General features: G+C 47.8%; 4 protein-coding genes across 8 annotated transcripts; 3 read left to right on the top strand and 1 right to left on the bottom strand.

Moving 5' to 3' along the window:
* The first annotated feature begins 45294 nt into the window (after window positions 1–45294).
* NOTCH1 (notch receptor 1) lies at window positions 45295–156123 on the top strand. The gene is given in 36 exon segments (XM_087704507.1): window positions 45295–45573; window positions 54095–54176; window positions 93148–93410; window positions 95498–95836; window positions 99878–100000; window positions 100457–100690; window positions 102537–102692; window positions 104176–104361; window positions 106836–106949; window positions 111437–111550; window positions 116491–116724; window positions 117665–117775; window positions 117973–118165; window positions 119751–119781; window positions 119784–119901; window positions 122047–122072; window positions 122074–122158; window positions 125609–125728; window positions 128364–128516; window positions 129369–129597; window positions 130160–130361; window positions 131295–131448; window positions 131706–131890; window positions 132678–132810; window positions 134816–135073; window positions 136708–136820; window positions 137003–137571; window positions 139414–139839; window positions 141346–141494; window positions 143340–143556; window positions 145236–145326; window positions 146599–146758; window positions 149370–149665; window positions 150419–150566; window positions 150663–150760; window positions 151832–156123. Coding segments are annotated over 36 exon segments (7584 nt in total). The 5' UTR covers window positions 45295–45479; the 3' UTR covers window positions 153212–156123.
* Window positions 156124–163949: 7826 nt separating this feature from the next.
* On the top strand, window positions 163950–219012 carry SEC16A (SEC16 homolog A, endoplasmic reticulum export factor). Of its 4 annotated transcripts, XM_087704506.1 has the most exons (33): window positions 163950–164068; window positions 168967–172092; window positions 172195–172539; window positions 173624–173763; window positions 177136–177224; window positions 178954–179077; window positions 180931–181129; window positions 182778–182946; window positions 184872–185014; window positions 186565–186626; window positions 187329–187467; window positions 190308–190550; window positions 190654–190751; window positions 192828–192909; window positions 194189–194306; window positions 198035–198146; window positions 198954–199059; window positions 200867–201007; window positions 201772–201885; window positions 202780–202978; window positions 203899–204135; window positions 204908–204984; window positions 205552–205599; window positions 205759–205920; window positions 206775–206852; window positions 208467–208523; window positions 209147–209249; window positions 210418–210555; window positions 211677–211774; window positions 213414–213488; window positions 214062–214121; window positions 217102–217164; window positions 217551–219012. In XM_087704506.1, exons 2-33 carry the CDS (start codon window positions 169048–169050, stop codon window positions 217617–217619), a joined length of 6933 nt encoding a protein of 2310 aa, XP_087560632.1. In that variant the 5' UTR covers window positions 163950–164068; window positions 168967–169047; the 3' UTR covers window positions 217620–219012. The 4 variants fall into 4 exon arrangements, with proteins under 4 accessions (XP_087560632.1, XP_087560630.1, XP_087560629.1 ...); XM_087704504.1 differs by having other exon boundaries at window positions 168967–172539; window positions 210421–210555; XM_087704503.1 differs by having other exon boundaries at window positions 168967–172539.
* Window positions 219013–220385: 1373 nt separating this feature from the next.
* INPP5E (inositol polyphosphate-5-phosphatase E) lies at window positions 220386–236873 on the top strand. 2 transcript variants are annotated; one of them, XM_087704501.1, is made up of 11 exons: window positions 220386–220485; window positions 223332–224165; window positions 225715–225838; window positions 226666–226763; window positions 227272–227396; window positions 227637–227756; window positions 228591–228698; window positions 230043–230204; window positions 233193–233308; window positions 234828–234964; window positions 236029–236873. In XM_087704501.1, exons 2-11 carry the CDS (start codon window positions 223426–223428, stop codon window positions 236159–236161), a joined length of 1863 nt encoding a protein of 620 aa, XP_087560627.1. In that variant the 5' UTR covers window positions 220386–220485; window positions 223332–223425; the 3' UTR covers window positions 236162–236873. The 2 variants fall into 2 exon arrangements, with proteins under 2 accessions (XP_087560627.1, XP_087560628.1); XM_087704502.1 differs by lacking the exons at window positions 225715–225838; window positions 226666–226763.
* A 1244-nt stretch (window positions 236874–238117) lies between these two features.
* Window positions 238118–248814, bottom strand: PMPCA (peptidase, mitochondrial processing subunit alpha). Its single transcript, XM_014054301.2, has 13 exons — window positions 248729–248814; window positions 248391–248587; window positions 248193–248272; window positions 245900–245982; window positions 245503–245597; window positions 244984–245084; window positions 243768–244031; window positions 242924–243016; window positions 242724–242842; window positions 240658–240748; window positions 240366–240428; window positions 240139–240283; window positions 238118–239014 (listed from the first exon to the last, which is right to left on the bottom strand). The coding sequence occupies exons 1-13, from the start codon at window positions 248773–248775 to the stop codon at window positions 238845–238847; spliced, it is 1548 nt and encodes a 515-aa protein (XP_013909776.1). The 5' UTR covers window positions 248776–248814; the 3' UTR covers window positions 238118–238844.
* Window positions 248815–284939: the final 36125 nt, after the last annotated feature.

The raw sequence follows: 284939 nt of genomic DNA, 5'->3' as shown, positions 1-284939 counted from the left end.
TGGAACCTCTTCTAACGGTTCGGTAGATTTGACGAACTGGTTCTACTGAATAGGTGCAAACTGGTAGGAACCCACCCCTGCTTGGAGTCCTAGTGGACAACCAATTAAATATCAGCCAGCAGTGTATGGCAGCAGTCAAAAAAGCCTGTGCAATCCTAAATTGCATTAACAGAGGGATTGAATCAAGATCAAGGGAGGTACTAATACCACTCCATAAAGTAAGGCCACACCTACAGTCATGCATCCAGTTTTGGTCCCCACACTACAAAAAGATGTGGAGACCCTAGAAAGAGTGCAGAGAAGACAACCAGGATGATGAGGGGTCTGGAGGCTCAAACATATGATGAATGGTTGCAGGAACTGGGCATGGCTAGTCTAGGGAAGAGAAGGACCAGGGGAGACAGGAGAGCATCTTCCAATACTTGAAGGGCTGCCCCAGAGATGAGGCGCTCAAGCTATTTTCTAAGGCACCTGAAGGCCAAACAAGGAATAATGGATGGGAACTGACCAAGGAGAGATTCAACAATTTTCTGGCAGTGAGAACAATCCACCCATGGAAGAGAAGTTGCCTTCGGAAGTTGTGAGAGCTTCATCACTGGAAGCTTTCAAGAAGAGACTGCACAGCCATCTGTCAGAAATGGCGTAGGGTATCCTGCTTACATGGGGGAGGGATTGGACTCGATGACCTCCAAGGTCCCTTCCAACTCTGTTAATCTGGAAAAAATGGGAAGGGGCTTGGGGGAGGGGGCATTTCCCAAAACTGGAGTGGGGTCAATGCTTTGCAGAACTGGTCATTGTACTAAAACAATGAAATGAGTCTCATTGTTTTTATTTAAACAAAAAAACACAACAATCCTGTTTCCTTCTCACTTGGGTTCGAGGCAGGTTTCAGGGTCTGTCAGCCGAGACCTTCCCAGGGGCAAAAGGAATATTTGTCGGCTCTTCCAGGTCTTCAGGAATTCCGTCTTTGGCTGTTGTGTGAATCGGCCATCGCAGGAAACCTGAGGGTTGCTTATTTCATGAGGCACAGCGGCATGTCGCGCCTTCACTGTTCAACGGGCAAATTGATTGCTCCTCCCCCCACTGGATGCAGTGGTGGGCTGTTGCCGGGATTGCTGCCGATTTGCTTTGTGCGGGCTGTGCACACATGCACAGTTGACTGCAAATTGTTCTGTGTGTGTGCCGAACATGAAAAAATGACTTTAAAAAAGGCTGGCAATGGCAGCGGCGACCGGGGAACTGGTTCGGGGGGTGGCCAGCCTGCTGTCCCTACAGTTCGGCAACCCAGTCACAACTTCTACTTCCAGTTCGCCCAAAACGGTGCAAACTGATAGCAACCTACCTCTGACTGGATGGTGTGGATGAAGAGGCTCGGAATTTTGCCACACCTGTTGGGAATGATGGGAGTTGTAGTCCTCCCCCTTCCCATCTGGAGGGGACCAAATCATCCTAAAACCCGTAAAATGCCAGCTAGCAAGCTCCTAGTTTTCTCTTCCCTGGAGGCCTCTGGACTCTTTTCAGGCGAAGGAGCCATAGCCAGGTGAGCTGGAAGAGGGTTCTTGTGGGGGGGGGGTGTTGAGTTGTGGCCTCTCTTCCATTCAGGCTCTATTCCTCTCCCTCAGGAGGGGGGCAGGGCTGGTTGAATGCAGACTCATAATTCCAGCAACTTTAGCCATTTCAGCAAATCTCCTTCCAGGCTCCAAGGACTCTTCCCCACGGGCACGGAGCCCTGGCCCAAACAAGCCCTTGTCCAGCCAGGGGAGTCTTCTGCCAACGCAGGGAAGAGGGAAAGGCTCCAGTGCCCCCCACAGCAGAAATGACAGAGGTGCCCCCAACACACAAGGGTTTGGGCCTTCTCCCCCATGCGGGAGCGGGCAGGAGACTGCCCTGGCATACCTGCTATTGGATGCCCTCCTCCTGGCTCTGCAGAGCCTGGGTTTGCATGGGAGGGCACTGCCCCTCGACCTTGGCTGTGCCACCTTGGCTCTTGGCTTCAGAAATGCTCATCCTTGTTCCTGCCGCTGCAGGCGCAGACCCTGCAATTTACACATTCATTTCTGATGAGCGGCCGGGCCCGCCTCAGAGCTGCCAAAACGCCCATCCTGTTCGAGTTCGGTGCTCGGAGCAGCCTTTGGAGTGATTCAGGCTGTCAAGTGCTTGACACCAGCCCCAGCTTCCGCCCCGCCCCTGCTGCCCTTTGCCAACTGAGCCCCGGGGCCATCCCAGCACGTGTTGAGACTCCTGGTGGAGCTGCCGAAGCCCGGCAGGTGCCCGGGGTGCCACCTCTTTACTGACTCTCACTCCAGGAACGCAGCGCCTGCAGCCACGACTTGGAAGTGCCTCGGTGGGAACCTTCCTCTCGCTCGGGTTCCACACTGTTGCCGGGATACGTCTGGGCAGATTCCACTCAGAGAGAATATTTGCCCTCCTGAGGCTCTGCAGAGAGAGGGAGGGAGAGAGAGAGAGAGACAGAGACAGACAGAGAGAGGGGGGGAGAAGGAGAGAGAGAGAGAGGGGAGAGAGACAGAGAGAGAAAGAGAGAGAGGGGGAGAGGGAGGGAGGGAGAGAGAGACAGAGAGAGAGGAGAGAGGAGAGAGAGAGGAGAGAGAGGGACAGAGAGAGGGGGAGAGGGAGGGAGAGAGGGGGGAGAGAGACAGAGAGGGGGAAGAGGGAGGGAGAAAGACAGAGACAGAGAGAGGAGAGAGAGAGGAGGGAGACAGAGAGAGGGAGGAGAGGGAGAGAGAGACAGAGAGAGGGGGAGAGAGAGGGAGAAGAGGAGAGAGAGGGGGAGAGGGAGGGGGAGAGGGGAGAGAGAGGGGAGGAGGGAGGGAGGGAGGGAGGGAGGGAGAGGGGGGGAGGGAGAGAGATGGGGAGGGGCAGGGCCAGGCAGCCTCACCTGCACAGGGCCCAAGCAACCTTTGTGGAGTCCATGTTTGGAGTCTGGGGACCAGGGACGATGGGAGAGGGAGGCACGCAGGGCCACAATGAGGGAACTGAGGCAGTTTGAGCAGCACATGGGAAACTGAGGCACAACCTCTGGTTTTCTGGCTCTACCTGGGTGGCCCTTTTGCTTTTCCCAAGTCCCTTCCCTCTCCTCCCTTCAGGAATATTAAAACTGGCCACCCAGGACTCTCTGGGCGGATGGAAAGCCAGCCAGCCTCCTGTGGGGCCAAAGGATTAGGAAGGTGATGCCTGGGCATTTCAGGGCAGCAGAGTCCATGCTGTGTGCCAGCTGCAGATCAGCCTTAAACCTCAGATTCCTTCCCTGTTTAGGAAAGGACCCGCATTTTATCAGAGGAACAACTAGAGCCTGGAATAACAGCAGATTGGCCAAGAGGTCAAAAGAAAAAGGTTCAAATTCAGATTAACAGAGTTGGAAGGGACCTTGTAGGTCATCTAGTCCAACCCCCCACTCAAGCAGGAGACCCTACACCATTTCTGACTGATGGCAGTCCAGTCTCTTCTTGAAAGCTTCCAGCGATGAAGCTCCCACAACTTCTGTTCCATGGGTTGATTGCTCTCCGTCAGAAAATCCCTCCTTATTTCCAGGTTGAATCTCTCCTTGTTCAGTTTCCATCCATTATTCTTGCCTGGCCTTCAGGTGCTTGGGAGAATAGCTTGACCCCCTTCCTCCTCTCTGTGGCAACCCCTCAAATATTGGAAGACTGCTATCCTGTCTCCCCTGGTCCTTCTCTTCCCTAGACTAGCCGTGCCCAGTTCCTGCAACCGTTCTTCGTAGGTTTTAGCCTCCAATCCCCTAATAATCTTGGTTGCTCTTCTCTGCACTTTTTCTAGAGTCGCAACGTCTTTTTTAGAGTGTGGTGACCAAAACTGGATGGAGTATTCTAGGTGTGATCTTACTAAGGGTTTAGTACCTTTAGTACCTCCCCTTGATCTTGATTGGATCCCTCTGTTAATGCAGTTTTGGATTGCATTTGGAAGCCCTGGGTTTCCCCAGCTAAGCTAAGCAGGGCAATGCCAAACAATTATACGGTTCCCTGGTTTGGGCACAGCATGTGACATGCACAAAGCAGTGAATCTGGATTTAACATGTTGTGTGAATGCCAAGTCAAAAAAGCACTGTCACAGATTTCTGGAAGTCATGGCCCGAGCCTTGTGGGAGGAAGACACAAAGAGTCTGGCCTTTTGCTCCCAAAGTGGGTCCTGATCCAGTCCACCGTGAAGCAGAATGTAAGGGTATTCAGGGGCATCATTCAGAGCATGGCGGAGATGGCCGTGGTGCCAACCACACAAATGCACAATGCCCTTTTGGGGTGTGCCAGGCAAAGAGGCTCGCCCTGCACCTCTCTTGCCTTCTTTTTTTAAAGATTTTATTGATTTTCTCTTGTTTACATTTCGTTCCTACTTAATAAACCTCGTGTTGTCTGGGTTATTCAATTTGTTTACCAATACAGATTACATTCTTAATCTCCACCTCTTTTTTAAAACCATGAGTTGGAATATAAAGTCTATGTCTAGTATTATTCTGTGTCTTCTTTCTGTTTGATTTTCGACGTCAGTCTGTCCATTTCTGCCCAATCCAGTATCTTCCTAATTATCTCTTTATCTTGCGGTGTTTCTCCTTTTTCCAATATTGTACAAATATAATCCTCACTGCTGTTAAGATGTGCCATATTAAATACCGTATTTTTTCGGACTATAAGACGTACCAGTGGAGAAAGCGCACCAACATTTTGAAGAGGGAAGTAAGGAAAAAAGGTTTTTGTCCTCCCCTACCCCTGGGAGCACTCTGCTGGCTTCAGCAGGGCTGGGGGAAGGCAAAAATGGCTCCTTTTTGTGGAAAACAGGCAAAAAACGGCCCAAAAATGGGATGCCAGGGCGGTGCTTCGGGAGGCCAAAAATGGCTTTAGCTCTGTATAAGACGCATGAACATTTCCACACTCTTTTAGGGAAAAAGGTGGGTCTTATACTCCAAAATATATAGTAGATACTTTGCTTATCAGGTTTTTCTGATGTTGTTATACTCTGCACCTCTCTTGTCTTCTGAGTTGCTCTTTGTGGAGCGTGGGGGCGTGGCCTTCCCGAGCAACCTGAAGGATGTTGAGATGTCATAAAGTTGGTTGAGTTGCTGTTGTGGCCAGGCAGCGGTCAGCAGAGCTGGCAGCAGAGTCGGAGAGTGAGGAGGCTGGGGAGGAACATGGGCCAGTCCTGGAGGCTGGGGATGGCTCGGATGAGGGCTCTGCACCAGAGACAGAGACGGGGCCAAGGCCCTCTGGCAGTGATCAGGTGCCTACGGAGCTAGACAGCCGTTTTGGAAAACAGCTGGGTGGAGCCCCTGTCGTCACCTCTTCTGGGCCTGGGGAAAGAAGGGGACTGTTCGAAAGGAAGGGTGTGTTGGCAGTGGGAGATCTTCCATGCCGTAGCCTTTCCTTAGGCCCTTGGACGGTGCAACCTCCGGAGCTCCCCAGACCTTTCCACGAAGCCAGGCAGGAAGGGCTGGTTGGGTTGTTTTGGAAGAGAAGGCAGCTACTTTTTCCACGCCAGAGGCTGAGCTCATGCGATCAAAGACAACAACATTTATGCCACAGTTAAAGGCCTGGGGCCATGTATTGGAGGCTCGGTCTCGATACAGCAGTCAAGCACCATTGGAGCAAGACGCGGGAAGCCAACGCAGCCCTAGGCTGCCTTAACAGAGGGATCGAATTAAGCTCAGGTGGAGTCTGTGGAGAGTCTCCGTCCTCCAGGTCATGGTTCCCTCAAAGGTGCTTTTTCAAGAGGGAAATGGACTTTCTTGTTTTTCTATGAAGACGTTTCATTTCTCATCCAAGAAGCTTCTTCAGAGCTGAAGAGGTTTCTTGGATGAGAAGCGAAATGTCTTTGTTCAGGTTGCCTCCTGAAAAAACACCTTTGGAACAAACGTGACCTTGGATGACTGAGAATCTCCATAGACTTTCAATCTAGAACTAAAGAGAAATTTCCTGCCAGTGAGAACAATTAATCAGTGGAACAGCTTGCCACCAGAAGTTGTGGGTGTTCCATTACTGAAGGATTTGAAGAAGAGACTGGACAGCAGTTTGTCTGAAATGGTATAGGGTCTCCTGGTTGAGCAGAGGGTTGGACTAGAAGACCTGCAAGATCCCTTCCAATTTGGCCTTCCTTCCTTCCTTCCTTCCTTCCTTCCTTCCTTCCTTCCTTCTTCCTTTCTTTCCTTCTTTCCTTCTTTCCTTCTTTCCTTCCTTCCATGCAGTGGTTAGAATGCAGTATTGCAGGCTATCTCTGCCTACAACAGTACTGGAAAAAAGGGGATTTACGACCATTTTTCACACTTACAACTGTTGCGGTTTCCTCACAATCATGTGATCAAAATTGAGAGGCTTGGCAATTGGTTCATATTTACAACGGTTGCAGCGTCCCAGGATCATACGATCCCCTTTTGCGACCTTCTGACCCGCCAAGTCAATGGGGAAGCCCGCTTCCCTGAACAAGCGGATGACTAACTTAACAACTGCAGGGATTCACTTAACAGCTGTGGCAAGAATGGTCAGAAAACGGGGCAAAACTCCCTTAAGCAACATCTCACTTAACAACAGAAATGTTGTCCTCCATTCTGGTCGTAGGTCGAGGACTACCTGCATATGTCCTGGCCTTGTGGAACAGGAAGCCAAGGCAGCCCTGTGGCCATGGTGGGCATCACCAGGGGCGCAGCTGGTCACTTCATTCGGCAGCTGTGGCGAGTTCTTCCTGGTGATGCCCCGTAGCAGAGCTTGGCTGCCAATCTCTCGCTCACTTGGGCGGCTGCCCAGAACTTCACCTCCCTCCTGGCCTCCAAGGCAGCTGACAAAGAGAGGATTATTCCCCCTTCTGCTCCCAGGGAGGGGACGGAGTCCAGCAGCCCAAGGGGAGCGGGAGGGTAGGTGGGGTGGAAGACTATCGCGACCCCCTCAGCCGCCTCTCAGCCTCGGAGAGTCCGAACTCAGCTTTGTGATCGGTGCTCAAGCCAACTCGGTTTCTTGTGGGTGTGGGCACATGCGTGTATGCCAGAGGTGGGTTTCAGGTGGTTTGCGGCAGTTCCTGCGAACTGGTTAGTTGGCGAACCCGGAAGTAAGTAACTTCCGGGAACGCCGAAGGATCCACCCGCCTGCCCGCGTTTCTTACCCGGTTTTGACGAGTTCTGCACTTCCACGCATGCGCAGAACGCATACAGTGCCTGCACAATCCTCCAGGAGCAGCTGGAGCATCGCACAGGCGCTAGTACGCATGCGTGCACTGCGCGCATGCACAAGGACGCCGCCGGCCCCGTTCCAACCGAACCGGTTGGAACGGGGCGAGAAACCCACCCCTGGTGTATGCTGACATGCGCGTACGTGTGATTTCGGTACATGGGGGCAAAAAGGTTAGCCATCACTGATATAGAGTCTCCTGCTTGAGCAGGGGGTTGCTGAGGTGGCGCAGTGGTTAAATGCAGCACTGCAGGCTGCTTCAACTGACTGCAGTTCTGCAGTTCGGCTGTTCAAATCTCACCAGCTCAGGGTTGACTCAGCCTTCCATCCTTCCGAGGTGGGTAAAATGAGGACCCGGATTGTTGTTAGGGGCGATATGCTGACTCTGTAAACCGCTCTGTAAACCGCTGAAAGCCCTATGAAGCGGTATATAAGCCTAACTGCTATTGCTATTGCTATAGAAGACCTTGAAGGTCCCTTTCAACTTTGTCCTTCCTTTCCTTTCCTTCTCTCCTTCTTTTCTTTTTCCCTTCCTTCCGTAGCGCGCAGTGCTTAGAAGGCAGTATTGCAGGCTATCGCTGCCCACAGCCAGGAGTGCGATCCTAACGATTGTAATGTCCTGGGATCACGTGACTCCCTTCTGCAGCTTCCTGACAAGCCCAGTCAACAGGGCGAAACAGATTCACTTAACAACCGTGTGACTAACGTAACAACGGTTCACTCAACAACAATCATTTGCCAAGAAAAGTTGTTAAATGGGGCAAAACGCAGGAAATGTCTCGCTTAGCAATGTAAATTTGGGGCTCAATTATTGTCGTAGGTGGAGGACTACCTGTAATAAGCTAGGTTCCCATCTCACTTAAAGCCGTGTTTCTCAACCTTGAGCAACTAAAATTGTGTGGACTTCAGCTCGTAGAGTGTGTGTGTGTGTGTGTGTGTGTGTGTGTGTGTGTGTGTGTGTGTGTGTGTTCCCAGCCTCTTGTTTAGAGGTCTTTGTCACTCACTCCACTTTCAGAGTGTTGGTATGGAAGCCCTTAGAGGCAGGAAACACAAAAAACTGTACTGCAAGCCCTAAACGAGGCTTAATGTACTTAAAGAATACATACAAATCAAATGACTTTTTTTTTGTTTTAATCGCAATAATACGTGAGCGAACAGCCACTTTAAACTCAATGTAGATCGTTCTAAACTTGACTATAAAAAATGTGATTTCTTTCACAGAGTTGTCAAAGTCTGGAATGCCCTACCTGTCTCAGCTACAAATTTTCACAGTTTCCGTCACAAATTGACTTCCGTGGACCTCACTTCATACTTAAGGGGTCAGCAAAGGGGGTGTGCATAAGTGCACTGATGTGCTTAATCGTCCCTGTCATTGTGTTTTTATTCTCTTCTTCTGGTTCTCGTTTATGTTTGACAAAATCCAATAAATAAATAAAAATAAACAAAGGAAATCTTGGGGGAGGGGTGAGGTTGCACCAACAGGCCTGGCACAATAGATGTGGCACAATCACCGCACCTGTTTTCTTCTGCATTCAGTTGGGGCTTCAGTAAGCGACGTCCCTTCGACTGCAAGGCCATCCAACCGGTCAGTCCTAGAGGAGGTCAACCCTGGCTGCTCTTTAGAAGGCCAGATCCTGAAGAGGAAACTCAAAGACTTTGGCCACCTGATGAGAAGGAAGAAGGACTCCCTGGAGAAGAGCCTCATGCTGGGAACGATGAAGGCCTGGAGGAAAGTTATACATGGGGTTGCGATGGGTTGGACACGACTTCACAACTAACAACTGTAGGAAGTTAGCACCCACCCCTGTCCTAGAAAAATGAAATATCCTGTGAAATATTGAAAAGGCCAAATATTCTATTTCCCTGGATCAGAAGTGGAGAAACATGTTTTTGGGCAGGAAGCAGACTCACTCTTAATAGCCCGCACCTTTGTCAATGGGCCATTAAAAGGCCAGAGCCGTCTATTCTACAGAACAAAGACAACCCCCCCTTCAACTCCAGGGTGATAGGATTAAGGCATGATGGTATTAACACTTTACCTATCTCACCAAAGGGCACCTGGGAAGAAGAAATGCTCAACCAAACTTGGACTCAAAGCACAGCCTAGAGAGTTGCCCCTGCATGGCCCCATGGGAGTCTGACAATCAATCAGAATACAAGTTCAAGATCAAAGGCCAGAGAGGGCATAAAGCCAGGCACATTCAGCATCTCTGCCTCCTTTTCTTCTTCACCCAACATCTGGAAGCATGGGATTCCCCCACCCCTTTTCTGTTCAGGAGCTCAAGCCAGGTGATCCTGTCTGCCATTAAACCATCTTTCCAAGCAACCTCCATGTTTCCAGTATCTTTTTCCCCACTTGGAGCCGAACCCAGAAGGACATTTCTCCCAACACAACAAAAAGAGAAGGCAGCCATAATGTGTGTATTTACTAACATAGCCTTTATTGTCATTGTACATCATGTATACGATGAAATTGGTTATTGTGTAGTTTAGCCCATCCTCCTTGACCAAGTTGTTTTAGCCATGGACCATGAATGGAATGGACCATGAATTGAACCCGATCCGAAGCCATAATCCACTGTTTGCTATATACAATAGCAGATTCATAACCAAACCAAGCTCGTGTGAACCAGATGGGGAGGAGGGAGAGAGAGCTGCCAGCCCTTTTCCTGAATCCAGTGAAACTTCCAGCTGTGTAACATCCCACAACCCTGCACTTCCAACCTGAGTTTGTGATGAAAATGCATCTGGATATTGTTTAAACGGCTTAAGCTGCTCCCTGAAAACAATTTATTTACTATTGACTCAAGTCAATGTTAACAAACAGGGAATTCTAGTAGAGGTACACAAGGAAGGAAATTGGTTACGGGACTAAAGATGTTTTCTTGCACCAATTTTTTGTAGATATCTCAATTTTTAAAGAATCTATATTTACTTATCCGCTTAATTATCCACCAGGTACATATGGGCAGGATACAAACTGTATGATACAATGCATGTTATATTTATGGATGTTATTATTTACTATTGTTATTGGTATTATCTTTTAATATTATTGTAAATAAATTCTTGTTTTTGCTGGTCTATGACCATAATAAACTTTCTATTCTGTTCTCTATTCTTATTCTTTTCTCTTCTCTATTCTTATTCTATTCTATTCTCTATTCTTATTCTATTCTATTCTCTATTCTTATTCTCTTCTCTATTCTATTGTATTTTATTGTATTCTTATTTTATTTTATTCTATTGTGTTGTATTCTATTCTATTCTATTCTATTCTATTCTACTAAAGGTGCTCCTCAGCTTAGGAAAACAATTGAGCCCAAAATTTGGGTTGCTTAACGAAGAAATTTGTTAATAATTTTGGTCCATTTTACGACTTTTCCCAGCACATTTGATAAGGGAATCCCTGCAGTCGTTAAATGAGTCACCTGGTTGTTCAGTGAATCTGGCTCCCCCGTGGACTTGTCAGAAGGTCGCAAAAGGGGACCGCGTGCCCCTGGGACACTGTGACCGCCATAAATATGAGCCAGTTGTCAGGCCTTCAAGTCTAACAAAATGAAATTCAGAGACAAGTCAAGTCCTCCACTTAGGCAAGGAAAATCAAAGGACCCAACCTGTAGACTGGGTAAAACAAGGCATAATAGCAGAAATTGTGAAGGGGATCTTGGAGTCTTAGTGGACAACCAGTTAAATAGGAGCTAGTGGTGTGCAGAGGCATCCAAAAAAGCGAATGCAATCCTAAATTGCATGGTTTTTCTTTGAAGACATTTTGCTTCTCATCCCAGGAGCTTCTTCAGCTCTGACTGGATGGTGGGGAAGGGAAGGATTTATGTTCCTTGCAGACAGCCGGTCATTGGCATCCTTTTAGAAGGTCATTGAAGCACTTGGAGCTTTATCTGTGTCCTCAGGAGGGTCACCTGAGTGGTGCAAATGGTTCCTGTTGTCTGCAGTTTTTCCTCTGGGAATCGATTCCCCCTCCCACCCCATTCCAAGGACGTTCATCCCAAATTGTGTAGATAAAAGTCTGTAGAGATTCTCAGTCCTCCAGGTCACGGTTGTCCCAGTGCTTCAACGACCCTCTAAAAAGGATGCAAAGAACCAGCTGTCTGCAAGGACTCTAAATCCTTCCATTCCCCACCATCCAGTCAGAGCTGAAGAAGCTTCTGGGATGAGAAGCGAAACGCCTTCAAAAGAAAAAAGAAGAAAGTCCACTTACCTCCTGAAAAAGCCCTTCTGGGTAGCTGTGCAACTCTTGCGGGGGATCAAAAGCCCCAGGCCCCCACTCTTGATTTTGCAAACCAGGCTAGGCTGGTTCGCTCAGGGATGTGATGCACCCGCGTGGGTGAGATTGATGCGCACCGAGTGTGCATGCCCTGTAGAACTAAAATTGCTCTGTGCATGTGCAGAAGCCAAAATCAAGAGAATGGTGCCTATGGCGGCACCAGGAGAATCTGAAGCATTCAGCCACAAAGCTGGTGTTTCTCCCTCCAGCTTCATAACTCTCTGCAGACAGCTGTCCAATTAACAGCCACGTTGCCCGGCCACGCTTAAGCCAACTTGGGCACGGCTCAGCCGGACTCTCTCTTTGTTGGCCGAGAGCTTTGGAAGAGGGGCTGGTCAGAGTGCTTTCAAGGACTCGGCTGCTCCGATTCCCAGCTACTGATTGGCCACCTGCTATGGCTGGAAACTGTTGGGAAGCCTGAAGCTGGGTGGAGGCACAAAACCAAAAGCCTGCAAAGGAGACCAAAGGAAAAGATTTATGTGGCCTACTTAATTTTTCAGATTAACAAAGCTGGAAGAGACCTTGTAGGTCGTTTAGTCCGGTAGTCACCAACCAGTGGTCCATGGAGAAAATGGACTGTGAGAAAATTGTGGTGACCCACAGAAAAATTATTTGCACTAAATAATGTTTGTCTTTTTCAAAAAATCCTATTAGTGGGATTTAAAAGAATGAATTTAGTGGTCTGAGGTCGGAAAGGTTGGTGACCCCTGATCTAGTCCAAACTCCTCCCTCACTCAAGCAGGAGACCCTACACCACTTATTAACAGGTGAACAGAGTTGGAAGGGACCTTGTAGGTCATCTAGTCCATTGGTCCAAGCAGGAGACCCTACACAATTTCTGCCCAATGTCAGTCCAGTCTCTTGAAGCTCCCACAACTTCTGTTCCATGGGTTGATTGCTCTCACTGTCAGAAAATTCCTCCTTATTTCCAGCTTGAATCTCTCCTTGGTCAGTTTCCACCCATTATTTCCTTGTCTGACCTTCGAGTGCTTTGGAAAACAGCTTGACCGCTTCCTCTCTGTGGCAGCCCCTTTAACATTGGAAGACTCCTATCCTGTCTCCCTGGTCCTTCTCTTCCCTAGACCAGCCATGCCCAGTTCCTGCAACCGTTCATCGTATGTTTTAGCCTCTGGTCCCTTAATCATCCTGGTTGCTCTTCTCTGCACTTTTTCTAGAGTCCCAACATCTTTTTTATAGTGTGGTGACCAAAACTGGATGCAGGACTCTAGGTGTGGCCTTACTAGGGCTTAGAGAGTGGTAGTAGAGTGTGCTGTTTGCAAATCAAAAGAGCCAGCAGGACTTGGGAGCTCAGGGTACAGCAATCCATTTGGTCTGATTCCCTCCGGGAACTTTCTCCCGTTTGCCAGCTCTACTTTCCCAGGGGAGTTTTGGAGATTCCCAGTTGGGAGCACCTTTTGCGGCAACAGGGCTCCCTTGGTTTATTTATTTATTTAGTATGTTTGTAAGGCTGCCCACCTGGTGTGCAGAATGCTGTGTGGCTCACGGTGAAAAACAGAGTGGGAATGGAGCAAACGCAGCTGCCTTTCAAAACAACAGAAACAAGCTAACATAACATTGCAGCCCAGAAGCCTCAGCTCAGCTTATGCCCCCCAACCAAGAAGGTTTTGGCGACATGATGACTACAGGTCTATGGAGATTCTCCATCCTCCAGGTGGTAGCCGGAACTGAAGAAGCTTCTGGGATGAGAAACGAAAGGTTTTCAAGGAAAAAGAAATGGGAGGACCAGGGGACACGGTAGCAGCCTTCCGATACGTGAGGGGTTGCCACAGAGAGGAGGGGGGTCAAGCTGTTTTCCAAAGCACCTGAAGGCCAGACAAGGAACAATGGATGGAAACTGACCAAGGAGAGATTCAACCTGGAAATAAGGAGGAATTTTCTGACAGTGACAACAATCAACCAAAGGAATAGAAGTTGTGGGAGCTTTATCACTGGAGGCTTTCAAGAAGAGACTAGACTGCCATCTGTCAAAAATGGTGTAGGGTCTCCTGCCTTCGATGGGGGGTTAGACTAGATGACCTACAAGGTCCCTTCCAACTCTGTTAATCTAATCTAATCTAAAAAAAACCAAGAAAGACCATTTGCCTTTTGAAAAGCACCTTGGGGATATTATTAGTACAGGTAGCCGTCAATGTGCAACTACAATAGGGACCAGAATTATCTGCTAACGGAAGGTGGTTGTGTTGGATATTACAACCTTTTTCCCCCTCCATGGTTGTTAAGCAAATCACCACAGTTTGTTAAGGGAATTTGGCTGTTAAGCGAATCTGGCTTCTCTCACTGATTTTGTTTGTCAGAATACAACAGGAAGGTCAAAAATGATGATCTCATCCCAGGGTCACCGGATACTGGAACTGTTGTACATGTGTGCTGGTTTCTCAGCACACAAACCTTGATCACAGGACTGTGGGGAATGTTGTGACAGTTCTAAGAGTGAGGACCAGTTTTTTTAGTGCCATTGTAACTTGGAACGGTTTGCTAAATAAATGGTTTTAAGCCAAGGTCTGCCTGCTTGACATCTGCCACCAATTTCCAGTGGACTGTGGTTGGGTTAGAATAGGTTAGAGCTTGAAGGAACCTTGGAGGTCTTCTAGTCCAGCCCCCTGCTCTGGCAGCAGACCCTATACCACTTCAGATAAGTGGCTGTCTCTTCTTAAAGCCTCCAATGATAAAGCACCCAAAACTTCTTGAAGGCAAGCTGGTCAATTCTCCTCACTGTTAGGAAGTTTCTCCTGACTTCCAGGTTGCTTCTCTCTTTGATTAGTTTCCAACCATTGTTTTTTGTCCTGCCCTCTGGACAGGAGAATAACTTGACTCCTCCTTCTTCGCGGCAGCCCCTCAATTATTTGAATACTGCTATCATGTCACCCCTAATTCTTATTTTCTCTAGACTAGCCGAACCCACATTCTCAAATTACTTTGAGAGATGATGACTTAACATGATGTGAACACAGCATTGCAGCTTCTCCAAAAACCACCCTGAAAACAAATCTGGATTCCCACCCGGTGTATATATCCTAGGATTGCACCTGGCTTAGTGGTTTGCAGGAAAACAACCGCTGTGATTTATAGAGCCTGGTTAATGGCTCGGGGTGATGTGGGAACTTGGGATCAGGTGTTACAACAGTCCAGCCGTGACGGAGCGCGTAGCATGATGGCCAGTTTAGCCAGCGGTAATGCAATCCACACAAAAGCCTTACGCCAGTGTTTTTCAACCTGGGCAGTTTTAAGGTGTGTGGACTTCAACTCCCAGAATTCCTCACCCATAGGTTTTAGCTACTCTGTAGTGTCAATTGGAGGCCACTTGCAGGAAGGGTCCTAAAAGCCAAGATGTCAGACGCAACTATCCAATTGCAACCCCTCCTCCTGTTTCATATCTCTTGCTTCTATTCCTCAGCCAAAGCCACCCTCTTGCCTTTCTTGACTCCCTTGCCCCTAATTCATAGGGGCTGATATTCTCAGCCTGAATTAATGGGGACGTCTGGAATCCTGTCAGAAGTTGTAAATGCTCCAACACGGGAGGTTTTTAAGAAGAGATTGGATAACCATTTGTCTGAAGTGGTATATAAGGTTTCCTGCCTTAAGCAGGGAGTTGGACTAGAAGACCTCCAAGGTCTCTTCCAACTCTGTTACTTCTATTCTATTCTATTCTATTCTACTCTACTCTACTCTACTCTACTCTACTCTACTCTACTCTACTCTACTCTATTTCTACCCCACTCTACTCCTGTTCTGTTCTACTCAACTCTAATCTATTTCTATTCTATTCTATTCTAATTTAATTCTACTCTACTCTGTTCTGTTCCATTCCATTCCATTCTATTATTATTCCATTCCATTCCATTTCATGTTATTCTATTCTATTCTAATTTAATTCTACTCTACTCTATTTCTGTTCTGTTCCGTTCCATTCCATTCTATTCTGTTCTATTCTCTATTATTCCATTCCATCCCATGTTATTCTATTCTATTCTATTCTTGTTCCCCATACCCCCTTTAGTGTCCTAACACCGAAATCAATATGGACAATTGTCCCCTAAAATCTGCCCAGCCCTTTACAGCCAGAACTGTAGACTCCACACAAGCCACCATGGACCAAATGGATGGTGAGAAGGACCATCTCAAACATCACTGATAGGCCTTGTAGGAAGAGACCACCCAGCTCAATGGCGGCCAAACAATCTTCTCTGACTAAAGCTTAGCTGAGCCGAGCCTTGGTGGGTTCCTAAATTCCAAAATAATTCTTCAGAACATCTGAATGGTTGTCCGCTTCATAATCCTCTCCCCAAACATGGAATTTGGATATTTAAGGGCTCCAGTGATATTTAAGGGTTCCACTTTTCCATTCCCACTTGACAGAATTGGGGCACTTGAGGATTCTTGAGCCCATGTTCCCCGGCTTGTCTGTCTCTCATCTGGACCTTCTCAAGGCCCTTTTTCATAACTGTGCCTTCTACCTGGACAGGTCCTCTCCTCCGGTGTGACTCCAGAAGGTCTGGGACCAAAAGGCAACATACATCTCTCTCTCTCTCTCTCTCTCCTCTCTCTCTCTCTCTCTCTCTCTCTCTCTCTCTCTCTCTCTCTCTCTCCCTCCCTCCCTCCCTCTCTCTCTCTCTCTCCCTCCCTCCCTCTCTCTCTCTCTCTAACACACACACACAACACACACACACACACCTCCCTCCCTCTCGCTCCCTCTCTCTCTCACTCTCATTCTCTCCATCCCTCTCTCTCCTCCTTCACTTTGTCTCTCTCATGCTCTCCCTCCCTCTCCCTCTCTCCCTCTCTCCCTCTCTCTCCCTCTCTCTCTCCCCCTTCCTCAATATCTCTCTCTCATGCTCTCTCATGCTCTCTCTCCCTCCCTCCCCCTCTCCCTCTCTCCCTCATTCTCTCCATCTCTCCCTCCCTCACTTTCTATCTCACGCTCTCTCTCCCTCCCTCCCCCTCTCCCCTCTCTCCCTCATTCTTTCCATCTCACTCACTCACTTTCCCTCTTTCTCACACTCTCTCTCCATTCCTCCCCCCTCTCCCTCTCTTTCCCTCTCTCTCCCTCATTCTCTCCATATCCCTCTCTCACTTTCCCTCTTTCTCACACTCTCTCTCCCTCCCTCACCCCTCCCTCTCTCTCCCTCACTCTCCCTTATTCTCTCCATCTCTCTCTCCCTCCCTCACTCTCTCACACTCTCTCTCCCTCACTTACTCTATCATGCTCTCACTTTCTCCCTCCCTCTCTCCAGCTCTCCCTCCCTCCCTCACCTATTCTCTCATGTCCTCATGCTCTCTCTCCCCCTCCCTCTCCCCATCTCTCCCTATCTCCCTCACTTTCTCTCTCACTCTCTATCTCTCACTCCTTCCCTCTCCCTCCCTCCCTCCCTTATTCTCTCACACTCTCTCTCTTCCCCTCCCTATCTCCATCTCTCCCTCACTTACTCTCTCACGCTCTCTCTCTCCCTCTCCTATCCTCTCTCCATCTCTCCTTCCCTCACCTACTCTCTCATGCTCTCATGCTCTCTCTCTCTCCCCCTCCCTCTCCCCATCTCTCCCTATCTCCCTCACTTTCTCTCTCACTCTCTATCTCTCACTCCTTCCCTCTCCCTCCCTCCCTGACTTATTCTCTCACACTCTCTCTCTTCCCCTCCCTCTCTCCATCTCTCCCTCACTTACTCTCTCACGCTCTCCCTCTCCCTCTCCTGTCCTCTCTCCATCTCTTCCTCCCTCACCTACTCTCTCATGCTCTCTCTCTCCCCCTCCCTCTCCCCATCTCTCCCTATCTCCCTCACTTTCTCTCTCACTCTCTATCTCTCACTCCTTCCCTCCCTCCCTCCCTCCCTCCCTTATTCTCTCACACTCTCTCTCTTCCCCTCCCTATCTCCATCTCTCCCTCACTTACTCTCTCACGCTCTCCCTCTCCCTCTCCTGTCCTCTCTCCATCTCTCCTTCCCTCACCTACTCTCTCATGCTCTCATGCTCTCTCTCTTCCCCTCCCTCTCCCCATCTCTCCCTATCTCCCTCACTTTCTCTCTCACTCTCTATCTCTCACTCCTTCCCTCTCCCTCCCTCCCTCACTTATTCTCTCACACTCTCTCTCTTCCCCTCCCTATCTCCATCTCTCCTTCACTTACTCTCTCACGCTCTCCCTCTTCCTCTCCTGTCCTCTCTCCATCTCTCCTTCCCTCACCTACTCTCTCATGCTCTCATGCTCTCTCTCTCCCCCTCCCTCTCCCCATCTCTCCCTATCTCCCTCACTTTCTCTCTCACTCTCCATCTCTCACTCCTTCCCTCTCCCTCCCTCTCTCCCTCCCTCTCTCTCGCTCTCTCCCTCCCTCCCCCCTCTGGTGAGCAAAAACCCAGAGGAAATCCTTCTGTCTCCCAGTTGTGAAATGAAACAAACCCCCCTTGCAACTTGTTTATTTCCTGGCTCAATTGTGTGGGCTGGTGAATGGACCAGGACAGGCTCCTTCGTTAACTGTTTCAGGGCCGCCTTTGGGCTTCCTCTTGCCTTTCCTGATTTATGAAAACCTTGAGGGAGCTCATAAATAAACTTCTCTGGCGTGTTAAGTCTGGGAACCAGGAAGTTGGTTTACGCTCTGCCTCCCACGCCCTGCATCAGCCAGGATTGAGACGGGAGGGAAGAGGGGAAAACGAAGAATCTGTAGAGGCGAGAAGGAGCCGATCAGCTATGCTGGTTTGCTGGGTTTTCTTGCAAGACACCAATGCCACACGACCAGTAAGCTAGTGTAGAATAGAATGGAATGGTATGGAATGGAGCAGAGCAGAGCAGAATAGAATAAAACTGTTGTCTTATTGTAAGGGAGTTGGAAGGGACCTTGGGGGTCTTCTAGTCCAACCCCCTGCTCAGGCAGGAAACCCTACACCCACTTCAGATAAATGCTTATCAAATCTATTCTTAAAAACTTCCAGTGTTGGAGCACTCACAACTTCTGGAGGCAAGTTGTTCCACTGATTAATTGTCCTCACTGTCAGGAAATTTCTCCTTAGTTCTAGGGTGCTTCTCTCCTTGATTAGTTTCCACCCATTGCTTCTTGCCCTACCTTCAGGTGCTTTGGAGAATAGTTTGACTCCTTTGTGGCAATCCCTGAGATATTGGAAGGAAAGAAGGTGGGAAGGAAGAAGGGAGGGAGGAAGGGACCTTGGGGGTCTTCTAGTCCAACCCCCTGCCTAGAGAGGAAACCCTACCCCATTTCAGACAAATGGTTATCCAACATCTTTAAAACTTCCAGTGTTGGAGCATTCCCAACTTCTGGAGGCAAGTTGTTCCTCTGATTAATTGTTCGCATTGTCAGGAAATTTCTCCTTACTTCTAGGTTGCTCCTCTCCTTGATTAGTTCCATCCATTGCTTCTTGTCCTGCCTTCAGTGCTTTGGAAAAGGGTTTGACTCCCTCTTCTTTGGGGCAGCCCCTGAGACATTGGAACATTGCTATCCTGTCTCCCCTAGTCCTTCTTTTCATTAAACTAGACTAAGGTTCCTGTAAGCATTCTTCATATGTTTTAGCCTCCAGTCCCCTAATCATCTTTGTTGCTCTTCTCTGCACTCTTTCTAGAATCTCAAACATCTTTTTTACATTGTGGCAGCCAAAATGATGCAGGATTCCAAGTATTGCTTTACCCAAGGCCTTATAAAGTGGTATTAACCCTTCACGTGATCTTGATTCTATCCCTCTGTTGATGCAGCCTAGAACTGTGTTGGCTTTTCTGGCAGTTGCTGCCCACGGCTGGCTCCTATTTAAATGGTCGTCCACTGGGACTGATTGAGGCTCCCTGATGGCTCAATCTGGGCCATTCAACTGGTGAGAAAAAGAGAACTAGCTTTCCCCCTTCAAACAGCCTTGGCTGGGAAGGGGTGCAAAGCCAGCAGTTGTCTCCTTTCTTTGCAAGGGGAAGAAGAGGGCAAAATCTCCCTGCCCTCCTACATGCCAGGATCCTGGGCATTTTAGACTCCCTGGTAAAGAGGGCAGCGGTTGAAGAAGCAGAGGAATCGGGACTTTTGTTCTCTCTCTGGGAGGTTGGTGGCTCCCATGGCTTTATGGGGCCTTTGGCTGGGTGTGATGCCAATCCAGGCTACCTCTGGGCTTGGCATCGGGGCCTTTTGATTTCTGACAAGACACATTTCAGAGGGGAGCCCAGAGAGAGACAGAAACGTCCTTTTGTTTGGCCCAACAAAGGGCCTTTGAGCCCTTTATCTCTGGAGCTGCGCAGGAGGAGAGGGAGGCTGGAAAGGCCGGGGGGGCAAAGGGGGGCTGTGAGAAAGGGAACCGAGAGCTGCCCTGCCACAAAAATGCAGCCTGCATGAAACAGGAGCTGCTGCATCAGATAAGCGGCACACAAGGAGCGTTCTTGGCATTCCCCACTCCCGCTGAACCCAGCCGGGCAAAGGAGTCCCTTTCTCCTTCAGGAGCCCAGCGTTGTCAGAGGGAAACTGAGTCCCAGCACAACCTCTCCCACTCGGTGCCTCCCCAGGGGCTCCTTGCCAACGGCGCTGAAGGCCTTGGATACACTCATCGGGGTTTATTCACAAAGAGACCAAACATGGGATGCAATCAACATCAAGGGAGGTACTAATACCACTCTATAAAGCCTTAGTAAGGCCACACCTGGAATACGGCATCCAGTTTGATCACCACACTTGAGGTTGCGACTAGAAAGAGTGCAAAGAAGAGCAACCAGGATGATGAGGGGATTGGAGGCTCAAACATACGATGAATGGTTGCAGGAACTGAGGATGTCTAGTTTAATGAAAAGAAGGACCAGGAGAGACAGAGCAGTCTTCCAATATTTGAGGGGCTGCCCCAGAGAGGAAAGGTGGGGGGTCAAGCTATTCTCCAAGGCACCTGAAGGCTAGACAAGGAACAATGGATGGAAACAGACCAAGGAGAGATTCAACCTAGAAATAAGGAGAAATTTTCTGACAGTGAGAACAATCCATCCATGGAACAGAAGTTGTGGGAGCTCCATCAGTGGAAGCTTTCAAGAAGAGACTGGGCTGCCATCTGTCAGAAATGGTGTAGGGTCTCCCACTTGGGCAGGGGGTTGGACTAGATGACCTTCAAGGTCCCTTCCAACTCTGTTAATCTAAAATGGTTTCCATGTGGAAAGAAGTTATTATATGCATTCAATCAGCTTGCAGACTGATGCTTTCAGATGACAGCCTGGCAGGCTATGGAGGCTCCATTGGGAGGTCAGAAGAACAAGCCAACCATGGCCAAGGCCACCAGCTCTCTTGCAGCCCCCATCACTCTGAGTGGGTCTGGGGGCTTCTTGTCCTGAACATCCTTGGTTTTCCTACATTCCCTACTGAGGGAAGCAGGGACCCAGATAGCAGTGAGCACAGCTGGATCGCCAGCCCATTGGCAGGAGCCCCTGCAGTTTAATGTGGCTGGCCCCGATTCACAGGCCACCCCCTTGCCCAGAGAAGCAAAAGAGCCACAGCAGAGGGGTTCCGACCAGTTCCGACCGGTTCAGCTGAGTAGGTAGTAACTCGGCCTGCCACAGCCTGCCACGAAAAATCTTGATTTTCGGTTCTGCACATGCATAGAACAATCTTAATTGCAGAAATGTATTGTTTTTCCTTTTCTAACGTTGTGCACATGCGCAGGCCTTTTTAGGTGCAAATGTGCATGCTTGCTTTGCTCGCACGCACGCACACACACACAAAAGTTTTTGCATGCCGAACCGGCAATAATGTTGGCATCAATTATCTGTAGAGATCCTCATTCCTGCAGGTGATGGTTGTCCCAAAGGTGCTTTTTCCTTTCTTTATTTTTTGAAGACATTTCGCTTCTCATCCAAGAAGCTTCCTCAGCTCTAACAGAATAATGCAGAACAGAAGGATTTATATTCCTTGCAAGCCACTTATAATCCACATCCTTTTGGGGAGGTCGTTGAAGGAAAAACAAAAGCAAATGACCAGCTACCTGCAAGGAATATAAATCCTTCCGTTCCCCACCATCCTGTCAGAACTGGAGAAGCTTCTTGGATAATAAGCGAAATGTCTTCAAAAGGGAAAAAAACCCCAAGAAAATCCAGTTGCCTCCTGAAAAAGCACCTTTGGTGCAATCCAAATCCAACCTTCAGGTAAATCTGGTTGGGTTCCCAATCTTCTCTCTTGCTTGGGCAGGGGTTGGACTAGATGACCTACAAGGTCCCTCCCAACTCTGTTAATCTGTTCAAGGGGAACCTCCCCCAAATTCCTGCTATTCAAAGGCAAAGCCGCAGCAGCTGCGATCCCTGGCTTTCCAGGAGGGGCAGGCAGCAGCCAGGTGGGTGAGGAAGACGTGGTCATATTTTCTCCCTCTGATTTGACTTCCAAGTTGATTGGCCCACGGAGAATAATAAAGGACTCCCTAGATTTCTTTGGAATTCGCACAAGGAGGAGTCATGTTGCTTTATCCTCACAGGGAGTAGAATTTTGGCTATCTCTGCCCTGCGGGAACTTTTGGTTTTGTCTCCAGTAACAGCCCTGGCAAGGCTGAAGGCCACCAGATTGCAGGGTGCTGCATTTGCAACAATAATGGATGACGAGGATATATGGACTTTGCCCACTGCAATTTGTGGGTGAAACTGAAGCCAGCAGTTGCTTTCTTCGGTGCTTCCGTGGAATAATCCTAACATTTTGTGGACCTTAAAACAACAGCCAAACTTGCCAATTGTTTTTTTTTAAGAGTTTTATTATTTTTCACTTACAAAAATAAACATTCCAGCTTTCCTTATGCAGTGTGTCGCCTGGGTGCAAACATCTCTGTGCCACATCTTTCACCTTCATATTAACATGATTTCCCCAAGTTTAGTATTATAATATATTGAGCGTTTAAACGTTATAAAGCTCTCCAACTTGCCAATTGTTGGGTTGCCTCCGATTGGGAGGGAAACCACTACAGGAATTAGGTTTGGAACCCAGTAATCCTTGGGAAGGCAGGGCCCAAGGTCAACAGGTTGGCATTTCGTGCGTGTGTGTGTGTGTGTGTGTGTATTTCTTACCAAAAAAAAACCCCAACTATTTGGGCTGCTGCAAAGGAGGCTCTCTCTCTCCCCCTCCTCACCTTCTTTCAACCTGGAGCCCTACAGATTTGCTGGGAAAGTTTGTCTTCATTTGCAAACATTCAAAGCGAAATAGCCACAGCTCAGGATGTTGCCATTTCCTTGGGCAAATCATGCTTGGGGATTGGTGGGTCCTCACAAGTACAGCTGCTGTGGGGAGCCTCCCTTAACTTTACTTAACTCCCATAACTTTAACCTTAAACTGTCTACTGTCGACCTCAACCCATTCCTAAGTGGTCCGTAAAGGGGGTGTGCATAAACGCACCAACGTGCCTTCCATCCCTGTCCTACTCTCCCCATTGATTCATACCAGAGGTGGGTTCCTACCGGTATGGTACGGTTCGGCCGAATAGGTAGCAACTTCGTGGGATCACGTGACTGTACCGGTTCTATCCTCAGTGGCGCCATCTTTGTTTTCTGTTCTGCACATGCACAGAACAATCTTCATTGAAAAAAATGTAAATCCCCCCTCACCTTTTTAAATGGTGTGAACATGCCAGTCCCGCAGAGGTCCCAGAGATGGCCGTTTCTTTGCAAAAACGGAGGTGTTTTTTGCCTTCCCCCAATCTTCAGAAGCACTCTGCAGGCTTCAGCAGGGCTGGGGAAGGGGGAAATGCCCCCGTTTATGCAAAAATCATGCCATTTTCCACCCGTTTTTTTTTGCAAAAACTGGGACATTTCCCCCTTTTTCCAGCACTGCTGAAGCTTGCAGAGTGTTCCTGGGGGCCGGGGAGGAGAAAAACATTTTTTTTCTTACTGGGTAGTTTGCGGGCGCTCCCTTAGCTCTGGCAAGGCTGGAGCTCCCCCCCCCCCATCAAAACTTTTTGCCATTGTTTCAGTGGGCATGGCTTGGTGAGGGGGGTCATGTGACTGAGTGTGCGTGAGTGTTGTCAAGTTGGCCACGCCCACTCAGTCACATGCCCCCATCTAGCCACACCCACTGAACCTGTAGCACTTTTTTTTTGAAACCCTCTCCTGATTTGTACCCATTTCCTGTGTTCTTATTCATGTTTATTCTTATTCCTATTATCTTGTACATGAGTAAATACATAAACACAATAAAATAAATAAACTTCATGGAACAGATTACAAGTTGGTGGCCGTCTCCAACCTTAGATCAAGCCATTGCCGCGTTTTGTGGGGTCCTTGGTGCCCTCTGAGCTTTGGTGGCTCCCTTTCAGAAGTTGCCTTCGGGAATAGCATCAATGCGCCTTACTTGAAAGGAGCAATGAAGCATCTGCAAACAAACCATCCAGTCCAGAGAGCAGCGAAGGCTCCCCAGTTCAGCCCTGAGTTACAAGGTGCTCTCCTACTGGGAGCAGAGTTTCCTTATGCCCAGAAAGTGGTTGGCATCAATAATGCTGAGGGAGTAAACTGGCCAAGGTGAACTGAGATACGGGCATTGGGATCACTGTGGCTGCCAGGCACGGAAGAATTGGCAGGTGCACTGTCCCACTCACTCACACGTTAGAATAGAGTAGAGTAGAGTAGAGTAGAGTAGAGTAGAGTAGAGTAGAGTAGAGTAGAGTAGAGTAGAGTAGAGTAGAGCAATAGCAATAGCAATAGCAGTAGACTTATATACCACTTCATAGGCCTTTCAGGCCTCTCTAAGCAGTTTACAGAGAGTCAGCATATTGCCCCCAACAATCTGGGTCCTCATTTTACCCACCTCGGAAGGATGGAAGGCTGAGTCAACGCTGAGCCGGTGAGATTTGAACCGCTGAACTGCTGATCTAGCAGTAGCCTGCAGTGCTGCATTTAACCACTGCGCCACCTTGGCTCTTAGAGTAGAGTAGAATAAAAGATGGAGTAGAATAGAATAGAGTAGAAGTAGAGTAGAGTAGAGTAGAGTAGAGTAGAATAGAATAGAATAGAATAGAATAGAATAGAGATATTGAATAAAATAGGAATAGAATAGAAAACAGAACAGAATGAGTTGAGAGGAGAAGAGACAGGGGTGGGTTTCAACCGGTTCGCGGCGGTCCCTGCGAACCGGTTGGTCGGCGAACCCGGAAGTAAGTAACTTCCGGGAACGGCGAAGGGCCCACCCGCCCGCCCGCGCTCCTTACCCGGTTTTGATGAGTTCTGTGCTTCCAGGCATGCGCAGGACGCATACAGCGCCTGCGCGATCCTCTAGGAGCAGCTGGAGCATCGCACAGACGCTAGTACGCATGCGTGCAATGCACGCGTGCACGAGGACGCCGCCCGCCCCGTTCCAACCGAACCGGTTGGAACGGGGCGAGAAACCCACCCCTGAGAAGAGAAGAAGATGGAATGTAATAGAAGATGGAATGGAGAATAGAATAGAATAGAATAGAATAGAATAGAATAGAATAGAATAGAATAGAATAGAATAGAAGTAACAGAGTTGGAAGGGGCCTTGGAGGTCTTCTAGTCCAACCCCCTGTTCAGGCACAAAACCCTTTACCACTTCAGACAAATGGTTATCCAATCTCTTCTTAGAAACTTCCAGTGTTGGAGCACTCACAACTTCTGGAGGCACTTGTTGTTCCACCGGTTAATTGTTCTCACTGTCAGGAATTTTTTCCCTAGTTCTAGGTTGCTTCTCTCCTTGGTTAGTTTCCATCCGTTGCTTCTTGTCCTGCCCTCAGGTGCTTTGGAGAATAGCTTGACTCCCTCTTCTGCTATCATGTCTCCCCTGGTCCTTCTTTTCATTAAAGCGGGTTAGTGGGATTATTGATATTCCCCAGCAATTCCCTTCACTAAAAACCCAAAACTGTCCCAATTAAATCCAGCCAAAAGCAGAGTCAGAATTGTTGCTCTGCCTGCACGTACTTTTATCCTTGAGTGAGAATATCATACGGTGGTCCTTGACTTACAACAGTTCATTTAGTGACCGCTCAAAGTTACAACGGCTTTGAAAACGTGACTTATGAACATTTTTCACCCTTAACGACCGTTGCAGCATCCCTGTGGTCATGTGATTTACATTTGACAACTGACTCACACTTATGACGGTTGCAGGGTCACGCGTTCCCCTTTTCCGAACTTCTCACAAGCCAAGTCAAGGGGGAAGCCAGATTCGCTTAACAACGGTGTCACTAACTTAACAACTCCAGTGATTCACTTCCGAAACGTGGCAAGAAAAGTCGTAAAATGGGGCAAGACTCGCTTAACAGATTTCTCACTTAGCAACATAAGTTTTGGGGTCGATTGTGGTAGTAAGCTGAGAACTATCTGTATTATACAACCTCAATTACTCAGCTATGGGTTGAAGGCAGAGATCTGCTGTTGTGTGAATTACAATTATTGCGTCGCTCTGCAAACGGCCGAGAAGAGAGGTGTGAGTTCCTGCAGCAGAAAAGCTGAGTGGTTGAGGAGGCGTTGTGAAAACCCGAGGCCAGGACGGGTTATTTTGTGCCACTTTGCAGCCACAAGCAAAGCAGATTCCGCCTTCCGCTTCTTACACCAAGTGTGTCCTGAAAGAGCCACTCAAAAGAGAGAAGGCGAGCGATGGCGTGTTTTTCAGGCCAACCATTTTGGCTGAGGAAGCCTCGGGTTTTTTTAACAGAAACGTCTGACATTGGAGAATGAAATGCCTTCCCCAGAGTTCCTGCCTCTTTTCTCTCGGACAATTGCAATGGAGTCGGCTGCCTGTCCCTTTCCTGTTTATTGTCTCCCGCAAACAGCAGCCTTTGATGTCCTTCGGTCTTTCTCTTCACCCTGAGGGGGTTTCCTGCCCAAGGAGCCTCCTCCAGACCCACACGGCCATTTTGGAGCTTCTCCTCCCACATGGGGGCTGCTGGAGCCACCGGGGCCTTTGAGCATCTTGCAAAGCAAATATCGTCCCTGGATTGAAAGGTAATGTGGAGAAAAGCAAAATTTTGCACTTAGGTAGGGGAAACCAAAAGTATGGATTAGGCCCCCGATGGCCAATCTATGGCACGCAGCCCTCTCTGCGGGCATGGCAGCCGTGCATGCATGCGGCCTCCCGCTGGCCAGTTCGTCTTCGGACATCCGCTATGCATGCGCAGGGGTGGGGCGCATGCATGGGAATGTTGCATTACATTTTGGGGCCTTGAGCAGTGCCCCCATGCCCTGCTTTGGCCTCCAGGTTGGTGCAGAAGGACCTCCATGCCCAAAACAGGGCACAAGGGGGGGGTCTGTGCAAACCCCCCCCCGTGCCATATTTCAGGCTTGGAAGTCCTCCTGCACTAACCTGGAAGCCAAAAATGGGCGAGGGGGGGGGCACATGCACGGGGTGGAGCGCATGGGTGGTGGTCGCGCAGGCATTGCATCATGGGTGTCGGTGTGTGCGTGTGTAATGGACGATCCCTTAAACATGAGCCAACTGTGTGCAGCAGCAGCCAAAAAAGCGAATACAATCCTTGGTTATATAAGCAGTGGCACAGAATCAAAATCAGGTGAAGTTTTGTCTCACCTTGGCCCAGGGTCTCCTGCTTGAGCAGGGGTTGGATTAGAGGACCTCCATGTCCCTTCCAGCTCCTTTCTCCTCCATTAAGTCTGACGTTCTCCCATTGTGACCGACTATCCGTGAACACAAAGACTTCGCTTTCTGCCAATCACGGTGAAACGAGTGTGTCGGATAACTAACGGTCTTAGCACCCAAAGTTGCCTTTTCACATGGCAACTGGACTTTCTTGGTTTTTTTTTCTTTGAAGACGTTTCACTTCTCATCCGAGGGGGCTTCTTCAGCTCTGGCTGGATGGTGGGGAACGGAAGGATTTGTATTCCTTGTGGACAGCTGGTCATTCAGGGGCTGCCCCAAAGAAGAGGGAGTCAAACCCTTTCCCAAAGCACTGAAGGCAGAACAAGAAGCAATGGGTGGAAACTAATCAAGGAGAGAAACAACCTAGAACTAAGGAGATACTTACTGATAATTAACCAGTGGAACAACTTGCCTCCAGAAGTTGTGAATGCTCCAACACTGGAAGTTTTAAAGAAGATGTTGGATAACCCTTTGTCTGAAGTGATGTAGAGTTTCCTGCCTAGGCAGGGGGTTGGACTAGAAGACCTTCAAGGTCCCTTCCAACTCTTCTTCTTTAGTACCACTTTACTAAGAAAGCTCCTGTGGGAATATAGGTCCACTCTCCCCACAGCTGAGAATTGTGCCTCCTGCTAACATCCCTGTATCTAAATCTCAGCCATGTCTCTTTGTGTGTGCGTGTGTGTGGCCAGAGAGGTTGGCTCTGGTGCCTCCGAGGTGCCCAAGGCCGTCTGCAGATGCCTCCCCTTGGGAGCAGCCAACCAGCTGACTGGCTTCCAATGCTGCAGCCTTCATGATGCCCACCTCCCTCCCTGCCTCCCCCGTGTTCTCATGGCCTCTCTTGGCTGCCTGGGTCTCTGCTCTCACTTGGCTAATTGGAGAGCGTGATCGCCTGGGAAGGAAGGGAGGGGAAAGATCCAGTATTATATCTGGCCCCCAGCCAGCAGCCTTTCAGAGGGCTGGGGGCGGGGCTGGGAAGCCCTCTCTCCCCCCCACAACCAACCCACCAGACTCCTTCTTGAACCCCCTTTCCCTCTCTCTTCTGGGGTGGCAAGCAAGAAGTTGAGAACCCATGGGGTTCTCTTGCACTCCAGATTGACAAATTAACAGAGTTGGAAGGGACCTTGTAGGTCATCTAGTCCAACCCCCTGACCAAGCAGGAAACCCTACACCATTTCAGAGGGCAGTCCAGTCTCTTCTTGAAAGCTTCCCAGGATGAAGCTCCCACAACTTCTGAAGGCAACTTCTGTTCAATGGGTTGATTGTTCTTCTCCTCATTTCCAGGTTGAATCTCTCCTTGATTAGTTTCCATCCATTATTCCTGGTATGACCTTCAGGTGCTTTGGAAAATAGCTTGATCCCCCTCCTCTCTGGGGCAGACCCTCAAATATTGGCAGGCTGCTATCCTGTCTCCCCTGGTCCTTCTCTTCACTAGAAAGATCACCCTTCCCAATCAGAGCTTCCTCGCAGGCTGTGTGTGGACTGCAAACCTGTCCGGGAGACCCTTTAGCCTCCTGCAGTGTGTCAATACACACCCATTGTGTATTGCTCCTTGGCTAATTGGTGGGCTGAAACAGTTTGGTAATAGGGCAAAGGGGCACCAATGCAGCCAAACGGTTTTGACCTCATGCAGGGAGCTGCCGTCCCTTTTGTGCCATCACACAGCTTTTTAATATTTTCATATTTGCAATAGCACATCAACTGCTTTTCATCGTAGGGAGTTTATCATTGCCATCATTGAATTAATAATTATTATTTACTATTATATGTTCCTTTTAAGTCTACTAAAGTGCCAATTTCAGCTATTCTACCTCCTAAGGTCTTGCGCAAATTTGAAACAATACTTATTCATTGTTCCGACTTATTCCTAAAACTCTGAACCTCCACGAAAGAAACGGTTCTTATTTTTCATTTCATTTTTAATTGTGAAATTTGAGCTTGGTGCCCCTTAAGAAGAAATTCAGTATTCCAAACAGTTAAAGTTGGTAGGGTCAGATAAAATCTTCTCCTTCCTGTTATAGCCAACATTTTGTGTGTGTAAGAAAAACATGTGAGAAAGAAAACATCAGTTCAACCAATAACATGGTTGGAAATCCAGTGGGATTAACAAAATTTGCTCACAAATTCTGGATTGATGGAGAAATCCTTTTGTTCTGCCAGAGGTGTAAATATACATCTTGATTAAAACCAATTTTGCATCCATCAACACTGGGAAGTTCCAAAGTTTTCTTTGGACATCTAGAATATCTGCATCATACTGATTTACATTGAATGGACTCCTCATTCTCCATGCCATCTTCAAAATCATTGGAACACCAAGCTGATTTTTCATGCTACTCTTGAGGCCTGCAAATTATTTCCAAATTGAAATTTTACTCTGGAGTTTTAAGCTTGTCTTGAGTTGGAATACTTCTGGGAACTGATAAAATGGCAAGTGCTTCTGGAAAGTATCTTATTTGTTATTAATTTTCCCTCATAAAGGGAAAAGGTAGTGGTGAAGGTGCTGAAATCAGGAGACCCTGTCCTTCTGTTTCTCCCCCCAGCCCTCCTTACAGGATTGTTGTAATGGAGAAAACAAGAGGAAGAAGGCGCATTAGATATGTCCATTGCCTTGACTTATTTATAAAAACAATAAAGTCAGGATCGATCTGTCTGTCTGTCTGTCTGTCTGTCTGTCTGTCTGTCTGTCTGTCTAGCTAGCTATCATCTAAATGGCTGTATGTGTTTGTGTATGTTCCAGCATAACTCTGGCACACCTTGAACAATTTCAACCAAACTTGGTACACAGATGCCTTACTCTCTGGAAACAAATACTGTGGGGGTAAGACACCTCTAATACCCCTCGGGGTGTGTGTTCTGTTAAGATACAGCCTGTTGTGCCTTCAAATGGTTTCTACTGCACTGCCATAAAATGGCTTCTACTGTATAGTGCAGTGGAGTTACCATGGTAACGGCTTCACAGTACTCCAGAAGGGGGCTCCCTCTGGTAAGGGGGAAAATCCAACATTACAAATTACGTTTGGTCCGGACATTTCCCCCCTATAAATAAATACCCAGGCAACGGTAGTTTTAAATAAATAAATATTATTTATTAAACCAATTTAAATGACTACCTAACTCATACATGATGACAAATAATTTCTCTATAGATACAAATAAAACATTTTTGTAAGGCATGGTGCTCCCTAGGCTACCTTGAAGTTTTAATGTAATCTCATCAAACATCTGAAATATTTCTGGAACAAGAGTTTTAATAATATTGCCTCTACATTGGTTGGCTGACCTGATTTAACCTCTGAAATTCTCACGAGGTAATGGGACTATTCAAAATATTTTAAAGCAGGGATCTCCAACCTTAGCAACTTTAAGATTTGTGAACTTCAACTCACAGAGTTCCTCAGAAACTTGTTGACTTGTTGTAGGATCCAATTCTGCGTTTTCTTGGCTTTCCCTGAAATTTGCAGGATTTTCTCCAGCACTAAAACACAGAATTTTTTCTCCAATTCCTGAATAGTTTTATTAAAAGAGTTCAAGTCTTATCCTTTTTTTATTTTATACAAAGGGGATAACAAAGACCAGGTAGCTTTTGGAATCAGAATAGTGCTGGAAGGGACCTTGGAGGTCTTCTAGTCCAGCCCCCTGCTCAAGCAGAAGATCCTATTTTTGCTCCTTTTTGCTCCTTTGAAAATGTTTGTGGACGTTACAAACCCAATGGGAAAGCTTTGGATAGTAGAGGATTTGAGGCATCGAACGCTGTTCACCAAGGGTCAAAATCAGCAAGATGGTGGATGGATGTTCATCGGCCACCACAGATGCCTCCAACACGAGTGATTTTGAGCTTGCCAGGCCCCCCCTTCCCACCCCAGGTCAAATACAACTCCAATGTGGCCCTCAATGAAATTGAGTTTGACTCCCCTGTGCTAAACCATTTAATGAGGGGTGTGGCAACAGCAGTGCTTATCTGGAGCTTCTATTTCCAAATTAGAGACCATTGGGATAGGGGGACCCCATCTTGGATTAATCATGGCATGCTAATTAATCTGGGATTTCCCAAGTAATCCTGATTTAATGGCTGTGCCCATTATACCCAGCGATGGCAATATGCTCATTGACAGGGTTTGCTGGGCTGAAACCTTGTTTATGAAGCATTAATCATAGATGATGCTAAGTATAGCTTGGAATATAGTGGTAGTACTTTCCAGGAAATACATGAGCAACAAAAGCAGGCTTTGTAGCCCAATCAGCTGTGCTGTCTCACCCACACTGAAGACCTTTCTGTTGTAGCTGTTACAAGAGGGTTTATGGCTTGGTGTGCTGTATGAACCTACCGAGAGTGACTTATTTAATCCACAGAGTTTATCGCTTCTTCTGATTTTAGCCAACAGCTAAAATAATTTGCTAAAAGGCCAAAACCCTGTTTTGTGAGAATAGCCACCGAACATGCATGGTTCTAGCATAAATCAATATTATTAATATGTGGACATGATCAGTGGCGGTATTCATCCAGTTGGTACTGGCTGAAGCGGACTGTGTGTGGGGGCACGCCAGCCATCCGCTGATTTTTGGCCTTCTGGAGGGCCGGGGTAGGCCGTTTTTCGCTCTCCTGGGGCTTAAGCAAAGACTCTGGAGGCTGGGGAGGGTGAAAATCAGACCCAACGGGCCAACCAGAAGATCATTCCCTGAAACGAACTTCCGTTGGGCCCGTGTCGTGCACACATTTGCAGTTTATGCATGCATGCGCAGGTGGGTGGGGAGGTTTGAATTGGTGTGGGCACGTGTGCCCGTGCAATAGCGCGCCCGCACACTTGTGGCACACCGTAAGAAAAAGGTTTGCCATCACTGGTATAGGGTCTCTTACTTGTGAAGGAGGTTAGACTAGAAGACCTCCAAGGTCCCTTCCAGCTCTGTTATTCTGTTATATATTAGTAATGTTAGCTTTCAGAATGTCCGATTGATGAGATCATTGTCAAAGTTCTGTAACTTGGTTTCCATCAGCAGCTGGCCAGATGCATCTTTGAAGTTAGCAAGAAAGTTTGTATATTTATTTTATTTTTTTTAAAGCATTTTAACCCCACTCCTAGAGCTGCTTACAACTGTCAGGAATGAGATAATCCCCATTCCATAAACTTCAGAGCTAAAAACATGCAAAAAGGAGAGGAATGTGAAAAAGCCGAGGCCTTGGAAGCTAAATTCAAGAGTCATGGAGCAAAATTCTGCCCCCACCAGCCACTGTCATTTGTGGACCAAATGATGAGTTGCACACCGCAAATCTGCAGGACTTCGTAACTTGCTTTCTATTAGAAAAAATATATATTTGTAGCTCAGGATTGGGCTGTGGGTCCCTGGTGCTTTCTGAACTTGATTGTTTTCTCACAGACATTTCATGACCCAACTAGATAACATCATCAGTGCTAAAGGGGAGTGGAATTTTCTTTCTACTTATATATGGGTTGCTTGCTCTGTCAGTGCAGATGGGAGTATTCTTGGTGATTCCTTGACTAAGCTGTTAATTATTATTAGTTTGTATGATTTGCTAGTTCTTTGATTGCGGTATTGTTTAATGCAGAGGTCTTCAAACATGGCAACTTTAAGACTTGTAGACTTCAACTCTCAGAATTCTCCAGCTGGGAGTTGAAGTTTACAAATCTTAAAGTTGCCAAGTTTGGGGATCCCCGGTTTAATGCTTGGCTGTTGGTTTAATAACACCAAAATTAATAGTAGACCAACAATCAAATAGTAAATCACAACCCAAATAAGGAACTACCAAGAACATCTTACCAACACGGACAGGAAAAGCCATTTGTATATAACAAAGAGTGCATGCCACTCCCTTTAGCCCTGACCATATCATCTAGTTGGGTCATGAAATGCCTGCAAGAAAGCAAGAAAGCCCAGAGATCACCAAGGACCCAACTGTTGCTTTCTATTGCTGTGAGACAGTTGTAATGCTGCACGACATTTGAACTTGATTCCTGAAGTAACCTAACCTAATTTTGAATTTATGTTGCACACAGGCCCAAAATTGACCATGGTTAGCACTAACTGACATGGGCAATTGCAAACGCTAGGGCCTTCCAGACTGGTTTAGTGTGTTGTGAGCAATGGTGGGTTTCACATAATTTTCCCACCGGTTTGCTGCGCACTGAAAGGGTGAGCGTGTGCACGCTTGCTTCGCTTATGCGCATGCCTCCCACACATGTGCTTTGCTCTCACACGTGGCTTGCACGCAGGCACGCGGCTTAGAAAACGTGGCTAAATAGGACGGCATAGCACCAGGGCAGATGGGCGGGTGTCCACCCCCATCCGCAAGTCCCACCCGCCGGTCACTACTGCCGGTTCTCCTGAACCTGTCTGAACCATCTGGTTGTGAAATCATAGGAATATAACCCAAAGCTGTAGCAACTCATTCTGAGACAGGGGTGTCAAACTGGATTTCTTTGAGGGCCGGGGAGGGGAGAGATGGGGCGCGTGCCTCCTGAAGCATCCTGCCAGCTAAAATGGGGTGTGGGGGACACATGTGACTCCCTGGCACCTCATTTTTGGCCTGGATAGCCTCCTGTACCACTTTATCGGTCAAAGTGGTGCACGGGGGGCCCATATGCAACCCCCAGTGCCCGTTTTGGTTGCCAGAGGCACCATATGGGGCCTTTTTTCCCATGGGCCTGATTTAAGCACCCTGTGGGCTGGAGTTTGACACCCCTGTTCTAGGATATCTCATCGTTCTCACAAAGTTGATCCCCAAACTTGCTTGTAACTCATTCCTTTTTCCAACACAGCCACAACAGAATGAAATGTGCTTCCAAGATTTCTACTATTGTATATGAATAGCTGTGTTGGCCCGGTGGCCTGAGATCTTAATAGAACCTCCATGAATAGGGGCAGCCTACCTCTAATTTCTTAGTGGATGACCCAATGGGATTGAATTTGGCCAGCTTTTGCAATGAGGACAATGTTGGTTTAGAAAGGATTCCCTCTGCCTTCCGTGTCCATCTGGTCTGTATTATGTAAAATCCTGCATTGTCCGGGTTTCCCCCTCTGGGTCATTAGTCCAACCCCCCACTCAAGCAGGAGACCCTACACCATTTCTGACAGATGGCAGCCCAGTCTCTTCTTGAAAGCTTCCAGGGATGAAGCTCCCACAACTTCTGTTCCATGGGTTGATTGGTCTCACTGTCAGAAAATTCATCCTTATTTCCAGATTTAATCTCTCCTTAGTCCATTTCCATCCATTATCCCCTGTCTGGAGGTCTTTGGTGTCTTTGGAGAATAGCTTGAGCCCTTCCTCTCTGTGGCAGTCCCTCAAATATTGGAAGACCAATTCACCGACAACGCTATCTCCAGTATACTAGACTCCATCTGCCCTCACTCACCTAGAAAACAGTACGAATACGTACAAATGCTGTTCATAGACTTTAGTTCAGCATTCGACACTATCATTCCCCAACACCTGATGGGGAAGCTGACCCTGTTGGGCCTCAACATCTCCCTCCGTAACTGGATCCTAGACTTTTTGACTGGAAGACCTCAGACAGTCCGGATCGTGAACAATACTTCTAACCCCATCATACTGAGCCCTGGAGCCCCTCAGGGTTGTGTGCTTGGTCCTCTGCTGTTCACCTCTGCTGATGCACGACTGTGTAGCAATGCACAATTCGAATTACATCATGAAGTTCACTGATGACACGACCGTGGTGTGTCTTATCAGCAAGAACAGCATACAGAGAGGAGGTGGGGAAGTTAACGAACTGGTGTAAAGCCAAAAACCTGTCCCTGAATGTAGACAAAACAAAAGGACGGTTGTTGACTTCAGGAGGACACAATACAACCGCTCCCCGCTGAACATCAATGGCTCCTCCCGTGGAGATCGTAGATAGCACCAAATCCCTTGGTGTTCAGCTGGCGGAGAATCTCATCTGGTCCCTCAGCACCGGTTCCATAACAAGGAAGGCCCAGCAGCGTCTTTACTTTCTTAGGAAACTGAAGAAGGTGCAGCTTCCACCACACATCCTCACAACCTTCTACAGAGGGACCATCGAGAGAACCCCGAGCAGCTGCCTCACCGCCTGCTTTGGGAATTGCACCATTTCGGATTGAAAGACCCTACAGCGAATAGTGAGGACAGCAGAGAAGATCATCGGGGTTGTTGTTCTTCACTCTGTCACGGACATATACACCACACGCCAGAAACATTGCGGCTGATCTCCCCCTCCCCCCCCATACACGCTCTTTACTCTCCTGCCATCTGGAAAAAGATACAGAAGCCATCAGACTCAACTCAAAGAAAATGGAACCATAAACACTTGTGAGCTACCTATATGTAGTCTTGTGTCCTGCTCTTTTTTTATCTATGTTGTCTGATGTAGCACCTTGGTTCTGGGGAAATGTTGTTTCGTTTCACTGTGTACTGTACTGTATATTGTTGCAATGACAATAAAACTTACTTGACGTGACTTGACTTGACGTGACTTCTATCCTGTCTCCACTGTCCTTCTCTTCCTAGACCAGCCATGCCCAGTTCCTGCGTTCATTGTCTGTTTCATCTTCCAGTCCCCTCATCATCCTGGTTGCTCTTCTCTGCACTCTTTATAGAGTCTCGACCTTTTTTTTTATAGTGTGGTGACCAAAACTGGATGCAGGACTCTTAAGTGTGGCCTTCCTAAGGCTTTATAGAGTGCTATCAGCACCTCCCTTGATCTTGATTGTATCCTTGGCTTTTTTGCCTGCCGCTGCACATTTTTAGCTCCTGTTTAACTGATTGTCCACTAAGACTCCAAGATCCCTCTCCCAGTTGCTGCTTTTAAGCCTGGTTCCCCCCCTGCCCCCGTTTCAAGCCAAGCTACTTTGTTTTGGCATTGAAACCGACAGAAAAGCAGCCACTGTTATCTGACAAGCAAATGTTGTGGCTAACCAAACCAAGGGTTGCTTATTCGGCAGATCAGGCTGGCACTCAGCATGGACCCAGTCACTGGGAAAAGGACAGTGCCCACCAGCCTGGACGATGGGCACCTTTGCCCTGTTGATCCCTGCCCATCTTTTTTCCTCCCAAGAAAATTTCCTAGCAGAGCAAAGCCAGCTGTCACGGCTGCCGGTTGTTTTTTTTATCCGAAGGCAACCGTTGGAAAGTCTTGTTCAAACACGCTGCACCACAAATCAAGATGATTGTCTTTTGGGATGCTGCTGTGTATTTGTTTAAAGCACCCAATCACATCCCGAACCTCTCCCTCCACCAATGGAAGGGCCGCGGCAGCTCCAGGACTCTGGGTGCCTCCTTTCAGCCCCAGAATTCAGCCCCACACGGTTATCACCAAGCCCCATCCTGCCCTGCAAAACCCCTCGGGCCCAGATGCTGCCTTGCCTGCCTGAAAATTGGACGGCTTCACACCGGAGTGGGGCGATTAAACCCTCATTCTGTTATGTGACCCACCCAGCCATCCTGGCTTCTTCTTCTGTTGTGGGGGGCTAGGCTAACACACACACAAAAGTGGAAGAATAACACAGTACCAAAGGAAGACGAGGTGATAAGGAAGATATTAGAATGCGTGGAGATGGACAAATTGATGAAGGAAAGGAGGAATCAGACTGCCACTTAGTTTGGGGAAAATGGTACAAAGGGTTAGATGACAGAAGCAAGAAATAGGGAAATGTAAAACTAAGACATAGTAGAAGAATTAGGATATAGCGATAGGATAGGGGATAGGAAAGACAAGATATAGTAACAAAAGAAAAGTATATAGGATACAATATAGGCAAAATGATAGTCCGATATAAATGGCTAAGTATAAATAATTAAGGAATAGAGCCTGAAAAGGAGTAAGAAACAAGGGGACCACGAATGTAAAATTGGAATGTATAGGAGAGGAAATACTAAGTGTAAAGATACACCGATATGGAACTGCTGAACGATGGAAGATTTACTTCCTTTTTTGTTTTAAGTTATGTATTTGTTTTGTTGATGTGTTTGTGTGTTTAAAATACTTTTTTTAAAAAAAAGCACAAGGGGGGGGGCTTGTTGCTTGTGTGAAGCCAATCATCACAGTCCATCCATCCCACGAGCCGTGCCAAGATGCGCTGGGTGGCTTAGACAAACAGAGCCAGTTAGCCGAAACGGCTAATGTGGGACAGGATCAGAGAGTCTTTGATTCCTGCAGAAGTTCCCCATTCCTGTGCTTGCCCAAGAGTGCGTGAAAGCCTCACGTTTGTTTTAGAAGTCACAACGAATGTGCTCACCCATTCTGTGATCAGGGCAGAAATCCTGGGGACTGTGGGCACTTAAAAGCCTAAACTGTTGAAAGTGCTGTGCAGCTCACAGAAGGACCTGATTATAAATTGGGTTAGCCGTAGCCCTTAGACTTATATACCACTTCACAGTCCTTTCCAGCCCTCTCTAAGCAGTTTACAGAGTCAGCCTCTTGCCCCCAACGATCTGGGTCCTCATTTGACTCACCTCGGAAGGACGGAAGGCTGAGTCAACTTTGAGCGGGGCAGAACTGAACTCCTGGCAGTAGAATGCAGTCTGCAAGGCTGCATTCTAACCACTACGCCACCACGGCTCATAAATAGATAGATGGATGGATGGATGGATGGATGGATGGATGGATGGATGGATGGACATACTGACAGATAGCAATAGCAAGACATATAGAATAGAATAGAGCTGGAAGGGACCTTGGAGGTTTTCTAGTCCAGCCCCATGCTCAAGCAGGAGAACCTATACAATCTCAGACAAATGGCTGTCCAGTCCCTTCTTAAAAACCTCCAGGGATGAAGCACGCACGATTTTGGTGGAAAGCTGTTCCACTGGTTAATTGTCCTCACTGTTGGGAAGTTTCCCCTTAATTCCAGGTGGCTTCTCTCTTTGATTAGTTTCCATCCATTGTTTCTTGTTCTGCCTTCTGGTGCTTTGGAAAATAAATTGACCTCCTCTTCTTTACGGCAGCCTCTCAAATATTGGAATACTGCTATCATGTCACCCCTAATTCTTCTTTTCTCTAGACTGGCCAAACCCAAATCCTGCAGTCGTTTTTCATATGTTTTAGTCTCTAGGCCTTTGATCATCTTATTTGCTCTTTAGATTAGAAAATAATGTAATTTTATACCTTTTTGAAAACTCACGAAGAGACAGGTTGGGCTCTGTATGTGTGTGCATGTGTGTGTGTGCGTGTTCCCTTGCAGGTATGCAGAAGGCTCCCCTGAGGTTCTCCACAACCACAACCAAGTGGGCCAGAGAAAAATGCCTGCCCCATTTGAAGCTTCCCCTGATTTGGTTTGAGTCAATGGCAGCAAGCAAAGCACCATCGGAACAACTCTTGCAAGGGAAAATAATAAAAAGGCATCAGAGTTTGACAGTGGCTGCAGCTCTCATCTCTCTTTTTTCAATGCACCCACAAAGTCCACTTTGGAGAAACCAAAATATTGTGGCGATAACAGAGATGAAAGGGATGCAAAAAAAAAAACACAACCCCTTTCCATGTGCCGTTTGGACAAGTGGTGTCAAAGAACCCGCATTTGTCAGTAACAAAAGCGGCTGGTTTTATTTAAATATCCCGGGGCAAATTTCTCACTAAACCAACTTTCCCACGCTGCGGCTCTCTCTCTTCGCCTGCACATTTTGGCAATATTTTTTTTTTTTGTTCCCGGAGCTGTCAAGGCAAAATATATAAGCAATGCTGGTTTCACTTACTTTTTTTTTCCACGCCCCCGGGACACAAAAATAATTTACAGATGTGTGTTACCTGTTTATATTTGCATTAGGTTTTCCTTCGCGAAGATAATATTTCTTAGCTTGCAGGAACAAAAAACAGATCCCACGGTGGTGTTTCTTATCCGTTTTATTTGAACTTGGGGGTGGGGGGAGTCTCCCAAACTTCAGACATGTTTAAATTTGTCTGGGCAAAGGAAAAAATTTAAAAGAACAACGAATGCAATGGAGGTCTGCCAAGATTCCCATTAAGTCAGGCTTAACTGTTATTTATTTTTTTAAATGCCTTCAGTCCTGCTATTTTAAACCCAAAGTATCTCCTTAAATTATTCTTTTTTGTTTTTTTGTTTTTAAGGGCCGGTCCAAGGATCCAAAAAATCATTTGAGAGGTTTTGTTTTATGAAAACATTTCTCCTCATTCATCTTTTAAAGCATTTTCCATGGAAGGAGAAAGGACCTTCTGTGTCCGAAATCCCATGATTTTACTCAAATATGCCTTTTGATAAATTAGAAGGATAAATTAATTACTTGTGTTTCAAAAAAGGAATTCAGCCAGTTTCCTGGGGGTTTTTTTGTGGTTTTTTTTTTAAATCACCAAGACATCTTGCATCTCTCTGCAGGTCCCCTCCTAAAGCACAATTTCTCCACCATTCTCCCTTCTACCTTAACCCTTCCTGCATTTATGACTTCTGCAGCCCCCAGGAAGCTGCCATTGTAAAATCTTGATATGATTTTGAGGTTGGATAATGAAGTCTAAAGCTTGAATTTGGCTTTGTTTTCTCAAAAAGAAAGGATACCACCAGCGGTGGGTTTCACTTATTTTTACCACTGGTTCGTCCCGCGCGCCACTCTCGCTTAGCTCACACACTTCCATGCATGCGCCCAGCCTCAAAAATGTGACTAAATAGGATGACACAGACCCCATTACTGGTTCACCTGAATCGGACTGAACCAGCTGAATACCACCTCTGGATGCCCCTCTCCCCATTGTAAATTAGCGGGCAAAATGTCTTGACTTACCCCAGGCCTCTGCCCACCCACTCAACAATTCTGGACCAAGATAGTCAAGATGCAGCTTAGAATAAAATAGAATAACAGGGTTGGAAGGGACCTTGGAGGTCTTCTAGTCCAACCCCGTGCTCAGGGAGGAAACCCTCCACCACTTCAGACAAATGGTTATCCAACATCTTCTTAAAAACCTCCCGTGTTGGAGCATCCACAACTTCTGGAGGCAAGTTGCTCCACTGAGTAATTTTCCAGTGAGGAAATTTCTCCTTAGTTCTGGGTTGCTTCTCTCCTTGATTAGTTTCCACCCATTGCTTCTTGTCCTGCCCTCAGGTGCTTTGGAGAATAGCTTGACTCCCTCTTCTTTGCGGCAGCCCCTGAGATATTGGAAGACTACTATCATGTCTCCCCTTGTCCTTCTTTTCATTAAACTAGACATACCCAGTTCCTGCAACCGTTTTTCATATGTTTTAGCCTCCAGTCCCCTAATCCTCTTTGTTGCTCTTCTCTGCACTATTTACAGAGTCTCCACATCCTTTTTACAGTGACCAAAACTGGACGCTGTATTCCAAGTGTGGCATTATTACCAAGGCCTTATAAAGTGGTATTAACCCTTCAGGTGATCTTGATTCTTCTATCCCTCTGTTGATGCAGCCTAGAACTGTGTTGGCTTTTTTGGCAGCTGCCGCACATAGCTTGAGCCTCCCCAATTCTACAAAACACCATGGAAGAAACCACAGCTTACCAAATAAGTCTGCAGCTCTCTGCCAGGCCTGGCCTTCTGTGCCAGCTGCTGATCGCTGCACAGGCCCCTCCAAAGCACACCCTAAATGCTTTGTGAACAAATCATGGCCAGTACAACATGCCAAGTCAGAATGTAGCCAAGGCGGCTCCACGTACTGCGTGAAGGGAACCCAATAAACTCTGGTTTATTCAGGAAATTCGCTAGACCAAAGGAGGGCTGGTTAGGTTAGATATCTCCCTCCCTCCTTACCACCCTGGAGGGACAAGCGATGCCTTTTAGCCACTGGGATAAATTGCACCTCACAATTCAGCAAAACGTCCAGCTACAAGAGTATAGGTAGTCCCTGACTTACAACAGTCTGTTTAGTGACCTTCCAAGTTACAACAGGACTGAAAAAAGTGACTTATGACTGTTTTTCACAGTTACGACCTCTGCATCATCCCCATGATCACGTGATCAAAATTCAGAGGCCTAACTGAATCATAGTTATATGACGGTTTGCAGCATTCCGAGGTCACGTGATCCACTTTGCGACCTTCTGACAAGCCAAGTCAACGGGGAAGCCAACTTCACTGTCGTTGCTTTGTATGTGTGGTTGTGTGATGCACAACAGAACACCTACACAAGGGTTGAGCTTCGGTTTTGACTCCTGCTGTGAATGCGTCTGTTTGGACGGGGTTAGCAGGAGGTCCTCCCACATTCATCCCACATCAGTGGTGGGTTTCAAAAACTTTTTAGAATCTCTTCTGTAGGTGTGGTCTGCTTTGTGGGAGTGGCTTGCCGGCCATGTGACCGGGTGGAAGTGGCTTGTCAGCCATGTGACTGGGTGGGCATGGCCAACTTGTAAAATGTGGTGAAACTCACTTAACAACGCTCTTGCTTAGCAACTAAAATGTTGGCTCAGAAACTCTGGCATTTGAAGCACGCAAGTCTTAAAGCTGTCAAGTTACAAGACCCTTGCACCCCCTAACCCTTTAGGAAAAAACCCCCAGAGGTGTTCAAACTTGACAACTTTAAGACTTGTGGACTTCAACTCCCAGAATTCCTCCTCTCGCTCTTCATCTTGATGATGTGCGGACGGGTGGGGGGTGGGGGAGCTGGAACCGGTTCTAAACGGCACTGTAGATTTGTGGAACCTCTTCTAGAGAAGAGGTTAGAACTGACAGGAACCCCCCCTGCCCGCCCCCCCTGAGCTTGGCGTTGTGTGCAGATATCAGACTGCGAGAAGTGGGGGAGGGGTGTCCATTGCTTAGGGTCTTCATGTGATGTTCAGATAATGTTATTCACGTCCCAAAGTTAGGTTCCTTGATTTCATCCATTGCACACAGGCAGGGGTGGGTTGTTGCTGGTTTTACTACCAGTTCGCAATGCATGTGCAACGCATGCGCACTCTTCAATGTAAATTGTTCTGTGTGCATGCGCAGAACAATTTACAGTGAACTGAGCCCGCGCAATCACTGAAATCCAAAACGGCAGTGGCCCAGCAGTGCAACCCAGGCCTGAATTCCACTACCAGTTCAGCTGAACCGGACCGAATCGGCAGCAACCACCTCTGCCACACAGCCATGGTTATTTCCTGCCTTTATTTCCTTACAACAAACCCCGGTTGGTCTTAGCCAAAGGCTACAGATCACACACAACCAACTGCGTCCATTGAGCCAGAAACCACAAGAACAACTTGAGAGGAGGTGCCCAACTTGATCTACAGACCCAGAATGGAGGGCGAGGAAGAGGAGAGAGGGCAAAGCCAACCTCAGTTTCCATTCCCAGCTCTAGCCGTGGATGGATTCAACCACAGAAGGTTTGTGAAACCACCATGGCTGAGTTTGCAGATCAGAGCAGGCAAGGGTGACACACTTCCAGCCAAACCTTCTTAAAGCAGAAGATGGCTTAACGCAGGTATGAACCCCAGTGGCCCCAGTGTGAGGGTGATACGTTTATTTTGTCTTGTCTGAAATAGTATAGGTTCTCCTGCTTGAGCAGGGGGCTGGACTAGAAGACCTCCAGGGCCCCTTCCAACTATTCTATTCAATTTCATTCCACTCTATTTCTATTCTATTCTATTCTATTCCATTCCATTCCATTCCACTGCACTCTAATTCTATTCCATTCTGTTTCTATTCTATTCTATTCCACTCCATTTCTATTCTATTCTATTCCATTCCACTCCATTTCTATTCTATTCCATTCCATTCCTATTCTATTCTATTCCATTCCACTCCATTTCTATTCTATTCCATTCCATTCCACTCTAATTCTATTCTATTCTATTTTATTCTATTCTATTCCACTCTATTTCTATTCTATTCTATTCCACTCCATTTCTATTCTATTCTATTCCATTCCACTCTATTTCTATTCTATTCTATTCCACTCCATTTCTATTCTATTCTATTCCATCCCATTCCATTCTATTCTATTCCATTCCATTCCTATTCTATTCTATTCCATTCCACTCCATTTCTATTCTATTCTATATTCAAATATCTATCCTATCCTTTTCATTTCATTTCATATAGTAGATTTTTATCTAGCCTTTATTAACTCAAGATGGCAAACATGCATAATATGCCTTCTTCCTGCAATTTCCCCCCAACCATCCTGTGGAGTGGGTTATGCTGAGAATAAGTGACTGTTCCAGAGTCGCCTAGCAGCTGACATGCCTACAGGAGGACTAGAACTCGGAGTCTGCTGGGGATTGGCCCAAAGTCACCAGCCCGGCTTTAATGCCTAAGGCAGGACTAGAACTCACTGTTTTGGTCACCACACTATTAAAAAAGAGGTTGAGACCCTAAAAAAAGTGCAGAGAAAAGCAACCAGGATGATGAAGGGACTGGAGGCTCAAGCATACGATCAACGGTTTCAGGAACTGGACATGGCTGGTCTAGGGAAGAGAAGGACTAGGGAAGACATGAGAGCCTTCTTCTAGTATTTGAGGGGCTGCCACAGAGAGGAGGGGGGGTCAAGCTAGTTTTCAAAGCACCCAAAGGCCAGAGAAGGAACAATGGATGGAAACTGACCAAGGAGAGATTCAACCTGGAAATAAGGAGGAAGTTTCTGACAGTGAGAACAATCAACCAATGGAACAGAAGTTGTGGGAACTTCATCCCTGGAGGCTTTCAAGAAGAGACTGGAGTGCCCTCTGTCAGAAATGGGCGGGGGAGGGTTGGACTAGATGACCAACAAGGTCCCTTCCAACTCTGTAAATAAGCAAGAGAATTTAGTGCCTTATGAGATATTAGCTTCCTTCCTTCCAATCGGGTGACCTAATTAAGGGGTGTGTGTGACCGCAGGCCTTGTGCAGCCTCCACTCTCTTCCCTAGGCAACACTCCTGTAGAGGTTTTGAGGCTTTTGAGTGCAGAGATGAGCAACTAAGATGATTAAAGGCCTGGAGACAAAAACATATGAAGAACAATTGCAGGAATTGCGTTTGGCCAGTCTAGAGAAAAGAAGGACTAGGGGGGACATGATACAAATATTGATTCCAATATTTGAGAGGTTGCCACAAAGAGAGAGTCAACTTATTTTCCAAATCACCAGAAGGCAAGACAAGAAACAATGGATGGAAACTAATCAATGAGAGAATTAAGGAGACTTCCTGACAGTCAGGACAATTAACGAGTGGAACTGCTTGCCACCAGAAGTTGTGATGCTCCATCACTGGAAGATTTAAAAAAAAGACTGGACAGTCATTTGTCTGAACTGGTACAGGGTCTCCTGCTTGAGGGGGTTGGACTAGAACACCTCCAAAGTCCCTTCCAGCTCTATCCTGATTATTATTATATTAAGGAGAAACTTAAACAGTGAGGACAATTAACCAGTGGAACAGCTTGTCACCAGAAGTTGTGGGTCCTCCATCACTGGAGTCTTTTAAGAAGAAACAGGACAACCATTCATCTGAAATGAAACAGTCTCCTGCTTGAGCAGGGGGCTGGACTAGAAGACCTCAAAGCTGTCCCAAGATATCTCCGTGGTCATGTGGCCGGCATGACTGAAGGTGCATGGAATGCTGTTCCCTTCCCACCAAAGGTGGTTCCTATTTTTCTACTTGCATTTTTACATGCTTTTGAACTGCTAGGTTGGCAGAAGCTGGGACAAGTCGTGGGAGCTCCCTCCGTTATGTGGTGCTAGGGATTCAAACTACTGACCTTTCTGATTGACAAGCTCAGCATTTTAGCCACTACAAAATAATAAATAGTAAGTAATAGATAATAAATAATAGGTAATATAATAAATGCGAAGTACATGATACAAAATAATAAATAATAGATAATAAATAATAAATACAAAATAAGGAATACAGAATAGATATTAAATACAAAATAATAAGGAATAGAGAATAGATAATCAATAATCAATAATAGAAAATAAATAATAAGTAGTAAATAATAGATAATAGATAATAACAAATAATAAATACAAAACAATAATAAATAATAGGTAATAGATAATAAATGTGAAGTACATAATACAAAATAATAAATAATAGATAATAAATACAAAATAATAAATAATAAGTAATAGATAATAAATGCGAAGTACATAATACAAAATAATAAATAATAGATACTAATCAATAATAAATAATAGATAATAAATAATTAAATAATAATAATAAATAATAAAGTTAGTATTAGCTTCCAGTGGCGGGACGTTCCCGCGGAGGGGGCGGCCGAGGACGCGGGAGGGGGGGGCTCTCCGGGGAGGAGCCCCTGGCCCTGCAGGCCCCGCCCCCGCCTTCGGATGCCAGGCAAGCCGCGCCCCCGTCCCTCCGCCCCGGCAGCCAGCCTGCCTCGCGCGCGCCCTCCCGCCCTCTTTGCAAACTTCCCGGCCAGCCGAGAAGTTCCCCTTTTCTGCAGCGGCGGCGGCGGCGCAGCGGAGTCGATTCCCCCGCAAAAGAGCCTCGCAGGCGCGGCGTCTCGGCGCAGTCCCCCACCCCCGCCAAGGAGGGATCCCATCCCGGCCGGAGCCGACGCCGGTCCTCGGGAAGCCCCCGGCCGGAGCGCCGCGGAGTTAGGCGGCGGGATGCAACCCCTGCGGGGACGGAGCCGCCGCCGCTTCCCGGGGTTGCCGCTTCTGCGGCTGCTGCTGCTGGCCGTCTTGCCCGCCTCCGCTGCAGGTAGGGCGGCTTCTGGGACGGGGAGAGAACGGCAGGGTCTTACGGGCGGGGGAAGCCTCCCTGGACGGGCGCAGTCTACCTTGCTGGGATCCGCCAGGGTTTCAACCGCATCGCCCGGAGGTTCTTGCGGTGGGGAAGCGCGCCCTCCTTCCCCCCGGGGGTCTCCACGGCTCGCCCTGCCCCGGCTCCATGTCCCATCCTCCCCGGCGGCTGCGGAGGATGGGAAGGGGAGTCCTCGCCGTCGGGTTTCTGCGGAGGAAGGTCGGGCGCTGGGGTAAAACTCTCTCCGCTGACCCGCCGCTCACCCCGCCGGGGGAAGGGAAGGGAAAGAGGCGCTTCGGGGCGGCCGCCGCTGCTTTCCGCCTTTCTTCCTCTCCTCCTTCTCCTCCGTCTTCTCTCCGCGCAACTTCGCCCTTTTCCCCTTTTTCAAAAGAAAAGGCAAAACCGCCCCGACCGGCTCGCCGGCTTCTCTCCCAGCGGCTCTTGGAGCGGGCTGCCCGCTTGAACTTTGGGAAAAGTGCCTTCCCTCCCGCCGGACTCCGCCTGGCCGGGAACCATGGGAGCGGGAGTCCCCGGGGGTGGCAAACCGACCCCTCCCCAGTCCCATGAGCGCCCCGTCGTTGAAGGGCTCCGGGCAGGAGCGGCTGGGGAGGCGATCGGGGCGGAGGCGGCGGGGCTGGGCCGAGGGACCCTGGCAGGGGAAGGGGAAAGGTCTGCCGGGGGCGCCCCGAGAAGCCGGGACAGGGGGGGGTCTCCTGGCCGCTCCTTCTGGCCCCCTTTGTGGGGAGAACTTTGTGTGTGTGTGCAAAGACCAACTGGGGAAACTGAAGGCGCAGCCTGTGTGTGTGCGCGTGTTCGTGTGTGTGTGTTTCTTTCTCAACCACTTTTGTGACTCTGCGTCAGATTTCCTGTCCTGGCCTCCCTTATACAACCCCCCTCCCCTCCTCTCTTCCTTTTTCTGGTTTTTTTTCTTTAATTCTTTTAACTGATGACTTTGGGGGCTGAAGTGTGAGATTTTGGGGAAAAGCAGCCACGCAGGTGGAAAGAAAGCAAGAAGACTTCAAAGACCAACCTGTGGGCTTTGGAAAGGCCAAGGAGGGAGGGGGAAGGAAAAGAGGGGGAGGGGGAAGCCATTGACAGACAGACAGACACACACAACACACACACCTTTCCTCCTCCTCTGGCCTTCTGCTGAACTTGGCTTGGATTCTCGGAAGGGGAAGCTGCTGTGGCTGATGGGCCCTCTCCCCCTCCCCAACATGCATTGAATTGAACTCGAAGTTGATCAAAAGTTGTCTTGGGGAGCCACGTGGTGCTCCCCCTTAATTCGGGGATACACAGGTTGTGCGTGGTATATCCACACACAGGTGAGGTTTGGAAGCTTCGATTTGGGGTTTTTGAGTCGGTGGGCTCAGCCCAAACCATCCAGCCCCCCCCCCCCCATGCTCCCCTAAGCCTTCCGTAGCTGCCATCGTCCTGGCTTGGTGATGGGGTTGTAGTCCGGCATAACTCAGGAAGGCTCCAGGCTGCCTCAGATGCTGGCCAAGGCTTTGGAAGGAAGCCAGGCAGAAGAAAGGCCTGGAGGGGTAGCTATTTGCAGCACCGGAGGAGGTGGGCGACCCACGTTCAGGTCTTGGGGTGGGTCGCCTGTGGGTTTCACACCCATCTGGTGGTGGTGGGGAATCCTTCATCTTGGGCCAGATTTATTTCACGTATGGCAAATCCATGGGCTTGTATTACTGTCCTCTTCACCAGCCATTCAAGGACAGGGTTGAAAAAAACCAGGCATTGGGCTGGTGTGAGCTCAGCTCTTGATGGACATTCGGACAAAGGTTGGTGTTGTCAAGGGGCATCGCGGTCACTGAGTGATAGAGATGAGACCCCAACTTAAACCAGGAGTCCTGGCAGGCTGTTCAGAATTGACCAATGCTGGCGAGGAAGGCCAAAACCTGGCACCTCTCTGAAGAGGTCTCCTGCCACAGGCTTCTGGAGATGGTTGGACTCTGGTCTTTTGGGGGGGGGGGGCTGCAGGGTGGGACTCTGGTGCCAACCCTGCCCCTCTAAAGTGCTCCCACCCACCCCTATCATTTGCCTTTTTGTTGGGCCTGTTCCTTGGGCTGCCTTTCCTCTCCCTCTGGCGTGATTCAGGGTGGCCAGAAAGCGGTGCGGTGGGTCTGCCCCAGAGCCCCCCTCTGGCCTCTTTGGAAGAAGGGGGAGGAAACACCTCTTTGCTCTTCTTTTGAGGTCTGTATTGGAGTGAGAGGGAAAAGGGCTCCTTCCTGGACCAGCTGAAGGGAAGAACTGGAAGTGGGGCATGGAAACTGGAGTTTTCTTAAGGAAAGGGGGCATCTTCTGCCCCAGGGGCTCCACTCGGGCTCCCCCAAAGGCAGACGGGGTGCCCCCGCACTCTTTCCACCGCTGCCTTTTTCGGGAAGTGAAGGGGAAGTTGGTTTGGGCTTCCTGGGGCAGCGTCTGCTTTCGCTTTCGCTGGTTTTTATTATTTTTTATTTTGCTTTCACAAAGGGCAATTCTAGCTTTGCACTTCTGTACAGGGAGTGCTCGAGTTACGACCACAATTGAACTTCTGTTGTTAAGGGAGTTTTACGACCTCTTTTGCTGCCGTTGTTAAGTGAATCACTGCAGTCGATAAGTTAGTCACTCGGTGGTTAAGTGGAACTGGCTTCCTTCATGGACTTCGCTGGTCGCAAAAGGGGATCATGGTCATAAATATGAATCCCTAAGCGCCTGAATTTTGATCATGTGATCATGTGGGGATGCTGCAGTGATCGTAACTGAGAAACGGTCCTCAGTTGCTTTTTTTCAGTGCTGTTGTAACTTTGGACGGTCACTAAATGAACTCTTGTAAGTTGAGAAGGACTTTAAGCAAGCTGCCTTTTTTTCCTTTCGCTCAAAAGCTGCATGCGTGGGTGTCTCGCGTGCGGGTTGGCTGGCTTGTGGCTTCCCCCCACCCACCCACAGACACCCCCGTGCCAGCTCAGTCCGCTCTGGCCGGCAGCAGGCGGCTCCCGAGGGACGCTGGGTGGGTGGGTGGGGGCTCCAGTCCCCTCTTTGTCTGGGCAGGGGCTGCGAGCGCCACAGCTGTTGCTTTTTCCCACGCGCCGAGCTGAGCCCCATTTGCAGAAAACGCCGAGTAGCCGCCGCCGAGCCAGACTGGGGGGGGGGGAGGGCGTTGCTCCAGGAAGCTGGTGCGTGTGTCCCCCCCAACCGCCCAGAAAGAAAGGGGGGCATTTTCACTGCTGTGAATGACAGCCTTTCGCGGGAGATCCCCCAAAGCCTCATCTGTGAGCGCCTTAACAGAGCCACAGGTGTTAGGACGTTTGCTCTCGTTTGAGGGCGCAGGAATGCCCAGATTTTACAAGCCCCAGGACCAGAACTTGCTTGCAGCCCAGCTGCTTTCTCCCCTTCTGATGGGAGCAAAGAGACCCCCTGATAGTTTGACTCGCTTCTCCCTTGTTGGCGGTTACCCCAGCCCTTTTTTTCTGGTGCAGGCCAGGGGGACACAAAGACACACACACACCGTGAGATACTTGTGAATGCTAAAAAAAGGGCAGGGGCTTTGATTGCATGGTGATGGGGACCATCATGTCTTTTTTAACCCCTCCCTCCCTGCAGACCCCTTCCCTCCTCTGCCCTGGGACCAGTGGGTCTCCAGTGGGGCTGGCCTGGTCGACCCCCTTGGCTTCATGGATTGCGGAGTTTGATGTGGTGAGCCAGCCATAATGGCTTCTTTAGCAAACCGTGGCTTAACTTAATAGATAGGAATTCTTTTGGGGGCTTGGCTTTGCTCCAATTTCCCCCCTCCCCCCTGCAGTCATAATGGCTCATTTTGTGCTCTTTTAAGCTGATTGGCCTATGACAGGATTATTGTACTAGATTAAAAGGGTGTTTTTAAAATTTTGGTAAACATAATTTTGTATTCTGCTGGACTTCAGCTCCAAGTTGATTTATTTTCCTTTGTGACAGCTTTGGGGTAGTTTTGAGACTTTTTTGAGACTCTGGAAAGAATGCAGAGAAGAGCAGCAAAAATCACTAAAGGCCTGGAGACTAAAACATAGGATGAACGGTTGCAGGAATTGGATACATCTGGTCAAGTGAAAAGAAAGATTTGGGGCAACATGATCACAGTGATCCAATATTTGAGGGGCTGCCCCAAAGAAGAGGGTCAACCTATTTGTGGAAGCTTCCTCACTGGAGGCTTTCAAGAAGAGATTGGACTGCCATTTGTCAGAAATGGTGTAGGGTCTCCTGCTTGGGCAGGAGGTTGGACTAGATGACCTATAAGGTCCCTCCCAACTCTGTTAATCTGTAATATTCTGTAATATTTTCCAAAGCACCTGAAGGCAGGGCAAGAAACAATGGATGGAAACTAATCAAGGAGAGAAGCCACCTGGAATTAAGGAGAAGCTTCCTAACAGTGAGGACAATGAACCAATGGAACAGGTTGCCACCAGAAGTTGTGGATGCTCCATCACTGGAGGCTTTAGAAAAGAGACTGGGCAGTCATTTGTCTGGAATGGTATGGGGTTTCCTGCTTGAGCAGGGGGTTGGACTCCAAGGTCCTTTCCAACTCTTTTATTCTGTTACTTAAGGTTGTTCAGTCTATATTTGGCGGCTCACCAAAGTGGCACCAAAGTCGACTTGTTCAGATGCCCCCAAGACAAAGACACTTCCTTATTTCTTGAGAGGACCTGAAAGTAACCAGCTTCTTCCTTCCAGTTCACGAACATTTCCGTGCCAAGGTCACCTGGGAGGAGGAGGAATCCTTCCTCATTGCAGGCAATGGAACAAGTGTGCATTTAATGCCTAACCCAGACAGGCAGGCCTGTGCTTTAGCAGTTTATGGTGTGGTTTTTCTTTTCTTTTTGTTGTTGTTGCATCACATTGGTTTCCTTTATTGCACTTTGACAAATAATAAATCTTAATTTCATTGGATGGCTTTAGAGGGCTAGCAACTCTTCCTGTACTTAACGTGCAGCTCGATTGTGGCTAAACATAATGTGCAAAGCTGTTAATAGTTGGTAAACCTATAATCCTCTGTTAATATGTGCCAAACCAATTAACGGTGTAAACAAGAGATATCTAAACCATGCTGTGCGGATGGGGTCCTATTTAGAGCCCACTCTGTGATTGGCATTCTTCTTGGTGTTTTATTAAAAAGAAAATTTCCCTTTAAAAAAAAAAGACCTTTACCGTCGTAGGACAAAAAAACTCATCTGCTCTTCCTGTCAATGGCTATTCAGAAAAAAAAATGTCTCTGAGACCTCTCATAGCCAAACAAAGTTTGAGTTGATTCAGGCAGCTCAAGAAAAACTTTTCGGGGTTAACAAAATACATTTTTTCCTGTTGATGGAACATACAGTGCCAAACCAACAGGGGAAAATTGAGCCTAGCCCCTGTTAGTTTGCTCCATGAAGTCCTCACAACACCCTGTAGTAGAATTCCTAGTTTTGCCCCAGTTTTGGTGTTTGGGGAACTTAGGCAAATCAGAGGTGGGATTCCACCGAACTGATAGTAGAAATCACGAGTGGGCCTGCCCACAAGCCACGGCTCTATGCTGCCCTGTTTAGGCATGTTTTTGTGGCCGGGCACATGCACAGAAGGTGCAGGCGTGCCTGGTGAACTGGTGGTAACGAAATGTGCAAGCCACCACTGGTGCAAACCGTGGTAAATTATTATTTTCAAACACGGCCACTTTAAGATGTTTGGGCTTCAACTCCCAGAATTCCCTTGCCTGCATGCTGAATTATGCTTAGTTATTCCTGTAGAAAGAAAGTCTCCTTTGACTCAAACTGGCAGGTCCGTAGAGCCGTGTTTTCCAAGTTCGGCGGCTTTAAGGTGTTTGGACTTCAACTCCCAGAATTCCCCAGCCAGCCATTCTGGGAATTGAAGTCCACACATCTTACGGTGGTTTTAAGCTGAAACCGAGTTTCCCAGAACCGAGGAAGAAGCTTGGAACTTGGCATCTGTTCAGTTTGGCTAAGATTGTCATCTTTAGTGATGGAAGACACCCAACGCTCTCTTTCCAATCTCAAAGGATTTCTGGCAAAGAGATGCTGGAATTTATAGCGATGGTTGGCGACCCCCTGACGGACTCCCAGTTGCCATCCCATAATGCCAGCCTACCCCATGAAGCGGTTTTCCCTTTTCATCTGCTTTGTTCCGAGAGAAAACTTTCAGAAGAGCTACGTATATTTATGAGAACTGCTAAGCTGGAATTTCCTGGGTGGGTTTCTGTGGGCCTCCCTCTCCCCCACAAACCAACTTGGTTAATCTCTGAATAGCTAAACCGGGGGTAGAGCCAAGGCCACTTAGAACTGGGGAGGGGAGGAATCTCATGCTGGGAAGGGCAGTGGCAAACCACGGATGGTCATTTACACCATTGTTTATGAAGCTGAGGAAACTCAAACTTTTAAGATGCTTTCCTGGATGTACAGCAAGCCATTCTTGTAGGACAAAGAACCAGTTTGATGTAATGGTTTTAAGGGTTAGAAGTGGAGGAACTGTGAGTTCTAGTCCTGCCTTAGGCACAAAATGCAGCAGAGGGACTTTGGGCCAATCACCAGGAGACAGTGAGTTCTAGCATTGTGTTAGACCTGAAAGCTGGCTGGGTGACTTTGGGCCAATCACCAGGAGACGGTGAATTCTAGTCCCAATTTAGGCATGAAAGACAGTTGGGTGACTTAGGGCCAATCACCAGGAGGTGGTGAGTTCTAGTCCTGCCTTAGCCATGAAAGGCAGTTGGGTGGCTGGGAGTCCAGTCCCTCTCTCTCAGCCCAACCCACCTCACAGGGCTGTTATGGAGAACATCAGAGGGGGAAGGTGTGTTGGATATGTTCACTCCCTTGGCTTATTTTTTAAAAACAATAAAGGTCGGATACAAATACATAAATGCAGATTTGATGATTTTATAAACTGCAAAAGCAGAGATCTGGTTCCAATTATGACTCTTCATTATTTGGAAATCACCTGAAAAGGCCATAGTTAAGAAGCTACATTATGATTCATGTTCTGGAAACTTCATCTGATTTATCTTTTGATTCCCTGCCTGTAAAATGGGTGTAGAGCTTTTAGATGCTTGTCAGTCGAGGGAAGAAGAAATATTGCAATTTTGAAGGTCACTTGAATCTGTATAACAAATCTTCTATTTTCCAAATGTTCATTGACTTGAAATTTAAGTTATTTGCATCAACTGCTACATGGATTGTTTGCATTGCTTTGCTTTGCATATAATGGAGTGTGTTTGAAATAAAATCGGGTCCATTAAATAAAAAAAATTAAAACCACGAAACCTTGCTGTTTTACAAAAGCACTGAAATCCTGCATATATAAAGATGACTAACATCCCAACTCTGTCATTTAACTTTTCCCAACCGGATGCGTTCTCAGAGCATTGACCATAAACTCACCATTCTCTGTGTGGGGAGGGGAAGCCTGGCATCTGGGAGCACATGAAGTGGGGCAAGGCTGCACTAGATCCTATCTGGGGTCCTATCTAACAAAATGAAATTTAATGTGGAGAAAAGTAAAGTCTTACACTTAAGGCAAGAAAAACCAAAAAGACACAGATAGACTGGGTGAAACCAGGCTTAATAGCCCTCTGACAGAGGAATCTTGGCATCTTAGTGGACAACTAGCTAAATAGGAGCCAGCCATGTGGTGGCAGCCCAAAAAGGCAACACAATCCTAAATTGCATTAACAGAGGGATACAATCAAGATCAAGTGAGGGACTACTACCAGTATAAAGCCTTAGTAAGACCACACCTAGAAAACTCCATCCAGTTTTGGTCACCACACTAATGAAAAAGATGTTGAGACTCTAGAAAAACTGCAGAGAAGAGCAACCAGGATGATGAAGGGACTGGTGGCTTAAACAGGCGATGAACGGTTGCAGGAACTGGGCATGTCTAGTATAGGGAAGAAAATGATCCAGGTGGGACATAATAGCATCTTCCAATACTGGGGGGGATGCCACAGAGAGGAAGGGGTCAAGCTATTTCCCAAAGCATCAGAAGGCAGGACAAGAAACAATGGATAGAAGCTAATCAAGGAGGGATTCAACCTAGAAATAAGGAGAAACTTCCAGACAGGCAGGACAATTAACTAGTGGAACAGCTTGTCATTGCTGTGGTTGCTCCATCACTGGAGAGTTTTAAGAAAAGACTGGACAGCTACCTATACTATTAGGATAGGAGAAATTCAATCTCCAAATAAGGAGGAATTTCCTGAGAGTGAGAGCAATTCACCTGTGGAACAGAAGTTGCCTTCAGAAGTTGTAGGAGCTTCATCACTGGAGGCTTTCAAGAAGAGACTGGACTGCCCTGTGTCAGAAATGGTGCAGACTCCTTTTTGGGTGAGCTGGACTAGATGACTTACAAGGTCCCTTCCAACTCTGTTAATCTGTTAAAGATCCTAGATGGTCTCTGGCCCTCCCTTGACATCTTCCATCCTGTGGTTGAGCTTCACCAGTGCCATGAAAATATGTCTCTTCTCTCCTTGCAGGTTTGCGATGTACCCAGCCTTCCGAATCCTGCTTGAATGGTGGAAAGTGTAAAACCTATCAAAACGGAACAGGGACATGTCAGTGAGTACTGTCTTGTTTTCTTTTTATAAGCATGGGGAGTTAAAGCATGCAAAAGATTTCATCCCTGAGATGGGTCTTTATTTTTTGAGTGTTTCAAGCTTGGGACAAAACTTGGGCGTTTTAAAGAAGTTTGGGGGTTTTCTTCTCAAAGAAAGCAACACAGCCTTTTGAATTTTTGTCTCGACTGAAGGACGATGTTCTTTCTTGGTGTGGATCTGCTTTGTTCTGTATTTGAAAATGCTCTGTGGGGTTTGTTTTTGCCAAACCCTAGCGAGAACGAAGATGCCAGGTAGTGTGTAAGGATTGAAGGAAGCCCACTTTAAGGGTCAGAGAAAAAAGCTGGGATGTTTTTCAAGGAGTTGGCAAATGTTTTGATATCTTTTCTTCTTCTGAACAAGATGTTAGATGTAGAGACTCAGGAAAGAGTGCAGAGAAGAGCAACAAATGTGAGTTAGAGGGCTGGAGATTTAGACATGTGAAAAATGGTTTCTGGAAGAGGGTTTGGCTAGTCGAGAGAAAAGAAGGACCAGGGGGGACATGAGAGCAATCTTCCAGTATTTGAGGGGCTGCCACCAAGAAGAGGGGATCAACTTATTTTCCAAAGCACCAGAAGGCAGGACAAGAAACAACGGATGGAAATTAAGCAATGAGAGAAGCAACCTGGACTTAAGGAGAAACTTCCTGACAGTGAACCAGTGGAATGGGATGCCACCAGAAGTTGTGGATGCTCCATCACTGGAAGCTTTGAAGAAGAGCCACCAGAGACCTTGTCCAGGCACATGGGGATGAGCAAGCTACTTGTCTGGAATGGTATAGAGTCTCTAGCTTGAGCAGGGGGTTGGCCTAGAAGACCTCCAAGGTCCCTTCCAATTCTGTTATTCTGTTAGACTCGCCTAACAGAATACGTGACCCATCTCCACCCCTGCTTTCTGTCTGTGGGGAGACTGGAGAAGGTTTGGAAGCCGAAGGCTGGATGGAAGGGGGTGTTTGAAAGAACACGGAGCCACTCTGTAGGGCTGTGATATGTTGAGTGTTGGGGTTTTCCTCCATTTTATGAGGGAGATGCAGTTCCTCTTAAGGCAACTGAGAGCTTGCAATATCTAGCAATGCCTGGACAAGGTCTTTTATGCTCCTTCTAGCAAATGCTGCTTGACCCAAAAAGGACACGGAAGGTTGTGAAGTTCTGCTGTTGATTAGATCACTTGTTGACGAGTCCACTGGAACATGAGCCCCATGAACTGGAATGGCTTCTGCTAATCTGGTGGCTCCTGGATTTGTTCCTTTCAGACATCACAGGATTGCACCTCCTCAGGCTAACGAATATGGGGGCTCTTACACCACAGCTGGAGAGCTCCAGGCCAGGGAAGGCTGTTCCAATCCAATCCTATCTCTAAATCATGATGCCTTCAAGGAACATCATAGAATATGATGCAGAATTTGGTGCCCTGGGTGGTTGTTGTTGTTGTTGTTGTTGTTTTGCAAGTGGTTGCTTTCCTAGCTGACTCCATAATGGGTGTCAACCGCCCTCAGGTTAAAAACCAACGCTGTCCAAATGGATGGATGAAAAAGTCAGCTTGCAATGTTGTCTTTTTGACTTTGCTGTTAAAGGAAATATGAAAGTGGTCTACCTACAGTAGTTTCAATCTAGGTAAGTATGTTTGGGAAGTAGAATTGTCAGTATAAGTGAACTACATGGGAATTAAATGGAACCGAAGCAAGAATCGGTGGGCATTATGGCTAGGTGGTGAACTGAGACCAGGAAAAGCCTGGTTTGAAGCTGTTGTCAACCATGGAAAAACCATTGTGTGACTTACCTGCCTATCTCACAGGTTGATTGTTACAGGGGGGGAAATGGGAGGGGGAACGTTTGTAGTATGTTGTGCCAGAATGGGACAACTTGCCGCAGCCAACTTGCTGACGGACGGTTTAACAATTCAGTTTAATTCTTCAAATTAGAGAAGAAAATATTTTAATGTTGTTGTTCACATTTAGATTCTGTCCCTCCTTTTGCATCTTCTCTTTAATGATTCTGTTCCACCATTTCTTTGATATTAGTAAGTCTCATCCCGCAGCGAGTTGTTTTGTGGCTACAGTGAATTTTCACAAATCCTTTTGTGCTCCTAAGAATAGAATGGGATGGGATGGGGTAGAATAGAATATAGAATGGGGTAGAATAATGGAATGGAATAGAGTAGGGTAGGATAGGATAGAATAGAATATAATTCTTTATTGGCCAAGTGTGATAGGAGCATTTGCTCTTAGTGTACATAAAGAAAAATAAAATACATTCATCAAGAATCATAAGATGCAACACTTAGTGATAATCGTAGATTACTAATAAGCAATCAAATGGTAATAGGAAACAAATAAAACAATATAAATTGTAAAGATGGAAGCAACATGGTTATAGCCATAAGTGGGAAGAGATAGGGACTAGGAAGGATGAGAAGAATAATAGCAATACAGTCTTAGTGAATAGTTTGACAGTGTTGAGGGAATTATTTGTTTAGCAGAGTGATGGTATTTGGGGGGGAAAACTGTCCTTCTGTCTGGTTCTTCTGGTGTGCAGTGCCGTATAGCCTCGTTTGGAGGGTAGGAGTTGAAGCGATTTATGTCCAGGATGTGAGGGGTCTCTGAAGGGTCTAAGGAAAAGGTGGGCTAGAAGTGAAGGAAATCAGTTCTTGAGCATTGAGGTTTCTCCCATGAGAAAGCTGGCTTGTGGTGAGACAGTGGCTTTTCTGATCCCAATGGTGTGTGGGGAGGAGGTGAAGGGGGGTGGGGGGAGGCAGGCCCCCTTTCTTTTATTCCCCCCCCCCCATTTCTGTGCTTTGCTAGTTTGCTCAGGAGAGGGCTGGAGACCCCTTCAGCAAATTAATCAGCATGAGAGCAATTTAACAGAACAAAAGCTCGGCTCCTTGGTGATGATGAATGCTGATGAATGCATGCCACAACATACATACACATACACACACACACACACACACACACACACACACACACACACACACACACACATATGCATAAACAGACACCACACACTCCTATAAAAATGGGTGATTGGATTTTTTTTGCTCCCAGAAGCAAACCTACCCTGGACTCTCTACTCTAAAACCTTGGCTCCCCCCCCTCCCCATTCAAAGAATGACAGCTGGGATTCGGTCAAAATTCAGCAGCTATTGTTGAGACGGGAAGACGGATGCTTTGTGACTAATCTCGGGTGGCTTCCCAGAATGCCTGATTCATTCTTACCCCACCCACCCCCATTTATCCCCCCCCCCCGCCTGTCTCCCCAATCTTCTGGTCATTTTTCTTCTGCCTCAAAGACTCGTTTGTCTCCCCGATTTCCATGGGGCGGACAGATGGGATTGAATGGGGCCTGGACAGATGTGGGTGTTCTCTGCCAAGGGATTTGTGGGGGGGGGTGTTTGCTGCTGCTGCCTCAACTGCCACTGCGTCCCCCCCTTCCACGGAGGGACCGTCGAGAGGGGGAACTTCCTTGCATAAGTCGTAAGTTTTTGTTTGCTCCCTTGCCAGTGATGTTGGCATCGGCCGTCTCTACCGGTGGCGCCCTCCACGTGTGCTGAGTAAGGGTGGAGTTACAGTCCGGAGGCCTCCCTTGTACTGGATGATGGGCTGTTGGAACACCTTGCACGAGGACTGAGCTCCCCAGGAGAGTAAATCCCCCCACCCCCGCTTGGTGTTGACTTAGGAAGGGATTCTCCTCCACCTTGGCAACTTGGAGATGTCTGGACTTCAAATCCCAGGATCCCCCCTCCTCCCCCAAGCCAGCATCTTGCCAAAACCTGAGGAACCGGAGCTTAAGGTGTCATGTCAAGCTTGTAAATCTGGATCAGAGGAAATCGGGTGGAATATAATGCGTGAACCAGGCTTAAAATTAGCAAATGTTTGTTGTGCAAACGCTTCACTTGGCTAAATGCTGTATTTTTAAAAAATGAAGCTCAGTTCCATCTCTCCTCCTCCTCCTCTTCTTCTCCTTCTTCTTTTCCTTCTCCTTCTCATCTTTCTCCTTCTCCTCCTTTTCCTTCCTCCTCCTTACGTCTTCTTTTCCTTCCTTCCTCCTCCTCCTCTCCTTCTCCTTCTCATCCTCCCTCTCATCCTCCTTTTCATTCTTCTTCCTCCTCCTCCTCCTCTACTTCCTTCTCCTCCTTTTGTCTTCAGAACACTGTCAGCTCAAAAAGTTTATAAAACTAATTTCATGCAGGGGAGACGCGAGGGAGGGAGGGAGTGGGAGACAGCCTGGCGTTGGGTTCCAAGGTTGGGCTAAAGTGCAGATAAGGGGGTTCAGCTCCACCCTCAGTCTTCTGCTTATACCTGGGACCAGAACTTCCATTCAACTGAGCCACAGAGTGAGAGGCGCCCAATGTCACCACCTTATTTGTTGCAATTATTCAGTAAATCACCCGTTTTTTAATTGCACCTGACTTCCACCTGTTGACTTTGCTTGGGGTCACCAGCCTCTCCTTCTCCCTCTCCCCCAACCTACCTTACAAGGTTGTTGGGATAACAGGAGGTCAAGATGTGATGCTCCACATCTCCTCTTTCCTCGTCTCTGGATGAAAGGTGAAATGTGAAGCAAATGGCTTCAGTTGATGCCAAATCCTCAGGGACAACGGGTAAAAGTTGGCATGTTCTTTTGGAAGCTCATTTCCCTACATTTGGTTACGTCTGTCACTTCCACCCTAGAAAGATGAAAAGAGCTTCTTCTATCTCAGTGCTGGTTGCTCAGCAGTGGGGAGAAGAGAGCCACAGCCAAGCCTGGATCTGACCCACATCCCATAATTCTGGCTGCATGGCGTCATTCTCGCAGAGATTTCTGGCCCTGCTCAGGCTTTTGAGCTCACCCAGCTGAGCGCCTGCGTGTTCTATTTGATATGATAGAATTAAAATTAACACTAGGGGTGGGAAATGTTGGTTCAGGCCACCAGTCCACCCACCCCACCCCCCCAATCGCTGCGGGTGGCTTCCAGCCTTCTGCCAAGTGTGGTTTTTGCGGTGACAAATGCAAAACTGCAGCTTTGCAAAAGTTGGCCCCTTCCCTGGAGAGCTCCGTCTCTGTTCCCAGATCAGATGAAAAGGTTTCTCCGGGATCTCGTCTCCGTACAAGGAGAGCTACTAATTAAACTTTGGCAGGGCTGCTTTTCGGGGTTGCCCTCCCCTCCGCACGGATGAAAAGGGGCTGATTTATTTGATTTTTCTAGGGCTGCTGCAGACACTTGGTCTGGTGCCACTTTCCCAGGAATGCTCCCGTTTGCCCAGTTAGCCAGCTGCTGGTGCCGCTGGGAGCAGATTCATGCTTTTCCAGGGTCTCTACCTTTAGCAAATTCCACCGATCCCAAAGCCCACCTCACGCCTGCAGTTTCTTTGCTATGGCCTTGACCTGAAGCAGCCTCTCCTTCCACTGTGCTCTCTGTAGCTCCTTCTACATTAAATGCGGCATCCGGTTTTGGTCACCACACTATAAAAAAGAGGTTGAGATTCTAGAAAGAGGCAGAGAAGAAAGATGAAGACAAATTCCTTGCGTGTCCAATCACACTTGACAAATAAAGTCTAGTCTAGGGACGAGAAGCAGCAGGGGAGACAAGATAGCGGTGTTCCAGAGAAAAGCAACTAACTAGGGACGAGAAGCAGCAGGGGAGACAAGATAGCGGTGTTCCAGAGAAAAGCAACTAGGATGATGGAGGCTCAAACATATGATCAACGGTTGCAGGAACTGGGCATGGCTGGTCTAGGGAAGAGAAGGACCAGGGGAGACATAAGAGCAGTCTTCCAGTATTTGCAAGGCTGCCACAGAGAGGAAGGGAGTCAAATTGTTTTCCAAAGCACCTGAACGCCAGACAAGGAACAATGGATGGAAACTGATCACCTTGTGGGTCATTAGTCCAACTCCCCGCCCAAGCAGGAGACCCTACACCATTTCTGTCCGATGTCAGTCCAATCTCTTCTTGGAAGCGTCCAGGGATGAAGCTTCCACAACTTCTGAAGGCAACTTCTCTTCCATGGGTTGATTGTTCTCCCTGTCAGAAAATTTCTCCTTATTTCCACGTTGAATCTCTCCTTGGTCAGTTTCCATCCATTGTTCCTTCTCTGGCCTTCAGGTGCTTTGGAAAATAGCTTGACCCCCCTCCTCTCTGGGGCAGCCCCTCAAATATTGGAAGACTGCTATCCTGTCTCCCCTGGTCCTTCTCTTCCCTAGACCAGCCATGTCCAGTTCCTCCAACCGTTCATCGTATGTTTGAGCCTCCAGTCATCATCCTGGTTGCTCTTCTCTGCACTTTTTCTAGAGTCTCAATGTCTTTTTTAGAGTGTGGTGACTAAAACTGGATGCAGGATTCTAGGTGTGGCCTTACTAAGCTATTGGGTGAGGTTCGCATCCCCATCGCCTGCAAAGTGAGTCTGTTTGAGCCCCGCTTGGAAGCTGCTTTGGCACTTTCCAAAAGCCGCCTGCTCATCTCTTTTCCCTTCTTCGCCTGCCCTATTTTCTGGAGAGAAGCCTTGCAGAAGGAAGGGCCCAGGAAAGGAACTTGAGTTGAAAGTTTCTTGTCCTGGAATTCAGCAGGTCACAAGCGCGCCAAAGTTTCTTTCCCAAGCTTTTGGAGCCATGCGGTTATTCAACTCCAGAATCCATTGTTAAAACTACTTTAAGGAGCGGAAGTTTTTCAGCTCAAAGGTTTTCCTCCGTCCTTAACGTGTCCTTACCTCCATGGAAATGCTTGCAATAATAATAAATGGGGAGGGGGGGAGGAAAGAGGCATACAGGCTCGCAGGAAATGGGTGGGGTGTGGAAACGCTCAAGGAAGCAAGAATAGCTTGGTTGGGATCCTGCCACGTTGAATCCGTCCTGGCAGCTCTAGCTGGGAAAGAACGAATAATTTTTAATTTAGGCGGGATGCAGAGGGAAGCCAATCCTTTCTTCCCCCCTACCCCCTTTTTTTAACATTCAGGATCTGAGCCTCATGAGAATGGTCAGATGCTTTCTGAATTGGGCTCTCTCCAAAAGAGACTTTTCTAGTCGTGTTTGCTCTTCTTAGGGAGCAAGATAAGATAACAGAATAACAGAATTGAAAGGGACCTTGTAGGTCATCTAGTCCAAATCGCCCCCCACCCAAGCAGGAGACCCTACATCATTTCTGACAGATGGCAGTCCAGTTTCTTCTTGAAAGCCTCCAGGGATGAAGCTCCCACAACTTCTCAAGGCAACTTCTGTTCCATTGGTTGATTGCTCTCACTGTCAGAAAATTCCTCCTTATTTCCAGGTTGAATCTCTCCTTGTTCAGTTTCCATCCATTGTTCCTTGTCTGGCCTTCAGGTGCTTTGGGAAACAGCTTGGCCCCCGTCCTCTCTGGGGCAGCCCCTCAAATACTGGAAGACTGCTATCCTGCCTCCCCTGGTCCTTCTCTTCCCTAGACCAGCCATGCCCAGTTCCTGCAACCGTTCTTCATATGTTTGAGCTCCAGTCCCCTAATCATCCTGGTTGCTCTTCTCTGCACTCTTTCTAGAGTCTGAACCTCTCTTTTATAGTCTGATGACCAGAACTGGATGCAGGACTCTAGGTGTGGTCTTATAAGGGCTTTATAGAGTGGTATTAGCACTTCACTTGATCTTGATTGCATCCCTCTGTTAATGCAATTTAGGATTATGAAGAAATGCCAAGTTGGATGCAGCAGGGCTGTCTGCACCAATGCATGATGCAGTGCAGTGCAATGCAGTGATGATGGGCTTGGAGTGAGATGCATTTCATGATAGACATACAATCCAGCTTTGATCACCCGATTGTGCCACCGTGTATAGACTTTTTGTCTGTGCTTTGCATGCTCCCCCATAGTGCAGCCTTCCCTTGTCCCAAACCTGCCCTTGGTTTCCCCCACAGCTCAATTTCTGAGGTTCCTGCAGGTTCTGAAAATATTCGTGCTCTTCCCTGTGATCAAAAAAGCAAGATGCCTTTTGGTTCTTCCAACCTTTCCCTGTGTCACTTCCCAGCTATTGTTCTGGGAGACCCTCTGTGGAAATGTGGCTTCCCCTCCCCTCAGCCAGCACTACCAGGATTCGAAGCCAGGCCTGTTGGTAGGTATGCACCCCAAAGCAAACTGAGCCATGGTTCTGTTTTACACCACCCTCGAGCACCTCTTAACATGGGTGCCAGGACATGTATGAGAGGTCTTGTGTCCTGCAGCAGTTGGTCAAGAAAGGCAGGAAGATCCCTGTGAGCCCTTCATCCTTCAAGGGTTGCTTCGTATCAGAGAGAGAACTCTTCTGAAGGGGGCTCCCACTTTATGTGGGGTAGTATGTTAATGTCCCTCCCTTCCTCACTGAGGGAGTGAAATTTGTTGCCCTTACCCTGTCAGCCAGATTCTCTTAATCAGAACTGAAAGAAAGAAAGAAAGAAAGAAAGAAAGAAAGAAAGAAAGAAAGAAGGAGGGAGGGAGGGAAGGGAGAAAGAAAGAAAGAAAGAAAGAAAGAGGGAGGGAGAGAAGGGAGAGAGAGAGAGAAAGAAAAAAGAGGGAAGGGAGAAAAAGGAGAAAGAAAGAAAGGAAATCTTTATTGGCCAAGCGTTATTGGACACACAAGGTATTTGTCTCTGGTGCATAAGCTCTCAGTGAATATACAAACACCAAAGTGGAAGGAAGGAAAGAAAGGAGGAAAGAAGGAAGGAAGGAAAAAAGGAAAGGGAGGAAGGAAAGAGAGAAAGGAGGAAGGAAAGAAAAGAGAAAGGAAATAGGAAGGAAGGAAAGGAGGGAGGGAGGAACGAAAGGAGGAAGAAGTAAAGAAGGAAGGAAGGGTCCTCTTGTTGTGTGATGCCAACTTAAACTTGAAGGAAGAAGAAATGAACATTATGAAGGTTGGTTGGCAACCTTGGTTGGGGCTGCAGTTGAGTGCCTAAGAGATGTGGATTTGGAAGGTTTTGTATCTTGTGTTTCAGAGATTCATATATTTCCCACCTGGGGTAAGAGCCCCTCTGTTTAGATCCTCCATCTGCGTGGAAAACAACACAATGGGCACCCAAGCAAGTGTGTGTGTGTGTGTGTTTAAGCAAATGGTCCTTTCAGAAGACCTCTCAGGCGGGAGCTGAGAGCTAAGGGAAAATGAACTGTGAAGTCCTCAAAAGTTTCTTTGAATGAAAAAACGACAGAGGAAGGAAGGGAGGAGCGAAGAGAGCAGGGAGGAAAAAGAGAATGAAAAACGGGAAGGGAAGAGGAAAGGAGAGAGGAGAGAAGGAAGAAAAAAGAAAAGGAGGAAGAGAAGAAAGGAAGGAGAGAAGAAAAGGAAGGGGTCAAGAAATCCACGAGAGAGTCCCCCATTGGTTGCTCCGGTGGGTGTCCTCCAGCAGAAAAACAAAAACAGAGCCATTTGGTGCCTGCTGCCTTGCAAAATGTTCGGGTTTTTTGGGAGCTAATTGGCCATTTGTCCTCCCTCCCTCCCCTCCCCTCCCCTCCCCCAGAAATGCAGGACAGGGGACGCTTGTCAAAGCCAGAGCTGCCCAAGGACCGAATGACGGGGAGGCTGCCCTAGATTGCACCAATTAAGGAAGCGCTAATTTGATCTTTGGCTTCCCCTGCTTCTTTCCTTCTCAGCGGAGGGGCTTCCAGGCCCCCTTGGCTTCTCTCCCGCCCCCAAAAATGTGTGGGTCACATGCTTTCCATCTTCCCCAGAGTAAGGCCATCTGTGTGGCTGCCCACCCACCCGGTGGGAATCTTGGTGGTGGCTGTGGTTTTTTCCCCCCTGCAATGTTTGTGCCACATACAACAGCAAGCAGCGTGCCAAAGTAGTCCCTCTCTTTGCCTGCCCCATCCTCCCCGAGTGTTCGTGTGTGCCAGGGGACGTTTTGTTCAGTTATTTCACACACAACACACCCACACACACACCCACACACACACCCACACAAACAAACACACCAGTCTTTTGTGCATCCCAACCATCGAGGCACATCCTGAAACCTTTTGGCCAAGATTTGGTCCACTTTTTAAACTCTTGGTTGTCTTCGCCTTGAAGGTCCGGCAGGCAGGGGGTCACCTGGGGTTGATTTAAGGAAACACCCCCCCACACCCTTGATGAACAAGTTGGCTTTGAGGTCAGTCTGGTTGGATCAGGTGCAAAACTATTACTTTGTATGAAGAACGGTTGCAGGAACTGGGGATGTCTCTTTTGATGAAAAGAAGGACCCGGGGACACGATAGCAGTCTTCCAATATCTCAGGGGTTGCCACAAAGAAGGGGGAGTGAAGCTATTCTCCAAAGCACCTGAGGGCAGGACAAGGAATAATGAGTGGAAACTAACCAAGGAGAGAAGCAACTTAAAATTAAGGGGAAATAATCCCGACAGTTAGAACAATTAATCAGTGGGAAAACTCCAGAGGTTGTGAATGCTCCAACACCGGAAGTTTTAAAGAAGAGATTGGACAACCATTTGTCTGGTTTCTCATAATGTTGTTGTTCTCCTTCACTTCCTGCTTATGGGGCAAGACGGGGAGCTAGCAAGTAGGAGTAGATTTTATGCAACCACTTATGATCCTCATTGTATCCTTTAGTCTAGCATTGATCTTGCTAGGGTGGCAGCTATTAAGCCAAAGAGGAGAGCAGTATTCAGCTGCGGAGTAGACCAATTCTACTGCTGATGTTCTGAGAGTAGAGGCTGACGCTCCCCATCTTAATTCCTGGAGTAAGTTGTCCCTGGTATTGATTTTAGCGGACGTGTTTTCTAGGTGTTTCTTATAGGAGAGAGTCCAACCCAAGGTTAATCCGAGGTATTTGGAGTGACCAAATAAGGAAGGAGTAGGTTGATACTCAGGTAGGCCTTTGGGGTGGCATTAGCAAGTTTGTTGTTGAGATGAAAACAGGTAGTCACCATTTTGCTGACCCTGGGTATGAGTCTCCAGTCACAGCAGGGGGTTGGACTAGAAGACCTCCAAGGTCCCTTCCAACTCTGTTATTCTCTATTCCTTTTTTGTTTATTCTCTTACATACTATTATAAGTATACATCCACATAATTGTTATTCTTCTTTACATTTGTCATTCTTATACATTTGTTATTCCATTTAATAGGCTATAATATACAATTTGGATTGCTTTATTTACCATTCCTTCTGCCTGTTGTAACAACACCTTATTTCCCCTTTCTTTTCTCCCTCCCTCCCTTCTCTACTTCCTTCCTTCCTTCTCTCCTTCCCCTTTCTTCTTCCCTTATCTCACCCCTCCTCCTACTCTTCCTCTTTCCCTTCCTACCCTCTCTTCTTCTCTTTCTCTCCCTTCCACCCTCCTCTCCTTCCCTCTTCCTTCCTTCCCTCCTCTTCCTCTCCTCCTCTCCTCCTCTCTCCCCTTCTTTTTCTGTTGTTATAGGTGTCTCTTTCAAATCTCAGTTTATGTTTTCTTGGGATGGTATTTCCACAAACCCAAATATAATTTAGTATCATTCCTTATTCCCTTCCTTCGCTAATCTATCCTAACTATGTTTATGTAATAACATAACATGTAATAACTATGTAATAACTCTGTTATTCTGTATTCCTAAATGACCACCCCATTTGGCTTTGCGCGTGTTCCAGGCAGATGTGATGCAGCTTTCCAAAGTTGCTTTAGGGGACTCCCCTGAAGAAAGCCAATGTCTCCATGGAGGCCCACCTTCGACTGGCCCATTATGAGATATCCCAAGCTGAGCTTGCTTGTAGGATCAGAATTTAGGTTCTTTTCTCCCCTAAATTGAATCCAGATCCTCCCTGAGTCTGCCTAGATATGGAGAAGTCTGTCAACGGTCCCCTGCCCCACCAGCCGAAGGACTCCCCAAACCAACCTCACCAGCAAAGGGGTTTTTGTTACAGCTAGCTGTGGAATTTCACCCCTCTATAATTTCAAAAGAATTGGCAACCCTTTGTGAAGTGGGGCTCCCTGGTGGGCTTCCGTGGGCCAAGGGTTGTGATTTGTAGCCCCATGTCACTTTGGCTGCTTGTTAGCAGCTTGGAACATATTGAATGTGTGTCTCCCCCCTCCCCCCGCTCCCCCCCCCCTGTCAAGCTGCCCCTCAGGTCTTCGCAAGTCCCCAGGATGAAAGGCACAGCTGGCCAGAGGCTTCTCCATTGGGCTGGGCTGAATTTGGCCCTCTGGGGAAGCCATGGATCTTGTGACCCTCAAAGTTTTATCTGCTGCCTTTGGTCCAAGGTTTCTCGGCAACTCTTAAGGAGAAACTTCCCCAGAGTGAGGACTCCTCCAATGGAAGCTTCTTCAGTTCTGACTGAATGGGGGCGAATGGAAGGATTGGTGTGAACTGAAGAAGCTTTTTGGATGAAGACGAAAACAAGAGAGTCCAATTGCCTATTGAAAAAGCACCTTTTGACTTAGAAGAGAGAACATGGAACATCAAAGTCGGAAGGGACCTTGGAGGTCTTCTACTCTTGCAGGAGACCCTCAACCATTCCATACAAATGGTCGTCCAGTCTCTTCTTAGAAGCCTCCACTGATGGAGCTCCCACAACTTCTAGAGGCAAGCCTTTCCACTGGTTAATTGTTCTCACTGTCAGAAAACTTCTCCTTAGTTCTAGGTTGTACCTGCCTTCAGGTGCTTTGGAGAATAGGTTGACCCCCTCTTCTTTGTTGAAACGCCTGAGATATTGGAAGACTGCTATCCTGTCACCCCTAGGCCTTTTATATATATTCCAAAGCAGCAGAAGGCAGGACGAGAAACCATGGATGGAAACTAATCAAGGAGAGAAGCAACCTGGAAGCAACCTGACAGTCAGGACAATTGACCAGTGCCTTCTTGCCTTCAGAAGTTATGGGTGCTCCATCACTGGAGGCTTTTAAGAGGAGACTTGGCAGTCTGAACTGATGTAGGGTCTCCTGCTTGAGGGGATTGGAGTAGAAGACCTCCACAGTCCCTTCCAGCCCTATTCTGCATTATTATATTAAGGAGAAACTTCCCAACAATGAGTACAGTTAACCAGTGGAACAGCTTTTAAGAAGAGACTGGAGAGTCACTTGTCTGCAATGGGATAGGTTCCCCTGCTTGAACAAGGGGCTGGACTAGAAGACCTCCAAGGTCCCTTCCAGCTCTATTCTGATTCTGATAGGTGGACTTCAGCTCTTCAGCAAGCTGGTGGGGGGGGGGCGGGGATTCTGGCAGGGGAAACCCTCACCTCTGAAATTTGCCAAGGCTGGAAAAACACAGGTTTGCTCGAACCTTTGTTTTGAATGCGGGCCAAGAGAGTGGGCATTCAAGGTGATTTCCCTGCTTTTCTTTCATGAAGAACAAACACAAGTTTCAGGATCCGGTGTTAGATGATTGCAAGGCGATAATGAATTAATGTTGATTTGATTAAATTAGGGGTGTCCAAACTTGGGAACTTTAAGGCTTGTGGACTTCAACTCCCAGAATTCCCCAGTCAATTCTGGGAGTTGAAGTCCACAAGCCTTAAAGTTCCCAAGTTTGGACACCCCTGAATTAAATGATTCCTCACTGCAACCTCCAATGGATTTTATTACACCGCTCTCTTCTGCCACAGCTTTTACTGCTATCGGAAGAAGCTGACCCGTTTTTTTAGAAAGCGCCACCCTTCACCACTGACACGCCAGGTAGTCCTTGGCTTACAACGGTTTGTTTAGTGACCTTTCAAAGTTACAACAGCCCTGAGAAACGGGGCACAATTATGATCTTTGCAGCCTCCCCATGGTTGGGATCAGAATTCGCATTGATGACCTCTGCGGTGTCCCAAGGTCATGGGATCCCCCTTTGAGGCCTTCTGAGAAGGAACATCAATGGGGAAGCCTGATTCACTTAACAACCAGGCTACCAACTTAATAACTGCAGTGATTCACTTAACAACCGTGGCAAGAAAGTTTGTAAAATGGGGCAAAGCTCACTTAACAAATGTCTCGCTTAGCAAACAGATGTTTTGGGCTCCATTGGGGTGGTAGGCCAAGGGCCTGTAGTCTTCTTCTGCCCAACTTTCCCCCTCCCCCCTGTTTTGGGAAAGAGTGGGTGGGGGGAAGAAGCATTTTTTTGCATACTGCCTTTCTCTGCTTTGCAAGAGATTGGAGCAACTGAAACTGGGGGAAATCCTAACCTTGCCAAATACAGACGTTTTTATCCCCAAAATATTAAATATCCGTCATGGCAGAATGCTGGCAAGGCAACTCGCACGCCAAACACAAGGGCGTGTGTGTGTGTGTGTGTGTTACGTGTGTGTTATGTCTGTGTTATGTGTGTGAAGGGGTCAGGCACTCAGGGCAGCACAGGTGGGATGCCACGTTGTCTGGGCTACACACAACAAAACACAGTTTGTTTTGTGTCAGCTCATCACTAAGCGAAGCAAATCTAGCCAATTGTGATTGATCTGCTTAACTTTGTTTATTTATTTTCTTTAATTAAAAGGGAAAGAAATGGTTTTGGCTAAATCAGGAGTCAGAAACCATAAACACTCAAAAGAGCTGCAAAGGTCCTAACCGGAAGCCCCCCCCCCTCCAATTCTGGAGCTGACCAGAAGTCCGGTTTCCTCACCATAGAGTCTCCTCCTAGCGCACCATCCTTTTTCCTCTACCTGTCCTAACCAAAAACCCTATCAATTGTGGAGCTGACCGGAAAACCCGCCCCTTGCCATAGAGTCTCGTCCTGGTGCGCCCTGTTCCCCTCCCTCCAAAAAATGGGAAGCTCTTTTCAAAATTGTGGTGCCGACTGATGACAGGGAGCCACAGCAAAGGGATGAAAGAGCCACATGCAGCTCCAGAGCCATGGGTTGCTCACCCCTGGTCTAGATAGATCCATCCAGACCTTTTACATATTTTGTATAAAGCCTTATATATGAATGAGCTTCTTGAACATGTGTACATATTTTCAGGGAAACATGCGTGCATTTCTTTGTATTGGTTATTCATTCACTCACTGTTCTTTCTCTGATGTAAGCAGCTTCTGGGTATATCACATCTTCCGTCCTCTTAAACATAATAATAATAATAATTGTTCCTGCAACCTCATCACTTTCAGAGATTTCAAAAGCTCCTTTTAATGTTCTTTCTCAGTTCATTCTCCAACCATAGGCTCTGCTCTTTTCTTTTCTACATCCAGCTAGGAGTGGCTTATTTGGTAAACCATTCAGTCAATTAATCAGAACAGAGCTGGAAGAGACCTTGGAGGTCTTCTAGTCCAGCCCCCCCCCCCCACTCAAGCAGGAGACTCCATACAATTTGAACTGTGACTGTTTAGTCTCTTCTTAAAAACCTCCAATGATACCCATAACTTCTGGAGGCAGGCAATTCCACTGCTTAATTGTCTTCACTGTCAGGAAGTTTCTCCTTAACTCCAGGTTGCTTCTCTCTCCGATTAGTTTCCATCCATTTTTTTCTTCTCCTGCCTTCTGGTGCTTTGGAAAATAAGTTGACCCCCTCCTTTTGTTGCGGCTTCTCAAATACTGGAAGGCTGCTATCACGTCTCCCCTAATTCTTCTTTTCTCTAGACTGGCCATACCCAATTCCTGCAACTGTTAATCCATGGTTTAGGGCAGGGGTCCTGAAACTTTGGGAGTTGGCAAGCCCATTTGGGACTTCAGGGCGAGAGATGCCCAGGCTCAGCGAGAATCTGTCTGTTTGGCTAAGTGTCCCCAAGTGGAAGGCCAACTGGCCAGTTTACCCCATGAGAGTGAATGAATGAATGAATGAATGAATGAATGAATGAATAGGGGTCATGAAGTCAAATCAACAAATGTGTAAATGTTCATCTTGGTTCGTTTCAAAGCAGACTCAGTTCTTTTTGTGGCTTGGTGCGTTGTGTGAATCCAAACCAATATCATGGAGAGCCGAGCAGGTTTAGCGGGCCTAGGAAATGGTCAGCATATTTATGGCTGCTTAAGTTTATTGTCTGAAGGCAGCTCCAGGATTAGGTCCCTGAAGGGAGAGAAAGGAGGGGGGGGTTGTGCTATGAGGCGCGGTGGCGCAGTGGTTAGAATGCAGTACTGCAGGCTCCTTCTGCTGACTGCCAGCAGTTCAGCAGTTCGAATTTCATCAGGCTCAAGGTTGACTCAGCCTTTTGTCCTTCCAAGATGGGTCAAATAAGGATCCAGATTGTTGGGGGTGAACGGCTGACTCTGTAAACCACTTAGAGAGGGCTATGAAGGGTATATAAGTCTAAGTGCTATTGCTATTGCCCGCCCATCCATCCATCCATCCATCCATCCATCCATCCATCCATCCATCCATCCATCCATCCATCCATCCATGGTGTGTCGTGGTTAATTCTGCAAACTGCCAACAGTTTGATTGTTACTGCCTCCAAGTTGACTCAGCCTTCCATACTTCTGAAGTGGGTAAAATGAGGACCTAGATTGCTCGGGGCAATAGAGAGGGCTGTAAAAGTGGTATATAATAATAAAAGTCTAAGTGCTATTGCTATTGCTAATGTTTAAAAGGAAGTGGGGAGGCCCTTGGACGGAGGGCCCAGCTAAGGAGATGCGTAGCCATCCAGGTCATGCTTTTCCCAAAGGTGCTTTTGGGGTCTAGGGAAGGGGGCCTTGGTCTAGACCAGAGGTGCCAAACTCAATTTCATTGAGGGCCACATCAGGGTTGTGTTTGACCTCAGTGGGGGGGGGGGCAGCTTGATGTCACTCAGGTTGGGGCAATTGTCATGACCAAGTACTAAGGCATGACTTCCCTCAGACCCTCCCCCACTCTCATAATCTTAGCAATAGCAATAGCAGTTAGACTTATATACCGCTTCATAGGGCTTTCAGCCCTCTCTAAGTGGTTTACAGAGTCAGCATATTGCCCCCAACAATCCTGGTCCTCATTTCATCCACCTCGGAAGGATGGAAGGCTGAGTCAACCTTGAGCCGGTGAGATTAGAACCGCTGAACTGCAGATAGCAGTCAGCTGAAGTGGCCTGCAGTACTGCACCCTAACCACTGCGCCACCTCGGCTTCGAAAGAAGAATCTTCTTTCCTTCCCTCCCTCCCTCCCTCCCTCCCTCCTTCCTTCCTTCCTTTTCCCTTTCCTTCTCTTTTCCTCCCTCTTCCTTATTTTTCCTTCCTTGCTTCTTTCTTCCCACCTTTCCTTCTTTTTCTTTCCGCTTTTCCTTTTTTTTCTTTCCTGTCCCTCCCTTCTTGGATGCCCAAATGCAAAAAGGTTAACATTTCTCTTTTTCTTTGCTTTTAGCTTGTTTTGTTAGCCCTCTGCCAGCGAAATTGGAGCTCGGGAGGACTGCACACCCCCACCCCACCCCCAGGCCCCATTTTCAGCCACAATGGCTTCCTGTAGCCCTCTGCCTGCGAAAAAGGATGTTGGGAGGGCCGCATTCATTCCCCCCCCCCCGGGGGGACTGGTCCTTCGCAGTTTCCAGATATGCGGGCCATATCTAAGCACCTCGCGGGATGGATTTGGCCCCCGGGCCTTGAGTTTGACACCCCTGGTCTAGATCAATGTACTGGAACCTCAGCGACTTTAAGACTTCAATTCCCAGAATCCCCCACCCAGCCAAGGGCTGGAAGTGGAAGGCCATACACCCATGATAGAGAACCTATGGCAGGCCTGCCCGAAGTGGCACACGGAGCCATGTTGCCTGGCATATGCCGTCGCCTGTTCCTTTTCCAGGTGTCTGTTGTGCATGCGTGCCTGATGATCAGCTGCCCTTTTGTGCATGTGGCAGTGCCGGAAACCGGAAGGCCTGGTCTTCTGCTTTCAGGCGTGACCATGCGCAACAGCCAGCTGATCAGAGCATGCGCCTGAGTGGCAATAACTGGAAGTTGCGGGCCGGTGCACATGAGCACGCTGGAAACTGGGAATTCATTTTCCGGCATGCAAATGTCCCCTGGGCAGCTGCTCTTCCTGGTCGTGGCCCAATCGTGTCCGTGCGCCTGTAGGAAGCACTTGCACCTGCGCTCCCTTTTTGGCACTGCCACACACCTTAAAGTGGCCAACAGTTGGGAAATGCTGGTCTTTAAGGAGCTTGAGGGCAGCGAATCTCAACCAAGACAGGGAAGGAAGAGACATTTCCTCTGTGTTTGTACGAGCAGCTGGTTACCCAGAAACAGCTGGCTCTGTTTCCTGGAAACGGCTGGAATAAATTATCCCACACCTTCCCAGTCTGGTGGCCTCCTAAGAGGGCGACCTCCAAGGGCCAATCCGTCAGCCCGGGTTTCTGGAGGAGGAGAAGGGCTGGGATGAAAATATGGCAGGCAGGAAGGAACTCAGTCGCATACGCCTCATCATCCCCTGCAGGGATGGGCCTCAAGTTTGCAAACCTGCAAATCCTCCCACCCCCCCTTGAGGGTTCTCTCCCCGGCGCTTGGTGTCCTTTAATGTAGAGGCAGAAGACAAGAATCTAGCAGCTGAATTGCCTGGAAGGGACCCCGTTTGCCGTAGCTGATCAGTGAATAAAGTGAAACGGCCTGAAGTGGTAAAAGCAGATTAAATGTTTGTGTCCTGTTGGAGTTTAGCTCCAAAGTTAGTTTGCTTTGTGCGACGCTTTTGCACAAGATTCTGTTCTGTTCTGTATTCGATTCTCTTCCATTCCATTCTTTCTTTTAATAATGTTTTTTTTTATTTTTTCATTTTCATAACATATACATACACTATTTCACTCTAATCCACTCTATTTTTTATTCTATTCTGGTCTACTCGACTCTACTTCTATTCTACTCTACTCTAATTCTAGTCTAGTCTACTCTTATTCCATTCTATCTTATCCTATTCTACTTCTACTCTACTCTAATTCTATTCTATTCTTCTCTAATTCTACTCTACTCTAACTCTACTCCACTCCATTCCATTCCATTCTCCATGCCTAATTGCTGAAAACATCCAGGCATGTTTTGCATCTGTATGGAAAGGGTCCTTGGGTGGGGTAGGGAGCCCCCCGCAAGACTTGCCTGATCAGAGGACTGACGGCCACTTGGCTGGAGTGCCTGCCCGAGTGCAGCGCTATTAGCATGTGGGAAGCAGGCCATTGAAAGCCGAGTTGAGAGACGGCCTCGCCCCACAAAAGGGGGTTTCTAAGGGACGCTGCAGAAGAATTCTGGAGGGCAGCGGGTCCCCCATTGTCTCTGCGCCGTTCGTGTTGACACTGGAGGTTTTGCCATAGGACACCACGTCTGGGGTGGTTTCCCTTGGTTAAACTGGGTTGGGTTGGACAATACCCCAGCCCAGTGGGAACCGTCCTGGCTGATGCATTTGCATGAGCTCCTTGCAACCATCAGTTTCTCCCTGTGTTTGGGAGAAGGCGGAGTTGGCTTTTGTTACTGGGGGGGTTTGCAGATTGGCCCAGTTGCAGATATCTCAAAAACCCACATCCCTCAAGACCCCTACAATTGGGAAATTGATGCAGGGTGGGTTGCTACTGGCATTACTGCTGGTTCAGTGTGCAAAAAAAATTGTGCTCACTTTGCTTACGCACAAGCCAAACACGCACTCTGTGTGCGCATTTGCACCTAAAAAGGTCTGCGCACACGAAAAATGTTAGGAAAGGAAAAAAAATAGATTTTTGCAATGAAGATTGTTCTGTGCATGCGCAGAACAGAAAATCAAGATGGCTCCACTGCCAATAAAACCAGTTGCGTGGCAATCCGAATTACTACCTATTCGGCCGAACCGGTCCGAACTGGTAGGAACCCACCTCTGGATTGGTGCTACCTGCCAAAAATCTGGGAAGCCATAGAGTGCCTTGCGTTCCCTTTCCTGAAGCCAAAATTAGCAACTGGCTGAGCCCCCCAGCCCCCCCTTTAATTGGTTCGGTGGTTCGAATCCCTTGCACTGCGTAACGGAGTGAGCTCCCATTACTTGTCCCAGCTTCTGCCAACCTAGCAGTTTGAAAACACATTAAAAAAATGCAATTAGAAAAATAGGGATCACCTTTGGTGGGAAGGGAACAGCGTTCCGTGCACCTTTGGCATTTAGTCATGCTGGCCACATGACCACAGAGGCGTTTTCAGACAGTGCTGGCTTTTCGGCTTCATGCCCCCTTGAGTCAGAAACGACTGGCACATACGTGCGAAGGGAACCTTGATTTGGCTAACAAGCAGGGTCATCCTGAAAACACAGTTATGTTGAATCCGATTGCAGAGTTTCTGCAGAATTGAAGGGCTGAAGGTCGAGCTCACAATGATAAGTAGGTTCTATAAATGAAAAGCTGGTTTGAGCCTCCAGTCCATCCTTTTCTCTGCCCTCTTTCTAGGGTCTCAACATCTTTTTGACATTTTTAGTCTTTTAAAAATCTGAAGAGTTCTCCAGAGAAAGGGATGACACCAGATTCTATCCATTGCGGACGGATAGAAGACCTGCTTCCCTCCTGTTTGAAATTCAGAGCTTTGGTTTGGCCTTCTTTTTTATAAAATTAATTAGTAACGATGACTATAAAACCATAAAATATCCGGTCAGAGATTGGAGAACGGGAATGACGGGCGTGTTGTCAAAAGTTGTACAATGTTTTCCTTCAGGTGTTTGCAAAGTGTACATATTTATGTGCAAAGGTCTGGAGGCCTCGTAAAACAATTAGGAGAAGCGTTTCTGTTGATTGGCCTCGGATTTTGTTTTTCTTAAAATTAGATAGTGGAAACGTGGGGCACCTTTGCAGCGCCAGGTGTTAAAATATTTAACGTGATTGCAATAAAAATTTAACATCGCAGTTTGTTTGCATGTCTTTCGAATGTACTAATCGTTTGGTTCCCTGGATTGTTAACTATAATTCCCCCCCTCCCCGGTAAACGTTAATTACGCTAAATATGAGTCCATTGTACTGCAGTTCCTTTCACCAACAAACAAGCTTTCAGTTCAATTCTTTTTGGCCAGAGGGACTATTTTTAAAGCTGTAGTTACTCTATACCGAAAAGAGCTGGATTTATTTTATTTCTTTCATGAAATTAAATATGGTGTGCTAAATCGTGCTGTGGCTCAGAAATAGAACATATCCTGAGAAACGCTCTGTCTTCCTCCCTCCCTCTCCCTCTCCCTCCCTCCCTCCCTCCCTCCCTCTCTCCCTGTGTGTGTGTGTGTGTGTGTTGCCTTTTCCCCACTTCTTTGTTTTCTGGTGCATCCTGAAAAAAACCTTCCTGGAACACTTATTTCATTTCCTAAAAATCTGCCGCCTGATATTGCGTCACCCCCACCCCGGGTGGTGGGGGAAGACTCATCTTAAGGCAGATGTGAAATCTTTGCATCTGGAGAAATGGGGGAACCCACCTGCAGCATGCCAATAGCAAGTAGTTCTCGGCTTAAGACTATAACGGAGTGCAAAAATTCTGTCATTAAGTGAGACATTTGTTAAGGGAGTTTTGCCCCACTTCCTTGCCACCGTTGTTAAGTGAATCCTTGCAGTCGATTAGTTAGTACCCCGGTTGTTAAGTGACTCTGCCTTCCCCATGGGCTTTGTTTCTCAGGTCGCAAAATGAGGATTACAGAATCTTGGGACAAAAATAAAAAGTTTTGGCTCATGTTTATGATTGTAAGCTGGCTAGAGATGGGCTGTGTATAAGTTTCCGGAATAAATATGTAACACAAACAAGTCCCTGTTCCTTGTGGAAAAAAGAGTCAAATTCTTTTCTAGAAAATAGCAAGAATAAAAGGAGAAATGGTCAACATATAAATGCAACAATGCTGAGCTAGTAATGCAACCAAAATTGATCTGGTTAAAGACATCTTCCAAAAGATTCATTATAGGCAGTCCTCAACATACGACTTCAACTGAGCCCCAAATTTATGTCGTTTTTAACGACATAAAGTGAAACATTTGTAAAGTGAGTTTTGCCCCGATTTACGCTTTCTTGCCACTGTTGTTAAGTGAATCAGCTGTAGTAACCTGGTTGTTAAGTGAATGGCTTCCTCATGGACTTCACTGGTCAGAAGGTTGCAAAAGGGGATCATTGACCTCAGGACACAGCGACAGTCATAAATATGAAGCAGCTGCCAAGCATCTGAATTTTTTCCCCTTGTTTTATTTGGTTTGTTTATATTACTCTCCATTTCCATCAAACAGTGTAAATAATAGCAATCGCAATAGCAATAGCAGTTAGACTTATATACCGCTTCATAGGGCTTTCAGCCCTCTCTAAGCGGTTTACAGAGTCAGCATAATCTGGGTCCTCATTTTACCCACCTCGGAAGGATGGAAGGCTGAGTCAACCCTGAGCCGGTGAGATTTGAACCGCTGAACTGCTGATAGCAGTCAGCTGAAGTGGCCTGCAGTGCTGCACTCTACCCACTGCGCCACCTCGGCTCTGGGTACAGTTATTTAAACAGCCATAATCTACCTATTTGTTACTATATTCGTCACAATAATGTTAATCATATAACTAACTACATCTTCACCATCAAATTCTCTCCACATTAACGTTTCCTCTTTTTATATCTCCTCCTTTCTAACTTCTGAGAATTTCAATCGCGTGATCATGGGAGGCGGCAAAGCTCGTAACTGTGAAAAACAGTCGTAAGTTACTTTTTTCAGTGCTACTTTTGGTCGCTAAATGGACTGTTGAAAGGCGAGGACTACTTGTACTTTTGACCAGGGAGTTCAACTCTGTTTGCTTCCAGGCTGGGAGTTAGAACCAGTGGCTGGCTGCAAATTTAGTCTGGAATTGGGGTTAGTTTAGACCAGAGGTCTCCAACCTTGGGAACTTTAAGACTTGTGGAGTTCAACCCCCAGAGTTCCTCAGCCAGCAAAGTCTCAGCTGGCTGAGGAATTCTGGAAGTTGAAGTCCACAAGTCTTAAAGTTCCCAAGGTTGGAGACCCCTGGTTTAGACTGGGCTCACCCCCGTGCTCTCCCATCCTATATATCTCACTCTCTGGCTCGCTCAGCACCCCGCAGCCTGGCTGGTTTCTGTGCCTCGTCCACTCTTCTCACTGCAGCTTCCCCAGAAGGTGTGCTGGAAGTGTCGTGCTTAAAATCTCCGCGTGTTTGAGGCCACGTGCAAGCGCTCACATTTTCGGTTCTGCACTAGGCGAACCGGTTGTTAAATTATGTGAAGGCCAGCTTTGCTTTGAACTCAGCACTTACTTACATGCCGCTTCACAGTGCTTTCCAGCCCTCTCTAAAGGCTTCACAGAGTCAGCCTCTTGCCCCCAACAATCTGGTTCCTCATTTTACCCACCTTGGAAGGACGGAAGGCTGAGTCAACCTTGAGCCAGTCAGGATCGAACTCCTGGCAGTGAGCAGAATAAGGCTGCAATATTGCATTCCAGCAATTGTGACACCATAGCCCTCCCTCCCTCCCCTCCCCTTCCTTCACAATAGCACTTAAACTTATATACTGCTTCCCAATTTTTTAATAATAGAAATTTAGAAGCTTTTTTTTAATAGAATTTTTTTTTATTTTTGTTACATAGACAACATAATCACATAACAATAGAAAAAGAAAGGCAGAGAAAAAAAAGAAAAGAAAAGAAAACAAAGCCCATCATCCCATGCAGTATGTCATTTGATTACAGGTGTTTTAACCTTTATCATTCTTATACATTCATTGTTTCATTTAATAAATTATTATTTCTTATTCCCCTGCCTGTAGCAATCCATCCCTACTTTCCCCCCATACTCACACACCGTATCTCTCTGTTATATATTTGATAGACACCACAATAACCTAGGATTTAAAAAAAAGAAAAGAAAAGAAAAGAAAAAAGGAAAGAACACAGAAAAAGAAAAAGAAAAAAAAACCATCATCACATGCAGCATGTCGTTTGGTTACAAGTGTTTTAACATCTACATCTTCAAATAATATTTACCATCTCAAATGTTTCATCTAGTATAACTAAAAGCCTCATTTTCATTCTACAATATATATTCAGTTAACATTAGCATTATTTTTCCCCAGAAAGTATACTTATATTCATTATTGTCCGCTTCCCAATGCTTTTACCGATCTCTCTAAGCGGTTTACAGAGTCAGCCTCTTGCCCCCAACAATCTGGCTCCTCATTTGACCCACCTCGGAAGGATGGAAGGCCGAATCAACCTTGAGGTGGTCAGGATCAAACTGCCGAACTGCTGGTGATTGTCAGCTGAAGTAGACTGCAGTGCTGCATCAGCTTGGCTCTTGCACAACCTTTGCATTTTCTCAGGATTGGAGTGTGGTGTGGCCAGAGAAGGACTCCACAGTTAGAAAGGCCAGTCCCGTTTTTTCATGGATTATAAAGAGGGATTTAAAAGGAGGTTCGATTGCATGGCCTCTAACTGCCCTCTCATGACCCCCCCCCCCATCAGTTCCCTTTCAAGCACCCCTGCGATCGCGTGATTGCGCTAAAAAAATCAGTATTTTTTAAGCAGGAGTCCCCAACCTTTTACCCAATGCCTAAAACAGTCCTAGAGACTTTCCTTGGGGCTGCCAGCTTCCTGTCTCTCGCTGATTCACTTAAAGACTGCATGATTCACTTAACAGCGGCTTTGTTTTGTTTAACAACCATGGCCAAAAAAGAATTGCTAAAAGATTGGGTGCAACCCATTAACCACCCGCCTCGCTTAGCGGTGGAAATTCTGCTCCAATTTCATCATAAGTCAAGGACTCTCCATTGTGAAAAGCAGAAAACTGGGCTGGAATAGGAATCAAGTAAGAGAGCAGATAACAGGCAAGGCTGTATTCACACAACCAGGTTAAAAAACAAACACTGGTGTTTACCTAGTATGCTAAACCGGGTTAGTGTTAACCTGGTTAATTGTCTTATGGCTCCATGCCTGTTTGATCGGTTGAGGATTAAATGAGTTGTGGGGGGGGGGACCCAGAAAAAAGAAGTTTTGTTTAAAGTGTTTGAATTGTTTTCAACTGGGAGTTGACTTGAAAGGCGAATGCAGTTTTGTTGGCCAACTGGAGTTGGCGCCTGCACGGGGCAAATCAGTGGTAACAAAATGTGAAGAAGCCCTCCGCTGGAAATACGCTTTTCCAAAGCTCCAATGTTTTCTTCTTGCCCCAAAGATCTGCAGGCCGCATCTCAATGCCCAGAGCCATTTTTACACGGGAACGGTGACTCCTTTAATGGGTGCCATAAAACACGGGTGGGTGAGAAATCACCCTCCTCTTTTAATCTTTAAGCCAAGAAGTCAGGCCAAACTTTCTCCCTGGGGCTGTTTTCAGGGAGAGGTGGATGGAAGCGTTGCATTTATTGACTTTCTGATGGGCTTCAAACTTTGAGCTGCTGAATTTGGCAGATTGAATCAATCATTAAGCCCTGGAGATATGGGACGGAGGAGACGCAAGGCCCTTGAAAGCACCTGGACTTCTAAAAGGAAGTCACCCAGCCCTACAGGCAATGCATGTAACCAGGATGGTGTGGGGAATGGGAAGGGCATTCCATTATCCAAGACCCTCCCCATGGAGGAGGAGGAAGAAGAATGCACCCCTGGGCCCAATGCATTTAGTGCATAGATAGAAGATTGAATTAAGAGAATTATTCCCAGTATTTCCAAGGGGGCTTTACCTTCAGGGAATGGAATTAGATGGAGCCAGTCAATTCCAACAATGCCTAGAGGAAACCCAACTTCACACAACTGGAATAACTTACAGCCCTGTGCATATTTCTCGGTACCCAGAGCAAGTCCTATAGGGTGGCCTATAAATTTAATAAATCCAATCCAATCCAAGTCCAGGAGAGACAGGATAGCAGTGTTCTGATATTTGAGGAGCTGCCCCAGAGAGGAGGGGGTCAAGCTATTTCCCAAGGCATCGGAAGGCCAGACAAGGAACAATGGATGGAAACTGATCAAGGAGAGAGTCAATCTGAAAATAAGGAGACATTTTCTGACAGTGAGAACAATCAACCCATGGAACAGAAGTTGTGGGAGCTCCATCACTGGAGCCTTTCAAGAAGAGATTGGGCTGCCATCTGTCAGAAAAGGTGTAGGGTCTCCTGCTTGGGCAGGGGTTGGACTAGATGACCTACAAGGTCCCTTCCGATTCTGTTAATCTGTTAAATTAAAGTCCTTGCATTATGACAAACAAAATAGGGTCTGTCTGCTTACCTCCAGATGGGCAGGTTTCGATTCCCAGAATTCTTAGCCCTGGCTGTTCCGCTTGGGAAATTCTGGGAATTGAAGTCGAGACACCTGGAGGACATACCTTGTGTGCCACACAAGCCAGGGAAGCAGGCTGGATGGGGGCCCCTCCAGATGCCATCAGTTATAGCATTCCTGCAGTTCCACTAATTATGGCCTGATGAGGAAACTATGGTCTATGAAGCACAATGCTCAGGTTTCCATATAGTCAGTGGTATATTAACCATTAAACAGACTAAGCACATGCTTAGGGCACCACAGAGTTGAGAAAGAAAGAAAAAAAAACCAATTGAGGTTTGTACAGTATGTGAAAAAGAGGGGGGCACCAAGATTTGTCAGTGCTTAGGGCACCAGTGAGCTTAATCCGCCACTACATACAGTGGACAGCCAGAGGGTGAAACGTAGCTTAGGGTAAGGCTTAAAACATTGGATGGAGACTACCAGATCCAAGGCTTCTCCAATCCACACGGCTCCCAGTCACTCCGACAGGGCTTGCAGGGTTGTTGCAAAATCCCCCCCCCCCCATTTAACCATTAAAAAGCGAAAGAATATTGTGGACATGAGATGCGACATGAAGAAAAATATGGCATCCTTCGCTTAATCCTCCAGGGAAAGATCGAAGGCAAAGGAGGTCCAGGCAGAAGAAGAAGATCGTGGCTTCAAAATCTATGGGACCAGTTTGGACAAAACCCAGCAGGACTTTATCATGCGGCTGTTGATCAACATGATTGCCAACATCCGATTACAGATATGGAAGAAGAAGAGGAGGAGGAGGAGGAGGGAGTAGTAGTAGTAGTAGTAGTAGTAGTAGTAGTAGTAGTAGTAGTAGGAGGAGGAGGAGGAGGAGGAGGAGGAGGAGGAGGAGGAGATGATTATGTCTTCAAAATCTGGGATGATTTGGACAAAACTCAGCAGGACTTTTTCAGGTGACTGTTGACAAAAATAGGATGGCTAACTGATCAGTGATGTCCAATGACAGATATGGCAGAAGAATAAGAAGTCTCCAGACTAAACCTGCAACAAAGGATTCAACTCAACGGGCTCAGCTCCATGGGTCTCGAGCCCCTCTAGGGGAAGGGGGCCTGCCAGGGAGGAGACGGAACCATGCCTCGGGGGGGGGGCAGTGGGCGTGGGAACGGCCACTTAGGAGAGAAGGGCAGAGAAGTGGTTGCTGGACGTGGCATCAAGCGAGCATCGTGTGACCCGGCTGCTATCAGGGTCTTGGGCATATGACCGTTTGGAAGCCTTTGCTGCAAGATGTTAATCTGGGTTCTGTGGACGGCGGCCAGGCTTTTTCTGACAAGCAGAGCAGCTTGGAAGGAGCGCCAATAAGTCAAAGTGTGTGTGTGCGTGTGCGTCCCCTTGTCCTTTTCCTTGGAGGAGGTCAAGCAGGGGCTGGGGATGCACTGAGCAAGGCTGAGTTGTGTCCCACCTTTAACAGATGAACAGAGTTGGAAAGGACCTTGTAGGTCATCTAGTCCAAACCCTGCCCAAGCAGGAGACCCTACACCTTTTCTGACAGATGGCAGCCCAATCTCTTCTTGAAAGGCTCCAGTGATGGAGCTCCCACAACTTTTGTTCCATTTGTTGATTGTTCTCACTGTCAGAAAATTCCTCCTTTCCAGGTTGAATTTCTCCTTGGTCAGTTTCCATCCATTATTCCTTGACTGACCTTCGGGTGCTTTGAAAACTAGCTTGACCCCCCTCCTCTCTGTGGCAGCCCCTCAAATATTGGAAGATGCTCTCATATCTCTCCTGGTTCTCCTCTTCACTAGACTAGCCATGTTCCTGAAAACTTGTATCTTTCAATTTATATTGTTTTATTTGTTTACTAGTACAATTTGATAGCTTTGTGGCTATCTTCCCTAGACCAGCCATGCCCAGTTTCTGCAACCATTCATCGCCTGTTTGAGCCTCCAGTCCCCTCATCATCCTGGTTGCTCCTCTCTGCACTCTGTCTAGAGCCTCAACCTCTTTTTTATAGTGTGGGGACCAAAACTGGATGCACTATTCCAGGTGTGGCCTTACTAAGGCTTTATAGAGTGGTAGTAGGTACCTCTCTTGATCTTGATTCTATCCTTCTGTTAATGCAATTTAGGATTGCACTGGCTTTTTGGGCTTCCAAGGGGTGCTTCCTTCCCAAAAGTTCTGGCCTAGAAGAGCCAATCCAGAAGCCATGTCTTTTTCCCTTCGTGAATGCCTGAAAGGAGGATCCCTGGGCTTCTAGTGGGGGGGGGGGGCAGAATTTCATTTGGATCCCGTCTTACATGGTTTGTGGATGGCTCCCAGCCAGTTTGAGCTGCCCACGCCTAAGCTGGCCTTCCCCCCCCCCCCAATTATCCATCGGGGTCTTTAATAACAATAACAAAATATATAAAGATAAAACAGGGAGGTGGAACTTCTGGGGCTTCTCAAACCTCTGTGCCAGGCTTGCAAATGGAGAGAAACTTTTGGACTTCGCTGTGGAGAGTCCTTTGGAGCGCCGAGAGTGGTTGCTCTGGAATTCTGCAAAAATTGGATCCCAGGCCGGGCTCCTGCCCTGTTTTGTGTTAAGATTGGCAGTGACCTAGTAAGCATTCATTGGGGAAGGCCTCTCTTCCCCCCCCCTCCTTCCTTTCTTTTCTTTTCTCTCCTTAAAACCGAACCCAGGGAGGCAGGGAGGCTGGAGCGAGAGGGAGAGGGGGTGTTGTGTTTGTGCATGGCATCTGTCTCTGCTCCGGCAGATGGTAGCTGGCGTTGTGAAAAGGCCCAGCCAACCTTCTGGATTAATCACGGGTGAAAGGTCGCCCAAACATCTGCCTTGGGATGTGTTGAGAAGCGGCATTTCTATAGAGGGGAGACGGGAAAGAAACAAAACCTCTTTTCGGGTCGGAGAGGAGGGGGGGAGAAAGGCGCAGGAACAATGGGAAGAACCGAAGCGGGGTATCCAACGCAGCTGGCCTGGGGGGGGGGATGACGCTTTGTGGCGGGGGGTAACCAAACACCCTCCTGTGGCCTTGGGATTTAAGCTGCTTTGGGGCCGCCTTCTCTAAGGTGGCACCCTTGAGATGCGTCGGACTCTAGTCCCCATCGTTCCTCACTGGCTGGGGTAACCAAGCTTGCCAGGGGCTGTGCGGGGTAGGCTGAGACCCAGGGAAGGGGAGCGAGGGGTTTCCCCATTCTGTTATCGAGTAGGGAGAAAATATAGTTGGATATCAGGCATCTCCCTTCTTGACCACATCACAGATGGCACCTTTCAACAACATTTTGGTGTGGCACCAATTACAGAGAAGATGAGAGAAGGCCGACTCCTCTGCTATGGACACGTCCAGAGATTAGCCCCATCCACTGTGGCCAAGACTGCCTGCCATCTAGAAGTCATTGGCCGGCAACCTCGTGGGCGCCCAAAACAGAGAAGGCGAGGTACCATCAACAAGCCAAGGGCCTGCGCCCTGGAGAAGCAGCTGACCACGCAAAATGGCATGCAGTGATCCGAAAAGCAAACCCTACACCTGCGGGAATACAAGGAGAGGGGAAAGGAGAAGAAGTAGCTGTTCTCCACAGTCCCCCTCGGAGCTTTTCATGGCTGGAATTAATGAAGCTGCGTCCAGACAAGGTTTCACTTTGCCCTCCGTCAACCATCACTTTCCGCTCCCCCAAAGCAACTTTGAAAAGGAAGAAGCAGGCTGGAAAGGAAAGCTTGCTGGGTGTGGCCGTGACCCGTCAAAACCGCGGTCCACTAAAGCACGCTCGACAAAAGCGCGTACCTGACGTCATCAGCAGCGCGACGAAAAAAATTAAAAATAAATTAAATTAAAATTAAAATAAAATTAAAGCAAGCCAATTCACATAAAGGTAAGGGTTAGGGTTAGGGTTAGGGTTAGGGTTAGGGTTAGGGTTAGGGTTAGGGTTAGGGTTAGGTTAAGGGTGAGGGTTAGGTTTAGGGTTAGGTTTAGCGTTAGGTTAAGGGTTAGGTTAAGGGTTAGATTTAGGGTTAGGTTAAGGGTTAGGTTTAGGGTTAGGTTTGGGGGGGGGGTTAGGGTAAGGTTTTCGCTTTAATTTTAAATTTACCGTGATGACGTCACGTACGCGCTTTCGTCGAGCGCGCTTTTGTCTACCGCGGTTTTGTGGTGGAACCGGGTGTGGCAGGTTCCCCTAGAAAGTGTTATGTCCTTGTTTCCCCTTGGAAAGAAGGGGACGCTCATCCGTGCCCCACAGACCCGGCCGCGGGCTAAAAGGAAGCCTCCCGATCAGGTGGTGTTTTGCAAGCCTCTTTAAACCTTTTCCCCGTTCTTGACCTTTGGCTGGTATAATTCAAGAGTGTTTTCTGGATTCCTCTGTACAAAAGCCCACATTCTGGCGGTTTTCAAGCAGGAGGTCCCACCCGGAGGGGTTAATGCCACGGCCAGCATCTCTTCCCAAGGACCCGGCGAGTCACTTGTGATCTGACCAAGCTTCAACACGGGGATGGCCTTATCTGCGGAAGAGCTTCAGCTGTGGAGATAAGAAATAACGGCTGCTAGAGATGGGTTAGAACAAGGCTACAGATGCACCCCACGTGGACACCAACTGCAGAAACAGCTGTCTCCAGGTGTGAAGAAGGACACCAAGTGAGATGGCTCCAAAAGTACTGGATTATCAAGACAGTTTTAGCTCCAGCTTGGCTTCTTCCTGACTCAGAAGGAAAGGCCACAGAGGGAGGCCCGCTCCATTTGCTAGTCTTTTAGCTCCATCTATGAAAGTTCTTCTCTCCTTCTGCCGTCCTGGAGTCAGTCCAGTCTCAGAACAGAACAGAATAATAGAATCGGAAGGGACCTTGGAGGTCATCTAATCCAACCCCCTGCTCAAACAAAAAAGACTATACCAATTCTGCACAAGTGCCCAATCTCCTCTTAAAAGCCCCCAGTGACGGAGCACCCACAGCTTCTGAAGGCAATCCTATGCCTCTGGTCGATTGCTTCTCTCTGTTAGGAGGTTTCTCCTTAATTCCAAGTTGCTGCCCTCCACCATTAGTTTCCATCTGTTGTTTCTTGTCCCGCCTTCTGGAAAATAAATTGACCCTTTCTTCTTTGTAGCAGCCCCTCAAATATTGGAACCCTGCTATGATGTCATCCCTAGTCCCTTCTTTTCATGAAAGACACACCCAGTCCCTGCAACCATTCTTCCTATGTTTTTAGCCTCCAGTGGATCTTTTCTCCACTCTTTCCAGAATCTCAACAGCACATATATATATATATGATTTTTTACAACCCCTGGTAAGCCCCAATTATGGGAGGAAGCTAACTGCTTTCATCATCTGTCCTTCGGCTCGTCACAAGAGTCCATCACGACAGAAACCCAATAGTTTTACTGTTGCCTTTCTTAAGGCAAATAAAGCACAAATAAAAAAAAAACATATATATATAATATGTGGTGACCAAAACTGGATGCGAGATTCCAGGTGGGGCCTTACTAGAGCTTTATAAAGCGGTAGTAACACTTCACCGATCTTGATTCTATCCCTCTATTTATTTATGCCACTAAGGATTACAATGCCTTTCTTTTTGGGGCTGTCTCTGGTCACAGCAAATGATGGAGATCACCCGGCCTGTTTAACTTGGCTAAAGCCAATAGGCCGAGCGTTTAGTTTTAAGCTGCGTCTTTAGACTTAAGTGCTGTGGGAGTTCAATGTTCGGCAGAATGAAGGCATGGGGAGAAAAAACTATCTCTGTGTCTAATTGTTTTGGCATGCAATGCCCTATAGCAGCATACGGTGCTCAGTGGCGCAGTGGTTAGAGTGCAGCACTGCAGTCTCCTGCTGACTGCCAGCTGCCTGCAATTTGACAGTTCGAATCTCACCAGGCTCCAGGTTGACTCAGCCTTCTGTCCTTCCGAGGTTGGTAAAATGGGGACCCAAATTATTGGGGGCAAGAGGCTGACTCTTCGAGAGGACTGTAAGCCCTGTAAAGCGATATATAAGTCTAAGAGCTATTGGTGTACCAAGGGGAGAAGTTGAAACCGTTTAGGTCCAGGATGTGAGGTATTCAAACACAGCTAGCTGAGTCAGTTTAATGAGTAAGAATGTCTGGTATGATGGTATTGAATGATGAACTAAAGTCTACAAAAAAGGACCCTTGCGTAGTTCTTTGGAGATTCAGGATGTTGTCGGATGTAGTTGAGTGCCATAATAACAGCCTCATCTGCCGATCTCTTTCCTCGGTAGGCAAACTGCAAGGCTGGGTCTGCTATCATGTCACCCCTAATTCAACCCCTAATGCCGGGGTGGCCATGCCCAAATAGATCCTGGGCATGCTGTGGTTTGGGAGTTGGGAGGCTGGGTGGATTCTTAGATCTGGACCAGCAACGAAAAGGAACCTCAAGTCCCCAGGAGGACAAGAGAGCCATTCCACCGTCTTCTCCTCTTCCAGGCTGTCTCCAGAATGGAACATCAAGCCTTTCTCAGCTTTCTTTTTCAGCCTATGGAAATGGGCACAGTATCCCTTGTCCACAGATGGGCAACTTCCAGCCCTCCTTTTAGGGGGTGAGAAGCTTGGCTTTACTCATCCAGACATCCAGGAGAGGCTGAGATTCTGCATTTGGGGCCAGAGGAAGGAAGGGTATTTTTCAGCAGGCCTTCTGGGTCTCTCGCAGCCTCTCTCTTTCTCTCTTTCCCTTCCTTCCTCCCTCTCTGCCCCTCTCTTTTCCCTCCTCTTTTTCCCCTCTCCCTCTTTCCCTCCCTCTTCTTTCTCTCTCATTCCCTCTTTCTCCCTCTCCTCTCTCACTTTCTCCTCTCTCTTTCCCTTCCTTCTTCCCTCTCTGCCCCTCTTTTTCTCTCCCTTCCTCCATCTCTCTCCCTCTCCCCATTTTCTTTCCCTCTCCCTCTCTCTTTCCCTCCTCCTGTCTTTCCCTCTCTCTCCTTTTCAGTCCCTTTCACTCTCCCTCTTTCTCTTCCTTCTCTCTTCTCTCTCTCTCTTTCCCTTTCTCTCTCTCCCTCTCCTCTTTCTCTGTCCCTCCCTTCCTCCCTCCCTTCCTCCCTCTCGCTCCCTCTCTGCCCTTCTCTCTTTCCCTCCCCCATCTCCCTTTCTCTCTCTCTTCCCCCCACTCTTTCTCTTCCTCCCTCTCTCCCCAGTTCTTCTGAAAATCTCTTCCTTTGCAAGGCCCAGAGGATGTTTGGCTCAGTCTCTCAGAACCAGCCAGGCGGCTGCAGCACACATGGAGGGAGGGAGGACATTGCAAACTGCAGCCTCTTCTCTGACCATGGGGTCTCCACTCTGGCTCTGGGCCTGCCTTTTGGGGGGGGCAGTTTCAATGCACCCTGTTGCATAGCCCAAGCACCCGGCTGAATTCCCCAGCAGCACAATGCGCCCCCCCCCCCCCCGGTGCCTGTTGAGCGTTGGCCTGCCTAAGGCCATGCTATGGGCGGGGGGGAGTGTGGTAGCAGCTGCTGCCCCCTCATTAAAATGCACACCTGCTCCCAGCAGATGCTGTGGGTGCTGCTACTGTGCCCGCTTTTCTTTCCATTTGGCCTGGATTCTGCCCATCTCATTAACTCAAAGCGTCCCCAACAAGAGGATTCAACAAGTGGATTGAAAGTGGATGCTAGAAAAAGAGGGTTTCCTTCCTTCCTTCCTTCCTTCCTTCCTTCCTTCCTTCCTTCCTTCCTTCCTCCCTCCCACTTTTCCTTCCTTCCTTCCTCCCTCATTTTCCTTCCTTCCTTCCTTCCTCACTCATTTCCTTCCTCCCTCCCTCCCTTCCTCCTTCTCACTTTTCCTTCCTTCCTCCCTCCCTCCCTCCCTCCCACTTTTCCTTCTTTCCTCACTCATTTTCCTTCCTCCCTCCCTCACTCACTCATTTTCCTTCCTCCCTCCCTCCCTCCCACCCTCCCACTTTTCCTTCCTTCCTCCCTCACTCATTTCCTTCCTTCCTCCCTCCCACTTTTCCTTCCTTCCTTCCTCACTCATTTTCCTTCCTTCCTTCCCTTCTTTCCTCACTCATTTTCCTTCCTCCCTCCCTCCTCCCACTTTTCCTTCCTTCCTTCCTTCCTCCCTCCCACTTTTCCTTCCTCACTTATTTTCCTTCCTTCCTCCCTCCCTCCACTTTTCCTTCCTTCCTCCCTCACTCATCTTCCTTCCTTCCTTCCTCCCTCCCTCTCACCCACTTCTCCTTCCTTCCTTCCTCACTCATTTTCCTTCCTTCCTCCCACTTTTCCTTCCTTCCTTCCTTCCTCACTCATTTTCCTTCCTTCCTCCCTCCCTCCCAATTTTCCTTCCTTCTTTCCTTCCTTCCTCACTCATTTTCCTTCCTTCCTTCCTCCCTCCCACTTTTCCTTCCTTCCTTCTTTCCTCTCATTTTCCTTCCTCCCTCCCTCCCACTTTCCTTCCTTCCTCCCTCCCACTTTTCCTTCCTTCCTTCCTCACTCATTTTCCTTCCTTCCTTCCTCCCTCACATTTTTCCTTCCTTCCTCCCTCACTCATCTTCCTTCCTTCCTTCCTCCCCCCTCCCTCCCTCTCACCCACTTCTCCTTCCTTCCTTCCTCACTCATTTTCCTTCCTTTCTCCCTCCCTCCCACTTTTCCTTCCTTCCTTCCTCACTCATTTTCCTTCCTTTCTCCCTCCCTCCCACTTTTCCTTCCTCACTCATTTTCCTTCCTTTCTCCCTCCCTCCACTTTTCCTTCCTTTTTTCCTCCCTCCCACTTTTCCTTCCTCACTCATTTTCCTTCCTTCCTCCCTCCCTCCCACTTTTCCTTCCTTCCTTCCTGCCTTCCTTCCTTCCTTCTTTCCTCACTCACTTTTCTTCCTTCCTTCCTTCTTTCCTCACTCACTTTTCCTTCCTTCCTTCCTTCCTCCCTCCCTCACTCACTCACTCACTCACTCACTCACTCACTCACTCTTTTCTTTCCTCCTCTTTCCCCCCCCCCCCCATTTAAGGACAAATGTGAAACTTGGTGTATGTGCCAGTCTGCCAACTACAGCTTTGCCCCCTCATCCCTCCCCCTTGCCAGTTTCCATTAGTATTTGCTTTCTGCCAGTACTGAGTTCTCTGGCACACAAAATGCCCTTTTCCTGGGAGATCTTGAAACTTCTGGGCCCAGGCCCCCCACCCCCATTTGGCAATCCCTCCCGGGAGGGTTTCAGCAGGACGGTAAAAGAGGCCTGGAAGAAGAAGAAGAAAAAGTGGGGCTCCTTTGGTAGAAATGGTACAAATCGCAAATTAGGAGCAGCTCCATCAGAAATCCACCATAAGCTCTTACAAAGTTGGAAGGGACTTTGGAGGTTTTCTAGTCCAACCCTCAGCTCAGGCTGGAGCCTTTGCAGCTGCTGGGTGCCCCAAGAGCACAGGGGCTGTGATTGAGAAGCAGGCACCCCTTGGGGTGCAGTGAGTTGTAGTCCCTCCTACACAACCACAGTTTGCGTGGTTTGGCCTCTGGAAAATGGGCGCGAAGCATAAATGTGGCATCTGCTCAAGCCAGGAAAAGGTCAGGCCACACAATCCAGGTCCCCGGCTGACAAAGTGGGCTAGTGGTCTTCACAACTTTCACTTTTGAAAACTCAGCTTGTTTTCCCTTTTATTTCCTCCCCCTTGGACCAAAAAGAAAAGGAAAAATCCAAAGGAGAGGAGAGAGAGAGAGAGCTGGCGCCAAAACACTAGTGCTTCTCTCCTCTCTACCTCTCCCTATATCCTCTTCTCCTCTTGTCTTCCATTCCCTCTCCCTCTATTCTGTTCTCTTCTAAATCTCGTCCCTTCTAAGTTCTGTTCTCTCCCCTCCTCTCTTCTCCTCCTGTGTTCTCTTTCCTTCCTTCCTTCCTCTCTCCACTCTTCTCTCTTCCCTTCCCTTCCCCTCCTCTCCTCCTCCTGTGCTCTCCTCCTTCCTTCCTCCCTCTCTCCCCTCCCCTCTCTTCTCTTCCCCTCCTCCCTTCCCCTCCCTCTCTCTTGGAGGCTTCCCAAGCAAATGATGGAGGGAGTTGCAGAGAGAATGAAGTAGCTGGCAAGGAAGTCACGGTTGCCAGCATCAAGACAGAGGAGTTTGGGGTCCCTTCATACCATGGCAGAGACCCCCAGCAGGTCCTCTCTGTGGCACTGAGGATATTGTCTAGCTGGGTAATGAAACCTCTGCAAGAAAACCACCAAGCCCGGGAGCACCAGGGACCTCACAGTTGTCCTCCTCCTCCTCCCCCCTCCCCTCCTTCTGATGATGTTACCTGGCTAGGTAATGAAACCTCTGCAAGAAAACCACCAAGCCCAGGGGGCACCCAGGGCCCCTGTGTCCAGCCATCATGGAGCTCAGCTTAGTCCTGTTCCCATCCCCACTAGAGATGTCCATCTCCTTTCGGAAGGGCCAAATGGAGAGGACTGCTTTGATGAGCCATTTGGCTCCAGTTCCTTTTGGCGATGCTCCACAGATGGCCAATGACCAGTGGATGACTGTTGCAAGGCTCCCTTTCTCAAAAAGTAAAAGGAAGGAAAACAGAAACCCCCCACTCCCACTGCCATAAGGCTCCGGCTGATGGGCCTTTTGATGAAACTGCTGGGTTTTCGGGAAAAGATGAAACTCTTGTGCGGAGAATTAAGCTTGTAGGGGACTCAAATGGGCTTTAGACCCCTCAGCACAAACACAAAAAGAGCTATTTGCTTTTGAAATGTAGAGGCGAATGGGAATTAAACCTAGCTTAATTCTCCTAGTATCATGATGAAAACTGCAGGTAACAACGCTTTGATTAGTGACCATTGGAAAGGATGAAAAAAGTTACCTCCCATCCCAAGGTCACCTGATCAAACTTTGCAAACCGTTTGCTGGAATGCCATCCTGAAGATAGACCAGACTGAAGAGGAGAATGTGTGAATACAACAACGGAAGGAGGGAAGAGAGAGAGGAGGAGGAGAGAGGAAAGGAGAGGGAAAGAAGAAAGGGTAAAGGAGAGGAAGAAAGGGAGGGGTAGCAAGAGTAGGAGAGAGGGGAGGAATGTGGGAGAGGAAAGGGAAGAAGAAAATAGAAAGGAGAGGAGGAGAGAAGAAAGTAAAGAAGAGGATGGTTTTAAAACAAGATGGCAGGAAAGAAATCCTGATTATACTATTAAATTTGCAGGGGAAGAATTGAATTGTTATAAATGTTAAAAGACAACACATAATATGGATAGTATCTATAAGAATGTATATTTGTGAATGTATGTATAAGAATAAAAATAACAAGACCTTTTTTTAAAAAGCCAAAATTTGCAAACCGTTTCCCATCGAAGTGGCTAACGAGAGTCTTCCCCAGAATCTCAGAATTTAAATTGCATTTCACAACCAGTTTAAGATAAGTAGACTTCAGTTCCCAGGGAGCTCATGCCCACCTATCTTAAAGAGGCCAAAGTTGAGGAAATACTGAAGTTGGAATTGGTAGTAACCCCCCCCCCCCAAAAAAAGAAGTTTTGAAAATCTAACAGAGCCAGAAAAAGCCTTTTTTTGAGTGGGCTTTTTGATAGATGGGGATTTCAGAGAACCAGTTAATGCTTCCAGTGTTCCCACAGATTTTAAAAAAATATTCTTTAAAAATTCTCATAGGAAAATGATCTAGAATGTGGACAGGTACTTTTAAGTTGGGAATGTGGAAAATAATAAGTCGGTTTATCATGCTTGGTGGATTTCCAAAAATAGAATTTGTTGTTGTTGTTGTTAGTTGCGAAGTCATTTCCGACCCATCTCGACCCCATGGACAACGTTCCTCTGGGCCTTCCTGTCCTCTACCATCCTATAGAATAATAGGGATAGGAAAGAATAAAAATAGAGTAGAAGATGGAATGGAGAATAGACTAGAATAGAGATATGGAATAGAATAAGAATAGAATAGAAATAGAAATAATAGAATAGGAATAGAATAGGAAAAAAGATGGACTAGAATAGATTAGGAATAGAATAGAATAGGAATAGAATAGAATAAAAGATGGAATGGAGAATAGAATAGAATTATTTGTTGGCCAAGTGTGATTGAACACACAAGGAATTTGTCTTTGGTGCAAATGCTCTCAGGGTACATAAAAATACAAGATACATTCGTCACGAATCATAAGGTACAACACTTAAAGATAGCCATAGGGTACAAATAAGCAATCAAATCATACTAGAAAATAATGTAAAATGCAAGCAACAAAGTTACAGTCACAAGTAGGAGGAGATGGGTGATAGGAATGATGAGAAGATTAATAGTAATAGCAATGCAGACTTAGTCAATAGTTTGACAGTGGTGAGGGAATTATTTGTTTAGCAGAAGGATGGCGTTTGGGAAAAAACTGTTCTTGTTTCTAGTTGTTCTATGCCAGAAAATTCTGGTTTTTAATACATGCCGTGACCCAAAGTACTTTAAAGATGGATATTCAATTAAAACGAGAACTTTTCCTGTGTGATAGAAAGATTCTGAAATTCCCACCATGGAGGAACGGTTGGTGAAGATGCAATGGATTAGCAGAGATGATACAATCGACCTCTCTGTTTAAGGAAAGGACAATAACTGCATGTATTTGTGCCTGGAAACTCTTTATGGACTTTTTAAGGAAAAAAACCCCAAACTTGTGATTTTGTGGGTTTGATGATTAGAAACGGTAGACTATGGAAAAAATTAAATTATGTTATAACCTTAGAGATGGCAAAATATAAACGTAACTGCAGTTGGTTGAAAATTGCTTCTTTACAGTATCACTTTTTTCTTATTCTTTTTTTGTACTTTTCCCACATTATTTTACTTTTTCCAAAATTTGCGTTCTTTTTATTCTTTTCAAGAATTTCTTTCCTAAGAGTCACATTGAAAGGAAATAAAATCACATAAGGGCTGCAAAATGAGCCATAGATACTGTATCTGTAGCCGCGTGGTTGAGGCTGCCCTTCGTTCGAATCCTGCCCTTCATTCGAATCCTGTCCATTCGTGATCTCCCTGCCCGTCCGATCCTCTGCCCGCCAGCAGCAGGAGGGGAGAAGGTTTGCGTCCCATTGCAAAGCTGCTTAAAGGACGGCCGGACAGCCATTACTTGCTCCTGCAGTTCTCTCGCTCATCCTCTTCTTCCCCCTCCTTCTTTTCGTAGATGCTCCAAGGACTTCACTGGCCAGCGGTGCCAGTTCCCGAATTTGTGCCTCAGCTCCCCCTGTAACAACGGCGGCACCTGTCAACCCGTGGTTGAGGGCAGCACGCCCGACTTCATCTGTTCCTGCCGCCTGGGCTACATTGACAAGCTGTGCCTGACCATTGAAGAGAACGCCTGCCTGAGCAGCCCCTGTCGCAATGGAGGGAGCTGTGACCTCGTCACCTTGACCGAGTACAAATGCCGCTGCCCTCCAGGCTGGTCAGGTGAGAGAGAGCAACTAGCACACATGCCCAAGGGCCCCTTTGAGATGCCCAGTGTTGTGGGCTGCTATCGGAACTGGCAGCAGATTCGGACAGTGAGGAGGTTGGGGAGGAACCTGGGCCAGTCCTGGAGTCTGGGGAAGGCTCCGATGAGGGCTCTGTGTCAGAGGCAGAGGGGGGGGGGCAGGGCCATATGTCAATTATCAGCTGCCTTCGGAGTCAGAGATCAGTGGGGCAGAAGAACAGCTGGAGCCTGTTCCCAGTGTGTGCATGCCAGGAGAAGGGAACAGATAAGGAACAAGGGTTGACTTGGGAGTAAGGCCACAGGTGGACGGTGAATGGCCCCTCCCAGAGGGAATAAAAGAGGAGCGAAAGGGGAGTGGAGTTTGCAGGAGACCATTAGTTCGCTTCATTGGCTCGTGACTCTCTGAGACTCCTTGCCAAGTTCTGCACTTCTCAGCTGCAGAACCGAGCCCAGCCTTGTGTGTTTTGATCTGTCCTTGTTGGGATTGCTGGACTTCAATAATGTAAGAAAGAGGTTTCATTTTTTTCGGTCTTCCTCGTGACAGCTGGAACCAGGGGGTGACTTCAATAATGTAAGAAAGAGGTTTCATTTTTTTCGGTCTTCCTCGTGACAGCTGGAACCAGGGGGTGCCTACGCCATTTATTTTCCATTTTTCAGAGGTTTCTCTCCATCTTTTGTACTCTTGATCAGTGTTTCTTAAACTTGGCAATTTTTAAGATGTGTGCATTCAGTTCCCAGAACTCTCCACCTAGCAAGGGTGACTGGAGGATTCTGGGAATTGAAGTGCCCACATCTTCAAAGTTGCCCAAGTTTGAGAAATGCTGACTTAACTGGTTCTGCCCACCATGGAAGAGAAGGATGGAGGCTCCCTAGACCACGTTTCCAGCACAGGGACAGACACTATCCTGGTTTAAAACATTTAATTCTTGGATCAAGGTGTCCCTATAGTTTACATATACAAAAAATTCTAAAGTAGCAATTAAAGTATTGAAGTGGGCAAGAGATGATGGATAGATGATTTCACATTTTTGGTGTTGTTTTGCTTTGCTTTGCTTTTCCTCTCTCTCTCCTTTCTTTTTTCTTTTGTATAGTTTTTTATTTTTTTATTTTCATAACATATAACCACATGTTACCACATTACATAACCAACATCGTATTGTATTATTAAATGTTTGCATTAATTCATCTTACCATCAACTCCCAAAAACAATTATTGGCTCTTCTGCTCTCAATACAGCATATTTGTAGCTTATCCATCATTTTCTTCTCCCTCACTCCTCCCCCTCCCTATCTCCTTTCTTTCTTCTCTTCTCTATCTCCCCTTCCTCTCTCCTTTCTTCCCTCTATTGTCCTTCTCTTCTCTACCTCCCCCTCCTCTCTCCTTCTCCTGTCTTCCCTTTCCACTCCTCCTATCTCTCCTCCTCTTCCCCCGCCCCCTCTCTCCTATCCCTCTCTTCTTCCCTTACCTCTCTACTTCACACTCTTCATCTTTTTTTCTTTTTTTGTAGGTAGGTGACATGATTAGAAGTTAGATAGGATAGAAAGAAAATGTTTCGTAACAAAGGATGACATGATTAAAAGTTAGAATAAGAGACAGAAATAAGAGAAAAGTGTATACACTTTTATATAATTAAATCAGAGCAACAATAAGCGAAAACATGGAATAATTGAATAAAGACTGCAACTTTATATAAATATGTATTATTATTAGAAATATATAAGTTGGTTGAAAGTAATAACTATCACTAATGCTATTAGTTTTGTTTGCATTAGAATGTATGATATCCAGGTGCCACACTGTTCACGCATTGATATGTTTGTAAAAAAATAAAATAAAAAAACTTTTTTAAAAAATTGTAAAGTAGAAGAAATAGAACCAGGCAGCAAAAGAAATGTGTATTTTTGAAAAAGCCGATGAAAATGGAACACAGGTATTTGCAACACTTTATAAAAACATTTAAAAGATTAGGACTGAAAAATGAAAGGTTTTCAGGTCCTATATGTGGGTCCTTCACCATTCCTGAATTTTTGGCTGAAGCAAAGTGCCTCTCTCTTTGGTCTGCAGGCAAGACGTGCCAGCAGGCCGACCCCTGTGCCTCCAACCCCTGTGCCAACGGCGGGCAGTGCGTGCCCTTTGAGTCCAGCTATGTGTGCAGGTGTCCCCAGGGCTTCCACGGGGCGACTTGCAAGGAAGACTTGAACGAGTGCAGCCGGACACTCCCCATCTGCAAGAATGGCGGCACCTGCATCAACGAGATTGGCTCCTACCAGTGCCACTGCCGGCCGGCCTTCACCGGGCCCAATTGCGATGACCGCTACGTCCCCTGCAACCCCTCCCCTTGCCAAAATGGGGGCACCTGCCAGCAGACCGGAGACGTGGCCTACGAGTGCACCTGCCTTGCAGGTAGGCTGTTGTGCCTTGGCGCTCTCTCTCTCTCTCTCTCTCACACACACACTATGTCTCTCTCTCTCTCTCTCTCTCTCTCTCTCTCTCTCTCTCTCTCTCACACACACACACACACACCCCTTAACTTACAGACCAACAGAAGGGACCTTGTAGGTCATCTAGTCCAACCCTCCTGCCCAAACAGGAGACCCTACAGCAGTGATGGCAAACCTTTTTCTTATGGCATGCCAAAATTGTGCGCGCACGCGTGCCCACATCAATTCAGTCCTCCCAACCCACCTGCGTATGCATGCGTGACCCCCCTCCCCCCATGTGTGCACGACCCCTCTCCAGGCTCCAGAGACTTTACTGAAATCTGCAGAGGGCAAAAACGGCCTCCTCCGGAAGCCAGAAACGGATCTTTTCTGAACTTCCAGTTGGCCTTTTGGGGACATTTTTCACCCTCCCCAGGCTTCAGGAAAGACTCCAGAAGCTAGGGAGGGCGAAAAACAGACCCAATGGGCCAACCAGAAGTTTGTTCCCCTGCCTTCTCAGGCAAGAAGTGACTAGGAGGGGGAGGGGAGGGGCCAGCCGTTGGGCCTGCTTTTCAGCCTTTTCAGCCTCCCCAGCCTCCGGAGGCTTTGCTGAAGCCTGGGGAGGGTGAAAACGGCCTCCAAGAGGTCGAAAATCAGCTCGCCAGTGTGCACATGCACACCAGAGCTGACTGCTGGCATGTCAGCAAATATGGCTGCGCATGGCTCTGTGCCATGTGTGCCACAGGTTCACCATCACGGCCCTACATCATTTCTGACAGAGGGCAGCCGTCCAGTCTCCTCTTGAAAGCCTCCAGTGACGAAACTCCCACAACTTCTGAATAACAGAATAATAACAGAATAACAGAGTTGGAAGGGACCTTGTAGGTCATCTAGTCCAACCCCCCGCCCAAGCAGGAGTCCCTACACCATTTCTGGCAGTCCAGTCTCTTCTTGAAAGCTTCCAGGGATGAAGCTCCTGCCAGACTCGGGAGCGATACGGAGGGCATCTGTGGAAGCCACGTGTAAAGCGCATGGTTGGAAATAGCCAACAACTTGTCTGGCGTGATTCCAGTGCTCTTGTGGGAGAGATTTGGCAACCTCACAAGTTTTCTGCCAACTTCTTTTATTTTGAGTGCCCCTTGCCCTCGCCTAGCAGCCTGACCCAGCCCGGATTACTTCACTTCACTGTTTCACACCCCTCCCCTTTTTTCCTACAATGCCCCCATTTGCATTCCTGGCTCCTCTGCCATCGGTTTTCTGCAGGATGCTGAGATATTTAAACAACCCTTAGCAAGCGATCTATGGAAGAACCATATAAGGAAATGAAAATAGCCATGGCTGTGTTCCTGGCATCTGGCTCGGGAAGGGGTGGGGGGCAATGGCTGGACCACCCCAGACCGACCTCCACGTTCTGATGCAGAGAAACTTTTTCCCTTGCCGGGGACATGACGATGATGATGGATCAAATATATAAGAGAAGTAAATCAGCCAACATTAGCCATGACGGTGATTAGCGCAACTGGGGAATAATGACAACCACGACAACATAATAATGAATGAACAAAGCTGGCTGGGGAATTCTGGGAGTTGAAGTCAGACTTAAAGTTGGCTTAAAGTTGCCAAGGTTGGAGACCCCTGAAATGGGGGGGGGGGTGTCAGTTTTCCCTTTCATAAGTACCTAAACTAGCGTTTTTTTTCAACCTGGGAAATTTAAAAGCTGTGGACTTCAACTCCCAGGATTCCACAGTCCACATGCTGGCTAGGGAATTCTGGGAGCTGAAGTCCAAAGCCAAGATTGGGAGAATGTCTGACCTTAAAACAGCTGGCCTTGCAGCGGTTCGATTCTCAACTCAATACCAGCTGGAAACGTCGGGATCTACAATGGCAAACATCTCAGAAGGCCCCAGTCCAAAGGAGGCTGGATTATTTACCTCGCTATTCCTGGTTGATGCGTTATCTCTCCTATGTTGGATTTTTCCTTTCGGGACTTCCTGTCTTTGGGGAGAGGATGCTGGGCCAGATGCAGGCTGTTTTCTGCAGGGCAGGGAATGTGTGTGTGTGTGGAGGGGGTCTTTTTTCCCCCCAGAAAAGTTTTTTATTCTCTTACGTACAATTATAGGTATACATTCGCATAGTTGTTATTCTTTTTTACAATCCTCACTCTTATACATTTATCATTCCATTTACAATGTTATAATATACCATTTGGGTTGCTTTATTTACCATCCCTCGCCTGTTTTGACACCACTTTCTTTTCTCCCTCCCTTCTCTACTTCCTTCCTTCCTCCTTTCCCTTCTTTCTTCCCTTACCTCTCCCCTACTCCTTTCTTCCCCTTCCTGCCCTCTCTCCTTCTCTCTCTCTCTCCCTTCCATCTTCCTCTCCTTACCTCTATCTTCCTTCCCTCCTCTTCCTCTCATCTCCTCTTCTCTCTTCCTTTCCGTTTCTATTGTCGTAGGCGTCTCTTCCAGCTCTTAATTTTTATTTTCTTGGGGTGGTATTTCCGGAAACCCAAAAATAGCTGGGTATCATTTCTTGTTCCCTTTCCTTCTCAAATCTATCCTGATTATGTCCCCCCCCCCTTTGTATCTTACTTTTGAATATATACCTATATACTAGTATTTTCTTTTCTATTATCTCCCCTCTTCCCTGGGGGAGGCGTTTCTTGATGGCAGGAGGGCTGTGAAGCTCATGGGCCAGTTTTTGCCCAGTTTCGGCTAGTTTGCATACCAGTGAATCCTAGAAAAAAACATTTTTCTTGGACAGGAGCACAGGAAGCAAAACTGCTCCATCCCTGACTATTAACTAGCCCAAAACAGCAGGAGCGAAACATGCATTTGTCCAGCTAAATTAGCACTGAGTTAGTAAGAGGACAGAGGACCACTAGGAAATCCAGAGTCAGGTGGTGCTGAAATCGAAGTTGTCCTCGTTTAACGACTGCCTGTTTCAGCACCCATTCTCAGTAACAACAGGGAGTGAAAAGTAAAGCACAGCAGCAGTTCCTCTGTTTCGCTTAAGGACTAAGTTGTGGGTCCCCCTTCTGGATGTTGTGTAATTCCCAGGCATTTACATGTTAATAATCTTGCCAAATCTTGCAGTTTTAATTTTGCACTATGGTTTTCCTTGCCTTGCTTGAAATTCTTGAAGGAAAAAGGAGCCAAAAAAAAAAAAAAAAGAATTACTATTTAATGAAGAAAAGTGGTAACTTGGAATGACAAAGAAATAGAAAGGAAATCCCAAAGCTGCAGGCTAGACTGGGAAATCAGGAAGGCAAAAGGCAGAATAATATAGAAGATCACATGAAGTATTAGTGCCGCTTTATAAAGCCCTTAGTGAGGCCACACCTGCAATACTGCATCCAGTTTTGGTCACCACATTATAAACAAAAGACGTTGAGACTTTGGAAAAAGTGCAGAGAAGAGCAACTGAGATGACAGTTGCAGGAAGAGGGGGGGCAACTTATTTTCCAAAGCATCAGAAGGCTGGACAAGAAACAATGGATGGAAATTAAACAATAAGAGAAGCAACCTGGAATTAAGGAGACACCTAACAGTGAGGACAATTAATCAGTGGAATAAGTTGTCTTCAGACATTGTGGGTGCTTCATCACAGGAGGTTTTTAAGGAGACTGGACAGTCATTTGTCTGAGATGGTATAGGATCTCCTGCTCGAGCAGGGGGCTGGACTAGAAGACCTCCAAGGTCCCTTCCAGCTCTATTCTGATTCTGAACATAGTGGCAGGTCTCTTCCATAAGAAAACCCCACTAAATAAAAAGATGCAATTCAGTGTTTTTTATTGATTCAAGTTTCCCCATTTATTTCTACGTTCTTTGCCTTGACTGGCAGCAGCTCCTAAAGAAGAACCTTTTACTACCCTTCCTGGGGAGGCTGGAAATTAAACCTTGGTTCTTCTGCAAAAAAAACTGGGTTTGTGACCCTGGGGTTTTCCTTTCTTCTCCCGGGGGGGTGGGGGTGGGGGCTGAGAATGGGTCTCACCTGACCTTTTTGTTTCTTCTCCACCGGCAGGTTTCACAGGCCAGAACTGCGAAGAGAATCTGGACGATTGTCCTGGGCACAACTGCAGGAATGGAGGCACCTGTGTGGATGGGGTGAACACCTACAACTGCCAGTGCCCACCTGAATGGACAGGTGAGGACACACCAATTGGGGGGGGCGGAATCTGAGAGCCCCCAAAGGGAGGAAAGTCAAACACAAACCTGATGCAGGCCTCAATGAAATCAAGTTTGACACCGCTGGTTGAAAACATATTTTGTTGTTTCTAAAATTAGGAGAGAATCAGTTCTCCTTCTGATTCATTCATCCCTTCCCCATCCATCATTTTCTGGTCCTGGGATATTACAAGAAAATGCTCAGGCGATTCGGTAGGGACTGTTCTGGAAAGTTGAGATTAAGTCGTAACTGTGGGAAACGGTCATAAGTCACTTTTCCCAGCGCAAACAATCTGTTGTAAGTGGAGGACTACGCGTCTAGCCCTTCCTGCCCTTCTCCTGGGAGGGCCATACAGATTTTCATCTGGACCACTTAGGGGGTCTCCCCCTCTCCCCCTGTGAAGAACTTGGGTCAACCCCCTCCTTTCTCCTCTAGGCCAGTACTGTGCCGAAGACGTGGACGAATGCCAGTTGATTCCCAACGCTTGTCAGAATGGTGGCACCTGCTACAACACCCAAGGGGCCTACAACTGTGTCTGTGTGAATGGTTGGACGGGGGAGGACTGCAGCGAGAACATCGACGACTGTGCCAGTGCCGCCTGCTCTCCAGGGGCCACTTGCCATGACCGGGTGGCCTCTTTCTACTGCGAGTGCCCACATGGTCGCACAGGTGCGTATCGGGGGGGGGGGGGGGCAGAGGAAGAAGGGTTGCAGGAACTGGGCTAAGATTACAGGAACCCGCTAGGAATTCTGGGAGTTTGTCAAGAGTTTGTTGCAGCCATCACATCCAGAAAGCACACACAGGTAACTGATTCAGCAGGATTCTCTAACTTCTCTTTATATATAATATAACACATGAAGTAAATGTACAATAACCAAACAGATTTTTCCAATGTGGTAGCAAATACAAGAAAACACAAGCAGAGGAGAGAACAGTTTCAGTTCAGAGCAGCAGACTAGTTTTTGAGCTCAGCACAGACTCAGAGCTTTAGTACCGAAGATAAGCCACGCCCAGGCTCCTTGCAGTCTCCTTGTTGCTCACGTAGCAAATACTGTTTCAGTTTCTAAACAGCCCTCATTGGCTGACTCAGTTGCCACGTCTATTCATTGGCTGACCTTGTTACCATGTCTCTGCCAAGTCATGAACTCTCATACACACTGACAGAGTTGTAGTCCCAATATATGTGCAGAGGTTATGGAACAACAAGAGGTAGTAGTGTGGTGGCCTTAGAGGTGAGGACGCTTGCCTCAGACTTGGGAGGCTGAGCATTCCATCCTAGGCAGTGACATATGTTTCTCTATCACAATGCAAAGATAAAATATTTGCTGTGAACTCTGCCTAGGTGTCAGGGAGGGCATCCGGCCAGTAAACTCTCAGCTCCATTCAGTCGCCCCTGACTCCATCCTGATTAAAGGGGTTACAGGATCATAAAAAGGAAAAAAAAAGTGAAAACAAGAGAATGACTAGTCCCTGCGTTTTCAGAAGTCTCCAGATGTTGGTCCACTGTCCTATTTTTGGAGGCTGTCTGGACTCCCTACAGTTTTCTCAAGAAGATTTCTTTTCCAGAAAGTCATTTGCCATTGCTTCCTTCCTAGGGGCTGGGTGAGCACGACTGGCCCAAGGTAACCCAGCTGGGTTTGTGGCCTAAGAAAGGAGTAGAACTCACCATTTCCTGTTTTTCTAGCCTGGTGACTTAACCACAACACCAAACTGGCTCTCAGTTAGCCCTATCTTGCTATGTATTTTTTTCCTGGCTTTGCCAGTAAATTATGCCCAAACAGTTTGGGTAGGATACGGTTCAGTACGTAGCTTTTCTGACCTAGGCCTCCCAAGAGCACGAAGCCGACTCCTCGTCCTGATAAAACCTCTTTTATTTAGGTTAAAGGGAATTCCTCTCCAGCAAAGCCCCTGTCAAAGAAATGTCACAACTACAGACCTTGGAGAGCTGCCAGGCTGATATCTTCCAAACTCCACGCTGTAGCAGCAATTCCTTGACTAGAAGTCAGGAACAGATCTTCACCCAAATGAATTGAACTCATGGTCTCCTGCAAACTCCCCTTCCTTTTCGCTCCTCTTTTAATCCCTATGGGAGGGGCCATTCACTGTCCCCCTGTGTCTTTACTCCCGAGTCGGCCCTTGTTCCTTAGCTGTTCTCTCCCCCTGGCAGCTCTGTGCATGCGCACACTGGAAATAGGCTCCAGCTGTTCTTCTGCCCCACTGATGTCTGACCCTGAAGGCAGCTGATAATTGCCTCCCATGCAGAGCCCTCCTCAGAGTCTTCCCCAGACTCCAGGACTGGCCCAGGTTCCTCCCCAACCTCCTCACTGTCTGAGTCGGTCACCAGCCCTGCTGGCCGCTGGCAGGCCACAACACTAGCATGCAAGCGAGCAATTCAGTAAGCAGGTTGCCTCCATTGTGTCAGGAGGGCCATTGACTGCCTGTTGGTGGGATGGATGGGGGAGAATCTTGTGAGTGTGTGCGTGTCTTTCTGAGTCTGCCCTCTGCCCTCTTGCAGGCTTGCTGTGCCACCTGGAGGATGCCTGCATCAGCAACCCTTGCAACGAAGGCTCCAACTGCGACACCAACCCCGTGACAGGGAGGGCTATTTGCAACTGCCCCTCAGGGTACATGGGGCCTGCCTGCAACAAGGACGTGGACGAGTGCTTGCTGGGTAAGGGGGCACCGGGGGCACCGGGTGGGAGCTGGCTGAGATTGAAGAAAAGTCTGGGGAGGAACTGGAACAGAAAACCGACCTTAGGAGGCAGGCCGTCCCTTGGAATGGGACACGGGGAGGTTCGGGGCCCAGAAAAGCCGACCTGCGAATTTTTTTATATTATTAAATTCATTTGCCAGAGTGCGGAGGTTAGAGTTAGAGATGGAGCTCTCGCCTCACAATCCGGAGGCTGTGGGTTCGATCCTAGGTAGAGGCAGATATTTCTCTGAGAATATATCTGCTAAATAAAACTCCGCATTGGCGACCGGAAGGGCATCTGGCCAGCAAATGCCCTGCTACCTCCATTCAGTTGCCTCGACTCCACCCCACGGAGGATGATGGGGCGGATGATTAAATTCATTTGCCACCCCATCTTGGTGGTGGGAGGAGCCTCTGGATCCAGACCCTGTCAATTTGGCTCCAAATTCATCAGCTCATCCTGTCCTTCGTGAGGTTTACAAACATTTTATTATATAAAGATAGATAAATACCACTTTAACTAATGGCAGTACAGCTAATATTACCATCTATTCCTTGGATGTAGCTCCATTGAAGCTTGGGTGGGGGTCAGTATTGGCTCCTTCGGGGGAAGGATATCTATCTAGATCTATTTTAGATGTAATTTAGATCTATTTTAGATCTATTTAGATCTAATTTAGATCTATTTACATCTAATTTAGATTTAGCCATATCCAACATGCCAGCAGGAGTCCTCTGCCCCTTGACTGGTCAGGATTGGGGTGGGGGTGGGGTTGCTATTTACAAGGGAGAGGAGGAGGAAAGGGTCGCAGCTGCCAAAGATGGGGCTTTTGTTTGGCCCCCATATCAAAGCCAGTGCGCCCCCCCCAAATGCAGGTAATCCTCAACTTAACAAGTTTAACAAGCATTCCCAGGGTCACATGATCAGAATTCCGACACTTGGCACAACTGACTCACACTTACGACGGTTGTAGCATCCTGGGGTCACGTGATTCTCCTTTTACAACCTTCTCCCATGCAAAGGACAGGGGGATGACGGGGGGGGGAGAGCCAGATTCACTGAACAACAGTGTAACAAACGTAAACGCCACAGTGATTCACTTAACAACGGTGGCAAGTTAAAGGGGGCAAAACTCGCTGAACTAACCTCTCACTTGGCCACAGAAATTTTGGGCCCAGTTTGCGGTCGCAAGACGAGGACTACCCCGTAGCTTCCATGAGTGTCTTTGACTTTCGAAAGTCCCGATCGGGGTGGGTGGGAGGCTGGGGGAATTCTCTTGGCTTTTTTTGGGTGCAATGCTGGTTGGCCAAGCAGCTGGACAGAAGGACTGCTTTGGAATTGGGGAGGGGACAAAGCAAGGACAAGAGGAAGACTCGGAGAAGGACCCCTGGTGGCCCTCTTGGCCATTCCCACATCCCCTCCCCCTTCGGTGCCTAATCCTTCTCCTTCCCTCCTTGCCAGGTGCCAACCCCTGCGAGCATGGCGGGAAATGCCTCAACACGGAGGGCTCCTTCCAGTGCCAGTGCCAGATGGGCTACTCGGGTCCCCGCTGCGAGATAGACGTCAACGAATGCTCCTCCAACCCCTGCCAGAACGATGCCACCTGCTTGGACCAGATTGGGGTCTTCCAGTGCATTTGCATGCCAGGTAACTCTGCCGGCTGCCCCGGCCTTCTGGGCCCCTCGGATGGGCGGCTCTCGGGGCCTGAAGGAGGAGGGGGTGGCCTTAACTCCTTTAGTGCTTGGCTTGGTTTTGTAACAGCTCCACGGTGGTGCAGTGGTCAGAGTGCAGTACTGCAGGCTACTTCTGCTACTGCTTGCAATTTGGAGTTTGAATCTGACCAGGCTCAAGGTGACTCAGCCTTTCGTCCTTCCGAGGTGGGAAAAATGAGGAGCCAGGTCAGCAAGAGGCTGACTCTATAAACCGCTTAGAGAGGGCTGGAAGGCACTGTGAAGCGGTATATAAGTTTAAGTGCTATAAGGAAGGAAGGAAGGAAGGAAGGAAGGAAGGAAGGAAGGAAGGAAGGAAGGAAGGAAGGAAGGAAGGAAGGAAGGAAGATGCGAATGAAAATGAAAGAAGAAAGGAAGATGGGAATAAAAAGGAAGGAAGGAAGATGGGAATGGGAAGGAAGGAAGGGCTGTGGTGTCACAATGGTTGGAATGCAGTATTGCAGCCTTGTTCTGCTCACTGCCATGAGTTCGATCCTAACTGGCTCAAGGTTGAGTCAGCCTCCCGTCCTTCCAAGGTGGGTCAAATGAGGACCCAGATTGTTGGGGGCAAAAGGCTGACTCTGCAAACCGCTTAGAGAGGGCTGTAAAAGCACTGTGAAGCGGTATATAAGTCTAGGTGCTATTGGTATCTTTCGAGGTGCTATCCAATCCAGGCCCCTTGCAAGGGAAACGGCACTGCTCCACTCAAGCCTGGGTAGGGGCTGGAGCAGTGCTGGGGTGAACCAGGGCCATAGCAACTCATAGTCATCCCCGAATTAAAAACCAGTGTTAACCAAATGGAGCTGCTGCGTTGGTACCCCACGCCAAGCCCAATGAAATGAAGCAGGTGATGCCTTCACAGGCTGCTTCCTGCAACCACAGAAGTCAGCAGCTGGGTTGAATTCCAAGGAACGCAGTAGCTGACTTCGCCCACAGCCGCAGATGAATAAACGAACCCAACAAACTGGATTTGCACCACAGCCATAAAAACGCCAAGCTGGATTTTGTTTTGAAAAACAAACCAACCGATTTTAGCACCAAGTCTGCTCTGTAGGTCTTTAACTGGCAGCGTCCCTGGCTGAAGTCGGCTGGAGGGTGGAGGGGGAGAGGGAGCTGAGAATCTTGTGCTCTGCCCTGTTTTTCCAAGTTCTTCCTCCTTTCTCCCTTCTTGCCCCCCCTCCCATGCCCCCTCCCCGCTGCCAGAGCCTGCTTTACAAAGGCCCGAATTGATTCCTTGGCAAGAGCCTTGGGCATTAAGCGGCTGAGCTGGCAAGGCTGACCCCAGATCGGAGGACTTTAAACTTCACTCGGGGAGCCTGGGAGAAATTGGAGGTCCTGTGTGCCCGTAAGATTGGCACTGGGCTGGCCAAGGAAAGCAGCTGAAAACAGTGGGCTGGCGAAGAGAGAGGGCACGCCACAAGATTTCGCCTTGGCAGTCCTGGGTGTGACATGAGTTTAACCACAGCAGGGCTTGTTTCATAAAGCCACCAAGTGAATGGGGATAGGATAGGATAGGATAGGATAGGATAGGATAGGATAGGATAGGATAGGATAGGATAGGATAGGATAGGATAGGATAGGATAGGATAGGATAGGATAGAAGAGTTGGAAGGGATCTTGGAGAGAAGTCCAACCCCCTGCTTAGGCAGGAAACCCTACAGCCGTGATGGAGAATCTATGGCATGGGTGCCACAGGTGGCATGTGGAGCCTTATTTGCCAGCACGCAGCCATCAGCTCCCGCATGCATGTGGCCGCCGACCAGCTGTATTTTGGGCTTCTGGAGGGCCGGGGGAGGCTGTTTTCGCCCTCCCCAGGCTTCAGGAAAGCCTCTGCAGCCTGGGGAGGCTGAAAACTCCCCCCCCCCGTGCATATGTGCACGACTCCCCCCGCGTGCGCAGGTGGGTGGGGTGCATTGAATTCTGGGTGTGGGTACGCCTTTAGAAAAAGCTTCGCCATCGCTGCCCTATAGCATTTCAGACAAACATTTATCCAATCTCTTCTTAAAAACATCCAGTGATGGAGCACCCTCAACTTCTGGTGGCAAGCTGTTCCACTGGTGAATTGTCCACACTGTCAGGAAATTTCTCCTCAGTTCCAAGTTGCTTGTCTCCTTGATTAGTTTCCACCCATTGCTTCTTTTCCTTCCCTCGGGTGCTTTGGAGAATAGTTTGACTCTTTCTTCTTTGGGGCAGCCCCTGAGATTGTTGAATCCAATCGGGACCACCCCCGCCCCCCTTATTTTAAGTTTAAGACCGAATTGTCTGTTTGTTCATGTATCAGATTTTCACAACCGCCCATCTCAAGCAACCCTGGGCAGGTCACAATTGCAACAACAGCAACCGTTTTTTCCAAGGAGAGAAGAGACCCCTCTTACCCCCACCCCCGTTCACCACTGTTTTTCCTCTCTGCAGGTTACGAGGGGGTCTACTGTGAAATCAACACGGACGAATGTGCCAGCAGCCCCTGCCTCCACAACGGGAACTGCGTGGACAAGATCAACGAATTTGCCTGCGTGTGCCCCGTGGGTACGTTCGGGAGCAGGGGAGGGCCTTGGAGGAGAGGATTGATTTTTGCCTGTAGCACAAAGCTCTTTGTAGTGGTGGAGACTGGGCTAGAATTAATCCCTGGCCCAGAGGCCATGAGGAGGCTGGCCAGTTTAAGGCCAGCCCAAGTGGGCGGTTGGGGAAATGGCCAAGGCGGTGTCGGGGAAGGAGGGGGGTGGGAATCGTTTTGCTTTGGGCAACTCAGAGGAGAAGGGGGGGTATGTTGGGGAGGGGCTCTTAAAGGTCTGAAATGTGGCCCAACCCTCCTTCAAATATCACTACTAGGATGCATGATAGGGAGAGAAATCCTCTATGTCCTGCAGCTGTCTATCCCTGGATGGGTAGGGAGAGGCACAAGGGTTGACTGTGGGTGGGTAGTGGTGGGGATGTGTGTTACTTTTTAATGCATTTTTTAGAAGCTCGGCAGGTGGAAAGGTTTCTCTCTTTGGGGGGCACACAGACACACACAAGAATTGCAAGGACGTTGTCACAGCCTCTTCAGTGGTCTCTGATTCTTTATTTTGCGGGGTGTTTTCATTTTGGGGGGTCTCGGGTGTCCTGCCTAGAGGAAGCCTGAGATGGGGCTGCCTTCTGTAGTGTTTTGTGGACAGGGAAGAAAAGAAAAATCAATCAATCAATCAATCACTCAATCGATTGATTACAGTCAGAGACCAGAACAAATAAAAAACACTCAGTAAATATAAGATTAAAAGTTCTAGTATAAAATCATAAATAACAGCTAGAATCTATAATAAAATCCAGAAAGGGGGAAGGGGGTTTCATTGGATTTTTGTCCCTTTGGTCCCTTCTTAGCTCAGCCCAAAAAGGTTTGAGAAGGGAGGTGGAAAGCAAAGTGAATAATTGGAAAAGAAGAGGTTGTTTTTCTGTGAATTCCTGGTTTATCCCAACCCTGGCTTTTCTTTACTGGGCACAGAGCTCACTTTCTCCTTGGAATTCGAATGGGGGTCTGCTTAAGGTCAATGCCCTTGAAGTAGGGTGGGCTAAGAGGAGAGTCACCCCTAAGTCTTCTTGGTCCATCATTACAAGCCCTGCGCTGTTCAGACGCTTAAATCCTCTCTCCCTCCTGCAGCCATGGAATTCACTTAACAACGGCAGTGATTGGCTTAATTAAAGGCAAAAGAGAGAGAGAGAGAGAGAGAGAGAGATCCCACTTAACCACTTCCTTGCTTCTTAAAGCATGGAAATTCGGCTCCAAATGGTGACCGTAACGAGGATTCCCTGCCACTACTTCCGAATTATGCGCTAGGAAACGCACCTCTGGTTGAATGGTCCAAGTGATTTTTCTCCCCTTGTACCTCTGGCTTCAGTGTCTGCCTGTGCTTGAGAGCAGCTGGGTATTCTGTAGGGCTGGCTTGGTCTGCCCTCCTTCTCGGGTGTCCCTGAGCTGAAGGTGATTTCCATGAAGGAAAAGAGGCCACACAGCTCTCGCTTTGCAGGGCCACATCCATTGCAGCCACACGGATTGCAGCCGATGCAGAAAGAGAGACAATTCTTCTCTGGGGAGAATTAAAGAACTCTAGAAAGAATTTAAGACTCTAGAAAAAGTGCAGAGAAGAACAACAAAGATGATGAGGGGACTGGAGGCTAAAACATATGCAGGAACTGGAGATGTCTAGTTCGATGAAAAGAAGGACTAGGGGAGACATGATAGCAGTCTTCCAATATCTCAGGGGCTGCCACAAAGAAGAGGGAGTCAAGGTATTCTCCAAGGCACCTGAGGGTAGAACAAGAAGCAATGGGTGGAAACTAATCAAGGAGAGAAGCAACTTGGAACTGAGGAGAAATTTCCTGACAGTGAGAACAATTAATCAGTGGAACAGCTTGCCACCAGAAGTTGTGAATGCTCCGACAGTAGAAGTTTTTAAGAAGAGATTGGATAACCATTTGTCTGAAGTGGTAAAGGGTTTCCTGCTTGAGCAGAAGGTTGGACTAGAAGACCTCCAAGGTCCCTTCCAACTCTATATTCTATTATTCTATCCTATCCTATTTTACCCTATTCTACCCTACCCTACCCTACCCTACTCTAACTTTAACTCTAACTCTACTTTATTCTACTCTACTCCACTCCATTCCATTCCAAAAAGGGAGGATTTTGTTATTCGTGCCTGCCTCCTCTGTCTGGGAGACCAAAGAGTTTTGGGTCTGAAGGGAGCCTCCTTCTCTTTGGAAATAGCCAGATAGGGGGATGTTGAGGTTGTGGGCAAGATGACCGGGAAGGGGGCAGCTAATGTAAAGCGGGGGCTTTACAGATGTAAATCAGGAATCTTCAGAGCTATGCAGGCAGCCTAATAACTATAGCAGGGAGCTGAGCAAAACAAAAACTCATTGAATGCTGATGAATTGGAAAGAGACCTTGAAACACGCCCGTCTGCCTGTCCCGCCCTTGCAAGGGAAATGCAGCTTTGCAAGTAGGGGGGGGGGCATCTGTGTGTGACTGTGTTTATAGAAAAAAGTCATTATTACAGCCTCATTTTTATCTTTAGTCTGGCTGTTAGCTCAGTCGATTGGTCGAGAAGAGCATTAAAAAAATTAATGCAAAACTAGGCTCAAATGGGCAGGTAAGCTAGTTGTTTAGTTGTGTTGAACTATCTAAGGCGAGGATGTCCAAACTTGGGAACTTTAAGACTTGTGGACTTCAACTCCCAGAATTCCCCAGCTGGAGAATTCTGGGAGTTGAAGTCCACAAGTCTTAAAGTTCCCAAGTTTGGACACCCCTGATCTAAGGGGTTCCCACAGAGGAAGTGGGGGAGTCCACTTATTTTCCAAAGCACCAGAGGGTAGGGCAAGAAGCAACGGATGGAAACTAATCAAGGAGAGAAGCAACCTGGAACTAAGGAAGAATTTCCTGACAGTGAGAACCATTAATCAGTGAAATGATTAATGTTTTTCTCCAGAAGCTATGAGTGTCCCAACATTAGATTAAAAAAAAAGAGAGAGAGATTGGACGATGTTTGTCTGAAATGGTACAAGGTTTCCTGCCTGAGCAGGGGGTTGGACTAGAAGACCTCCAAGGTCCTTTCCAACTCTGCTATGCTCTTATTCTGGTCTGCAAATGCTTGTTTTGTGACCCTGCTTTGGGTTGTGAGGTTCTTTGCAAAGGGGTAACTGGGAAAGCCTTTGGCAACGTAATCCACATTTTGGGGCATCTTGGTAAAAACCCAGTATTATTAGGACCTCAAACATCTGGATTTCATTCGTCACCTGCCTGAGAAAATGGACTGTGATTAGCAAAAATGAGGCCCTTGCCAGCCCTGCAGTGCTCTGGGGATTTCACCTGGGTGGGTGAGTGGCCACAGTTTTAGTCCCATCGTGAAATAAAGTCCCTGTGCTGGGAAGGCCAAAAGAGTAGCGAGGGAGGCCGGTGGGAACATGGGATTGCTGTTATTACAGCCCTTTAATGATTCCTGGGAAGGCAAGAGGAGATGTGGACGTGCCACTGTTTGACTTCGATTTCTCTTCTCAGGATGCTTTTTTGGGGGAGTGGGGCAAGATGGGACGGGGGTCCTTCTGGGTTTTCCAGGAAGCGTCCATCATGATTAAAACATAGTTTTGGGCTTCAGCTGGTAGAGTAATGTTGATAGAAAAAGAAGAGAGGGAGAGAGAGAGAGGGAGCGGATGCTGTCTGAATGGAAATCATTCAAGTTGCAGCTGTTTTCTGCTTGTTAGTTTCAAGCCCTTCTTTGCATGGTTTAAAAGGAGGGGGAGGACGCCCTTCTGCCCCTCCCTCCCAACCACGTCCATTAAATCCTTCCGCCTGTCCTGGTGGTGGCAAACCTATGGCCCATGTGCCACAGGTGGCACACAGAGCCCTCTGTGGGCATGCCAGCCGCCACCCAACCCAGCTCCACCGCACATGGGTGTGCACCTCCCACTGCCCAGCTGGTCTTCAGTTCTCTGCCATGCATGCACTGGAGGGGCAGGGCCTTCTTTGATCTCCACAGTTTTCCCCCTCCGCAGGCGCCTCTGCATGGCAGAAATGCAAGAGAAAACTCAGGCGCACTGGAGGTAGAAACTGGAGATCAGGGAAGCCAAAACGGGGCATGGGGGTGCCACACGAGCCCCCCATTTTGGCCTCGGAAAGTCTCCTGCACTAACCAGGAAGCCAAAATGTGGTCCGGGGGGTGCATGTGTGGAGGGGCAGGGCGCATCTGCAGGGAACATGCACGCATGTGTGGGCCGCATGCATGGGGGGGCACTCAAGTTGCATTTTGGGGATTAAGGCACATGGGCGTGTATTCGTATGCTCTTTGGGCACTTGGCACCAACAAGGTCAACCATCGCTTTCGGATCCTTGTTTGTTAAGGGAAGACATCACAGTGAAAAAATTGTTCTTGCGGGATGGGCCGAAAAAGTTGCCCCACCAAGGGGGTCTTCCACGGTGGGGTAGGGGAGCAAGCAGGAGCCCAGGCGTCCTGGATCCAAGCCAGTCCCTTTTTCTTCTCTGCCAGGGTTTAATGGCCACCTGTGTCAACACGACATTGACGAATGCGCCAGCACTCCCTGCAAGAACGGAGCCAAATGTGTGGACGCACCAAATGCTTACGTGTGTGAATGCACAGAAGGTAAGCATTGGGGTGGGGGGGGTGGAGGGAGGTCAGACCAGAGGAAGCCCATTAGGGGGGCATCTGGCCAGTTTTTTTGAGTCCTGTCGGGGACAGTAACTAAGCCCCCTTCCCTGGTGGGAAAAACCTGGGGGGGGGGGGAGAATGATGGGATTTTAAGCAAGTGCAATTTGTGTTTTTTTCATTTCCGGAACACTTTTTCTTCTTTTTTCTTTTTTCTTTTATTTTAAACACATAAACAAAATAAAACATAGATTGAAACAACAAAGGAACAAAAAAGTTCCATCATAAGTTCCATATCGTTATGTCTTTACAATAGATGTTTTCCCTCCTATACATTCCTATCTTACATCCATGGTCCTCTTGTTCTTAACTTATTTACGTCTATTATTAAATATTTATACTTGGCTGTTTGCATCAGAATATCATTTTACATATAGCTACTATATCTTAGCTCAACTCTATCTTAACTTATCACTGCATCCTAACACTTCTATACATATTTTATGCTTCCCTACTTCTCCTTTCTGTCCTCTAACCATTTATACCATTTATTCCATGTAGAATAATATTCTGATTCCCCCTTTCCTTGTATTTCTTTTGTCGGTTTCCCCATCTCCACACATTCTAAAAATGTTCTTATCGCCTCGTCTTCCTCTGGGGCTACATTGTCCAAAACGTATTTTCCAATATGGGGGCAAGGGAAAGTGCAACTGAGATTCCTACCCTGATTCTGAGCTTTATTGCGGAGGGGGGAAATGGGATTTACGATCTGGATAACTGATGGGGGCATTTCTCAGGGTGGGGTGTGGCTGTTCCCTTTGATTTTCTTTCTAACTCTGTCTCGGATTAACGGGCAGGATGCTCATTGCTGATATGATATGGAGAGGACAAGAAGAAATGTGTATTTGTTGTTGCTGTGGGGAATTTTGCAAATATATCTCTAAAGAGGAAGAATGAAGGGCTGTGATTCTTCCAAATTTCAAAAGAGGTCTTGTTTGGTGACTGATGAAGCCTGCAAGGGGGGGGGAGGTGTTAAAGCTTGCTGAATGTTGCGGGAACACAGATGCCCAGGCTTCCCCTTGTCTCGTGGGTAGGCCCCGGGCCCCCGGCTGTTTACGGAAGGCAGCTTCTGGCCACATGGGTTGGGAACAGCAAAAGCATGATGCCCACATGCTGACCGAAATGATGATGAGCGGAACTCCTGTCCCGGCTCGAGTGGTTCTCTGCTCCAGCCTCAGGCAGATTGTCCGCTTCTCCAAAGTCTTCTTCAAACACGTGTCGTGTTGCTGCTCCCACCTCCTGCCCAACCGGGGGGGGGGGGGGGCTAAGGCCATCCTGAATTCAGCCTCAAGTCCAGTTACCCTCCTTAAAATCGCCCCAAGGGGCAGCCCTGAAAGAAAAGCGGGCCTAAAGGAGAAGCTGTGGCCACCTGCTTTGTTTTCCCAGGTGTCCCCAGGTTCTTCCACATGGCAGCTTCGAGTTTCCCTCAAGCGGAAACATCTTCCTGGACCTGAGGAAGAAAACAGCAGAAAAAGGGGAGGAAAACACACAATTCTCTGAGTCTGTGAGGGGGGCTGCAAAAGTTGAAGCTCTGAGCTGAGGAGGAGGAGGAGGAGGAGAAGGGGGAGAGAGGGGCCACGTCCTGCCTCCGGCCTCGGTCCGGACTTTCTCCATCCCAGCTTAAAAACGAACTGCCATTTTGGGCTAGTCAGGGAGTCCTGTCTGGGCACCGTCCCCCTCTTTTCTGGCCCCTCGTCTCCGGGCAGGAGAAAGGGTGAGCACGGGGTGGGGTGGGGTGCCGGGTGAGGGAAGCTCGAGGCGCCCTTGGACAAAACCCAGCCCGGAGCCCCCTCGCCAAACAGAGGGACTTTTGTGGGGCCGGCCGGCTGCCAGCGGCTCTTCCCTAATGAGCGTCTTGGTTGGGCGGCAGCAGCGATGAAAAGCCGCAGTGTGGGCTTCCCCATCGGGGAGGGGCAGGTGGGGGGAGTCAAAGGCCCACTTTGTCTGCCCGCTTGGCTCCCTCCCCGTCACCACCCTCCTGCTTTTGTCCGCTGGCGGGAGGAGGCGGGCGGGAGAAAGGGGCTGCTGTTGTCCTCTTTTGAATACACTGCACCCCCCCTTCCCCCACCCCCAGCCGGATCCAGACAGGCAGGGAGGATTGCCCAGAACCAGAAGAAAAGGGGTTGTGTTTGCCAGAGGACGGGGCTGCTTCCCCCCCTCCCCCCAGCACGGATCCCCAGCTGGGTCCCGTGCCCTGGCCTGGCAGCCTCCCTGCCACCCGGCCCGTCTCCTGCCCACTTGTCTCCTGCCTGCAGCATCTCTGGGGCTGCAGGGTGAGGGGAAGGCCTGCCGTGAACCCCCAAAAGCCCGAGCAGAAGCCACAGTTGGCAAGTTTGTTTGGAAGGAGGGGAGCTCGCTCTTTGGTGTGTGTCCCCCACCCCCCATTGCCCCCGAAGCTGCAAAATGCTCGGTTGCAAATGTGCCTGTTTATCTGAAACAATTGAGTTTGCTCACTCTGCCACCGCGCGACTTGCCTTGGGTACCCTGATATTGTTGCCAGCCTCTGTTCATACTTTCTGAAGGTCCCGGGGAGTGTGGGGAAAGGCAGAAAGGAGAATGGGCCTCTTCTCCAACTGCCCGCTCATTGTTCTGACCTCGGCTTCCCCAAAAAGCAGGAGGCCGAGCCCTGGTCCTGAAAAAAAGAACCTTTTATGAAACAAATGTAAATTCCTCTCATTCCCATTCAGCCAAGGCCTGGCGAACAGCCTTTCAAAGGAATATTTATAACTACAGACCTTTTCTGTCTTGGAATGCTGCCATGTCAATATTTTCCAAAGGAGGGGCTGTGCAAGGGAAGACTGGGCACAGAATCCCTGAGATTCACGGACAGATCTTCACACTCCTGAAACGATCGAACAAACTAATTGTTTGTTTGTTGTTTGTTTATTATATTTATATGCCGCTGTTTTCCCCCGAAGGGGACTCAGGGCGGCTCACAACTCAAACCAGGGAAGGGGGATACAGACAAAAAATTAAAAAATGAAACATAACAATGCATAATTTAAAACACACAACAGTCATACCATTCGAGACGGGGGCAACAGCTCTTTAGCCCCAGGCCTGTCGGAACAGCCAGGTTTTAAGGGCTTTGCGGAAGGCCTGGAGGGTGGTGAGGGTTCGAATCTCCACGGGGAGTTCGTTCCAGAGGGTCGGAGCAGCCACAGAGAAGGCTCTCCTCCGGGTAGTTGCCAGTCGACACTGGCCGGCGGATGGAATTCGGAGGAGGCCTAATCTGTGGGATTTAATCGGTCTAGTGGAGGTAATTGGCAGCAGGCGGTCTCTCAAGTACCCAGGTCCAATACCATGAAGGGCTTTATAAGTGAAGACTAGCACCTTGAAGCGTATCCGGAGACCAATAGGCAGCCAGTGCAGCTCGCGGAGGATAGGTGTTACGTGGGTGAACCGAGGTGCACCCACGATCGCTCGCGCGGCTACATTCTGGACAAGCTGAAGTCTCCGAATGCTCTTCAAGGGCTGCCCCATGTAGAGCACGTTGCAGTAGTCCAGTCTAGAGGTCACAAGGGCGCGGGTGACAGTTGTGAGGGCCTCCCGGTTCAGGTAGGGACGCAACTGGTACACCAGGCGAACCTGGGCAAATGCCCCCCTGGTCACAGCCGACAAGTGGTGTTCAAAAGTCAGCTGTGGGTCCAGGAGGACTCCCAAATTGCGAACCCTGTCTGAGGGGCGTACTGTTTGACCCCCCAGCCTGAGAGATGGAACACTTGGCCAATTAGTAGGAGGGAAACACACCAGCCACTCGGTCTTATCTGGATTGAGTACAAGCTTGTTAACCCCCATCCAGTCCCTAACAGCCTCGAGGCACTGGCACATCATGTCAACCGCTTCACTGAGTTGGCACGGGGCGGACAGATACAGCTGCGTATCGTCTGCATACTGATGGTATTTTATCCCGTGCCGTCGAATGATCTCACCCAGTGGCTTCATGTAGATATTAAACAGGAGGGGGGACAGGATCGAACCCTGCGGCACCCCATAATTCAGGGGCCTAGGGGTCGATCTCTGCCCTCCGACCAACACCGACTGCGACCTGTCCGAGAGGTAAGAGGAGAACCACCGTAGGACAGTGCCACCCACCCCCACCTCCCGCAGTCGTCGCAGAAGGATACCATGGTCGATGGTATCGAAGGCCGCAAAATTGTTTCCTGCAAAAGCCTCCTCCCCTTTTGCTCTTCTTTTATTCCCTATGGGAGGGGCCATTCACCGTCCACCTGTGACTTTACTTCCAAGTCGACCTTGATTTCTCAGCTGTTCTTGTCTTCTGGCAGCTCTGTGCATGCGCCCACTGAGAACAGGCTCCAGCTGTTCCTCTGCCTCACTCTTGCCTAGCTCCAAAGGCAGCTGATCACTATCAGATGGCCTCGTCCCCATCTCTGCCTCTGATGCAGAGCCCTCGTCCGAGCCTTCTCCAGCCTCCAGGACTGGCCCATGTTCCTCCCCAACCTCCTCACTATCCGACTCTGTTGCCAGCTCCTCTGCCGCTAGTAGGCCACAACACTCAGCCCACTCCTTTTCTTTCTCACGGACTCCCATCTTTCTGGCTGGGAACCTTAGGAGATGGAGTCCATCCTTAGGGTAAGAAAGAGCAGCGTTTGGTAGGTAGGCAACCTCCATTCCTATCTGCTGGTTTTCCAGCCATAAATAACTACGGTCAAGTGGCCAGGGATCATCCTTGGAAGCACCTGCAGGCCGGCTGAGCGCTAGAATTCATCAGCTGCTCTTCCCAGCACCCGATCTAGGGGACGAAGGATGCCCTGGTTTCTGTCGTTGGCCGCCACCTGGAAGAGAAATGCTGCTTTGCGGAACCATGTCGCAATTCTTTTGATGTTTTGCACCCTTTCCATTTCTCTGCCCCCCAGGATTTTCGGGCACTCACTGCGAGACGGACATCAATGAATGTGACCCTGACCCTTGCCACTACGGCACGTGCCGGGATGGCATTGCCACCTACACCTGCCTCTGCCAGCCTGGGTACACTGGGCGCCTTTGTGACAACAACATCAACGAGTGCCAGAGCCAACCTTGCAAGAACGGAGGCACCTGCCAGGACAGGGACAACGCCTACACCTGCTCCTGCCTGCGAGGCACTACAGGTAAGGAAAGGGCGGGGTCTTCCCTCTGGCCTTCCCACCAAAGGATGCAGCAGAGGCACCTCGGCAAATGATCTGGGCTGCCCCGTGTATTTCAGATGAAGGACAGAAGCCTCGGAGATCTTTGGGGCTGTCCCACCTCTGGTAGTTCTTGATTATTATTTTTTGAGACACCTAGAATTCAGTTTTGGTCACCACGATAAAAAAAGAGGTTGAGACTCTAGAAAGAGTGCAGAGAAGAGCAACAAAGGTAATTAGGGGACTGGAGGCTCAAACTTAGGATGAACGGTTGCAGGAACTGGGCATGGCGGGTCTAGGGAAGAGGAGGACCAGGGGAGACAGGATAGGAGTCTTCCAATATTGGAGGGGCTGCCACAGAGAGGAGGAAGAGGGTCAAGCTGTTTTCCAAGGCACCTGAAGGCCAGACAAGGAACAATGGATGGAAACTGACAAGGAGAGATTCAACCTAGAAATAAGGAGAAATTTCCTGACAGTGAGAACAATCAACCCATGGAACAGAAGTTGCCTTCAGAATTTGTGGGAGCTTCATCACTTGGAGGCTTTAGAGAAGAGACTGGCTCTGTCAGAAATGGTGTAGGGTCTCCTGTTTGGGCAGCGGGGGGCGGGGGGGGGTTGGACTAGATGACTTACAATGTCCCTTCCATTAATCTGTATATGTTTGAAGTTATGACAGATTCCTCCCCGCCCCCCAAAAGTACTGATGACCTGATTCCAAAGTTCTGATGTGGGGGAACTTTCTTAAAACAACCCTGGGATTTTTCAGAGCCCCACTCCCTGGGAAACTGAATACCAGTCTTTGGGGAGGAAGGGGGTGTTATGGTTTGGGGGTTACACTGAGATCGGAGCCCCCAGGGAGCCTCACAAATGCCTTCAGCTTCACTGGGTTCCTACCGCCACACCCTTTTACTGTTCTTTTCCGAAGGGCCCAACTGTGAGATCAACCTGGACGAATGTGCCAGCAACCCCTGTGATTATGGCAAATGTGTGGACAAGATCAATGGCTACGAATGTGCCTGTGAGCCAGGATACACAGGTGAGAGAGGATGGGAGGGAGAGATGTAAGCATGGGGGTCCCCCTTCCCTTGTGGGCTTCGTGGCCCCTGAGCAGAGGTGGGATTCAGCCAGTTTGTACCGGTTCAGGTGAACAGGTTGTTAAAATTCTGCCCAGTTCAGCTAATCCCACCACTGCCCCTGAGTCAGGATCCTCACTGCTTCCCCTCCTCTCTGCAGGGAGGATGTGCAGCATCAACGTCGACGAGTGTGAAAGCCACCCTTGCCATAACGGGGGCACCTGCAAGGATGGCATCAACGGGTTCACTTGTCTTTGCCCGGAAGGCTTCCACGACCCCATGTGCCTCTCGGAAGTGAATGAGTGCAGCAGCAACCCTTGTGTCCACGGGAGATGCCACGATGGGCTGAACGGGTGAGTGGCGGGCAAGGTTGCGCCGGGCAGGAGGGGCCGTTTGTGGTGGAAGCTTTGGGGGAATTGCTGGATGGCACCTCTCTTTGTCCTTTCTAAGTGTTTTTCTGGTGAGACCGGTCTATCGGGGCAACCTTCCCCCTGGTGTAGCCGACAAAGCAAGGAGAGCCTGTGGCCTAGAGGTTAATAAATCTGCCTAATATGCAAGCGGACCAGGTTCGAATCCCAGAAGGGTATGGCTAGCTGATGAGAGCTGAACAGCTTGAGATAGATCTATACTAGTGTCCCTTTATTTCTTTGTCGGTACATTTAAATTTGTATTTTCTAAGGGCCCTGCTGGGCCCAGAAGCCTTTCAGGAAATCAAACAAGGTGGGAGGGGATTGCTACATAGCAGCTTTAGATTCTCATTTGTTAAAATTTTTAATTGAAAGTCAGGGCAGGGAGCCAAAGGGCTGCTGGGAGCAGCGTTTTTGACTCTGATGCACAAGTTGTCCTTGGGGGAGCAAGGATGGAGTTGGGTGTTTTGCTCAGGAACAAGGAAACACAGTTTCACGCAAATGCTCAAACACAGAAGCTCACCCCCATCATGCTCTCTTAGCTCAACCTACCTCACAGGATAGTTGTGCAAGGTAGAATTGGAAGAATGAGATGAAGCCCTGGGAGCACAGATATGATTGAACTCAATACATGTCCACTTTTATAGAATGTACATACTTTAAAAATGCACAAGGGCTCTCTGTAAATGTGGGAGTTGAGGTCCATGTTTCTTAAAACCCCCAAGGTTGGGAAACCCCAAGAACGTTTATAGAATAGAATAAGAAAATTGGAATGGAATGAAATGGAACGGAACAGAACAGAATAGAATGGAATTTAGAATCGAATCGAATAATAAATGTGGAATAGAATGGAATGGAGTAGAGTAGAACAAGGATGAATGGAATGGAATGGAATGGAATAGAATAGAATAGAATAGGGATGAATGGAATGGAATAGAGTAGAACGCAGTGGTGGGATTCAAATAATTTAACAACCGGTTCTCTGCCCTAATGACTATCTGGGTAGGTGTGGCTTGGTGGTCATGTGACCGGGTGGGTGTGGCCAACTAATCACTCATGTCGCTGGGCGCTTTGCTGTCACAATGTAATAAGGGTTAACCGGAGAGGCAGTTTCTGTAAGCAGGGCAGTAAAGATTAGGCTAGAAACAACACCAGAATGTTTCCTTCCTGCCTTCCTTACAGGATTAGTCCTGCAAAGTGGAAAAAAACAAAAGGAGATTTCTTCCAACAACCAGTTCTTCAAACTGCTTAGAAAGTTACCAATCAGTTCTCCAGAATAGGTGCGAGCCGCTGAATCCCAACACTGGTAGAATGGGAATGGAGTAGAGTAGAGTAGAGTAGAGTAGAGTAGAGTAGAGTAGAGTAGAGTAGAGTAGAGTAGAGTAGAGTAGAGTAGAATAGGGATGAATGGAATGGAATAGAATAGAATAGAATAGAATAGAATAGAATAGGGATGAATGGAATGGAGTGTAGAAAACCAGCCCAATCCAATCGTTTCATGCTTTGTCTTTTGTCTCTCCTGGAATCAAAGCTACAAGTGCAATTGCGAACCCGGGCTGGAGTGGGGACAAACTGTGACATCAATAACAACGAGTGCGAGTCCAACCCCTGTATGAATGGTGGAACCTGCAAGGATATGACCAGCAGCTACATTTGCACCTGCCAGGAAGGATTCAGTGGTAAGAATCTGGACTCCCCGCCCCACTTTGCCCCTCCGAAACTCTGGTCAACTCATGACAAATTACCGTATTTTTCAGAGTATAAGACACACCTTTCCCCTCAAAATAGAGGCAAAAATCTGGGTTCCACTTATACACTGAATACAGCATTTTTGGCCTCCCGAAACCCTGTCCCCTTTGCAAAAATGGGCATGCATAGCCTTTAGGAGGCTTCCAGAGTGCTCCTGGGGCTAGGGAGGGCAAAAATGAGCAAAAAGGGCCGTTTTTGCGGCACACCCCCCCCCCAAACCCCGGGAGCATTCTACAAGCTTCCCTAAGCTATGCATATGCCCTTCTCCCCCCACCCCCCACCCTGCCCCGGCCGCGCAAATGAGGCATGCAGAGAGTTTGGGAGGCTGCAGAGTGCAAAAACTTTTTTAAAAATTTACCTCTTCAAAATCATGGTGTTCTTATACTCCGGTGCGTCTTATAGTCCGAAAAAATACGGTACTCTTCTTTTATACATTGGTCTTCAGCTTAGACTAAGCATTCAAGGAAAGAAGCGAAGCTACCATAAATAAATGCTATAAATACTATAAAGTGGTATCACTCTATATACTAAAGAAATGATCCATTGGGTTCACCATATCAAAACAACTTACCTTCTGTGTAGCCAGAATCTGAAATTAACATTTACCCAGCATGGGACTTAAGCTAAACGGTTTGGTTGAGATTGGCATAGGTTGAACTGATTGGAGTAGATTGCAGGGGTGACACCGAAATATAATTTTTATCATATTTCACCTATATCTTAAATTATTGTATCTATTCCAATTTCATTTAGACTGTATTTTATTCTAATTTCATTTTAAATTGTATTTTATCCATTTCCATTTTAAATTGCTTTTATCAAATTTTAGTAACAATTTGTTTCTGAACTCTGTACTTTGATATGGCCCAAGGACTAATCATTAGATAAAGGTTGAGATATAAATAAATACTATAAACCCTTGACTCAACTGGAAGGGTTTAGTTAACTACCTGTCCAAGAAAGTTGGCTTGGGTAGACAATCCATATTTGGGGAGGTGGGCTGTCAAAGCAGTTCATCTCAATTTTGACCCCTCCAGCTTTGGGGAAACCATCAGAAGGTCTATCTGCCCCACATTCTCAACTTTGATCATTTTAAGACCTGTGGAATTCAACTCTCAAATTGGATGGGGAATTCTGGGAGTAGAAGTCCTTAAAAGTCGCAAAGGTTGAGCAACATCGGTTTAGCCCAGTGGGTCTCAACCTTCCTAATGTCGGGACCTTTAATACAGTTCCTCATGTTGTGGTGACCCCCCCAATCATAAAATTATTTTATGTTTCGTATTTTTTTTTAAAACATATGTGTTTTCCAATGGTCTTAGGTGACCCCTGTGAAAGGGTCGTTCAACCCCCAAAGGGGCCCTGACCCACAGGTTGAGAAACATCGGTCTAGACTAAAAGTCTGTAGAGTTTCTCAGTCCTCCAGGTCATGGTTGTCCCTCCTGTTTTTCAGGAGGCAACTGGGCTTTCTTGTTTTTTCTTTGAAGACGTTTCGCTTCTCACCCAAGAAGCTTCTTCAGCTCTGACTGGATGGTGGAGAATGGAAGGATTTATGTTCCTTGCAGACAAAGCTGGTCGTTTGCATCCTTTGAGAGGGTCATTGAGGCACTTGGAGGTTTTCTCTGTGTCCTCAGGGTCACCTGAGTGGTGCAAATGATTCCTGTAGCCTGCAATTTTTGTTTCCTCTGGAAATCCGTTTCTACACCCTTCCGAGGGTCTTCATCCAAATTGCATAGCTAAATGCCTGTGGAGATTCTCAGTCCTCTAGGTCATGGTTGTCCCAAAGGTGCTTTTTAAGGAAACAACTGGACATTCTTGTTTTTTCCTTCTGAAGATGTTTCGCTTCTCATCCAAGAAGCTTCTCAGCTCTGAGAGGGGCTCCATTCCCCACCATCCTCTCAGAGCTGAAGAAGCTTCTTGGGTGAGAAGCGAAACATCTTCAGAAGGAAAAACAAGGAAGTCCAGTTGCCTTCTGAAAAAAGCACCTTTGGGACATTTCAAGTTGGGAAAGAATGTGTGGGTGGCTTTGGGGCCCCCAGATGTAGGTGGGACCTACAGATTTCCTTCCTTCCCCCAGGGACCCAACTGCCAGATCAACATCAACGAGATGTGCCTCCAACCCTTGTCTGAACCAGGGAACATGCATTGACGACGTTGCTCGCTACCAGTGCAACTGCCTCCCGCCCTACACAGGTGAGAGAGCCAACGCTTGGAGGGGCTTCAGCCAGAGAGAAATGTGGGGGTGTCCCAGAATAGCTGGGGTGGGTGGGAGCAGAAGAACAAACCTCCCACACTTCTGGTTTCACTGGCGTTTCTGTGTCGTGAAGGGAATTGGCCTCCAAGCCAACCGTCCCTCCTCGGTCTCTACTTCCAACCATAGAGATTCTGGCCACCAAACATCGTTGATCCAAAACAGCTGAGGGATCTCTGGGGGAAAGAGGGAGGTGGATTCATCCACATTCTGACCTAGGCTTCCCAAAAATGCCAAGCAGACGACTCCTCCCAATAAAACCCCTTTTTATTTAGGTTAAAGGAAATTCCTCTCCAGCAAAGTCTTTCCAGAGATTTCACAGCTACAGACCTTTCTCTGGCTTGGAGAGCTGCCAGGCTGATATCTTCCAAACTCCATGCTGTAGCAGCAATTCCTTGGCTAGAAGTCAGGAACAGATCTTCACCCAAATGAATTGAACTCATTGCTTCCTGCAAACTCCCCTCCCCTTTTGCTCCTCTTTATTTCCTCTGAGAGGGGCCATTCACCGTCCACCTGTGGCTTTACTCCCGAGTCAATCCTTGTTCCTTAGCTCTTCTCTTCCCCTGGCAGCTCTGCGCATGTGCACACTGGGAACATGCTCCAGCTGTTCTTCTGCCCCATTGATCTCTGACTCTGAAGGCAGCTGATAACTGCCTTCCATGCAGAGCCTCATCAGAGCTTCCCCAGACTCCAGGACTGGCCCAGGTTCCTCCCCAACCTCCTCACTGTCTGAGTCGGCCACCAGCTCCGCTGGCCACTAGCAGGCCACAACACCACTTCCCTAAATGTTCAGGGCAGTTGCTGAATTGTCTTCCCAGACATAGGTAGTCCTTGACTTACAACAGGTTGTTTGTGACTGTTTAAAGTAACAACAGCATTGAACACATAGACTTATGACAGCAGTCCCTAAACTTTGTGGCTTGGAGGCCGGCTGGGATGGGGCAGAAGGAACTGGGCGCATGAGCATGAGCTGCCACCCATGTGCGCATGTGCACACTTCAATTTCTGCAAGCAGTGGGCTGGCGTGCACAAGCATGCACCTCCACTTGCACAGGTTGAGCTGCATGCGCATGGGTGCACACTGGTTCGTTGCTCGCACAAGGTGTGTGTGTGTGCTGGCCCAATGCTCGTGCAGCCTGGTTCTGAATAGTCCGCAGCCTGGCAGTGGGCCACGGTCCTGGTGTTGGGGACCCCTGATTTATGACCATTTCCCACCCTTATGACATTGCAGCATCCCCAGGGTCACGTGATTGGAAATTCAGTAATGCTTGGTGGCTGACTGGTATTTATGACGGTCACAGTGTCCCGCAGTCACGCAATCCCCTTTTGCGACTTTCCGATGAGCAAGGTCAATGGGGGAGCCCGATTCACTTAACAACCGGTGTTATTAACTTAAACAGCTGCAGGGGTTTCACTTAACAACCTGTCGCAAAACTCACTTAACAAGTGTCTCCCATGGCAGTGGAAATTTTGGCCTCGATTGTTGTGGTCGTAAGTTGAGGACCCCCATTATCTGATGCCCACTCTCTGAGCTCGTTTGCTTCCTGCCTCAGACAGGACCTCCCCCCCCCCACCTTCCCCGATAAGGAGACGTGATGGGGAAAAATTCACGCGGAAGCCTCCGCTGTTTTCCTCCCTCCGAACGTTAGGATGGAAAGTCATTGGGTTTGCTTCTTCCCCTCGGAGGTTTCCACCCACGCCCTTCTCAGTCGCCCACCTCAGATTTTCCCTCGGGCAAACATCCAGGCAGGGGCTGGACTCGATGACTTACAAGGTCCCTTCCAATTCTGTTATTCTGTTATTTATCTCCCACCCACCCACCCCCTTTTGGGCAAGGAACCCTTTTCCTCTTTTTGCAACCTTCTCCCGCTGGCCAAAGGCCCCGCGCCCCATCCCCAGCGCTCGGAGAGGCTCTTTTTCGGCCCCTCCGGCCATTTCCTGCTTCCTCCTCCTGCTGCGCAAAACGGCAACCTCTGGACAATGGGAGGAAGCCCTAGACTTTCCTGCCTTGGCTGGTTGCTGGAGAAACAACCCAGGAGATTTTGGGGGTGGTGTGTGTGTGTGTTTGTGTGTGAGCCCAGAGAAGGTTCTGAAAACAGAAAGAAGTCTCTGTTAGTAAACAGGAAAGGAAGGCTGGGCAAGGGGTTTTTCTCCCTGCCTCCTGGTCCAGGGGAGGGTTGCCCATAGGTGGCTCTGGAGGGTGCAGTTTGGACAACTGCCGTCCACAGTGTGGATGAATTCCTTCCCCAAGGAAAAAAGCATCTTGGAAGCTGGAAGAGACACCTACAACAATAGAGAAAAAAGGAAGAGAGGGGGAGGGGAGGGGAAGAGGAGGGGAGGAAGACAGAGGAGAGGAAGGGAGAGAAGGAGAGAGGAGAGGGAGAGGGAGAGGAAAAGAGAGGAAGAGGAGGGAAGGAAGATAGAGGAGAGGAAGATGAAAGGGAGAAGGAAAGAAGGAGAGAGGGCAGGAAAGGGAAGAGGAGGAGAGGAGGGAAAGAAGAAAGAGGTAAGGGAGAGGAGGGTGGAAGGGAGAGAAAGAGAAGGAGAGAGGGTAGGAAGGGGAAGAGAGGAGGAGAGGAGAGGAAGAGGAGGGAAGGAAAATAGAGGAAGATGGAAGGGAGAATATAGCAATAGCAGTTAGACTTATATACCGCTTCATAGAGCTTTCAGCCCTCTCTAAGCGGTTTACAGAGTCAGCATATTGCCCCGAACAATCCGGGTCCTCATTTTACCCACCTCGGAAGGATGGGAGGCTGAGTCAATCTTGAGCTGGTGAGATTTGAACAGCCGAACTGCAGAACTGCAGTCAGCTGAAGTAGCCTGCAGTGCTGCATTTAACCACTGCGCCACCTTGGCTCAAGCGAAGGAGAGAGGGCAGGAAGAGGAAGAGGAAGAGTAGGGGAGAGGAAATGGAAGAAGGAAGGGAAAGGAGAGAGGAAGGAAGAAAGTAGAGAAGGGAGGGAGGGAGAAAAGAAAGGAAAAGAAGGTGGTATCAAAACAGGTGAGGAATGTAAACAAAGCAGCCCAAATGGTATATTATAACTCTGTAAATGGAATGACAAATGCATAACGAAGGTAAAAAGGAATAATAACTATGTGGACGTATACCTATAATTGTATATAGAGAACAAAATATTAAAAACTTTTTTAAAAAGTCCCTTGGGGAGGTCCAGAAGGGAGATGGGGGTGGGGACTTCTCATCGCCAGAGTCCATTGGGCAGGAATCTGTAGGAAGTCCGTTATCTCCACTGCCTGACTTCTCACTCGCGCACACTTGCGCCCCAGATCCAGCCAAGGGCCTCCTGGGTGACAGGATGGAGCGTAAACGGCCTCCGTGCCACGTCGGGGGGCCATGGGCTGCAGCCAACCCGATTTTTTCTTTCCAACTGCAGGTCTCACCTGCCAGGAGGTGCTGGCGCCCTGCGCGGATGGTCCCTGCAAGAATGGGGGGCAGTGCAGAGAGTCGGAGGACTACGAGAGCTTTTTGTGCACCTGCCTTCCGGGCTGGCAAGGTACGAGGAAGGGGGCCTCGGGGCCTTGCACGCACACCCACACTCACCCACGCATCCTTTGGGGTTCTGAGGTGCAACCATTCAGGCAGCCAAGGGCAGACTTCGGAAAGACGATCTAGGGAGAGAAAGGGAGGGACATCCCGGAGCTGGTAGGGGGAGAATCTTGACTGCATTTTGTTGGAAACAATTGCAATAGAGCTTAGACTTATATGCCGCTTCACAGTGCTTTCTCTAAGCGGTTTACAGAGTCAGCCTATTTTCCCCAACAATCTGGGTCCTCCTTTTAACTGACCTCAGAAGGATGGAAGGCTGAGTCAATCTTGAGCCGGTCAGGATCGAACTCCTGGCAGTGAGCAGAATTAGGCTGCAATGTTCCATTCCAACTACTGTAACACCACGGTCCATCATTCCTTCCTTCTTTCCTCCCTCCCTCCCTCCCTCCCTCCCTCCCTCCCTCCCTCTGATGTTAAATGGTATATCCCTGCTCTGCATATCTTCAGGCAGGTATAAGACGCACCTTTTTCCCTCAAAAAAGAGGGTGAAAATCTGGGTGCATCTTATATACTTAATACAGCATTTTTGCCTCCTGAAACCCTGCCCCCTTTGCAAAAATGGATGTGCCCCCCCCCCGCTCCCCAGGAGCACTCTATAAGCCTTCTAAAGGCTATCAATGCCCTTTTTTTGACAAAAAGGGGGCCATTTTCACAAAAAAATGAGCCATTTTTTGTTCGTCCCCCCCCCCCCCTGGAGCATTCTACAAGCCTCCTAAGGGCTATTCATGCCCATTAAAAAAAAACGGGTTGTTTTGGGGAGGTTTGCAGAGTGCAAAAACTTTTTTTTTTAATTTGCCTCTTCAAAACCTTGGTGCGTCTTATACTCCGAAAAATACAGTACACAGCCTGGGAAATTCTGGGCATTGATATCCACCCAACTGGGAGCCTCCTGCATTTGAGCTAATTAACGGGGTTAAATAGTCATAAACTTAGATATCTCCAACTTAGGGTAACGTTTCCTTTCCAGACTGGGGAAAAACAATGACGACGAATCCTCCCAGTCAGCAATGAATGGTTTTTACAGCCTGGGTGGAAATGCCTTTGAGCCTCCCAACCCCGAATTTTGATCCCTCCCCCTAGCTGCAGGAATTCCATTTTTTTATATGAACTGTACATACATGGAGACGGCAAGTCTAAACCATTAGCTGAAGCTTAATTAACGGTTTCTCAATCCTAATTGGTCTTCATTAGCTGGCTAATTAATTAAAAACCTCAGAAGAGCTCTGCTGGATTATGGTCCCATAGTAACCAGGCAGAAGTCCTCAAGTATAGAGAAAATTGTCTCTTTTTCCACTTCACGGTCAAACTAGGAATCGTGGCTACCTTTGTTCCGTCATCCTATCTCAGTAGGTGACTCTGTCTCTAATGGCTATAAACTCCACCATTTAAGTTCTTTCTGGCCTTAATGAATTAGTTTTCACTTCTCTTTCTTCCTGTAGTCTTGGTAGTCTGACCCTGGGTGTTTTCAGTCCTCACACGTATATGTTATTGCGGTTTATTGCTGTGTCTTAATTAGTTTCCTGCTTGATATTAATCAGTTCAGGCGTTTTATGGAATTTTTATTTTGCTCAAATCGATGTTGGGCATTTTGCTCAAATCGATGTTGGGCATAAGTCATGATGAGGAGGGGCCTCAAGGTATTTTAAAGAGACAGAGGGCAAAGTTGGCCAAGAAGGAACAATAAATATGAGCCAGCAGTGTGTGGCGGCAGCCCAAAAAGCTAATGCAATCCTAAATTGCATTAACAGAGGTATACAATCAAGATCAAGAGAGGTACTAATCCCACTCTATAAAGCTTTAGTAAGGCCACATCTGGAATTCAGCATCCAGTTTTGGTCACCAGACTATAAAAAAGATGTTGAGACTCTAGAAAGAATGCAGAGAAGAGCAACCAGGATAATGAGGGGTCTGGAGGCTGAAACATATGATGAACAGTTGCAGGAACCGGGCATGGCCAGTCTAGGGAAGAGAAGGATCAGGGGGACAAGATAGCAGTCTTCCAATATTTGAGGGGCTGCCACAGAGAGGAGGGTCAAGCTGTTTTCCAAAGCCCCCGAAGGCCAGACAAGGAACAATGGATGGAAAGTGACCAAGGAGAGATTCAATCTGGAAATAAGGAGAAATTTCCTGACAGTGAGAACAATCAATGGAACGGAAGTTGCCTTCGGAAGTCATGGGAGCTTCATCCCTGGAGGCTTTCAAGAAGAGACTGGACTGCCATTTGTCAGAAATGGTGTAGGGTCTCCTGCCTGGGTGGGGGTTGGACTAGATGACCTCCAAGGTCCCTTCCAACTCTGTTAATCTACATTCATTGAAAGAGAGGTTGCCTTCGGAAGTTGTGGGAGTTTCAGCCCTGGAAGCTTTCAAGAAGAGACTGAACTGCCCTCTGTTAGAAATGGTGTAGGGCCTCCTGCTTGGGCTGGGGGGTGGACTAGATGACCTACAAGGTTCCTTCCAACTCTGTTTATCTGTATCTGTATCTCTGCCCTTCAGGGAAGAGCAGACACTGAATGGTTTTAGAGATGAGCGAAGCGGACATTTTCCACAGTCCTATTTCTCTCTCTCTCCCCTTCCCTTCTCAGGGCAAACCTGTGAGATTGACATCAACGAGTGCGTCAAGAGCCCCTGTCGGAATGGCGCCACGTGCCAAAACACCAACGGGAGCTACCGCTGCCTGTGCAAAGCTGGTTTCACAGGGGACAGCTGTGAAACTGACATCGATGACTGTCAACCCAGTAAGAATCTCAGTGAGCCTGGGGAACAAACTCCCAGTCAGGGTCCGTCCTGATTGAGCTGGGAGGGTGGGGGGGCAGCCGGGCAGCCGATCTGGTGCCTTTCAAAACTGCTCTTTCAAGGGAGAAAACTGCCCCCTCCCCTTATCATCTGGGCAGGCAGGAAAGTCTCTCAGGCCAGCTGCTGGGGAAGGTTGGTTTGTGGGGGAAGGGGAAGAGGCTGTCTACCTTTGCAAAAGGGCTCAGTGGCTAAGACGCTGAGCTTATCAATCAGAAAGGTCAGCAGTTCGAGGGTTCAAATCCCTAGCACCGCGTAATAGAGGGAGCTCCCATTACTTGTTCCAGTTTCTGCCAACCTAGCTACTTGCATGTAAAAAATGCAAGTAGGAAAATAGGAACCACCTTTGGTGGAAAGGGAACGGTGTTTCATGCACCTTCGGCGTTGGGTCATGCCGGCCACATGACCCTGGAGAAGTCTTTGGACAGTGCTGGCTCTTCGGCTTTGAAACGGAGATGAGCACCGCCCCCTAGAGTCGAGAACGACTAGCGCATATGTGCTAGGGGAACCATTACCTGCCTTTGCAAAGAGGTGGAGTGGGGGCATCCCTTTGCTTCTTATTCCAGAAACCCAGGGTCATGGATTTAAATTCCTGGAAGGCAGATTATGCTAGAAGCAGGGACCCAGAGGCGTGGGGGTCACCTTCACGGGGGTTTGGGGTTGGGGTAGCAGTTGTTGAAGAGGGCATGGACAGGGATATTACTGCACTCCTTGGGAGAGCGCCCCACCATCCCCCTCCCCTCCTCCTGGTGCTGCGAATGTGATGCCAGTCTGCTTCTCTCTCCCCCCACCCCCAGATCCCTGCCACAATGGGGGCTCCTGTTCTGACAGCGTGAACGGCTTCTCCTGCAACTGCCTGGCGGGCTTCCAGGGCCCCGAATGCCAGGAAGACGTGGACGAATGTGCCAGCGACCCCTGCAAGAACGGGGCCAACTGCACGGACTGCGTCAACAGCTACACCTGTACCTGCCCGTCGGGCTTCAGTGGGATCCACTGTGAGCACAACACCCCAGACTGCACGGAGAGGTAAGTTGACCCAGAATGGGCCTTTTCAATCATGACAATTTAAAGGTTCCAGAAATTCCCAGCCAGCCATGAACTCTGGGAGTTGAAGTCTACCCGTCTTCAGCTTGTCGAGGCTGAGAAACATTGATCTGGGATGGGCCCGATGGATCGAAACAGACCCCTCCTGACCCTGGTCCTTCCGTTTCATGTAAGGTCCAGCATCTCTGAAGCCAGGGGTGTGGGTGGGTGACTCTCTCTGTCATGGTAGTGATTTAACAGCTGACCAGGTGCTATGATGATGCACTGATGTAATGATGAGAATGAGTCAGGAAGGTTTTCGGCTGTTATCCCTTTAAGAGCCTGTATAATAATAAGAAGCCCTGTTAGGGTGTGCCGTGTTTTTTTCCCTGCTGTAATTGCTGTTTGTTTGACTTCTGCCTATAGTACATGTATGTATAGTATATGTTCTTTTGTAGATAAGACCAATATTTATTACGAACCTCTGTTTGCTGTTATTGCTCCTGGGTTGTCTCACCTAGCAAAGCTGTACGTACTCTGACGCTCTCTTCCTCCCATCACTCAGCTCCTGCTTCAACGGGGCCACCTGTGTGGATGGCATCAACACCTTCACATGTGTCTGCCCACCCGGCTTCACTGGCATTTATTGTGAGCACGACATTAACGAGTGCGACTCCAGACCCTGCATGAATGGGGGGACTTGCCAGGACAGCTACGGAACTTACAAATGCACCTGCCTGCAGGGATACACTGGACTCAATTGCCAGGTAACCCTCAATTCTGCTTCCTGCTCCAGGTGGAATATTCGCTTTGGATTTTCAAGGAGGGAGGCAGGCAGGCAAGCAGGCAGGCAGTTCTCGTTCAGTGCCCCAACTGGTTCGGGCAATGTGGTAACTAAGCGAAGTGGTTGCTAGCCAGTCTCACTTCAGCTTTTCTTTGCTGTACAGACTTGCAAAGGTCTCAAATGCAATGGTAAGAAAGAAATAGGAATAGAATAGAGAGTATAGCATATAGATTAGAATATAGATGATAGAATGTAGAATATAGAATAGAATAGAATAGAATATAGACAATAGAATATAGATGATAGAATGTAGAATGTAGAATGTAGAATAGAATAGAATATAGACAATAGAATATAGATGATAGAATATAGAATATAGCATGTAGAATATAGAATAGAATAGAATAGAATAGAATAGAATAGAATAGAATATAGACAATAGAATATAGATGATAGAATATAGAATGTAGAATATAGAATAGAATAGAATATAGACAATAGAATATAGATGATCGATGATAGAATATAGAATATAGCATGTAGAATATAGAATAGAATAGAATAGGGATATGGAATAGAATTCTTTGTTGGCCAAGGCTGATTGGACACACAAGGCATTTGTCTTTGGTGCATAAGCTCTCATTGTACATAAGAGCTATAAGTGATAAATCATGGTCATAGTCATCATAAAAATACATTCATCATAAATAATAAAAGACAACACTTAGAATGAACGTGAATCGTACAAGGAAACCAAATAAAAGAGGATAGCTCCCACTTTCCGTCACCGTCAGCATCTCTCGGGGACCGTCCCTCCCGGGGGTCGCTCTCTGCTTCCGCTTAGCTCCAGCACCCATGGGGGCAGCTCTTCCGTACCTTCACCCCATGCGCCGTCCTCTTCCCGCCTTCTCTGCAGAGCCTGGTCAACTGGTGCGACTCGTCTCCCTGTAAGAACGGAGGGAAGTGCTGGCAGATCAGCAATCACTACCGCTGCGAGTGCCCGAGCGGCTGGACCGGCCTGTACTGCGATGTACCCAACGTCTCTTGCGAGGTGGCCGCACGACGGCAAGGTGGGTCTCCTTCCTGACCTCGGGGGAACTTCCAGAACTCTGGCCAACTCCCCTTGAGGTCTTCTCCATGATGGGGACCCTCCTGTATGGACCGTTGGGTGAGTGGGGGATTGTCCTTGGGCCCGAGACCACAAAAGGGCAAGGAACAAGAAAGGCTTGGGGCCGGACACTTTGGCCGGGTTGTTTTGCTCCCATCCCCCCTTACTACCTGCCCCGTCCCGGCCTGCCACACATGTCCAATGGCTTCCCTCTTGCAGGACTGGACGTGGCTCGCCTGTGCAGAAACTCCGGCCTCTGCGTGGACAGGGGCAACACCCACTTCTGCCACTGCCAGCCTGGCTACACAGGCAGCTACTGTGAAGAGCAGGTGGACGAGTGCTCCCCCAACCCTTGCCAGAACGGGGCCACCTGCACGGACTATCTGGGCGGCTATTCCTGCGAGGTAGGCTTTCCCGACTAGGAAGGATGCGGGCCGGTGGGTTTTCGTGGCCGCCGGGCATGGGGGCCGCTTTCAGGAAGGCAGGATTTCAACCTGCTGCTACCCAGGGTCAGGTTGGGGAGGTGCCTTGCGAGGGACACAAGGCCCTTCCCAAGTGACATTCGGAGTCAGATGCCCTGGCCCTACCTGTGGCAGGACAGCCTGGCTTTGCTGCTCGCTCAGAGGTGTCTCCTCCTCCTCCTCCTCCTCCTCCTCCTCCTCCTCCTCCTCCTCCTCCTCCTCCTCCTCCTCCTCCTCCTCAGAAGTGTCTTCTTCTCAAAGTCTATTCCACATGATCTTCACTTATCCTTACTGAACATTTTCCATTATCTAATTAAATACTCTGTTCAATCTTGCCTATAGTTAGTTAATAATATCAGCTATTATAAACATTGTCCTCTATTATATTCATTATTTAATTACACACTTATTTCATCATTATTTACATATCTTCCTCAATTCTAAATTTCTAACTTCTGCTTCTGTTTTCTGTCCATTGATAGGATAATTCCCAAGTTAAAAAGTATTCTGTTTCCCCCTTATCCTTAATTTTCAATGTTTAATCTATCCATTTCAGCACATTCTAATATTTTCTTTATTACATTTTCCTCTGTAGGTGTATTTTCATTTCACCCCCAATTTTGTGTATATACAATTCTCGCTGCTGTTGCCACAGGTAGAATTAAATATGAATTTCTTTTATTATATTTCTCCAGTAAGAGGGAAAGTCTGTCTGCTTCTTCCTTTGCAGTGCGTGGCCGGCTACCACGGGCGAAATTGCTCGGAGGAGATCAAGGAATGTCTTTCTCATCCCTGCCAAAATGGCGGCACTTGCATTGATCTGCTCAACACCTACAAATGCTCTTGTCCCCGTGGAACTCAAGGTAGGAGCCTCCAGCAAGCCCGGCAGGGAGAGAGGATACTACAGGGGTGGGATTGGAAATTTTTAGCAATTAGTTCTCTGCCCAGTTGCTGGGTGTGTGTGTGGCCATGGGGAGCGTGGCCTCCTCTGCCTCCTCACGTCGGGGGTGGGAGAGTTTTCACCCTCCGCAGGATCCAGAGGCTTTCCTTGAGCCCCCAGGAGGGCGAAAATGGCCTCTCCCGGGTTCCGGAGGCCCTCCGGAAGCTGGAAATGGGCCCGTTTCCGGAGTTCCAGAACTTCCGGGTGGTGTGTTTTGCCTCTGTGTGGGTCCTGTACTTAACCTGGCATGATGAACGGGCCATGTGGAGACTCCTGGGAAGGGCAGTTTGGGCGGGGCCAGCCAGTCCTTGCAACAACCAGTTCGGCGGACCAGTCCGAACCGGCTGAATCCCACCCCTGGATCTAGAGCCTTGCTCAGCTCAGCTGATCGGTTCCTGCAGGACTGAGTCAAAACAGTCAAACAGTCTCTGCCACTTTGACTTCTTTTGGCTCCGCCCCTGTGTGGAAACCAGCTCGGTTTGGATCCCATTTCTGGGTTCGGCTTTTTGCAGATTGAGAAGGGAGGGGGGCTAAGGTGGAGGGGAGGGGGCTGCATCTTAGGAGTTTGGGTCTGTGTCCCCAAATTGGGAGAGGTGATGTATGTCTCCCTCTGGTGGTGAGAGTTGGCCATGCACCTTTTCAAAATTGGATAACTTATTTGTCCAAGATGGTTATGAGGGGGTTGGACTAGGAGACCTTCAAGGTCCCTTCCAGCCCCAGGATCCTGTCAATTAATTTGGTTTCCTCCACTGGGGTTCCAGTAATGCGTAAAGGCTGCGGGGGAAACAAATTGGGTGAGATGGTAGCCTGGAATCGAAGAGAGCAGCTGATTTTAGTTTGATATACAAAGAAAAGCTGGGTTGGACCTAACTTGTATTTGGATGGGAGACTACCAGGGTATCCCAGGGACGTAGGCAAGAGCTGAGGTGGCGTAGTGGTTAGAGTGCAGGACTGCAGGCTCCTTCTGCTGCCTGCCGGCTGCCTGCAATTTGGCAGTTCAAATCTGACCAGGCTCAAGGTTGACCCAGCCTTCCGGTCAGGGTTCCAAATAGCATCCAAAAGTAAATCAGAATACAAGGCAAAATATTCCTCAAAATTCCCATTTATGAAGAGAGCCATGTTGGCACATCTGGGAAAACCCGAATCTGAAAGCTTCTCGGTTTTCCCCACTAGAGTGCAAAGTTCAAGATCTTGCTCAACACAAGTCCATCCCATGGTCCAATCTCCCACTGCCATGCTGGCAGTTCCACCCATCCAGTTCCAGTCAGGTGCAGAGGTACAAAGACAAAGGATGACCTTGGCTTTCTAGGAAGAATTTTGTTATGGCTACATATCATCTAACTCCATACAATCCCCCTCCCATTTTCCCACAAGAGTAAATGCATAGTAGAACAATAGAAAGTGTGGCAGGCCAAAGACCCAAAAGAAAAGATGGCTGCAGGCCTGACACTTCTGTCCTTGGGAGGTGGGTAAAATGAGGACCCAGATTGTTGGGGGCTGACTCTGTAAACCGCTTAGAGAGGGCTGGAAAGCACTGTGAAGCGGTAGATAAGTGCTATTACTATCCCGGGAAAAAGCAAGGGGAATGCACTTCTCCATTGCCACTAAAAAGACATGGAAAAATCGTTGGGCCAGCTTGGGCTCAAGCGTGGACAATTGGCCACTTACACTTGGTATTCCAGTGTTTCCCAACCTCGCCAGCTTAACGACTTCAGCTCCCAGAATTCTGCTGGCTGGAGAATCCTGGAAGTTGAAGGCCCCCCCACCCTGAAGCTGCTGAGGAAGGGAAAACACGACATTCCTCGGCTCTCCCAAAATAGGGAGGCTGTGAGTTGGTTTTACGCGGTGGCTGGTAAGCCTCAGAAATGAAGCAGTGCATAAATTAATGGGGAGGTGAACTGATTGGCTCCCCCTCACACACACCCCAGGCGTCCACTGCGAGATCAACATTGATGACTGCAGCCCTGCCACCGACCCCCGGAGCCAGACCCCCAAGTGCTTCAACCACGGAAAGTGCATTGACAAGGTGGGGGGCTACAGCTGCATCTGCCTGCCAGGCTTCGTTGGGGAGCGCTGTGAGGGGGACGTCAACGAGTGCCTCTCGAACCCCTGCGACCCGCGAGGGACCCAGAACTGTGTGCAGAGAGTCAACGATTACAAGTGTGAATGCCGCCCGGGATACACAGGTGAGGGCCAAGGGCGAGTTGGGCTAAAAAAGTTGGGAGGGCAGCATCCTCCCTCCCTCCTTTCCTTCCTCTTATTCTCAATTCCTTTCTTCCTTCTCATTTCTTTCTTTCCTCTCTTTCTCATTTTCTTCATTCCTTCGTTCCTTCCTTCCTCTCATTCTCAATTCCTTTCTTCCTTCTCATTTCCTTCTTTCCTTCTTCCTTCTCATTTCCTTCCTTCCTCTCATTCTCATTTTCTTCCTTCCTTCCTTCCTTCCTTCCTTCCTTCCTTCCTTCCTTCCTTCCTTCCTCTCATTCTCAATTCCTTTCTTCCTTCTTCCTTCTCATTACTTTCCTTCCTTCCTATCATTCTCATTTTCTTCCTTCCTTCCTCATTCTCAATTCCTTCCTTCCTTCTCATTTCTTTCCTTCCTCATTCTCATTTCTTCCTTCCTTCCTTCCTTCTTTCTTCCTTCCTCTCATTCTCAATTCCTTCCTTCCTTCTTCCTTCTCGTTTCCTTCCTTCTTCCTTCTCATTTCTTTCCTTCCTTCCTTCCTTCCTCTCATTCTCATTTCCTTTCTTCCATCCCTCCCTTCTTCCTTCTACATTCTCATTTCCTTCCTTCCTCTCATTCTCATTTCCCTCCTTCCTTTCATTCTCCTTTTCTTCCTTCTTTCCTTCCTTCTTCTCATTCTCATTTCCTTCCTTCCGTCCTTCCGTCCTTCCCTCCTCATTCTCAATTCCTTCCTTCCCATTTCTTTCCTTCCTTCCTCTCATTCTCATTCTCATTTCTTTCCTTCCTTCCTTCCTTCCTTCCTTCCTTCCTTCCTTCCTTCCTTCCTTCCTTCCTCTCATTCTCATTTCCTTTCTTTCATCCTCCCTTCTTCCTTCTACATTCTCATTTCCTTCCTCTCATTCTCAATTCCTTCCTTCCTTCTTCCTTCTTATTTCCTTCCTTCCTCTCATTCTCATTTCTTTCTTTCCTTCCTTCCTTCCTCTCATTCTCATTTACTTTCTTTCATCCGCCCTTCTTCCTTCTACATTCTCATTTTCTTCCTTCCTTCCCCATTCTCAATTCCTTCCTTCCTTCTCATTTCTTTCCTTCCTCATTCTCATTTTCTTCCTTCCTTCTTTCTTTCCTTCCTTCCTCTCATTCTCAATTCCTTCCTTCTTCCTTCTCGTTCCCTTCCTTCCTTCTTCCTTCTCATTTCTTTCTTTCCTTCCTTCTTCTCATTCTCATTTCCTTCCTTCCTCATTCTCATTCAACTTCCTTCCTTCCTTCCTTCTTTCTTTCTTTTTCTTTCCTTCCTTTCCTTCCTTTCATTTCTTTCCTCCCTCCCTCCCCCCCTTCCTTCCCTCTCTCCATCCCTCCCTCCATCCCTTTCCCCTTTCCTTCTCCTCCCTGAAGGCAGCTCCCACCAGTTCTTCAATGGGGAGGAACTTTATTGCACTCTGTAACAAGCAGAACGAAGTGAAACAAGAAAAAGTTTCCAACCTTTAGTCACAACTCCAACCACACGGTGCTGGTCCATTTCCACGAAAGCTTCCAAGCCCCAAGGGAGGCAGGCAGGCCCGCTCTTCATCCGGAACAGCCGGGGAGAGAGCTTGGACCCCAAATTCACTTCAGAGCCCCCCTTTTTTCCCCTTCTTCCAGGACGGCGCTGTGAAGCGGTGTTCAACGGCTGCCAGAACAGGCCCTGCAAGAACGGGGGCAGCTGCGCCGTGGCCAGCAACACCAAACAGGGCTACATCTGCAAGTGTCCTCTGGTACGTGGCCGGCACGTGTTTGGTCAGAAGGCAAGAGGGGGGAGGGGGTCTCAAGCAGGACACTGAAGTCCCCCCTTCTTCACACCCGGATGGCTCCTGGCCTGGAGCTTTGCCCCCGCCCCCTCCAGTCCGGGAGCTCCTTCCTTCCCTCCCTCCTGAGCGCCGTCTTCTTCCCCTCTCAGGGCTTGGATGGCGCCACGTGTGAAAACCACCTGCACAGCTGCGGGATGCTACGCTGCCTGAACGGTGGCACCTGCCTTCCCACCTCCAGGCAGCCCAGGTGCCTCTGCACACCGGGTTTCACTGGTCCCGAGTGCCAGTTCCCCTCGCACAGCCCATGCCACTCGGGCCCCTGCTACAACGAGGGCACCTGCCAATTCACCCCGGAGCCGCCCCACTACCGCTGCCTTTGCCCCGTCAACTTCAACGGCCTCAACTGCCACATCCTGGACTTTGAATTCCCGGGGGGGCCCGGCCAGGACATCACCCCTCCCCTGGTGGAGGAGAAGTGCGAAATCCCTGGCTGCCCCAGCCTGGCCGGCAACAAGATCTGTGACACCAAATGCAACAATCACGCCTGCGGTTGGGACGGCGGGGACTGTTCGCTCAACTTCAACGACCCCTGGAAGAATTGCACCCAGGCCCTGCAGTGCTGGAACTACTTCAACGACGGGAAATGTGACGTCCAGTGCAACAACAGCGGCTGCCTCTACGACGGCTTTGACTGCCAGAAGGTCGAGCTGCAGTGCAAGTAAGTGGCCGGGCCACGGTGGCCAGCGCGGGGCGTCCCTCCCCTCTGTTCCGCTGGGCTCAGCTGGTTGAAAGGGGCTTTGCTTCCTTGTATAATTTAGAATAACAGAGTTGTTAGAATAACAGTGTTGGAGCATTCACAACTTCTGGAGACAAGTTCTTCCGCTGAGTAATTGTTCTTACGGTCAGGAAATAGAATAGAATAGAATCTGGAAGGGATCTAAGAGGTCTTCTAGTCCAGCCCCCTGCCCAGGCAGGAAACCCTACACCACTTCAAGGAGCCAAGGTGGCGCAGTGGTTAAATGCAGCACTGCAAGCTACTGCTAGATCAGCAGGTCAGCGGTTCAAATCTCACCGGCTCAGGGTTGACTCAGCCTTCCATCCTTCCGAGGTGGGTAAAATGAGGACCCAGATTGTTGGGGGCAATATGCTGACTCTCTGTAAACCGCTTAGAGAGGCCTGAAAGGCCTATGAAGCGGTATATAAGTCTACTGCTATTGCTATTGCTTCAGACAAAGGGTTATCCAACATCTTCTTAAAAACCTCCAGCATTGGAGCATTCACAACTTCTGGAGGCAACTTGTGTGTTTTCTGTAACTTTTCTGTGTTTAACATTTTTATAGCGCTGTAAAGTATTGTAAAATACAAAATACAAAAAAATAAATAGAAAAGCTGTGGGGGGGGGGAAGTGGGGGGAAGAGAAGTGAGGAAAGAAAAGAAGACGAAGCATAGACTTCTGATTCTCTCTGTTGCAGTAAAATAAGGCATTAACATCAAATCACAACTTTTTGCTTCTTGGTATGACCCACCACGGTTTTTAAATCTCTTTTCACTCAAAAGTTTCAAGCTTTTTCGTTGTCCTGTGCCTCCACCCCCATTGTGTTCATTGCAAATTTTGAAACGCCCCCCCCCCTTTCTTGGCCACCAATGATGAAACAGGGTGCAGATACAGTATAGGTGGTACCTTGCTCAATAGTAGTAACTGAGAGGGATCTTGGAGTCCTAGTGGACAACCATTGAAATAGGAGCCAGCAGCTGCCAAAATCAACACAGTTCTAGGCTGCATAAACAGAAGGATAGAATCAAGATCATGTGAAGTGTTGGTACCACATTATAATATCTTGGTAAGGCCACACTTGGAATACTGCAAGTGTTCCAAGTGTGGCCTTACACGATATAAAAAAGATATGGAAACTCTAGAAAGAGTGCAGAGAAGAGCAACAAAGAGGATTAGGGGACTGGCGGCTAAAACATGAAGAAGGGTTGCAGGAACTGGATATGTCTAGTTTAATAGAAAGAAGCACTAGGGGAGACATGATAGCAGTGTTCCAGTATCTCAGGGGTTGCCACAAAGACGAGAGAGTCAAACTATTCTCCAAAGCAGAACAGGGCAGAACAAGAAGCAATGGGTGGAAACTAATCAAGGAGAGAAGCAACTTAGAACTAAGGATGAATTTCCTGACAGTGAGAACAATTAACCAGTGGAACAACTTGCCTCCGGAAGTTGTGAATGCTCCAACACTGGAAGTTTTTAAGAAGATGTTGGATAGCCATTTGTCTGAAACGGTATAGGGTTTCCTGCCTAGGCCAGGGGTTGGACTAGAAGACCTCCAAGGTTCCTTCCAACTGTTACTCTACTCTGCTCTGCTCTGCTCTGCTCTGCTCTGCTCTAGTCTGCTCTACTCTATTCTGCATTCTACTCTTCCCTACTCTAATTCTCTTCTCTTCCACTTTCCTTCTCTTCTCCTCGGGTGTGACAGCAGACGGCCTGGGTGTGTCCAGATGACCTCTGACCTTGAAAGGGTCCCATGGGCCTCACTTGTTTCTCCCTCCATCTTGGCAGCCCTCTCTATGACCAGTACTGCAAGGACCACTTTTCCGATGGCAACTGTGACAAGGGCTGCAACAGTGCCGAGTGCGAGTGGGACGGCCTCGACTGCGCCAACCACGTGCCCGAGAGGCTGGCCGACGGGACGCTGGTGGTGGTGGTGCTCATCAACCCTGATACCCTGAGGAACAACTCACTGAACTTCCTGCGGGAGCTCAGCCGGGTCCTGCACACCAACGTGGTCTTCAAGAGGGACGCCAAGGGCGAGTCCATGATCTTCCCGTATTTTGGGAACCCGGAAGAACTGAAGAAGCACCGCATCAGGAGGGCGCTGGGCGGCTGGCCGGACGTGTCTGAAATGGTGCTCAGCGTGAAGGAAGCCGTCCACTCGAGGCTCAGCCGGAGGCCAAAGAGAGAGCTGGACCAGGTGGAAATCTACGGGTAAGCAGGAGTGAACTGAGGTGACTACGGCGTGTGTGTGTGTGTGTGTGTGTGTTTAGAGGTCATTGAGACCCAGGCATAAAGTGTTGAGGGACTTTGCGTTGCGTTGCGTAGCCCTGCCCATTTGGAAGAACAAAACTAGCTGAGCCTGATCAGTTGGGGTGAATAGAAGTTGGGACCAGAGAGAGGAATATTCTAATATCCAAGGAAATTCTCAGTCATCCAGGTTTTTTTTTTTAAGAGGCAACTGGATTTCCTTGTGTTTTTTTCTTTTGAAGACGTTTCCCTTCTCATCCAAGAAGCTTTTTCAGTTCTCTCTGACTTCCCCACAGAGTGGAAGGATTCATACTCCTTGCAGAGAGCTGGTCATTGGCATCCTTTTAGAGGGTCATCGAAGCACTTGGAGGTTTATCTACATGGCTACATGAATCTCTACAGACTTTTAGCTAAACAATTTGAGATGAACGTCCTTGGAATGGGGTGGGAGGAGGAATGAATTTCCAGAGGAGAAGATTGCAGATGACAGGAACCATTTGCACCACTCAGGTGACCCTCCTGAGGACACAGATAAGCCTCCAGGTGGCCTCAAGGACCCTCTCAAAGGATGCCAAGGGCCAGCTGTCTGCAAGGAATATAAATCTTTCCCTACCATCCAGTCAGAGCTGGAGAAGCTTCTTGGAGGAGAAGGGAAACGTCTTCAAAGGAAAACCGGAAAGTCCAGTTGCCTCCTGAAAAAGCCCCTTTGGGAACCTCCTAGGAGAAAAGCCCAAGGGCCAGTGCTGAATACCTCTTACTCAGCACAGCCCATTTGATCCTCCACTTAAGCCCCAAATTTCCATTGCTAAGCGAGGATGTTAAGTGAGTTTTGCCCCATTTGATGTCCTTTTATGTCGCAGTTGTTAAGTGAATCACAGCAGTTGTTAAATTAGTAAGATGGTTGTTAAATGGATCTGATTCCCCTTTTGACTTTGCTTGTTAGAAAATGGCAAAAGGGATCCCGGGATCCCAGGACAATACAACCGTCATAAATATGAACCACGCTGGCTACCAAGGGCCTGCATTTTAATCATGCGACTTTAAACGGTCATTAAACGAACCGTCGTAAGTCCGGCAGAGCTGGGTCAGGCTGCCGTTGGATTCCTGTCAAGCCGCCCTGGCATCGAGTCCTTGCGCTGAAGGGCGGAGAGGGTCTCCTTCCAGCTGGAATCATCATCATCTCCATTTAACAGCCCCATAATCCCTTGCGGGACGGAGTCTAGGCAACAGAATGCAGCTAGAGCGTTTACTGGCCAGATGCCCTTCCCGTTGCCAATGTGGAGTTCTATTCAGCAGATATATTCTCAATGTGCCCAGGGAGAGAGAAATATCTGCCTCTACTTAGGATTGAACTCAGGAGCCTCCTGATTGTAAGGCAAGAGCTCCACCTCTGGGCAGATGCACCACTCCTCCTTCCCACTGGGATGGTCCTGCTTATGTCTGCGCGTTCTCCCTTCCCCCAACCTGCAGGTCCATCGTTCACCTGGAAATCGACAACCGCCAATGCATCCAAGCCTCCTCCCAGTGCTTCCAAAGCGCCAACGACGTGGCGGCATTCCTGGGCGCCTTGGCCTCCAGCGGCAACTTGGACATTCCCTACAAGATCGAAGCCGTGAAAAGTAAGAGGTTCTGACCCAAACACCACAAACCCCCTGAAGTCAACCGATTCCTTTGTTAGGAGCTCCAGCAAAAAGTTTTATCTCACAGGCTAATGGAAGATGAATAGATGATGTCTGCCACACCTATTCATCTCCACCCGCTGCCTTTGATCCCGCAGTAGATTTCCACTGCTCTCCTCTCCTCTGCCTTCTGTGCATCCATGTGTCAGCTGTTCCTCCTCTTCCTCATCAGCCACCTCCAGACCTGGAGGCTGATTCCCACATTTCCTCCTCCTCCTCCTCCTCCTCCTCCTCCTCTGATCCAGCTGCTGGAGGGGCCGGTGGCCAATAGGCCACAACCAAAGCAGACTCCTAGTGGGACTCGCCTGGAAAGCCACTGAGCGGGGGGGGGGGGGGGGGAGGGAAGGTTGTGACGCCAATCAGGAAAAGGCGAGAGGTACATTTGTAAGGGCACTAGGGAATATAAGGCAAAGATATTGATGATTTAAGGTGTGTACACTGTACCTGTGTGTGCGTGGGAGTGTCCCCTTTGCAAAGCAGTAAATAAAATTGCCATTGTTTTCTCTTGGGAATGTTGCCTGGTGATGGTTTATTGCCAAACTAGGCAACAAATCCCACACCAATTCTTTCCCCTCTCTAAACGTACAACCACAATGGGAAACCACAATTTCTTTCCTAAATTGTTGCGGTCACGAGCCAAGTTGTGTGCCTCATTATATAAGGTTGTCAAGTGAATCACCAACATCATTAAGCAAATCACCCGGTCATTAAGCGAATCAGGCTGTGATTAAGCAACTTCCCCACCGGATGCTTTTGGCCTGAAATTGGCAAAAAAGGGGCTAGAAATTGAGATCACGTGACCACAGAATGTTGCACCGGTCATAATACGAGCTGGTTACCAAGGGACCAAATTGTGATCCCGTGACCTCAGGGATGTTGCGATCTGTTAATCTGTTAAAGCAGTGTAATTTGGGGTAATTTTCCCACCAGTTTCCCAATAACAAAACTTGTTTGGTTTCTAATCTTACAGGATGTGAGCAGGCCGATGTTCCGCAGCATTGCCATTGACATGCGGACTTCAACTCCCAGAATCCCCTAGCTGCCCATGCTAGCTGGGAAATTCTGGGAGTTGAAATCCACAGTTCTTCAAATTAGCAAGGTTGAAAAATAGTGGATTAAGTTAATAATGGATTTTATAGTTTGGGGCTAATTCCGCCAGATGCAGCTCAATATGTTTCTTGAGTCAAAAGACAGGCCCCAAATACACATATGTGCCCTGCATGCGTAATGTACGACATACAAGCCCATTCTAAACCATGCGCCCCCCCTCCCCCCAAAGCTGTAAAATACTCAAAAATTGCAGGGAAGAGTCCCTCATATGCAATGAATTGAATGCCTTTTAACAAGAAAGTCCCGTTCCCTTGCTGTTTGTGGGAGTGGGGGGAGTCAAGTTTTGTCCCCCCTCTGGAATTTATTTCAAAATAATTATTATTAGGAAGGGAGGGAGGGAGAGGGGGGGAAGCTGCTCCAGACCTTGTAATCGATCCGTGACATGTGAAGAGCTGAAGTGAGCGCCTCTCAAATCCTCCTCAATCCTTTGGACTTAACCGCTCAATGTTGGATCCAATGATTTGAAATGAGCTAATCCTTTTTCTCCTAAAGGAATGAAAGCTATTTTTTCCTCCCCCCCACCTCCTCCTCCTCCTCCCCCCCCTCCTAGGGAGCTGGATAGAGAGAGGGGGGGGACGAGTGATGGGTCTGCTTGGACCTCAGTTCGCCCGTCCTCCTACTGGGGTGCACCTTCCCGCCGTCTCATCCTGGTCCTCTTGGCTTTTTGCATCCCAGGTGAAACAACAGATTCCCCCAGGAGCAACCAGTGGTATCCTATGTATGTGGTGGTACCTTCCCTCTTCCTGCTCTGCTGCATCGGCATCGGTGTTTTGGCAACTCGCAAGCGGCGCAGGGAACATGGGCAGCTCTGGTTCCCCGAAGGCTTCAAAGTGACCGAGTCCAGTAAGAAGAAGCGCCGGGAGCCACTGGGAGAGGATTCCGTGGGGCTGAAGTGAGTACTCCCCCCCCCCGTTTTTCCCCTTGCAGGGATCTTGGGACAGAGGTTGGGATCTTGGGACCTGATCCTTTGACCAATCATTCGCTCTCTGTCTGGTTCCCGCAAATAGCATAGTCTCGATGGGGCTGAAGAGGGTTGATTTGTTTAGAGAACTTTTTTTTAAAAAGCACATGAAGTGAGCACGGCAGTGGTGGCTCATTAACCCCAATTTAGCGTATCGAAAGGAACACACCATGGCGGGATTTTTCATGTTTGCGGCATGCCAGCTTTGACTTCCATTTATCAAAAGAGAACCCAGCTGGGACAGATCTTTCATTTATTCATTTAGAAATTTTACATTGCCGGCCACTCGCACTCAAGGCAAGGACATTAAAAACACCATATCAAAGAAATAATAATAAAATAGTACGTTATTTACGTTACGTTTCCAAGCATTTTGCATTTTGGCTTCCTACCCAGGGGAAATAGAGACCACCAATAGTTTTCTGCCCCCCTGTGGGACAAATAGTAGGAAATGCACCGGGGCCGCCTTCTTGGCCCTGGGTGGAGGGCATCCGTTGGAAGCGGTGTGTGGGTGTATCATTGATTTGTGCTTTGCTTTGACTTCATTTCCTCTCAGTGGGGGCCATGCGTAAATTTCAAGAGGTCTTTGAACAGGGGTGGGCTCAAAAATCTCAGCTTTATTTCCACTGGCTTCTAAGTAGACTTCAGTTTTTCATTCACGAATGATCGCAGGTGGCAAAGTAATTGGTTATATTTTATGGTTCTCTCAGGCTCTCCACATTAGCTTCTATCTTTTTCAAGTGTCTACAGAAACACATATATTATTTGATATTTTTAACACCTGACCACCATTCGTAAGACGGCATACGTGCATTTTATGTTATGTATTTTTAGTACATTCTCCTGAAAAAAATCGTCCAATGATAGTACATTTTTTAAAAGCAAGGTTTTTTTTAAAGGAGAGAAAAAGGTTTTACAAGATCCCCAAAAGGGTCAATTTGTTGAAGGTGATGAATGAAACTTTTTTATTGTCCAGCTCATAACTCTGGAGGGAGCATTCAGCATTTACACAAATAGACCGATTTTGTGTAACAAACTGAGAATATACACAAGGGCATCGCCCAAACTGCTCCGTTTCTAGAACGTCTGACATTCTGGGTCTTCATTTTAATTCCTTGCTGTTTTTTAAAAAAAACTTAGTTTGACTTCCGTAGAAAGTCTCCAAAACTACTGAATTTTAGGAAGTTGGGGGTCGAAATGCTAGAATAATGGGAATAGCAATAGCAATAGCAGTTAGACTTATATACCGCTTCATAGGGCTTTCAGCCCTCTCTAAGTGGTTTACAGAGTCAGCATATCGCCCCCAACAACAATCCGGGTCCTCATTTTACCCACCTCGGAAGGATGGAAGGCTGAGTCAACCCTGAGCCGGTGAGATTTGAACAGCCGAACTGCAGAACTGCAGTCAGCTGAAGTAGCCTGCAGTGCTGCATTTAACCACTGCGCCACCTCGGCTCTTTTTATTTCGTTTGTCTAGTCGTCTTTACTCCACTTCGTTTTGTGAAGAGCAATTGCAATTTGTCAGCCGACTGTTTCCCCCCGTGGATTTAATTCCTTGCCCATTTCTTCCCCCCCCCCCCGGCTGTTTCCCCCAACCCTTTGTCCTCCAGACCCCTGAAAAATGCTTCGAATGGGACTCTGATGGACGACAACCAGAACGAGTGGGGAGACGAAGAGACGCTCCACACCAAGAAATTCCGAGTAAGCTCCCCAGGGATGCTTGGCTTCTGGCCAGATTTTTTTTTTCTTTCTATCTGCTTCTCATTCCGTCTGGATTTTGGGCACTTGGGATTTCTGTCAAAGAAGACGAGAATTTCATAGAAGCAGCGTGCAATTCGCCTGTGATATATATTACAGCTTAATGCAGTGACTAACGCTGTCCCTGCCTTACTAAAACCTGACCAAGGACGACACTGGAGCCTGATTAATTCTTGCGAATTCTTCACCGATGGCTTAAAGGACCCCCCTTCCATGGTGCAGCTCTCTGCCCCATTTTCTGCAGCCTAGGGGGCTGGGCAGGAGTGTGTTCTGACCCAGCTCCCCAAACACCATAAACCCTCTGAAGTTAATTCAAAGATTCCTTTATAAGGAGCGCCGGCAAAAAGTTTCTCTCTCAACGCAGGCTAACAAGTCCATCCTTCTGCAAGATGAATAGTTTCAGGAAGCTCTCTAAACATCTGCAGACCCCACAGCTTTTTTATTTTTTTTATTTTTTATTTTCATAACAAATAACCACATGCATACTATTACATAGCCAACATCATGTTGTATTATTAAATGTTTACATCAATTCATCTTACCCCAATTACGATTATTGGCTCTCCTGCTCTCCATACACCATATTTGTGCCTTATTCGTCACTTCCTTCTCCCTCTCTCCTCCCCCTCCCTACCTCCTTTCTTCCCTCTGTCATCCTTCTCTACTTCCCCTTCCTCTCTCCTTCTCTCTCCCCTTCCCACTCCTTTCTCTCCTCCTCTTCCCCCTCACCCCCTCTCTCCTATCCCTCTCCTCTACGCCACACTCTTCATCTCATTTGCTTGGTGTATTTCAGCTTCTTAGCTCCATTTTATGTTGATGGTATTTATCATTCCTTTTCAACATACATATTTAATTTTTAACATATATCTTCCTCCTTTTATTAAAAGAAATAGAACAAAAAAGTATACATATATAGTCATTGTACCCCACAGCTTTATGGATCGATTTCAAACATCCAGAAACCACTTCTTCAACCCTATGATTCTTCTTTTTCTTCCTCCTCCTCTGTCTCCTTCTTTCTCCAGTTTTCCCCTAGATGTCAGGCCACCCAATTACACAAAACCAACATCTAAGTAATCGGTTCGAATCTCTGCTCTCTAAAGGCGTAGCTCCCCACTGGCCTTCCTTTGAGAAGGAGCGTTTTGCAGGAAAGGGGAAGAGAGGCAGCTCTGGGGGGTGGATCTTCCCCTGACGTCTCCCTCCCTCTCTTCCCAGGTAGAGGAACAGGTCATGCTGCCCGATGACCAGACTGACCACCGGCAGTGGACGCAGCAGCACCTGGACGCGGCCGACTTGCGCATTTCCTCCATGGCCCCCACCCCTCCCCAGGGGGAGATCGATGCCGACTGCATGGACGTCAATGTTCGAGGGCCAGGTAGGGCTTTTGGTGCACGAGTGAATGACGGATGGCTGCAAGAGCCAGTCCAGTCCATAGGTCCATAGCCTGGATTCTGGAAAAGATCCCCCCCCCAAGCTCTGGGTGGCCCCAGCCCTGCCTCTTGTTTTTCATTTGTTTTATTGCATTTCCTAGGTTTTTTTATAGCTTTATTGATGAGCCTATAGGTCTCTAGTGACGGCTGGCCTTTTTGTCCTTGCGTGCCCACATCCACCATGCAATGTGCCCAACCCCCCTCTGTGACCCCTCCCCACACATGCACGTGACACCCCCTCACCCCCATGCGCTGTCTTGGGCCTAGCAGGCATCCTTGAAGCCCCCTGAAACCAAACATGGGGAGCGAGGGGACACGCCGCACCTCCCTGTGCTCCCTTTCCGCCTCTCCATGCATATGCCTCCCCCACATATGCGTGCACATCTTCCACACGCAGGGCAGAGACCTGGAAATCAGCCGGTGGGCGGGAGGCGTGCACCTATGCGCGGTGCAGCTGAGCTGGGTGAGGGCTGGCCTGCCTGCAGAGAAGGCTGTGGGTGCCTCCTGTGGCTACGGAGGCCATATCAAAGCACGAGGTTCAAACACCAATGGACTCCTATACAAACAGTTTAAAATAAGAGTAGGACAAAATACCATTGTTGTAGGATAAGATACAATACAAATTAATACATAAATATGTTAAATAGAATAAAGTGACATAAAGTTATATTTCGGTGTCACCCTTGCAATCTACCCCAATCTCTCCCACGTATGCAAATCTCAACCGAACCGTTTCGTTTTAAGGACTGTGCTGTGTTCCATGTTATTTTCAGGCTCACATAAATTATGTTGCGTTTCCTAAAGCACAATCTAAATGAAGATAAAAGACAGCATGGAAACAGGGAAGGAGGGAAAGAATAATGAAGGGGCAACGACCAACTTTTTTCAGCCCAGCAGAATAAAAATTTCAAAGCCTCAACGTTTTATTTTTACATACTTAGTGTATACTAGCCATTTCTGTAACAACAAATCTATCTAATCAGAACATCCTAAAGCCAAACTTTCAAAGTCCAGAAGGCGTCTCTAAGCAGGAAGAAAAATAGATGTATTGTTTTTTTATTATTGAAAGAGTTGATTTGCCCATATCCGCCTCTTCCACCCAGCCATCCTTCCATTTCGGGGACTAATATCTCTTTCCATTTCTGCGCATAAAGAATTCTTCCTGCTGTCAGCCTCTAGAAAAAAAAATACCACATTCTTTGTCCCGCAATCCAACCCTGCCTGTCTTTCAAAAGACCTCCAAAGACCTTGGAGAGGGTCAGGAGCCCCTTTTAATTATATCAACAGTCTTCCCAGTGTTGATGTTTTAATTGCTTTATTAATTGCTGATAACTCGTTGTTGCCTGGGTATTTATTTATGGGGGGAAATGTCCGGACCAGTGGTGGGTTTCAAATTTTTTTAGAACCTCTTCTGTAGGTGTGGCCTGCTTTGTGGGAGTGGCTTGCCAACCATGTGACTGGGTGGGAGTGGCTTTCCAGCCATGTGTCTGGGTAGGAGTGGCTTGCCAGCCATATGACTCGGTGGGCGCGGCCAACTTGTAAAATGTGGTGAAACTTGCTTAGCAACTAAAATGTTGGCTCAGGAACTCTGGCATTGAAGTGTGCAAGTCTTAAAGCTGTCAAGTTACAAGACCATTGCACCCTCAACCCTTTAGAAAAAAACCCCAGGGGTGTTCAAACTTGATAGCTTTAAGACTTGTGGACCTCAACTCCCAGAATTCCTCCTCCAGTCATGTTGGCTCAGAAACTCTGGCATTTGAAGCACACAAGTCTTAAAGCTGTCAAGTTACAAGACCCTTGCACCCCTAACCCTTTAGAAAAAAAACCCCAGAGGTGTTCAAACTTGACAGCTTTAAGACATGCGGAACTAGATGGGTGGAAATGCCAGCGTTCCAAATATCATCCAGAATTAAATCAGAGTTCAAGGCAGATCTTTCCTCAAGGTTCCCATTTAATAAGAGAGACATGTTGGCACATTTGTGCAAAACTCGAATCTGAAAGCTTCCTGGGATTCCCATCCAGTTGAAAGTTCATGATCTTGTCCCCACACCCACAAGTCCACCCCATGGTCCAATCTTCCACTGCCAGACTGGCATTTCCACCCATCTAGTTCCGGTCGGGTGCAGAGGTGCGGAGACAAAGGGTGACTTTGGGCTTCTGGAAAGGAATGTTTTATTTTGACAACACTTTCTACAATTCTACTCCTTACTATTCCCCCTCCCAATTACCCCACTAACGAAACAGCATAGTAAAGAGAGAGAGAGTGTGGCAGGCCAAAGATCCTAAAAGGAATATGACTGCAGGCTTGACAGCAGTAGCCATGAGGTGACCCCACTCGCCTCCTCCTGCACCTCAAAAATAATAAGACCTCCCCGGAAATAAGGCCCAGCACTTATTTCAGGGGTCAAAAGAAAATAAGCCCTTTCTTATTTTGGGGGAAACACGGTATGATGTCACCCATGTTGCTCACCATCTGTGGACTTCAACTCCCAGATTCCCCAGCCGACTTGTCCCTCAGGCTGTTTGGTTGACAGCTCCCTCTTTCTGCCTTTTCAGATGGATTCACCCCTCTGATGATCGCCTCCTGCAGCGGCGGAGGGCTGGAGACGGGCAACAGTGAGGAAGAGGAGGACACCCCGGCCGTCATTTCGGATTTCATCTACCAGGGAGCCAACCTGCACAGCCAAACGGATCGCACGGGGGAGACGGCTCTTCACCTGGCCGCCCGTTATGCCCGCTCGGATGCGGCCAAGCGGCTGCTGGAAGCTAGCGCCGACGCCAACGTCCAGGACCATATGGGCAAGACGCCCCTCCACGCAGCTGTGTCTGCAGATGCTCAGGGCGTTTTTCAGGTGAGGATGGTGCAGAGTCTCAAACTGGCAGACATTGTTCTGAGCTAGGCTTCCCCAGAAAGCAGGAGGCAGAGTCCTGGTCTCAATAAAACCCCTTTTATAAACGAATGTTAATTCCTCTCATTCCCATTCAGCCAAGGCCTGGCAAACAGTCTTTCAAAGGAGTATTTATGACCACAGACCTTATCTATCTTGGAAAGCTGCCATGTAAATATTTTCCAAACGAGGTGCCATGAAAGAAGAGATTGGGCACAGAGTCTCTGAGATTCACGGACAGATCTTCACACTCCTGAAACACCTAACGAACAAATTGTTTCCTGCAAAAGCCCACTCCTCTTATTCCCTATGGGAGGGGCCATTCACCGTCCACCTGTGACTTTACTCTCAAGTCGACCTTAATTTCTGACCTGTTCTCTTCTGGCAGCTCTGTGCATGCGCCCACTGGGAACAGGCTCCAGCTGTTCCTCTTCCTCACTCTTGCCTAGCTCCAAAGGCAGCTGAGAACTGCCAGACAGCCTGGGCCCCGTCTGTTCCTCTGACACAGAGCCCTCCTCTGAGCCTTCCCCAGACTCCAGGACTGGCCCATCTTCCTCCCCAACCTCCTCACTGTCTGGATCAGCCAGCAGCCCCACTGGGGGGGGGGGGGGGGGAGCACAACAGGGGTCTCTGCACAAAGGCTGGGTGGAGGGCAGTTTTCATCTCAGCCCTTTCGGCTTCCACTAACCGGGGTGTTTCTTCCCTCCCCCATAACAGATCCTGATCCGGAACAGGGCCACCGACTTGGATGCGCGCATGAATGACGGGACCACGCCCCTGATTTTGGCCGCCCGCTTGGCGGTGGAAGGCATGCTGGAAGATCTCATCAGCTGCCATGCTGATGTGAACGCTGTGGATGACCTAGGTAGCTATGGGTCCCCGAGACTCCCCTGAGCGGCCTGCCGAAGGAGGCTGCGGAACGGCCTACTTACCGCCTCCCCTCTCCCTTTTTCCCCTCCAGGGAAGTCGGCCCTGCACTGGGCGGCCGCTGTGAACAATGTGGACGCTGCCCTGGCGCTGCTGAAGAACGGGGCCAACAAGGACATGCAGAACAACAAGGTGAGTGGGGGGCCCTGCGAGAGACCCCCGACTTAATGGAACTGCCCTGGCTCACTTCCTCTCTCTCCCCCCAACACCTCCCCGCAAAGGTTTTTGGGGGGAGGGAAAATGGCCATGGGTCTCCAGATGGGAGGGAGGGAGGGGCATGAGCTGGACAGAGATGGGCCAATCCAAAGCGGTGAATGGGCACCAGAAGCGTCTCGGGAAGACCCCTCCTTAAGTCCCAGGAGCATTTGGGGGGAGGGGCAGTGTAATGTATTTGTTGCCTTCCTTCTTTGCTTGCTCTTCCTTGGGGGGGGGAGGGGCTGGCCTTAATTCATCAGGATCAATCAATCAGAATAGAGGTAGAAGGGACCTTGGAGGTCATCTAATCCAACCCCCTGCCCAAGCAGGAGAACCTATACCATTTCAGACAGATGGCTGTCCAGTCTCTTCTTAAAATCTCTCCAGTGATGGAGCTCCCACGATTTGTAATGGCAAGCTGTTCCACTGGTTAATTGTCCACACTGTTAGGAAGTTTCATCTTAATTCCAGTTGCTTCTCTCTTTTATTAGTTTCCAACCATTGTTTCTTACCCTGCCCTCTGGTGCTTTGGAGAATAATTTGACACCCTCATATTCCATTCCCATTCCATTTTCTCTTCTCTTCCATTTCTATTCCTATTCTGTTCTATTCCATTTCATTCCATTAAATCTTCTCTTCCCTTTCCTTCCATTCTCTCTTCTCTTTCCTTCTCTTCCCTTCTCTTCCCTTCTCTTCCCTTCCCTTCCCTTTCGTTCCTGTTCTCCCCTATTCCCTATTATCAAATGTACACAAGCAATAGAAAGTCAGTTTGGTAGAGTGATTAAGGCACCAGAATAGAGACAGGAAGGTGGGGAGTTCTAGTCAGGAGGCCAGCTGGGTGACTGTGGCCCCTCGCTCCCTCAGAGCCTTAGAAAGAGCCCCGGGGGTCCCCTGTGGAGTAACCTGCCTCTGAAGGAAATCGCCCACTTGGCCTCACCCAGGGCAAGTCAACAGGGCGGCTAATGGATTCTGGGGAGGGGTCTGAAGTCCTGCTTTCCTGTGTTTTAGGACGAGACCCCCTTGTTCCTGGCGGCCAAAGAAGGCAGCTACGAAACGGCCAAAGTCCTGCTGGACAGCTACGCCAACCGGGACATCACGGATCACATGGACCGCCTGCCCCGGGACGTCGCCCAGGAGCGCATGCACCACGACATTGTCCGCCTCCTGGACGAGTACAACCTGGTGCGGAGCCCACCCTTGCACAACGGGGGGCCTCTGGGGGGCCCCACCCTCTCCCCGCCACTCTGCTCGCCCAGCGGCTACCTGGGCAACCTGAAGCCCGGCCTGCAGGGCAAGAAGGCCCGGAAGCCCAGCGCCAAAGGGCTGAGCTGCAACGGGAAGGAGCCCAAGGGGCTAAAGGCCCCCCGGAAGAAGTCGCAGGAGGTCAAGGGCTGCTTGCTGGACGGCTCCGGCGTCCTCTCACCGGTCGACTCCCTGGAGTCCCCGCATGGCTACATGTCGGACGTGGCCTCCCCTCCCCTGATGACCTCCCCCTTCCAGGCCTCCCCTTCCATGCCCCTCAGCCACCTGCCGGGCATGGCGGACTCCCACCTCAGCATCAGCCAACTCAACCTGGTCAGCAAGGCGGATCTGGGCCTGGGGGCCAGCCAGATGCAGCCCTACGAGCCGGGGCCCCCTCGCCTCTCCCACCTGCCCGCCTCCAGCGCCAGCGCCCTCCTGGGAAGAGCCTCCCTCAACTTCACCGTCAGCGGGAGCCAGTGTGAGTGGCTGAATCGCCTGCAGAACAGCCTGGTGCCCGGGCAGTACAATCCTCTGAGGAGCGCCCTTCCGCAGGGCACCCACCCGGCCAGCCAGGCCCTGCCCCACGGGATGCTGGCGCCCCTACACAATGGCCTCTCTGGCGCCCCTCTGGCTCCCATGATGACCTACCAGGCGGTCCCTGGGGGCCTTCTGCCCACCCACTCCCAGCCACACTTGCTGCAACCCCAGCAGCAGCAGCAGCAGCAGCCCCCACCGCAAGGCCACGGCGGGGCCACGAACACTGCCCCCCAAGTGGGGGCCAGCTTCCTCGGGAACGAGCTGAGCCAGGCGGAGCTGCAGCAGCAGCAAATGAATATCCACTCCATCCTGCCACAGGACACCCAGGTGCTGGCGACTTCCCTGCCCCCCGGCCTGTCCCAGGCCCTGACCACCCCCCAGTTCCTGACTCCGCCTTCCCAGCACAGCTACCCCTCCCCCATGGACCACACACCCAGCCACCCGCTCCAGGGGCCCGACCACCCCTTCCTCACACCCTCGCCGGAGTCTCCGGACCAGTGGTCAAGCTCCTCCCCCCATTCCAACGTCTCGGATTGGTCGGAAGGGATCTCGAGCCCGCCCACCAGCGTGCAGCCTCAGGTGGGGCGCATCCCGGAAGCTTTCAAGTAAAGGGGAGACGGACAGAGCCCCTTGGCTGAACTGGAGAAATCCCCCTTTTTCTTCCTTTTTTTTTAAAAAAAAAATATTTTTGCATACATTGTAAGTTGGAAACGTCACTGCATTCTTCCTCTTTTTTTAGTATTTATTTATGTACTTTTTTCTTTTATGTGAAAACACTGCCGTTTTTTTATTTATATGTTCTGTTAAGAATTTCATGGGCTGCATTTACTATTCCAAGAAATAGAAAAAAATATCTATTAACAGGGACTTTTTTTAATTGACATTTTTTTAAAAGAACAACAACAAACGTTTGTATCGTGCTTTTTTTCTTTTTTCTTTGCCTAGAGAAAGATTCTTCTGTAAAGCTATAAGCAAAAATCCGTAAAACGACCCGTATTTATTGATCAGGATATATGTTTTCCTGTTCATTTTTAAAAACAGAATAAAAAGGGAGAGGGGCAATTTTGTTTCTTAAAAAAATGTACCTATATGAGGAAAAATAATTTAAATATAAGATGATGGTTTATTTTTAAAGAGCGCTTTAAAATATCCACTGGGGGTTGATAATATATAGATGTATAGGCATATTGGCTTTCTACATCTGGGCGCTTCTAAATGTCTTAGGTTCCCTCCCAAAATCCCTAGCCACCGTGGCAGGCGGGGATTCAGGGAAAGCGCATCCGATACCCCCTTGCGCAGCCCAAGGATGTGGGAGAGATGGAAATAGGGCCGTGTTTCTCAGCCTTGGCAACTTTTATTGAGGTCTGTCAACCAATTCAAGCTGAATCCCACCCATTTTCAAGCACGCTGGCTGGGGTGGAAGTCCAAGGCGGAGAAACACGGATAATACAGAGCGTGAATCTTTGTATTAAAGTTTCAGTATTACATACTTTTATCCACCTTTTTTTGCATGAAACCTGAACGTTTTATTTATTTTAAATCTGCCTATGATCAAAAACCAGGATGGGAGGTTTTAAGCTACAAGGGGATTCCAGAGGCTTCTCCCCTCTTGCCCACCCCATAGAGGGCCCCTATGGTTCTTGCCACGTTGAAAGGAAAGGGGGGAAAAATCTGCCCCTGGAATGAGGGTAGAATAAGAAAACTCTGCTCTGCCTTTTTTAACACGGCAAAGCAAAGAAGAAAAGATGTTGAGATAACCATGAAGACAGTTTGAAGCTCCGTTGGGACTCCCGCGTGGGAGCAAGACTGGTTGGCCATGTGTCACCTGGAACCCATCGAGAGAAGGAGGTGACTTTCCATAAGAAGGGAAGATTGGGAATCTCTTTCCTGGCCGTTCCAGTACTTTGCCTTCTGTCGGGCAATGGCTGGTGGTTGACCCAGAGGTTAGGAAGTCCCCAGGTTGGGAAAACTAACGGGGGGCTGGGGGTGGGAATGAGACTTTCCATGGGTTGAAAGTCTCCAGAGGTTCTCGGTCATCCTGGCCATGGCTGTCCCAAGGTGCTTCCCTCCCTCACCCCCCCCCCCAAAAAAGCAACTGGACTTTGTTTTTCCTTGAAGACTTTCACTTGTCATCCAAGAAGCTTCTTCAGTTCTGCTTCCTTAGTAGGAATGGGTGGGTTGGCCCTGAGGAAGCTTCTCAGGTGAGAAGCAAAACGTCTTCAAGGAAAAACAGAGTATGGTGGCCTTAAAAAAAAAAAAGCATCTTTGGGTTTCCCCCCTTCTAGAGACAGGCACTCTAGAGAGAAAATGAAGCCCCCATCAACTGGGTCAATGTCTTGAAGCTGTAGCCCATGTGGATTTAAGATGGTCTCAGATCTGTGTTGTATCCCTCAACAGTCGGGGGGGGGGAGGGAGGCTGGAGAAGACTTCAAATTTGGGGTTTCCAGAAGGGCAGGCGGCAGAGGGAGGGGGCTTGTCCTTAGCAGGCTGGCAGCTGGAAGGAGTCTCGGTTGAAACCCCTAGGAGGTGGCTTAGCAAAACCTTAACCATGGCTTGACCACCGTGGATCAGCTTCCTATCCAATTTCAGAAAGCTAACATCCCTGCATTCAACTGGCGGGAATCCTGCTAATTCCCACAACAGAATTGCCATCAGAAAGCAAGTTTTTGCCCTTCGGCCTCCTCCTGTTTAGGATTGGCGCCTCTTGTTTTTGCGATGGTTGTATCATTTTCTTTTTAGAGAACGGTGAGCTAGCGGGGTGGACAGGTGGAGCAGCTGAATTTGTATACAAATATATATATATACAGTATGCGCCTATGGCAAAGCTAATGTTTTGTAAATATGGAGTCTTTTTTTGTTGTTGTTTTTTTACATAAAACGATATGGCTGGATTTTGTTTAAAAAATCTACGAAAGAAAGAAAGCATTGCACTGGTGGGGGGTGGTTGAAAAATATTGCTCAAGGGGGGAATGAAACAGGCTTAGCCGGCGAGGTTGGAAACCTGGACTTGTGTCCTTTGGAGTAAATGCTACACGAAAGCCTTGGATTTAGTTGTTAGTCGATTAACCATTCAAAACTCACAGTAAGTGTGAGACTCACAGCCTCACACTTGCTGAAAATCACAGAGGTTTGGTGAGCAAAATTTAGGCACTTTGCAACCAGCACATGTGGATGGATGGTTGCAATGTCCTGGGGTGGGGGCACGAAGTCACTATTTGCAGCCTTCCCAGGTGGGCTTCCAACACATCAGTGGGGGAAAGATAGATTCGCTTAAGGACGGTGGCAAAAAAAAAGCAGTAAAATTGGATATAACTCAATGAGCCCATCGCTTTAGGAATGGAAGCTATTCCAGTCCCGATTGTAGTAAGTTGAGAATTGCCTTCAAAGGAACATCCTCTGAGATGCCCAGGTAGGACTGGCTTATAACTGCATTGGCATCTTTGGGCAAGTTCATGAACTGTAATCCTGGGGAAGATGCTCTTCACACTGCAGATGTTGAACTCGCTGGCGCCTTCTTTTGGGGAATCCACCCCAAGCTTCCCTTTTTTTCTCCGGAGACCCCTGGAGAACCTCCTCACCCTTGGGATACAGGAAAGTGCTGGGACGTCTCTACGATGAGTGGCTTTTAACACCCGCCTCTTGGTGTCAAATCTTTTTACGTTTTATAAATTAGACTGTAGTTTATGTCAGAGATGTGGGAGATTAAAAACAAACCTGTAATTAAAAAAGAAACCCATGCAAAAGTGTAGTTTGCAAAAATGATGCCTTTTATTTTATTTTGTTACATGATTTGCAATAAACAATGTCAGTAGGCATTCAGAAGTGTTGGTCGTGGTCTTGCTTTTCATCCAGGTCAGATAGCTTAATTCATGGAAGGAAATGCGTGGAGTCTTTTCCAACACTGGGGGGGGGGGGGGGGGGCTCGTGAAATCCTTCAAAGCATCCATCGGCTTTTAATGACCCCGTAATCCCTTGCATTGGGGTGGAGTCTGGGTAACTGAATGGGGAGTGTTTACTGTCCGGATGCCCTTCCTGTCACCAATGCGGCGTTATATTCAGCAGATAATTCTCATCCTGCCCAGAGAGAGAAACATCTGCCTCTACCTAAGATTTGAACTCACAGCCTCTTGATTGTAATGCAACAGCTCCACCTGTAGGCCACCACACCACTGAAATCTTTAAAAAGCATTTTACGTTCTTATTTCAGTAAGACAAACAATTATTCCTCTCTGTTGATTGTGAGAGCTCATTAAAGCAATATCTTTAATCAGGTGAACCAAAGTTCTACCAAGGAACTACTATGCCCTTTCTAGTTTCCAGAAAACTTAACAATGGAGGTTTGTTGGAGGAAGAAAGAAATAGTTAGGAAAATGCAACTGATCTTAAAATCATCCCACCAGCTTACCTGCAAAATGGAGTGGTGACATCAGCACTTCAGGCATGCAAACTGGAATTTACTCTGGTCCAAATGCATCAGACTGTAATATCTTCCTGGGGGGAAAAATCACAAGTAAATGTAATCCTTTTTTGGAAAAATCCCCAGGTATTAAAAACCAGTGGTTTTCCTCCAAGGGACAATTGGATCTTTTGACCCTGGGAAACGAAAGGGAAATCAATTCACATGTTTACATTAAAAATCAATTCCCGGTACTTTTACAGATACAGCCATGTCATTTTTTTATTACAGCAATACAAAATAGTGGGCCATAACCACCTTCATTAATTTTTCAGTCCAGCCTAATATTCTGAAAGTTACAAAGCCATAGGTTAAAAAATATTAAGATTTGATTTGACCGTAAATGTCAGTCAAGGCCAAATTCAATAAGGTGACCAGTGGTGGGTTTCACATTTTGTTACTACCAGTTCATGGGCACACGCGTGCCTTCCGCACATGTGCCCGGTGTTGGATACATGTGCTTTGCTCACATGCGCATCTTCCACACATGCACCCAGCCTCAAAAACATGCCTAAATAGGATGGCATAGAGCTGGGGTGGGTGGGCGATTTCCCACCCACGATTTCCACTATCGGTTGAATATCACCTCTGAAGGTGACCAAGGAGGCGGAAAAATCAGACCCATGAACTGTTGCAAACTTGCGTACATGGAGTCTAAAGTAAGAAACTTCAAAGCAAAAATGAAATGAAACACATGTTTTCCTAAACCAGGGGTTTCCATCTAGCCTCATCAAGAAGTAAAGACTTTGGCAGATTTTCAATTGCCCTTTTAAAACAACAGGGACAGTCGTCCGTCCATCCCACCCCCACCATATGCCATCAATCTGCTGATTTTAATTCTAATTGGAATCTGAACCTCTGAATTCTCACAGTGCTGTCTAGTTAGTATACACATGTAGTATTATTTCATCATCATTTTAGCTCTTGTCTATCCGCTGCAGGATGAAGGCCTCTCCCGCACATTTCCAACCAATGTGGTCCTGGGCTTTTGCCAATTGGGCCTGCCATACTTGCTGATTTCGTCAATCCATCTTCTTTTAGGTCTCTTTTTATCAAGTGGGATCTATTCACCACCTCGGTCCACTTGCCATCAGTTCTTCTTGCTATGTGACCAGCCCATTTCCATTTTCATTATTTTACTCTCTTGATGATCTAGTTGACTTTTGTTTGTTCTGTATAGGCTGTCCTTTCTATCTTGTCTTGTGATGCTGAGCATGGATTTTCCCATGGCTCTTTGCGACACTCTTAGCTTTTGTATCAATTGCAAGGTTAGTGTCCAGGTTTCACTATGTTAGAATAGGTATTATCATTTATCCTTATTATCTTCTATACCCACCCACCCCCCTTACTGGTATTATAATTATCATTATTCTGTTGCTTTGCATGTACGCTTAGAACTTCTGCACCTGAGACAAATTTCTTGTATGTCTAATCAGACTTGGCCAAATAAAGAATTCAATTCAATTCATCAAATTCAATCAAATTTCAATTCAATTCTAATTCCAATTCCAAATCAATTCAATTCAATTCACATGGCATCCAGTTTTGGTCACCACACTATAAAAAAGATGTTGAGATTCTAGAAAAAGTGCAGAGAAGAGCAACCAGGATGATGAGGGGACTGGAGGCTAAAACATACAATGAACGGTTGCAGGAACTGGGCCTGGCCAGTCTAGGGAAGAGAAGGACCAGGGGAGGCATGATAGCAGTCTTCCAGTATTTGAGGGGCTGCCCCAGAGAGGGGGGGGGGGTCAAGCTATTCTCCAAAGCCTCTGAAGGCCAGAAAAGGAATAATGGATGGAAACTGAACAAGGAGAGATTCAACCTGCAGGGAGGTGGAACCGATTAAGTGGTTCCACCCCAGGTACCTGATGGACCCACTGGGATTTCAAAAGGAGCTTGGGGAGATACCTGACTCTCTTGCCCACAATCCGACAGAGTCCTTGGTCGCCACCTGGAATACAGCAGCTAGACCGGATTGCGCCTTTGCGGCCTCTCCGCAGCAGTGGATCCAGGAGGGCTCCTTGGTTCACCGAGGAACTCCGGGAGATGAAGCGTCAAAAGAGACGTCTAGAGTGACGCTGGAGGGCTAGCAACTCCGAATCCGACCGAACACTACTAAGAGCCTTTATTAGGACTTATTTAGTGGCGATACGGGCGGCAAAATGTGCACATTTTTCCACTCTTATTGCATCCACAGAATCTTGCCCAGCTGCCCTGTTTAGGATAGCCCGCTCCCTCCTGAAAGGGGAGGACACGGGGGATGCCTTACAGGGACGGGCTGAGGAGTTTGCTCAGTTTCTGTCGGACAAAATCTCTCAGATTCGGACAGACTTTGACTCCACTTGGACAGAACCAGCGGAGATGCCGAGGGAGGGTCTTGCTCAGATTTCCTGGAATGAGTTCCAGTTTGTCACCTCTGATGAAGTAGACAAGGCCATGGGAGCAATGAGTGCCTCTACCTGTTTACTGGATCCCTCCTGGCTGGTTTCGACCAGCAGGGAGTTAACACGAGGCTGGCTCCAGAGAATTACGAACGCCTCCTTGCAGGAGGAATCTTTTCCACAACCTCTGAAGGAGGCGGTGGTAAGACCCCTCCTCAAGAAGCCTTCTCTGGATCCAGCTATTCTTAAAAACTATCGTCCAGTCTCCAGCCTCCCTTTTTTAGGGAAGGTTGCCAAGAAGGTGGTGGCCCTCCAACTCCGACGGAACTTGGAAGAAGCAGATTATCTAGATCCTTTTCAGTCTGGTTTCAGGCCTGGTTACTGCACCGAAACCGCTTTGGTCGCACTGACCAATGATCTCTGGCGGGCCAGGGATAGAGGACACTCCTCTATCATAGTGCTCCTTGACCTCTCAGCGGCCTTTGATACCATCGACCATGGTATCCTTCTGCGACGGTTGGAAGAGGTGGGAGTGGGAGGCACCGTTTTACGGTGGTTCTTCTCTTACCTCTCCGACAGTCGGTGTTGGTTGGAGGGCAGAGGTCGACTCCTAGGCCCCTTAATTATGGGGTGCTGCAGGGGTCGGTCTTGTCCCCCCTCCTATTTAATATCTACATGAAGCCACTGGGTGAGATCATTCGCTGGCACGGGATCAAATACCACCAGTATGCGGACGATACACAGTTGTATTTGTCCGCCCCGTGCCAACTCAGCCTAGCGGTGGAAGTGATGTGCCAGTGCCTGGAAGCTGTTAGTGTCTGGATGGGAGTGAACAAACTCGCACTCAATCCTGACAAGACCGAGTGGCTGTGGATGTTGCCTCCTAAGAACAGCCCAGCTAGTCCGTCCCTAAGCCTGGAAGGAGAAAATTTGCTCCCCTCAGAGAGGGTCTGCAACTTGGGGGTCCTCCTGGATCCACAGCTGACGTTGGAACATCACCTGTCAGCTGTGACCAGTGGGGCCTTTGCCCAGGTTCTCCTGGTGCACCAGTTGCGGCCCTATTTGGACCGGGAGGCACTGCAAATAGTCGCTCACGCCCTCGTCACCTCAAGACAGGATTACTGTAATGCGCTCTACATGGGGCTGCCCCTGAAAAGTGTTCGGAGACTACAATTAGTCCAGAATGCAGCCGCACGAGCACTACACCTATCCTCCGCGAGCTGCACTGGCTTCCTATTGGTCTCCGAGCACGATTCAAGGTGCTGATTATCACCTTTAAAGCCCTACATGGCCTAGGACCTGGATATCTACGAGACCGTCTTCTGCCGCACTCCTCCCTAAGACCGATAAGATCACACAGAATGGGCCTTCTCCAGATACCATCAGCTGGACAATGCTGGCTGGCGACGCCTCGGAGTAGGGCCTTCTCTGTTGCCGCTCCGGCCCTATGGAATGAGCTACCCCCAGAGATCCGGACCCTACCCACACTCATGGCCTTCCGAAAAGCTATCAAAACCTGGCTATTCCGGCTATTGACCTCTGGATTGAGACCCAGCCCCGCTTAGATTGGGTGCATGTTGTGTCTTTTTAAATCTGTTGTGTTTTATTTGTTTTTAATCTTTCTTAATATTTTTGTTTCTGTAAGCCACCCGGAGTCCCCCGGGATTGGGCGGCCTATAAATTTAATAAACAGTAACAGTAACCTGGAAATAAGGAGGAATTTTCTGACAGTGAGAACAATCAACCCATGGAACAGAAATTGTGGGAACTTCATCACTGGAAGCTGCTTGGGTGAGGGGGTTGGACTAGATGACCTCCAAAGTCCCTTCCAACCCTGTTAATCTGTAAAAATAAATTCTTTTCTGACCATTTGAGATGTCAGGTCAAGTCGTTCTTACGTATATCTTCTTCTGAATTAAAGTAAAAGTACAAATAACACATCAAACTGTAGCACTGTTTGCTACGGACATTATCATCACTGGAGGTTTTCAAAAAGAGACTGGAGATCCCTTTTTCTGGAATGGTACAGGCAGTCCTCGACTTACAACTGAGCCCCAAATTTCTGTTGTTAAGTGACACATTTAAGTGAACTTTGCCCCATTTTACAACTTTTCTTGCCACAGTTAATTTAGTAACACGGTTAAGTGAATCCGGCTTCCCCATTGATTTTGCTCTTCAGAGGTTCACAAAGGGGATCCGCGTGATCCTGGGATGCTCCAACCGTCATAAACACGAGTCAGTTGCCAAGGGTCTGAATTTTGATCCCATGACCACAGGGAGGCTACAATGGTCAGAAGTATGAAAAAAGCCACATTTCTCAGGGCCCTTGTAACTTTGAATGGTAGTAAATGAATTCCAGGAGATGCTTTTTTCAGGAGGCAACTGGACTTTCTTGTTTTTTCTTTAAAGATGTTTTGATTCTCATCCAAGAAGCTTCTTCAGCTCTGACTGGATGGTGGGGAATGGAAGGATTTATACCCCTTGCAGACAGCTGATAATTTGCATCCTTTTAGAGGATGCACTTGGAGGTTTGTCTGTGTCCTGAGTGGTGCTCCTGGTTCCTGTACTCTGCAATTTTTCCTCTGAAAATCCATTCCTACTCCCACCCATTCAAGGGTGTACATCCCAAATTGCATAGCTAAAAGTCTATAGAGATTCTCCATCATCCAGGACATAGTTGTTCCAAAGGTATATAAGTCTACTGCTATTTTTTCCAGGAGGCAACTGGATTTTCTTTTTTTTTATTTGAAGACATTTCGCTTCTCACACAACAAGCGTCTTCAGCTCTGACAGGAGAATGGAGAATGGAAGGATGCCAGTGACCATCTGTCTGCAAGGAATATAAATCCTTCCATTCCCCACCATCCAGTCAGAGCTGAAGAAGCTTCTGGATGAAAAGCGAAACGTCTTCGAAAGAAAAAAAGAAAAAGAAAGTCCAGCTGCCTCTTGAAAAAGCACCTTTGAGACAACCATGATCTGGATGACTGAGAATCAGGACAATAAACAAACTGTTGTAAGTCTGTTTGTTTAGTGTCTAGAGTCTCCGCTAGTGTATTTAGGGGAGACCCTAAGTCCTCGACTTACGACAGTATTTAGCGTCTCCCCCTTGCACTAGAAGATCCTCCAAGCTCCTTCCAAATATTTCTGCTCTTCTGTCACCAGGCAAGCATTCAGCATCCTATTTTGTCTCTTTCTTAAGGTGACCAGACATCCCACTTTTGGCGGAACAGTCACAATATTTCACAATTTGTCCGGCGTCCTGCGGCGTTTTAAAAAAGTCCCAATTTTATTTCAGATATTTAATCAAGAAACACTCCCCCCCCCCCGTCAATGGTGTCCCTCCTTACCAGTGTTAAAATCTGGTCACCTTACTCTTTCTGCCTCCATTTGCTAGAGCAGAAGTCTCCAGAGTTAGCCACTTTAAGACTTGTGGACTTTTATTAGCAGAATGGTATGAATTAGTAGAATGAAATGAAATACTGTAAACAACGTAATAGTATGTTTTATTTACGATGTGTTTGAGTTATATCAATACTTCTAAAAATGTGTAAAGTATGTTAAATGTTGATCATATAAAAATTGAACTTGAAGATGTACGTTGCTAACAAAAAATAGGTGGAAAATAAATGATTTATTTCCAAAGAGAAGGGAAAAAATGACATTGTTTATATATGTTAAAAATTAGAAATTGGAAAATAGAAAAAAAGTATACGGCTAAAATTGGAAATAATGGAAATATAATGTAGAATGAATTTTATGTTTGTGGAAATGTTAAAGGGGGAATCTGGACAACACTCTGTTCACAAAAGAATTTTTTATTATGTAACAAAAATAAAATAAAAAAAATATTTTAAAAAAAGAGACTTGTGGACTTCAACTCCCAGAATTCCCCAGAAGTCCACAAGCCTTAAAGTGGCAGACCCCTGTACTAGAGCGACAGGCTGCAATCGCCTGGGAACGAAAATGCTCCAGGGTTGTTGTTTTTTTGTTTTTTGTTTTTGCCGACAGCAGGAAAACGTGGACACATAGGGACACTTCCGGTTACCCTTTGGAAGCCGCTCAGATAGGCTAGTTAAAAAGGAACCTCTCTAGCCCCAAAAACTCTTTGGCTACGGATATTCGGTTGGATCTGGAAGCAGCTATTGAGGTATTTAAATAAAAAAATGGTTTGACATGTCTCCATAGCGATAGGAAATATAAAGAAATAGAAACACTATCTACAGTCGGGATCAGAAACTTGCAAGTCCACTCTTATACTCTTCCAAGGGAGGCGACCCTCAGAAAAGAACGCACACGGGACGTGTAGTAAAGCAAACTCACAATAACTTTTTCAATGGAATGTTGCTGTCATGTTACGTCTGGGGGACGATCTCACGGTCGACCACGAGCGGGCGACTCTTCTTTTTCTCGTAGCTCTAGGCGCGCCCCCTGTCGCGTAGGGGGCAGGACTGGGCGGGCGCCCGCGCGGTGACGTCACGCGCAGGGGGCGAACGTGACACGTCAGCGCTGCCGCTGGAGCCGGATGTTGCAAGATGGCGGCGGCGGCGGCTGGGCTAGCTGCTGCTGAGGCGACGGAAGGCGCCGGCGCTGGCGGCCGGGCGTACTGAGGGAAACCCTCCGCCGCAGGTGAACACGGGTAGAAGGAGGGTCGGGGACCCCGGGCCCGGCTGCGTGGGGGGGGGGGGCTTGATGAGGGTAGGAATGGAGCCTCCCGCTTCAGGAGAAGTCTACCTCATTGGGCGTCGTGGATGATTCCTGGCTCCTCCCTGAGCGGGAAAGGTCTTCCCTCTTTTCGGGCAAGGAGGATGATGGGGAGAGGCGGCCACAGGCTCGATCTGCCACGTCCCCCACCCCCCACCCCGGGCGTTAAGACCTCCTCTCCCCCCCTTTGCGGGTCCCTGAAGGTCCTGGCTTCCCTGACACTGGTGGTCCTCGATTTACGACCACCCACGGACGTCCTCGACTTACGATCCCACAAGGCGCCCCCAAATCTGCTAAGTGAAGCGAGACATCAAGTGTTCTGTGAGTTTTTGCCTCGCTTTACGACTTTTCTCATCCCGGTTCTTTAAGTGAAACGCTGAGGTTGTTAAGTCAGTAATCTGGGTCATTAAGCAAATCCCCATGGACTTGGCTTATCAAAAGGTTGCAAAAGTTTTGATTATGTGACCCTGAGACAATTATATGACCGTCATAAACGTGAGTCGGTTGTCAAGCATCTGAATGTAAACTGAGTGGCCAGGGGGATGTGGCGAAAAGTAGTCCTTGGCCCCTTTTTTCCATGCTGTTGTGACTTTGAACTGTTACTAAACTGTTGTAAGTCGAGGACTATTTTGCTTTTAAAAAAAAAAAATCAAACTGACTGTTTGCAAATGAGGGTTTTCTTGGTCCATGAAGCAGAAGCACCCTCCGCATGGATACCCAGCAGCAGCCGCCCCTGGGCTGCAAGAAGAGGAAGGGGGTGTCAAGTTGGCTGCCCCTCCCATGAGTGGACACCCCCCTTGAGGAAGTGGCGTTCTGGGGGCGAGGGGGGGGGGCGGACTGCAGTCCATGGGCATAAATAGTGCTCAGCCTCTGAAACTGATGACATGCGACAGGTGATGTGTCAGGTACTGGAATACAGGTAGTCCTCGACTTACAACAGTTCATTTAGTGACCATTCCAAATTACAACAGCACTGAAAAAAGGGGACTTAGGACCAGTTTCTCACAGTTACGACCTTTGCAGCCTCCCCGTGATCGCATGATCAAAATTCAGATGCTTGGCTGCTGGTGACCGTTGCCAAGTCATGCGGTCCCCAAAGCCCATGGAAAAGCCAGATTCACTGAATGACCGGGTTACTAACTTAACAACTGCAGGGATTCACTTAACGGTGGTGAGAAAGGTGGTAAAATGGGGGAAAACTCACGTAAGAAATGCCTCGCTTAACAATGGAAATGTTGGCCTCCATTGTCAAAAGTTGAGGACTACCTGCAAATGCCCGTGTCCTGCAAAAAAAAAAACCATCATGGCGATGTAACCCCAGGGACAAAGCACATAGCCATCAATGTGGGCCAATTGCCCGAGCGACCCAAATGAAGTCACATGATCAAGAGGAAGGCAGATGTCGCAACTTCAAATCTGGTCCCTCACTTAACAGAAATTTTGGGTTCAATTGTGATCATAAGTCGAGAACTACCTGGATCTGGGTTTTAGCCTTGGCAGCCTGGCCTCCATTAAAAATTTATGTGATTATTTTTCCTGATCCCTTGTCTCCATCCACACGTCATGCAGCTCTGAAAGGAGCAGGAGTGGAACTATCTCTCATCCCGAATGCAGGGTTACATTTGGAAGGCTTACGCAACACTTGTAGTGAAATGCACTTATGCATTCTGAAATATCAGGATGTTCGAGTAGAGCCCGTTTCCCTTGGCCTTCCCTTGTTCAGGTTGATGTTCTCCACAATCAGACGATTAGTTTAGTAATTAGATTTCCTTGATGAATGGAGGTGTGTTATGTTGTGTTCACTTTTGACTTTGAATTGTTGGTCTTGCTAGAGACATAAACCACATTCAGTAGTTGTTGTTCAGACTTGAACAAGCTTGGATGGGTTGCCAGTGTTTTCGGAAACTCACATTCGCTAACATCGGGGTCTCTCATACAGCAGAATCTTTTTCTTTAAAATGATTTCTGTTCTTTTTAATTATAGTTAATTAAATTAACTAAACCTAATATGGGAAGTTCCTTATAAATAGTGTCACAGCCACTTGTCTACCCTCTTGTAAGAGGCTTGTTAGACCTGTTCAAGGCACTGAAGGCAGAATAAGATTTTTTTTAAAAAAAAATTGGAGCATTTATAATCACCAGCAATAAAACCAATAAAACAATTAACAATATTTTCTAATAGAGAGCTTTAATGAAAAAGATTAAGAAGTAAGTAGGGAGTTCCTTTTAAAATAGGTCATCTTTCAGACAGCAGAAAATAACATTTGAAAAGGCGCACTTGGTGGAATGAGCTAGAAATTGGAGTTTCCACAAGTCAAATCTTAGCTGTTGGAATTTGGGGAACATAGCAGTTGCTGTGATGAGTGTGTGTGTGTGTGTGTGGCTGGCTGGCTGGCTCAGTTACCAGGTATTTGAAAACAGCTATCACATTCTATTCAGTTTTCTTCCCTAATGAATATAACCCAGTTTTTAAATTGTTCTTTGAGGAACTTTCTTTATGGCTGAGAACCTTTGTGCTTCTCCTGGCTTGCTTTGAGTATTGCCTTGAGTAGCCAAGATTGCACGGCCAGCACTTCAGATAAGATTTGTTTAATGCTGAATAAAGTGAATGTACGACTACGGTGCCTCTGATTTGGAGACCAGTTTTATTAATGAAATCTAAAAAGTGCACTAGCCTTAGCTGGGTCACTATTAGTGTCTGATCAACTATAAGCCAGGGACTTTCTTGACGCCTTCAGGTTACAATTCCTCCACTGTTGTCTTTAAAGCGAAGACAACTTTAATTCATTTCTCTTTAATTCTCGTCTCTGCCTCATTCCAGTTTAAAACTTCATTTTTTTGCAATTATTTGCAAAATGGGACAAACATTTTCTGTGTCATTTTCACGTCTACGTCTGTCTTTTACTGTTAAGTCATACAGGTAGTGAGGAAAAAGGATAGGGGCTTCTTTTGAATGCTTTTCCTGTTTTTTGAGGAGCCAGTGACAGAATTACACGGCTAAACAGAATTTTGTACTAAGCAAAAAATGTGCTTTTATGTGAGTTCTTGTTACAGTGGTGGGATTCACACACCTCACTGAACCAAAGTATAGCGCATTATGTGTGAATCTGGTGTTCAGTTTTCCAGCCCACAGATGTTCATGTTATCTGTCCAAAATATTGCGGAGATGGCTTGTGATGTAGGCACTACAGAGCACAAGGTGTAACAGGCCTTTTAGAACAAAAAGTCTCAGCAAATATTAACAAAATCTGGGAGTACTTTCTTTTGCTTTGCCGAGGATTTCCAACAACCAACAACCCTCCCCCCCAAAAAAAATGGTTAAAGGACACACACAGAGAAAGGAAGACTAAATTAGTTCAATAGCTCAGATGTGTCCCTTAATTCCAATGAATTGCCCACCAAAATATTTGCTTCCCAGGTCTTGTGATGTAATTAAAAGTTAATTTGAAAGCAAATGACCAACAGTAACAGATGCAAATCCATGTCACGGGTGCAAACGTGTCTCTTGTCTCTGGAGATTTGCCAGGATCCTGACCAAAGGTTTTTGGGTACTCGAAAGGCATTGACCTACTTTTCAAGTCCTGTTTACCCAAATGTACTGGGAAGAAATAAGAGACTGCCCTTTCAATCAGGGCAAGAGATGGGTGTCATTCAAAACCCAGAGAAGGCTTCTGTGAGCATGCTTTTCTTTCTTGCCCTGCCCCATAGCTGAGTCTGATGGAGTTGGGAAGAAAAATCAGGCCTGCAGCCCATTACTAGAAAACGCTGCAGCTGAAGAGAAAGTACTGTTCCCTTAATCTGAAAGTACAGCACAAACAAGCAAAGCCTTTATCAAAGAACATAAATGATAGACCAGTAAGGGAGCAGATAAGCTTATTCAGGTGCCAGAATCCCTTCTGGGTTTAGCATTTATAAGATGAGAAAATCAAAATAGAGGCCTTGCTGTGCCACACGGTCCCAGCTTCATCCATAATCGCGGGTATTGTTTCACGGACTGAGAACAGGCGGGTGTTGTGTGGAGGAAGAAAAAGGCAGCCCTAAAATGCAAGAAGAGACGATGAATTGAGAGATTCCCGCAAGGCAGCCAGTCTAGTTAGCCTAAGCAGATTGTGCTTTATAAAACTTTACATACTTCAGATTTCCCCCTCCCTCGAAGATGATTATTTCATCTCCGTTAATCCACATCCTTTATGGAAAAACAAGTGGACGTACGATAGGTAGTCCTTGACTTCTGATGTCAATCGGGACCAGAATTTCCATCATGAAGGGATGTGGTCGTAAATTACAACCGCATCCCTGAATGACAGCAATCTCTGCAATCCTGGTTGCCATCATGAACTGAATTTCACAGTCATTAGGTGAGGCAGCTTCCTGCCAAAGTTAATGAAGAAGCCGGTAGGAAGTCGCAAGACCCAGACTGGAAGGTAGGTAAGTGGCTGCTGCTGGATGGGGAAAGGTGCAGGAGGGGGCCCCACGAGGCACCATGCTGGCCTGGGAGGATGCATGAGGGTGCTATGAGTGTGGAGAGGGGCGCAAGAGCGTGGGAGGCACAGTGGGGCTGAAGGAGGATGCACATGTAACGAAGTCCCATCCCAGAGGCTTGCAACCTTCCCTGCCTGCTTCCCCACTGACTTTCTGGGGAAGCCGCCAGGAGAACTTGCAAGTGGCCATCACCCAGTAGTGGAGATGCTGGAACAGCCGGAGGTCAATTGTAACACAGCTTGTTCAGTGCTGTCACAATTTCACATGATGGCTGAGCGAGCGGTTATATAGCGAGAACGATGCCAGTTACTAATTCCACTTTTCTGTCTTCTTCCCTCCAGCTTGCGCATAGGAAGGCAAGCCCGCCCCGCTCCATCTACTGCTCCTCTTCAGGTGGCAAGTGACTCGGCTCCACTTTGATCATGCAGCCCCCTCCTCAGACAGCCCCCCCGGGGGTCGGAGGCCCTCCTCCTCTCGCCCCCTCCTGGAACATGCATTGGCGAAATGGCCCCTATGGCAGGCATGCAAACGCCCCCACCTCAGCAGCAGCCGCGGCGACGGGACCTGTGCAACCGGTGACTGACCCCTTTGCCTTCGGCAAACAAGGCCCCCGCAGCTCCCCACTGAGCACCGCACCCCATGGAGACCCAGGCTCCTCTCCATTGGCTTTCCCTCCATCGGCTGCTCCCCTTCATCTCTCCTCTGGGCACCTTCCTCACGCACCTGCTCCATCGTTAACGTCTGCCTCAGCCTCCCACTCAGAAGCTGGGGGCTCATTTTCCATTCCCACGGCCTCCATGTCAGTCTACCCCAAAGGGGTCCCCAACAGCATCGAGATGCATCCAAGCACCGAACACGCCTCACGTCCCCCAGTGGAACCACCTCAGCCCATGAGAATCGGCCCTGAAAATCCCCTTTCCGCTTCTGTCCCGGACAGGCCGCCGGGTGGGTCTGATGTGAGTAGGAATCCAGGCAACCTTGGGGCGGCCCCCCCACCAGTGCCGGCCTTCCCCCTCCTGCAACAGACGGTGCCTCAGTGGATGCCTCCCCAAAGCTCTGCGTATTTGCCTTCCCCGGAGCCCCTGTCCCGGAACGCCTTTGGGAGTGCTGCCCATTCCAGCATCTCCGTTTCCCAGCCGGGCCCTCAGCTGGATCGTCACCCGACTCCCCCTCATCAGCCTGGGTTCCCCAGTGCCCCCCAGGCCCCCTACATGCTCGCTGAGGCACCCAATGTGACTCTGCCCCCCAGTAGCACTTGGCAGAGCCCGGGGGCCCCCGGTGCGTGGGCCGGCCAGCTCCCCCAAGAACACTTTTACTTGCAGCCCCTGGAAGCGACGTATCCCTCGGGCCACCCCACTTCTCAGGAAAGCAGCCCCCCCGGCCAGGCTCAAGGGGGGCCTGAGGGAGGGAGCCGGCTGTGCCCAGACGAGGCCGATGCGGGGACGATTGCCATGTTCTTCAAGGGAGACGAGGCTGAGAACGAGGAAATCCTGTCCTCCGAAGCCAGTAGTCACATGGCCAGACCGGAAGTGGAGGCTTTCCAGCAGACCATGGGCCACACCTATTACCAGCCTTTGCACGGCCCGCAAGGGCTACCAGCTCATTTTGTGCCAGCCCAGGCCAGTGCGGCTCTGGCGGCTGAGGCAACGCCCAATGAAGCAGATGCCCAGCGCTTCCTCAGAACAGCGGCTGCTCAGCAGGCCAGCGAGAAGGCCTCGTCCTTCCCGGGAGAGGACCGAGCCAGCCTCCTCGTCCCACAGGCAGGAAGCTGCTCTGCCAGCGGGCAGTACGAAAACGTGGAGAACCAGGAGTGCGTTCAGAACCAGGAGGTCTTGCCAAGGGAGCTCCTGTCGCAGAACCCTTCCTCCCCAGGGGCGTCGTTGGATTCCAGCCGCTACGCCTCTCTAGCCCCGCTGCTCCCCAAAAACCACGTTGGGAGCCACCTGGAAGGAGGACCCAACCTGGAGGCCCTCAGCGCCTTCCCACGGCCCGTCCGGCCCGACAGCGTCTCTTCCAACTATAGCAACTTGAGCCCCAGGAGCGCAGCGGGCATTGCCCGGCCGCAAGAACCGGGAACATTCATCCAGCAGGAAAGCGGGAAGCCTGAACAAGAGGCCTCCAGTGGCTTTTTTAAGCAGATTGACTCCTCTCCCTTGGGAACAGAGGTGGGGGAGCAGGAGCCCGGCAAGAATTACCATGCCCCCTCCTCCCAGGCGCCGACGCCAAGCCCTCCCAAACCCACGGGAGTCTTTCACACCAGTGTCAACAGCTCCTTTGAGCCCGTCCGGGTCCACAGCCTGGGGGTGAAACCCCCGGAGACCGATCAGGCCAAGGTGGTGGCCGAGCTGAGAGAGGATCGTCCCAACCAAAGGGGCACGCAGAGAAGCTCCGCGATTGCTGTGGCCTCCCCAGGGAACCTGGAACAGCCTCCAGACAACCTGGAGACTCTCTTCCTGCCCCCAGCCCACTCCTTGCCCCTCTCCCTGGTGGCCGGCAGTGGGAGCCCCTGGCAGCTTCCTTCTGCTGGGACAGGGATGGAGAAGAGAGCGAGCAGCAGAGCTCAGGGCCTAGGGAAGAAGTGCGAGAGCCCAGCTACCACCTTGTGGGCACACAACGAGCTGCCCACTTTTGGGGGCAACGTGCTCCTTGCCCCCGCCGCCCCTGCGGTCTACGTCCCGGCCAAGCCCTCCACGCAGGTGGTCCAGCCCCCGGAGGAAGCTTTGTCGAGCAAGCCGGGGGGGTCTCAAGCCGGAAGCCTCCCATCCGAAAATTTGGAAAACCCTCCCAAGCTGGGGGACGAAGAGGCGGCCGGCTCTCAGGGCAGCCTGGGTTACGCCAGCCTCCTTTCCTCCCCACCGACGGAGGCGCTTCAGAACCAGCCGATCTTGCTTGCCCAACCGAGTCAGTTTGGTAGCTTGGCTCCGGCTGCCAGCTCCTCTCTCGCCCTTCAGCTGGGCCAGCCCGAGAAGAACCCCTCAGCCAAGGAGCTGGGCGCCGGTGGGGCTCCTCTGCTGGGGAAGAACTGGAGCTGCAGCTTGTCCGGGGAAAACCCGCCTGGGGGCTTGGTTAACTCAAGCGCTACTTTCTTCCCCTGCCCGCTTAGCGCAGCTGAAACTGCTCCCCCCAAACCCCTGGGTCCATCTCAAGCCCCCCTCAACTTAGCCATGGAAGCCCCCCAGCCCTCTGCTGCAGAAGGGCTGCCTCTGGAAAGCGCTGGCCAGCCGACAACCAGCGTTCCTCTCTCCCACGTCAGTGGCGGGACTCCTGTTGTGGGGCCCAGTGGTAGCCTTCCCGGCTGGTCTCCAAACGCTTCCCTTTGCCAGGAGCTTTCCAGACCTCTGGATCTGGCTGGAGCAAAGCCTCAGGAGCACAGCAGGGCAGGCCTTCTTTTGGGCGGCCAGACGTTTCCTCTGGCCCCTGGCCCCAGCGACCCCCAGGCTCGAGGCCCACAGCAGTTCTATCGGCAGGTAACCAAGGACTCAGGGCCCTCAATGCCCTTCGACCAAGGGGCGCCCTTGGAGCAGGCTCCGGCAGCTCCTCGCCACTCTTCCGTTTCCCCCAACCTCCAGATGCCTCCCGGAAACCCCCGTGCCCAGGCGCCGAGTCCGAAGCCTTGCCCCAGGGGTCCCTTGGAAGGCAGTCCGGCCCCCCCACCGCCCAGCCATCCTCAGCCGGGCACTGACTTCAGGCAGGATCCTCGCCTCCCCCCTGGCATGGGGCCTCCTCCTCCTCCTGGATCCACAGCCCCAAGTGGCCCCCAACCTGCTCGTCCCCCTTCGCGCCACGAGCAGCAGTACCCTCCTTCGCAGACCGCCTACGGCCCGCCCCCCAACTCCTACTACTACTACCGGCACCCGTACGACAGCTACACCTACCCACCGGTGGATCCTAGGGCTGCTCACCTTTACTTCCAGGTAGAGTGAAACGTGCTCTCTTCAGTCACCCTCAGGAGGAAACCTCCTGGGGGGGGGGTGCTGTGGGGGGGGGGTGATCCTGGGTGGGATGGGGGTGAGGCTTTAGAGGTTCAGCATGCGTTCACATTCGGGGGATTTCTTCAGTGGAAACTCTTCCCACCAATGCCCAGTGATTGCAGAGGGCATTTTTTCAGACTAGGGGTTCCTGCTGAAGGCCGGAATGATTGGCCAGAGAGGAGGAGGTTCTGTCTTCCACAGCCTCCCCCAGGGGTGGCAAGTGGTGACAATCCAAGCCCCCCCCCCCAACCTGTCAGAGCTGTCCTACGCTTCAAAGGCAACAAATAGCTGTGAAAAAGCAGAGAAGAAAACCCATAGAAGAGAATGGGTTATAATCAGCTCGTGATTGTTTGATTTTTCCACCCTGAATTTTCAGTTTATTATTATAGTTTATTATATTTATATGCTGCTCTTTACCCCCGAAGGGGACTCATTTTGCTTCTGGATTCTTTTTCTGACGCTTCTAAAACCACCTTCGTCAATTTAGGTGGAAGCACAAATGGTTTTGGGTAAGAGAAAGCTCTCAAAAATTGGTAGAATGCTGGGGTGGGGGTGGGGAGAGATTTCTGGCAAAAGGGCCATCAAAACATTTTATGTTTAAAACCAGTATACAGGTAGACTTACATCAAAGTCCCAACGGCACTGGAAACAAGCCACTGGTCTCCCTCTGTCTCTCTTTGTCCAGCCTACCCCACAAGGCTGTTGTTTTAGGGGAGGAATTGGGGAAGGCCCCTGAATGTGGGATATAAACCGCCCGCCCATCATCCTCATCCTCATGATCCCCAGAGGACTCAGCTCCTTACCAATCCATTTATGTATTTATTTGTTGGCCTTTGGGCAGCTGGGTTTCTGCTCGTGATCCTTTGATTTTTCACCCTGAATTTGCTTTTGGGTTCTTTCTTTTTCTGATGCTTCTGAAATCTCCATCAACGTGGAATCCCATCTGCTGAGAGAGGAGCCTGGCCAAACGTTCGGCTTGCCTCTTGCCTCGCTCCTGAGTTAATGTAATCTTTCTTGTCTCTTGGAGGATGCATATGGCCAGTACAACACTTCCTACAACCAGTATGACCAGTCTGCTGCCTATCGAGACACGGGGAGCTACTGGTACACGGAACCAGAGCGCCCCAGTTCAAGAGCCAGCCACACTTCAGACAGGCCCCAGTCAAGGTAAGGAGATTGCCAGTGCTGACGCCTCGAAGGTATTTTTGCAAAAGAGAGAAGAAGGGAGCACTTAATATAAACGCTTTTGTTGGCCCCACTCTGGAAAGTGCATGTTGTGGCCAGCCAGCAAAGCTGGTGGCAGATTCGAACAGTGAGGAGGTTGGGGAGGAACCTGGGCCAGTCCTGGAGTCTGGGGAAGGCTCTGAGGAGGGCTCTGTGTCGGAGGCAGAGAGGGGGCCAGGGCCGTGTGACAGTTATCGGCTGCCTTCGGAGTCAGACATCAGTGGGGCAGACGAACAGCTGGAGCCTGTTCCCAGTGTGCGCATGCGCAGAGCTGCCAGGAGAAGGGAACAGCTAAGGAGCAAGGTCGACTCAGGAATAAGGCCACAGGTGAACAGTGAATGGCCCCTCCCGTAGGGAAGAAAGAGGAGCGAAAGGGGAGGGGAGTTTGCAGGAGACAATTAGTTCATTTAATTAGTGTGAAGGTTTGTTCGTGACTCTCAGAGACTCCTTGCCAAGTATTTTCTTGTACAGCTGTTGCGTTTGGAAGATATCGGCCTGGCAGTTCTCCAAGCCTGATAAGGTCTGTGCTTGTAAATTCACCCTTGAAAGACTGTTTGCCAGGACTTTGCTGGAGGTGAATGGGAGGAATTCACATGAGCTTCATAAAAAGGGGTTTTGTCGGGACAAGGAGCCTGCTTCGTGATTTGGTGAAGCCTAGGTCAGAACAGTGTATTCCTTTTCCAAGGACCGGTCAGTTAATCCCAGACATTCCTGAAAAGTCCTTGAAAAAGACCAGTGACGTGCGGTGAGGTTCATGGCTGGTGAGGCAAAAAGAAAGAAAGAGGCTTTTGGCCGCTCCCGGCGGTATGTCCGACACACACACACACACACACACACACACACACACACACACGAATCCCAGACAGACAAACAAGCAGCTTCCCCACCGTGGGCTTTGTTCTTAACCGACAGTGGGCAAAGGGAATAAAGAGAGGCGCCGCCGAGGCTGCCTTTTGCGGGGAGAGCAGGAGCTTCGCCAACCGCGGAAAGGTGCCCCTGGGCTGGGAAATAAAGTGCCAGCCCGCGCACCAGCAGAGGCAGGTAAAACACACACACACACAACTTACTTACAATAATACAAATTACAATTACTTAAAAATTACAATAATTTTGAATCCCTCCCTCCGACCCACATACCTTTTCCAGCTGTTTCACAGAGGATTTCAACTCTGCTCTTGTCTGCCATGATGAAAATGTAAAAAATGTAAAAAGAAAAAGGCCAGGTCAGGCTGGGTTAGCTGTTGCCAGAGTCCCCAATGGATGACTCTGCTTAACTGTTTAAAAAAAGCCTCTAAAAAAAGTGCCCTCTGCAGGAGGAGGCGAGAGAACCATGTGCCTCCTTTACATAAGGAATTTTTCGTCTTTTAACCCTTGCTTAACTCTGCTCAAGTGATCGTAAAGATAGACTAAAGGAGGCACATGGTTCTCTCACCTCCTCCTGCAGAGGGCGCTTTTTTAGAGGCTTTTTTAAACAGGTAAGCACTAAGCAGAGTCATCCACTGTGATTCTGGCAGCAACTACCTCAGCCTTTTTCCTTTTATTTTTCTTTTCTTTTCATGATGACAGTGATGAGGCCCTGCTTCCCCTGACTGCATGTCACTGAAAAAGACATATATTTTCGGAAAGGTGTCTCAAGAAAAGCATTTTTACTGGCCTTTGATGTTTTCTTATGGGTCACATTGGTACCTGGCCCTCTCTCTATCACAGACATTTGATCGATCGCCTGGTAGCTCTGCTTAAATTTCCTCTATGCTTACACATCGTGCAGCATTTACAGTCCTCGCCTTCACTGGTGGGATTCCTTGCAAAATCTAATACTTTCAAAGACGAGGAGAAAAGGCTGGCTGCTGAAATAGGCTGCCCTTTCTCCTTGGTGCTGGAATTTTGCTCACCTGCAGACCTCGACTTACTACTATTATTAAGTCTAGAAAAAATAAAGTAAATCATGGTTACCTGACCATGGGATGCCTCAAATAGCAGTAAATGCAGCCTGGTTGCCAGGCGCCCAAAAACACGTGAGCATGGTGGGGTGGGTGACCGTCGGTAACTTTGGAACCAGGTTGTACATATCTTTTGGGGTGACCCGTTGTGACTTCAAATGGTCACAAGGCAACTGGTTACAAGTCAAGGACTTTACCAGTACAGGGTACCTAAAAATCAGCCTTGTAAAAGCATGAGATACAGAAATGTATGATTTATATTTGACTAGCCGATAGCCCGGCATTGTCTGGGTATTTATTGATAGGGGGGAAATGTCCAGACCAAACATAATTTCTAATGTTGGATTTTCCCCCTTACCAGAGGGAGCCCCCTTGTGGAGTACTGTGAAGCCGTTACCATGGCAACTCCACTGCACTGTACAGTAGAAGCCATTTTAAGGCAGTACAGTAGAAGCCATTTTAAGGCACAACAGGCTGGATCTTAAAAGGACACACATCCCGAGGAGTGTTAGGGGTGACTTACCCCCACGGTATTTGTCTCAAGACAGTAAGTCACCTGTGTCCCAAGTTTGGTTGAAATTGCTCGAGGTGTATATATATTCATTGCCTTGGTATCCTTTGCATCTATGGAGATTCTCTGTCGCCCAAGGTCATGGTTGCCTCAAGGGCAACTAGGGCCTCCCTTTCCAGAACTGATCCCTGTCCACCTTCAGATGTGCTTCATCACTGGGGTTTTTTAAGAAGAGACTGGGCAGTCACTTGTCTGAAATGGTAGATGGTCTCCTGCTTGAACAAGGAGCTGGACTAGAAGACCTCCAAGGTCCTTTCCAGATTTATTCTGATTCACTTCCAATTTTGCTCCTGAGGAAGAACCGCAAAAGATAGACAGGACTCACAGAAACATCTTGATTTCTGGGAAGAAAAAAACAACAGATTTAGTGTGTGTGTATATGTGAGAGAGAGAGAGAACGGAATCTGACATTTCTCAAGAAACAATTGGCTGATGTACCAACTGTGCCTTTTTTAAGAGGCAACTGGACTTCACACCTTTCACTTCTCATCCAAGAAGCTTCTTTAGCTCTGATAGGATAGTGGATTCTTCCATTCCCCACCACCATCCAGTCAGAGCTGAAGAAGCTTCTTGGATGAGAAGTGAAAGGTCTTCAAAGAAAAACCAGAAAGTCCAGTTGCCTCTTTGGGGAAAAAAAGCACCTTTGGGACAACCAAGAGCTCTCTGGGTGACTGAGAATCTCCATAGACAAACTAGCTGATGTGTTTCAGCTGTAAGAAATCCCAGTGAGCTTCACACCTGTTTGTGTTGGTAGCCTAAGTTGGGGCTTACGAATTTCAATCATTTCTCTTCTCTCCCCCCCAGACAAGATTATCCCAATGACTATTACAAACCCAAAAGTGGATGGAATGGCTACTATGGAGACTATTACTCAAACCCGTATGATAACGGAGGTGAGGATGTGGTCCTACAGCAAAATATGCCTTTCAGTGTACAGACTCCCCTAGCAGAAGGCTGATATTTTCTCTTTCATCTCTGTAAAGGCCATTTAAAGACATTAAAAGTTTGAGGAAGCTACAGGTAGTCCTTGAGTTACAACCACAATTGGGACTGCATTTCCGGTCTTAAATTGTTATCATCTTCAGGCTCTGATTTGATGACATTTTTTGCATTATTTTTTTTTGAAAACTCTACAGTTGTGTGGGTCCATTCTTCCAAATGGTTGGGTTTTTTGGTGAAACCAGCAAAAAAAAAAAAATTAATTGCAAATTGCATGTGACTATGCGACATCGCAACGGGCCCTTAAAACAAGCCCATTCCCAAGCTACCAAATGTGGTCACGTGACTGCAGTGAGAGTCTTAAAGTTCCCAAGTTTGGAGACCCCTGCTTCAGTAGCTCTGGGAGTTGTGAGATTCAGAAAGCATAGAATCAATTTGGCCTGCTTGTTCAGCATTGTGAGTATTCTTGTAAAAATGAAATAACTAAATGAAATGCTCTTTTAAAACTCTTGTATTGTAATTTTTGAGCATTTATTTGGGAGGAAATTCTGCTCAAATTTTGAGTCCTTTATTTGTCAAAGGTGGAAGATAGTGTAAGCACCCTAATAAATTTGTCTACTGGAATTTATTTTCAGGGACACATATCATCTCCTTTTAAAGACCCCCATAATCCCTTGTGGGATGGAGCCTGGGCAACTGAATGGAGCTGGGTGTTTACTGGCTGGATGCCCTTCCTGTTGCCAGTGCGGAGTTTTTTCCCCAGCAGATATATTCTCAGTGTGCCCAGAGAGAGAAATATCTGCTTCTACCTAGGATCAAACTCTCAGCCTCCTGATTGTGAGGCGAGAGCGCCCCCTCTAGGCCACTGCCCCACTCATTTTCAAGGACACATTTCTGGGTAAAAACCAGTTCATCTGAAATGTGCAGTTTTTCAGCTCAAGAAAGGGAGACTAACTCTAGGAGTACAGGATCCCTCTGTTAGCCTTCAGTTAATACTCTCTGTCGAGTCGAAATCAGTGGTGAAATTCCAAAAGTTTTACTACAGGTTCTGCGGGTGTGGCTCGGTGGGCATGGCAGGGGATCCCCATTCCCTCCCCACTCTGGGGCCAGCCAGAGGTGGTATTTGCCGGTTCTCCGAACTACTTAAAATTTCCACTACTGGTTCTCCAGAGCCAGTCAGAACCTGCTGGCCCAAATAATCCCTTGGACCTTTCTAACATGCACAAGCTGGATTGAGACCTCCTTCCAAAATTACAAGGTTAGGGTTAGGGTTTACTTAGATCATTGGGTGAATTATGTTGTTTATAAGTCTTTTGAGGCCAAGGGGCCCATTTGGAATTTGAAAACACGCAAGGCCTAAATTTAAAGTTGACAAGTGGTACGTTGCTTGGCAGAATATCAGCTTCCTGGCGTTTTAATTCAACACAGGTTTTAATTATTTGGGGGGGAGGAAAGAACCTAAGTGCCATGTTGGATTCTTCCTGTCTGTAGCTGAATGCTGCATGAAACACCAGCCCTGCATGATTTACTCAACGGACTGTAGTGAAACCAAAGGCAACGGCTCCACTGGACCGGTGGACGGCTGGCCAAGGCAGCCTGTTAGCGGATGTTCCTAGGGATCTGATTGGGTGTAAGAGTGCAGAGCCTCTGCGATGACGGATTGTCCCTCTCTTCTCTTTTAAGAGCGTTACCCTCCCAATTACGATGCCAGGTTCCGAGACCCTCGGCTCTATGATCAGAGGTATTGGTACAACAACACGGATCAGAACCTTTACCCAAAGAGAGAAGCCTATCAGCAGGGAAACAGGTTGGTGAACCTTCCAATACCTCTGGGCTCCCAATGGATTTGGGAATGATGGACCTTTTGGGGGCATGAAAGGCAATTGGGATAGCAAGAGCAGCAGAGACATTCCCCGCAACAAGCTGATCCTACAGCAGAAAACTCTGTTTCCCCGAAAATACAGCCTGTCCCAAAAACAAGCACTAGCCCAGTTTTCAAGCCTGCAGCTAATATAAGCCCTACTCAAACAATAACCCTCCTTAAGCCCTGCCCACCACCTGGTTATACGGGGTGAGGCACATGCCTAAAAACCAAGCGAGGGTGGGGAGGTGGGGCCTTTACCTTATGACTGCCGCCCCTGTCACGTCACTGCCCAACTTCTTCTGCAGCTGCTTGGGGCCGCTTGCTGCTGGACGCCACCTGGCACATCACACTAGGGCTGCTACTTGCGGCAGGACCAGCGGTGGCACCGGTGTGAAGAGCCATGCACCGTCTGGCCATGCACGGCTGTAGAAGAAGTCGGGCAGCAGCCTGACAGGTATCAAGGCCCGAGAGGCCCGAGTGCGGTGATCCTAAGGTAAGCAGGTAAGACCTCCCCTGAAAATAAGGCCTGGTGCTTATTTGGGGGCCCAAAGAAGACACACAGGTAATTAGAATCCACTCTCTTCCTGGATTGAGAGCAGGATTGGAAGTCTTCCAGCCGCCCTGTGGAATTCATGTGATTGCAGAAACCAAAAGAGATTAATGCACTTCAGAAATGTCAAGTCGAATAGCCTCCAGTTTACAGGGAGGATGGCAGCCGTTTATTAATGTTGTAAATTCCCCTTATTTTTTTCTTTCCTTCCTGCCTTTTAGCTTTTTGTTTTAAAAGAAATCTGGAGCTTTGATTTTGAGGGGTGGTGATTTTGAATAGTCAGAGCTTCGTCGTCGCCTACCGGATTGAGTGGATCTGGCTTTCCATGGTGGCAGTTATAGTCCATATTCATCATAAAATGTGGCTCCTCTTCCCTGCCCTTCGTGAGGGTGGGGCCTGCACGCCTTCTGTCCCACACTGAGCGTCATTTGAGAAGGATGGCTTCTGTCCTTCGTGTGGCGCATTTCGCCGTGAGGCTGTTTTCACTGGACTTGAAGCATCTCCGTTTAGGCATCCGTAAAAAACCTCTGGGGCTATTTGAGCAAAAGTACAGAGTTTCACAGTTCTGCAGGAAACGTGGATGCATCACTGATGCAGATTTGAAAATTTAACTATTCCGTATCCTGAATGCTGTAATTTTGATGAGAGAAGCATCTCAGCTAAAGAACGGGGGAAGGCAGACCTGAAAAGCCTGGTTTCCTTTTAGTGCTCATGGGTGTGAGCCTTGAAAGAAAGGGAATGGTTAAACGTCTCAACAACAATCCTTCCCTCCTTGCTGGTGGCTTCCTAAAAGTATGAATCCATAATTACCTGCTGGTGGTGAGAAAAGGGGCGGCCCAGAATACACACTCCAGGCACACGCCTTGTGTTCTTTGGAGCTCTTGTGCAAACACAATCACTCTCTGTCCCAGGTCCCTGCTTGAAACCGTGTTCCTCCTTTAGTTCTTGAAGTGTGACTTTGTCCTGAGGCCATGGGCTCTGCTTCACTCAGGCAACATAAAATTTAGCCTCAAGACTCTTTTAATTGCTGGGCTGCTTTATGGGGAAAGCAGCGAGAAATATCTGCTCTCTGTCTGGAATCGAACTCACAGTCTCCTGATTGTGAGGCGAGAGCGCCACCTCTAGGCCACTGCACCACTCTGATGACTTCCCTTTCTATCCCCTCGTCTAAATCGCATACATAGACCTTGACGTGTCCTGGGCCTAAGACAGTGTTCCTTCTCTCCCCCACTCCCCCCCCCCAAAGTAATGAGCGGTATGAAGACAATTGGCGATACGACCCTCGTTTTGTGAGCAGCTTCGATGAAGACTTAGAGCCGCGCAGGGAACCGTATGCGGATGACAGTGACTGGCGCAGCGTCCACAGCGAGCATTCGGGACACAGCCTGCACAGCTCCCACAGCCTCCGCAGCCACCAAAGCAGCTTCAGCTCCCGTTCTCAGCAGGTAAGGAGGCCTTGCAACCTTCTCGGCCACTTCAAGATGGGTGGACTTCAACTCCCAGAATTCCCCAGGCAGCAAGACCAAATATGATGTGGCCTCCCTTCCTGTGGTGTCGGATGTGCCTAGCTGGGGCACTCCCCCCGCCCTTTTTAGGTTCATGCTTCTGTTGGGGTCGAATGTCCCCATTGCTTATCACAGTCAGAAGGGCTTCTTTAAGCGGCTTCACCTGAGCTTCCTTTTGTGGCTCAGAGGAAATGAAAGTATGTTTCATTACAACGTCTCTGCCGGAGAAATAGCTTTGTACGCTAGTATGCGGGGGTTTCAGTTCGTGAGAAATGGGGCCTCCCAGTTTATCTGTGACAGGAGTGTCAAACTAAAGGCACAGGGGCGAGATCTGGCCCATGGGTTGTTTAGATCTGGCCTGTGGGGCTATCCTGGAAACCGCAAGGGAGCAACCCACAGTGCCTCTACCAGAAAAAATGTCCTCCCAGCTCCATTGTTGCTGGCAGAGGGTTGCAGGAGGCCGTCACAGCGGAAAACAAGAACCCGGGAGCCCATTTTTGTTGGCAGAGCACTCAGGCCACCACAGGTACCCCCTACAGAAGTGGCATCGAGCTGCCCATGCCCACCCAGTCGGTCCCCTGAAGTCAAACATGAACCCTGATGCGACCCTCCATGAAATTGAGCATGACACCCCTGAGCCTTCCTTGGTTTAAGATAAATGCCTTCGAAATAGCAGTGGAAGTCAGCAGTTGTTTGCAAATCAACAGAGCATCTGTGTTGCCGTTTGCCTGCCACTCGGGTTTGATTGTCAAATACCATTCAGACAGTTACATCAGGGGTCCCCACCCCCTGGTCCTTGGCCCGGTATCAGTCCGGGACCTGTTGGGGACCTGGGCACTCATCATACAAGTGATGGAAGAGGGCACGGAGCTCCATTTGCACAAGTGATGGGTGTACATGTGAAACCATTCCCCCCGCCCCCCAGCCGCCACTGCTGCCCATCCATGGAGCTGGACTTGTTGGGGACGGCTGATTCACATGACAGATAAATGACAAGGAGGAAGGACTTCCTCCTGCATTCCCTCGGGAGACAGTTCGTTTTCTGGCCTTGAGGTTCAACACAGCATCCAGACCGAGGATAGCAATAGCAGTGGTCCTTAGACTTATATACCGCTTTACAGTGCTTTACAGCCCTCTCGTAGTGGTTTACAGAGTCAGCTTCTTGTCCCCAACAATCCGGGTCCTCATTTAACCGACCTTGGAAGGACAGAAGGATGAGTCAGCTTTGAGCCAGTGGGAATCGAACTCCTGGCAGTCAGCAGAGTTACCCTGCAATACTGCATTCTCACCACTGTGTCACCACAGCTGATGATTGATAGGTGGGTGGGTGGGTGGTAGGGAGGGAGGGAGGGAGGGAAGGAAGGAAGGAAAGAAAGAAAGAGAAAGAAAGAAAGAAAGAAAGAAAGAAAGAAAGAAAGAAAGAAAGAAAGCCCTTGAGCCTGGAGAAATTTGAACTGCCAAATTGCAGGCAGTCGGCAGGCAGCAGAAGGAGCCTGCAGTACTGCACTCTGACCACTGTGCCACCAAGGCTCAACCTGTGATGCTCCTGTTCCTTTGACTCTTACATGCCCTTCTGCTTCTCCTCCAGAGCCAGCGGTATCGAAGCAACCACGATTTGACTGTCAATGCCTACGATGGAGACCCTCAGCTAACCTCACTCCCTGCGGACTATTCCTCCGAGGGATACTACATCGACCAGCCTCCTTTGAACAGTTACAATCCCGTAGCCCAGATGCCTTGGCCAGGTGTAGAGCAAGGTATTTGTTTAAAAAAAAATACTGTAGTAGTGCTGGTGAGGGCTAGTTATTTCGCCTGACTTGTAGTTTATCTCCCAAAAGTTACGGTATTTTTCGGAGTATAAGATGCACCTTTTTCCCCCCCAAAAGAGGGTGAAAATCTGGGTGCATCTTATACATTGAATACAGCATTTGGGAGGCTTGCAAAGTACTCCTGGGGGCTGGTGAGGGCAAAAACAAGCAGAAAATGGGCCATTTTTGCCCCCCCCCCCCAGCACTCTGCAAGCCTCCCAAAGCTCTGCATGCCCCCCTCTTTTTTTTTTTTTTTTTTTGCAAAAAATGAGGCCTGCAGAGAGTTTGGGAGGCCTGCAGAGTGCAAAAGCTTTTTTTTATTTACCTCTTCAAAATCATGGTGCGTCTTATACCCTGGTGCGTCTTATAGTCTGAAAAATACGGTATGTACTCTTCCTGGTGTAGGGGTGGTTTAGAGTAAGAATTGGGCGCATTTTTAAATCTGTACTAAAGAAAGTCCAAAACCATTATTATTTTTCCTTTTTCCTAATTTCCTCCTTCTTTTTTGTGCTTTAACTTATTTTGGGTTGGATTCTTTCCATTTTTTCTCTATTTTTTTCTTTCCTGCTTACTCCCCCCCCCCGCCCCCCACTATTTTTGAGATTTAATAAAACCATATTTTTTTAAAAAAAAGAACAAGGGAAGTCATTCTTCATTCATCAGCTTCCCAGGAATGAAAGGGAAACTCATCAACACCGGCAGGCCTGGGGTTGATGAGTTCCCCTCCCCTCTCGACTGGTATGGCTGTGTGATTTTCGTGTATTTTAATTATGTGTACTGTGTTTATGTTCCCTCTCCCCCATGAGTTGTTCGCCGCCCTGAGTCTCTCCTGGAGAAGGGTGGCATACAAATAAACCAAATACAAATTATAGGGGGAGATTGGATGAAATCTGGATATGGAGGTAATTCCTTTCAGCCACTTCCCATCCACCCAGGATTTCAGACCCTGGTTGCGTTCGCTTCTGACTTGGCAACTGCAAGACTTCAACTCTCGGAATTCCCCAGCCGGCATGGTGGAAGTCTGCATGGCTCAGTGGCTAAGACACTGAGCTTGTCGATCAGAAAGGTCCACAGTTCGGCGGTCCAAATCCCTAGTACAGGTCTCCTGCGTGAGTAGGGGGTTGGACTAGATGACTTCCAAGGTCCCTTCCATCTCTGTTACTGTTACTAATCTGCTAACCTTTGAATGCTGCAGAGATTGAGAAGTGCAGCTCTGGGGGTTATATGAATTTTCATTCTCTTTTGAATGGCGCTCTGCAGAATTGTAATGAAGCGGTTCTATCTTAGCTTCTCCGGCAAGGAGTGAAAGCAAAACTGGCACATATGCTGGGAATCCATGCTAGGCTGGCGGGGAAGGATGCGTCAGTAGCCCAGTTTGCCCTCTTCCAGGTCCCGACTTTAGGGTGGTTAGCACTGGGCCAGCCAAAACTGCAGGGTGATTTTTCTGTCTTAGGTTTAAAATGTAGTCTAGTCTAGTGCAGTGCAGTGCAGTTCGGTATAATAATATAGCCTCTATTGTCACTGTACATCCTGTATACAATGGAATTGGTTTTAGCCTCACTGGTGCAATCAATGACAAAAAATACAAACCACACAAATAGTATAAAGAATAATCCCTATGCAAGTAATTAGGGGAGGGGGAGAAAAAGAAAGAACAAGAAAACTAGTCCTGTGTTTTCGCGTGTGCGTGGAGTGATTGTGGTTGTGTTTAAGAGTCCAACAGCCCAAGGATAGAAAGTTTTTTTCAACTGCTTTGTTCGGCTGGCTCTGCTTCAATATCTTCTGCCTGATGGTAGATAGAAGTGCGAAGCCGTCCCTGAGTATCTTCCTTCCTTAAATCTCTTTCTCCTCTCTTGTTTCTTCCTCGGCTGCAGTCCCTTCCAGACCTTTGACTCCTGAGAAGTTCTCCATACCCCACGTGTGTACAAAATTTGGGCCTGGGGGTCAGCTGATCAAAGTGCTACCCAACCTTCCCTCCGAAGGCCAGCCAGCCTTGGTCGAGATCCACAGCATGGAGGTGAGTGAGGAGAACCAGCCAGCGAGATGGGCAGCAGCTGCTTAACCTTTAGCTCTACAGGCAGCCTTCGAGTTACGGCCACAGTGGAGCCCAACACTCATGTTGCGAAGGAAAGTATTGGTTAAGTGAGTTTTGCCCCCAATTTAGCACCTTTCTTGCAACAGTTGTTAAGTGGATCATCGCAGTTGTTAAGTGAATCTTAACAAAAGGGGATCGCGTGACCCCAGGAGACTGCGACCGTCGTAAATATGAACCAGTTGCCAGGCATCTTTCATCATGTGAACATGGGAATACTGCAATGGCCGTGTGAAGAACAGTCATAAGTCATGTTCAGTGCCGTTATAATTTTGAACAGTCACTAAATGAACTGTCATAAATCGAGGACTACTTGTGTTCATATATCAAATTTGGGCACCGTCCATCTCACTTAAGTGATTCTGGGCAGTTAATTGTAAAAAAGGTGTAAAAAAAAAGGATACAGTTAAAAATTAGACTGAAAACAGGATGAGGAATAAGTAAAAACAAAGGTTAAGAGATAATTTAAAAGGCCTCAAGGCACCAAATACTCAAAAGTTGCACAGCACTCTTTGAACCCCACATGCTCATCCAGAAGGCCAAGAGAGTGGGCGCCTATCCCACTTTGAGGGGGAGGGTGTTCCATAGGGCAGGGGCAGAGAAGGGTCTCTTCCTAGATCCCACCAGTCAAAATTCTTCAATTGACGGGGTTAAACCTTCCCTGCCTGACTGGGTGGGGCTGATCAGTGTAATAAGGACAAGATGCTCCCCCATAGCTCCCCCATTGCTCAAGATTGGTTGTTGCAAGGCAAAGGTTGTTGGGTTTCACTCTAAGGCTGGTCTAGGGAAGAGGACCAAGGGAGACACAATAGCATCTTCCAATACTTGAGGGGAGAGAGGAGGGAGTCAAGCTATTCTCCAAAGCACTCAAAGGCCAGACAAGGAACAATGGATGGAAACTGAACAAGGAGAGATTCAACCTGGAAATGAGGAATTTTCTGACAATGAGAACAATCAACCCATGGAACAGAAGTTGCCTTCGGAAGTTGTGGGAGCTTCATCACTGGAAGCTTTCAAGAAGTCTCAAGTGATGAAGCTCCCACAACTTCTGAAGGCAACTTCTGTTCCATGGGTTGATTGTTCTCATTGTCAGAAAATTCCTCCTTATTTCCAGGTTGAATCTTTCCTTGTCAGTTTCCATCCATTGTTCCTTGTCTGGTCTTCAGCTGCTCTGGAGAATAGCTTGACCCCCTCCTCTCTGTGGCTATTCTCCACCCTTAAGAAATTCCCTAAGCCTAACCCTTTTTTGCAACCCTTGCTGCCTATCTTCATCCAGGTCATCTTCTCAGCTCTCCACAGAACGTTCTCAAGTTCATAGTTCCTCGCCCTTTACCTTTAAATATTAAGCCCATGGTGACCCATGCCACTGTGTGAGTCAGGAAGGTGAGATCTGTGGCACTCATCTTCAAGACGGCACCTCGCCCAGGGAAGAGGCACCGTCCCAAATGACATTGCTGATCCTTGTCTCTTCACAGATGATCATGCAACACTCTTCGGAGCAAGAGGAGATGAGAGCTTTTCCCGGCCCTCTCACCAAGTAAGTTCCCAAGGCTTTTAAGGAATCGGGTTTGGTGCATTTTGTTCTGGTGTAGTTCACTGATGAACTCTTGATAACGCTCAAAGGCAGAGAAACTTTGGGGCAGGTTATTTGTTTCTGACACTCCAAAGTGATTTCATCCTTGGAGCCTGGTCTTCCCTTCTCTACACTTTCAGCTGTCCTTACGATATCGCAAGTGTTGTGGGATGATGATATTGGTACTGAAAGTCTGTGTCTAAGGGGCAGCCAAATGTTTTGCACATAGAAACTGCAGTGGGTATTGTTTACAGGAGGACGGGCCTGTTCTGACTTAGGCTTCCCAAAAGAATGAAGCCAACTCCGTGTCCCGATAAAACCCTTTTATTTAGGTTAAAGGTAATTCCTCTCCAGCAAAGTCCTGGGTAACAATATTTCAAGACATTTCACAACTACAGACCTTGGAGGCTTGGAGAGCTGCCAGGCCGATGTCTTTCAAACTCCATGCTGTAGCAGCAATTACTTGGCAAGGACTCAGGAACAGATCTTCACCCTAATGAATTGAACTAATTGTCTCCTGCAAACTCCCCTCCCCTTTCTCTCCTTTTTTAAAAAAATAGAATTTATTTCATGAGGCAAGGACTTCCAGCTTACAGACGAAGCGCTCTTTCATTCCTAGGGTGTAACGTCTTGTGATCTTAAGTGTCTCTCTCTTCCTTCTTGCAGAGATGACACCCATAAAGTGGATGTTATTAATTATGCCCAGAATAAGGCCACCCGCTGCTCTCAGAACGATGCTCTGATTGACAAGGAATCGGCTCGGCTTCTCTGGGACTTTGTTGTTCTCCTGTGCAGGCAAAATGGGGTATGTGCTCAAGGCCTCCTTTCCATGTCTTGTATGCCTTTCTGTCAGGATTCTGAGGGACACCCTAATTAAACCATGAGTCTTGAGCCAAGTTTCAAAAGAAATACAGTTATTTATTAGGAGCAACATGTCATGTACCCAAGTAAAGCCAACTCTGACCCCATGTAATTTATGACCCAATTATGACCCTGCCCCCCCCCCCCCGGGAATGTGTCCTAAATCACATTCTCCAACGGGGGCACTTTCATGGGCTGTAGAGATCACGCCCCTCTGGCTGCTGCAGGTAACCTGGGAGACAGGCTTGAGAAAGATATGCGTGGAATGTGCTTCTGTTTGTGTCTGCTGTGCTGCGTCATCAGTTCCCTATCCCTCTTGCCTATGGCAACTTGAGAGCAGGCCAGGGATGCAAGTTGACACCAGTTCCCCACCTTTCAGACCTTCATGCTGGTTATCTCAAAGCTTAGCAGATCCAAATTGGCGATGGGAGAGACTGAGGAGCTGAGCAGCAGCTGGCCCTGGGGAATACACCCATACCCCCCCTCCCCTCCTCCCCAAGCGTCTCCCCAAAGTGTCACCAGTGTTAATGTCTTTAATTTGGCAGGAAGGAAAATGGGAGAATAATCATGTTGACTGTACTTAATGCATATGATATGAGTTGATCCATATTTATTTAATTCATTCTGAGCCTGGTTAGCTTAGCTCTGCCTTGAGAAATGCCTGAATGTTGGCTTGTAATAGCCTTCTGGGTGATTTTTTTTTAGTAGCTAATTTTGTAACTTAATTGAAAGAAAAGGTTCATGACCAAGGACCCTTTCTGCAGCCAACTTGCAATCAATTCATTCCTTGTTAATTATGAAGAATTCTTCACACTTCCTCAGTCTGGTAAGTTCCACATCGGAAACCGAGAAAGGCCGCAGGGATAGAATGGAAAAAGATTGGGCAAATTTTTGCCTCAGGCCAGAAAAGATGCCCTTTAAAGCAGATCCTTCAGCAGACCTGATAATTCATGGTTCATCCTTTATTTTCAAGAAAATAATCATGCTCCTAATATTGCATTGAGTCCCCTTTGGGGAAAAGAGCAGCATATAAATGTAATAATAATAATAAATCCAATCCTTCAGTCTCAAAAGACTATGGTTATTGTGCTGTGGGAAGAGGTCAGAGCTGGAGTGTCCTCGCCAGAGAACGAGGCCTGGGTAGATTAATATGGAGGACAGACTGTTATCCAAGCAGCCGATCCCTCCTCTCCATGTCACTGAAATAGTCCAATGGAACAGCAGAGCCAATACGATGGGTTCCAGCTGCATCGCAGGAGTTATCAGAACGTGGTTGTACACAGTCACGATCTGCTTCCGGGACTCAGGCTCCAGGTTTTGGCTGGAGGTTAACTCCTGAAGCCTTTTCCAGTAGTGGATGTAGCCACAAGGCAGTGGAGATATGTAATTGGAGTTTCCCTTCTCCTAGAAGATGGCTCTGCCGCTTGATCTTCCGTTGGGGCGTAGAGCCCTCTTCCGCCTTCCAAACCGTGGATCATCTTCTCCCGTAACCCTGGAAAGGGGCCCTTACGAGGTGCTCCCAGCCAGGCCAGGTGGACCAAGGTTTTTTAAGGAGGGGTTACTCCTCCATCACTCACCCTTTGTCCTGGCTTGTGACAGGCAGAGCCTGGCTTCCCAAACGTTGGGCCCAGGATGGCGACTCTAATATTAGTATACTGCTTATTGGGTAGGTTGCATGATGGGGAGGGGCACAATTTCTTGGGGTGTTTTCAGGATGAGTCCCACTCAAGGGTATGAGAACCTCGCCAAGGTTTGCTCTGGGGAAGTTTGAAGAAGATGCCTTGGGTTTCATCATTGTGTTACCAAAATGCTTGGAATCATCCCTTGCCTTCTGCCCCGGAGTTTCAGTAGCTTCAGTCACTTGGAACAAAATGTGTTTTCCTGCAGCTCTCTGTTTCTTCTCTGTTATGTCGGACATAACTGAGGTAATGGTTGAGGCTAAAATGTCCTGGACTTTTTATTATACCAGGTTGCTGATTTCAGCAGAAAGGTTCACCTCCTCTCCCTTGATTTGTTAGTGATAGATTCACAGATCTGTGCCCTCTTTTTCCACGGCCACCTCTGAGTTAATGTTTAAGTAGGGTGGACTTTCCACCCTGAAATTAAACTCCCACTGGATGACTGCGGTAGAAAGCCCCAACGTCTCCTGTTTTGCACTCCAGTGGGTTTGATGGGCAAAAGCAAACCCTCCCTAGAGTTTCTGCTTCCCACCCCCCACCCCTCCTTCACTGCCAGTCTGTCCAGGATGTCTGTAGAGATTCACTGTCATCCAGGTCATGGTTGTCCCAAAGGTGCTTTTTTCAGGAGGCAACTGGACTTTCTTTTTTCTTTTGAAGACATTTTGCTTCCCATCCAAGAAGCTTCTTCATCTCTGACTGGATGGTGAGGAATGGAAGGATGTATGTTCCTTGCAGGCAGCTGATCATTTGCATCCTTTTTAGAGGGTCGTTGAAGCACTTGGAGGTTTATCTGTGTCCTTGGGGTCACCTGAGTGGTGCAAATGATTCCTGTAGTCTGCAATTTTTCCTCTGGAGATCTATTCCTACTCCCACACCATTCCAAGTGTGTTCAACCCAAATTGTATATCTACAAGCTAAAATTGCAGACTCCAGGAACCAGGAGCACCACTTCTTCCAAAGAAAAAAACAAGAAAATCCAGTTGCCTCCCGAAAAAGCACCCGTGGGTCTGTCTGGGATGGTTTCTGAACCTTAAGCCACTATAAGGTGTGTGGACTTCAACTCCCAGAATTCCCTTGTTTTAAGAGCATCCCTTTTTATTTGTAGACAGTGGTGGGCACGGATATTGCTGAGCTTCTGCTTCAGGATCATAAGACGGTGTGGCTGCCTGGGAAGTCACCCAATGAAGCCAACCTGATCGATTTCACCAACGAGGCTGTGGAGCACATGCCCGAAGAGAGCGGGGAAGCTCAGCTGTCCTTCCTGACGGACAGCCTCATCGCCACCATCGACAGCCTCGAGAAGGAAACAGAGCGCTTCCGAGAGCTGCTGCTTTATGGACGGAAAAAGGTGCTGTCTCGCTTGGCTTCCTTCCTTCTTGGCTTTTGCAAAACGAGGAGACCTGCAAAAAATTTTTTTTTTTAATGAATATCCTGCATTCTTTTCCCAATAGGATGCTTTGGAATCTGCCATGAAACATGGGCTGTGGGGCCATGCATTACTGCTTGCCAGTAAAATGGACAGCAGGACGCATGCTCGCGTGATGACCAGGTAGGAGATGAGACCTCTGTGTGCCTCTGTTCTCAATCAGGACGGCGCTTTATAAAACCCTTAGTGAGGCCACACCTGGAATACAGCATCCAGTTTTGGTCACCACATTGCAAAAAAGATGTTGAGACTTTGGAAAAAGTTCAGAAAAGAGCAACTAAGATGATCAAAGGCCTGGAGACTAAAACATAGGAAGAACAGTTGCAGGAATTCGGTATGGCTAGTGTAAAGAAAAGAAGGACTAGGGGGGACATTGATAACAGAATTCCAGTATTTGAAAGGCTGCCACAAAGACGAGGGAGTCAAATTATTCTCCAAAGCAACAGAGGGCAGGACAAGAAACAATGGATGGAAAAACTAATCAAGGAGAGAAGCAACCTGGAATTAAGGAGAAACTTCCTAATAGTGAGGACAATGAACCAGTGGGACAGCTTACCACAAGAAGTTGTGGGAGCTCCATCACTGGAGGTTTTTAAGAAGAGACTAAACAGTCTCTTGTCTGAGATGATATAGATTCTCCTGCTTGAGCAAGGGGCTGGACTAAAAGACCTTCAGAGGCCCTTCTAAGCTTCTATTCTGCTCTGTTCTGCTCTATAGAAGATCTTTAGGTGAGATCTGATCAGGAGGCCAATGCAACAACCTCTTTCCTTGCTTTGGGCCTTGCATTGTCTCTCCAAAGAGGAATCAAGGCAGTTTTCCTCCTTGGAATGTTGATTGCTGACCTTTGTACTCTTTTCTTTTTCTTTTTCAACCTGTTTTTATTTCATTCAATACACAGTTAAAATAAAACATATAGAAGTAAAAAAAAATCTGAAAGGACAAATGGAAAAAAACTCCACACAAAACAATCAAAACATTAAAAAGTTGCATTAAAAAAGGATATTTATACATATTATCCCCTCTGGTTGAATACTGATGAATATATTGCTACAACATTAGTTCCCACCCCCTGCGAAATGAGCCCTCCCCAAAATTTGAAAAGACTGAATTTACTATATTTAATTAAGCAACAATTGACGAGAAATGATATTCAGAAACAAACATGAGTATTTGACCCAGGACGATTTATTTATAACTTTTGGGATAATTTGGGATAGATAAGATGCCTGATAAATTTTTGTAGGAGTGGATTACAGTAACAGCCTGTTATCCGAGAGTTTTGAAACTGGAAATTTTGTTTTGTTTCACTAATATTGTTTTCCTGTTAACTGTTTGGTCATTATCCCAAAGGTGCTTTTTCTTCAAGAGGCAACCGGACTGGTTTTTCTTTGATGACGTTTCATTTCTCATCTGAGAAGCTTCTACAGCAGTCTTAGAAGTTTAAAACTTTTTGCAGAGCTGAAGAAACTTCTTGGATGATCTAACAGATTAACAGAATTGGAAGGGACCTTGTAGGCAGGGGTGAAATTTAGCTGGTTCTGGAGAACCAGTAGCAGAAATTTTGAGTTATTTGGAGAACCAGCAAATACCACCTCTGGCTGGCCCCTGGAGTGGGGAGGGAATGGGGATTTTGCAGTATCCTTCCCCTGCCACGCCCACAGAACCTGTAGTAAAAAAATCTGAATTTCACCACTGCTTGTAGGTCATCCGCTCCAACCCCACCCCCCCACCCCAAATCAGGAGACCCTACACCATAACTGACAAATGGCAGTCCAGTCTCTTCTTGGAAGCTTCCAGTGATGAAGCTCCCACAACTTCTGTTCCATTGGTTGATTGTTCTCACTGTCAGGAAATTCCTCCTTATTTCCAGTTTGAATCTCTCCTTGGTCAGTTTCCATCCTTTATTCCTTGTCTGCTTCGGGTGCTTTGGGAAATAGGCTGACCCCCTCCTCTCTGTGGCAGTCCCTCAAGTATTAGAACACTGCTCTCATGTCTCCCCTGGTCCTTCTATTCACTGGACTAGTCATGTCCAGGATGAGAAGCGAAACCTCTTCGAAGAAAACCAAAAAGTCCAGTTGCCTCTTGGAAAAAGCCCCTTTGGGACAACCATGACCTGGATGACTGAGAATCCCCATAGATTGGTCATGAATCTTGAAGAACATATTGCACATAGATTTAGTAGTACTCTCTTCTTTCTAGATTCGCCAACAGTCTCCCGATAAACGACCCGCTACAGACTGTTTACCAGCTGATGTCTGGTAGGATGCCCGCAGCATCGACCGTAAGTGCCAAGAGTTGAGCCCACCCCGTAACTTCCAAGGGTCGGGATTACAGCTTCCATACTTCCAGGGAATTTAGGGACCAATGGTCTCAATATTCGGAGACATGTACCGTATTTTTCTGTCTATAAGATGCCCCCATGTATAGGATGCCCCTCCCACTTTTCTTACCCAAAATTCAGAAATCGATATTTGAAACATTAACTAGAAGACATTTATTTTTGCAGAGTAAGACATGCACTTACTCGCAGCGATATTTATTTCTTTGTTTGTTTTCTGACATTATTATGGGCTCAGAACGCTCCAACAGTGCCGCCCCCTGTCGTGTGTGGGCGCTGGCTACACACAGCATCAGCTGACGTCAGTGACATAAGGCTCCTGAGTGGAGGAAACCTGTTAGCTTGTCTCTGCAATCGGAAATTTCACTCGTGAGGCTAGTTTGCAGAGATAAGGTATCGGCAGTCTCGCAACCGTGGTGTTCTGACCCAACCCCAAATACGACAAAGCCTCTGAAGTTGACTCAAAGATTCCTTTATTAGGAGTGCTGGCAGCCCTGGCAAAAAGTTTCTCTCACACCACAGGCTAACAAGTTTGTCCGGCAGAGAGATGAATAATTTTCTGCCACACCTATTAATCTCTGGCCCCTGTCTTTTATCCCCAGAGCCAGGGTGGGGCTTCACTAGCAGCGGTGGTTCTTCCTTTCCACGAACCGGCCCATAAATTTCCTCTGCTCTCCTCTCCTCTGCCTTCTGTGCTTTGGTGCACAGGCACCGGACCCAGATATTCCTCCTCTTCTTCATCAGTCATTTCCAGACCTGGGGGCTGTTGACTCTTCATTTGAGGGCTGACAGGTGGCCCAGGCTCTGCCCCCCACCCTCTCTCTCTCTGTGACAGCCCCATTCCCTCTCGGAGCTCTCAGGTTGCCTTGATGCTGATTCTGAACACTACACCTCCTCCTCTTTCTCTAGTTCGGCTGCTGGAGGGGCCACCGGCCAACAGGCCACAACACACGGTTCTCCTCTCTTCCACCCTCCACCCCCAGGTCTATAAGCTGCCTCTCCATTTTTAGATCAACATTTTAAAGAAAAAGTATCATACACAGGAAAATACGGTATTTCTGTAGACCACTTCAGCTCTTCTGTGCTCATCCTGGTTGGGATGCATATCCTTTGTGCCCACTCTATGCCAACGTGATGCATTTGGGGGCTTTGCAGATTTGCTGCCTCCTCTCATCTTTCCGTGGCTCACACAGAATGGGTTTCTCCCCCTCTTTTCTTTCAGTGCTGTGGAGATGAGAAGTGGGGGGACTGGAGACCTCACCTGGCAATGGTTCTGTCCAACCTGACCAATAACACAGACGTCGAGTCAAGGACCATTGTCACCATGGGGGACACGCTGGGTAATCCTGCCAGGGCAAAGGGTGTGGCGGTGGGGAGGGGGGTTCAGTGAATCTGGAGTGGGGGGAGTGGTTGCATCAGGATCTTTTTATTATTATTATTTCTTATTTTTAAACAAACAAACATAAACAGACATAAAACATAAAAACCATCCTCCAGTTACATACAGTGTGCCAATTGGTTACAAAATTTTTGTGCTCCCTCACCAGTCTTCACTTACAATTTATATAGAATCTCATATTATCAATCTAGTATATATGCATACAATTATTATCATTATTAAACATTTATATGACTATAACTATTATTATTTCATTGTATGTGTAATATTCTAACAAATTTAAATTATTTTTTATTATGCATTCCATTACATCATCCTGTATCCATCCAATAGTAATACAATCTTATATCTCTTGCCATTTTTAGTATTTGTGTTCTAATTGTTTTCTTGGTAGTTCTTATATGGGCTTCTCTTGGCACCTTGTTTTTCACTGCATATCTTGTAAAGACTCGGAACCCCTTGTCTGTTCCTTCCATCAACTTCCCTTTGGTTATCACCGATGTGTCAGCGTTCCAAATATCATGCAGAATTAAATTAGCATCCAAGGCAAAACTTTCATCAAAGTTCCAATTTAATAAGACAGACATGTTGGTACATCTGTGGAAATCCCAATTCTAACACTTCCTGGGATTTCACCCAGTTGAAAGTTCATGATCTTATCCCCACACCCATAAATCCATCACATGGTCCAATCATCTTCAGCCACGCTGGCATTTCCACCCATCTAGTTCCAGTCAGATGCAGAGGTGCAGAGAGAAAAGATGACCTTGGGCTTCTATAAAAGAATGACAACAACACATTCCACCATTCTACTCTTTCGATCCCCCCCTCCCAATTACTACACTAATGAAACAGCATAGTGAAATAATAGAAAGTGTGGCAGACCAAAGATCCTAAAAGGAACATAATTACAGGCCTGACACGATGCGTTTCCAAGGTGGGGCGTGGGATGGGTATTGTTACGGATGGGTATTGTTACGGCCCAGTTGCCTGGAGACTGAGGTAAATCTGAGGACACTCCCTCTGTTCCTCCTGGTGACTCCCCAGATTAACCTCAGTCTTCGGCCTAACAGGAGCTATCCAGTGACTCCGAGTTTTTCATCATCGCTTGGTAAATATTCTCAGTTTTTCCATCTATTTTTCCTATAATTTATATCTATAAATTCTATAATTTCTTGCATAATCATCTGCAAAGTCACTTCCGTTTCTTTTTCATGTTGGAACATCATCTGTATTGGTCTTTTCATGCAGATAGTAATCACTGCCACTATATAAAATCCAAGGCTTTTTTATTAAGTTCCAAACAAGTTCACTGCAATCTTCTCTCTTTCAAGTCAAACTTTCTTTTCACTCCAGTCCAGCTACTGATAGTTCCCCGGAGGAGCACCTGTATAAACAAACCGTGCTCATCCCGCTATCATTTTCAATAAAAAGCTCAGAGACCTTAAAATGTAGATCAAATGCTCAAAGGGAAAGAAGAAAAACAATGTTTCCAAGCCTCTAGGCCTCTAAGTGGCAGTGTTACTTCTTTTCCTCTGCTTTTACTTCCCTCTTTATACTCCAAAGTTAAGGGTGGGGGAATTCTTAAAAAGAAAATGCAATAGAGTGTTGAAAAAAGAAAAAGAAAGTCTTAAGTATTGAAAAAAGAGAAATATAAGAAAAAAAAACCCAGTCCAGTTTAAAAAGTAAGAAGCATTTGTAAAAATTTCATCAATAAAAAGATTAAAGAAAAATAGCACACTAAGTTTGACTCAGGCTTAATCTTGCTCCTTAACCTCTTCAATTTTAACTTTACTTTTGATATTTTTGGATGTTCTCTTTTTTAATAATAAAATTTATCTCACCAATTCGACACACTTTTTCTCCTGCTTTCCTTCCGTTCTGGAGTTGTTCCAACTTTCAGCAGCTTTATTGGCTGCTTCTCTGTCGCTGGAAAAAAGGGTTTCTCCTGGATCTACCAGGGACTTTGCGATGTCCCTGGGATCAGCAGGATGTGCCCTTCTCTATCACCGTCTCTGCGGGACGGTTTAGGTCCAAAAGGACCGTCCAGCGGCAGGGATATCGCCGGTAATCTTGGAACATGTACACACACACACACAGCCATTTGTGTGTGTGTGTATGTATGTATTTATGTATTTATGTATGTATGTGTATATAGATTGACGCCCATCATGTTTAGCCATCACCAACTCCTTCATAGAGGCATTCAGGGCTTTGTAGAAATAAAAGTTAAAACACAAAAGCTGAATATAAAAATTTAAAGTTGGGGCAGGGGTACTTAAAATGTGACGTTAAATATGACTTAAAACAGGGTCTCCAACCTTGGCCACTTTAAGACTTGTGGACTTCAACTTCCAGAATTCCTCAACCAGCAAGGTCCACAAGTCTTAAAGTGGGCAAGGTTGGCAGCTTTCTGGCTGAGGAATTCTGGGAGTTGAGGTCCACAAGTCTTGGAAGTGGGCAAGGTTGTAGAGCCCTTAAAAGGCAAGGGGGGGGGGCTTTCAGGAGGACAGAGCAAGGCCTTGAGGTAATTTCGGTGGGGCTGCAAAGAATGCGCTTAGCAAGGATCAAGTGACCCCTGTAGGTTTTTTAGAATAATCTTTTCTGGTTTTTTTTTTAATATGCAGGCAGTCCTCGACTTACAACGGTTCCTTTAGGAACCATTCAAAGTTACAACGGCTCTGAAAAATGTGTCCTAGAGACGCGTGCCATAGGTTTGCCTCATGGGTATAAGGTCTCCTGCTTGGGCAGGGGTTGGACCAGAAGACTTCCAAGGTCTCTTCCAACTCTGTTAGCCTGTATTCTCTACTTTGCCTTTGCAAAAACAGATAACTTAGACATTTCCAAAGATCCTTAATATTTAGAATAGTATGGCTTTTCCAATTTCTTAGAATAATTCTTTTAGCCACTCCTCCCTCTGGACATGGCTGGTAGAACCGTGATGCCCGAAAGACGATCATATTCCAGAGTTTCCAGATTCAGTGTAACTTTTATATTGTTAACCTTAAGGGATTTCTCCATAAATCTTATTTATAGTACGTTCTATATGTGTGTATAAAAAGTTACCATTTACCGTTCAGAAGAGGCAGTTTCTTCTAAAAGATGGGACCAGTAACACTAAGGAAGCCCATCATAGAATCTGGGAGCAAATCTGGAATAAGCTTGTTTTTTTTAAGTAAGGAAGGTGACACTAAATAGTAAGAAAAATTCCTGATGCATTTCTGAGAGACGGTCAAATCTCAGCCAGTTTGACTGAAAGATGCTCAAGGCAGGTGTGAGAAGACCCATTCTGTACCATATGAGCCACGGTGGCACAGTGGTTAGAATGCAGTACTGCAGGCTCCTTCTGCTGACTGCCGGCTGCCTGAATTTTGACAGTTTGAATCTCACCAGGCTCAAGGTTGACTCAGCCTTCTGTCCTTCCGAGATGGGTCAAAGGAGGACCCAGATTGTTGGGGGCAAGAAGCTGACTCTGTAAACACTTAGAGAGGGCTGTGAAGCACTGTGAAGCGGTATATAAAGGCTATTGCTATCCTTCCCGTCCTGGTGGTCCTGTCTATATCAATCAAGCCTTTGAGGTTGTAAACCCCTAGAAGGGGGGTGGGATTCAGGGATGCTCCCAGTGGGACCTGTTTCCTGAGAGGATTCCCTGTTTGTCTTTGGTTGCAGCTTCCAAAGGCCTCTTGGATGCTGCCCACTTCTGCTACCTGATGGCCCAAGAGAGTTTTGGCGTCTACACCAAGAAGACCACCAAGCTGGTGCTGATCGGTGCAAACCACAGGTGTGTGGAGACCCTTCCAGTTTTCTCCCTCGGGATCGAACTCCCCCCTTGGTTCCTTCCACTTCTCTCACTACAGCGCCTCAGTGGCTTAGTGGTTAGAGTGCAGTACTGCAGGCTCCTTCTGACTGCCGGCTGCCTGCATTTTGGCAGTTCAAATCTCACCAGGCTCCAGGTTGACTCAGCCTTCCATCCTTCCGAGGTGGGAAAAATGAGGACCCAGATTGTTGGGGGCAAATGGCTGACTCTGTAAACCGCTTAGAGAGGGCCAGAAAGTACTATGAAGCGGTATATAACTCTAAGGGCTATTGCTACAGACCTGGGACGCTGCTTCTCCAGAGGAGCCCAGGCGCTTGTTGGCCACCTTGGCCAGACGTTGCTGCCCTGCAGTTCCTGCAGTTCCATTTGTATCTCAGGTATTTGCACCACGCAGCCTCGTTTGCGTGGCAGAGATGCAGAGGGCTTGGTGCAGCTCTGGGTGTTCTCTCCCACTGCTGTATAGAGAGGCTGGCACATCAAAAGCAGCTCTGTTGATAGGCACGGAACGGGATACATGTCACTGGGGCTTGCCAAGCCTTCAGCAGGGTGCGCTTTCATGTTTTAATTAGGAATTCCAGCAAAGGACTCCGGGGCCTCTGTTGTAAACTTATGAAAGGAGGGTTGCTTGCTCCCCCACCCCCAAGTCCTTTGAGGGGCAAAGCTAAACCCACTCCCTTCTTTTCAACGGCTCCAGACAGACTCACAGTGCTGCTTCAGAAGCTGTTATGGGCCATTGAAGAAGGGCACCGTTCTCTCTTTTCCCACTCTTAGCTTGCCTTTTCTGAAGTTTGCCAGCAATGAGGCCATTCAGCGGACAGAGACCTACGAGTACGCGCAGTCCCTGGGGACTCAGCCATGCTGCCTGCCCAACTTCCAGGTTTGCATCCCTTCCTTCCTTCCTTCCTTCCTTCCTTCCTTCCTTCCTTCCTTCCTTCCTTCCTTCCTTCCTTCTTTCCTTCTTCCCTCCCTCCCTCCTGCCTTCTTCTTCCCCCCTCCTTCTTTCTTTCTTTCTTTCTTTCTTTCTTTCTTTCTTTCTTTCTTTCTTTCTTTCTTTCTTTCTTTCTTTCTTTCTTTTTACAAGTTCCTTATTTTAACATTGAAACGAGTTACAACATTGTTCAAAATACAACTTTAAAATATAACTTGTTTGCTTGCTACAAGGGAGGGGGAAGATCAATTACTATTTCCTCCGGAGTGGCCAGAAAATCTTTAGTTGACTGCAGACAATCATAGTCCCTTGACATGAAAGGTGGTTTTGTAGGCTGCTTGCAAATCTATTGGGCCCGTGTAAGTCCAGCCTCTCCTCCTCATTCAAGAAAGTAAAGACTCTTGAAGCCTTAGCATTTCAAAAGGAACCTTTTATTGAACTGGAGTGATAGCAAGACGAAAGAAAAGCAGACTCTGAATTCCCTCAGGCAAGTTAGGATAGAGGAAGTAGGAACCCCTCCCTTCAGTTCAGTGTGGATTGAGCCAATCCGCAGATGTGGAGGTGTTTCTGTAACGCCTGTCCTGAGAACTTGATAAGGAAACTTTCTAGGGGTCATCTTCTGCCAGCTTTCACGCCATACAACCCACGTGGCCCCTCCCTCCCTTTTCATTCCCCAAAAGGTGAGAAAATCTCAGAGCACCTAGGTGCCAGGATAAAGGTTATAAATCAGTAGGGTATGGGCTGTGAAAGGGATAGGGAAGAAAGTACTGTATTTTTCAGACTATAAGACGCACCGGAGTATAAGACGCACCATGATTTTGAAGAGGTAAATTAAAAAAAAAGTTTTTGCACTCTGCAGGCCTCCCAAACCCTTTGTATGCCTTGTTTTTTGCAAAAAAAAAAAAAAAAAAAAGAGGGGGGCATGCAGAGCTTTGGGACGCTTGTAGAGTGCTCCTAGGGGATTGAGGGGGGCAAAAATGAGCAAAAAATGTTTTTGCCCTCTCCAGCCCCCACAAGCACTTTGCAAACCTCCCAAACCCTCTGCACGTCCATTTTTGCAAAGGGGGCGGGGTTTTGGTAGGCCAAAAATGCTGTATTCAGTGTATAAGACGCACCTAGATTTTCACCCTCTTTTTTGGGGGGGAAGGTGCTTCTTCTACTCTGAAAAATACGCTAATAAATTAAATAATATATCAGTGCCTCGTATCAGGTTTTTTTTGCACAATCTTTAATTCTTAGGGTGACAGAAGAGGAAAATGATTAACTATATGACATGGGAGTAAATGTAATTACAGGTAGGTCTCGACCTACGACCACAATGGAGCCCAACAATTCCTTCGTTAAGTGAGTTTTTCCCCATTTTAAACACCTTTGCTGCCACTGTTGTTAAGTGAACCCCTGCAGCTGATAAGTTAGTAACCTGTTCGTTAAGGGACTCTGGTTTCCCCCATTGACTTGCTGGTCAGAAGGTCGCAAAAGGGGATTGCATGACCGTCATAAATATGAAGCATTTGAATTTTGATCACATGACCATGGGGATGCTGGAAAGGTCGTAACTGTCGAAAATAGTCACAAGTCCCTTTTTTCAGTGAAGTTTTTACTTTGAACATTCACTAAATGAACTGTCATAAGTGGGGGACTGCCTGTAATTACCGCTAAGGAAATGGAAGCGGAAGGCAATGGAGGCTGGCCTTTGATCTGACCCCGTCCTCGGTTGGTATTAACCAGCGTCTCAAAACCTCCTCTGCATTCTCAGGTGTTCAAGTTCCTCTATGCCTGCCGGCTGGCTGAGATGGGGCTCATCGCACAAGCCTTCCACTACTGCGAAGTCATTTCCAAGGCCATCCTTACAAACCCCGGCTGCTATTCGCCGGTTCTTATCAGCCAGGTGATCCAGGTAAGCTAACTCTCCAGCAAGACGGATGACTCACTTGAACCGTCAGGGGAGGGGGAAGCCAGGGACCCCTGTCCTTTTTCTGGGACTCCGGAGCTTGGCAGCTATTTCAGATCACAGCACCCATTTTTCCTGTATACCATCCCTTTTCCCAACCTTCGCTAACTTCGAGCCCTCCAAATATGTAGCGTCACAATTCCTTGGACCGCAGACAATGTCAGGTTATCAGAGTTGGAAGGGACCTTGTAGGTCATCTAGTCCAACCTCCCCACCCCACCCACCACCCAAGGAGGAGACCCCTCACCATTTCTGTCAGATGGCAGCCCAGTCTCTCCTTGGAAGCCTCCAGTGATGAAGCTCCCACAACTTCTGTTCCACTGGTTGATTCTTCCACTGTCAGAAAGTTCCTCCTTATTTCCTGGCTGAATCTCTCCTTGTTCAGTTCCCATCCATTGTTCCTTGTCTGGCCTTCAAAGATGCCTTGGAAAACAGCTTGACCCCCTCCTCTCTGTGGTAGCCCCTCAAATATTGGATGATGCTTCCCTGTCTCCCCTGGTCCTTCTCTTCCCTAGACCATCCATGCCCAGTTCCTGCAACCGTTCATTGTATGTTTGAGCTAATCATCCTGGTTGCTCTTCTCTGTGCTCTTTCCAGAGTCTCAACCTCTTTTTTGTAGTGTGGGGACCAAAACCGGATGCAGGATTCTAGGTCTTCCTGGTCTTCCTAAGGCCTGATATGCCTTTAATTCCTCATTCTTCATTTTACAGATTTCCTCTCAATTGCGGCTCTTTGACCCTCAGATAAAGGAGAAGCCTGAGCAGGAATTATTTATTGAGCCCAACTGGCTCATTCATCTTCGACACTTAGACGAGCAGATTAAGGTGAGTTTCACCTCCTTTGCAGCAGGTGGATGCTGTTGGGTCCAGCTCCATTCCAGGCTCCCTCTGAGGCGTAGAGATGCCGCTGAGGATAAGTTATCCGGGTTCCTAACTTATCAACTGCAGGGATTCACTTAACTGCGGAGGCAAGAAAGGTTGTAAAATGGAGCAAAACTCACCTAACAACAGAAATTCTGGGCTCAATTATGGTCGTAAGTTGAGAATTCCCTGGACTGATTTTCAAGGCTTCTAAGTGGGAGAGTTCAGGCGGAAGGCAAGACCAGTGAGGTCTCCACGGAGGCTGATGAAATTTGGGATCATTCCGCAGGGTGATTTAACCATAAAAACCTCCAGTGATGGAGCTCCCAGAACCTCTGGAGGAGAACCATTCCACTGGTTAATTGTCCTCACTGTTGGGAAGTTTCTCCTTAGTTCCAGGTTGCTTCTCTCCCTGATTGGTTTCCATCCATTGTTTCTTGTCCTATACCCTCAGGTGCTTTGCAAAACAAGTTGATACCCCCCCCTTCTTTGTGGCAGCCCCTGAAATATCGGAATACTTATATCATGTCCCCACCCCCCTAATTCTTCTTTTCTCTAGACTAGCCAGACCCAAATCCTGCAGAAGCTCTTCCTATGTTTTAGTCTCGAAGCCTTTGGTCATCTTAGTTGCTCTTCTCTGAATTTTTTCCAAGACCTTTTTCCAGGAATAAAGAGCTTAGGCCAGCTAGACTGTTCCCCCCCCCCCCCAAGGTGGAAATCTGCTACAAATCCCCTACTTGAATTCCCAAAAGCCTTGCAATAATGTGTGTGTGTGTGTGTGTTATGCCTGGGGCTGGGCAGTGGCGTCGAATGGCTGGTCTTAGCTGAAAGCGTCCATTGGCTCCCATCTTGTTGCAGGAGGGCTGCTTCGGCTGCAGCCTAGGGCGATTCACACCCCAGCAGTACTCCTCCAGCACGCCGAGCTCGGAGCACGACCACCCCAGTCAGAACGAAGGCCTGGGAAGCGGCCTAGAAGTGAGCTCCAACAACCCGTTGTTGGCCTCCCTGCTGCCCAACATGGCCCAGCCCGGGCAGAAGGTGCACTTGATGCCTTCAGGTGGGTGCAGGGCTTGCGGGAGGCTCCCCTTCGTGGCCTGAAAACGTGGAAAGCATGGGAACCAAATGCCAGGCAGTCTTGTGGGAGGTAGAGGCTGCCCATGTATTAGGAAGCATCCCACTTGCTCCTTTGATGGGGGCCAAGCAACCGGCTGTGTGAATGAAGGATGCTGGCTGCTCTGAGGCCACCTGCAGCCTTCACTGGCTGCCCTCCTCTTCTGACCTTAATTGTGTGTGTTCTCCTGATACAGTAAAACACACACAATTAAGTCCAAAACCCCTCTTTTTATTTCAAAAGTTGTGAATTATATTCATTCACAGCCCATAATGAGTTCCAAATAGTAGTAAAGAGTTCTGCAGCAGTCTGCCAAAGTCCTTCGGGGTAAGGCTGATATGGTCACACGGAGCAAAGAGTCTAAACGTATTTCCAGAAGGTAAACTGACCAGCATGAACCAAGTTGTTCCCTGCAAAGGCTCACGTGCCTTTACTTCTCCTTTATGTCCTATGAGAGGGGCCAATCACCTTCAAACTTTACTGCCGAATCGTCCCTTCTCTTTTAACTGTTCTTGACTTGTGGCAGCTCTGTGCATGCGCGCATTGGAAGCAGGGAGAGCCTGTTCCTCTCCCTCGTTGCTGTCCCACTCTGGAGGCAGCACATAACTCCCAGATGGCCCTGGCCCCCCCTCTGCCTCTGACACAGAGCCCTCGTCAGAGCCTTCCCCAGACTCCAGGACTGGCCCAGGTTCCTCCCCAACCTTCTCACTGTCAGCCTCTGCTGTGAGCTCTGCAAGCCGCTGGTGGACCACAACACTTCCAGACTCCTCCTGCTCCTGTGCCAGACAGAATGAGCAGTCAGGCTCATTCTGGATTCTTGCTTATTACAGGATGCAAACTCTGTTCTCTTTCCATCCTTTCTCTAGCTCCTCCTACCATCCTGGAGGGCTCAGCGGCTCTGACCCTCCCTTCCCAACCGGAGCCTGCCGCTACAGTTCCTTTCCACTCTGGGGTACCCACCTCGATGGGCCCGGGACATGGCTCCCTGAACCCCTACGGAGCCGAGTTGAACCCCACGTACGGGGCGCCAGCGGTGCTGCCAGCAGGACTACCTCCTCAGGGCCCCGAGCTGCCACCACACGAGGGGACTCAGCATGAAGCAGGTTCGCCTGGGCAGGGAATGTGTGGGGAAGAATCGGCCAGCAAACTTCCTTCTCCAGAGCCCCTGTGGAGCCTGCAGTTTGTCTGCAAAATTTCTAAGGAATTGCAAGTCAGAGAGGAGATGGAAAGGGAAGGGATCCGGCCATGGCTTTTACCATTTAAAAAGCATGTTTAGGATCCCATCCTCCTTGGGGAATTCAGCAGGGAAGCTTCACCATATTTCTCCTTGCCTTTGTTGGCCCTTGGAGGCTCCCTCTCATTGTAGTCCCATCTCTGATAAAGAAGTAGAGGTATTAGCTGGGAGTAGCTCCTAAGTCAAGGGTGTCAAACAGAAGACCCACAGGCCGGATCCGGCCCATGGGGCCATCCTGGAAAATGGGAGGGGCCGGCCCGCCTCGCTTCTGCCCAGACTACCCAATACAAAGAGGAAACATATCCAGCAGTTTGGGGAGTGGTGTCAAGCTGGCCACGCCCACTCAGTCGGCCACACTCAGGGAGAGCATCAAGTTGGCCATGCCCACCCAGTTGGCCATGCCTGCCCGACCCCCGCAAGGTCAACCACAGCCCTGATGTATCCCTCAATGAAATTGAGTTTGACACCCCTGTCTTGGATGGACCTGCCCACGTGGTATCACCAAGCCCCACAGGGATTTATTCATTCATTCATCCGTCTATCATAGTCACTCATCTCACAGGCAGGTGGCTCTTCTCCCCCTCATTGGGGAGAACGAAGTTTACCTGCCCTTCCCTCTTTCTCTTTTTGCATGGTCCCAGGGGTGTCTGAACCTCCCGTATGGAAGGCAATTCCAAAGTCCGGAGAGGAAGACTTCTACGGGAAGATGGCGATCATGGTATTGGCCAGTTTCTTTCTCTCTCTTTATTAGTGACCGTCATTGTGTGGCCACATTGCGCCTGAGGTCTTGTGGGAAGTTTCCAAGCCTGCCTTGCGTGCTCTGGCTTAATTTGGGCCCGTTCATTCCGGAATGGCCCAATTTGTGAAGAGGTTCTAGAATGACTTTTTCTCTGAGCACTTCAGTAGAAGAAGTCCACGGCCCCCTTGGTCAGCCACATTTTGCCTGCCAAGTGGTGGCGATGGGGCCGATGGCCTTGGGCTTTCTCTAGGGCATGTGCACCACAAGCAGGGCCTCAGGCTGTGAAGGCCAGAGGCTCCGGTGAGCCAGGAGCCGGGCTTCCTGCATCCCTTCCGTCTGGAGGTCAGTGGCCAGGAGTGGAATAACCTGGTAAGTAAAGAAGATTCCGCATATGAGTTCCTGGTTGTCTTTTTTCCCCCTCCCCTTTTCTTTGCAACATGACAAATCCACTCCTGGGATTTGAGCCGGTGGGATTTTTGCTGCCCACGGCTGTTTAGGTGTGGTCTTTGCTGCTTGTTCAGGTGTGCTGACTTTGTTTCCATCCAGGGCCCAGGCCGACGATCCCGATCGACCTCCCAGTCTTCAGCCCACATGGTATGCCCCTGAAACTGATTTGCTGCCACGCAAATCTCTCTCTCTCTCCCCCTCTCCATCTCCCTCTCTCCCTCTCTCTCTTGCAACTTGCAACTTTTATTGAAGACGTCTCTTCTTAAACTTTCCGAAAAACTGAACTTGGTTGTTATGTCGCAACAGGGCGTTGGGCGGCGGTCTCGGACCACCTCGGAGTCTTCGGTGCATTCGATTGGCCGGGAGAGGCGAAACTCAGCCTCCAAGCAGCCTTCCCCACCTCCACCCTCGATCCCCGAAAGGAAGAAAACCCCCGAAGAAGGCAAGAAGGAGCTGGCACTTCAAAAAGTGAGCCACAAACGCTTAAAACTCTAAGCAGAAACACTTAGCTGCCTCCCACCGGAGAGAATTTGCACTTCCTGGCTTGGCTCCGATGCCTTGGCCAACCTTGGCAAAACATTCTGGAGGCCTCCATCTCTCCTTTCCCCCACCCCCACAAGTTTAGCACTTCCTCCTTCAAACTTATTTATTTATTTACTAGAAAATTTATATTGCCGCCTATTCACACGAGGTCTATAAAAACATCATATATTAAAAAAATAAAAGAAAATAATCAAATAATAAATTAATAAAATAATACAATAGCCCAGCTCACCCGTCACCCTGACGACAACACCTCACATGAGCCATTGAATGGGCTCCATCCTGCTCTGGGTTCCCCAGGCCTGCTGGCAGAACCAGGTTTTCAACGCCTTCTGGAAAAGTGCTAGAGTGGGGGCCATTCTAACCTGGGGGGGAGGGATTATGTTCCAGAGAGAGAGAGAGAGAGAGAGAGAGGGAGCCACCATGAAGAAGGCCCTTCTTCTGGGTGCCACCAGCCATATCGCCCACAATTTCCCCCGCTCTGTCAGTTGGATAGATGTGATGGGCAAGAGCCGGTCCCTCAGATAATCTGGTCCCAAACCATGAAGGGCTTTATAGGTGACAATCGGCATCTTGAATTGCATCTGGAAGCAAACTGGCAACCAATGCAGCTCCTGCAGGAGAGGTGACACGGGTGCACACCGAGGCCTGTACAAAACCGCTGCATTTTGCACCAAACTTAAAGTCATAATTTGCTCTGGAATCTCCCTGGGTTGGGGGATGGGAGAGAGGAACACATTGTATTAAAAGAAAGTATAAGTGCATTTTTCCTCCCTCAGAGCGGTGGCAACTGGTTTAGATGGCTAATGGGGAAAAGCAAAAATGAAGCTCACCTTCCTGATGATAAGAACAAGTCGGTAAGAAAACCCTTCACCCTCCACTGGCATTCTTGGGCATTGTTTTCTTCCTTTTAATACTCCGTTCCCAACTGTAGCATTTGGCCTTGGGACCTTTAAAAACAAACACAATTTTATTTTTTTTCACTTTTTTAAATTTCAAATGGCACCAATTCCAGTCTCAGGGGGAAAAAACGTTCAGGATTGGCAAAGAAAGTTAGAAAAACGCCTCTACAGAGTGGCAAATGTAGACACTGGCACTGGGATTTCTATCAGAGAGACAAACATGATGCAAAACTATCCTTAACAAGAACTAGTTCATTTATTTATTAAATTTGTATGCAGCCCTTGGTGGCTTCCGATACCAGAACTAACAAAATAAAATGATTATGGGTTTAAAACATAGGGCATTAAAAGGTAAAACATTAAAATTAATATTAAAGGGGATAAAAAGAATCCATGAGTGGAATAGAACATGTTAGCAACCATTTATGCGGGCAGCTTATAGAGAATGTAGCAAAATTTTGTAGAGGGTTATTTTCCTTAGTATCTCTTCTCCCCAGGGAGATTTGTGGTTGTCTGAGTGAAATCAGGCTTAACAGCAGTGACTATGTGTGGCGGGAGCCAAAAAAGCCAATGCAATGCTATGCTGCATTAATATAGGGATACAATTAAGATCAAGGGAGGTACTAATACCACTCTGTAAAGCCTTGGTAAGGCCACCCTTGGAATACTGCATCCAGTTTTGGTCACCACACTATAAAAAAAAAGGTTGAGACTCTGGAAAGAGTTCAGAGAAGAGCAACCAGGATGATGAGGGGACTGGAGGCTCAAACATAGGATGAACGGTTGCAGGAACTGGGCATGGCTGGTCTAGGGAAGTGAAGGACCAGGGGAGACAGGAGAGCATCTTCCAATATTGGAGGGTCTGCCCCAGAGAGGAGTTGGGGGTCAAGCCGTTTTCCAAAGCACCTGAAGGCCAGACAAGGAATAATGGATGGAAACTGACCAAGGAGAGATTCAGCCTGGAAATAAGGAGAGATTTTCTGTCAGGGAGGACAATTGACCAGTGGAACAGAAGTTGCCTCCAGAGGTTGTGGGACCTTCATCACTAGAAGCTTTCAGTGGGCTGCCATTTATCAGAAATGGGGTAGGGTCTCCTGCTTGGCCAGGGGGTTGGACTAGATGACCTACAAGGTCCCTTCCAACTCTCTTAATCTGTATCTGCCTGCCAATATTAGTTGGTTGACCAATATTTGGTGGGTCTCTATGATTTCTAGGAAAAAGGTTAGGAGACTAATAAAATAATAGATGAAAGGACTCAAATCAGTACAGCGATAATCTTCAGTGTTCACTATAAAGCATAAACTATTCTAGGTTGTGGCCAGAGAGTTTAGACAAACAAACAAGGGAAATTAGAAAACGTGTCCCTAGAACGTTTCCCATAATATATTTACTTCTGCTTGGTTAGGGTTTTTTTTTTTTTTTTTTGAAATTCTGTTATCTAACGTAGACTGTTTCCCTTTGTATTTGTTTATTCTAACAATCCTAAATGTGTTTGAATAGAAAACACAGATGCCGGTTTAGCCGGCTGAATCTGGCTCCTCTCGTAAAGCTTCTTTTATCCATCTACAGATTGTTTGGGATGAAAAAAAACAGCGGTGGATCAACCTGGATGAACCGGAAGAGGAAGTAAGTGTGGCTGCCAGTTCAGGAATGAATATCAACGTATCAAATGGGAATTGAGATGGCATCACCCACGAGCACAACGCACGCCATACTCCAAGTCCCTTGCTCTACACACACCCCACCACCACCACCACCACCATCATCATTATCAAGGGATGGAAAAGCAGCTGCATTCCTGGGAGGGTCTTCTACTTTCTTTGCTCTTCTAGCCTGCTTGGTTTTTTCCATCCCTTCGTCCCCCATGCCTGAGGGGCTCTTGCAAAAGCCGTCTCGTGGTTTCCGGCAGTCCCAACACCAAACATAACAGACAACTATTGTTGAACTGACTGTTGTTGTTGTTGAACTGTCAGTGAGAACAATTAACCAGTGGAAGAACTTGCCTCCAGAAGTTGTGAATGCTCCAACTCTGGAGGTTTTTAAGAAGATGTTGGACAACCATTTGTCTGAAATGGTGTAGGGTTTCCTGCCAAGCAGGGGGTTGGACTAGAAGACCTCCAAGGTCCCTTCCAACTCCGTTACTCTTTTTCTATTAACTCTGTTAGGAAAGGGAAAGCTGTCAGCTAAGAGATTTGCATTTCACTGACTGTTTTTTTCCTCCATCTCCCCCTCTCCCCCTCTCTCTTTAGACCAAGCCCCCTCCCCCTCCCCCCACAGGATTTCCTCAGGCTGCTCCCTCTGGATTAGCAGGACCTCCCAATGCTTCCGTCAACATGTTCTCAAGGAGAGCAGGTATCTGATACAGTTGGAAAACCTATCCTGGACCTGAGAGGTGGGGGGAGGCAGGGGGCCCATTGTCTGTTCTCTCCCTTCCTTGGCTGGCTTGTTCAGATGGCAAGCAGCAAGGGACGAGAGTATTGCGCAGAGTGCTTAAATTTGGCCCGCAGAGCCAGTCTGGAAATAGCAAAGGACCGGCCCGCGTTGCCTGTGTTAGTGAAAAAGGGGGTGACACCCCCCCCCACGCATGGCTCCCCCACGCCCCATTTTTTCTGGCAGAGGGCTATCAAAGCAAATTAAAAAACAAAGCAAAAGGATAAATGTTTCCCCTTTTGCATTTGAACATGCAAGAAGAGACAGGAAAGGAGAAAGAGGAAAGACAAAGAAAAAGAAGGAAAAATGGGAAGAGAGCAAGGAAGGAAAAATAAGAAAAGAGGGGAAGGAAGAAGAAATTAGAATGAAGGGAAGGAAGGAAGGGCAAATAGCACTTAGACCTATATTTAGAGGTTTAGAGGTTTTAGAGGTTTTATTAATATTTGTAGGCCGCCCTTTTCCCTGAGGGGACTCAGGGCGGCTCACAGAAAACCAAGGGAGGGGGAATACAACATTAAGACGACAACATATAATAAAATCAACACCATACATTCAGTATTCGGGCGGGGTAACGGTCCTTATCCCCAGGCCTGACGGGCGAGCCAGTTCTTCAAGGCTATGCGGAAGGCTTGGACGGTGGAGAGGGTACGAATCTCCACGGGGAGCTCGTTCCAAAGGGTCGCTTCACAGTGCTATACCGCTTCACAGTGCTTTACAGCCCTCTCTTGTAAACCGCTTAGGTTTACAGTCAGTCTCTTGCCCCCAATGATCTGGCTCCTCATTTTACCCACCTCAGAAGGACAGAAGGCTGAGTCAACCTTGAGCCTGGTGAGATTCAAACTGGCAAATTGCAGGCAGCAGAAGGAGCCTGCAGTACCTCACTCTAACCACTGTGCCACCGTAATCTTTGATAGGCAGAAGCCTATCCTGGCTCCGCCGGAGAGCTTTTGCCACCCTTTCTGGCACAGCAGCTGCCCACGGGTTCTTGCGGTCATGACATTGGTCCCTTGTTCCCTGCTGTGCTTCTTCCCTTTCTTCCTCGGTCTCTGGAATGAGCTTTTCCCCCTCTGCCCCTTTTGTCCCTTCCCAGCAGGAAGTAAAGTTCGCTATGTGGACATTCTGAACCCAGGCAAAGCCAAGTCCCCCGTTCCTGCTCCAGCTCCAGCTGACCTCTTTGCTCCCTTGGCCCCGATGCCCATCCCTGCCAACATGTTTGTACCCAACTCAGGTGAGTCAAAGGCAGGTGAGAAGAAGGCAAGCAGGAGCCGCACTCCGGAGCTCACCTGCCTCCCTTCCCGGCTGCTTTTTCTTCTGCTTCCCTTGCCAAAGAAGAGGGAAGGGGGGGGCTGTTGGCTGAATGTAGTTGAACAGCTTTTGCTAAGGAAAATATAAGGTTGGGATTTGAGTGAATGAATTGGTGGAAGTATTAGATAGGCCTCCTCTTGTCAAAGCTTAGATTGTAAATATTCTGTTTAGATCAGGGCTGTCAAGCTAGATTTCTTTGAGGGCCGGATCAGCATTAGAGTCTCAGGCCTGGAAGGCATCTTTTGCGTTGGGCCTGCCACATTTATTGCTGTGGGAAAATGGGAGGGGGATCATATGGAGTGTGGTACATACAGTCAAAATAACATTCCTTTCTCAGAGAGTCAAGGACGTCTTGCTCTGCACCTGGAGAGGCGTGATTGGGAGGCATCTCCAGTTGGGAGGGTGCCTGATTGGGCCATGGGATGGGCATGGGGTTGCTGCACAAGGACTGGAACTTTCTTTTGGGTGCGGAAAACCTGGAAGCTCTCAGATTGGGGGTTTTCCCAGATGTGCCAAAATGGCATGTCTAATAAAGTGGAACTTTGAGGAAACTCAAGCCTCGGAGTCTCCTTTCGTTGGGGGTGTTTCTTGGAACTCTGACATTACCCTGACATATTTCCAGGCTGGACCCGTGGGCCAGATTTAAACACCCTGCAGGCCGGATCCGGCCCAGGGGCCTTGAGTTTGACACCTCTGAGTTAGACTATTTGTGAAAAGACTCTTCTTGAATTCTTCACTTTCTGAACAGTTGGTGTTACGCTTAAATGACAAATGGCATTTTTTGTGTGTGAAACACTGTTTTAAAAACTGATTTGATTCCACAACTTTGGAATGTAATTCAGAATAACTCAGAAGCCTTTAACTTGAGGACAAGTTTCCCCTAAAGCCAGCCAGAGACCCCCCATGGAAGAGAATGCCCATTTCAAGCTTGGCTTTTCTTCCATGGAAAACCCTATGCAGATGCCTGGGATGGAGGGAAAGGACGGAAAGCTTGTTTTTTTTGTTTTTTGTTTTTAAAACCCACCCTGTGACCTCTTCATACAGTTCCTGAAGAGCAGACACCGCTGGAGGGTGGAGTGGCTCAAGACCAGGTGACCCCAGGCAACGACACCAACCCCCCCGAGTCAACGGGAGAAGTTCCAGTAAGTTGGAGTGGGCAATGTTCTTTCCTTTTAGAGATGTGGAGCCTTTGAGCCCAGAACCCCTGAATGCGGCAGCTGGGCTTCTCGGACCCCACTCAGACGCCCCCCTGGCTGTTTCTGTAACATCAGTTCTATAACTATTTGGTCTTCTAGAAATATATTAATGTGTCAAAGCAAAAAAGTTAAGGCTGGAGTGTGTGTATCTTGTACTCTTCTAGAAAGAGGTGGAAGTCAATGCCCCCTTTTCTCTTTCCCCTTGCATTTCCCCCACCCCTTTTCCCGTTCCCTTTCCCACCCTTCATTTCCTATTTTCTTTTATTTTCTTTCTTTTTGCTATTTTATATAATAAAATAAAAATGATTTTTTTAAAAAAGCCTTCCTGCTTGGAATTCGGAGGTTGGATGCCAGTGAAAGACTGTGGGCTGGGCAGGGGTTGTGCCTGGGTGAGGGAAGGGAGAACAGCAAAATGGGTGAAAGGTATAAGAATAAGAAGAAACATATACTGCAGTCCTCGGCTTACGGCCACCGGGGAGCAGAATTTCTGTTGTAAGTCATGGAAGTCATAAACTGAGCCATCATGGAAGTGAACCTGATTTGTGGCCATTTTCTCCACCGTTATTAAACGCATCCAGCTTCCCCAGTTGATGCTTTTGTCAGAAACTGGCTGGGTGGGTCACACATCACAATCATGTCTCTTACAAGATGCTGCAGCCCGTTGTAAATGCGAGCCAGGTGCCAACTGTCTGCATTGCAATGATGGGGCTGTGGGGCAGGTATGGCAGGTGTAAGTGCAACAGCAACTGGCTTATCGCTTTTTCTGAGGCGTCATAATTTTGCACTGTAGTTAAATAGTCATAAATCAAGGTCTACCTGGCGTGAATTATTGCATTGATTCTTCTCTGACCTCTCCTCATGATGGAGAGCTTTAACAATAACATGAGGACTTTCGGATTTCATAAAATGTTCATGCCAATGTTTAGCTGTGGATAATTTCAATTGGATTCTCTTGGTGTTCTGACCTAGGCTTCCCAAAAGCACAAAGCCGACTCCTCATCCCGATAAAACCCCTTTTATTTAGGTTAAAGATAATTCCTCTCCAACAAAGTCTTTCCAGAGATTTCACAGCTACAGACCTTTCTCAGGCTTGGAGAGCTGCCAGGCCGATATCTTCCAAACTCCACGCTGTAGCAGCAATTACTTGGCTAGAAGTCAGGAACAGATCTTCACCCGAATGAATTGAACTAATTGTCCCCTGCAAACTCCATTCCCCTTTTGCTCCTCTTTTATTCCCTATGGGAGGGGCCATTCAATGTCCACCTGTGCCTTTACTCCTGAGTCAACCCTTGTTCCTTAGCTGTTCCCTTCTCCTGGAAGCTCTGCACATGTGCACACTGGGAACAGGCTCCAGCTGTTCTTCTGCCCCACTGATGTCTGAGTCTGAAAGCAGCTGATAACTGTCGGACGGCCCTGGCTCCCTCTCTGCCTCCAACGCAGAGCCCTCACCAGAGCCTTCCCCAGACTCCAGGACTGGCCCAGGTTCCTCCCCAACCTCCTCACTGTCTGAGTCGGCCACCAGATCCGCTGGCGGGCCGCAACACTTGGGTCCATGGTTCATGTCTTCCTTTCTTTTCTCTTTCAGTGCTTAAATTCTGCTGCATTTCCACCTGGGCCTGAATTTCCTGCACCATATCCGGGGGACGCCCAGACTGGAGAGGTAGGCGCCCCTTGCTGGGTTAGCTATTCTGAGCCTTTGAGGCACCTGCGAGGTGCTTCAAGGCCCACCTTTGCAACAGAAAATGGCAGGTAACAAGCTCAGGTGCTGAAAGGCCATTGGAAACAGGAAGAGTGGGACCGGAAGGAGGTAAAGGTACAGCAAGGTTCGGCTTGGCAATCTGCATCTGGGAACGGAAGATGCAGTCGCCGTTTCTGAAGAGGCCCATCCATTCCGAGGAGCCTCCCTTCCTCCGTTGAATGTGATTTGTGCATGGGTTTGGTTTTTGTGAAGTGCCATGAAAATGCCAGACTCTTGAAATCCAACCCGAGGCCTTGAGTTGCATCCGAGATGTTCGTAACCCAGAAAGTGCCTTTTTAAAAACAAACAAACCCCAAAGCTAACTTGCATATAGCAATATGTATAATTTAACCTTTGGCCCTGGGACCCTTCCCCCTCCCCCTCCCCCTCCCCCTTTGATACGAACAAAAGTTTAACGGAGAGTTGCAGGCAGTGGCTGGCATGGTGACTTTGATTCCCTTTTTTTGTGTGTTGTGTGTCTTTGCTGTTTTGTAGCTTTCGCGCTCTAGTTCAATGAGTTCATTATCCTGTGAAGTCAGCCAGCATTTAAATCAGGTACCTTGGCTGGCCCTCCTCCTCCTCCTCTTCTGTTTTCCTGCTCCTTTTCCCTCCTTCTCCCCATCGTATCTTGTCCCTCGTTCTGCCATCTCCCACTTGCATTTCCATCCAACTAACACCGTAAGGTTGAAGCCTTCTGGCCCCCAAAGAAGGGGAAATGGAGTCCCTGGCTCTTTTTGAGCCAGCTCTCCACTGCTGGGGAAACGTGATTGCTTTTCCATAATGCAGGGTTCATAGTCCAAGCCCCAGCCCCCCACCTCAAAAAAGAGTCAGAGTTGGGGTTTTGTCTAACCAGCCTGGAATTGGACAGCCAGTGAAAAACAATAGAAAGGGCAAAATGTGCTGAATCAGAATATGTTTTGGTATGATCCTTACAGCTTGATGGGTGAGCTTATCAATAAATCAAAGGTGGGAATCACCACTTTCAGGGCCGAGAGCAGAGGTTGTAATGCAACATCTGGAATCAATAGTACTTCCATACACACAACTCAAAATATGCACTAGGCATGTAGACACACCTTTTGACCTGGAGGCGATGCTCTCGCCTCACAATCAGGAGGCTGTGAGTTCGCTCCTAGTTAGAGGCTGATATTTGTCTCTGGGCACAATGAGAATATATCAGCTGCAAAAACCCCAGGAAAGGCATCTGGCCAGTAAACACTCTGCTCCATTCATTTCTCCAGACTCCACCCCATAAGGGACGATGGGGCGAGCACCCCTCATTTCCACTGAGTTACATTCCTTCTTTATCACTACTATTGTGATGCCATGGGTACAGGGCTGGGCTTTCTGGGGAGAAACCGAAGGGAGTGTTTCGGAAGTGTGAATCCTTCTGTACAATTTTTTTCGACATTGACAAGAAATGGGCAATTCTGTCAGCAGGGAGATTGGGGAAGACGGTCCAAAGGGACTTCTGGGGCCACTTGTGCCTTACAGATCACTCACTCGATATCAGGTATCCTATTATATGATGCCATAGGATATGACAGGAGAACTACTCCCAGTGCTTGAGTGGATGTCACAGAGAAGAGGGAATTGACTCATTCCCCAAAGCACCAGAGGGCAAGAAGCAACGGGTGGAAGCTCATTAAAGAGAGAGCAGACCGAGGAGTAAATTACCTGTCAGAATGATAAATCAGTGGAACCGCTTGCCTCTTGAAGTTGTGGCTGCTCCATTTCTGAAGGTTTTCAAGAACAGGCTGGACAATCATTTGCCTGGGATGGCATAAGCTCTCCTCCCTTTCAGCCCAATTCTATCCCAATTGCTCTATTGCATCAACAAGTAAAATCACCAGAACAGAAAGTAGCAAATGATGTGTCTTAACAAGCATAAAAGACTCAAGAGCAGAGCCTTCGTTTTTGCTGGAAAATTGCTCAGTGAAAATTTTCTGCTTCTTTTTGGAATCCAAAACATTAAAAAAAATGTTTTGCTGAATGCAAAACACACCTTTTCCATGCTTTGCGACATTCTTCTCCCTGACCAAGACTCACATGCGGATGGAGTTGGTTGGGGGAACACCCTTGTTGCTGTGAGAACACAATCAACATTTTACAACTGCTGCTGACTGGCATTCAGGGGTCAGTCAAAATGGCCTGGTGCTCAGCTGGATTTATGAGAGTTATGAATCTAAAGGCTTACACTTAGGCAAAAAAAAAAACCCCAAAGGACACATGTAGATTGGGTGAAACCAGCCTTAATAGCAGGAACTTTGAGAGGGATCTTGGAGTCTTAGTGGACAACCAGCTAAATAGGAGCCGCTTGTGTGCACCAGCAGCCAAAAAAGCCAACACAATCCCATATTGCATTAACAGAGGAATCAAGATCAAGGGAGGTACTAATACCACTCTATAAAGCTTTAGTAAGGCCACATCTGGAATACGGCATCCAGTTTTGATTACCACACTATAAAAAAGATGTTGGGACTCTAGAAAAAGTGCAGAGAGGAGCAACCAAGATGATTAAGGGACCAGAGGCTAAAACATACAATGAACGGTTGCAGGTACTGGGCATGGCTAGTCTAGTGAAGAGAAGGATCAGGGCAGACAGGATAGCAGTACTCCAATATTGGAAGGGCTTCCCCAGAGTGGAGGGGGTCAACTGTTTTCCAAGACACCCGAAGGCCAGACAGAATAATGGATGAAAACTGATCAAGAAGAGATTCAGCCAGGAAATAAGGATAAATTTTCTAATGGTGAGGACAATTAACCAGTGGAACAGCTTGCCTCTAGATGTGACAGCTTCATCCCTGAAGGCTTTCAGGATCACTACACTGCCATCTGTCAGAAATAGTGTAGGGTCTCCTACTTGGGAGGGGGTTGGACTAGATGACCTACGAGGTCCCTTCCAACCCTGTTAATCTGAATCTGAAGCCCTCTGGCAGAAACCTCAAAGCAGCCCCCTTTCTCGAGCTTTGGACATTTTAGAAGAGGCTTTCTCAGCCTTGGAGGGAAGTAAGGCACATGGGCAGAATTGGTCTCCGTGTCTTAAGGTCATCAAGGCTGAGAAACTCTTTCTGCCAGGTCCCGTCAGAAGGAACCAAGCACTTTGTACACATCCATCTTTGGGGCTCCCTTGAAAACAATGGGGGGGATGCGCTTCTACAGGGACCCCCAGGCAGGCTTATGGCTGGCTGCCCAACCAGTTTGGCATCCTTCGAGCACTTGGCACGGCTAACCTTTCCGCTGCTCCTCTTGCATGTTTCGAGGGCCACCCCCACCCTGCCCCAAGTGAGCCCTTTGTGGCTCTTGCATGTGCCTTTGCACTGTGACAGCCTGCACACACCGCTGCTCCTGTCGGTAACACGGAAGCTTCCCTGCGAGTTGGGGGCAGCTGGGTTCTCCTTCCTGTTTTGGCATTTGTGTGTAATACTCTTGCTGCAGTATTGTGGAATCCCTGCTTGACCAAGCCCACCGGGCACGCTTGCCTGACTTTCCCTGGCATCTCAGTGATGGCAAACTTGTCTCCTTGCTTTGTTAGGCAACTTCCGGAGATCCCCCGACTGGTGCTGTCCAGTTCTACAATCCGTCTCAGTTTGCACAGGTATAACCTTCCTCCTCCTGTCCGCAGGTCCTTCCCTCCGATGCGAGTACTGCAAAAGTAGCCTTGTATGGACCCCCTCCATACACCCCACTCCCTGGAACGCTTGGTGTAATGAGCAAAGATTTGCTCCAGCTTGTATTCAATCCTTCGGGGTGGGAAAAGTTTGCTTCAACCATGGATTGGCTAGGAATAGTCTTCTTTTGAGCTTTGAGGATTGGAATTTGATTGGGAACAGAATTGGGAGTTAATGCACACCTTTTGCTTTGCCTTAAACACAACCCAAGAGGAGGATTTCAAACTCAACAAGAAGTTGTGTCTGCAGGGTTCTTTTGGTCTCCAGCTGTGAGGTTCCCTGATTGATTGAAAACTGTTTTTTGTCTTTCCAGCCTTCTGCAGCTCCGGCTAGCTCCCGACTTGGCAGAATTGGGCAGAGAAAATACCCCACTTTAAAATAGCAACATCCATTCTGTCTCTCTGCTGCACAAGAGCCTCCCAAGATGTCCCGGGGTACCAGTTCCATTTCTCAAATTGAGAATCCACCTGGATGGCTCCCCCACAGAGGCCGTGGCCGACGTCGATTACCAAATGCTCTCCTCGTAACCCAAAGGCTTGGCTGAGGGGGTCAAACGTCAACGGGAGGGAGGACTGGAGAACTTCGGGTTGAGGGGCTGCCTCAACCCGAAGACTCCCTCCCCCTTTTCTCCTCGGCTTTGCTAAAATCCAGCTGCTCCGTCTACGACAAGACTTTTCCCGTGTCACCTTTTAACATTACAGTTTGTGGCCTTAGAGGGATCGGGGCATTGTTTTTATGCATATAAACCACTAAAACTTGGGGTTTATGGCTCATCTGGCACATTAACGGAATTGGTGGGGATTTTCTTTTCCTATCGACTTTCCCTTTGCTCCCAACCTTCGGGGGAGGGAAAATGTAGCTGATCCAAATAAACAGAGAAATGTATAATGAATAGGGGGAAAGAAAAAAAAAACCTCTCTGACTTGTAATCTTAAGATTTCCTTGGAAGTGGATTTTCTTTAGTGCACATGTAGTTTGCGGTCTTAGGCTCCTTGTAAAACGAACTGTAGAGTCCAGAGCGGAAGCTCTTTGTATAGCGTTTCGCATTGTTCTCCTTCTGATAATTCCTCCTGAAAGTGCAATATGGCTCCTTTCTGGAACTCGGATCCCTCCAAGAACTCCGTAACAGCTCAATAGGGGTTTAGCGTTTTATTTTTTTAAACTTGTGGAAGTTCCCCCTTCTTCCATCTCAAGACTTTTCCCCCATGTCCCACTGGCCCAGCTCATAATTTACCTGGCCGTCTCTTTTTTAAAAAACCAATTCAATTAGCAAGTGCAACTAACAAGAGGCGTGAACTGAGTCTCGGGTGGAGTTGCATGAACTCTTCAAAGCTGTCATAGGTTGTGCTAACATCCACGTAAGTCTGATCAGAGACAAGAGGGAACTTATTGTTGGCGCAGTAAAAACCAGTCCAGAAGACCAGTGCTCAGTCCAGAAATACCGAGGGTATTTTTTAACGTTGATGCTTGACTCTGTGGCTTAATTCTACCTATCTGGGTTCTGGAGGGTCTTAAAACACATTTCCAAGGATTCTTGTGGGCGAAGAGTTGTAAAAAAGGAAGGCAGAACCTGTCTCAGCCTCTTCTAGTCATCTTGAATTTGTTCAAGATGTTTTTTTTTTGTCCCTTTAGATCTCTGCCTCTCTTGAATTTCTCTGTCTCGATGACCACTGAGCATTTTTTCAGATTTCCTCCACCCAGAAGAGCCACTCTCTGTCGTAAACGTTACAAATGACACTGTACATTCTTAAAATAAAATATTTTGCGCATCTGGAGCACTTTCCACACTTTTAACTCGGCCTACGGTTTATTGGGGTTGCCAATTTTATGCAGAAGCAGCTGTTCTAAGAGCCTGCAAGTTTCTGGCACTGCAAACCATCCACCTTCCCTTCTGTTTGGAGAAACCTTTCTTAAGGAGTGGAGTTTGACAAATTCCTGCGCCCATTGGGAGAATCGAAGCTGACTGGATGGTCCCAAAACAGCATGGCAAAACTGTATAAAACATTATGTTCCATCAAGTCGGCATCATCCGCTCAAAGCGACCACCTAGATTTTCTCTGAGAGGGTCTGTTCTCTGAGAGGGTCTGGTCCTTCCAAGCATGCCCCAGTCCATCCCTTTTGCAGCTGGTTGTCCTCTCCTTCCACCTCTTCCAGCTTCTCCAGAGCTGGGTTTTCGTAGCGTGGTTTTTTCCGAGTCGATTTGAGTCAGGTCAACCTCTGGGTTCAGGGTTGATCTATCTGTCTTGGCCCATTTTCTCCAATCCGAGAGTTCGAAAGCATCAGTGTTTCTAGACAGTTATCTGAAATAGTATTAAGTTCTCCAGCTTGAGCAGGGGGCTGGACTAGAAGACCTCCAAGGCCCCTTCAAGCTCATTCCTTCTATTCCGAGTGCTCCTCCTCTCCTGCTTCCTTGCAAATACACACAAGCTGGAGTCATGGTGAATGAAACCAGCAGGCAAAGCCCTGCATGTGGTGAGGATGAAATGCCCTCCGTATTGGAACACAGTTCATTTAGTGACCATTTAAACTTACAACAGCACTGGAAAAGAGTGACTTATGACCATTTTTCACAGTTGCAATCTTTGTAGTATCCTCATGTGATCAAAATTCAGATGCTTGGCAACTGGTTCATACAACGCTTGTAGTATCCCAAGATCATGCAACCCTCCTTTTGCAACCTTACAAGCAAAATCAATGGGGGGACCCAGATTCACTTAGCAACTGGCTGACTTATCAACAGCAGCGATTCCCTTAATGCCTGTGGCAAGAAAGGTGGAAAAACGGCCTGAAACCTCACTTAACAGAAATGATGGGCTCCATTGTGGTCGTAAGTCGAGGAATCCCTGTAAAGATCGGGCGGGGGGGGGAGACCCCTCCTATGCCAGGATGCCCAACCAGAAGGAAAGGAGCCTCCCTCCTCACCCAGGACCCCACGGCCTCTCGCTGTGTGTGTGTTTGTGTGTGTGAAGGAGGGGGAGGACCCAGTTGTGGCTTCACAGCTGCAGCGCCTGCGCCTCCCCCCGCCCATCCGGTTCCGAGGCGGCGGCAGGGAGGAACCGCCGGGCGCCATGGCAACGCGCTGATGTTGCGGGGCGTCATAGCAACGCGCTGAAGGGGCGGGGCGAGGAGGGAGCGTGCGCACGCGTACCCCCGCGCGCGTGGCGGCCGTTGGTAAGGGGAGGAGCCACGGCCTCGACGACGGGATAGGCCTGGCGCGGCGAGAGGCTGCCGCACAACGACCCTGCGAGGTAGGCCGCCCGCCTGCCTTCGGGGGACGGGGGCTGAAGGGGGTGGTTGGGGGCGCGCGGCCTCCTCAACTTTGGCGGTTCTACATTATTTCGCTTTTCTGGCGTTCGTTCCCTCACTTCCTTCCCTTCATTTTGAGCGCCCCCCCTCACAGATCAAGGGAAAGAACCCCAAGCCCCCCCTTAGGAACCTTTTCCGTCCCTGCCGTGGATGATGGGCCCTTCATCATGAGGAGAGGGGATTTGTATGGTAGCGCCCCCCCCCTTTGAACTTTGGGTGGTGGAGAGAGATCCCTGAAGGATCTTTGAGGAGGGGGGTGGATTCGGGGACCCCGTTGCCCTCCCTTCCCAGGCTTTGCTAGCTGCGAGGGAAGAGGGAGGGGCTCTTATAAGCCTCCCCAGGCTTGTTCCCCCCTCCCCCCATTTTCTTGCCCCCATTGGTGACCCTCCTGCTGCTGAAGGGGGCTGAGTTCAGCTCTGCCCTTCCCCCACCCGTCTCTTTCACTTCCTGTAGTCTCCCCCCCCCTCAACTTCACACTCCCCCCCCCTCAGTCTTTGGAAGAAGGCAAAAAAGAGGGTCACAGGCAGTCCCCGACTTAACGGCCAGAAGAGAGCCCCAAGTTCCTGTCGGCAAGCAGGCTCCTTGTTAAGTGAGTTTGGCCCCGTTTTATGACCTCCCTGGCTACGGTTGGTTAATTGTGAAGTTAAGTGAATCACTGCAGTTCTTAAATGAGTAACCGGGTTGTTAAGTGAATCAGGCTTCCCCCTTGACGGTCGAAAAAGGGAATTGTGTGGCCCCAGGACACTGGGACCGTCATAAATAAAAGTCAGTTGCCAAGCTTCTGAATTTTGATCATGGGACCATGGGGATGCTGCAAGGCTCATAAGTGTCGTAAGTCTCTTTTTTCACTGCCATTGTAATGGTCATTAAGTGAACTGTTGTAAGTCTGTATTGCAACTGGGCTGGATTAGGGTCTAAGTAACCCTGCTCTTCCTCCTGAAATTGCTGAGGACAAATTGCAACAATGCGGAAAGTATCTATGGTTGCTGATCTTGAGTCCTGTGTCTAGGAGACACATTTCATCCTTTTCCTGCAGTTGAGCTGCCATAGAGATCCAAGGGTCAGTCCAGAAAATGCATTAACAGAATAACAGGATTGGAAGGGACCTTGGAGGTCTTCTAGTCCAACCCCTCTGCTCAAGCAAGAGACATTATCCAATTTCAGACAAATGGCTGTCCAGTTTCTTCTTAAAATCTGTCAATGATGGAGCGCCCACAACTTCTGGAGGGAAGCTATTCCATTGGTTGATTGTTCTCGATGTCAGGACGTTTCTCCTTGATTCCAGGTTGCTGCTTTCCTGGGTGAATTTCCATTCCTTGATTCTAGTCCTGTTTTCTGGTGCTTTGGAAAATAGGTTGACTTTCCTCTTCTTTGTAGCTGGGACTACTGCTATCACGGTCCTTCTCTTCCTTAGACTAGCCAGGCCCAGTTCCTGCAACCGTTCTTCATTTGTTTTAGCTTCCAGTCCCCTCATCATCCTGGTTGCTCTTCTCTGCACTCTTTCTAGAGTCTCTGCGTGGCGACCAAAAATGGATGCAGCATTTCAAGTGTGATCTTACCACTTATAAAGTGGTACTAACCCTTCATGTGATCTTGATTCTGTTAATTGGCTTTTTTGGGTAACTGCAGCACACTGCTGGCTCTTACTTAAATGGTTGTCTTCTAAAACTCCTGCATCACTCTCACTGTTCCTCTTAATGCTGTTGAGCCAGCTTCTACCTATTCCGTACCTCTACATTTGATTTTACCTGCCTAAAACCTTACTTTTCTCACTATTGAATTTCTTTTTGTTAGATGGGACCCGGTGTTCAAGTCTGTCAAGATCTTTCTTAGTGTCCTCTGCAAATTTGATGAGTTCCCCTTCTATTTCCTCATCTAAATCCTTTATGAAGAGTATTAGCCCAAACCCGCACTGCAGACTTCCCTTCAGGACTACACATTGAGTGTGGTTGGTCAGCCACTTACAAATCCGTCTGATGATACTATCTTTTTCTATCTTATCGAGTAGTAGGTTGTGGTCTATCAAATACTTTACTGAAATCCAAGTAAATTATGTCCACAGCATTTCAGTGGTCTAATTTAGCCACTTTGTCAAAGAATGCAATAAGATTTGTCTGACATGATGTGGGTTTGACAAACCCATTTTGGCTTCAGGTTATAACTTTGCTTGCCTTTAGGTGTTTGCTGATTCATTGCTTGATTATCTTTTCTAGCATTTTCCCAAGTATTCCCATTCTGTAGTTTCCTGGACCCATTTCCCCCCACCCTCTTTTGAAGATGGAAATCATGTCAGCTCTTTTCTAGTACTCTGTGAGTTCTTCGGTGCTCCGTTACCAATTGTGTATTGATAACATTTATGGTTGCAATTGTGATTGCAGCCATATATGTGTTTTTCCCACTTCGATATCCCTGTCTTTACATCTGATACTTTGCTGAGTATAAACTAGTTTCTTTTAAAGGCTGTGTATAAACTATTTAAGGGATTTTCATCATCACCAAGTTAATCATGAGGTGAATAGTGTTCTTCCAGATGAATCTACTCTAATAATAATTTCCTACAATTCTGATTTGTTTCATGAACCTCTGATTTTTAAAATGGGAATGACCCAACTAATACTAGGCACATCAGTGGATCCATTGGGTGGTCTCAAACTTTTGCAATTAAAACAGAAGGCTTGGCTAATCTCAATCATTAACGTTTCCAGGGGCAACACAAAGGGCCACACCAGCTTGGCTAGCACTTTTAGGGTTCCTTCCCTGACCATTTTCCCCTCATATTCCTCTTCAGGTTTTTCCTCTAAGATGGAAACTTGGCTAGTAAGAAAGAGTGGCTCTTTGACTTCTTCCTAGTTGGTGCATCTCATGGATTCTCCTAGCAGACAATGGAGCACCTCTCAAGCGATGGGCCCCAAATCTTGCAGCCAAAGGAGGAGAGCTGCTCTGCAAGGCAAGAGGCAGGCAGCAGTGGGGACCATCTCTCCGAGGACCCCCCAGAAACCAAGCTCCCCTTTTCCAACGATCCTTTCAGACTGCAGTTAGAAGGATCCCAAGCCCCAGCTGGGCTCAAGTCATTCACTCCAAAGCCTCCCCGTAAACCGAGGCTGGAGCGGACGTCGTCTCTGGACGAACTGATCTGGCGGAGGAGGAGGAGGCCTTTCAGAATGAATCAAGGGAATTCGGTTGATTCCACTGAGGGGGGCTCCTCCGATGGGTCTTTCCAGGGAGAGAGCCCCACCAAGCAGGAAGGCGCCTCCAGCGGCAACCACCGCCATCTCCAGCCTCGGCATGACTTGAACCCAGGCTCCGAGGGTCCCCACCTCAGCCAAAGCAGACCCAGCCTTTCAGCTTCACCCCGGAAGTTGTCCAAGGTCTTGGCCTCCCAGCCTCCACCTCCTCTGGAACTTGAGGGCTCCTTTCCTTCTCTGAGGACAACTAATAGGATTGACCCAGATTGCGCGGAGTACAAGTTGGGCTCCTGGAGGGGGCTTCCAAGAGCAGGCAGCAGCTGGAGCGACACGCAGCTTCAGAGCCGGGGAATGGCTTGCGAACACTGCTTGGCCGCCTCCACCAAATCGACCTTCAGCCTACTGGCCCCCATCCGGATCACCGACGTGAGAAACAGGTGTGTATCTTGGGTCAGAGGGACCATGAGGGTGGCAATCCCCCCCCCCCGCTCCAATATGGACATGGCCTTTGCAATTTTTTTAAGACAAATTCGTCTTTGTTTAAGGAAATCTGAATGCGGAAACGGAAAATTGTGTGTGTGTGGGGGGGGGTTCTTAGAAGGATGCTTTAGCAGCAACCTAATACTCCCCTCCCCCACTAATGTTGATGTTAAATCCCTGTCAGTTTTCAGTGTGTAGCTTTTAGATGATAAGATTTTGCTTACTCTTCTTCAGAAAGTTATCTGTCTGCAGAGATAGTGCTGTTTACGTACACACTACTCCGCCCTGCCTTCCCAGCCCAGCTGCTTAGATCCCTGGCATAAAGAGAAGGATCGCTAGCTCAGCTTCAGCCTTGGAGTTGCCAACAGAAGGATAGGGTAGCCTGTGAGGAGGAAGCCCCTGTTGCTGTTTTGCTGATCTTTCTGTAGAAAGAAGGCTGTTTTGTATTCATCAGGAATAGGACACTTTTTTCATCTTGAGAAAGGAGAAATCCATGATAAAATGACTTCTGACACCACTGAGCTAGCTCTGAGGAGCCTCCCTGTCTAGGAACCACTGACTGTGGGATGGACTAGCCTGTCCCTCTCTAAAATCGAGGCCAAGTCCTAGAGAGGCTCCTTGATAACAGGAGGGCACCATATTTCAGTGGCTGTTTTGTCCTTCAGGTGCATGCAGCCATCCATGGTTAAGGTAGAAAACTAGCAGAAGTGAGCTGTTCATGGGTTAGAGAACCTGTTTATCGTGGAATAATCCTGATTGCATTGCAGTATATCTTTTCTTGCCCACCCCTCCCATTCCAGGCTTTGGGTCGGGAGAATGGGGAAGGAAAGAGTGGCTAGCCACCCAGCTCTACTTTGCACAGGTTGGGAGGGCTTTAAAAAGTGCCTCAGGGAGACCCACCATCCCTGGTGACCGGGTTTAATAACAGGGAGAAAGGACGGCTCTGCGTGTGGCGCAACATTGTTCTTCTAGCAAAAATTCTGTCCATGATCTTTGAACACAACTTCACACTTGGGTCTGTAGAGATTCTCAGCCCTCCAGGTCACGGTGGTCCCAACGGTGCTTTAATCTTTCAGGGGAACTTTACCCTTCCCTGCTCATTTGGCAAGGGCCTTGTCAAGGGAGGTTAAATGTGGAGATAAGGATTGTCCCACCCCCATCCCCCCAGTGGGCTTCATGATTTGAGTTTGTCCTCCTGAGCATTGTAACTGCCGCCTCTCACTGAACTGAAGAAGACCTCTCTCTGGGTCTCTTCCCCCCCCCCCCCCCGTCTCCCCCCTTCCCATATCACTCCAGTGCCAGCGGAGCTTTTTCAGGGGAGCACTTTTCCACAGCTACCCTGAGACTTTGGAGCTAAGAAGGGCCTGGCTCACCTCCTCCTTTCTTCCCCTTTTGGCTTCTGACTCCTGAGTTCAGCCTTAGTTGACTTTCCACAGGTAAGTCAAGCCTATCAACCTTCCCTGTAGATTGTCTCAACGCAACAAAACAGAATATCCTTTTCTACAGAAGCTACTTGGAAGGCAGCCTTCTTGCTAGTGGTGCCCTCCTGGGAGCAGAAGAGCTGAACCGGTATTTTCCTGATCGCAACATTGGCATCTTTGTAGCCACCTGGAACATGCAGGGCCAGAAGGTGAGGAAGTGAGGGGGTCACGGTCCTTCTCTAACCACCAGAAGTTTTCATAGGAAAGTCCAGGAGGAAAAAATGAAGGCTCAGCTCAGCTTGGCCTACAGAATTGGCAGGTCGGGCTCACACAAACTTTTCTCCCTGGGAAAACATTACTGCACACTTGCCCTTTTACACCATGAACTCTGCAGATATTTCTGGCAAGTGATTCTAATTTTGCATGTCAAGTGCATATTTTAATGCAAACGATTTGGAAGCATGTTCAGTGAGGATATGTGCAACCTGTCGGGACTAACCAGCAGTCTTGGATCCATAAATCCACTTGCAGCTCCTCCATTCCCAGACACGGAGTGTTTTCTAATCCCTTTCAGCTTTTCTTCCACAAACCATTTTTTTTCTGGGAAATGTAATAAAAGAGTGGAAAGAAGCAGATGGGTTAGTCCAGCTTTCTAGAGGTGATCTGTGGGTGAGAAAACAAAAGAAAACGGGAGCCTTTCCTTGTGGGATTCTTTTGTTTTTGCCACTTTACAGATGGGACTTGAAGTTGTCCTTGTTAGAATGCTTTGTACCTGAAATAAGTATTTGTGCATCATTTCACAAGTAGTGCCAAGGATAGCAGGAGAAGCAGAGTCACCTTAATTCTCCAAATAACGTGGATTAAGTAATTTGTCCATTTTCTGAATTCCAACTCAGGTGAACAGAAAAAGTGTTTGCATCCTGCAGGCAGAAAAAATGGATTTGACCCCCTGTATCATTTCTTGTTGGCAGCTAGAGCCCCCCAGTCGGCCTGTGGGGCTCCTCTACAATTGGGAAGGTCATTTTTTTTCTTGCAGGAGCTCCCTGAGGTGCTGGATGACTTCCTGTTGCCGTCTGAGCCCGATTATGCACAGGACATGTATGTGATAGGGATCCAAGAAGGCTGTCCAGATAGGTATGGAAACAGAAGCATCTTTGTAGCTGAGGGATCCTTCCTCCCTTCCTCCTTTCATGTATCCTTCCTTCCTTCCTTCCTTCCTTCCTTCCTTCCTCTTTCCTCCTGAGTATCCCCACACTACAAGTATGATCACCACCCTCCATGGGGTAAGGCTGTCGCAAGCCCTCTTTTGCAATGAGGCAGAACTTTGGGCGAAGGCTGCCAGGGCTCCCTTGGCAATCTTAGTCCCGTCTTCTCCTTCCCTCTTCACTTCAGCGGGCGTGACCAGAGGCCAGCATTCGGGAGAAGAGTGCAGGTGGGCCGTTCCCTGCCAGGAATTGGGAGCCAAGCGGAGGGTCCCAACCACACGGAGCGAGTGCGAATGATGAGTGCTTCCGGGCGATCCTGTGTCCTCTGAATCAGCCTGACTGGGGCCCAGAAGTCCTTTCTGAGTTTGGATTAGGCCTGCTGACCTCCGAGCTGCTCCAGGACCGAGTGGCCAATTGGCTTTGCTTTCTTTCTGCAGGCGAGAGTGGGAGATTCGCCTGCAGACAACGCTGGGCCCCCAGTACGTCATGTCTTACGCAGCTGCTCACGGGGTCCTTTACCTGGCCTTCTTCCTGCGAAGGGACCTCATCTGGTTTTGCTCAGGTAGGCCCGGCCAGCGATGAATCCCGTGTGGCCTTTTCAGTTGCTTCTACCATGGGAATGTTGCTGAATCGCCAGACAGCCTTGTTTTTATTTGGTGGGAAGAAAGCTGCAGGCTTAGAAGGCGGAACTGAAGGCCTTCATTAAATTGCAGCATTTTCCACCCCAGGTATTGAGGAGAAGGTCTATCCCCATCTGGTCTGAGCCTCCTTGACAGGCCGTGCCGCTTCTCTCTTCCCACAGAGGTGGAATATGCCACAGTGACCACGCGCATCGTGTCTCAGTTCAAGACCAAGGGTGCGCTGGGAATTTGCTTCACGTTCTTCGGCACGTCCTTCCTTTTCATCACTTCCCATTTTACCTGTGAGTACCTCCCCAAGTTCCGCTTGCGTCTCCCTTGGAATCAGAGTAGGTGTTTATTCCCCAAAGCTGTGTAAACAGGTACGCCAGTCGAACGACTTGCTTTATGCTCTGGTCCCAGTTGAATGCAAGTAAGTTAAGCTATGTGGAGTTATTGCAGAAAGTCTTCAAAGGAATGGATAGCATGAGACATTCTCCCCCCTTGATAGTCCCAAGGCTTTTGGGAGTCCACAATCATGCAGCAGATTAGGGGACTGGAGGCTCAAACGTAGGATGAAGGGTTGCAGAAACTGGACATGGCTGGTCTAGGGAAGAGAAGGACCAGAGGAGGCAGGATAGCAATCTTCCAATACTTGAGGGGCTGCCACAGAGAGGAGGAAGGGGGTCAAGCTATTCTCCCAAGCACCCAAAGGCCAGACAAGGAACAATGGATGGAAACTGAACAAGGAGAGATTCCACCTGGAAATAAGGATAATTTTTCTGACAGTGAGAACTATTTTTTTGAACTATTTCCATCTGGCAGATGGTGCAGGACAATAAAAACAAGGGCAAGTAGGCCGAAAAACAACTTCTACCCCAGAGCAATAACTATATTGAATTCTACTGTGTAGTGCAATATTAATTGCAATATCAGGGGTTTTAATTCAGTTGTATAGAATCTAAAGGATGTGTATTTTTATTTTTATACCTTTATTATGTATAATGTACACTGAAGATGGCATTTAATTTCATTGTATGAGGTGCAGTGACAAAGTAAACTAACTAACCAAAGTGGTTTCCAGTGGAAGCTGCTGTGTTGGGTTCCAACCTGCCCTAAGTAGCCTTCTTTTCTTTCAGCTGGAGACGGCAAAGTCAGTGAGAGGCTCCTGGATTACCACAAAACCATCCAGGCTCTTTCGCTGCCCAGAAATATTCCAGATACCAACCCCTATCGATCGAATTCCTGTGAGTAACTCGGCACTTGGAAAATGTTGCTTTCACTCTGTGTTTGTCACTTTCTCTTTCAAATAAATAACCGCCATCACGATGCCCCCGAAAGAAAGTTTGTGTTCTGGAAAGTCACTGATTTGGCCTGGGCACAAAATGATGGGTCCCAGCAATTAAAATCGGACTTTAGAGGGAACAGCCAACGTTTCCCAATCTGTGCAGTTTCGAGATGAGTGGGCTTTATTTAGGGATTTATTTAGTGATGACAGTTTTTGGCCCATGCCATCACTCCGCTAAACAAAACTAATTCCCACAACACTCTGTCAAACTATTTATTAAGTATTACTATGATTCTTTTCATCCTATCCCATATTGCCTATCTCCTTTTTTACTTATGACTGTAACTTTGTTGCTTGTCTCTTTACGGTTTATATTGTTTGTTTAGTTTCCTAGTATGACTTATGTTGATTTATGCTTATTTAGTATCCTGTGACTATCATTAAGTGTTGTGTCTTATGTTTTATGATGAATGTATTTTTACGATGACTCTGATCATGGTTTATCACTTATATCTTTTATGCACCAAATAAATCCCTTGTATGTCCAGTCTCACACTTGGCCAATAAATAATTCCAGATTAACCCCAGAATTCCCCAACCAGCAAGGGAATAGCTAAGAATTCTGGGAATTGAAATCCATGCATTTCAAAGTTGCTGAGATTAGCAACCAGGGCAGGCAGATGGTGGAAGATTATAGTCCCTATGTTTCAAAAACTGTAATGAAGTCACACAGAAATTCAGAATTTAGATAGTCCTTGACTTGCAACCATTTGTTTAGTGACTGTCTGAACTTACAGCAGCACTGAAAAAGTGACTGATGGCTGATGCAGCTTCCCCATGGCCATGTGAGCAAAATCCAGACCCTTTGCAACTGGCAGGTCTTTGTGACAGTTGAGTGTCCTGGGGTCACTTTTGTGCCCTTCTGACAAGGAAAGCCAATGGGGGAAGCCACATTCACACAGTAATCATGTGGCTAACGTAACAGCTGCGGTGATTCACGTAAGCACTGTGGCACAAATGGTCGTAAAATCACACAGAAGTCAAAAACTGGTTTATCAACAGAAATATTGGGCTCAAATGTGGTCCTAAATCGAGGACTCTCTCTACAGTTCAGACCTGAAGTGGTTTTAGTTTCGGTTGCCCTGTTGGCAACCTTTGAATGGGATGAATATCACCCTTAAGGCCCCTTGGTCAACCTCAGGTGCCCAGGAACTCGGTGCAGATGGTCAGGGAAGAAGGCTTTGCCTTGCTGCCGTGGGCTCCCCTCCACTCACTTCCCCCTCCTTCGCTTGCTCTTCTGCAGCTGACGTCACGAGCCGCTTCGACCACGTCTTCTGGTTCGGAGACTTCAACTTCCGCCTGAATGAGGACCGGGAGGTGATAGAGCAGATCCTCAACCACGACCAGGACCTGGACGTGTCGGTGCTGCTGCAGCATGACCAGCTGCGGAAGGAAATGCAGACTGGTGAGGAGCCCCTTCCCATTTCCCATGTGCTTTTGCAGGAGCCAGCCTCTTCCCCCCCCCCTTCCTCCCCAAAAGTCTTGATCCATGCAATAAGAGTTACAGAGCCCAAAACTGCAGCTGTGTGCCAGTTGTGCCCCTTCCTGCAGTCTCGGCACCACAGGTTTGCCTCCACCCCTCTCAAAAAGGCAGTGGCCCCTTTGATGCTCCACAACTCCTGCTTGGTTTCTGAGTGCAATTTAGAGGGCTGCTTTTGACCTTTGGAGCCCCGATGACCGCAGAAGAGAATTAACTCAGCCACCTCAGTTGTCCTGGAAGATGCCCTGGGCAGAATCTCTTTTCCATGGAGGGTGATGAGGTCCAGAGCAGTTTCTTTCAGTAGGAGGACCTCTTGGGGGTCAAGCTTGCTCCCTCCCTTTTGGGAAGGTGCTAAAGAAAGAGCTCTCCCAAGGAGCATTGGTCAGGATTTCTTAGGTTGTTTTTTTTTCTTTAAGGGATTACTATTTATTTACGGGTAGGTAGGTAGATAGATAATAGACAGACAAACAGACAGATAGATATGTAATAGACACAGAGAGATAGATAATAGACAGACAGACAGATAGACACACACACACACACACATACTGTTTTTGCATATCTTGTTAATCCCCGTGCATTCTAGTTCATGACAGCCAGACAGAAGCATAGGACTGGAAGGGCCCTCGGAGATCTTCTGGTCCAATCCGCTGCCCATAGCAGAAGAGTTTATGATCATCCTGGGCAAATGGTTGTCCAAACTTTTCTTGAAACCCTCCAGTGATGGAGCAGCCATAAATCCTGGAAGGGAGCCATTCCACTGGTTTTATTCTCACTGTCAGGAAGCCGCTCCTTAGTTCCAGGTTGCCTGTCTCTTTTACGAGCTTCCCACCCAGGCTTCTTGCCCTCCCCTCGGGAGCTCTGGCGAGCAAGTCCATCCCCCTCTCTCTGCGGCAGCTGCCCGTGTACCAGAAGGCAGCTGTCAGGTTGCCCCTGATTCTTCTCTTCGTTAGACTAGATGTAGCCATTTCCCTGAACTCTTCCTCCTGCAATGTATCCTGTAGACCCCTTAAAGTCTTTGTTGCTCTTCTCGGCCACACTTTCAGAAGTCTCCGTGTCTTTTTTTAAAAATTGTGATGACCAGAATTGGCAGCAATATTCCCAGTGTGGCCTCACTAATAAGCAGTCCTGTCACGCCTCATGATTTGGGTGCTACCCCTCTAATGATGCAGCCAAGGGTTGCATTGGCTTTTTTTGGTGGGGGCAGCACACGGCTGTCTCATACTTCAATTGAGATACCTAGATTCTTTGCACAGTTACTCCTGTTGCCCTAGGTACCACCTATAGATTTGGTTTTTTCCCCTGCCTAGTTCTTACCACTGAACTACATCTTGTAGCCGAGGTGGCGCAGTGGTTAGAGTGCAGTACTGCAGGCCACTTTAGCTGACTGCTATCTGCAGCTCGGCGGTTCAGATGTCACCGGCTAAGGTTGACTCAGCCTTCCATCCTTCCGAGGTGGGTGAAATGAGGACCCAGACTGTGGGGGCAATATGCTGACTCTGTAAACCGCTTAGAGAGGGCTGAAAGCCCTATGAAGCAGTATATAAGTCTAACTGCTATTGCTATTGCCAACTCAAATCTGTTAAAATCCATCTAAATCTCATGTCTGGAAGATGGCTATTAGCTATTCCCCTTATCTTGGCATCTGCAAATGTGTTGAATTCTCCTACCCACTCATCTACATCATTGATTAAGAGATTGTAGAGAAGAGCAACGAAGACGATTAGGGGACTGGAGGCAAAACCTTAGGATGAACAGTTGCGGGAACTGGGAATATGTAGAGTCTTAACATTTAACAAAGAGAAGAGGTGACATGGTGGCAGTCTTTCATTATTTGAGAGGCTGTCCCAAGGAAGAAGGGGCCAACCTATTCTCCAAAGCACCTGAGGGCAAGACAAGAAGTAACAGGTGGAGGCTTAACAAAGACCGATCCGATCTAGAATTAAGGAGAATTTCCTGAAAGTGAGAACAATTAATCAGTGGGACAACTTCCCTCCAGAGGTTATAGGTGCTCCATCACTGGATATCTTAAGAAGAGATTGGACAGCCATTTGTCTGGGATGGTGTAAGGACTCTTGCTTGAGCAGAGGGTTGGACTAGACGACCTCCAAGGTCCCTTCAACTGTTATTCTGTGTTCTGTATGTTCACTATGATTAAGTACCCACGGAGCTTTTGCTAGCTAAAAGGCAGACCCATTCCTTGCAACATTAAGCGTGTATACAGAGAGTCCTTCACTTACAAGAGGGAAGGCGGAAACCGGAAGGAAAAGTTGCAAGTCTCAAGCCTGATACCTCACTTAATCTGTCAGAAATGATGTAGGGTCTCCTGCTTGGGTGGGGGGTTGGACTAGATGACCTACAAGGTCCCTTCCAGCTCTGTTAATCTGTTAATTACCATAGTGATTTGCTTAAATACCTTAGTAAAAGTCGTAAAATTGGGTGCAGCCAGATGGTAACTCACATAATGACTATCCCATTTAATGACAAATGGTTCTAGTCCCTATTGTCATACATCGAGGCTTCGCCTCTTGCTCATTTCCAGGTTTTTTTTTGGGGGGGGGGTTATTGTTATTAAACCATACCCAGTTGATTACACCCACATTTGATTTAGCCACAGCCTGAGGGCGGAGACTGGTGACCTGTCAGAAGGGACTGGGGTGATGGTGGAGTTGGGGTGGTGGGAGAGGCCTTCCAACCCAGCACCACCTTGGCTCACTGACTCCATCTGCCTGGGAGGCTTTTTACCTTGATCCGTGTTACTAAAGCCTTTCGCCCGAGATTGTGGTTCCGGCATCCTCCATTTGCCAGCTCACTGCAGCCCCTGGCACGTAATGGCAGGGCGTCTCGGGGCCTCCTTAATGCTGGGATTTTAGGGTCCAGCCCTTTGACTTGCCTGGTCTGCCCTTTGCACAGGTTCTCTATTTAAGGGGTTCCAAGAGGCCCCCATCTTTTTCCGTCCTTCCTACAAGTTTGACGTTGGACAGGACACCTATGACACAACCTCCAAGCAGAGGACACCTTCATATACGGTAAGGGTTTGGCAGGCAGCAAGAAACCAGGCCTCCCCCCTCCCCAAGGAGCCCCTCCAGCAGAAAAGGGCAAACTGAAGCCTACCGTTCTGCCCCCAAATTCCCACAGGCAGGCTAGCCTTTCTTCCACCCACCCTGCCTGCCGCTCAATTGGTTAGCAAACTGGCCCAGAGTAAAGTAGGACGAGGAGGGAGATGGAATGGGAGGGTCTACTTCATTAAACATACCTTTCCCCCAAGCCTCAGCTCCACTCGGGTACCAAAAGATTCTGTGATAGATGAGAAGGCTTCAGCCATGCCCCACCCCTCCCCCCCAAAAAAATCTGCTTTGAGGGAAGAGAACTTCCTGCCTCCGAAGGCTGTGTGCACCCGAGGGAGAGTGTGAGCGTGGAAGTCCCCCCCCCCCCTCAACCGCTACATATACAGGACCCTTTGGCCCAAAAAGCTTGCCTGCACTGGCCCAGAGGCTTTGGGATGAAGAAGTCATGTAAATGATACAGAGATGACTTCCTTGGGTTACCTTTTCCTTCTGCAAGAGCTGATTTGGTCTAGTGGTGAAAGGCATTGGGCGAGAAAGTGAGAAACCCATGAGTTTGCTTCATTTATTCATTCAATTTTCATGCCACCCATCTCCCCTGTCAAGTGACTCTAGTTCTGCCGTCTGTATTGCGCCAAGAGAAGAGCATGGACACATTCCTGAAGCCACCAGAGGCGTTATCTTACTGTGCCTCTTCAAACTTCAGAATGGCTCCCTTAAGCATTGTCCTCATCTTTTACATGTGGCTCCTTCCCTCCTTTATTCCAGAAAAGGAAGCTTCCCATCTCCTTGCCTGCCTGAAGCTGGCATAATACTCCGTGTTCCAGGGACAGGGAAGAAACATGGCAAATTAAGCTCACCTCGCTTAAAAACAATAATGGAAGATCTCAAAGCTCTTTCCCCAAAGTTACATCCACGGCAGCTCGAGGTGTCAGGGTTCAAAAAAACACCCCCAACGGAAGAAAATCCCAAGGCTTGAGTTTCCTCAAAGTTCCACTTTATTAGAGATGTCACGTTCGCACATCTGGAAAAACACAAATCTGAGAGCTTCCAGGTTTTCCCACCTAGTTGAAAGTTCCAAGACCCTACCCCAACACCCACGTCCATCCCATGGTCCAATCCTTCATTGCCACGAGGAAAGATTCCTCTCATCCACCTCCGTCCAGGTGCAGGGACAAAGTGACCTTGACTTTCTGAGAAAGAAGGTTGTTATGGCTACACATCACCCATATACTCTGTATAATCCCCCCTCCCATTTTCCCAGAGTAGAACGTGTAGCAGGCCTGAAATATTCCAGGTCTGAGACGAGGTTCTGCAGCGCCCGAGGCGGTGTTCTCCTACCTGGGTAGGGATCTCCACTGTCACACCTTCTGGGAGGCCCCTGCGCCAGAGATCTAAGGGAGATCTGTTTGCCTAGGAGCAAGAGAGCCTTTCTAGTTAGGTTTGTCAGGGGAGCTCTGCTAATCTTGGATCTCTTTTCCAGGACCGGGTCATCTATCGAAGCCGCCACCCAAATGAGATCCATGCTGTGAAGTACTCGGCCTGCTTTGGGATCAGGACGTCCGATCACCGCCCTGTGTATGGCTTGTTCCGTGTCAAAGTGAGACCTGGGAGGGACAAGTGAGTAGGGCTCTCCTTGAGGGGCCTTTTGAAAAGGCTTCGTCCTCCCAATTGGGCCTGCATTGCAACACTTTGGTCTGAGCTGTGACTTGGAGCTGGGATGGCAAACCTATGGCATGCATGGCACAGGTGGCACACAGCCTCCTCTCTGGGCACACCAGCTGTCGCCTCAGCCCAGCTCCACCGTGCATGTGCGTGCCTCCCACCAGCCAGCTGGTCTTCGGGTCTCTGCCACACATGCGCAGGGATTGGGTCGCAGGTAGGGAACGTGCTTAGAGGGGGGTGGGGGATCAGATTGCATTTTAGGGGGGGGGGGGTCCCTTGGCCCGTTTTGGCTTCCAGGCTGGTGCAGGCAGCCTTCCAAGTGGGGCATTGCATTATGGGTGCAGATGGTTTTGGCACATTGACGCCCAAAAGGTGAGCCATCCCTGACTCGGAGGCTGGGTGATGAAGCCAGATGGCAGCCTTTGTCCCTCAGGGCTGGGATCAGGAGCTGAGGAGGATTGAGGCTTTGGCTCTGCATTGGGATGAAACCACCGGTCTGAACTAGACCAACCTACCTGTGAGAAGGCAGAGAGCCCTCAGCCACCCCATACCTGGGCTCTCCCGCTGAACTGCCCTTCGTCCTTAACAACGGGGGCTCAAGGGACGGATATGAAACCCACCCCTTTATGCAGGGTCTCTAGCCTCTACCTAAGAGAATGCAGGGCTCTGTATTTGTAGCTCTTCTTCTTCGCTATTCAGAATCTCACAGGAGCCAAGCCTAGAAAGATTTTGTACAGTCTTGTGGTCATTTCTTTTTGAAGACATTTTCATTTTGGCATCTGGGCCATTGCACAGCAGGCCACATTCTGTGGAAAGGTTACCGACCCAATTAAGGGGTGGGGGTGGGGAGAAACTGGTGCTTTAATCCAATTACCGCTGGTGCTTCCAGGCCGTGCAAAGATGGAAGTGAGGCAAAATCAGGATGCCCATTGGAATGCCCCCCCCCCCAGATTGTAACACAATATAGGTTTGTTTAAATTTTCACCAGCTGGTGTGTGCTTTGTCCCCTTCACCCACAGCATCCCACTGGCTGCAGGCCTGTTTGATCGAGAACTTTATTTGATTGGCATAAAGAGACGGAGCAAGAGGCAGCTTCAGAAAAAACAAGCTGTGAAAAACCAGAAATCCAGCGCCGTCTGTTCTGTTTCCTGACCAAATCCATTAACCCGAGAACTTCTGGGGCGAGTGGAAGGGCTTGTGGACCAGGTCTCCTTCAGCGCATTCTCTGAAACCAGGCTGGGGAGGGGCTTCCACAGGGCCCCAAAAGCGAAGAGCTCTTTGAGGCTGGGAACGGCTGGGCAGCCAAGGGATCAAGATTTACCAAGCGTGGAGCTTCTTCCTGCTCGACAGGCCGTTGTTCCTGTATCCTGTTGCTTGAGGAAAGTAAACCTGCAGGGTGTTGGCATTTACACCAGCCACAAACATTTCTTAGGTTTTCTGAGGATCATACCTTGGGAACAAAGGAACACATTCTCTAAGCTTTGTTTTGTTCACCTGCAGCTGAATTAGTCTAATTTGGTCCCACAAACCAACATTTTTCCTAAGAATTCTAGAAAGGTCCCTGAAATGCCAGATGGGCAAGGGAAGACTCAGAAAGCACCAGCATTGGAGTCTATAAGACAAGCCAGCTTCCACCAACTACATTTTTTAAAAAATCCATTAACTTAAGAAATAGTGGAAACCAGTTTCACTCAACACACAGCCTTGACTGGCTGCAAAAATCAGTATTTTCAATAGCAAAGGCCAATTTTTAGCCAATGCCAACAGTTGATAGTTAAGAAATGTTTTCCCCTTCATCATTTTCCTGGATTGTGTTTCAGTTTGCAATTCCTTGAAATAAAAGGATGATCCAGAACTTTTAAAATGTGTCCCAAGTGTTCTTCAATCTCTGTACTGCTGATATGCTTGTATTCCTACCTGGAGCTAATTTAAATCCTCATCAATGGAAGTCCAGTATTTTCAACATGCAATACACGTTTCCCCTTTAGGATACATAATTAAGCATTAATTGTAAGATTCAGAATGTAGATGTATAACATACACATTGCTTGTAGAGCTGGGTTGTGGCAAAGGGCTCATTCCCAGAGCAGGGGTCTCCAACCGTGGCAACTTTTAAGACTTGTGGACTTCAACTCCCAGAGTTCCTCAGCCAGCTTTGCTGGGAGATGAAGCCCACAAGTCTTAAAGTTGCCACGGTTGGAGACCCCTATCCCAGAGTATTCTTCCAGCCTGCAATGTGGCAACTCCATGAAGGAAATCTCGGTTCAATTCCTTACCAAGCAAACCCCCACGGAAGTAGTGCTTCATAGCAAATTCCAGCTTTAGCAAATGCGCCCAAGACTCCACTCTAGCATCTCTTTTGCTCCCCATGGGATGAACCATCAGGACAAGGAGGCTGGCAAAGAATCCCTCCAGGGAAGAGGAACAGGAAGATAACTGGGCTGAGGCTTCAGGGAGTTTTCAGTCCTCTCCTGCCTCGGCAAACAGACCAGAATCCTTTCCTCTCAACAGGAATCCCTTGTTGCATTGGGAAAAAGGAGGATTTTTGTCAGCCAGCAGAGACCAGAGGAGGGTCTGTCTCCCTGCAAAAACAGGTCTCCAGGCTGGGTGATAAACATTAAATGTACAATGAACTGGACCAATAACTTAATGCCACATACATGGTTCTAGAGCATTTTTGGTACTTCTCAAAGATGGCTCAAATTAACAATAGCCTCTGAAAAGTCAGTTATAACCTGAATTAGAACTAATGGCCTCCATTCAGTCTGCGCTCATGTCACCACGATTTGGGCATTTGGCAACTGGCTCTCCTACGCAACCAGTTGTAGCATTAAGGTCACAAATGTGATTTGTGACTTTTTTTTTCAACCAGTTTCTGGTAAAAATAACCGGTTAAGCTGGATTCACACTTACGACTGCGGTGACTTGAGTTACTATCGGTGTAAAGAGATTTGTGAAGTCAAATCCAGTCTCATCGGGGTCTGACAATTTGCATCGACCAACTCACCATGGCTCACTTCCCCACAGCCAATTTGTGCAAGGCAACTCACTAATATCAGAGAAATGATGGGATAGAAGCATTAAAGAAAGGATGCAGGAGGGGCAGAATAAACTGGCAAAAATTATTTTTTTCATTTATTTTAAATAATTAACCCAAATTATTAAAATTGTCCTGTGGAGAGTTGGCCGCAGCGAGTTGTGTCAAGTTGTCCCATTCCTGTCACACAAGGTCTCAATTTATGACAACTTGTAACAGAAAATCTGGTTCAAATTGTGGTCCTCTTGGGGTCAAGAGTAACAGAAAAAAAACTGATTGCAACTAAAGACGCAATGTAGACTCTAAATAAATCTCCCAATCTTGAAATTCAGTTTTGTTGCTACCAATTCAAAATACAATTGCACTCTGATTTACCACTCTTAATGTAAACTTAATTTTGGAAACAAAGGTCAACATTCCAGTGTGTAGCACCCTCGTTAACTCTTTTCTCCGTATTCTTCACCATGGATTACACCAGGCCTTGGGCTCAGACTTCATTGTCCCTTAATTCAAGACACCGAGGACAGGAATTTGGAATAGCAAAATAGCCATCTGATGTGTAGGAGCCGCTCTCTTCGGCTGCCCGGCCTCCATCTTCTCACGGAAGTCTGAGTCTCACAAAATGAGTTATCTTGAGGATGAACAGAATTTGAACAGGCATGTGGAGAATGGCGCTGCCAACCACCCTCCTCCAATGCCCAATGTGTGCGCACCAAGCTGTCCTCCAGGCAGGCGAGAAGCACCTGGGGCAAGGGACGGCTCGTCTCTGCCGAATGTGTCGGTGGGGCAGCTGCCACTTTAGCGGAAGAGCCGGTACACCCTGGGCAGCCGCCCGTCCTTGCTGGAAAGGGCGCCCTGGATGTGCTCATAACTGGGCAGTTCCCGCAAGTCCCCCAGGGCAGCCACCGTCGGCTTCTTCCGCAGCATCTTCGTTGCTACCCGTTTGATATCACCGGCGCTCACTTTGCCTGGGCAAAAGGGAAACAAAGGCCAGCAGCATCAGCTTGTGCGGCTCCGTGTGACACTGGCTGCCACACAAGGCTGCCCCACGACGACAGGGGCCAAGTTACCTCAGAATTGGCGGAGAATGGGCCCAGAGACCCCAGAGGAGTGGAGCGAGAGAAAGCCCAAGGGGAAGGCACTCCGGCTGGAGAGGCTGGTGAAATTCCCCAAGGGCAGGGTGGATAAAAATAGATAATAATAATAATTTTTTTAAAAAAAATCAGATTTTTAAAATTTAAATCTGATTGTTATTTTTATCAAATTTATTTTAATAAAATGCTTTTGGAGTAAAAATCTATCCAAAGATAGTTTTCTATTTCAGATACATTAATAATTTAGTGGAGCTTAGTGATGTAGCATGAGGCTGTCTATTCTGGAATATTTACATTTTTGGTACACTCATTCAATGAATGCAAGCGGAGATAACATGCACTACGTTGAGGCATTCACACAATTTCATAATAACCATGAGATAAATCATGAAACAGTTCAGGAAGATTCCTTCATCCCTTTGTTTTGCAAATCTATGGACATTACAATCTGTATGATTGTTTGAAGAGAAATGCATCTTTGCCACCATCAGTGTGAGGAGGAAGGGCAAGCAGTGCAAATGTAAGTGAAATCCTCTAAGCAGCTTAAAAATATAATATTAAAGAGCAGCTGTCATTTCAGATCCATCATGGCAGTGCCTGTTAATGGGCATCCACTCACCTGTTGCCAGCCACGTCCCTCACCCTGTTGTGTCCCTGGCACATCACCAGCCGTCCCGTTAAAGCGAATGGGACGGTTGGTGAGTCAATGGGGGGATCAGAGGAGGAGCCGCTGTTGGACAGAGACGACAGCTGCTCTTTTAAAACTACGATATAAATGTAGTTGATTTAAATCAAGCCCTTTTACTAGTCCTTTAAATAGATTTGATTTAAACCAAATCCCACCCTGCACAAGGGGGCTTGGGGCAGCAGAGCAGGGAAGGTGGGCTCACTTCGGAAGCAGACTCAGAAACCAAGCCCCCCCCCCCCCCCCAACTTCCTCAGCTCAAGAGGGGAGGCTCCATTGAGCTGTGGCCTGGGAAGCTGAGCCTGCCACTTACCGATCAAGGCGCAGAGCTCCTGGGGCAGCTTCCTCCCTCCCGTGGCCAGGACCTGCCTCCCAACATCCTCAAAAATGACCGGCCGGGACTCCAGGTTCATCATCAGCATGGACCGCAACTGGGTCTTGGCCCGCTCTAGCTCGACCTGGAGGAAAAGGAAGAGGGTTGCTCCAGCCTCTCATCCGAGCCCAAAGTCCCAACATGAATTCTCCTCCCCAGCCTCTTACCTCTCCCAGGGTCCCAGCCATCAGAACAAATTCCCGGGTAATGATCTCCACCATTTCACGGACCTGCAATCGAGGAGGAGGGGCAGAGGAGGAGTGGGGCGTGAGACCCCGTTCAAGGCCTCCCCCTTTCTGAAGGCCTCTGGGGTGAGGCCAGGCCAGTCAAGGGGGCACTGGGGACGGCTGCTCCCTCCCTCCCTCCCTCGCCTGCTGCCCTGGTAGATGCAACCCAATCTCCAATTGGCTGAGAGGACCTGTCTGGCAGATGAGGGGTCCCTTCTGAGGACCAGCTCACCTGTCTGGGATCTGCGCTGGCATGAATGCACAGGAGTCCGGTGTCCTCGTAGCTGTGGTGGTAGGAGGTGGCGTTGTACATCCAGTGGTGCCTGGGGGGGGGGGGGGAGGGAGAGAGCAGCAGAGACGGGAACAGGGGTGAATATCAGCATCCTCGCAGGGCTCCCTAAGAGCCTCTCGCAACTGTGGGTCCTCCTCCAGAGTTGGACCACCTATCCCATCAGCCGCAGCTACCGGCTGGCCCAGGAAAGGCCAAGGTAACAGCCACAGTCAGATTCCTGAAGGATTCTGCCAAACTCACACATACATTCATTCATCTGGTTGACTCAGGCTACAATTATTGTGAGGAAAGGCCCACTGTGGATCTGCCACTCCACGTGGTACTCCAGGGGGTTGGGGGCTGCCTGGGATAACCTGCTATGTTCCTCTCGTTGCAGGACACGACCATCAGTTATGGGGGGGGGGGCAGCCTGTCAGCCCTGGAGGCCATCTTTTCCTTTGGGTCTTCAGGGCTGCCACAACTGGTGCTGTGGGAAACTGGGAGGGTGGATTTCATGGAGTTGCAAGGAAATCCAGTCATAACAACGTTCTATTCTCTGGGAGCCAAGGACATTCAGCCCGCACCTGGAGTGGTGTGACTGGGAGGCATCTCCAACTGGGATGATTGGGACTGACTGGCCCATGTGATGGACGTGGGGGTGCAGGGTGCATGTCCATCACATGGTCCCCAGATGCTTTTCTGGAGATGGTCAAGAAAAGGGCTGCTCAGTCACCACAAAGGAGACAGGGATAGCTGGACCCAGGGCAAAATCAGAATCGAGCCATGGGTGGGATGGAAACCACGCAGGTTGTCCCCATCAATGAACTGAGCCTGGAGGGCGGCGGCACAGCTCTCTCAGTGGCCTTCCAGCCTTGTGACTGCAGGGTCCTCCTGGACTGCTGCAGAGGCCGGAAAGAGGGGCATCCCTGTATGGTGGCTCTCCTTCTCCTGGAGTGGATGGTTCCCTTGCCGGCTGCATGGAGAAGGTTCAACTCGCCTGGGGTGCTAGTAGGGATCCCGCAGGGCTCAGCCCCCTCCCCCACTGGAACTTAATGTCTACGAGAGAAAGACACCCCCCCTCCCCCCAGTATGGGATGATGGCTGGTGGCTCCCATCTATCGATCCCTACCCTGGGCAGAATGGGAAATCTGGAAAGTCCTGGGAAGCTGGAGTGGGGCCAAGCACTGAACACAACCCACGTATTGTCCAGGCAATCGGGGACGTTGAGTGAGACACTTTGCAAGACGAGGGGGAGACTTTGGCCCCAAAGAATTTGCCTGGCTTAGGGGACATTCTCAGGAGCCTCCAACATGCTGCTCTTTGCTGCTTTGGTGTCAATCGTGGTGACGGAGTGTCGGGAGCAGAGAGGATGGCCTTGAGGGAGGAGGATCCGTTACCAAAGCAACAAACTGATCAATGTGGCTGAGATTTGCAAAAAGGCTTATGGCAGCCCCCCCCCTCAATCCACGTGAAGGGGGAGGGGGGGAGGCACAGGGGTTTGCTTGGTTTAGGTTTAGTCTGTTGTCTATTTGTAGCAATAGCACTGTAGACCTATATAGCACTTCAGTGTTTTACAGCCCTGTCTAAGCGGTTTACGGAGCCAGTCTCTTGCCCCCAACAAACTGGGTCCTTCTTTGACTGAGCACGGAAGGCTGAGTCAGCCCTGAGCCGGTGACATTCCAACTGGCAAATTGCAGGCAGATGGTAGTCGGCAGTAGCAGCCCACAGTTCTGCCCTCTAACCACTGCGCCACCGTGGCTCTTGCAAAACCATTATTGATGGCTTAGAAGAACCCTGGAGCTCTCTCACTGCTGGGTTAGCCAACACAGAGACAATGAAAGCGAATTAGGCTTTGGCACAATGTGTCAACTGGCTACACATTTTTACTCCTTTCTCTCTTTGGACACTCCTCCCCAAACCAAAAGCCCCCTGCAGCACCGTGACCCTGGCCTTCCCCCCCCCCCCCCCCCGCTCCCCTGGCTTGTCTCTGCTCTTGGCTCTTTCTTCTGAGAAGCCGAGGGACATACCGGTTGAGGACGTTGAGGTACAGCCTCGTGAACATGCCTTTGCCGGGGCCTCCAGCAGAGAAAGAGCCACCGCCCCCCATCATCATGTTCAAGACGGCAAAGGGGATGAAGTCTTCCTCCTGGACCAGGGAAGCCAAACCAGATGGTCACGCGGGGACGTCCACGCAGAAGGGCCGCCACAGAAGGGGAGGGAGGCTTACCAGAAACGAGCAGCTTTCTAGTCCAATCATGATGTGGGCCAACTCTGGGATGGGGGTGGGCCCTAAACTCACGTCTGACATGTCCTTCTCCAGCTGCAGAAAGAGGGAGAGATTCCCTGGAATTTGGCTTTTGTGAGAGTAGCTGGCCATTGGCTCTAGAGCAGGGGTCGCCAACCTTAAACCTGGTGGACTTCAACCCCCAGAATTCCCCAGGCAGCTTTGTTTTGCTGGCCGTGGAATTCTGTGAGTTGAAGACCATCAGGCTGAAAGTTGCTGAGGTTGGAGACCCCCTGCTCTACAGCGTTCTTTTTACCTTCAACTTTGCTTTTGACGGCTTTTAACACTTGGGCTGCCTTGTGATTATTTTTAGAGTTGCAAGTGACTCTTCATGTTCACCTTGGAAGAGGCACAGAGTCTACCACTACCTCGACATACGACTGTAATGGAGGCTGTCCATTAGGGTCACAAGTTGGGATGGTCGTTAAGTGAGGCTTCCATGTGACTGCTTCACTCAACAAGTGGCCCAAGACCTTCCAATTCTAAGAGAGACGATCTCTTCCTTATCCTTTGAATTGTAATTTAATATTGTGCCTCCAGTTGTTAATTTTTATACTTTTGACTTCTTAACCTCGATACGATGGCTGATCCAACTGCTATTAGCACAACTGCATCCATTGAAACCCCATTTCAAATCATAAGAAATCACTTTACAAAACCCAAGAGATGCAAAGGAGGTTTGGCTTCCCACGTGCTAATAATGAGTTGGCCCTGAACTGCAGGTGAGGTTTTCTGTTCCTTCTGCAGCCCCTGGCAAGACGAGCAGAGGCCGCCTCCCCTTCCTCACCTTCAGGATCCCTCCCGTGTACTGGGCAACCGACTTGTCCACATCCTTGGCTTCCCCACTTCCCCACGCTGGAACAGCTCCCAGGAAGTACTTGCGAGCACAGTCCACAAGCTGCTGGTGTTCAATCCCCACGCCAGCCAACACCATCCTGTCGGGGGTGTAGTAATTCCTCAGATACGAGTGGAGGACCGACCTGTCAATTTTCTCAATGTTGTCCACAGGACAGAACCTGTTCAACCCCACAGTGTTTTCCCTGTAGGCTGCCTGTGGGAGATCAGAACAAACACGATTTTCAAAAGAAACCCCAAGGCAATGACAAAACATTTGCAACTTCCCTTACAGTTAGCCACGTGCACCAAAACACAGGAAGAGTCTTTGCTGCTTGACTTGGTTGATAAAAATACAGCTCTAGTGAGCATAAGGGAGCAATTACCTGAGAAAGTAACCACCTCTCCTCAAGGCTCTCCTAAGCATTATGCAATGGATTCCACTTTCATGGTGTGATAAACCTGGATTTGAACCCAGGTCTCTCTGATCCGTGGCCTGAGCTACTGAGAACCTCTTGTTTCCCAGCTCTTTGAAGAAATTTGCCTCTGGCCCCAAAGTCAGGGCCTGCAAGCACTTTGGACCCAAAGGGGGGCTTTGCAGTAGAGATGGGTGCACATGCAGATGAGAAGGTACCTCCTTAAAGACGGTGCGTCACATCGTGGGCTGCACAATCCCAAGCAAAATACAAATTTCAGTTAAGGAAAAATCAAAAGTATCCCACACCCTTCTGAAGCACAATGTCACACCCCGTCAGTTGGAAGGAAAGATGCAGCTTGCGGGGGGGAGGGGGGGGCATTCATACAATGCCCCATTTTGACTTTGCATTCCCCGGACTGAATATTTCCTTTCACTTCCCAGATTGCAGGCGGGAACCCAACCTTAGCAAAACGAAGTGTTTTTTTTTTATCTGATTGTGCCCCACCTCACATAAGGAACCCCCATTGCTTATCATAAAAAAGACAAACTTGTGTTTCATCTGAAAACTATTTCAGATCCACCGTTGAAAGGGCATTTTCAACAACACCCAGGAAGCCACCACGTGACCCTCAAATTCCTTAGGGGTTGCCTTCCTTGGCCTGCTGATAGTTCTTCCCCCAAGCCAGGAGATTAGGAGGAGGCCACTGAAGGGCTCAGGGGCTTCGTGGGGCAGAATGCCAGAGGGCCTTACTGCATGGATCATCTCGGTCAGCAACGGCTCTGGATCGGGTCTCATGTTCAGGTCCTGCAGCTCAAAGCGGACGGCCATCTGAGTCATCTCGATTTCCTCATCTGCCAAGAGAAGCCAACGCTTTGGATCCAGGCCGAACCTCCTCCCAAGGGACAATGGCCCCAAATCCCTGGAAGGGGAGGGAAACTGCTCCCCATTTTCAGCCACGAAATCCCACAGAATCAACCTGTCTTTCTTCCCAGCTGATAAATTTGATTGGGCACACCCACCTACACCCCTCCCACCATCTTGGTCTCTCCCACTCCTGTCCTTCCAAATTGTGCCACTCCACCACATTTTCCGCTGGCAGAAATCACTGACACCTTTACAGCAACGCCATTTGCGTTCAGGTGGGGCAGTGAAATCCTGCCTTGGGCTCTTGCTCTCTTTTCTTCATGCGCAGAAGACTCCCTAACAATCTCACCCGGCAATCTACTTTTTTAAACTATTATTATTATTATTTATTTACTAGAAGATTACCTGACAGTCTGGGTTGGAGAACCACATCAGCCAACAGACTGACCATGGCATCAAGGCCCCTGCTGTCTGCAGAAACAGCATACATTGTGGTATCCCTGAAAGAAGAGCAAAATTGGTTTTGTGTTCTACCCGGGTCGCAGGGTCTTCACCTAGGCACGTTGAAGACCCTGCAACAAAAACCTTAAAACTTTCGGGCGGCAAACAGCCCACTGCATCACTCAAATCAAACTCAAAACTCCCATTAGCCTCGCTGTGAGGGGTGGAGGGGATCCCATAATAAAACGAGGGGGGGGGAGAAGTATGCGATATGTAATAGGGTTATGCTCAAAAGCCACATCGCTTGGCAGGGATTTGTCAAAGCACAGCCTGGCCAAAGGACACCCAACAGAAAACAGACCTTGACACCTGGCAGTCACAAATTCCTCCATGCTTCTCCAACATGAGGAGGATGTCATCCTTGCTGCTAAACTGAGCCGTAGACTAAAGAGAAAAGGAGGGAAACAAAGCAAAAGAGTTCATTTTTTAGGGAAAATTCAGTCAAGGCAAAATAAAATTTAACTAAATTACATGCAGTGAAATGGTAACACGCAATAACCATTTTCCCTGGGATGTAATATTAAGAGGTTTTTGCTGGCAGCTTTTGGAGAATTGCAGCAATGTGCAGCAGCAGCCAAAAAAACGAATACAATCCTGGGTTGTATAAACAGAGGCAGAAAATCAAGATCAGGTGAAGTGTTAGTGCCACTTTATAAAACCCCAATAAGGCCACACATGGAATACTGCAGTCAATTTTGATCATACTGCAAAAAAGAAGTTAAAAGAGTTTTGAAAAAGTTCAGAGAAGAGCAACTACGCTGACTAAAACATATGAAGAATGGCTGCAGGATTTGGGTTTGGCTAGTCTAGAGAAAAGAAGGACCAGGGGGGATATGATAGCTGTCTTCCAGTATTTGAGGGTCTGACATAAAGAGGAAGGGGGGGGGATCAACTTATTTCCCAAAGCACCAAAGAAGGCAGGATAAGAAACGGGTGGAAATTAATCAAGGAGAGAAGCAACCTGGAATTAAGAAGGAATTTCCTGACAGTGAGGACAATGAACCAGTGGAACAGCTTACAAGAAGTTGTGGGAGCTCCATCCAGCTCTTTTAAGAAGAGACTAGATAGTCTCTTGTCTGAGATGGTATAGGTTCTCCTGCTTGAGCAAGGGGCTAGACTAGAAGACCTTCAGAGGCCCTTCTAGCTCTATTGTATTCTTATTCTTTTCTAACCAAGGAGAGAAGCAACCTGGAATTAAGGAGAAACTTCCTAACAGGAACCAGTGGAACAGGTTGCCTCCAGAAGTTGAGGGTGCTCCATCACTGGAGGATTTTAAGAAGAGACTGGATAGCCATCCATCTGAAATGGGATACAGGTTCTCCTGCTTGAGCAGGGGGCTGGACTAGAAGACCTCCAAAGTCCCTTCCAGTTCTATTCTATTCTAAAATTCAAATGGAGAAAGGAAGATGAGGAGCCAACAGAGTAGGTTGGCCAGATAGCTGTGCAGAGGGTTTTTAGCTTCCTTTTTGTAAGAACAATAGGTTCTGCAATAGGTTTTACTGGGTCCCAATGGGCTGGCACACAGCTCTGTTTTTCTTACAAGGTTACTTGTTCCTAACAGGCTGCTGCTATGGTTGCCAATTCTTACAGCAGCCTTTACCATGTCCCAGTGGCTGGCACAGAATTCAAAGGGGAACACGGCTCCACTCTTTTAAAGAGGTTCTTTTTGAGGGGATTTTCCTGACAAGCTCCAGACCCGCTGAACCACAAAGGGATTCAGCTGTATGGGAAGCCAGATGTGGATACCTTGAAGGAAAATGGAGCCTCCAAGTTCCATTCACGGGTGCCAAATGTAAGGTTTGAGAATACATTGAGACCCAAAGAAGTTTGAAAACACATCCAAGTCACAATGAGCCCAACATGAGACTCAAAGGGAGGCTTGAATAACAATCAGCGTTTAATCTTTGATCAAAGCTTAAAGACATGATGGTCAGTTGTTCCCATCATACCCCAAAGATACACAGGGAAGAACTGCCCTTCAGAGAAGGTGTGGCTCCTTTTTATGCAGCTAGAGACATCATAGAATAACATCCTGGCTTTACAATACTCCTCACTAGCCTCATCAGCATTATCTCTTTCCTCTGTTCCCAGGATTGGCCCTTTGGCCCCCTGTTGGGAAGGGCATAGATCAAAAGTGAGAGATACCTTCTCAGGCAGAAGTGGGACATATCAAAGGAGTCAGATTTGCAGCTCTTTACAGCTCCATTCCGGGATAAATTCTATGCCCATAGATTGCAGATTGAGAAAGAGATCAAATGGCAAGGATGACACGTTTTGACATTGGCCAGATATTCTAAAGACCCTAATAACGCTGCTAGAGGGAGTCAGTTGCAGGGAACAAAAGGCACTGACAGCATGCAAGCTTCTACGTTGCAAACACAAGGCATAATATCTCTGTGTTACAGTTTGTATCCTTATTACTATTCCTAATAAGTCTCTTCCTTCTTCCCATCCCTCTTTCAGGCCAAGAGCAGAGAGGAGGAAGGCACAGAAAAGGGGGTCTCGATTAACGCCCCCTCCCCAACTCCCAAAGGGCTCGTATTAAGCCCGGCCGTTTCCTTTTCTCCCAGCCGCATTTCAGAAAAGCCGCTTACCGAGAAGGCCAACTTCTCCAGGAAGTGCGAGATCCCGCCGGGGAACTTGGCTTCGTATCTGGAGCCGGAGTTGATCAGCACTGGTCCCGGGGCAGAAGGAAGAGGAGGGGGAGGAAGGTCAGCCGCGGGCCCCGGAGTCGCTTCGGCCGCCCACGCGACCCCCTCGCCGCCGCGCCCCCCCCCCCGGCGCCCTCTTACCGCCCAGGGTGCAGAACTGGCCGAACCTCTTCTGGGAGGCCACGCGCAGCCCGCCCTCCAAGGCGCTGACCTCCGTCTCGAAGCCCTCCGGCCCGTCCAGGCCGGCGAAAGCCGGCTTGGGCAGCCCCGGCAGAGGGGCCGTCAGCGGGGTGCCCGGGTAGCCGCCCCCGCTGCTGAAACGCCGCGACCCGGCCAGCCTGAAAAAGGAGAAGAAGAGGATGAGATCCTCGGCACTGGGCAGGCCTGGAGCCCCCGGGATGGGAAATAAGCCTGAAAAGCCCTCCCCAGAAAAGCCCCCCTTCAGCTGGAGGACATGAAACTCGAGGCCAAGGCCTCACCTCCGCGCCGGGCCCAAAAGGCCCCTCCGCACCGCGCTGGCTGCCATCTCTCTCTCTCTCTCTCTCTCTCTCTCTCTCGTCGAGGGAGGAGGAGGAGGACGCCGATTGGTCGCTCGGGTGACGGCGCCGGCGATTGGCGTGAGAGTCCCGCCCCCTCCACTTCCGGAATAGGAACGGCGACGGAAGGAGTTTTAGGATTCGGCGACGGAAGTACCCGCAGGTGCAGTTTAACCGCGGGGCATGCTGGGAAACGCGGGAGGCGGGACGGGGGGAAGTCAAGAAGACTGGGGAGGTCAGGAAAGGAACAAACCGTGGTTAACGCCACAGACCATCATTTCGTACAGGAGCCATGAATGGCTTTGAAAAGATACTCAGGGGGTGGAAAATAATTAAAAGAGTATATGAATCAATATTTGCTTTTATTATGAATTGCTTATGTTACCATATAATTGTTACTGATTAAACCAATATTTGCTGTTTGCTTCTGATATGATATCCTGCTAGAAATCATTTATGTGGAATTAAGTTTTGTCATTGGCTTCCGCTTATATTATTGTATACTGTCAGAAATTAGTTGCTTTCTACCCTAGCAAATTGGAACCTTAATACTGGATGGCATGACTGCAAATGTTATCTCGCTTCTATTCTTGGCTTCAAAGCTAGGCACATTCTTGAAAACATAGAAGAAATTGTTACACGGGAATATCAGGCCCCATAGATAAAGGAACCCAAACTAGGGAGTTTTCCTGACTCATAAATCCTTAAAGCATTCTGCCGAAAAAACAGCATTGCAAAGGCAGCCACTCCCTACACAAGGCTATAGGAATACTCCACAGATAAGGAAGACAGAGGCAGGAGCGTGAACAAAAGAATGCTTTAAAGATCATCTTGTCTCTGATTGGATAAACTTGGTTTCTATCTGCCTAACATGTAAGTGAGTAATCTTTATTATGGTCAAAGACTAGCCATACACATTAGTTTTTACAATATGTTAAAAAGTACTGACATTAAGATATAATTAAAAAGTATTGACATTAAAGTGGAAAATAACATACAGGTTCTCAGATTGTTCGGGTCACTCCCTGGTTTACCTGCGTGCAGCGCTGTTAAGTATAGGAGTAAATACAATGGTCCAAAGATTGTTAATATGTCCAGATAATTGGTACCAGATGACAACTATACTTCTGTAGCCAATTTTTTTCTTATGGACATTGCAGCCACACAGAATTTTGCATATGTGATAACCAGGTTAGTGTCCTGAAGGAGAAAACCTAGATAAAAATTGTCTGCCCTCCCAGGCAATCTTTCGAATAAGGGGAGAATATATGCAGACCTACAAACTCTGTATAGCTCACAGTGTAATAGAACGTGGGAGATATCTTCAACTTCTCCTTTACCACATATACCGACCCGTTCTGCTATATGTGTTCTCTTATACCTGCCCTGGAGGAGTGCTGAAGGAAGAATGTAAAATCTGGCTTTGAAGAAAGCTATTCTTTGTTTTGGGAAGATCAGGTCATTTAGATATCTTGCCGATTCCCACACACCCTGTTTGATTCTGTCCCTACTGTGGAGAGGCAAACTATTTCGTTCTTGGAACTCCATGTCCTTAATTCTATTAATTACTACTTGCTTTGCTTGATCAAAGCCTAGGGACATTAAGAATAAGAATGAGAGCCTATAAGAGCCCAGGGGCAGGGGAAATTGTCAGTCAACACTAGTGAGGACAGTCCCTCTGGGAAGAAATGCATTTTAAACCAATGAATGATCATCATCTTCCAGGCTCTTACCTGAATTTGAGGCATGCCTGTCTCAATTCTTAACTGGGCATTTGGAGTTCCATTAGGTGCAGCTAAGATGGCTCGTAGGAATTTGGTTTGTATGGTTTCTAACGTCTCTCTTTGCAAGGATTCCTGTTTGTGCCCCATATAGAATTTGTGCCAATGTTTTGGCCTCAAAGAGTTTTAAGGCAGCAGGTACTAACTGACCTCCACCTGTATAAAAGAAATGTTTAATTGCATTTGAGGACCTATTGGCTACTTGCAATGTGTGATCCAGGTGTGCCTTCCATGTCCCTTGCGAGTGGAAAACCACCCCAAGGCATCGAAATGTTCTAACCTGTTCTAAAGTATGTCCTTCTATTTTCCAGGAGTGTTGGCTTGGTCTTTTAGCAAAAACTAAAATTTTTGATTTATCAAAGTTAAGGATCAGCTTGTTTTGCCTGCAATAGCCGACTGTTGCCCTAATTGCTCTCTTCAGTCCTACAGGGGTTTGTGAAAGGATTGCAGCATCATCAGCATATAAGAGAATTGGCACTTTGCGTTGTGCTAGGTTAGGAGAATGGAAATTAGCGTTCTGTAGGAGATCAATCGGGATTAATATAGAAGTTAAAGAGGGAGGGGGACAGGATGCAACCCTGCCATACCCTTTTTGTACCGTTACTGAGCCGGTTAAACTCCCTTGGGGATTGCACCTCACTTTCAAGGTGGAATTGGCATAGAATTTTTGTATGAGGAAGAGGAGGCGTTTATCGATCGTGGTGCATTTTAATTTCTCCCAGAGGGCGATCCTGGATATTGAATCGAAGGCCTGTTTAAAATCCAGGAAGGCCACAAAAAGAGAGGATTTTTTTAATATGTGTATTTTTGTATTAAATGGTGGAGTACCAAGATACGATCCACTGTAGATCTTCCTTCTCTAAAACTGGCTTGTTCGTCTTTGATTATCCCCCCTGATATTAGCCAATCTTGAAGTTTATAATTTAGGTGTTTTGCATACAGTTTACTAATAACGCTTAGAAGACTAATGGGTCTATAATTGCCTGGGTCATTTCTATTACCTTTTTTATAAATTGATATGATAATTGCTACTCCCCAGTCTCTAGGCATATGGCCTGTTTTATCTATAAATGTAAACAGTGATGCTAAAAGCGGAGCCCACCAACTGGCATTCTTTTTGATTATTTCTGGCAGGACATTATCAGCCCCGGGTGCCTTATTAACCTTTAGGGCTCCGATCAACTGAGATATCTCTTCTGGTGTAACGGGGCCAGTAAGGAGTTTGGTCCAAACTAGCTTGGCTCTCCTTAGTTACATAGTCAGGATCTGTATAAAGCTCCCTAAAATACTCTTCCCAGGCATGAATCGGAATTTGTTGGGTATAGCGGAGGTTTTCCCAATCCCCTGGTGATGTACCAAAAAAGGGATGCATTTTTTGTCCTGACTGCCGTAATTAGTCTATGCCAAGACTCCTTTCCTTTTAGAAGATTCTTATATTGTGCTTTCAGTTGCTTTAAGTAGTAAGTGTGATCCTCAAAGGGGGCACTTTTACTTTTCTTGTTTTTCATATCCTTTTTAGTTGCACGCAATCTCTATTGAACCATTTTTTGTTCTTTGAAACCTGCCTTTTGGAGTGAGCTAGTAATCTGTTACTGAGAACCAAATTCAGATTTAAAATTAAGGATTCAAACCCCTCTAGGTAAGATCCTCCACACTTATTTCTTAGTAGAGATGTACGTAGCTCTATGGTTTCAGGGGCTAACATCCATTTGGTAACTTCCTTAGCATTTTTCTTGTTCCATTTTGGAACGTTCCATTTTGGGGTATTTTGAATCTCTAACCTAGGTAGGTAGGCTGTGCCTGCCCTTAGAGATTTTTGGTGCAATGTGAGAGTAAGGAGTATGGTATTATGATCGCTTTCCAGTCGTGAGTCTACCTTCATCTTCTGTAAGAACTTCAGGAGGTCCTATGATATTATCCAGTAGTCAACTGTGGATTTTCTTCCTGCTCCCCGATAAGTATATTCTGCTGGAAAGTCGCCCCATGGGGACCCATTAAGGATACAAAGATCCAAACGTACAGTCATTTGTCTTACACACAAACCTGCCTGATTAGCTTTAGGGTCTTTAAATTGTCTGGAATGCAAAGATTCTCCTGTTTCATTTTCATCATAGTGAATCTTAAAATGATTAAATAATGCTTGATCATTCTAGCGTTTAAGTCCCCCCTATAATTATTGCAGCTTTGGTGAATTTGGCTGAACAGCCAAGGATAAAATCTTCTATGCTGTCCCAAATCTTGTTAATCACATTATTCTCATTAAGTGGAGGAATATAGATATTAAAAAGCAAAATTTCAACCTGTTTAAACGAGAGTAATGTAGTTACAACCCATGGCTGGAAAGGTGGCAGTGGTACACATTTAAATTGCAAGGATGTATTAACTAATGTCACAATACCCCCTTTAGCTCTCCCCCACACCTTGCTTGGGACAGCCGGGATTGAGTTAACCCAATAGCCATCTAACTGAATCTCTGTGGAGGCCCAGGTTTCCTGCAAGAAGAGGATGTCAAATTGTGATATATAGTCAAAAAAGAGTTGGTCTTTTGATGGAACAGACCAACCTGCTATATTCCAGGTTATAAGGGAAAGTGGATCAACTTTTGCAGCTCATCGGGAAACTTGATTTATACAAAGGGAAGTTGTCTGGCTGTTACCATGGATTGAGGTATTATCGCACACCAAATTGGCCTTCTTTAAAAATAGGGATGGCCCGTCTAGGTCATGTGTAGACTCTTGAGGAACTTGTTCAGGGTAAGAGGTTTTTGCACCAGCTAACAGAGCTTGCCATTCCGATGCCTCTTCTCTGGGTGCAGGACAAGGCGTTTTTCATTCTTTGAGATGGTGGCTCTGACGTGGGTCGACTCTCAGTTTCTTGGTTTGGTGCTGAAGGTGTCATGAGAAATTCACACAGGGATGAAAACATCTCCATCTCTACTGGGATCTCTAATACCCCCTTTGGGTCTTGGCTTCTATTTTCCATGATCTTGTATTCTTGTAATTTCTTGTCCTCTGGGGGAGAAGTGAGAGGCTCAATTATTGGGGAAACCAGATCTATAAGCGGCTCTGCGGTGTCCATTGTGACCAATAAGGATTTCTTTACATTTTCTAACTTCTATAATATATTGTCTTGTTCTTTCCTTGGGAGAGCACCAAAAGCGTTAATGAGACCAGCTTCTGTGCTCTTAAGTATCTCTTCTCTGGGCAGGGCTGGTTGACTCCCACTGTCCTTCTCTCTCTTTTCCAAGGTTGAAAATGATGAGGAGGCAGCCACCTTGGGAGCTCGCATGTTAGCTATTTCCTCACCAAAGATTCCGATGGGAAAGATTTGGAAGGAGGCTAAATATGCCTTCATCTTGAATAAATCTGTAGTATGGTGGGCTGTTTGAAAGACAGGAGAATCCGCTTCCAATTTGGGGCCTCAGGGAACCACTCCACAGCACGGAGATCAATCATGCCACTGTAACAGTGAAGAAGCTGGTTTAGGGAATTTAATATTGCACTTCTGGAATTCCAACATCCATAATTAAGTCTGTTCAAATGGATTCTAAGAGCTATCCATTGGGTTTGTAGTGAGCGATGTGATTGTTGTAATTGAGGGAGGGATGCTTTCCTGATTTCTTCTTTATTGATAGCTTTTCCTCTTGTTGCCTTGTCTGGGGAGGGACTGTTTTTCTGAGAGGACTGCCTCCTTTTATCCGACTCTTTAACTGTTTCTCTGGTTCTTTCCTTTTTTTCCCTTTTCCTTATCCTGCCTATGGGAGTTAATCAAGTCTTCTGCAAGAACTTTGGTGGTGGCACCTGGGGCCCGATATTGTACTCTACATCATGTTGGATGGCAATTAATTGTTCAAATATTGAAACCACCGTTTGCGCTGTGAGAAGGCATTGCTTTGCCATAAACTCAGTTGAATTTTCCCAAGGTAAACTCTCCATACTCTGAATTATCTGGTTGTTCTTTGCCTTTTTTGCCTTTAGCTCAGCCTCCATATAGGAAGTTATTGGGCTAGTTGTTTGTGAGAAGAGCTGGCTTTCAGTTTGTTCCCCCCCCCCCCCCGCCAGATCGGGAAAGTCTAGTAAATGCTGTTTTGCCACATCTTTTTGACGGTCCCATTCTAATCTCTCCAGATTGTTTTACTTACAGATCTCCTGCCAACAAAGAGCTCCTCAATTCTTGGTTGTTTTGCTGTCTTCACCGGAGGGAGAGATTCTGGGCTGGTGCCATGGCTTTTCTTTCTTTTTCCCATGCTTTTTTAATTCTCGGCAGCAACAAAGCAACAAAGGTTTTTGTTTGTATTATGTTCTACGCTGTTATCTTCACCAAAAAATGTTAATTAAATAAAAAATGATCCAATGGGAGTACTAAAAATTGATAAAATAAAATAAAACCGGGAGGCACTACTGCAAACACTCTCATCATTATGAGCTTTAGTTTTCCTCACTTCATCTTTAAGGCTCGGGCTATTTGCTGATATTCTGCCTTAGTTATGTCTACCATTAAACCATCTTTCCAAGCAACTTCCATGAATCTGGTGTCTTTTTCCCTATTTGGAACTGAATCCAGATGGACATTTCTTCCAACAGGTCCCATTTCCCATTAAGAAATCCGACCCAATCTATTCACAAACAAAATACCTTTAGTTCAAGTGAAGGGATTAAGAAGGACAGGACATGACGTGAACCCCATTCATTGAGAAAAGTGGGAACAATACTGGCCCATTAAGAAAGGCCCTGTTGGATGTAATGAAAGGGCTTTGGAATTCCTATTGTGGCTCTGCCTGAAGGAGGTAGATCTTTGTTATGTAGAATAGACTGGCTCAGGCCTTAATGGACCATTAACAAAGGTGTGGAGGATGAGTTTCTGCCTCTCTTTTAGGGGAAATATTCTGCCCTTTTAATATTTCCTAAAATATTTCATTTTTCTAGGAGAGAGGTAGGCCCTGACTTCCTACGTTGTGTTGGAAGGAAAATTCATCTGGCTCAATTCCAGGCTGGGAGAAAGATGCCGGAAATAAAATGGGGACTGATTGAAAGAAAGATACTCTTGATGAACAGAACCACCAGGGTTTGTGGTTCTGGGGCAGCTGACCCAAACGGTTGAAGGAGGGGATGGATCTTGATAGGTTTCTGTGACTTTGAAGTTTGGACTGTTCTGGGGATGGTGCAATGAAGGGACTTGTGATCCAAAAGGGTGCTGGGCAATTCCTTTTTTTTTTTAATAAACATTTTTTTTATTTTTGTTACATAGACAACATATACACACAACAATAGAAAAAGAAAAGCAAAAAAGAAAAAAAAACACACAAAAGAGAAGAAGAAAAAACAAAGCCCATCATCACATACAGTATGTCGTTTGGTTACAAGTGTTTTAACATTTATCATTCTTATACATTCATTGTTTCATTTAATAGATTATAATTTAGTATCGTTTCTTATACTGGGCAATTCCTATCGTGGCTTTAATGGCTTTTGTCCTGTGTTGGATCTTGGGCGAGGGGCTGCTTGTTCTAATCCTTCCATTCTGCCTTTGTTAGCTGTCAAACTTTGCTGCAAGGGGTTTCGAAATATCTTGAACGGGTTTCTGCTGGAAGTATTTGCTTTGCTTATGAATGGAGCCCTCTCAATAGTCGGCTTCCTCTTTCAATAAGCTCTTTATCTCCTTACGTGCTGGCATCTGCTGTGGGCTATTGAAAAAGAGGGGGGGGGGTTGCTTCAAAGAACATGTTTCTCCATTTCTCCCTTGGGGAAATATTCTGCCTATTTAAATATTTCCCAAAATGTTTCAGTCTTGCGGGGAGGCTTCCCACGGCAGGCTAGAGGCAACAGATAACAGGATAAAATTAATTACATCTGTTTGACAGGATTAAGCCAAAGGAAGCCGTTGCTTTAGACCCATTACGAGCCTTTGCAAAACAAGTCAGTCAAATCCCACGAAGCAAAACCCTCTTCAGACTACAAAGCGCTGCAAAAACTTTAGAAAAGCCCAGCTGCAAACCAAACCAATTGGTCAGCAGTCCCAGAACTGCACACTGTGTGTGTTGGTTCTGCTCGTCAATCAACAGACTTTTCTTTCTTAAGCAGCCTCCCTTTTATTCCCAGCTTGGAAGTGGACCTGGATTTTTCTTCCCACACCTGCGCTCACAGCCACCAACCTGCCTGACTTCTCTGTCGAGGAAAGTCTGGGTGGATGCCTGAGTGCAAGACCCCAAATAGGCTTCTGATTTATGTACTGTATTAACCCGTGAGCTGCATAGGGATAGGGATGCTTGGGTGTCTGAGGCAGGATGGAAAACAAGCTGCTGGATGAGCCATTGAGGTGAAAAGTCCTGACTTGGCACTCACGGGAACACTTGTTGAAGAATAAGGAAGACCAGCAGGATTGGAAATCAATCTCTCTCTCTCTCTCTCTCTCTCTCTCTCTCTCTCTCTCTCTCTCTCTCTCTCTCTCTCTCTCTCTCTCTCTCTCTCTCTCTCTCTCTCTCTCTCCCTCCCTCCCTCCCTCCCTCCCTCCCTCCCTCCCTCCCTCCCTCCCTCCCTCCCCCCCCTCTCTCTCTTGGAGGTTCCTAGGTCCCACAAGATTGTGTTTTGTGCAAGGGACGCTGTCTGCCCAGTCTGTTGGATCTTATGGGACGGGCCAGTCCAGTAGAAGGTGAAAGTGAATCGAGGAGGTGATCCTAACCAAGGAAGGGTTTTCTGGATGGTCACCAATGCCTTGAATTGAACCTGGAAGTTTGTAGGAAGACAACAAAGTGATTCAGGTGCCTGGGTGGACCAGGAGACGCCTGTCGCCACTTGCATAGCTGCCCTCGACTAATTGTAGCTTCCAAGGGCAGACCCATGTATAAGCCCCTATCAGTAGCTGCAGTGTAGATACAGTTTTTAAAAGAGAGGATATTTCAGTTTATATCTAAGAATTCACACATCTGCCATGCTCTCTGAAACATCTGGCCTCCTGAGCTGAAATCCTCTGTTCTTCCAGAGGAAGAGCCTTATTACCTACTTCTGCTCAATGGCCTGGGGTCACAATGGGATACGCAGCACTAAAAGTGATTGATTGGGAATCAATCAGTTCATTGAAGGTCCATCCCTCCTACCACATATTCTCTTGGTTTTAACATATTTAATTATTGTTAATAGCAATAGCCTTTAGACTCAGGTACCACTTCACAGTGCTTTCCGGCCCTCTCTAAGTTGTTTACAGAGTCAGCCTCTTGCCCCCAACAATCTGGGTCCTCATTTTACTCACCTCGGAAGGACGGAAGGCTGGGTCACCTTGAGCCTGGTCAGATTCAAACTGCCAAATTGCAGGCAGTCAGCAGAAGTAGCCTGCAGTACTGCACTCTAACATATGCACCACCATGGATCTTAATTAATTTTGCATTAATTTTAATCCTTTTAATCCTTTTATCTTATTGTAAACCATCCAGAGTCAAGTTGAGACAGTGAGGCAGGAGGCATATAGATGAACAGTCTGTGAAATGAAAAATCGGTGTCATCAAGCTGAAATTTCAGATATACACCGTGGCCTTAATTCCAGGCCTTTGAAGCCCAGAGACAAGAGGATTCTGAAGTGAGCGCTTGCTGCTACACCAGGAATTGTGCTTGGCAGCCGAGCAAGAGGTAGTACACACAGATTTAGGCACAAGTGAAACGTGTTCCAAGCAGTGAGACGAATCTAGCAGCCTCGCAGCTCTCTTCAGAAGCAACCTATTTATTCTCCAAGATCAAAGCACTGAAGAGGATTCCTAAGTGTGTAATAAAACCCATGGAAATGAAAAAACAAAACAAGTCCTGAGAACTACAAACCAACCTTCTAGCCCTGAGCTACAAATATTCCACACAAGTACAAATAATTTCTGTCGAGCTTCAAAGACAGGCACACAGGAGCTATAAATCAATCAAAGTTCCTGCTGTCACGGATTGGCTACAGGAGTAACTTTCTGTTTTCATGGGCCGCATTTTTTAACACAGAAAGCTTTTTTCGGCAGCTTCTCTACGTCCAAAATTTCCGTCTTTTAAAGCTGTTGATGCACAATAAATTTGTCCAAATAGTTTTAAGAGAAGAGATCCTAGAATAGCAAATATTGTAACCAAAATGCCATTGTGTGATGGGGAGAGTTGGTTTCACTTGTCTTTGTGGAAAAGCCTCTGCTATCCCCTCTCCCTCTGGAAAAGGAAACGGCCAAGGAAGGATCCTGGACTAAAATTCAAAGCGACTGATGGGTTCTGGGTTAGCATCTGTATTAAGAAAAGGTAAAGGTTCCCCTCGCACATATGTGCTAGTCATTCCTGACTCTAGGGGGCGCTGCTTATCTCTGTTTCAAATCCGAAGAGCCAGCGCTGTCTGAAGATGTCTCCATGGTCATGTGGCCGGCATGACTCAACGCTGAAGGTGCACGGAAGGCTGTTCCCTTCCCACCAAAGGTGTTTCCTATTTTTCTACTTGCATTTTTTACCTGCTTTCGAACTGCTAGGTTGGCAGAAGCTGGGACAAGTCACGGGAGCTCACTCCATTACACGACACTAGGGATTCAACAGCTGACCTTTCTGATCGACAAGCTCAGAGTCTTAGCCACTGAGCCATCACGTCCCTTCACCATTAAGAAAATACAAAGACTCAGGGAGGCTGATGGGATCTTTGGAAGTGGATACTTGTCTTTCTCATCCTGAGGTTTTGTGGTTTTTGGATAATGGCCCCTGTTGTGTCCCCTTGGCTGGCAGGCTGTCTCAATTAAATTTTCTGTGTTCAGTTACGTCATTTCAGTTAATCTTTGCTCCTTTTCGGAGCATCATCTCCAGCAGGGCTTCCTTCAGCTTGGAGTCTGTCCCTTCCTGCACCAACACTTGAGGCAGCTTTTCCTGGTTGCCTGCGTTCACCGACAAATGCGCACTCAACAAAAGCGCGCTGACAAAACCGCTGGGAAAAAACCACGAGTTCAAAATCGCACCGACAAATGAGCGCAGAAGCGTGCCGACAACAGCACGCCGACAGAAGCACACTCTAACCCTAACCCTAAACCTAACCCTAACCCTTACCCTAACCCTTACCTTAACCGTAATCGTGCTTCTGTCGGCGCTCTTTTGTCGCCTTTGTGGGTGCGCTGTCGATGTCGCGGTTTTATCGCCGCGGTTTTGTTGGGTGCGCTGTTGTCGGGCGTGCATTTGTAGGGTCACGGGTTGCCTGGAGCTGGCTGCCTTTTCTGCCAGACATCTCTCCTTCTTGCAAAACATCTGTGGAGCTTCTCCAGGTCAGGGTTGTCCCAAAGAGGCTTTTTCAAGAGGCAACTGGACTTTCTGGTTTTCTTTGAAGACGTTTCGCTGCTCATCCAAGAAGCTTCTTCAGCTCTGGCTGGATGTTGGGGAATGGGGAGGATTTATCCTCCTTGCAGACAGCTGGTCTTTTGCATCCTTTGATGGGGTCATTGAGACCACCTGGAGGTTTGTCTGTGTCCTCAGGGTCACCTGAGTGGTGCAAATGGCTGTGGAGCCTTCTAGGAACTGCTGAAAGGACCATGTTGGAGATTGGAGAGACATGATGTCGTATTCCCCCCCCCCCCTCTGTGGAGAGAGGGCTGTTGAGTTTGGACAGAGGTGGCCTCTGTGACCCCTCTTTCAAACCAGCGGTCCTCTCTGTCCAAAATGTGGACTTTGCTGCCTTCAAAAGAGTGGGCTTTGTCTTTTGAATGCAGATGGGCTGCTGAATCTAGTCCTGATGTGCTTGTTCTCCTATGTTGAGCCATGCATTTATGAAGCGGTTGCTTTGTTTCCCCACTGTACAGATCTGCACGTGGCTCACTGCATTGTGTATGTATACCACAGCTTGCTCAGTTTGTATCTGGGTATTTTATCCTTGGAGTGGACAAATAAACCCTTCCATTCCCCACCACCATCTAGTCAGAGCTGAAGAAGCTTCTTGGATGAGAAGCGAAACGCCTTCAGAGAAAAACCAGAAAGTTCCGTTGCCTCTTGAAGAAAGCATCTTTGGGTCTCCTTCTTGCAGTGTCCCTTTTGGCCACTAGATGTCAGCCTTTTCACATCGAAACGGTTTGGTACTCCTGCCGTGGGCCACCACCTTGCCCAGTACACTCAAAACGTAGGCGAATGGTAGCCAGAGATTATGGTATAGGATGCCTTGTGTTGAAGATCCCAGCCATCCCAGTCAGGAGGAGGGATCGAATGGAATGATCCTGGGCTCCTTAGGTCAGGGGTCAGAAACCCACAGCTCTGGAGCCACATGTGGCTCTTTCATCCCTCTGCTGCGGCTCCCTGTGGCTGCTCGGCGCCACAATTTTGAGAGGAGCTTCTGGTCAAGTGGGAAAAGCACGGCGTGTCAGGAGGAGACTTTATGGCGAGGGGCAGGTTTTCTGGTCAGCTCCACAATTGATAGCGCTTTCGGTTAGGACAGGTGGAGGAAAAAGGACGCCGCACTAGGAGGCGACTCTATGGTGGGGGAACCAGACTTCCAGTCAGCCCCAGAATTGAACTGAGGGCTTCCAGTTAGGATCTTTATTGCTCTTTGAGTGCTTAAGGTTACCGACCCCTGCTTTAGATAAACACCAGAGGGCTAGGTCTGACCCCCCCCCTCCTTTGAAGGCCTTTGTATAGTTAAGACTTGTGGACTTCAACTCCCAGAATTCCCCCCATGGCTGGCTGGGGAATTCTGGGAGTTGAAGTCCACAACTCTTAGTGTTCCCAACTTTGGACACTCCTGGTATGGTGTACGTGTGGTCAAGGGGCATCTATGGTCGGCAAGCCTTTATTTAGCCTTTGGAAAAGCTGGCCACAACATCCTCCTTCTGTCAGCCTCTGCTTTGCTGCTGCTTTGGCTGCCATTGAAACGGGGAGGGGGGACATGGTATTTGGGACCTCTCTCGAAGGAGCACACACAGAAGAGCTGAGCGAAGTTAAGTCAGTTGCAACTGCCATTCAAGATGGCTGCGCACCTGGGTCAACCCTTGGGGCAATGGGGCACCTTGCGTCTGCAAGCCTTGTTACAAATCGGAATGAAATGGGACAAGACTATGACAGACAATTTTATACGTTCTCATAAAGCACCGGAGGAGGCAGCTAGGCCTCTGGGGGAGGCATGGATTGATATTCCTGTAGGAAGGAGGAGGAGGAGAAAATGGAAAGACAGTAAGAGAAAGAGAAGATGTCGTGCAGGCAGTCTTTTTAAGATGAGAGGAATTGAAAATATATGTGGAACATCATCCTTACAGAAATAATAAGGTTGGAACACTCCCCACCCCACAACATTCTTTCAAAAAGCATGAAGAGATGTTTTTGCCAGCAGGCCAGAGACCCCAGGGCACTCCGGAGCCCACCAAGGGCTTAGTTCCATTGTAGTCACCAGGGGTACCATGAAAGACAGGGAAGGGCTTTGGACTATACAGGTAGTCCTCACTTAGTGACTTCTTGTTCAGCAACCATTCAAAGTTACAACAGTGCTCAACAAGAAGACTTATGGCCAGTCCTTGAAGTTGTGGCTGTTGCAGTGTCCCCACTGTCACGGGATAATGACTGGGGCACATGGCAACCGGCACACAGTCACAATGGTCCCAGCTTCCCACAGTCACATCATCACCCCTCATGATCTTCACTGCCAGCTTCCAATAAGTCAAGTCAATGAGGAAAGCAGCCGCCCCCTGATGTTGTGCTTAATGACTGCCCAGGATTCCTTAACAACCACAACCTGAACTGCCATTGTACACTGACATTTAATTTTGTTATACAAGGTGCCATGACAATAAACTAAACTAAACTTTGAGCCTTAGAATTTCATGGGTGGAAACTGCCACTCTGGGGAGATTCCTGTGCAATGGGCATAGAGCAATAAAGTAGCCAGGTTAACTCTACGCTGATGGATCTGGCCTCTCGGAGCTGAAAGGAAAATAATTGGACTGGCTCTGAGTAAAAAACAAACGAACCCTGTTCTGGAAGGTTGTTCTGCCCCCCACCCTTACCGGATCTGGCCAATTTCCAAATGACAGTGCTGCTTTTGGAGTAGCAATGCTAAATCCTAATTTCCACCAAGGAGTGGAAAGAATGAAAAAGGGGCTTTCACACCTGTGGGTCTGGGCCCAAGCAACTGGATCAATGATGGGTTCTGGATCCCGTTTCAACCGGTACGGTTGGAACGGGCCCAGTGACGTCCACATGGACGTGCGCAGTGCACGCGCATATATGCGCAACACACGCGTGCATCTTAGTGCCTCCGTGAGCCTCCGCGACACTCCAGCTGCTCTGCGGAGCATCGCACAGGGGCTGTGCACGCCATGCACGTGCGCAGAACTGCAGAAGCCTTAAAAGACAGGTAAGGAGCTCTTCCTCCAGAGCACCATACCAGAACGGTATCCGGTGCTCTAGGCAGGCTCTGGCACACCCGTACCGGAGCGTACCGCCTGCAACCCACCACTGAACTGGGTGAAAGCACCCTTGTCCCCTTATCAAGTTCTGCCCTAAAAAAATATGCTTTTTTAGCAGAGCTCTGTGGCTGTCATACTTGTGTTACTGGATTATCGCAGCCACAAGGAATGGAGTAGGGCCAGATCCAGATGAAGCAGCCTAAGCTTCCCCAACAAGGCATGTTAGAGCTTGTAACCTGCGAGGAAAAATGGCTAGGTTCCCATTACACGCATAAACCACAAACCTGTATGATTTTGGACTGGTTTCTTTGGAAAAGGAGCTGCGGTTTTTGAGTGCAGAAAGTAGGTTTGATTTTTGGGTGGGTGGGTGGGGATTGCCTCTGCAATTCAGGGGTGCAGCATCTTCGTATGATGATGATTTTAATCAAATGACCCTCCTGGCAGCATTCCAGCATCCAGGAAGATCTTTATTCTCCTGAATAAAGTGAGAAATGAATCAGCTAACGGAGAGGACGGTCTTTAATTGCAGCTTCTCGGTCCGACCACAATAATGTCACAAGCACATCTGTTTGGAAGGAGCGCAGTACCATTTGAATAATAAAATTGCATTTGGGACTGGTTTATTTCCAGCGCAGAAGGTCGCGCAGTCAGCTTGTTGCTAGAAGAGAGATGAAATTTGCATAAAAATTCTGAATCTGAGGGTCAGCCAAAGGGAACAAGAGCAACAAGAACAAGGACTTTGACTCAATGCTCCTGTTTCTGCAACCACCCTCTCTAAGGCTGCACATGCTTCTGCCCTTTTCTTTCTCCTGCACACGTCAGCCTGCTCTTCCCACCGATACCTTTCTAGCCATGTTGTGGCCTGTCGGACACCGGCCCCTCCAGCAGCCGAATCAGAGGAGGAGGAGGAAGAGGCGTGGGAGTCAGGGTCAGCATCAGGGCAACCTGAGACCTCCGAGGGGGAAGAGGGAATGGAGCTGGCAGAGAGAGAGAGAGACAGAGGCAGAGCCTGGACTGTCTGTCAGCCCTCAGATGGAGAGTCAGCAGCCCCCAGGTCTGGAGGTGGCTGATGAGGAAGAGGAGGAACTGCTGGGTCCAGTGCCTGACACGCAGATGCATAGAAGGCAGAGGAGAGGAGAGCAGTGGAAATCTATGGGCCGATCCTTGGGATGGAAGAGCCACTGCTGTTAGCGAAGCCCCACCCGAGCTCTGGGGATAAAAGTCAGGGGGTGGAGATGAATAGATGTGGCAGACAACTATTCATCTCCCTGCTGGTCAGTCTTGTTAGCCTGCGTTGAGAGAGAAACTTTTTTATTCTGCTAATAAAAGAATCGTTGCTTCACCTATAGAGAATTTGTCATGTTTGGGGAGCTGGGTCAGAACAGGACGTGGCCTGGATCATCTTCAATCCTCTTTCTTTCCTCTCAGCTCGATTTAGCTGCCCTTCCAGTTCTGTGGATCCTTTCCCTCAACCCAAAACGTACTAAAGAGCCCAGGACTCAGGAGGGACTGAGCCGTTAGCAAGTCCTATCAGGGTGGGGTCATTCAGGCAACGGAGAAGCCATACAGGTCAGCTCCGTATTTAATTTAGAAGAGGCACAGTATTAGGCGGAATTTGGTTGAATTTTGGGAAAATAAACTACCCCTCCTTAGAGAACCTCTGACTGAGGGAGGCATCTTGATAGTTCCGGGGAAGGTTGAACTCTTGGGATTTGCATTCCTGCTTTGATCAGGGAGTGAACTGGCTGACCTCAAGGTTCCCTCCAACTCAGATCCCAAATATTGCCTTATTATAGTAACGGTGCGGTGATTTTGCGGGAGGCCAAAAATGCAAGATGTGCTTTCGCTCTTGGTTTCTAAGACCTGGATGCAAAATTAGAGCGGTAGTTTGGAACTGGATTGTGCAAAGCTCAAGTTGCCAGATCCTGGGAATTGACCTCATGCTATTAAACTAATTGATTAATTAATTAAGGTACTCGAATAAGCAATCCAAAGGTACCCAGGAGAAAGGTTTGGGCAGCGTATCCACCTGGAGGCCGGAGACGGGCAAAGGTGGCTCAGAAAATGCAGGTTTATTTTCTGGGTCAATCGAGCCTTAAAAAAAAAAAAACTTGGGTCCTCTGAAGCGTGTGGCATTTTCTTTTCACTTTCTCTCAAAACTACCCACCTGCAGCACATTGTGCTTAGTCAACAACAGCTTTTGTGCTTTTGCTAACAAATCTGCCTCCCGGGCTATTTCTGGCATGTCTTCTCAGCACAGGCTGTCCGGGCGAGAGAGCGCGAAGACACTTGCCTCACCAATAGGTAGAACACCTGCCCACAAGACACCCATCCCTTCTGGAACGGCAGGGAAGGTGATCTGCGTTATTAAGATTTAGAATAGAGGTAGGAATTAGAAAGAAGGAAAATATTGTTAAGTATACGTCTCTACAATGTTTTAAAATTAATATGTAAAGGGAAGGACCAGAGGCAGAGGTGGGTTTCTACCGGTACGGTACGGTATGCCAGGAGAGGTAGTGAATATCTGGCATACCAGACCATACCGGAAGAGATTTCGGCCTGGCCATGCCCCCATACCAGTGAAAGAAAGAATATCTCACCGTCATGGAACTGCACTGCGCTGGGGAGATCTCCTGCATGGACCTGCCTGACGGCAGCAGTGACAGCAGCAGTGGCAGAACACACCCTGCCTTTGGGGGCCCGTTCCCCCAGCCGAATCAACCGCAGCAGCACCAACAGGCAGCGGAAGAAGGAAGAAAGTGCTCCAGAAAGCGCCGGCCCTCCTGGAGCACTTTCTTCTTTCTCCCGCCAGTGAAAGAAAGACTATCCTGCCGTCCGTTGGTGCCGCTGTGGTTCTTCGGCTGGGGGAATGGGCCCCCGAAGGCAGGGTATGCTCTTCTGCCACTGCTGATGTCAAGCGCATCCACGCAGGAGAACTCCCCAGTGCGGCACAGTTTCGGGATGGCAGAGAGCCCAGGCAAGCTCTCCCCACTCTGCCACTGCTGCTGCTGGGCATGTCCATGTGGAGGAAGTCATGTGAGCATGGAATCGCCCAATGGAAATTCCAGCCACACGCGGGGAAGAGGCAGCCTAGCGCAGAGTCATTCCTGTTGCCCTGCATGGCTCCTGGGCGCTACTGTTTTCCTGGCGGGTGACCGGGAGAGGGTGAGATGGGAGCTGCTCTCTTCGGTTGAGCACTACTTTCCTGTGCTCAACTCCAAAGAGCCCTGTGGGTAAAATGAGGCACCTCTGCTGCCACTGACAGAGGGGAGATTAGGATCTTCCCTAACCTCCCCACACGGGTCCGGCACAATAAAACTGGCTGGTGGCTGGGAAGCCGCCATTGCCAGGGCTCTGACAGGCAGGTCGGTCCATGAACTGGAGCTGCCCCTGAGGCTGGAAATGGCTGCGCCTGCTCGCACATGCCTCCCGCAAGCTGGCAAAGTCTGTGAGTCTGGAAGAAGGCGCGGCAACTCACATGTGCCGCCCGCCAGTTGCTAGAGCCTTTCTGCGCAGCCAAGCTGTCAAAATCAATTTAAAACTGGTCAGAGGCAAGTCTGGTGAAATTGGACTGAAGAGCCTCACTCACTGGCCACCACACCAGGAATGGCCACGCCTGCTCGCATGTGCCTTCCTTCGGACACCCACCAGGTCACTCACTGAGCAGCAGAGAAATCAGGCTTCAGCAAAAGGAAAAAAAAGCCGCTTGAAATTAGTCCTCTCTGCCACTCTGCTAAAAAGGCAGGAACTGCGGCCAGGGGATAACAGGACGACTAACCATATTCAGTTAACCCCCAGAGTGGGAAGAGGCTGAATTGGGGGCTCTGTGAGTTGGTTTGTAGGACACGGATGGCCATGATCATAGGATTTGTTGTGCATCGGTTTTAGTTCATAGACTAAATCTACAAATATAACTGGAAGGGATGTGTGTGTGAGGGAGAGAGAGAAAGAAAGAGGAAGGAAGAAGGGAGAGAGAAAAGAGAGAGAGAGACAAAGATAGAAAAAGAGAGAGAAAGAAAGCGAAAGAAAGAAGGAAAGAGAAAGAAAGAAAAAGAGAACTTATGACCACAATTGAGCCAAAAATTTTAGTTGCTAAGCAAGAGCATTGTTAAGTGCGTTTCCCCATATTTTACAAATTGGCCATGCCTACCCAGTCACATGACTGCCAGGCCATGCCCACAGAATAGGTAGTAAAAAATGTTGAAACCCACCCCTGATCAGAAGGTGAAAAATATCTGTATTGTATACCCTCAAATAAAAATATTAAGATTATTTGGGCTATCAGCATTGAGTAAGATAAAATTATCTATCTATCTATCTATCTATCTATCTATCTATCTATCTATCTATCTATCTATCTATCTATCTATCTATCTATCTATCTATCTATCTATCTATCTATCTATCTATCTATCTATCTATCTACCTACCTACCTACCTACCTACCCATCCATCCATCCATCCATCCATCCATCCATCCATCCATCCACCCACCCACCCACCTACCTACCTATCTATCTGCTCTGGAGGGCCCACCCGTCCGCCCACCCGCCCTCCTTACCTGTATTTCAGCTGATCGGGCTTCTGTGCACGGAGTGTATGGTGCCTGCGTGGCGCTCCACTGAGCAGCGGGTGGTAAGTACACTGTGAGAGCTCTGCATGCTGTGCATGAGCTGCATGCATGCATGTGGTGGACGCCCGGCCCAATTGCACCATACTGGTTGCAACGGGATCCGGAACCCACCACTGGTTTTGATAAATAAATATCCGGGCAGCCCCAGGTTATCAGATAGTATTGAATAACCAAATGATGAGGGATTATGCACAAGGTGGAGTAAATATTATGATGTCAACCATTTTAATTGTATACTTAGATTGTTACAATGGTAGAAATTAGATAGGGGGAAATAATACGATGAATGTTGTTACGTGATATGTTAAAATCAGCAGTAAATGAAAGGAGAAGAAGTTGAAAGATGACGTTGTTTGGCATAATGTGATTAGAAAGTGTGAGTATGATTAATGTAGGTGATCACAATTGTTAATTTTATTACTACTGTTGGGTATCAAAACTCTTCATGTTTTTAATATTCACACCCATTTAAAAATGAAAAAAACCTTTTAAAAAAAACAGGAGGTGTTGCATCTGGCTCAGAAGAAAGATTCCTTGCCCAGCTAATCTTGATTTGGGGTAGCTCAAGGTACTTTGTCTTGAAATCTTATTTTATCATTACCCAAAATTCCATGTACTTGAGATTTATTTTCTATTACACAAGTTTCCCAGGATGGGCGAGGGCACCCCAGCGGCAGTGGAGGGGTGAACTGAGCAGCAGTTCCAGTTTTTCATGGGGCCCCTTTGGAAAATCAATTGCCCACCCTGACTTAATTCGCTTTTGCGACCTTCTGACAAGCAACATCAATGGGGAAGACAGATTCACTTAACAACCAGGTTACTAACTTAGATCAGTTTTGGGATCCTCCCAGTTTAACAACCAGTTCGATGATTGCGCGATTTGCTGCAGTACTGCAGGCTCCTTCTGCTGACTGCCGGTTGACTGCAATTTGTCAGTTCGAATCTCACCAGGCTCAAGATTGACTCAGCCTTCCGTCCTAAGTTTTGTAAAATGAGGATCCAGATTGTTGGGGAAAATAGGCTGACTCTGTAAACCACTTAGAGAGGTCTGTAAAGCATTGTGAAGTGGTATATAAGACTAAGAGCTATAACTATTTCGTGACCTGACAAAACCGCGATGTCAAAAGCGCGCCGACAACAGCGCGCCGACAGAAGCGCGATTTAAGTTAAGGTAAGGTTTAGGGTTAGGTTTAGGGTTAGGTTTAGGGTTAGGTTTAGGGTTAGGTTACAGCGCGCTTCTGTCGGCGCGCTGTTGGCGCGCTTCAGCGCTCATTCGTCAGCGCGGTTTTGTCGGCGCGGTTTTGTCACCGCGGTTTTGTCAGGCGCGCTTTTGTCATTCGCCCATTTGTGGTGGAACCTAACTATTTTCCTTCCTTCCTTCTTCCCTTCCCTTCCCTATCCATCTATCCATCATCCATCCACTCCTCCATCTATACCAGCTCAAGGTTGACTCAGCCTTCTGTCTTTCCGAGGTGGGTAAAATGAGGATCCAGATTGTTGGGGAAAATAGGCTGACTCTGTAAACCACTTAGAGAGGGCCGGAAAGCACTGTGAAGCGGTATATAAATCTAAATTATATTGCTATTGCTATTCTGATTTTATATCTGAGCTCTGTAAGCCCCCTAGACTTCCGTTAATTTCCCTGAGATTAACTTTATGAATACATTTCATAGAGGCTCAACCTGCTTGTTTTGTTCCTGGCCCAATGGGAAGTGGCACCAGCAGCCCCATTCGTGGTTCCCCGGCTGCAGTGCCATCTCTGCTTTTTTGACCAAAACGGGCTGGATGCAACATCACTGGAGCCAATTTGCATCCACATATTCGCCCCGCAGTCTGTTCATTAGCAAGGAAAAAGCTGAAAGGCTCCTCGATCAAAAAGGGGAAAGAGATGGGAATTTCAAAGTGGTTCATGAATGGAGTCTGATTTTTAATTATCCCTCTCTAATGAGCACCCAGCCAGTCTCAGAAGCCCCCTTGGGAGTAAACACTTTTGTGGGACCCTTTAAATACGCCGTATTCCCCCTTCTTCCTTCTGCGTTTCTCTCCTATTTCTTCTGCCAACTTTTTTTTTTTTTTTTGCAAACGAGTGAGAGGAAGAATTATGCTTCAGGCCAGCACTAGAATGTAATTATTTTGCATTTGTCATTTGCAATTCAGAGCACATCTCTCCTGAAATTAGTAAAGCAGAATGTATACATGAAGAAATGCATGGTTATCACCCATATGTGTAGGATTATATTTTGATTTGCAGAAAAAGCAGATCAAGTGGTAGACGCTGAACAAGGCTGCATCTGAAAACAGCCATCCCTGCAGTTTACAAAAAGCCTAGTAAGGCCACACCTGGAATACTACAACGAATTTTGGTCTCCCTACTACAAAAAAGATGCTGAGACTTTGGGAAAAGTGCAGAGAAGAGCAACTAAGATGATCAAAGGCCTGGAGACTAAACCATATGAAGGATGGCTGCAGGTTTTGGGTTTGGCCAGCCTAGAGAAAAGAAGGATTAAGGGTGAGATGATAGCAATCTTCCAGTATTGGAGAGGCTGCCCCAAAGAAAAGAAAGGGGTCAAATTATTCTCCAAGGCAACAGAGGGCAGGACAAGAAACAATGGATGGAAACTAATCAAGGAGAGAAGCAACTAGGAATTAAGGAGAAACTTCCTAACAGTGAGGGCAATTCACCAGTGGAACAGCCTGCCACCAGAAATTGTGGGTGCTGGAGGTTTTTAAGAAGAGACTAGAGAGTCACTTATCTAGTATGATATATGATCTGTTTGAGCAGGGGGTTGGACTAGAAGGCCTCCAAGGTCCCTTCCAGCTCTATTCTGTGAACAAGATGTGTTATTGAATTATCTTTTTCTCAAACCTGGCAGCTTTAACATGGGTGGAATTCTCATAGTTGATGTCCACATAACTTAAAGTATCCAAATTTGAGAAACATTCATCTAAAGAGTATCTAAATTTGTAAATAAATTTTGTGCTGTTAAATCCCTGACAAAATCAATGTCTGCATAGGCACGTAATTTCCCCCCACCTCCCCATGAGGACTTTCCTCCTTTGGTTCTTCTTCTTTGGTTGGGTTAGATCCTCTGTTTAGGTCATTTCCAAAATGGGATGAGATCAGAAGTGGATTTCTACCGGTTTGCACCAGTTCGGGTGAACCGGTACTGGTAATTGGGCCTGGATCAGAGAACCAGCAGCGACCCAGGCTGGCCACGTCCCCGAAGCAGTTCCCTGGTCTCTGCTGCCGTTGCCAGCATGTTTTTTATTAGCTTTTCATGGTTTTCGCGCATGCGCAGAACAATTTACAGTGAACTGTCAGAGCAAAGTGAGCGCATGTGCGAAGCGAATTGGTACCAATGCCAGTAGGAGCCCACGCCTGGGTGAGATCCAGCTCTTCACCAGCTAAATTGCAGCTCATAGTTTTGAAAAAGTGAGCCTGCCTGAGCCTGGTTTATGCCCACTGCCAACCCACAAAGATTTTGTTATGATTGTCTTGCTCTCCCGAGCTGTGCAATTGGCACATGAAGAAAATGCTGCTGATTGATTGCTTCATTCTGAACAGCCGGCATGCGAAGAAGGGACCTATGCAGGCACTGATAGCAGAAAGAGAGATGTCAGGTCAAGGTTTTCAGGCTGCTAGCTAGAATTAGAATAACAGAGCTGGAAGGGACCTTGGAGGTCTTCTAGTCCAACCCCCTGCCTAGGCAGGAAACCCTACACCACTTCAGATGCTGGATATCCAACATCTTCTTAAAGACTTCCAGTGTTGGAGCATTCACAACTTCTGGAGGCAAGCTGTTCCACTGATTAATTGTTCTAACTGTCAGAACAATTTCTCCTCAGTTCTAAGTTGCTTCTCTCCTGGATTAGTTTCCACCCATTGCTTCTTGTCCTGCCCTCAGATGCTTTGGAGAATAGCTTGACTCCCTCTTCTTTATGGCAGCCCCTGAGATATTGGAAGACTGTTATCCTGTCTCCCCTAGTCCTTCTTTTCATCAAACTAGACATACCCAGTTCCGTCATCCGTTCTTCATTTGTTTAAGTCTCCAGTCCCCTAATCATCTTTCTTGCTCTTCTCTGCACTCTTTCTACAGTCTCAACACCTTTTTTACATCATGGCGACCAAAACTGGATGCTGTATTCCAAGTGTGGCCTTAGGAAGGCCTTATAATGTGGTACCAACACTTCACATGATCTTGATTCTATCCCTCTGTTTATGCAGCCTTGAACTGTGTTGGCTTTTTTGGCTGCTGCTGCACACAGCTGGCTCCTATTTCAATGGTTGTCCACTAGGATTCCAAGATCCCTCTTACAGTTACTACTATTGAGCGAGGCACCACCTATATGGTACCTGTGTATTTTGTTTTTCTTGCCTAAATGGAGACACTTACTTTTTTCACCATTGAATTTCTTTTTGTTAGATGGCGCCCATTGTTCAAGTCTATTTTGCAGCATTTTTAGGTAGACATGTAACATCCATGTTATATTAAAAGAACATCCTATGGAGTCTTTGGTGCACAGACAAGCCTGAAAACGGGATTGCTTCCAGCGTGGCTCACATGGAAAACAATCTAGGCACATAGTCTTTTTTTCTAACACTGTTGTCAAGCCAACGTATCCAAAGAAGATTGAATGCATCTGGTAGGTCCATATGCTAATTAAGAGAAATGCTGGGTTTCTCTATCCCAGGCATTGCTGATGGCTGCTCCTCTCCCAGAGTCATGTGCTATTGTGTTATTACCCAATGGGTAATTAAAGAAATCAGTCTGTTGCAAACTAAGCAGCAATAAATGCTCAGGCAGGAAAAAAAATTGCTTTGGGTGTGATAAAACTAGATTTTGAAATGCTGTGCAATAGGCCAGATGCCCCAGGCTTGGTGGAATGGTGGCCCAAAGACTGTAAGAGCCACATCGTCCCTCCACTTCCATGCCTCTAACTCACTTCAAGAAACATGCTCTGCAGCCAGGAAGAAAGATGTTTCTATGAATCATTTAAAGAAATAGATCCCTCCTCTGATGGCAACACACCAGGATCCATGTTGGAGGAACTTAGAACACAGAACAACAGAGTAGGAGAGATCTTGGAGGCCATCTAGTCCAACCCCCTGCCCAAGCAGGAGACCCTACTACACCATTTCTGACAGAGGACAGCCCAGTCTCTTCTTGAAAGCCTCCAGGGATGAAGCTCCCACAAATTCCGAAGGCAACTTCTGTTCCATTGATTGTTCTCACTGTCAGGAAATTCCTCCTTATTTCCAGGTTGAATCTCTTCTTATTCTTACTATTTAAACTTAAATAGTATTTTCAATTTGGACGATTTGGGATCTGCCAGCTGGATTTGCAATCGTACCATCGCAAGAGAACAAATGGCAGTCTTTTTCATCCGTCTGCCTGTTGGAGAGAGCCTCGGCCAGATGTCCATTCTGGGCTCCCCAGGAAAGCTGCCTCTCATGCCAAGAAATCTTTGGATGGACTTGCCTTTGTCCGAATGAGGCAAAAATGTCTTTATTCTTTTATCTCAGCCGTACACCCAATTGTGAACAGCCTCGTGCAAGCCATCCAAAAACTTGGATTTCACAAATTACCATTTTAAACAGCTCCCTCGCCCATTGCTTATTCAAAATAAAAGAAAATAAAACCCAGATTATTCAATCAGTTGCATGTGGCTGTACAGTTGTTATGCTTTTTCCTTCTGGCCTTATGAGATCTGGCTTTTCCTGAGCAGAGATGACAGGAGCATTTTATCAGCATGAGGAGATTGCATTGCAGGCCTCCACTGGCAACTGCTCCGGTTTAAACCCTGTTTAGAGACAGTGGCCAATTGGATGGTGAACCCATGTTTTTTCCTTTTTAAGACAAAACGTTCGATGCTACTTCCCTGTTTGGTCCTCATTATTCTGGAGGAGTCAGATGAATCTTTCTGATGATAGGTCAACCCTCTTCTGCAGGAAAAACAATTGAGGGGCTTTCCAAGCCCTCCCACCACCACCACCACCACCACCACCACCACCACCACACAGAAAGCACATGCTGATTATGAACTAATTCCATGGACGGTATGACATTTATAGGCTGTGTGTTTGTTACACAGAGAGAGGGAGGGAGGGAGGGAGAGAGACTGTATGTTTGGGAATATATGCCTAGCAGTTGTGGGTTTCAATTTATTTTACTACCAGTTTGCTCGTGCTCACGCGTCTGGGCAGGTGGGCAGAGCCTCCCACCTCCGCCACTACCAGTTCGCCCAATTTGGGGCAAACTAGCAGAAACTGACCTCTGATGCCTAGGGTTTTTATTGGGGGGGGGAGGGGGTATTTTCCCAGAAGAGGGACACGTTCAGTGGCTAAGAAGCTGAGCCTGTTGATCAGAAAGGTCGGCAGTTCGGTGGTTCGAATCCCCAGCGCCGCATAATGGAGTGAGCTCCCGTGACTTGTCCCAGCTTCTGCCAACCTAGCTGTTTGAAAGCACATAAAAATGCAAGTAGAAAAATAGGAACCACCTTTGGTGGGAAAGTTCCGTGTACCTTCAGTGTTTAGTCATACTGGCCACATGACCACAAGGACGTCTTCAGACAGCACTGGCTCTTCTGCTTTGAAAGGGTGATGAGCACCGCCCCCTAGAGTCAGGAACGACTAGCATGTATGTGTGAGGGGAACCTTTACCTTTATTTGCCCAGAATGCTATAAAGAAAGAACATGATTCAATTCTAGTCAGCAAAAGTCCAGAGATATTGCTATTCAAATATTATTTCTGTCAGAGAAAGTTCTGTTACCAGAAATAACATTTTAATAGCTATATTTTAATCTTAATCAAAGGCAGTTACATATTCATTTACTTTTAACATAGTAACTTATCACTTTCCCTAAAAACAGAAGAATCTCTTCTTTCCATAGCTTCTTTCTTATCAACAAACAAATATTGTCATTTGAGCTGAAGAAAGAGCTACCATGAACAACAACAGAGATACAGTACTTTAACCTTGCTCAAATAAACCCACTTTGTATTCCTTCTGTTTCTTTTTAAGAATCTTGATCATTAATTCCTTTTAATACTGTCCCACAAGATGATTGCGTAGCCCTTGAAAAAGGAGATGGGGAACATGGGGAGGGTTGAGACAAGGGCTTCCAGGATGCTAAGAGTCAGAAAAGAGGCCCTGGGAGGAAAGTTCAACCAGCCCGTAGATGAGAAGGTGGAAGGTGAAGTATAGCAGAAGTCTACTGCTCTAAAGCAGGGGTGTCAAACTCAAGGCCGGTGGGCTGGATTAGGCCCACGGGATGCTTAAATCCAGCCCATGGGGCTGCCCTGGAAATAGCAAAGGACCGGCCCACTGTGCCTCTGCCGGCCAAAATGGGTCACATGTGGGCCCCCTGCAGCCCATTTTTGGCCTCTCTGGCTTCCTGCAGCACTCTGCCTGGCCCGGTTTTGGCCAGCACAGTGCTGCAAGAGCCCCCCCCCCCAAAAAAATGGGCCATGGGGGGGCTCAGGAGGCCTCTGCGTGGCCCATTTGTGGCCGGCAGAGTGCTGATAGAGGCCGGGGAGGGCAAAAGTGAGGTGGGGGGGCACATGTGCAGCCTCCCCATGCCCTGTTTTGGCCCAGTAAAGTGCTGCAGGAGGCGGCCATCCTATCTCCCCCCCTCCCCCCCCAGCCCATGGAAGAGAAAGATAATGCTGTTCTGGACCTCAAAGAAATCCAGTTTGATATCCCTGCTCTTTTTTTCTCTCCTGGAAACATTTTTTTTGTTCTCTCTATAGGTATATATTCACATAGTTATTATTCTTTTTTACATTCTTCACTCTTATACATTTGTCATTCCACTTACAGAGTTATAATATACCATTTGGGTTGCTTTGTTTACCATCCCTCACCTGTTTTGATACCACCTTCTTTTCCCTTTCTTTTCTCCCTCCCTTCTACTTTCTTCCTTCCTTTCTCCTTCCTTCCTTCCCTTTCCTCTCTCCTACTCCTCGCTTCCTCTTCCCCTTCCTCCCCTCTCTCCTTTCCTTCTCCCTTCCATCTTCCTCTCCTCTATTTTCCTTCCCTCCTCTCCTCTCCTCCTCTCTTCCTTTCTTTTTCTATTGTAGGTGTCTCTTCCAGCTCTTAATTTTTATTTTCTTGGGGTGGTATTTCCACAGACCCAACAATAGTTGAATATCGTTGTTCAACCCTTTCCTTCTCAAATCTTTTGATATCCCTGCTCTGAAGGGTCACGAACAAGAGAAGTTTGAAACCCAGGGCAAGGAGCAGCAGAGGGAAATGAAGAGAGGAGATTTTGGCTGGGGGCAAAATCTCACCTGCAGACGAAACTAGCTAAGCACAAGAGGTGAAGATAGGTAAAAGAGTTGGCTGTTGCCTCCTTTCTTTTCCTGCCTCTGCTTTAAAACAGTACTTTGTGAAAAGTTAAGGTTTTTAAAAGATTTGGTTCTTCTCAGGTTCCCACTTAATATTCCCACCCGTTTGTGAATGTTTCAACGTTTTTTATTCTTGGCTTTACATTCAAAATCTTCCATCTCCTCCCTCACTTTAATGCCCTCACCAATCACTTTGAAATCATGGCTGCTGTGGGCATCATATTTCTAAATAATTCACGATTGGGGTTTTAATTCTCCCGAGAGCCCACCAGCATTAGAAGCAGTTACTAATTCAGACCATGCTCCTTAATTAAAAAAAAGGACACTCTTGTTGTTGCTTGTGTGAGTGTGGGTCTGTGGGTGGGGAACTGTTGTGGGAAGACATTTGAATCCTCCCTTCTTGAAATAGTAATTTTTCATCTCTCTTGTCCTTGCTCTAACCAAAGTATAATTAATTACTGTCAGCTACCTGCCCCATATTAATACTTTCAGCATATTAAAATGGGGCAGAATTAAAACGTTCATTATGAATTTCCTTGAGCCCTGTTTTATCCCCAGCATAGTGTCCTTCTTGTTCCAATTATTCTGGAGGAAACGCATTGGCATAAACCTCCACCGACACAAAAATGAACCATTAGATAGTGTGTGAAGCTATAAATACAGTCCTATTTATTTCCGAGCTGCAATATTGCAGTTATATTACTCTTCTATTGCAGCTGAGCACTCAGCTCGATTTTCCCAGCTCCCCCTTGCTTACAGTTCGGGAAGCTTCAGTTTGCAATCTCTTTCTAATTTTTCAACTATCAAGTGGGGTTTTTTAAATTGTTTATTTGGTTCTTTCCCCTTCTTTTCTCTTTTCATTCCCAGCTCAGCTAGAGCTCTTCAAAGCTTCTTGGATGGTGTTTTTTTTTTTCTAAAGACGCATGAGGTGGGAGGCGGAGAGGGATGGAGTCAGGTGTAGGAACTTTGATTGCTTAGCAGATTAACAGAGTTGGAAGGGACCTTGTAGGTCATCTAGTCCAACCCTCCCGCTCAAGCAGGAGACGCTATACCAGAGATGGTATTCAGCAGGTTCTGACCAGTTCTGGAGAACCGATAGCGGAAATTTTGAGTAGTTCAGAGAATTGGTAAATACCGGCTCTGGCTGGCCCCGCCCCTATTGATTCTCTGTCTCCGGAGTCCCAACTGATTTTGAAGTAATCTTCCCCTGCCACACACCCCAAGCCATGCCATGCCCACCAAGCCACGCCCACACAACTGGTAGTAAAAAAAATTTGAATCCCACCACTGCCCAACACCATTTTTGACAAATGATAATCCAGTCTCTTCTTGAAAGCCTCCAAGTGATGAAGCTCCCACAACTTCTGAAGGCAACTTCTGTTCCATGGGTTGATTGTTCTCACTGTCAGAAAATTCCTCCTTATTTCCAGGTTGAATCTCTCCTTGGTCAGTTTCCATCCATTGTTCCTTCTTTGGCCTTCAGGTGCCTTGGAAGACAGGTTGACCCCCTCCTCTCTGGGGCAGACCCTCAAATACTGGAAGACTGCTCTCCTGTCTCCCCTGGTCCTTCTCTGTTCGTGTATCTGGAATAGGGAAGTTAGTGAGTGGTAGATGACAGTGGTCTCCTCTCAAAGTTGCAGTAGAACACATTCAGGTCATCTGCCAATTGATTATTCTCTTGAGTAATGGAGGTCATACTGGAGGTTCATGGATTCCAAGGAAGGAACCCTTCATTCTCCCCCCACCCCTTACTAAATATCAAACCCCCTCCCCAAAGTTTGTGCTCTGCCTTTTGGGCAGTTGGTAAAATGGTTGGTGTGTAGAAATGGGATTCACAGGCCTTATAAAGTGGTATTGTGATGAATATTATTATAAATATTATGATTATTATTTCTCACACTTATTTGTATGTAGACAACACACTGTTTATTTAGAAATGGGATCTTTTAAATATTTAATAGAACTTTTTAAAACATGGAAAAAAGGTATTTCAAAAACAATTTTTATTTTTGTAAAGAAGATTCAGGTCATGGAGACGTTATTCCTTATGTTATTATTCTTTGCCCCAACTTTGAAGATCTGAGATGCAAAACCTAATTCTTGATAGAAAGGAAAGTCAGGAGATTGTGAGTTCGATCCTCAGTAGGGGCAGATGTAGGGTCTCCTGCTTGGGCAGAGGGTTGGACTAGATGACCTGCAAGGTCCCTTCCAACTCTGTTAATCTGAAAGGAATTTATTTAAAAAGTGAGATGGTCAGGAACGGAGCCTCTATATTTATAAAGGAATATAAATTTTAATTACCAGTTTGCAAGTGTGAGTGTGTACCTTCTGTGCTTTGCACACACACCTTCCACGCATACGTGCAGCTTTCTGTGTATGAGCTTGGCTCACATTTAGTGTTGAAAATGAGCCTACATAGGACGTCATGGAGCTGGGGTGGTTGGGCTCTACTACGCAGGTCACTACTACCGGTTCGCCCAAACCAGTCCGAACAGGCTGAATACCACCTCTGCTGGTGTGGTTCATTGCCCCCAAATAAGTCAAGATGAGAGGTTACTGGATTTCAATTTCAAAACTATAAAGACAGCAAAGAATGAGAACTTTCTGTATCATTTGGCCACTATTTAATGATCATTCAGATGACAGACCCTGATGTTGACTTCAGTTGTTGGTCAGTGGCGTTTCGGAGACACCCCCCCCCCCCAGCTCTCCTTCCCTTTCAGTGTTGATCTTACCCGGAAGGGAAGCTGTAATAACATCTGAGAAAGCGGGGAAGTATCAGAAAGTTCAGCTGAATCTTCGATGCACCTTGGACTCAGCCCAGAGTGACTTAAAATGTTTTGATTTGAGGCCTCAAGTTATTGTAGAAGGCTTGGTCGAGACAGGTGCAATTCTAAGGTGACCAGACGTCCCGATTTCAGCGGGACAGTCACACTTTATAACAATTTGTCCCATGTTTAAAAAAGTCCTGATTTTCTGGCTTCATGTTGAAAGCCCAGTGGATTTGCTTAAGAAATCATAACCGGGGCAAGACAAAAGACACCCTGTCTAACCTCTCTCTCTGTCTCAGTACTTTCATTGAAGATATTAAAACGTTAAAGCAACAAAACGGACCCCCCCCCGTGCCCCTTTTACCTCATTTTATAAGAAAAAATGACCAAGTATCATAGAGCTCCTCTAGCCAAGGAAATTCTTGGCTAGAGAAGCCACAAGTGTTACTTCCTGGATTTTCTGGAGGGGAGGGGCACGGAGGTTGGAGGTCGGCTCGTGTGGAAAAAAATGGTGGCAAAGTTTCTTTGAAAAATATTTCATTGACTAATTTCACCATTTTAATTTGCTCAGTTCTTTGTATTAACATCTATATCATTCTGGATTGACTTGGAGTGCTCACTTGTGCCTGCTGGTAAGTGAACTGGTTTTTTTTCTTTTATTTTTTAATGTATTTTAAAATAATATTTTATTTATTGTGCATAGGATTTTTTAAAAGTTTTATTCTGTGTGGATTCTTTTTTTAAATTGTCTTAGACTATTTAAAAAAAGATTCTATCCAAAATAAATTGAAGTGAAACCATTTTTAAAAATTCTATGCACAATACTTTGAAATGTTTTACTTCAATTTATTCTGTGTGGATTCTTTTTTTAAATTGTCTTAGACTATTTAAAAAAAGATTCTATCCAAAATACAAAATACCAGCCGCAGTTATTCATTTAAGAACTGTGGCAAGAAAGGTGGTATAGTAACCAAAGTTACAATGGCATTGAAAAAAGTGACTGATGACCATTTTTCACACTTAGCGACCATTTTCACACTTAGCGACCGTTGCAGCATCCTCATGGTCACGTGATCAAAATGTTGATGTTTGGCAAGAGTTACAATTTATATTTATTTGTAGTTATGTTGAAATTAAAAAAATTACAATACTATTTTTGCGTTGTATGAAAATTTTTGTTGTTCCGTATAAAATTTTTAATCAACACCCCCCCCCCCCCGCCGGTCAAAGGTGTCCCTCTTTACCAATCTGAAAATCTGGTCATCTTATGCAATTCAGTCAAATTTCCTTCGAATCACCCTTCGAAGTTTTATGCAATTCCGCATGAAGGATTTATTGTTCTCCAATGTTGGAACGTTATTCAGTTTTCAGCAACAATTTATGTTTCTCTTGCTTCATTAGAAGCAAGCTTTGGGTATTTTTTCCTCTTTTTTTGCGTAACATTTTTTATTTTTTAACGTATAAAAATCCCATTTTCAATTTAACAGTTGTCTCTGGTACAAATAGCTTTGAAAAATAATAATCATAGTGTTTACAACAATGTTCATTACATAGATATTAATTCTATAATAATAGAAATAATAGTCATGCTATTTACTTTTCTATCTTAACAACTTCCCTTATTTCATTGATCCTTTTCTTATATTTCCACGTTTCAGATAGCTAACCATTGATAAAATAAATCCTATGTTTGTTCAGTGGTAGGATTCAACGTTTTTTACTACTAGTTCTGTGAGCGTGGCTTGTTGGGTGTGGCCTGGTTTGGTGGGCGTGGCAAGGGAAGGATACTGCAAAATCCCCATTTCTTCCTGATCAGCTGGGACTCAGGAGGCAGGGCCAGCCAGAGGTGGTACTTACCGGTTCTCTGAACTACTCAAAAATTCTGCTTCCGATTCTCCAAAACTGCTCAGAATCTGCTGAATACCACCTCTGAGTTTGTTCCTCTGCCTTAATTGCAAATGTTAATCTATTCATTTCGGCACATTCTAATATTTTTTTAATCTCGTTTTCATCAGTAGGGATAACTTCACTTTTCCATACTTTGGGTATCTTTTTCCATTGTCCTCTCTTCCTGGAGTTTATCTGGATTGTTAATTCCAAAATGGGATAGATAGATAACACTGACTCAGGGGTGGGCTTCAAAAATTTCAGCAACAGGTTCTCTCCCAGGTTGTTGGGTGGGTGTGGCCATAGTAGCCGTGGCCTAGTCGGCCTCTTGCACTATGGCGTGGGTGCTGTTTTTGCCTTCTCCAGGCTCTGGAGGTTTTCCTTGAGCCTCTGGGTGGGCGAAAACTGCTTTCTCCAGGCTCTTTTCTGGCCTTCGGGAACTTCTGGGAGGCCTGTTTTTCTTCCTCCCTGAGCCTCTGCATGGGCCCTGCACTTACCTCGCATCCAAAACGGGCCGCGTGGAGCCTCATGAGAGGGGTGGGGTGGGAGGAGTGGGATGGGCGGGGCCAACCAGGTATGGGATTTGGAGGTTCTCCAAACCGACCATAATGTTAGCTACGGGTTCTCCCGAACTCAGAGCAGCCCACCCCAGCACTGACTCCATATTATATGCTCAGAATGCTACCTGAAGCAGCAACTCACAATTGCCTGAAGAAGAAGAAGAAAAACTTCATTAAGCATCAAATTGCTTTTGTGCATTTGAGAACTGACTGGCAACAGCAGGAAGGAATATTTCATTAACCAATGAAAGGCTCATTCAATTTGCAAGATTGTTTTCAGCAGGTGAGTAGGAGCAATGGACGACGTCCCTCAACCAAAGGCTCTGCAGCCATTCGTGTCACTCTGCAGGCGTCCGCCCCACTCAATGCATTCCCGGTATGGACACCAAGAACGTCTTCCAAAGAGCTTGCAAAACTGGGCTGTGAAAACTGTTTAAAATACATACTGAATGCAAGATAGAATCATAGGACTGGAAGGGACATGGAGGTGATAAAAAAGAGCTTTTTTTTGGATCACAGGTAAATCTTACCTAGGAATACATAGGAAACTGGCAGAGTAGATAGAAGTTGACAAGAGAAGAGAAAAGGATAGGCACAGCTTTCTCTCGGGCGAGGGGCATTTCTAGAGAGAGCAAAAGACAGCCAGTTTGTTCTAATGATTAAGGCTCAATCAATCAGAATAGAGCTGGAAGTGACCTTGGAGGTCTTCTAGGCCAACCCCCTGCTCAAGCAGGAGACCCTATACAATTTGATAGGTGGCTGGCCTCTTCTTAAAAACCTCCAGTGATTAAGCATCCAAAACTTCTGGTGGCAAGCTGTTCCACGGGTTAATTGTTCTCACAGTTGTCTCAAAGGTGCTTTCTCCCCCACCCCCGCCAAGAGGCTACTGGACTTTCTGGAGCTTTTAAAAGACATTTTGCTTCTCATCCAAGAAGCTTCCTCAGCTCTGACTGGATGGTGGGGAATGGAAGGATTTGAATGGAATTTTGGGCCCAATTTCTTTGACGGTTTTCTAGATTGTAAGAATTTGACCTTCTTACAATCCCACCTCAAACTCCTGTCATTTAATGCATTTTTTATCAGCCTCTTTTTTTGTATGCTTCTCTAGCTTCATCCAAAAGGTTTCCCCACCACTGGCCAGGTGTTCTGTAACTGGACAACCCAATCGTTCAGGGATAGATGCAAAGTCTTGTCCTGCGGCCACTTTAAATGGAGTGAACCAGGTGCTACTGTGCAAAGCTATTGTAGGCCATCTCCGTGAAAGGGAGGAGGCCTGTCCAATTGTCCTGTTGGTACCGTCTTTTTCGGATTATAAGACGCACCAGAGTATAAGACACATCAAGATTTTGAAAAGGAAAGCAAGAAAAAAAATAGTTTTTGGCCTCCGCGTGTCTGGTTTTTCCCTCCCTGGCCCCAACGAGCACTCTGCAGGCCTCCCAAACCCTCTGCACATCCCATTTTTGTGAAAAATGGGCCCGTTTTTGGTAAAAACGGGACATGCAGGGTGGGTTTTGGGAGCCCAAAAATTGCCATATTCAATGTATAAGACACACTGACATTTCCACCCACTTTTGTGGGGGTAGGGAGTGCGTCTTATACTCCGAAAAGTATGGTAATTGCCATATTTCAGAGTATGTGAGAGGGTGAAAATCTGGGTGTGTCTTATACATTGAATGCAGCATTTTTGGCTTCCTGAAACCTCGCCCCCTTTGCAAAAATGGATGTGCAGAGGATTTGGGAGGTTTGCAAAGTGCTCCTGGGGGCTGGGGAGGGCAAAAACAAGAGGAAACGGACTAGTTTTTGCTTGTTTTTGCCCCCCCAGGGCCCAGGAGTACTCTATAAGCCTCCTAAAGGCTATGCATGCTCTTTTTTGGGGAAAAACAGGCCCGTTTTTGCGAAAATGAGCCTTTTTTGCTCGTTTCCCCCCCCCAGCCCCCACTCTCCTGTAGGCGTCTCAAACTCTCTGCATGCCCATTTTTTTACAAAAAATGAGGCATGCAGAGGATTTAGGAGGTCTGCAGAGTGCAAAAACTTAAAAAAAAAATATACCTCTTTAAAATCTTGGGGCATCTTATACTCTGAAAAATACATCCCCCCCATGTTTTATTTGTTTTGTTTATATCACTTTCCATTTCCATCAAAGAGTGTGTGATCTGGGTCCACCTATTTGTTATTATATTCATCACAATAATGTTAATAATATAACTACATGTTAATATAATTACAATAATACCTAACACCTTCATCATCAAATTCTCTGCACATTAACATTTCCTCTTTTTATATCTCCTCCTTTCTAACTTCTGTTTCCGTTGTCCAACCATTGATAAAATATATCCCACGTCAAAAAATATTCAGGTTCTTCTTTAGTCTTAACACACAAGTGTTAGTTTGTCCATTTCTGTGCATTCTAGTATTTTCTTAATTACATTCTGATCTGATGGAGTCTCATCGTTTTTCCATTGTTGTGCAAATACAATTCTGGCTGCAGTTATATGTAAATGTAAAACCAGATATTTAGTCTTTTTATCATATTTTTCCAGTAGAATGCTCAACAGAAATATCTGTGATTGGATAGAAGGATGGATAATGTACTAAGTAGATTGACAATTAATGGATGTGATTATGTATATACATACCATGGCCATAACGGCTCCGCTGAGCTGCAATATTTTAAATGCAAAAACTATATATGTATGTATTTATAGAAGAAATATCTCTAGTTTCAAGTCTATATGCCGCTTTATCATTTTTTCCAACCAAGTGTGTATTTTCGTCCAATATTTTTTAGCTTTTGGGCAAGCCCACCACATATGGTAGTATGAACCCAATGGTTGGTTATTCTTCCAACACTTGGTAGATCTATCTTTATACATTTTAGCCAACAGAATAAAATAAATGATTAACAGAATAAAATAAATGATTAATTTAATTGTTAATTTTAATCTAATCTTTAAATTTTTATTGTTAATATTAATTGGGTTTGTTTTCGGACACTTTATTTAGTTTCCTTTTTAACTTTTGTAATATGTGTTTGTTTATTTTTGTATGCCACCCTGAGTCCCCTGGGAGAAAGGCAGCATATAAATCCGAAAAACAAACAAATAAACATCTTGCTGGTGCAAAATGCCACCTATAAAACATTTTATATAAATTTTCTTTATATGCAGTTGAAAAAGCACTTTCAAAGTGCAGCCACAGAGCAGTTCCTCAGCTCCGGATAAATCATCATTGTGGAGGGTGACCATCCATTCAGCTCAGTGGTGGGTTTCAAAAATTTTCACTACCGGTTCGGTGGGTGTGGCTAGGTGGGAGGAGCATGTGACTGAGTGGCCATTTGACATCACACACATCCATGCCCAGTCAGTCACATGACCCCTCCCACCTAGCCACGCCCACAGGAAGAGGTAGGAAGATTTTCTTTACTGTGCAAAGTTTTTCTCTGCACACAACGGCTGAGATGCGCTCGCAATGGGGTGCAATTTTTGGGGTGGCCAGGTGGGGCAGGAAATGGGCTGGGCCGGGCCGTGAGATGTGCATCTTACCGGAGACTGGCAGCTTTGGATCTTGCAGCTTTTTCGAGATCTTTTAACAAAACGCCTCTCCAGACGAACTTGAAAGCTTCCGAGATTGCTTTGGGTGGGGGCAGTTGGGCAGCGTTTTCCCTCCTCCCTGGGTGCCTGCAGCCTCAGAGCCACAGAGCCTGCCGCCTTGGAGCAACTCCCGGCCCTTGCACAGTAAAGAAAAACTTATCGTGAGTGTGAAGCAATTAACAACCTCTTGCACTTGTTTTACTCCACCCGCTCTAAG

This window comes from Thamnophis sirtalis, unplaced genomic scaffold, assembly GCF_051295495.1.
Source record: "Thamnophis sirtalis isolate CommonGarterSnake01/CBP01778 unplaced genomic scaffold, rThaSir2_p1.2 scaffold_2, whole genome shotgun sequence".
NCBI lineage: Eukaryota > Metazoa > Chordata > Lepidosauria > Squamata > Natricidae > Thamnophis > Thamnophis sirtalis.
The sequence above is the reverse complement of the archived record's forward strand: the minus strand, read 5'-3'. Positions and strand labels throughout refer to the sequence as shown.

What these genes read in the sequence shown, in the direction of transcription:
- SEC16A (XM_087704503.1), top strand. Translation starts at nt 169,048, where the DNA reads ATGCAGCCCCCTCCTCAGACAGCCCCCCCGGGGGTCGGAGGCCCTCCT. An exon ending in CACCATGGGGGACACGCTGG is followed by an intron (nt 194,307 to 198,034) that starts GTAATCCTGCCA and finishes CTTTGGTTGCAG; the next exon opens with CTTCCAAAGGCCTCTTGGAT. An exon ending in CATGTTCTCAAGGAGAGCAG is followed by an intron (nt 209,250 to 210,417) that starts GTATCTGATACA and finishes GTCCCTTCCCAG; the next exon opens with CAGGAAGTAAAGTTCGCTAT.
- PMPCA (XM_014054301.2), bottom strand. Translation starts at nt 248,775, where the DNA reads ATGGCAGCCAGCGCGGTGCGGAGGGGCCTTTTGGGCCCGGCGCGGAG. An exon ending in TGTGACTGCCAGGTGTCAAG is followed by an intron (nt 245,598 to 245,899) that starts GTCTGTTTTCTG and finishes CTCTTCTTTCAG; the next exon opens with GGATACCACAATGTATGCTG. An exon ending in TAGAAAGCTGCTCGTTTCTG is followed by an intron (nt 242,843 to 242,923) that starts GTAAGCCTCCCT and finishes TCCCTGGTCCAG; the next exon opens with GAGGAAGACTTCATCCCCTT.
- INPP5E (XM_087704501.1), top strand. Translation starts at nt 223,426, where the DNA reads ATGGAGCACCTCTCAAGCGATGGGCCCCAAATCTTGCAGCCAAAGGAG. An exon ending in CCCCTATCGATCGAATTCCT is followed by an intron (nt 228,699 to 230,042) that starts GTGAGTAACTCG and finishes GCTCTTCTGCAG; the next exon opens with CTGACGTCACGAGCCGCTTC. An exon ending in GTGAGACCTGGGAGGGACAA is followed by an intron (nt 234,965 to 236,028) that starts GTGAGTAGGGCT and finishes CTTCACCCACAG; the next exon opens with CATCCCACTGGCTGCAGGCC.